Source organism: Rhamphochromis sp. 'chilingali' (assembly GCF_963969265.1).
Source record: "Rhamphochromis sp. 'chilingali' genome assembly, chromosome: 21".
Classification (NCBI taxonomy): Eukaryota; Metazoa; Chordata; class Actinopteri; order Cichliformes; family Cichlidae; genus Rhamphochromis; species Rhamphochromis sp. 'chilingali'.
Genome location: NC_137949.1, coordinates 25214789 through 25444451, shown reverse-complemented (window position 1 = coordinate 25444451; position 229663 = coordinate 25214789). Strand labels below are relative to the sequence as shown.

Genomic DNA, 229663 nt, shown 5'->3' with positions numbered 1-229663 from the left:
AGAGGTAAATAAAACACAGAGAGTGAAAAAGAATCAATCAGTGCTTCATGTGAAGTTCCCAGCAGCCTAGGCCTATTGCAGTGTAACTAAGGGAGGGTTCACCGTCACCTGATCCAGCCTAACTATACGTTTCATCAAAAAGGAACGTTTTAAATTTCTTCGCCTGTTCTGGTGTAACAAAGAGGGAACCTATACAATATTAGGCCGTATGACATCAGGGCTACATCCAAAATGCCTGCTCAAAACCAAAAGAAAAACGCGTGCAACCGGCCGTTCAGCCCTAGATGAGGGCATTTAGGAGAAGAGCATGCCACAGAAGGCTTCCTGTCAAAGCAGGAGGACAGGTATGGTTGCCTTAACAACCGGTGCAACACATTCTTGGATATAGCTACATACATTACTGCTATAATTACTGAGCTTCCGGTCAGACAAACTGAGCTCAGAAGAGACAAAATCCTGCTTCAGATTGTTTTTGAACTACCTATTATACATCAAAAGGACTTTACGATCTAAAACTCTATACTTGAAGTGTCTGGAATTAACTATTTGATCATAATTTCAACCAGTGACCAGGGAAATTCAGATAGTAACGCTTTTGCATAAAGGCTCGTCACTTACACTGCCACCAATTATACAGGATATGTAATAGTAGTCCCATCGTCCAAATGGTCTGCATTATCACAGGGCTATCTTAAACCCCAGATGATAAAACATCCCTTGAAGTCAAACGCTGATAAGTGATTTCAGCGGATAAGACTAAGCAGATAGGCAGAGGAACGAGAAACCCAATTTTCATGTGACTTGGAGATAGCTAAATTGTTCACGGTGTTGACTTTATGTTTCTCTTTTTTCCCCCCTCCTGCCTTATTCTTTGAATATAAGCGATGGAAAAAGTCATAGTCTTCTAGCATCAAAAAGAATCTGGCATTTATTCTGAGCTTTGAAAATGGGCTTAGTTCTTATCACCAACGGTGTGCATGGTAATTTGCACCTTGCCTAGCGCTCATTCTTCTGAGATGGGTCACATACGCCCTGTGTGTGTGCGTGAGTATATACGTGTGTGAAACAGCAACAGAGAGTTAGAAGAACTGAGCGAGACGCAGCAATAGCATACGTAAGTGTGTGTGTGTGTGTGTGTGTGTGTGTGTGCCCATGCATGCTTGTGTCTTCTGACAGCCCGAGAGTAAACAGAAACGATATTAATCCCCCCCCTTTTGCTCCCCCTGCCCTTGTGTTTTCGTCATTTTTAATAACACGGTTTCTATTCAACAATTAATCCAATTAACAAGGATCCAGATAATTAATGAACACGCGTTTAGGCCCTTTTGAAGAGAGGCTGTTAGCTCCCTCACAATGAGCTTTGAGAGCACCTTGGGTTCTCGAATGAAAGTATGCTGCTGGAAACAATCGAGCCCTCGGTAGGGCCCCTGCAGCTTTTCACGGCTTGCCTCGGGGGCCACAGCCACGGGAACGCGAGTCAGAGCTGGTGACTCTGTCGAGGCAAGGCTGTCTGCGATAAAGACTGCAGCTCTGGAGGAGGCGAACAGAGAGAGACCCACGGGCTCTGATAACACGCATACATACAAACAAGTACAACATCTCTCTCTTTTTCTACCGACTTGCTAGTTTGGGGACTGTGGGGAGAAACTGCCGGCAGAATCTGGGTCATTTACATTTTGAGGAAGGTGTGAGCACAACGAGAAAGAAATAAATGTCCTTCTAGCAACCACAGCACATACAGAGAAACGCATAATGCCCCTATTATTCATTTTAACTTGTATCATAGGCGTGACATGACAAATGCACTATTCTTCCTTGTGCATTGTTTCCCTCACACTTGTTTGTGCTTGGTGGTACTAAACAGTGTCCATGCAGTATTTTTTTTTGTCTTCAAATAATCACCTGATGTAAGCATTGGAGATACAATGGACAAAGAGTAAGCGAGTGTAAGTGAAGCAAAGGTGGGGCATGTTCAGATGACAGGCTAATAATGAACTTCCCCTCTAGGTATACTTTAGTGGTCTGTAAAGATCTGCAAAGGTCAATCAATTTACAACCTCTAAACTGCTTTGTAGGCACTTATTTTAAATGTCAATATTGCCACATATGTTGATATTTAACTGTATCTGTGTTTACCTCTCAGTAGCTCCTATCGCCTATTGTTAGGAGAAGCTCCAAACATTTCTGGACAGAGTAATTAAAAACTGCATTTTAGCAGTAAAAGTAGTTCTTAACTTTGAGAAGCTGAGAGGTAATTTGACTTTTTCTGGACAATTCTTCCAAAAATACAGCCATAATTTATTATGAAAAAATATTTCAATGGTGGAGAGTTACATTAATGATTAAATTGGGGCAGCATCACTGAAAATACTGGTTTGAACAGCCATTTTGCTACTAAAATGTGTTTCCAGTGCTGCTAAACATCTCTGCCATCTGTCAGAATTCTTAATGCTCATCAGACTCAATTTTTCCTGACAGTATAATAAGTGAACAGCAGCACCGGTTGCATTAAAACTGTTCTGTTAATTTACATCATCTTTTTAGTTTCGTGTAATATTAAAAATGCATTCACTGAAGCACACAGCATACACTATAGTTAAAAAACAAGAAGCCCTCTTAGCTCTGAAAAAGTGAAGCCATTGTGAAAGTAATGAATAAGCCCGATATCCTTCTAATGACCAACAGGGGGTGACCCTGCATGTTGGAGTCATAGATGGTACAAAATATGGATATGACACGCGGGCTGGAAGCTGCAGTCTATCTAAAGCCCAGCAGATGTGGTTGCAAAAAGACCTCTGTTCCTATGTGACATCATGCGCACATTGCTCAAGGGTTGTCCGCCATATTCGATGTGATGGAGCCAGTGGTTGCTAGGGAAAAATTATATTGGCAGAGGTTTCTACCTCTTGAAATTAATTGCAATTTCCCAGATGGTTGTGGACCAGTGTCTTGGCCTTCGTGACTGGGGGCCTTAGTCACTTGAACCTGTATGATTTTTAGATCCAAAATGGCCGACAAGTCAACGTCACATGGTCACGTGAATGTAAACCCCCAGTAGAAGGCTTTGGAGCACCAGTTTTCTTTCTGTCGTGACTCTGTAAAAGCTTTCCCGCTAGGTTTATGGGCTCAGCCGCTTATTTTGGGTCAAACTGAATAAAATGAAAGTTGCCAATCACAAGTTGTTAGCCAATGAGTTTCACAGACAGACCCACTCTTTCCATTCACATTTCGAAATGTTCAACTTGAGGCTTCAACTTGAGAGACCAGTGGCTGACGACATCATGGTTACATCCATTTTTTATACTGTCTGTGGCTGCAAATAAGAAGACATTAAAAAACGAAGACCCCAACTTTGACTATTGCGAAAGATGCTAATTTTGGGAATTATGTCCCCTTTTGGATTAAAATAAATGACAGACCAGATAAAGAAGGACATTTTAAGGAATCAGCTGCTGTTTTTCTCTGATAAGTACATTTTAAGTGCCTTTCCCTATCCAAAACTATCATGTCATTAATATCACAGGGAATCACTCATAGCCAAGCTAGCTAGCTAGCTAGCATTAGCTTTGGCTCAGTCTTCTTTTCCAAACATGGTCACGTCCCATTTCAACTGAAATGGCGCTGGCCAAATGCCAAATCAATGTGTAATGACATGGTGGCTGCATTCATCTTCTATCTACAGTCGATGACACATAACAGTGGACTGTCAGTCAGTCACTTCGCACATCAGTAGGAAATGAATTCACAAAGTATAATGTCATTCATGCTTGAAGGGCCTTTCCCTTTGCTTGTTTCATTCTTGTTTATTCTTTACTAATAGTTGCTCTCAGCAGCTTTCGGAGTATATCTAAAGAGGAAACTCATATAAACTTTCAGAACAGTTTACAATGATTCCTCTAATCTACAAATATAAACCCTGGTGCTTTGGAGTGGTTTCTATATATATATATATATACACTTAGCTAGACTGGTGTGAGTGCGGTCTCATTTGTGTGAATTTCTAGCTCGAAATACCTCGACTGCATGTCGCCCTGTGATCTATTACAGATGCGAGCGATGGGGTCAGAGACCTCTATACATCACGTTATATTTGACGCCTGCCTACTCAACACGTTATAAGGTTAGTAAAGGGCAAAATGCATGTTTTGAAACTTAGCTGACTTAGATTTGTGCTCTCTAAGTGGTTGCAGAATTCATGGACAGGAAACCAGACCAGGAAAATATCCATGTGCTAAAGAAAGAAAAGCCAGCTGCTGAAGTGCTAAAGCATGGGGCAGCATGAGGAAAAAAAAATCTATCACAATTCAATCTGACACTGCAACATTCAAGCTCTTGTGTGTTTCCACAGCCCCTTCTTACCCCCACCACCCCCCTTCAGCTATACACTATTTTCTATTTTGTTAAAGGTCACCTTGGGTGTTGTAGCGTAGATGGTCCAGTGGTTTGGCAATCTGGTGATGGAAATGCCTGTTGGCTCGCCTGTTGTCACTCAGACAGAGAAAGGGAGGGAGAGAGGTGTAGGACAGCTGGAACTACTCGTGATAGTGGGCTGTGGATGGGAAAGCATCGCCTCCAAACTCCCACCTTGAACCTGCTGATCATCAATCAGACACACAAAAACCACTCTTTACCATTTTGCAGGATGAGGCACTTGTACAGGCCGGAGGATATGTTTCGCAGGCCGCCCGCTCCTCGTTTCATTCCTCGTTGAGATCACACCGGTGTGAGCGCAGCTTAAAGAAGTCCAGCTGATGCTTCATCTGTCCGTACCAATTGTTAACAGTGTGGACTCGTTGCCGCTCCTCCCGAAGATGCCTGTATTTGTTTACTTGCTTTTTTGCCTGTTTGTTTGCACCTGCCAAACCGTAGCAGGGAAAAGAAATGAGTGTTTGTGAGTGATAAGACCTGTAGGAGAGGAAGAGGAGAAAGATGAACAGAGAAAGTGGGAGACGGATAGTAATGGAGGGGAGAGAGGCAGAGAATCCTCATTGATCACATCTGCAAAGAGAAGGATCGATCCCGTGGTGTGGTCTGGGATATAAACACATGCGCAAACACACAGGATCACACTGGCAATCATGAGCACTGGTAAGAGAATCACTATATACATATATATATATGTTCTCCCTCTACACCCCCCCCCCCCCCCCCCCCCCCCAATTTTTTTGCACATGTTGAGGAGCGTGTCAGGCTACATTTCACTGTGTGTTATACTTGTATAACTATGCATGTGACAAATAAAGAACCTTGAACCTTGAACCCTTGAACACTTCAATCAGGATGTGAGTTTTTAGCATATTTTTATTCATATTTAAGGGGAGTTTTGTGGAGGGCTGCGAGAGGGAAACAGAATTTGAGCTTTAAAGTGTTTACATTATTTCTCCACTCTTGAATTAAGCCTGTGAATTAGACACCTGGCACATGGAGAGGCAGATAGATAAACCATTGTGCTGTCCTGTCTCGCACATGCTCAGTAGCTGCCCGGATGAGCAACGGAGTCTGCCAGGCAGACGAGAACAAGACGAATCATTCCCCGGGGGGCATTTATTTCTGTTGCACAGCACAATCCCTTCATTGCCGGTTCTAACAATCTGCCTTTTGAGACTATAACACTGCAGTAAGAGAGACAGGACATCAGAAAAAAAAGGGACCAGATGAAAAGAGGAAGGAAGTGATAAAGAGGAAGACAGATGAAGACTTCCCGAGTGCTTAATCAATCCTTCAGTGTGCACAGGGCTACATTACTGCATGCATCACCACAACACAGCTTTTTATCATATTAAGTGTGACCCACATGGCTGAATTATTTGATTTCCAACACGCGGAGATGTTGCACACAAAGTGGGACATTCGCATTCAGCTTGTTTGTTCAGATAAGGGAGCGTGGTGATGTTGTTAAGTGGCAGTTGTCGCCTCAATTCTCCTCTGTTTTTCACTTGCGAAGGGGGGAAAAAACAGACAAACAAGTGGTTTCTTCTTCGGTCTCTTATTTCTCTTTTCTGCAGCTGACTGCTCCTAAATCTCAGGTCTGGCTGGAGCTAGACAGCTCTCTCTACCAGGTGACACAACATCCCCCTTCCCTCCATTCATCCATCTCGACGTGGCCCACACAGCCTCTCTTTCCCTTCATTTCTCTGCGCGCTGGATTCATCTCAGGCTGCCCGTCTGTCTCCGAGCTCAGGTGCAACCAATCTCCCTGTCCTCCTCTTTATTCAGCGTGCTCTCTCTCTCTCTCAAACAGACAGCACAGGCATTGTCATGGTGCCTTTTCCTCTTCATAATTGTTCCCTTCCTCTTCCTTCCTCAGCCTTTTCTCAATCTCCTTTTTTTCCTCTCCGTCAACAAAACGCTATCAGCGTGTCTGTGTAGCTTTTGTTGCGCAGCTCACTGCAGTATAAAAGCCTTTGTTGGCCTGCCACCACTATGATGTGGTGAGACGGAGATGCACAAGGACAAACTTGAGCTCTGTGGAGCCGGCTCTCACGACGTCACTGTTCATTCTGAGAGAAGCGTCTCATCCTGCTGCTGCTGGGGTGCGAGCTAGACACGCACCTACTCACTTGACTGAGTAGTCAACTGTGTTGATCTGTGTGGCTGGATGACGTCTCTGTATGTATGGTCCCATGTCGGCGTACCGAAGTGTTTCCGACAGTGAAATAGCTCGCGCGTGCTCCTCGGTGGGAGTAGCTGCACGGCGGCGGCAGCTGTTGTGAGTGGCTGAGCTTGCTAAGCTAATAATAAACCTTGGAGCGGAGCGAGTGGCTGTGGGCCCCACACCATCTATGGTTGACCCGTGAAGTTGAGCTGTAACAGAGAGTGGCCATCAGGAGAGATCCTGGATTAGAGAAAGCCATCCCAGTAACATGTGACTTACTGGAGTCAACCTAGAGCCTGCAACGTAACAACGCAGCTGGACGACATTGTTGCTTTGACACTATGTGGTTCTGTCCCAGTGTAGAAAGTCGGGGTAAGTTTGTAAGGGATGTTTGATTGATGCTGGACCTATACAATTAGCTTTCATGAATTAGTTTCTCATGAAAACACGACAACACTTTGGAAGAAGAGACAAGCAGATATATGGACACATTTTGTATTTGATGTCTAGAAAAATAAGACACTTTTTAAAACATGCGAAGCAACTCTCACTGGGAAAAACACAAACTTCACCTACAATAATCTTATGATTTTGTCAACTAAAATTAGACTAAACTAAATGGTGTTTTGTTCAAAAGACTGTGATTAAAGCTAAATCAAAATTTACTGTCAAAATTAACAGTGGTTCAGAGGAATTTGTGGTTTTCATCCCCACTAAGGACAAAGGTAAGTGTGCAGGAATGGTTAATGTTGGGTTTGTGACACCTTAAAACAGCACAAACCTATAAAAAACATGCCAGTGAGCAGTACGATGTTTTTCCAAAATGCAGTCAGAAGGGTGTTAGACTTGTGCAGAAACTGGGATAAACACATCTAACCATGATTCAAACAGAATCAGCAGATTTCCCCCTCTATCTCTGCAGCTATCTCTGTTAACAACAACAGGATGGTTGGTGTGAGGTCGTTAAGTAACACGTTAGATTAATACCACTGACTCCACGAGCTATCAGCAAAATCTTTCAAAATAGACAAGGAATACCAAAGGAGAGCAACAAAACAACTCGGAAATCCGCTCAACTGAAAATAATAATGTGGCTCTATCAGCGGCAGATAGTATCTGCTGTAAGGAAGAGGAGCAGATTGTTGTAACCTGCGCTCTATGACTGGAGGAAATGCACCGAATGGGTGGCAATTTATTTCTTTGTGAATGTTGGTGCACCTGCAGTCATAAGATGATCAATTGCTCATTATGACTGAGGGGAGAAGGGTCAGCATATTATGATCAGGATCATTTCAGCTCCGTGCTAAATTTGTTGCCGCTGTGTTTTGTTTTGTTTTTCCGTGTCTGAGAACAGGACGAGAGATAAGGTGGGGGGGAAAGAATTCGGGTAATGTCATGCATGTCTTTCTGGCCTGTAGGTCTGAACCAGCCATGCGGCGATGCTTTTGATAGAGCAAATAACCTCAATGGCTGCCTTCATTCCTGTTCATTTTGCACTTCACTCTATTACTTGCATGAGCAATTACAGCAGTGTAGCTGCTTGGCGTTGGGTTGCCATTACTGCGTGTGTTCGTTTGGTTGTGTTACTCGGATTGTGGGGGTGTAAATATGTTTACACGTTCACATTGTGGGGAAAAGCAAGGAGATGATTCGATTTTTAAGGTGGAAGTATGATTTAAGGTTAGTTTGGGGTTAGATTTAACCTATGAATATAAATTGAGTGTTTCTGTGCAATTGCAAACTCTGTGTTAACCATCCTGGTATCAAAATAAAGGTAACACTTGTGAGATCTCCTCATAGGTGTAAGGATCACAGCAGATGCTACTGTATCAAATTAACTGAAGGTGGAACATAAAAATATATATAAGATTTTCTTCATATTTCATATCATCTAACACCTTTAAAAATATGTAGCTGTAGACCAAAAGCTCAAGAAATCCATGAATCTGCATACGGACATTATCTGCTGAAATTACTTGCTTTGAAGGTCATTTTTGCAAAAATTAAAATCATACCAGCAGTCACCTCGAGGTGCTTTATATGCAAGGTAAAACTCTTCAAGAATAGACAGAAAATCCCAACAATTAGACGGCCCCCTATGAGCAAGCACTTGGCAAATGTGGGAAGGAAAAACACCCTTTTAAGAGGAAGAAACCTCCTGCAGCTATCGGTTGGGGGTGAAAGGGGTTTAGGAAAGTAGAAGTTATGGTTAGGCTCACTCTGAATTGATCTTCTTTTTGAAACCATATTCTCAAGCGTTCCTTTCCACACTGTCCCCTTTCTTCCCGATGAGTTCGATTAGCGCCTGTGATGTGACCTAATTGGAAAAAAAATCACATTGCCTGGCCCTTTAAGTGTGACAAAGCAAAGTGATCCGTATAATATCGCTTGCATGACACGGTGTTCAAAGATGGGAGGGGGCGGTGGTGAACAAGGGAGAGAAGTCCCATTTCTAAAACCAAGATTTGAAAAAAAGCTTAACAAAATTGTTCGCCCTGTTTCACTTTGTCCTTTTCTTCTAGTTCTCCTCTTTATCTCTAAGCTCTTTGCTGGCCAGCTGCTACCCTGTGGCTCAGTAAAATTGGACAGGTGAAGCGGGACAGCGGGGCGTCACTGATACAGTTCGACAGAACTGCAGGCTATTCAGAGTTCGATATGCTCATTAAGTGAGAACACGGGTGAAATTGTATGCCCCCCACCCCCTCCACAACGCACCCCTTTAAAAAGTAGTCAAGTGGTTATACCGTTGCTATCTTTGTTTTGCTATGCAGCTGCAGTTATTAAGGTGAAATATGTGCTTTGTCTCGAAATGGGACCTCTCCGCACTACCTTACGTCTTTCACTTCACAGATCAAGCACGAGGCAGGAGCAGCTCGACTTGAGTTCAGCAGTGTGGAACACCTATTCAGTAACGTTCCTTTCAGGATGTGCTGAGGTTGAAATATGAGCAATATGAACCTGTCTTCTGCTTGAGAATAGATTCCTCCGCAGGCCTGTAAAGCTGCTTTCGCTGGAGACATGACTTACAATAAGAGATGGCGCAAGTGTCCTTGCGAGTTTCAGAAATCAATTACGCTGTGTTTTCCCCCATGGGTCGCAGTGTTGTATATGTATATGTGTCAGTGAGTGTATGTGCATGTGCGTGCTGAAATATGGCTGCTAAAACTTCTGCTGCGTCTGTGAAGAAGTTTACAGCAGAGGATAGAGAGCGAGAGAGGGGAGCTTCACTCAGTGTGAGAACAGAGAGCTGGTTACTGAGTTACTGGCTGGTCCGGATAAACAACGAGGCAGGCGTGTTGTCATGCACAAACACCAACAAATAAGCCCGCATACACACCAAGTGTTCCCTAAGATCACTGTGGGGTATTTGAGTTCAAATATCCAACATAAATGCACGTTCAGACAGGCTGCGTCTCCAGCTGGGTTAGTGACAGAATGAGTGCAGTAGTACAATACGATACAAAAAAGAAAAAAAAACAACCCCAAACCCCTCCGCAGTTTCTGCGTTACTGAAACCAATCTTTTCTATATCTCAAACAGTATTATCAGCTTTTCAAAGGAAACCTTTGTGGTGAAGCGATAACGGCTTTCAGATCTGGAGATATAAAATACTTTATATTTATATTTCGAAATATCATAAATACACACGTGCTTCGGAGACAGCTGCTGCTGGAGCTGTGGACGCCAGCGTAAGTCTTGTCGCTGTACATTGGCATCTTCTTTAGCCGACATAAATCCAAGATGGCCAACGCTTCAACAGCAACATAAGTGTTTGAAAGGCGAAAAAAATAGATTCTGCGGGATGATTTACTTAGATGCAACAGAATTTTTAATGTTTTCATACATTTTAAAAGAGGCTTTGAAACAAACGTCAGTATGCACCGAGGACTTTCCATCAGCTGTCTAAATAAGTCACTAAAGAAACGGGAACAGAACAACAAACTGATAGCACTTTAAACATGCCGCTGTAAATTAAATCTTAAAGACGTGGACATGGCTGACAGCCCCTTCCTCTCTCCTTAGTTCGTCAGGCAGGACTGATAGGTGGGGATCATGTATTTGATGTTTATATAGGCGTCCGGTCCTCCGTAGCGCTCAAAGATCTGGAGAGTCTCGTTGATCAGTTTGCCAATGTCCTCTTTCTCCAACTGGTCGTAGTCGATGCCATCTCCGAGATTTTCTAGGGGACGAGCAAAGACATAAACCAGACAGAATGAGGAGAAACAAAACAAAGATGGCGTATATTCTAGGAGCGCCCGGGTCATTTCAGACTGTGAGGCTGATGTCAGGGCTCACAAAGCACCACCTGTGGCCACAGCGCATTGCTTTGAGACTGCAGACCGAGTCGGCAAATGCCATCCTTCCATCTGACTTCAAACCCAGTGGACAGACTGAATTTAATTTACTCCTCTTATGCCGAGGGACCGAACGGCAAAAAGAGTTTTCAGCTGAAAGTTTAATGAGGCGGCCTGCAGAGGGGAGAGCGGCGGAGAGGACGCACGAGGTAGTGTGTGCTCTGCTGCTGCACAGAGCATGCGCCGGTGCACATGAGGCATGAGCAGTGAGCTGGAGTCATGCTCCAAAGGTAGGAATGTGCTCAGTGTGTGTGTGTTTGTGCTGTTATCTTCTTTCACTGATGTGATTGTGTGATTTTGATTTGGAGTAAAATCTGAGACAGTAAAAATCCTCAAAAACACACAAAGGAGCTGATCCTCTGGATTTCAGTTAGGACCCCTGCAGTTTATAGTTGTGGATCACGGCTTTATTCTGGGATGTCGGACACAGTGGGTTGCAAAGAGGCTTGCAGGTAATGCTCAAAATGACATTAGCTGAACTGGGATTGTAACTGACCTGGAGTCTTTGGTTTACTGAATTTAAATAAATTCCACAGCTGTGGACGTACATCTGTATGTAATTAAAACTCGTTCACTGCACGATGAAAAAATCTACATCTCTTTGACCCAACTGGACTCCTTTAATGCTACGCTTTGGCTGCATGTTTGCATACTCCACTGTGATTAAAAATAAACTTGTGGCTAACTGAAAAGCAGTGAAACCTGCCCTCCACTATCACACACACACACACACACACACACACACACACACACACACACACACACACACACACACACACACACACACACACACTCACAGTGCAGTAAAACACATAAAATTACAACAGCCGAGCACACAGCGCAGGAAGAACTTGTTATCAGGAAAACATTCCTGAGGTGTCCAGGCTGCACTCCTCCTTCCTCCTTCCTCCTTCCTTTTCACCAGCAGGCACACTTAAATGCGCGCACACACACACACACACACACACACACACACACACACACACACACACACACACACACACACACACACACACACACACACACACGTTGACTTTATCAGCACACAGCAAACTGCCAATCTCATGCCAGTGCACCGGAGGCTCAAAACACTTTTCAGAGGAATGACACACACACACACACACACACACACACACACACACACACACACACACACACACACACACACACACACACACACACACACGCACACACACACACACGTCCAAGTTTGTTGCCAATTTAAGGCCCTGCTCAACTAACATATCCTGAAGAAAGAGTGTAGATTTTATTTCTGGAGGCTATAAAATAAAACAAAGAAAAACAAACCGGTCATTTGACTTTAGAGAGATTTGAGAAGAGAAGAGAAGAGAATCATCAGGATGTGATGTGAAAAATTAAAAGCAGCACTTAAAGGAGGACCCGGCAACCCCTTCTTTCACTCCTAATTAGACGTGGAGAGAGAAAGGGGACACTAAACCTCACGATAACCTCTTCCAAACACTCCATCCTTTATTCTTTCTCAGTCTTTTCTAATCACTCATCTTCCCTTACAACCCCACCAACCCTCACCACCCCTCCATCTTTCTCCTCTCCTTTCCACTCGTCCATGGCCTCCTCATTAAAACACAAAGACAGCCAGTCCCATAAAGTGGACTGTTAAGCAGTAACATGTCTATGATCTCAGTCTGCAGCTCTCGCTTTTTGATATGTGGGGGGTTGGTTTCCAGCTGTGCTTTGACCAACAGTTAGCCCAGATACACTTAAGATTTTTACAGCTTTGGCTTTATTTAGCAGCTATTTACTGTTTTCCTTTTAGAGATACAACAACTACAATAGTCGCATACGCTGAGGAATGCATCATTCGAGAAAAGCTCTTATTCACATCAAAACTCAGGCAGTGGTTCATTTTGGAGCGGCCCACAACACAGGCGTCCGCACCCTACTAGTTAGCAAAGTTTTAAATAGCATCTATAATGCAGCCAGTGAAAGAAAATCAGAGATGTGTGTAAGCTGGGCAGTGAGAGGTAATGAGTACAGTGACTCTTACAAACTTGCAGTCTGCTTCAGCTGCGTGTGTGTGTGTGTTTGCACAAAAGCATGTTGGTGTAGGTTACAAAGCCAAGTCTGTGGAGAGTTGCCCCCTGTTACTGTGGAAATGAGCAGCCAAAGCCAGCCCAGAGGGGGAGCTTGGCCTTCAGACAGAGAACACAGGGAGTCGGGGAAGAGGTGCAGCTTGGGAACCAGCGGAGCTCCGACCAGTTTCCTGGGGCCTGGAGTTGGGGCAGAGAGGTTGTGCAATCTGGGGCCTTTCAGCCCATCCAAACACATCTCGCCTGGTGAGCTGTTGGGAGGCCAGTAGCATCTAAAGGCAGAGAGCAGAAGAATTTTCAGCGATTCTCAATATTTAAAGAGCAGAAAGGGGAGAAGTGTGTTTAAGCAGGGATGGAGGAAAAGGAGTGAGGAAGGAGAGGAGGGGTGAGGGTGTTAAAAGCAGCCTCTGCAAATGTCCTTCAGCAAAATAACTTCTCTTTCTACTCTTGCTTTTTTTCCCCTTCTCTCCCCTCCCTGCTTTTTTTTCTTCTTCTTTCCTCTCTCCTTTTGGCAATATCCGCAACCCTGGGCAAAGAGCGAGACAGAGGGAGAGCGAGGGGAAAAAAATCTTTAAAAACAATCATAATAAAAAAAAAAACTCCCACCCCATGAACAGAAGGAAAAGGGCCCTAGCAGGAGCCGGCTCTATGTTCCTCTGAGGAAGACGAAAGGTCGATACAGAGGCAGACAGCGGAGGATTCTCGGTGCAGCGACATTTGCTACACAGAAGGTGGAGGAGGAGGAAACGCAAGGTGGCTTGGAGACGCCGCTTTGTTTCTGCCTTTTATGCTAAATCCCCGGGTTTAAAGGGGGCCTTTAGCACATAAAGCGAGGTGAGGAAGCTGGAAGGAAGAGGTGAAATTATCTATCTATCTATCTATCTATATATCTGTCGATGCCTCTCTGGCTCTGCTGTGATTTCTGCCAACCCACAGCAGACCAAATCTAAACTACACACAACAACAGCTGCAGCCTTCCTCCTCCTCCTCCACCTCCTCCTCCTCTCACACCCTGGTCTTTCTTCATCCCTCAATCCCCACGGTCCTAAACAACCTGTCTTCCCACATCAAGCTGAAGACGAGCTGTCACAGATGGAGGCAGCGCTCGCTGTTTCTCCGAATTACCTCCAAATGTACAGACAGCGGCCTTTCGAGGCATATTTACTGCTGGCAAACTGGGTCTAATGGGTTATAAGCAGACCTCCTTATTGCTTCATTTTTCCCTCTGAAGCTGTAACAGAACTGCGCTCTTACCCAGCCCAAAGATTTCTGACTGAGGTTAGTGTGCATTATGTGTATGCTGTGAGGTTATAATCCCCTTCTCCCCTCTGCTGCCAGGGACTGAGTGACACACACAATGCAAAGGCTTTGGGAAGTTTAGCTCGAAATTCCAGTGCTGGCTCAACGTAGCATCATCCCACCTGCTTTGTTTCTAATCAACTTACGCCTGGTTATGGAGGTTCCTAATGAAAGCAGCTTAGAGAACAGACCCCCCAACACAATAGCCCTTTGATCATAGCAGCCAGATGCTGAAGAGACTCAATAAATGTGAGAGACTTGTTTTTCTTTCCTTCTTCTTCTTTTTTTTTTTTTAAATTTCCTCTGAAGGGCTTTGGCCTTGCTGAAAAAGGGAAATGGAAGAATGCAGGTTATGAGTGTGATGGAGCAGCTTGAGTTCCAGGAATATTTTGAGCATTGCTGCACAGCTGACTGTGTTACAAGAGTGCATGTGTTGCATATCTTTCCTGCTCACAAACCCGATAGCACTCGAAGTCCATTTTTTCAGGCAGACTAAAGAGCGTTTTCATTCAGAAACAAAACCAAACACAACAGAGTAAATTCCATGAAATTCAATTTTTTTAAAAACCATCAATGTTTGTAATTGTTCTTTCATAGTTATATAGTCGCAGTTTAATGTGACTGTTTACAGAATTTGATCTTAAAAAGGGCTAGAGAAAGGGGTCGTGCATTTTCTTCGCCTTCTGGGTACAGTGTTTAACGCCTTCAGGTCTCAAAGGACAAGGAGTGAAGAGAGCACAGCGGCGGTCTGTGTGCAATGGAGGGTGTGTGGGTTGGAGGAAGGAGGTGATGGGAAGTGGATGGGACCATTGGAGGAGGTCTGTGCTTAACAGCAGGGCTCTAATTAAAAGTGCCTCACAGTTGGGTGCCAGGCAGGCCTCGCATAAAGGGACTGTGGTGGAGAGTGTGAGACTTGATGTGTGTGTGTGTGTGAGAGAGAGTGAACGTATGCTAGTGTGTGTGTAACCACAGGTGTCTGTGAAGGAAAGGCAGAAAGACAGAGTGAAAAGGGGCTTGTATATGCTCTTATATGTGTAATTCTAAGTACTGTATGTAGTTTTATGAGTTTACTGCATGTGCGTGTAGATGACATAAGCATTTTTAAGTGATTACATGTGACAAGGACAGAAAGAGCTAGAGAGCAAGTAGGAAAAGGGTCCTTTCTTAAAAATATATACTTGCAAAATCTAAGAAAGGCTCACAGGATGTTCAAAAATACAACAAACACCACCTCACCCTCAAATACTGTTCTTCCCCTCTCACTGTGCCATTGTCCCCCCCCCACCACCACCACAATGGATTAGGCTAGGCTGATGGACAGCATAGCTGTGGCTCACATATACATCCACCTACACACACACACGCACGCACGCATACATATACATAAACATGCACGCACCTGGAGCTGGGCTCATTCCCTGGCTGTTGCTTTTCCATCACAACCTCTGTGTGTAATCAATAATAACATTTCAGCTTAACACAGCTAGCCCCAATGAGGGCTGCAGCTCCAGTGGCATTACATTAAACACATACACACACGCAAACACACACATGCACAGATATCCAGAGGAGAGACGTAAAACAATAGGCTTATGGTCAGCAGTAGTTTATTAAAGCCCCGGCTCCTGCACCGGCCCTCATCTGAGTGCTCGTGCTTACTGAAGTCTAACCTTTGCTGTAGGTCAGCGATCTCATTTTCCATGTGTTCACCCAGCCCAGCAGTGCTCAATCTATAGGCTAGGTGAAGCAGAGTACCACTTCAACCCTGTGAAAGTTGGACACAGCAAAGCAGCAAAGCAGGCAGATGAGAAAACGTGTCAAGGTCAGGTTGCAGCCCGGAAAGTAACGCCGGAGGAGTGTGTAGACAAGGCCGAGACTAAGACGTAACCAGCCGAGGATGCTCCTGAGCTGCTCAGGTGCTAAAACTGTTAGATTCCTATTGATCTGGGTCCCACTGGCTTAGTAGACTACATCTGTGCGTGGATATACAGAAACTGAATTCCAATTCCACGCTTCCGCCAAAATCATGCCGTGTCTTCGGCTAATCCCAGGTTGTGCGAGGGATTGAAAGCCCGAGCGAGGCAAGGTGAGAGGCTCATCGCACTTCCACACATCACAAAACCCTCATTTTACTCATTTCTTTTTCAATTAGCCCACACGACCTAGCCATGACCGAGAGCAATATCAGTTTGCACCATTTAGTCATGCTTTTAATGCACAAAGAGGGCTCATCTTAGATGATGGATCAATGCTATTTGCCAATCTGTTATCATGTCCATTATTGTTTCAATTACCACCACTCAGATAATGGTTATCCCAGGCTCATCGTATCCAATTTTAGCTTGATACATGCATCTCGAAATCAGCCCCAGCATGCTTATCACAGGTTTAAAGGAAAGAGCCATCCCATAATATGTGTGCAGGTACATTACACTGATGGGCAGTATATGTTTTAATTCTTTTTAGATCAAATTTCACATTGTTTTAGGCGCATAAGTGATCCCTGTTGGCTTGCTGAGGTTTTAATCTGGGCCAGAAAATATGCTTTTTACCACGAGTCTGGTTAGACAGTGGGTCATACATAACCCAGCACCGCCTACAGACAAATCCCACAGAGCAGCAGCAAAGCTACACTCTGAATTCAACTGTACTGAACTCTAAGAGGCTGCGGCGGCTCAGGCTTCAATAATACAGAGGTCGATCCTGAAAATTTGGCTTTCTCGTGGAAGAAGAATGCCAAATGTACCTGCCGTTCTTTTCAACATCTTCCACAGAGATTTTATAGTAAATGATTGTGGACCACGGACATGTTCACCCAGCTTCCGTCTCCAGTGAAAGGTTTCATAAACTGCAATAGGTTTTATAGAACAAAACAAAGCTTTTAACAGTATAGCCGACCACAAAGGACCTACCCTTTCCCACTCTGCCCGTCTGTGTCGCTCCCTGGCTGGGAGCTGAGTGTCAGTGCTGTCAGGTGTGAGTCAATGCCGTCAGATGTGATCTCATTACGCCAACTTACCTCAAGGTTAGCAGCGGGCTGCTGGCTAGGCACAAAATCGATCTGCACCAGGGACAGGCGTTAAAGGCCACCGCAGTGTGCAGTGCGAACACCCGGACACAAGCCAAACACGCACTGCGCTTTGAAATGCAAAGGCCACTTAAACAGGAGTAAGCACATAACATACGTACACAGAGAAACTGAATGTGTACTATAGAGTCTGAGCCCACAGGAATTTGGCGTAGCTTATATATAGATAAAAGAAAGACTTTATAATGGCTACTGTTAATAAATAATCAATTATTCATATCTAAAGTTTAGTTAATAATGATTTTATTATGAAAATAAAATAATAACAATGTTGCTAATTTTTATTAATGTTACATTTTATGATGCTTTTGCCATTAGATTAGTGCAACAATGGTTGCAATGTCAAATTATTTTTTTTTAATTTGTGTGATACATATTAGCAGAATTAAAAAACAAATCTAAATCTCTGCAGCATCTTTACAATAGGTATATAAACAGTGTTTAAAAATGACGTACTAAATAAATAAAATAAAAAAGTATTTATTTGATTTAAAATTTTAATTTTAATGCAAAGAATATATATAGTTTATGGCTATTTTACATGGTTATCAGCCACCCCATAATGACTTTAAATATAGATGAATAATACTAACAATCTCTTTAAAAATAATTTCATTCTCAAATACTAAAATAATAGAAGCAATAATAAACTGGTAAGAAATCATTTTCAGAATAAAGAATAAATATTTTCAGAATAAAATAGCTGTTTCTAATCAGCTATGATACATTTATAAATATTTAATATTACACAAACTACTGAAAAACTGACATTAAAGAAATCATTAATAATTAGCAAAGATAAATAATATCAGTTTAATTGCCTGATAACAATTAAAAACAGACTACAATTGAATAAATTAAATAAAAAAATACAGAAGAATATGGATGGATTCACCCTTTTTAAGGAGTGGAGTGTTTGCCCACAATTTAAAAACATGTCCCCGCGCATTTACACATCTGTGGAGGTCACAACACCACGCATTCCTTACATCTCAGCATGCAGAGAAGTTAAATTAATCATGGTGCAAAAAATATACAAACAAAAGGGAATAGTTTAATTCCTATTCAGGGTGGCTGATGACTTTCAGAATACTGGAGGAATTAATATTAATAGCAAACAGCTTGGCTCGTGCACTTTTGCTCTGGTAGCAGGTGTCTATATGTGGGGGATACAAGCGCCTTGCTAGGGCTACCTGCCTTCCCTTCCTCTCATTTACACATCTTAATGGGTGCAGAGAGCATATGCTTTAGCCGATCATTTTTTTAAAGATTTACTTTCTTTGAGAACTACTAAGCTATTGAATAAAACATACTGCACAGCTCGGGAACAGTGTGGCTACTCCTTTCCGTTAACACCTCCATGGTGAAAATCTGGATGCACAAGTATTACATTTAACCTCATATTATAGTCTATAAACACTGTGAATAAACAGATTAATACAATCCTATGTTTATGTCTCGTGGTTTATGTCTAAGGATAAGAGCCACACACACACACACACAGACACAAAAGGGAAGGGAAGCTGAAAGAGTTTTCTAAGGTGCTGCTGCTTTTGATCAATTTAAACTGAATTTGTTCTGTAACAAACTGAATTCATCTCAACTTTAAAGGCATGAAAAGAACAGACTCGCCAGACCCACATCAAGGCCAACCATTAAACATCTATTTAACTATTTAACAGAAAAAAGAAGATGAGAGATATTTCAGTGGGAAAGGACAGTTCAGATGATGGAGCAAGCCCCTGGTTGTTACAAAACAATTCAAAGACGGGTCCCGGCACTCACTCACTTGGACACTAGAAGGGGGAATTATGTTAAAATGCTCTTCATAGACTACAGCTCTGCATTTAACACCATAATTCCCTCCACACTCACCACCAAGCTGGAGCATCTGGGACTCAGCTCATCTATGTGTCAGTGGATCTCCAACTTCCTAACTGGCAGACCACAGGCAGTAAGGATGGGCGGACATGTCTCAGCCTCCACCACTCTCAGCACTGGAGCCCCCCAGGGGTGTGTTCTGAGCCCCCTGCTGTACTCTTTGTACACATATGACTGTGTGGCCACTACCAGCTCCACCACCATCATCAAGTTTGCTGACGACACCGTCGTGGTGGGCCTGATCTCTGATAACAACGAGACGGCCTACCTGAAGGAGATTGGGAATCTGGAGAACTGGTGCCAGAGGAACAACCTCCTTCTAAACGTCAGTAAGACAAAGGAGCTGATAGTGGACTTCAGCACTAAGCAGGAGAGGAACTACCAGACCCCCGTCATCAACGAGTGCCCAGTGGAGAGAGTGGACAGCTTCAAATACCTCGGAGTTCACATCACGCAGGACCTGTCATGGTCCTGTCACATGAACACCGTGGTGAAAAAGGCCCGACAGCGTCTCTACCACCTCAGACGCTTGAGAGACTTCCAACTGCCCTCCAAGGTGCTCAGGAACTTTTACTCGTGCACCATAGAGAGCATCCTGGCGGGAAACATCTTAACCTGGTTCGGGAACAGCACCATGCAGGACAGACGAGCTCTACAGAGGGTTGTGCGGTCAGCTGAGCGCACCATCCGCTCCGAGCTCCCTGACCTGCACTCAATCTACAGCAGGCGGTGCCGGACCAAGGCCAGGAAGATCGTGAAGGACCTCAGCCATCCCAACAACAGACTGTTCTCTCTGCTGAGGTCAGGAAAGCGATTCCGCTCCCTGAAGACCAACACAGAGAGACTGAGGAGGAGCTTCTTCCCGCAGGCGATACGGTCTCTCAATCACACCACCACACAGTACTGACCCACACATATGGTTCTTACACACACACTGGACTTTCTGGACATTGTTTTTGCACACATTGTTTTTTTGCACAACACTGGTCACTATATTCTTCATTTCCGGTTAATACTTGTACAGCTGCTGTTATTGTGTATATATTTATTTATATTTAGATTTCTTCATACATTCTTATATAGTTCTATATTGTGTATTTTGTTGTACAGTTATTTTATTTTCAACTTTAATTTATATATTTTATCTTATTCCTTCCCAGTTAAATTTACCCTTCATTCTAATTTGTGTTGTACAGTTATTTCATTTTTAACCTTAATTTATATTTTATTCCTTCTTAGTTAAATTTACCCTTTTTAATTTTTCATATTTATTTCCTATCTTATTCATAGCCTTTCCTTTTTTGTTTTCTTTAGGTCACGAGCAGTTGTCCAAGCATTTCACTACATATCGTACTGTGTATGACTGTGTACGTGACAAATAAAATTTGAATTTGAATTTGAAAAATCAAAAAAATTGCTAAAACGGACTCGACTCAGAGGAATTGCGTCCTGTAAACGCAGCAGAAGTCCAGACGGCAGCCCGTGTGGGTTTCAGGCGGAAAAACTGACAAACAGAAAGCGATGGAAAGAGAGAGGAGGAGAGGAAGAGCGAGACGCAGAGGGAGGAGGTCGGGCGGTGCAGCAGATTCCAAGAGCATTTCCCTTTGTCCTCTTCGCTCGTCACAAGAGGAACATTTGAAGTGACGTGCAAATTTAAGTCAGTGACAAATCAAAGTCCTTCATTGATGTTACTCTGAAGTTTGCTGAGTATTCTCCCTGCACTTCACGTTTTTTGCAAGTCACTGAAGGAATGTGACTGCAGTCGAAACATTAAAAAAATAAGGTGGGTTTATTTCTGTATTTTCTCCTCACACCTAAAATAGCACCTGTACAGCCTTATGACTGTACAGACACACACATGGACACACACACACATACTTATGCCCATACACAGTGATGGGCTATGTGCCTGGCTAATAAAATCACTTTAGCCTTCATAACCACTTTAGCCTTGGAAGCTGCCATCAGTGGAAGGACAAACACACACACACACACACATTCACGCACAGGAACGAACAGTGAGCGGTCCAGCCCTTCCATTAGCCTAATGAAGTGGCTCCCTGAGATGGATGACATGACATCACCTCCACCACCAATCACAATATCACCCCTAAAAAACCTTCCACTAAAAGCCCCACCCCTCCTCTGATACCGCACCCCCCCACACCGTTGCTTACAGCACCAAATGGACGGCGAGCTTTCCAGGACCCATTCGGCCCGCTCACAACACTTTTATTGGTCTGGTTATTTATCTCTTTAATGCAATTGGCTGGAGCAGAGGCCTCATGGATGGGGAGAGCTAGTAAATCACGGCGGGTTGAGGGCAGCGGTGTGATTAAAAGAACTTTGGCTCAACAATGACAATGGCACCAAGCGGACGGCACTGAGTCCACTTACATTCTAAGCAGAAAGAAGCGCAGGGGAGGGGAAGCTGTTCACTGATGACATTTACAAGAAAGGACAACGCACATAAATACAAAAGTGCATTATTGTTTTTTTCTCCATGCAGACAGAAAATCAAGTTTTTCAGCCAGTGAAAAATGAGGATGCTTTCTCCTAATCAGATAAATGGGAGCTGCATATATATCTGTTGTGTGATATTATAAGCAGTACTTTTGGATGTAGTCCTGTTATGAAGCTTTGAGTTGCCATCTTGGCAAACCGTATGCTGTCCAGTGAGCAGCCAATGAGCATATCCTGAATAAAGGTGTCAGTATACCTGCCGCATTGGTCCAATGGTCTCTATTTATGCTCACCATTAAAGCGCAGTAAGCCACTGCAGCATTCTCCTGGACAACAGGTGTCGCAAGTCACACAATACCGCCACACCTGTTGTCCAGGAAGAGAAGAAGTTAAAACCCAAAACAAAGACATTTCTTAGAGTTTGTTTCAAAGTTTTTTCCACAAAGTCTCGTGTTTCCAAACTGAAATATTAAAATCATGGCAAAAATCTAGTGTACATCTACACTTGTGTCTTCAACTCAGCTGAGACCGGGAGTGAGCGGTAAGCACAAAAGCAATCAAATCCTCCTGACTCAGAATGAATAATTTACAAAATGGACTTCATTATCTATTCGATATGACCCGACACTAGGGAGTGAGTCCATGAAGTCATGAAGAAGGTGCTCGCTGAGGTCTCAGTGTGAGGAAGCTGTTTTCCCATATACGTCTATACAACCGAAAAAGCAAGCCAAAGGCTTTTGGCAAAAACAGGAGTCGCCCCCTTCTGGTTACTGAGATAAATGCGTATTTCTTGCATTTCTATGACTCTCCGCTTCAGACCTGGAGGTTAGCTCCATATTTCAAAATATCGATGTTCAATATCAAGTGTTTCCTTGCCATTTTGGAATGGGATGAAATCTTTAGTAGCTCTTAAGATGCTCTGCGTTAGTTGGTTAGAAAAGAACAAAACAAAAAACAGATGCTATCAGTGTCACGGTTCAAATGTCATTTACTTGCAGAAACTTACATGCCTCTCCACTCATTTAGAGTTTTATTGCAGATGGCAAACTATCTACCAAAACTACAGACAGGGAACACTTCCTGGTTAAAGTCACACAATCTAGTCCCCTTTCGCTCCCTTTCCTCCGTCCACTTCCCAGAAGGACAAAGGAAAGCGTTTATTGGTGGAAAGCTGCAGGTACAGGCATCCATAAACAGTCAGTGTTTTATAGGGAGTGGTAAGGCCTGGGGTTCTGTCACGGTTTATGACTCCCCAAACTCTTTAAAGCAGGAGAGTTTAAGTGTGGTATTTACATAAAACAAGCCAAGGTGTCTGTGTGAAGCAGACCTCACTGCAGCATGGGACATGCTTAGCATTTCTTACAGATCGATAATCTGAGCGTGACAATCACGAGTAAGAATATTACTCTATATTTATATTTTTCCTCTATTTGTGGATCTAAACTAAAAATTGTCTTGTTTAAAGAGTATGTTTTACACCTGAGCAGCTGTGTGTAATAAAGTGTCGCAACATTTTATACCTTTGTAGCACCAGCACATTCAGTACACAGTCAAACTTATTTCCAGCATTAATACGGCCTCATCACCTTTTTTCCAATGGCATCTTTGCCTCCTGTCAGCTTTCCCCTTTTTGCTCCAGCTTTATTTATTTACTTATTTATTATCACACTCCACATGGGAGGGAAAATAGGAGATGACTGATTAAAACACAGTAAACTCTATATAGCTATCCAACGGGCCTGCACAGGTATCTGTGTGTGCGTATGTTTACTTATTATTAGTGGATGTCCCCTACCTAGTGAGGAAGGTGCATCCCAAACCGAAGCAGAAGGGGAGAGTATAGGAGGCATAGGAGGATGCACATAGGGTGGCGGGATGAGGGGGTGTAGAGATGTGCTGGGACAGCAGTACCACCCTGATGTGAGTCATAGGACACACTGTCAGCAACCATCCAGCATCACACACTGAGTCATTACGCTACAGGAGAGAAGGCGACAACAGTAGCCATGATCAAGGAGAATGGAAAAAGGCCCATCAGTGATAGATGGAAAGAGAGGAAATAGTCAGCATCAGCAGTAATGGTGGCGGCCTGTCTGTCATCGTCAGTGATTATGATGACGATGATGGTGCGAACACTTTCAAATGTTTACAAGTGCAACGACAACATGGTAAATTATTGATGCTCTGAACTCCATTTCTTCTCCATTTTAGGTGATCAGATTAGGCTTTATCTCATTTAGACATATTTAATTTTTTTATTTGGCGACTGCCTTTCCAAGAAGCAAATGTTTTTGGTTTTTTTAAAAAACACCTTCAGGGTAAAGGAGGTGGATATGGGCTTTCACAGAGCACACTCTCACTTTTGATTTCTTACTGCCACTCAACTTTTTTTCTTTTAATCCAAGCCAGATTTTTTCCGTGACCCTAAAGAAATCATAATCAAGCCTTAATCACAGCAAGATGAGAAACCGGCAATGATTGCATTTTCCCCATCTGTGATTTGCAATGTCCTTTTTAGTCCTTCCAATAAGGTCATAAAAAACTTTCTTAAGGACTTAAAAAAGTGATGAGGACAATAAACAATTAACTGGGATATTCAATTAAAGGGAAAAAAAAGTCAAGCAATCTGCCTTTTGCTTTTTTTAAACAACAGTGGAAAAAATGAATCTTTGCTACATGTATTACGTACTATATTTATAGTTGGAGGGACTATAAATGCAAGTTCAGAAGAGCCAGATGTAGGATATTCTTACTAGCATGCAAGCAAAACTTGGATACATTACAACCAAATTTGGGTTAAAATGAAGCTAAGCTGATACACTTGTGTGAAAAAGAAGTCTTATGAAATACTAAGTATGCCGCATGATTCAATAGCATGTAGCATGTTATGTAATTGTTATCACTGGTTTCTGAATATCACCATTTTGGAAGGGTTTCCCTCTCGTCTTTGCAACGTTGTTTCAGTTCATTGAGGTCTACAGATATTTGCAGAGCGCTCTTAAGGTCCTGCCACAACATATCAATCAGGTTGAAGTCTGGACTTTGACTGGGCCATTGCAACACCTTAATTCTTTTCTTTTTCAGCCATTCTGTTGTAGATTTGCTTTCGTGCTTGGGATCATCGTCCTGTTGTGTGACCCAGTTTAGGCCAAGTTTTAGCTGTTGGACAGATGCTGTTTGACTCTAGAATACTTTGATATACAGAGAAGTTAATGTTCAACACAATGACTACACGGTGTCAAGGTCCTGTACCTGCAAAACAACCTGTAGTCTACTGCGATTCATAGTTGGTTTGAGGTGTTTGTGCTCATAAACATATCCATTTTGGTCTTGTATGTCCAAAGGCGATTGTCCCAGAAGTCTTGTGGTTTGTTCAGTTATAATTTTTCAAACAGTCTGAGATGAAGCTCTAACATTTTTTGCAGTTTCTCTGAACATTGCACAGTCTGACCTTGAGGCAATAGGACATGAACTCCTGGGAGGATTGTTCTTTTGAATGCTCCAGAACTGAACAAACTTCCAAAACGTTGCCTTTTATAGAGGTGCTCACACTCCCTGATCATCCTTTAACCAAACACATTTAATTAGCATGATCTCACTGCTACACACCCTCATAATTCTTATGAAAACAGCAATGGTGTACTTAGCTTTTCTGTAGAAAGCTTTTGCTTTTCCATGACGATGCCTAAAATTACAATATTCTACATTTTTCTCCATAAACGCAGACTTGCAAAATGACAAAAGAAAGAAGGAAAAACTCGTTTTATGTTTTTGATAGATAAACAGTATAGCAGTAATAATATATTGATGTCATGTTGTGATACACCCTGATAGCTCAATAATTATAACTGCTTAATAATCCCACCACCTGGTGCGTTGACAGAGGAGACAAATTCATAACATATGGCATAACTATCTCCAGTGAGAACCACAAATGAAATGTCACAATGCAACGGATTTTCCGGACTTGTTTAATTATGCAGTCTCCTTACACCTCGTTCTCGTTGACAATATTTAACACGCAGCTGCGCTAAACTGTACAACGTAAAATGCATTTTCTTTTGACATCTTGTTGGGTTTTTTCCCCCCTGAACTTCAGAATAAGACGCACTATTTGAAATATGTTGGCATCTATCGCCGATCTGCAAAGGTTATAGAGTGCTGCATGCGTATGAATATTAGCGTATATGTGATAGCGCTTTAGATGTGATTAGGGCTTTGAGATTTGAATTATCTCCCCGTTATGTACTCCTGCAACAGACACCTTCATGTCACATTCATACATCACCATGCAAATAGCACAATAAACATCCCCCCGATAAGCACTGTATTTGTCTAGGGATATGTTGACAGCTGACAGGCTTTATTCATAAGGTGCCTGTGAGGCTTGTGAGTTTTTCTCTTTCCAAGCGGACGTTTGTATCCATGTAGTACCCAGGCTAAGCACTGTCCTCTGGCCAAGTGGAAAGCAGGACCATTAGGTCGGCATAGAAGGGACCATTTATTTGGCTCTTTTTCTGGCTGTGGCAGTATTATCTGCCATGATGCTATTTGTCTGAGACCAGCCAAGCCGCCAATGCGTCAGGAGTTGGGGGGGGGGGGGGGGGTGTAGATGAATGATGGCTCCAAGACTCAGCCAGTTTTGCTTCGCTGACAAACTGGGGCAAGAGCTGGAGGGCTGAGGCGATGAGAACGATGACAAAGAGCAAGGATGGAGGCAGGCGCAAGGGACACTCTGGGGTGGCCGGTTCACCAGAGGACACAGTTTAACAGCACCTGTATGCAATGATTGATCAAAAGAGGAGGAGAGAGGGCAATGGTGTTTGAGATACTGCATGATATAGGATGAAATTATGTGACAGACATACAGAAGAATACAGAGTTTGAGAGGTGTAGGTGTGGAGGAGGAACGTAAAGACGGAGAGGGAATAAAACAAACAAAAGAAAAACTACAAAAAAACCCCCCCACACACAAAGAGCAAGGGCCCCAGATGAAGTCATAGCAAGAGAGTGGGAGACAAATAAAGAGAAAAGGTCGCTGGTGCAGGAATGTGTGAGCAAAAGAGACAGAGAGAATATATATTTGTCCCCTGATGGGAGTGTGTTAGGAGTCCATCTGGGGAGAAATGAGATCAGTAGCTGACTTAGTGGTAGAGGAAGACTTTGCTGCCCTGGAGCTTACACACAGACTCAACACCTTCTCCCATTCTCTCTGCTTGGCTCTCTGGTCTCACACAACCTGCAGCGCATTTAATCTGCTGGACCATTTTGTGCATGTGCTCAGGCTTCTGTGTGTGTGTGTGTGCCCACGGACACCTGTGCAGTCTTATTACCCAGTCCTACTCCACCTCTCCATCAAATGACTAGGGCAGTCTGGCCCCCGCCCCACTCTCTCCTCGCTATCTTTTTCACTCCATCCCAGCTGAGACCACAGAGGAATCTCCTCATAGAATCACCCACTAAATCATCTATCCACCAAAGAGACACCTTGGCAAACACTCTTACTGCCAGCTTTCATTTTCAATCCAAACACACACAGGATAGACAGTGGGTGGGTTTGAATTTGGGGGGAAGATACGTGGAAGAGCTACTTTCATGTTTCACTTTATATATGGACCCCAAATGTATCAATTACAGGAAGTTATCAGTAACTGCTGTTAGCAATCAGGCTCTTTGGTGGCTCAGAATGAGCCTTTGGGGGTTTACTACATGTGCATCATGTGAGTAAATCTCAGGGTAATTTGGGGTTTTATTGATTTTTTTTGCAACTGTTCTATACACAGGCTCAAATATAAACTCACACTCCTACTATGTACCTTAGCAAGTTGCCCCTTCAAATTAATGTCAGGCTTGAGCTTTGGTAGTTCCTTGATTTCTCCTGAACATCCTAACCAAAATTTCCTCTCCTTGTGTACAATTATTTGAACTCATGATCTTGGAATGTATAGTTCTCCTCCTTAGATTTTCACTGAGTTCCTTGAACTTTCCCTTTGTTCCAAGTATTGGTCAATCCAATGAGTGCTGTCAAAAAATATATTTTATGTTGCAAAGTGAAACTAACACTTGTAGTCAAGCATAACCACTAGGATAAGTTAATAGGCCATGGCTAAGATTTAGGTGAGTGTATATATATTTTTGAACCTGTGTGGATTAGTGGTTTGTCATCAAAGATGAATGTTGTACAATTATTCCAGCCTGGAAAAAGCCCCAAATTACCATGACATTCACTCCCATGATGAGTGTATTTATGTACTTCTGACCACAAATGTATCATAGTGATGAATGTGTGTGGTTCAGGTTTGGGGAAGACTGTTTTCGTATTTCTCTGTGTTTGGTTGCAGGTGGTTTGATCCCGCCTGGTTTCCGCCCTCGGGTAGAGCAGGTTTGCTGTCACACACCTGCAAGCAATCTGCTCAGTGAAGGCTGTTTGTTTAAAGCTGCCTGTGACGGGCTCTGCACCAGACTGTCCTCATCACTGTGGTAGTAAATTAGATTTCTGAGTTGGTTCCTGTGCTTATTCATCAATGTTTAGTAACTCCTGTCTCCTGTGTTTCCTCCAGTGCCCAGTCACCTGATCAACCCTCTTAAGAAACTTGCCCTCTGGATCACAAATAAAATTTCTACAATCCCCCCCCCCTTTTTTTTTTTAACCATACAGCTCCTGTATGCTGACCCACTCTGAACTTTGCCTCTCCTTTTTCACAGGCCCTCCCTGTGTGCCAGTGTTGTGTTTAGGGACAACTCGGGTTTTCTCTACATATGTTTCACAGTTGTTTTAGCTTCATCAGCAGCCTCTGTTAGCTATGAAAATGAATGTGTTTGTGTATGTGGAACCTGTTTTAACCAAGTGACAGTCTTTAGGGCTGCATATTGAAGCGCCTAAGACATTTGCTCTCTTGGCCACTTGAGGCTGACTCCACAGGCAAGTCGATCCCCACAAACCCCCCAGCTTCAACCATGAAACAAACTTCTTGGTACAAGAAAGGGTTTGATCTACAGGCAATTTCACCTGCTAGGTCCCGTTATGCTAGTCACATAACTGGACCTCTGGACTGTGTTTGTGGTGGTAATGCCTTCTGGAACACATTCAATGGAGTTACCTGAATCATAGTACGACTTTCTCTGTTGATGGTTATGAATGGGATTTGCTAAAGCTTCTCTCTCTCGTTCAAACTTAATCTTGCTTGCTGAAAAAAACAAAAAACAAAAACAAAAAATAAAAAACAGGCAGCATGGGATTAGCAAAAATGCTTATGCTGAGTCACAGTAGCAATGTAGTCTACACTATATTAACTTGATGTGGTCTGGTGCAAACAGGTGACACATGTACTGTGTGAGTCCACTGTGCAAAGGATCCTTTTTATACAGCATAATCACAGGGTGCACTCAAATCCACTGACGAATATCAACATCCCAGATGACACAGCACGGATCTTTTTCTACCCAGGAAGCCAAAGGAAGACAGAAGAAGGCTTATGTATAGTTCTGGTGACGCTGAGATGAAGTGTGCCAGAGGGGAACCAGATGAGGTAGGAGAGGAAGGGAAGCCATCGGGGAGGCAGATTAGAGAGCCTGGAGGCTGCTGAAGAGGGGAAAAAAGGAAAGAAAAGCTAGAAAAGGGATGAAACACAGAAGGAGCTCTGTGGAGGAGTTAGCTAGTGGTTAACAGTACCTGACAGAGATAACACTGCCGGTAGGCTTACCTGATTACAGCAGTGTGCTGGAGGACAATAAAAAGACGTATGCACATGGCGCGTCATGCACATACACAAACACTGCAAACACACACACAGACACACACACACACAGAGCCAAAGGGCTCAACAGGAAGCAGTAGCTGCAAAATTCTGGATAGATTCGTACATCAGAGTGGACTGTTTATATCTTCAAGTACTTCTGTATTGCATAAGGTGTGCGAGTGCATTACATTCAAGAGGAAGAAATACATCAGATGTATTAGCGAGTTCGCCAAAGCTATTCCTCCCCCTCACTCTTCTCTGGTTGCAGAGCAATCAAGCAGAGGCTCATATAATACAGTCTCTCCGCGCTCAAACTTTCCTCTTGATCTATGTTTCATGGTGTACGAGACCGAGCCGGAGCGCACAGCACTGCGGCAGTCGTATAAAGTCACAAAATTATCCTGGCCTTACAGGACGAGGAAGCGAGAGGAGTTAATTAATCACTAGTGCCTCATTTTCTCTTTATAACGCTCTCATTTACTCTGTGGCTCATTTCTGTGTGTCACTCTTCGCTCACTGTCTTCTCCCACTGCTGATCTGTGTAAGGTGTTTGATGAGGGTAGCAGTGGCTAAAGAAATAACTGATAGTTTTATTTTATTTTTTTGGTTAGCTCTAATGCCAGCTTTACTCTTTATTAATGGATGGACCCAACTTTATGCAAGCAGCATAAAGCTGAACGATTAGCTAATTAGCTGCGTGTGATATTTCGTGTCAAAGAAGTCGGTTTTCTCTCTACGCAGGCGGTTCTTTTAAGTAGAGATGAAATTAGTTTATCAACAGGAAATTAATCAGCAACTATTTTGATAACTGATTAGCCTTTTTTTTCTGTTTCCAAAAAAAAGACACATTTTCTGATCCCGGCTTTTTTAAAAAAAATTAATTATCTAGAGGTCTTAGAGGCTGTTTGGCAGACAAAAACAACAATTTCAGGACACTGCCTTTTTACACTGAACTGAAAAGTTGATTGCTTAATTAAGAAAATGATCAATTATGGAAGTAATTACTAAATTCCTGGTCTACTTACAGCTGTTGCAGCTTTTTAAAAGCTTCGCCTAGAACTGAAGACGACGGGAAAATAATCCCTTGTAAATTTGATCATAATTGGGATTTTCTTTCTTTTTTTTTTTTAAATTATGCTACGTGTTCAGAGAAACTCATTTGACTTCCTGGCTCAAGAGAGAGGGACAGAGTTGAGTCGATTAGTCATTTTTGGTGATCATTTATATTAATAACAAGCAGGAGTGTGTCTGCAGCTCTGCCTCAGCTCATGTTCCTGTGATGAATGGTTTATTAGTTGGTGTCCGATCTTTCTTGAATATTCATTATTAGTGTACACATATAGATTTTTATGCAGCCGCGGGTACATTGATTCCTTTTAATCACCAGGAGTGTTATAAAATAATTAAACACTGAGAAAAGTTAACACATTCATGTGCAGTTGCACAAATCAAGGTGATATGTTGTTAACAAACTGCGACCAAAGTGAACAAAGACAAAACCTCCCTGTATGAACTTCCTTCAAACTGCAATCTGAAGTTACTACATGACCCACGGGCCTCCTTCTGCGGTATCCTGCAGAGCCGCAGCTGGACATGGGCGTGAGATAGAAAGAGCCAGATGCACGGCGAGAAAAACACAGGAGTGGGAGGTGGAGAAAAGCCAGTCAAAAGTTATGAAACGTGCCCCTTGAATAATCAACGCCCAAATCAATTTGTTCAACGTCCAAGGGAAGCGGATGGACTACAGAGGAATGCGTGGAGTGGGCGGTCGCTCGGTGCATCCAAGTCCATATCTCAGACAAACACACAACAGCCAGAGAGACTGCCTGAGTGGAGAGAGAGATGGCCAGGGGGGATGGGACCGAGCTGACACACACACACACACACACACACACACACACACACACACACACACACACACACACACACACACACACACACACACACACTCTCTCTCCCTCTCTCTCTCTTCTTCTTCCTCTCATTCTTTCTCCAGTTTTTGATAGATACTGCAATGCACATAAATTTCCATATTTCTTGGATTAGCGAGCACTTCTATGTTCATACATTTTTAACAATACTTGCTATTTGGCCAAAAGTATGTGGACACTGACGCTGGAACATTTCACTCATTAAGTTTAAGACCGATACAACTTGGATATCTCTATCCATTCATTTTCTTCTCCTTATTCAAGTAGAGAGGAGAACAGCCGAAGTAAGGGCGTCCAGACCTCGGTCTCTCCAGCCACCTCTTCCAGCTAATCCTGAAGTGTTCCCGGGCCAGCTGAGAGATGTAATCTCTCCAACATGTCCTGGGTCTCAGTTAAATATAATACCATGTTCCCCGTGCCTTCACTGCTGGTCGGCAGTTTTGTTTCCCTCACCTCTGTCTGTGTGTCTGCCTGGGCGCGGCAAGTTGCAGTGCACATATATCCCTGGTCCTTCCATTCACTCTTGCCAGACTATTCTGCTGCTAGGGTGTAACGCTTAGGCTAATTCCTAGAGTTTTACTTGTTTGTTAAGTTTGAATTATCCTTGGCTCTTTCTCCTTGTACTCTAGATCCTTCTTTTGTGCCAGCCGTCACATCACAGGCCCAGTTTGCCAGACTAACGCCAAAGAACGTCACCTGCCAGTCCACCCCACCCTGCCTCTGCTTTGGCGGCTAAAGACCTAAACATCATTTTCACAAATAGAAATCAAAAATTCCTGCAACAACAGCACAAAAATATATGCATTTCTTTAATTTATCGCCTTACCCTCCCACTGTTACATTTTTACTCAAAATGTCCTAACAGGGAAGCTTCATTGGACCGAACTGAAGTATGAGTACGACTTGTGGAGTTGCAGTGCAGTACAAGAGTAGAAAAGGCCCGCAGGCAGCAACTGGCCCACTGTGCCCCGCTCAATAAAGGCAGTCGTTTTATGACCCCGCCTCTTGGCATTTTGATTTTAATACTCTTCCTCTTTTCCTTGTGTCTTTCTCACTTCCCCTTTCACTGTTTCTTTTGTCGCCAAAAGATCTGTATTTTCCTTCACTTCTATTTGAATTCCTGCCTCGTCTCCAAGAACGGCGTGTCTGTCTACTGTCTCTGCCTCCTCGCTCCTGAACACTGGCAGAGAGGCGGCCTAAAGTGGCGGTGGGAGGGGGTGGGACAAATGCTGGCCTAACCAGATTAGCAAGTATCCTATTTCTTACACTGACAAATTAATTTCCGTACAAATTAAATGAAGGGACTCTCCCTTGATAATTCCCTTGGAAATTGAAGATGGTTTGGAAGAATGTAATAAAACAGCATCTTCTACAAGACACACACACAAAAAAATCTAATTACTAGCAGAGAAAAATAAAGGTAGGCTAATAAATTAGGGGAAATATAAAGGCAAGAAGCCAGAATACAATATGGTCTCTGAAACCAAGTAATGTGAAACAGAGCGGTTACTAGTCAGGTGGAGTTAGGCTGAGCAGAAATCCAGAAAAGGGTGAGAAAAGAGAAAAACAAAGAAACAAAAACCAGCCATGTCTATTACAGGATCTGCTATATTCCTGCAGGCAATGGCAAGGCAAAGGTAAAAGACAATAATGAAAGTGAGAGGGAGAGGGTGGGTGGGATAACAGAGGATGGGGAAGGAGAGGAGAAAATAAACAGCTCCCAGACAGAGACAAAAAAGAGAAGGATGGATAAAGAAGAGTGTGAGTGGCAGGCGACGGCACAAGGCTGTCTGGGCTCCGGCTGTTCAGATCCACTGACATTTACAGGGTGGCCAATCGCTCCTTGCCATCCTACCCTTGAAAAGTTCAAACGCACACTGATCCACAGAGGAAATGCTACGCCATGTGGATTAACACACTCTCTCACATCTCTCTGTAGGCCTCCCCTCCGTCTTTGTGTGCTGCTGCTGTCAGTCTGTCTGTTTGCGCATCTGTCTGGTTTCACGTCTGTCTCTTACCCGTTTCTGCATTTTCGACAGCACAGGACCAATTCCCCCTCTGATTCAAAAACGTAGCAAAACTTTCCGTATGTGTGACGATGTGCTGCAAGCTTGTATGTGTGTCTATATTCTCTCTAATGCAACCTTTAACCAGCTTTTAGCACATTTCTTCGAAATAATCTCTGTCAGTAAGTGCATCACGCTGAATGAACACGGGGGCATGTGTGTGCTGGTGTAAACAGGTAGCTATGGGTTGGATGTCTGCAGAAAACACTACAGAAGCAAAACAGCAATGGTATTTTTTTTTTTTGCTTGGACTGACAATGGAACTGTCACTGAAAGTAACACACAAGTGACATGGTGGAGAAAATAGATTAGGAGTCTTTGCAAAACAAATTTGGTGACATACCAAAGCTGTACCGGGAGTATTATCCATTTCCAGGACAATGGGAAAGGAGCTCCCACATAAGAAGGATTAATTTACAAAGGGTTTCTGAGCCTAGCTTTAATGTTTTGGCTCAGTTTCAATGTCAGGAATTTGGGAAGAGATAACAAAAGTCCCTTTTTTCCATAGTGTACATAAAAGATGGACTGGAGATGAGAAATATGTAGGGTGCAAGATAAAGTTTTATCAATTTCCAGGTGAGCAACAGAAGTGACTACCAATGACACTGAAGAATACATTGATTGACATATGACCTAGCAGTAATTGCATAATAAGGTTCCTTAAGCAACCGGAGCCTGGAAAGTCCATAAGCAATCAGCTGTCAGCTGCAAAGCAATGTGGGACGAGTGGGCCGCTTCCAGTGTGGATGCAGCTTAAGATAGCAACAGCCAAAATCCTCAGATCGACGCTTCACAGGACCCGGCTAACAGATGGTTGACCTTGTGGTCGCTATGTCCTTCTTTTATAAACAGTCTATTGTTTCTGACAGTCCACACTAAAACAACTAATTCAACATCAAATAAAATTATAAGAAAAGAAAGTTAAACTAACAGAGAGACTATTACTTTGTCTTTGACACATTTCACTGTGTGAGATAAATGGGCCTTATGTATGGGCATTGCTGCTCTGCTGCTCATTGGGCCTGTAAGCAGGGGAGCAAGTCCCTAAAGTCCTCAGAAAAGTCATTGCATTACAAGTGTTGCATTGCAACACAGGCACTAAGCTGGCAACAATAACGCGTACTGAAGCGTGAGGTCAGTGAGAAGGATGCTAAGGGAATCCCCTAAATTTAAAATCCTACCCCCCAAAAAACATAAATACAAAGGTATAAACATAATAAAATGTAAAATATTAAAGATGAAAACATTAGTTCAGAAGTACAGTGTGCATGAGGACCTGCCTCAGCTCTGATTGGCTGACAGACAGACAGAGGGTGATGAATGGGAACCCCCGGCTGCGGAAAGGTTACTAAGATAGGTCCAATTAGAGATGAGCAGTCGCTCAGGTTTTTACCCAGCAGAGGAACTCCCCAGCACCATATCACTGACATTTAACCCTCACACCCTAATCACCAACACACACACATACATACACACATGCACACAGACATATGTTTATTGATACTCTGATGGGTGGGCCATTCTCCCACGACAATGACAAGAGAAAATAGTTTTCCTATCACATGACGTGCACCTTAAACAGAAGGCCAAGCCTGTAATAGTTCATGTGAGATGAACATTTATAAAGATTAACATTAAATGGTGCAAACCTGTCTAAACACTGTACTTCTTAAACCTGCGCAACACGTTCTCACGTAGCGTAACATTTTACGCTAGGTGACAAATCGTCGACATATTACGCTTTCGGCTACCCACCACGTTCCTAAATGACGACCTCGGAAAAATGAGGAAATATGAGAACCGTCTGGACTGAATCTACACATGTTCGCTCTTTTTCTTCAAATCGCTTACAAACACGCTATTTAACGTCATTAAAGTCCTGGTTAAGGTCAGGATTAAGGTTATCGTTAGAGCTAAGGATAAGGTTAGGTTTAGGGCTGGAATACAGGGCTGGAACGTCTATTACCGCGGGAGCGTCATTGCACTGGATTTCAGCCGCGTACCATAAGAACGCCGAAGGTCTCCTTTCGCGTTCCTGAGGAACGGGACGTGACAAAACGTCGGTATATTACGCCTCGGGAGTGAGAACGAGCTGACCTGCAACCATGAAAAAAGGCCACGTTCCTTGTGGTGTTAATATTTACCAGCTAACTTAAGCTCCTGACCACAGCAAATCAAACAATGCTTAAGCTTGGGAGCGATACAAGTGGAGCAGACGTGCGCCTTTGTTATCTGGCAATATTTGGATAAGGCAAATACAGACAACAGCTCAAAAGTAATTTTAGCGCCTTTGCTGATTATCCCTCTGGCTACAGTGCTTGAACTTTCAGTGCCGCCCCCTCCCAGGCCCACATGCATCCCAAAGTGAATCCACCTGTGGAGATGATGGTCGGCCTGCCCTCTTCATCACCTCTTAATCAGAGTGTTGGCACTGGCTGCCCAGAATTGGATCAACCTCTGTGACCCCTGCTGCTGCTTTCCTTCCAGAGGTCAGCCTCACATCGCTGCGCTCTGCGTCTGCGAGGCAGCGGCGCGTTCTCTTAAATAAAATCTTATTTCTCTCTCTTTCCGCCTCTTTGTCTTTATCTCCCTCTGGCTTGGTGTATTAACCCAGGCCTGATCTTTTGCAGCTCAGATTTGAGTTTTTTTCTTTTTTCTTTCCCTCTTTATTCGGAGTTTTGCATAATAGCTCGTGTTAGTCTGGATAGAATGTTTGTTTATTTATTTATTTTTGGTTTTGAGTGCGTCAGTCGATATTACCACGACCAATATTTATGACAAATGATTAACAAGACAAGCTGTTCTTTTAACCACAGGTAGAGCAGGCATGCAGAGGCATAGCTTTCTTGATTGGATTCGATTGCAGGACAGCTGTAGTGTAAACAACACTGATTGCACATTGTCTGCAGAAACTCTTACTTAGTGTCCAAGATTAGGGTTTGTTCACCCTCCAAGGACTGGTAAACAATGACAGAAAATAAGATAAATAAACCCACCAGCTGCCAAGAAAAGTTTCACTGGCTACTTTTAATGTAAATTTGTTACCCAGACGATTTGCAGCCAGAAAGTTAAGGACACCAAAACAACTACTTGTAACTGGAATAAATCTCTCCCGGTTACACCCTGCATTTAGCTTTAATAACTCTGACTTTCATTGGTCAGAGTAATTTTCCAGACACAGGATGAGAAGATGTTACGTCATGTGTGCTCAAAGTGTCAGTATCAGCGTTGTGTGAATATACAGCAAGGCTGCTTTTAGACATTAATCTGATGTCTTAATGGGGCATCTGCATGTGACATCTGCATGTCTAAATGAGGACCATAGTAAAAGCGGTCCCACCAACAAGCTCACTCAGCCAGACCTAGTCATCCCTATCATAATGGCACAGGTCTAAAATGCTGTCAGGGGTTGTGGTGCTAGAGAGAGGACACAAATGCACGGCTTGGAGGCAGACTGTATGAAAAATGAGCCTTTACTGGCCAATTAAAAGAAGCAAGAAACACAAAGCCCCAAAATGAAACAAAACATGAATCTAAAAAGAGGAGAATGACGAGGATAAACAGACCGAAATGACAAAGACAAAGGGAAAGACGGGATAGCGGGCTTTTCAATTTCACTAATTTGACCCTCTTTGTCTCCTCTGTCCTCAGGCCTCCTGCCTGCGACCAGGAAATCAATCTTAGTTTGCCATGCTGAAGGAGATCTCTTTCTGAAATGCATGTGAAGGACAGAGGAGGCTTGCTGGCAGAGCTATAATTGAGGACGCACAGGTGCATCCTTTGCAGAAGTGTGTGTGTGAATGGGTTTGCCTTTTTTTTTTTTTTTACCTCAGACAGACAAATGAAGTGTAGCAAGAGGGGAACTCTAAACAGCTCCTTTTTATTCATACGCTGTTTCACTTAGGTAATCAAACTTGGCTTCATTTGAGGAATTCACGGTGTGCAATTTGGGAAATGAGAACAGATACAGAGGGGTGATTGGTGATTAGGCACATGTGGGAATGAAACACAGGTGAAACAAATGGAGAGAAAAGAGCAAAAGGTCAAGAAAAAAAGAAAAAAAAACCCATAAAGACGCACAAGCGACCCCCCGAAAGTGAAACTCTTACAAATACAAAAATGCTCCTCTCCATACCTTTCAGTTACAGAACTGACACTGTGCCTCTTTAGTAAATTCAGCAGATTTTGTATGTCAAAATAAGTTTTGTGCTTCTGCAGACGTTAGCAAATCTGTCCCAAAATGTTCCTGTTTCTTTAAAATTCCAACCTTTATAATAACGGGATATTTGTCATAGCATGTTCTTGTTTACATGACCCGCATTAAACAGCAAGGTAAGAGGACGCTGGTGAAGTAAGATGCACATTTTGTTTGCTATCTTCTGCTCGCTGTAGTTTCGACACTGGATGGATGTCCAGGGTCACACGTCAGATAAGGTCGTTCAAATTCTCAGTGCACCGCTCTTCTCTTTTCCTAACTCCTAATCGAGTCTCCTAACTACCTTTCCTTGATCTCGATGACGTATCCATCTAGATCAAAGAAAGGTGGCTAGGAAAAGGATCTAGGACGCACCCTTACTCTTGTTTGAATGCATCCTTCACATTGTCAGAGAAGTGTTTCTGTTCTCACCTTCCTGTGTTCACTGACCTGCTTACATATTCAGTATAAACACTACATTTACGTTTCTTTTGCTTCTTAAAACTAACTCAACCTAAACTAAGAAGGCATCAACAACACATACACGCACATGCGCACACACACAAATAATGTAAAACTGTGCTTTTCTTGACTTCCATTTTAGAGCCACATCCAATAAGTTGCCTGATGCTTTGCTCCTGAATCATTCCCCTCAGGTATGTAAGCTCTTCATTAAAGCTGTGGCAATCAGAGGGGGGGGGGAGTACTGCTCCTCGTAAAGAGAATAGATTACTTCCCCATCTTTCACAGAAAGCTGTTTGCAAGAGTAGACACTCTCCTCTATTTTCATTAGCGACCTGACTACTATATATTCTCCATATAATTGAGGTTGAAACCTTCTGCACTGTAATGGGTCTTTCCATAACAGTCTTTTAAAAGTGAAAGTCTGCCATCCTTGGGCACTGTGTGATACGGGCTTGTGTCGTGCAGAGTGCATGTGGAAGTGCGTTGCAAGGTGTGTGTGTGTGCTGTTATCAGACTCATCAGTCCTTCTTATGCCACTTTTCAAAGGCAGCTTTGAAAAAACAAAGGCACATCCTCACGGTCTGAGAACTAATATCGGAAAAAACTAGATGGACAGAGATATTTTACACACACATATGTGTATATCTGTCTTTGTCATGTGCAACCAAGCGTTTCAGCTGGTGCAATTTGGCAAAAATAAGCGTAATCTTCGAAAATCCAATTTTTTATGCATGAGTTTATGCATGAGTTTAAAATTCTCCTAATCATTATTTTATTGGACTCCTTTTATATTGCTTTTATGTTCTGTCCTTTAATGAAGTTTTATGCCCGCTGTTGTTTTATGATAAGATGTTTGTGCAAGAATGAGATTATAATGTTTATGATTATTTTATACACTACAAACCACTTTATAGGCCTAACAGTAAGCAATAACTGCAGGGCTTTCTGAAAAACACAGGCTTTGATACATTCACCCACTGTAGCTACTAATCCTGCCTCTCTGCTCTGCATGCAGCGCGCTGGGCTAGTTGAACTCACGTGGCCAGGGTTTTATTCAAACTAGTTTCCTTAAATTATCAGGCAGGGGAGATATTACCGCACGGTGAGCTCAAACACAATGCAGGTGACACTTTCCCCTGTAATCTCAATTTTCTCTCTGTTTCTCAATCAGACTGAACATCTGAGAAGATGACATCTAAGGGAGACTTAAGCTGATGAAAGGCAGCTATCGGGAGTCGTATTTAAAGCGAAGTCAAGATGGTCAGCGGTAAATGCAAGGTAAATTACTCAGCTAGAGCAATTTAAACGGCTAATGAAATGAAACATGTCGAGTATGCCATAAAGCAGCAATTTTAGATCAGATCTCATTCAGGGCCTTGGATGATTTGAGCTTTGCTTTCCACTATAGATGGATAAAAGTATAGAGCAGACACTGTGCCATAATATGAAAAAAAGAATGATCTGCTTTCGCCTTCAAGTAGATGAAAGTCATATAACCCCCTCCTACTACCCATCTGGCTTTAGCTTGTGGTATCATCATCCAAACCTTTGAAAACAAGTTCCTCATTATCTGAAAAACCCACCTGCACTCTCCCTGCATCTCTTACTTCCAGCCTATTAGCCTAGCTTACACCATCAAACCTTCTTTGAACGTGGACAAGTCAGCATCCCGAAGTTAGTGTGGGTGATTTGTAGCTCTGTGGAAATTGGAAGTTGCAGCCTGAGTCAAAGATGAGTCGTAAACGGGCGGGAGAAGAGGACGACAGCACTCAGATTCAGAGAGGGAACTGATGAAGGCCATCAGCCTCCCGTAGATCAGAAGCGCATTCTTAATAACCATCTCGTCAAAACACAACCCTCTGCTCACACCCCGGGTCAAAGTGTACAAAATAACAAATCAGAGCGTCTACGGGGAGGACTGACTTACAAACTGCATTTCTGTCCCTCTGCTGAGAGTAAACCCCACGATTCAAATTCTGCTCAAATTCTCTCAAAATCTTTTACACTTACAGAGTTTGTTTTACTCAAGTTCACCTGTGTGGCGATGTGGGGAATTCATAAAAAAGGAGGGTAAAACTATTGTTCTTCAATTATTTTTGAAGCCCAGCTTTTAGCTTATTCATCCAGGTTGATGTGGTGTGCAGTGAAGTGACGAGTTTGAAAGGTCACTGCTTCAGAGGTTGTGAAGTGTATTCAGACTGAGTGCAGAGTTAATTAATTTTTCTTCACTTTTGTTATTTTCTCTTATTGGGGTTTTTTTGTTATTTTTTTAGGGCTGAAGGATTTCAAACGTCTGCGTTTAAATGGAAAACACTGCAAGCTAGCAATAAACACACGGATTTAAACCAATCTACATTTTTATATAAACTGTGTATGGCTAATGCTCTAGACCCGGGAAGGGCAATTAATTTTCCCAATGGACCACCAATAAGCTGGTAAGAGCACACGCCACAATTAGGCACTGGAAATGTGAAATGAACCTAGTAAAAACACCAGCATTTATTATCACTGTTTAATCAATGTTCCTAAAATCAATTATGAACAAAATGTGCCTGTTTTTACAAAATCTGTGCTAATTCTATGTGCTAAGTGAGAGAAATCTGGTCTGTTTTGAGCTTAAACAAACGCATTAGAGTCAGGTTTAATGTCTGAGGTTAAAATATGAAGGACAGCAGACACATGATCTCCACTGAGAGAGGATCTGAATCTGGATTTGTTAAACTTTGTCTTGAAAGAAACTGCAACCTTCTTGTGAAAGCTTCCACCTTGCTTTGCAGTTTGGTATTTAGCTCATTCATTAGTGCAGTCACATCAACAGCAAATGCAAGATGTGGTGAGAGCTGTTCCAACACATTTTCACATTGCTTTCAAAATGAAAGCAACAAAGTTGTATGATGAGTTGGCAATTCCGTTTTCTCATTGACCTCATGAAGTCCAGTCAGGGACAACCCAAGAGCCTCAACACACACAGATATCATCAATATCATCTCTGCTCCTTTTGGGCTGAATTCATGTCCAGTGAAAGAGACTATTAGTGTCTAACACCCTGCCTGAAAAGTGATAAACTTCACATAACACCTGCTCTTTATTAAGTTAATTAGCATATTGATAATCAGGTCATAATTGGGTGAAAGTGGGTTATGTTTATGTATCAGCATACGTGGTGTCAGGACTGTAAACCTATGCAGGTTAGAGAGACTTTAGAGAGGACATCTAACTGAAAGTACATTAGTGAAGAAGTCCTGCTCTCTTGTTTCACAGTGGAAATGACCCCAGTGGTTAAGAATGTTGCGTCGCTGTTCAAAAACTCTCCTGCACACATGCTTTTCTTTCTGCCTTTCAGACACTGAAGAGCCACAGATTAGAACAAACTGAAGATTTTACTCAATTTCATCACACACGTATCTTTACAATATTTGGTACTATGGCCATCACCCACATCTTTTAGCTTGTCTGTGTGTAAGAACGCCACCTTTGAAAATTCTTTATTGCTATAACCAACATGTCCTGAAGGACCGCCTTTTCTATCGAAATACAATATTTTCACTTAAGATTAGGGTTACATCTCTCATCATGGTCATTATATAACCTCCTACATCTCCACAAGGCTGACAAAACTATGCCATCACTGATCCGCATAAAGCTACACTGTTACCAGCAGACGTGAAATGCTGACTCAGACCAGGATCCCCCAGCTTATTCTGGTTTCTGTGTCAGAGGGTGTCTGTGTTTGCTTAAATTAATGCGCATGTGTGAGTACATCTTGCTTTTAGTCTCTGCATCTATAATGTATGAGGCAACACTGTGCATGTTATCGTGAGCATGTATGCCATTGTTTGTGTGTGTTTCTCTACAGTGATGTGATAATGCATCAGCATCTAAAATTGGTTGCGTATGTGTGTGTGTGTGTGTGCACGCGTGTGTGTGTTGGTAGCTGTACAACCTGGCCCTCCAGGGGACCATCAGTGTGTGAGTCTTTCAGAGAATAATAAATTTGTGCAGGGCGAGGAAAAGAGAGGCTGGGACCGCCAATCGATCCCACCACTGTTTCTCAAATTAGGAAGGAGGGATGAGCGCGAGAGACAGGAGGAAGAGGAAGACAGGAAGAAGAAAAAGTCAGACAGTAACAGAAAGACTAGGGGAAGGGGAACTGAAGTAGACAGTGGCAGAAAGCATTTTAATTTGAAAACGTACGAGCAGAAGGGAAGCACGTGTGCAAAAAAAGCATAAAGAAAGGAAGAGCAGCAGATGCAGGTACTGTTGCAGTGATTGAAGGAAGTGAATAAAGAGAAAGAGCCAAACAATGAGTCCAATTAAGTATCATCCCAGTGGGGAAGAGTGTCACCATCCTCCTCCATCCGGGCTACACGGCAGCAGCTTCCAGGGACACACTGCTGGTCACGTGGCTCAACACACAAACCTCATGACACATCCACTACAACTATTAACACGTACACGGCTGCACAATTTTCTCACAGCTGGAAAACACATATCTTAACGGATTGTTCACACAGAAAAGACATTTACACACACGCACGCACACCAATGTGCAATCGTGCACATCTCCTGAGGGACACAGCCTTTGGAAGACCTGGGGAAGAAGAGGAGCCAAAGATGGCTGGCGCCAGCAGCTACTGCTCCCAGGATGCAGATGTGTGCCAGGGGCTAACCCACTCATCTCTGCTCTGCCCACCCACCAGCTGCTGCTGAGGGGTAGCAAACATGCTGCCCCAGAGTAAGCCAAATCGATTACAAACACACAAGTTAAGAATACACAAATACAATACAAAAAAAAAAAAAAATGACAAAGGATGAACTGAAGCTCTGCCATCACGTAATGTCGCATACTGCTGTTTCTGATGTCATTTAGAAAAAAAAAAAAAAAAAAGAAAGAAAAAAAAAAAAAAGAATACACTCGCATACACACAAGGGAACGTGAGCACACACACAGACGCACACACACAGATTCATACAAATAATCTAACTCATGTCTCACACATAAACAGGCGATGGCCTCGGGGATGGCTTCCTGTCTCTTAGAAAGGCCAAGTTAATGAGTGAGGCCTCCGGCTCTACAGGCTTTGGACTATAGCAGACAGAGTGTCTGAATGACTGACTATGGCACTACAGTGGGATTAGAGGGATGCTTCATATTGACACAGAGAACAAATCGACATACTCTAATAATTCCCTTTCACATTCTGCGGCGGTGTGAGAGGAAACAGCAAATGGATAGGAATAATAGAGGTCGAGGCTGACGGTCCCCTGTGAGTGCTTTCACCCCGCTCCCCCTCCTCAGCACATCCCACGCTCAAACAGACAGATACGTTAATGCACACATCTGAACACATGCAAGTGCGCACACAGACACAAGAGACACACACTGAATAGAGACAAGTGATCCTTTTGACTGCAGGCACTGAGTCCTGAGTTACAAGAGAAAGACAGCGCGAGAAATACGATTTTTTGGTGGTGATGGTGGTGGTGGGGGGGGGGGGGGGGGGGGGGGGGGGGCGTATGAAAGGCTGAGCAAGGCAGACTGAATGGCAGGAGGGAGGTGACGAAGGAGGAATAGAAAGTGTAAAAGTGTGAAAAGAAAGCCATGTCTGCATTTCAGCATGTGTAAAAGGCAGCAAGAGAAGAAACCCTGCTTCAGATTTAATCTGGGCCTGGATGCAAACAACACCCAAAGCCCAGCCTCTACAGGGTGCTGCGTGCACAGAGAGTGTGTGTGTGTGTTTGTGTTTGTGCATGCAGGGGTGGGGGCGGCTGAAGGATTGGTTGCCAGGGAGATTCTGACATATCGGGCCCCACTCCCTGCTGCCCTCAGTTTAGCCTCGACAAGTCGGAGAAAACGCTCTGCGGCGGCCCGGCTAATTTACAATCTTTCTCTCTTGTTCTTTCCCACCTGTCTCTCCCTCTTCCTCCTGCCGCTGTCTTCCTTTGTTTGCATCAAGGTTATATGATTCTCTGCTAAGAATGCTTACTGGTCTTTGTACTAGTCTTGACAAATTTTCTTAATCGGTTTTACCTGGACCACTGAACGATTAATTTCCCTTTCTCTTAGTCTTTCTAGCACCTCTTCTCATTTCTTCCTCTTCCTCTTCACAAGCCTCTGTACTCACTTTCCTCTATTCCCCTACTTTATTCTCACTCTAAGGTAGGCTGATATGGTCGGGACCTGTTGTTCTCATCTGGTGACAGCCAAACAGGGCCTGTTGTAATTAGTGTGGAATTCTAATGAGCTTATCAGGTCAAAAGCAGCTTAGTCCTCCAGGACCCTAGCAGGGTGGAAATTAGCCCTGCTCCCCTCCCAGACAAAACGCACACACCCGCCTGCACATTACACAAAAACACATTGTGCATACCGATGATACAAGCTCGATTCATTAACAGACACTCGCTGACAAATTCAGCCTCATTCTCTCCCCTCATAAAGGGATTAGCCCACTTTACATCAGCCGGTTAACAAAAAAGCGAATTATTAATGCGAGTGGCAACAACAATAAAGAAGGCAACAGCACTGATGTGTAAGGCTGTCACTGTGCAGTAGCTGGAGGGGTGAATAAGTTATCTGAAGACAGGATTGTAGGCACAGATAAATAAACAAGCTCAAACAGGCGCATGCACGCAGTAATTGCCAGCATGTACACAAAAGCAGTGCAACCTTTTCTTTACTTCTCTGTGATGGTGTGGAAAGGAGCAGCAGCTTTTAACATAAAAGCTCACGCTCTTATGGTCAGCAGTCTGCTGCTGCAGCCAGACATCTCCATTAAGTATCTCCACAATTAGTTCTGTGGAAGTTGCGCTGATATGCAGAAAGCAGAGGGGAAAAGGCGAGGTACATTGATTAAGCACTGCAACAGCTGCACCAACTGAATTACACTCAAGAATTTCAGTTGCACATTTCAGCCATCCTCAGATTTGATATTTCCATTAAAAGGAAGCCTATTTCAACTTGGAGGGCCTTAATAAGCCTAAAATGTGCTCTCTTGCTAAATTACTCTGTAAAACAGATGAATTGTTTTATAAATCCTAAATGTTTGACCCACAGAGTCAGCCATAACTATGCCAAATGCATTTTGGGTTAAGGATATAGGTGTTATTTCTGGTGGACTGAGGTAAGAAGTATTAACATTTTTTTCTTTTTGTTTTTAGTGAGCAAAGTGGGCTTCACAGCCAGAAAGAAAAAGAAACATGGCTGTGTTTTTGGTGCTTCTCTCTCGCATTTTATTGAACTAAAAGAACTCATAAATGCTGCTGTCTATAAGCAACGACTAAGATGTATTCTTCTTTTCACAGCAGCTCATTTTCCTCCATGTCCTCCTTCACTACATCCATGAACTTTCTCTGAGGTTTTCCTCTTTTCCTCCTGCCTGGCAGCTCTTCAACATCCATTGTACAAAATATCCACTATTCCTGCTCCGCACATCTCCAAACCAACCATCTCAGGCCTGCCTCTCTAACTTTGTCTCCAAACCACTCAGCTCGTCTTTTCTAATCCTGTCCATTCTGCTCACTCCCGAATAAAACGTTAACAACTTTAGCTCTGTCTTCTATCTCTTGGTCAGTTCCACTGCATCCAAACCATACATCATAGCAGGTCTGACTACCCTCTTGAAAGCCTTCCGTTTCACTCTTGCTGCTGTCCTTCAGTCACAAATCACCCCTGACGCTCATCTCCACCCACTCCACCTTGCTTGCACTCTCTTCTTCACCTCTCTTGTGCACTTTCCATCGCTTTGGATGGTTGACCCCAGGTACTTAAACTCATCTACCTTCTTCTTCTTGCATGTTTTCCTTTCCACTTGTCTCCCTCTGATTTGCCCACATACATACTGACTGACATGCTGACTTTCAGCCCTCTACTCTCCAGAGCATACCTGCACCTCTCCAGGCTCTCTTCAACCTGCTACGTAGTCTCACTACAGATCATAATGTCCTCTGCAAACATCAACATCCTGCCTGACCTCTGACCTCATCTGTCAGACTATCCATCACTACGGCAAACAAGAAGGGGGTCAGGGCAGATCCCCCACCTTGAGACCAGGGACCTACCACACACCTACCACTGTCTTACTTTTCTCATACATGTCCTTAACCATCCTCATATACTCCTCATGCAGTACCACAGCTCTTGGCGCTTTATTATTTGCTTTCTTTAGAGCTACAAAGACACAGTGCAACTCGTTCTGACCTCCTCTATACTTCTCCATCAACACTCTCAAAGCAAACATCACATCTGCAGTGCTCTTTTTGGGCATGAAGTCATACTGCTGCTCACTGATCATCGCCTGGCTTCCTGTGATGTAGAGTCTGAGTAATTTCTTGTAATGTATTTTTCCTAATTTACATTACACCCAGTTTCAAATTGAAAAGGCGGGACAGAAAACATCGTTATGGCGCTAATTAAACATTATTCTTACATAAACAGCGATGTTGGCCCATGAATTAAAGGATTATTTCAAATCCCTTTCAAATCTCTTTCAGTAACAATGTCTTCATAGTGGGGAAATCTGTAAAAAAAAGTATAATGAATGTACATTTGATACAGTGGTGAAATGGTTAAATGCACAAAGATCAGCTACACTACTAAAACGTTTGCTTGATATTGTGTAGATCCAGCTCATGTCGCCAAAACAGCTCCGACCCAGCAGGGCACAGACACGGGACCTCTGCTGGTGTCAGCAAAAATATTTACGTGGGTGGTGTGTGTCACCTTAATGACGGGACTAAAGGTTTCACAGCAAATGTTGCATTGTAATGAGATGATTAATGTTATCCCCTTTACCTGTCAGCGCTTTTAATGTTGTGGATGATCAGTGTATCATTGTATGTCAGTGTGTAATGGTGGGAGGCCAGAAGACAGTAAAGGATTATGGGAAAAAGGAGGAGGGGGGGCTGAATAAATCCATTTCCTGTGTTTGGTGCTGTAGCGCAGCCCTTCCATCTGTTTTATTCCAGACTGGTTAACATCCAATCACTTACTGTGATAGTCCTGGGTGTGTGTGTCTGTCTGCATTTCCGTACCAGGAGAAAAATGGGATGCAAAAACTCCTACACTCAAAATGCTTAGATCTTGGAAGCAGATCGGTGAAGCAATGCGTTTGAGGCAGAAACGAACGCTGCATTTCACCCTTTGCTCTCTCTGAAATACAGCACGACCCGCTGAAACAAGCAAAGCGTATCGCCAGGCACACGACACAGGAGATCATCAAAATGCAATCACGCAGCCACGGGAAAATATTAAAGTCTGCAAGGTGAAAACATTAACCTACCTCTGTTAAAACAATAAAAACACTGAGACATTGTTATTTTTGTAAGATACAAATAGCTTTCTTTTCATGCTTTAGTCTTGGGTGCTACAGTCTGGATTTAAAGCGCATTAGAGGAGTCTAAATGGACCGTCTCACTTGCCTTTACTCTGTAATACACACATCCAAACGTCATCGTGTTATTTAAAACCACAATGTCATGTGGAAAGTTGCCCGAGTTATTACTTATAAATGTCTTCCTGTTGGTAGATTAAGCCATCCATCTTTATGTAAGTGAAATTTACACATCTATCCAATACATCTCGCCTAGCGCCCCCTGTTATTAATGCAAATCCTGGCCTTAAAGGGGGACCAGAAAGGGCCAGACACAACTGAGAGCAAGAGGGAAAAAAAGAGCAAGAGTAGCAGTCTTCCAAGGTGAGCAACACAGTTAGCCACAGCGAGACCACATGGCTGTGGTCTCTGAGAGTTAATGAAGCAGTCCTTCCCTAATATCTCAGCCTGCATCCACTACAGCACAAGGTAAGAGACTGGCAGATAACCCTCTCCTCTGGCCTGAAAACTAATCCTGCACACAACTCATCCCTCACCACTCACCCTGTAAACCATACCTACCTCTGTCCCAGACAAAGGCATAAATCTGCTCTTGTTTCCAGGTAATAAAGAACTTCTGATATAGCAAGAGAGCAAGAGTGAGAAAGAGGGAACTGCAGTGGCAAAGAAACAGATTTATTATAGGAGTGAAAACACATCCTGACTAATGACGTGAGTAAAAGATTCATGGTGTTGTTGTCAAATGATCTAATGAGCATGATGAGAGAGAATTACAATTAGGGAGTCTAATGCAATCGCATAGTCGGACAAAATACCGAATACCAAAAATCGAATGTTTTTCTAGGGGAATGTTGTTCAGAAAATAAGCAGAAAGTTATTTTGCCATTAAGTTGAAGCGAACTGAAATAGTTTTTATTGCACAATATTAAGTGCATAAACACAACAACAGTAACAAATGAAACAATCAAAGCTTTATATGTTTGAAATACTATGTTCCCATATGGAAAAGATATATATAAATCTTATAAGGTTTGTGTATCTGTCTTGTGTGAAACTTGTATGAAAAGCATACAAGAGTAAAAACAGATATAAGATCCCTTGAAAAATTATATAATGAAACTTGTATGTTTTGGATACTTACTAAAACAATATATGAAAGTAATGTGAAAGTGGCCACTTTCATGAGTAAATCATGTAAGCCTTATATGATTTAGTCATATAAGTTTATATGACATATAAGTCATATAAGTTTTTACTATTTCTTTTCCATATGGGTTCCTTCATGGGCAGTTGTATCCATGAAACACAGCAATGGATACGTTACGTTACTCCACTGATTAGCTTTTGACTGTTAAAACAAAGCTAAAAGAACCGTCTTTGATCAGGAACCAGTTAAAACAGCTCTCTGTGCTCTGTTTGTTCTGTCGGGTAAACTGACACCACAAATCTAATCACACATTTATTTTAAGATAGCATCACTGCATCAGTCTGGATTTATATAGTAGGAGTGGAAACTCTCTTTTTCTTTTACCTGAGTACCAAAAGTAACCTCTAACTCTATCATACCAACCTGTGATAATACCAATAGTAATAACAATGTCGTATCGTGATATATAAATGATTGTGTCTTAGGAAGTAGAGCAAATCATCTAATGATCAGCAGGTTGGTGGTTCAAAGCATCCTTGGGCAAGATACTAAACCCTGAGTTGCTCGTGATGCATTCATCAGAAGCGCTTTGAGTGCTCAATTAGTGCACTCAAAGCACAATAAGGAAATGGAAAGACCTAGTGGTTAAGCAGGGCTTGAAGGAGATGGTTAAAAAGCTTGACCCAAGATAAAGTATCCCAGGTAGAAAATATCCTTATTATGTGGCAAATACTGTTCAGCTTCTGAAGAGTTTCAAGGTTAAATTACTTTAGTTATCATTAAACTCAAGTGTTAGGCAGTTATTTTATACTTGTACTTTAAATTTCCATGGAAAACACTATCTAGGCCTAACATGTCATGTGCTGTGTCACTGTCACTGTATATAATAGTGAGTCACTGCTATTGTCTTATAAAGCTGCTGCTGGCACCTTGTTTCAATTGATTCACATTTTGAATTAGACATTCTGCCATCAGCGACAATCGCTGCTGCCTGCAAGTTACAATCACTGTGTGTCTCTCTGTATTTTACTTTCTATATTGTCACAAATATCATAATCGTAAATAAATATCGTTATATAACTTTGAGGCTATGTCGCCCACCCTTTACCAGCATCTTACCTTACCTAAGATGCTCTTAAGTGCTACAGAGTAACTCAATCAACCTACCGTGGTGTTATTTTCAGTTAAAACATTACCTGCTCTAACCAAGGCAACCCAGAGGAAGCACCACAAGCAGTAACCGGGCCACTGGCTAACATCATTATTCTGACTGCCCGTCACCGGCAGCAGTCGACACTGTCGCTATGACTTGCCACCTCAGTAATGCCGGCGCGCCAGATGGAGGAACGCACAAATTAGTCACCGGACTTGTCTATTCCTGCCAGACTAACACATCTCTTGAACCAAGAGGGATAACGTTTCTGTATTTGCATTTCCAGACCCAATGTGCATTTTGTCAAACTAACAAATGTGTTTTTAATCGGAATATTTTTCTCTGTGTGCAGAGCAGAGGCAGCCTTAAGACTGTCAAACTGCTGAATGTGCTCAGGTTTTTTTTCATGGTGGGGATGGGAGCTGTGCAACCTTACTTAACTCTGAATAAAAAAACACTACTTAAGAAAATGATTACATTTTACACGTTTTTTTAATAGGAAAACCCTGATGCTTTGTTGCCAAATGCTTTGTTGATTTGCTTGGGGTTCTGCTTTGGTTATAGTTGTGTTGGCTACCAAAAAGGTTAAATAACACTTACTCTTTGAGGTCTGCTTAAATGACTTGCTGGGATCTTTTCCTTTTTTTTCCTTTTTTTTTTTGAAAACTGCCTACAGCTATACAGAAGCCTTTCAAGCTGTGTGAGTGTCTGAGGATATTGCCTTACTACTGCTCGTCCCCTGGGAAGCCTGGGTTTCTGCACTGCCTCACACATTGTATCTGATAACATTTCCACTAATATCAATATTGTATAACTCAAATGCTTGTCACATCTCATTTTTCTCCGTTTCATCAGCAAAACAGACCTGACGAATTGTATTTCTTGTAATACGACAGCGCTCTTCACTTAATATATATTTGATCTGGATATTTGTCTTTCACACCAATGCACCAGACAGAGAGGGTGACTTTGTTATTGTTGTGTTTGATTCATGCCTATGTTGTGTTCAATTCAGGTGCACTTATACATCCATCTGTTTCCAAGAGAGTTTGTTAATTAATATCTTTGGTTCCCTCCCTGGTAGCTGCACCTGTATTCTCACCCATTCGTAGCACCTAGGATTTTACAAATCTGTCTTCAGCACAGTCAAGTATAAAGCAGAAATCAATGCCATCCATCCTGTTTCTTGTGGAGACAAAGTAAAGTAAAGCCATAAAGGTTAAGTCTGCCCGTCTGTCTGTCTTAATGGCAGAGTCGGTCCTCTTTAAGTAATGCCAGCTACTCAATTACACAAGAAAACTCACACAGGCAACAAAACAGGAGCAAACTTGTTAATGTGCACGTTTAGTTTAGTACATTTCAGGTTTTCCGTTGTTTCCTCCTCGCAATCTATTTGACTGTCAGTTGGCCCGCGACACATTTAAGGATTAAATGTGCTCCATTTCCATTCCACCACGGCAAAAATCACATCTCATGTCTTGACGCCTGGCTGTCATTTCACAGCCATGCGTGGAGTATACCAGAGATCTCAATCTTTAATGCGGCTAATGTCAAACAGGGAGAAACGGAGAGGGAAGGGAAGAGAGGGAAGGAGGAAAAGACACAGAGACCAAGAAAGAGATGACAGCGGAAGAGAGACAAAGGCGAGAAAAATCAACAGTGATATTCTTGGACTGGATGTGAGGCGGTAAGTATGAGAGGATGGGGGGGGAGGGAGGGAGGGAGGAGGAGGAGGAAAATGTCACGGCCAACCTCTAATGAAGGGCCTTGCGGGAACTATAGTTAGATAAATTATTTAAAGGCTTTCATTTAAAAATGTCCAAAAAACTGTGCTGCGATGATTTGCGCAGGGGCTGGGGAAAGGTCAGCTGTGTGTTGGGAGTGCTTCATTAACCTCCCACCACCTCCCCACCTCAATTATTTCTGTCAAAGAGCACCTGGAGGGGAGGGGGGGGGGGGGGATAGGGAAGACTGGAGACAGGGAGGGAGCGTGACTGCTGCGGTCGAGCTGATACCACTCTGCTGCTGGTGTGGCTGCCGCTCAGGAGATGAGAGCTGAGGGGCTTCGACTATGTTCAGCTTATCTCAGAACCTGGTGGCGGTCGTTTCCAGGTGGAATGTTTGGGTGACTTCAGTGTTATAAAATCCCCCGAGACGTGCAGGGGTAAAGGCTGGATGAACTAGTACATGTCCTAGTATGTCTGTGTGTGTGTTTGTGTATGTAAGTGTGTGTGTGTGTGAAGAAATGGGTTGGGAGGAAGCTGGCCTAGGGCTCGGGAGTGTTAAATGCTTTGATCTTGTAAAATGTTTTCTACAACCGTGGAGCTGACGGAGCTGCAAGGAAGTTTGATCGCTTAAACACATGCACACACACACACACACACACACACACACACACACACACACACACACACACACACACACACACACACACACACATTCATATAAAGTAACTTTTTTCACATGTGTAGCAGGAGGTCGAAACTTTCTGCCATTTTTCACTCCATCACTTATCTCATCTCTCACGTTGCTCTTTTAACAGTCCATATGTTGAAAAACGTTACTTTCAGAGTAAAGTGTATGCGTTTATGAAGAAGAAGAAAGCATTTAATGGTTTAGCTGAATTATACTATTGGAACTGCACACAGTTTCAACAAACGTAGATACATTTGTGGTCCGAGGTTTACACACACCATACCCATCATCAAGGGTAGGACTGTCATGGTAATTTTGAGCTTTTAATGAATTCTTTGAACCGCTCTTTCTCCAGGGTGAAGGATTGTACAGCATACATATTTAATGTTTTTTTAAAGAAATGGACAGTTAAGTTTGTATTTATTTTGTATTTTCTAAAAAATACCTTGTGTTTTTATTCATAACCGCTTAGCAAGTGTTTGCAAACCACTTGCCATCTTCAGTATAAACACCATGGGACTGTGGCAATCTGCTCACGAACAAATCAGTCGCAAGGATGTTTTTGGTGTAGCACTGTATACGTCTCTTAGATAGCTTGCGTTAGATAACCGCTTTCAGCAATGACTCACAATTGGTCAGGAAATACGCCTTTTCTGTAGTGACTGGTGGTTGCTAGGTGGTCCTCAACAGATCTCTAGGCTTTACCTCATGATGTAAAATGGAAAGCCGTTCAATTTATATTTCCAGTTATCTACATGCCAGCATTATTGCTAACTACTACATAGTTTTATGTGGATTTGTTTGTGACTGATGACGTAATTTGGAAATGGTAAGCTAGATTATTAGCCACATCAGCACTGGATCTTTTACAGAGTGTTTTGCTACAAGACAAGTCTTGAAACTGGGTACTGTTAGCAGAAAAGCTAGCAATAATTAGCTAACATTAGCCAAAAAGAAAACCAATTTGATGCCAGCTTGAAGAAGAAGCTGTCACTAGCTGTCTCCCATCAACTTATTTTATCTTACCCTGCTTTTCTGGAATATATATGGCTCCATAAACAACTGAAATAATTGCATTAGCTTGCTGTAGGGTCAGTATAGCATTGCATATTTTGCCAGAGGGTTAAGATGAAGCATGTGAAATAAAATGTCACATACTGCTAAGGTCATGATAATGCTCCACTTTGGGAAAAAAGGAAAACCCTTAATAGGTGTCTTCAAATGTTCCCAAGGCAGGAATTTATCTTAAACCTGTCTATCTTCCTCTCTTTTGCTCTTTGTCTTGTTATTCTGATCCCATCCCAGTGAGGCAATAGCAGACTAATTGTCAGGCTGTTCCTCTAATGCCTGATTTCAGGGTTAGAGGGCAGCTGTCGGCTCCCCTGAGCTTGTAAAGATGATAGTACCAGGGGGAGAGACAGTGAGAGAGAGAGAGAGAGGGAAACATGAAAAAAGTAGATGGACAGAGAATCATTTTGCTTTGATTCCCTGAAATTTTACAGATTTTCTAAGAATCCACATGCAGGACTGACAACAGTCCAACAAGCTGCAATACATTCCAAAAGTGGCAATACGGAAGTAAAAAAAGTGTTGAAGCTTGGCATATGATGGAAGATGGTGTTTCAGCATTATGTATTATGAGCCCTATTCAGCTAGCAAGTGTCGGGCTGTCTTCTACTTAAGAGCCTTAACCCTCCTGCCATCCTTTAAAAAACTCACACCCATCACCCTAGGGACCATTCTCAGCCACGCCATAAAAAGACCATATATCCATATTTTATTCCACTTTAAATTAGCCAACCTTGTAAAACTACTTCTCCCTGAAATATTCATGTAAAGTTTTAATTATATTTTCGTTGTTTTAACCCTTCAAATCCCAGTGTTATTACATGAGCGCCCTGTGTTATAAGCCCCAAAAACCAAAAAACGAAACTAAATATTTCCACAAAAAACCAGTTGAAGTAATATGTGATTGTCATTATAAGTAGGCCTTTAGATGGACCAAAGATTGGCACCAACATACATTTTGACCTGCCATTATTTTTTTTGCATTTTTTTTGCAATTTAAAAATTAAAACTTCAAGGCCCTGAGTCTTCATTGACATCCAAGAAAAGAAGAAAAAATAAAATCATATGATGATAATTTGGGGTTGAAAAATAGCGTTTATAATGGAAGTCAATGGGCAGAAAATGGTCCCCAGGGTGATGGGTGTGGGGATTTCTGCTGCTCAGCCATTTTAGGCTGATTTAAGGAATTCACACTGGAATATTAACATTGACAGGTAAAAACTATCCTGTGGCAAGTTTGGTTATATTCCACTGAACACAGTGGAAATGGCAGCCATTTAACACATAGCAGTGGCACAAAAAGGTCCCAAGAAGGCAGGAAGGTTAATATAGGCTGCTACATCAAAGAGGTGACTAATCAGGCAGACGGAGAGAGGTGTCACAGAGTGTCAATCCTTCAGGGCCGCTGCACGTCTCTCAGGAAGCCCAGTCCATCAGCTTTGACCTCAAATACCCAACACGCAGCACATGCACGTGCTGTGTATGCAAAAAGCACACAAGCACACATAGTAGCGTGCAAACACAAATGCACATATATGCCCAAACACATGCATACGTCCATGTTCGTTTGCTAACATAAGCGCATACATGTACTGTAGGCATGCTAACCCAGCAAAACTCATTTAACTGCAAATCAATGTGAAAGATGACTTGGTTCAATGATAGGTCTCTGTTGATGAGAGCTGATTAAAGAGGTAAAAAATGGAAACTCATCTTGATGTATTTGGGTCAATTTCATGTCCACAGCCGTTGCTTGGTCAGGCCTATTTCTAGCAGAAGTGGTGGCGGTAATTAATGGGTGATAACGGACACATTTAATTGGCTGTAATCTATCCGATGAAGCGAGGAGCTTCCATTCTTTTGAGGACAAAGGCCCGTTGGGAGGGCGGAAGAATGTAGCTTCATCTTTAATGCTGCAGGCATACAGTGCAGAGTGGACCATACATCAGCATAACAATACAGCAACTCTGCGATGCCAAACAATTAAAAGCTACACTGCGCATTTAAGACATTGTAAATACACATCCTTCGCTGCGTGAGCATGGCTGCATCTTTCTCCATGAACAAAGTGCAGGATAAAAAAGTCCTTTCTACTTAACATAAAACTCAGCAAATCAGTTCAAGCAGGCGATGCACTATATGTACTCATAGCTGTTTGGTTCTGCCCGAGAGCTCACTATACAATCTAGATCTTCCATATGATAGAGAAGAGAAAATGCAGTCTGCCAAGAACTCCTCCCAGAAGAGGGGTGAACACTTATTTGCATTGAAATGAACTGTCTGAGGCATGTGTGTGTATGTCTCTGCGTGTGGCAACAATACTTGCTCTGTGTGTTTTGTCAAGAGGGTGCTGGCTTGTGTGCATGGATCACTAGTGATGGGGGTGACTCTGCAATCTCACCACCCAGCCTCCAGCCCCAGGGAGACATGTGCATGTAGCTGTACTTACAAATAGTCTGTGTTTTCTGTCCATTCCAGCTCCACTGCCATGCCTTCTCTCCCCATTAACCCCCTATAGTACTGGCAAACATAGCAGTGTCAATGCCATTGAAATGACGGTATCATAGCTAATTCTTCACTCATCTGTAATTGTTCTAAATCAGATCCTAACCTTAATTACCATGGTTTGGACGATTTATTTTTTTGATTGGGGATCTATTTTATGTGAGAGGTCATGGGGATGTAGAGCACATATTTCACCTCCGGCTCTCTTATAGCTAAGAGACAAAACAGTGGATGCTGCAGCATAAGCCTTCTGTACCTTACATGTAGTTTTGCACAAGCCAGCCTAAATCTTTTAAGCCCCAGGTTTGCCACAACATTAGTTTGGAGAACATCAAACAATAGTTGATTAAGTCTGGCAGCAAATCTGCTACGGGGCATGGTTTTACTTAATACTCACAACAAGAGAGATTGTGTTATGATTTCAACTGACAGTGCTGTTATTCTAAGAAAATTTCTATTGAATCTTGCCAGTTTACACTTGGTCTCAATACAACATCGCTCTCCTCTTCCCCCCCCCTCCCCCATACAAAATGAATACTCCATATTTTTCTCCACTGAGAGCAATCAGCTCAGATTAGGGATGGGTACCGAAACCCAGCATTAAACAAGCACTGGGGCTAAAACACTAAGGCTCATATTGATAAGCTCTGACATTATCAGCTCCGCTGTCATTACTGAGAAATTATGATGCATTTTTACTGTTCCCTCTCCAGCAGAGAGAACCCTTTCTTGGAGTCTGTGTACAAGGAACGGACGCAGCTGTCTTTCTTACAGGCTTCAGCATCATGCAGCAATCACACACACAAACCCACAGAGACCCTGCTCTTAGTTAGCGGGCTATATGTTTAAGAGGGTGGTTAAGATATTATAGCGATGGTTATAATTCTCATAACTGGGCATTATGCAGTATACTTATATGCTTCACAATCTGCCACACAGTTATATTGTAAATGAGGCCCAAAAACTAAATTGTTTGGGGAAAGCCACACCCCTTCACCTTAGGTCTGACACGTTTGGAAAAAGGATTTAATCAGCATATAGCCACTTAAAATATTATCAATTGATTAAACTGCCACTTATTTCTCACTCCACTGATTGTTCTGTAAAAATGGTTCATTAACCTTGTGAAACAGATAAACAATGAGAAATTTCTCAGTGACACAGCGGTCTGACCCATACTGTTGTTAGCCAAGCAAGAAAAGAAAAGAGTAAACTAGCAAAAACATTAAAAAAAGTTAGTTTAGCTATGATCTTTAGCACTGTATTTTTATTAGTCATTGTGTGATAGCAAAAATATGTAAAGCAATTAAGATCTACAGCAGTAAAAACAATATATTCCAACATTTGCCTCAAAATTCTGGTGGACTACAATTATAAAAAATACTCAAAAGCATCTTTTGGTAGTAATTGCTAGTAATACATTAATTAAACCCTTTAACAGAACTAATATTTATCAAATGCGATAAACAAACACAAAAAAGAAAATAAAAAAGGGGGGAAATAATGTGGAAATCACAGACAGTCAAATCAATTATAGACAGTTCCAATAACAGAGGAGCATTTTTACCATTAGGCCTATGCAAACATTTTCTAGGGTAATAGAAAAAGTCATTAATGAAATTGCCTCTCTGCTCAACATTATATGGAAGACATTATGTGCGTTGTCTAAGATGAATTAAATTTAGGCTCTAATAGAAATTCAAGAAGGAAACTTTGTTTAGATTCATTCCCAGACTGATGTCGTCCTTTGCTCGGTTCTATTTTGTCACAAAGGCAAAGCTTGCAGTGGTCTTACAAACAGACAAGCACAATGTCACAGACTCACCAATCAATCATCTGTTTGTTAGCAGTAGGCCTCAGAATACATTAGCATAGCAACATTCACATGTAATATTGCTTTTATTTTTTTATTGACACAAGAATAAATGTATTTATTCTGTGTGTTGTTCCTGGCTCTGTGTGTATGTGGATGCCCACGAGTCTCTGTGTGTCTTATTGTCGTGACTTCAAAGCTCAGGCCTTATTGGTACGGTAGCTGAGCCCGCACTGATGTTCAAATTGAAAGCCCATTTTGTTACCACTCCATTATTCTGCCTGATTGCCTTCTTGTTAGCTGCTTTCTGTGGGAGGTTTTGATTTTGCCCTGAAAAACATGTCTGGCTGCTTTGACGTCATTCTTTTTCCAGCACTGAGGCAGCATTAGCAGGGATACTGCTGTTTGTAGCAAGTCCATATCCGGTCTATGACTATGTGGCTGTTAAATGAGCTACAAACTACCAAATAAATAGCAATTGTGTTTTAAAAATATTTAACAGCTGATTGTAAGTACGTTTAATCTCTTAAACTGACTCACTACCACTCTGCTGTGTACTCCTGCCTGCAAAGGCTCATTCTCCAACCTGTTTGCCAGATCCATTTGAATTGCTCAACAAAATTTGAGATGTGGCTGGCGATGCAGAGGTTTGGAACCAGAGTAAGTTGAGCCTCCCTGTGCAAAGCATTATCTATGGATCACAGCACGTCTCCACTGAGTGCTCTTTATAGGTAATCAATAGGCAACTGGCTTATGATGGCTCTCACTCATTACAACTCTTTAATAAAAGCCCACCCTGCGGTGACTGCGGCATTGAGCAGTATGAATACTGCCACATGGGAACCCAAGTCTCTGTTTACGCACAGGGAAGACTAAAACTCACAAACAAATATTGAGCACATCATACTTGCTAGCAGGCAGTTTAATCTAAATCATCTATAGCTGTTCCGACAGCATTAAGAAATCTAGCCCTTTCTTACGTATCCTGTTGGTGAGGACTTCTAAAGTATCTCTGACTTAATCAATATGCACATCACCCAATTGATAGGGCGCTGTGTCATGAGAGTTTCCAGGAGACTCTCGAGAAAAAGGTGGCGCACCCGCTTTAATGCTCCAATCAATGCACTGCTGCCTGCATTTATCAGCGACTAAACTGCCAGACTACAATTCTCAAGCTGAAAGCATCATTCTTGTGACCAAGAGAGCTGAGCTTCAATTTGCATGGTCTCACATAACCTTCAGCAACATATGGCTTCCTCTCTTATTCGCCCCTAAAGCTGGAGGTGTGTATCGTAGTAGCTATTTTCCAATGGCTGAAAAGCAGCTGTCCCATCTCTCCGCACATATGGAGCCAGGTGATGAAATTCATACTACACCAAAGTTGTTGTTTTTTTTAAAATCTCTGTACTTTCTAATGAGGGGAGGCCTCATGTTAATCTATAGGTGGGTCACTTTGTTATATATAGAGGGTCAGGGGAAGAGGTCCCGCATGGATCAGTTTCCCATTACTTTGCCTTCATATGTCCAGGAAACACAGGGAGACAAAACTAGAGAAGGAAGTAAGTGACCCTGCTTCTACTACTGCATACGTCAGTACTCAATAAGCACAGATGTTCTCAGTCTACCTTAAATTACCCTACAGCATCTGTTTCAGCTTGCCATCGGCCACCCACACACACATATGTATGGATGCAAATACACAGCATCCTAAATGAAAACACAACAATATATAATTAGGGAACCCTACTGTAATAAGAAGTTTGCCTCCACTACTCTCTACTCTAAATACAAATATAAAACAATACAAAGCAAAGAGGCTAAAAATCATCAGCAGAGAACCTGCTGACTTCTTCTGTAGACAGTGTGCAGTTATGAGCATCCTTAAGGTGCCAGTATCCGAGGGGAAGATGACCTTTCTCTTCCCAGAATAGCAGGCCTGTGGGAAACAAAGACTATGGTGACAAACACAAGAGAGTGACTGTGACCCCTCAGGGGCCAACACACATGCTCTGAACACAAGCTCAACTCCAGAGCTTGCTCACCTGCGTGCAACACACACACACACACACACACACACACACACACGCACACACACACACGCACGCACGCACGCACGCACGCACACACACACACACACACAATATATATATATATGCATGCTATAGCCTTAAAACTTTTGTTTCAAATCAGTGATTTCTTCAAAATTGGATTTCAATGATAAAATGAACAACAATCAGAGCTGAAATAGTTGAAGTAATAGTTTTGGCATTAGATGAGAAGAGTTAGATGAGTCACATAAGAAGTAAAACACCACACACATACGTTGGCAAATAAGCCACAACCGTCTCACGGGTAGCAAAACTTAACAGAAAGACTAAAAATCAAAGAGTGAATGATAACAGTAGCAGCATTTTTCTGTATTTCATTGCTTTTGAAGTTCACGTGGCTGTCTACTTCTTGACCGCCTATAGTGACGTCCGGGATTCTCGTTGTCATGGTGCGGTTGCCAGGCAACTCCAAGATGAGTGAGCTCACAAATGACCATGAGCCCTACCCAGTTCAGACTACAGAAAACAACGAAAGAAAAGAAAAAGTGTTCAAAACTTTAAGAGAGAATTGTGTTATTTTAGAGTCACCTCTCAAATAAAAGCCCCCTTCTGCCCCCAGGCCAGCAGATATCATATTACATACATATTTTAGCCTAGCTTAAAAAATAAAAACAATTCAAATTTAACTCCATATGATTCATAAGATTATGGGTAGATTTATGTATTTAACCCTGTGTCTGCACCTCCTTACTGCTGCCTCTTTCCAGTGAGTTGTGTGTGTAGAAGCATCAGCTCCACCACATATTACACTTGCATCAGAGTCACTGTTGTTTTGTGAACTTTTTTTGTTGAGAAAAACCGATTCTCCTTGGGATGAATTGTACTACTACTTAAAAGATGCTGTATTTTTAGTAGCCTTGTACACCTCTGTTGAAGTGAAACCTTTAGAGTACTAGCTAAAATGGAAACTTATTAACTTGTCATTGGTCATTGAGTTACCTTGAATAAGGAAATAGTAAGTTTCCCTGGACCTTTAAGATAAAATGTCCCTGGTGTAGCAGCATATTTCCATATATTCGTTTTTGTTTTTTTGTTTTTTTTAAAAACAACCATGAAAGAAAAAATAATTTTTTGAAGAAAAATGTGAGAGGAAGATACTGAAACAGTTTGCTATCAAAGCACCGTGAGACCACATCTGTGTAGTATAGATGTGGTTCACAGTAAAGGAGAACATCGAGGCTTGTAGAGAAATGAGGCGAGAGAGGCTGGGGATTTGCTTCTCCATCCACGCAGACTAAATATTTGATGGGAGGAGGTGGTGGAGAAGACAGAAGCTGAGGGGAGAGGAGGAGAACCATGGATGCATCTCCTTTGGGAGTAATGTAAAGTGTCCCAGGCATGCAGAGGGGTTGGCGGGTCAGCACGTTACAAGAGCTGCCACAAACCTCAAGGTGAATAATTCATCTATCTTGGGTCAACAGTAGAGCAGAACAAAGAAGCTAAGGCTTTTAGCACTTGGGCTACACTGAAGGAAAAAGCGAAAACTATGCATCAGCTCGGTTATGAAAAGGAGGACTGGGAGCAAACACGGAGCATAAAAGATAATGTTAAAGCCTTGGCTGGTACTGAAAGTCAGATAAAGTTAATTATGTGGCCACTGTTGCAAGGCGTTAGATGAAGGGTCCACCTTGCATTGTTATCACCAACACATACATAGAAAAGAAAACTAGGAATACTGGATTTGTATAAATCACCACAGCAGTGTTTTGTTTATGCTCCTAACATCTTTTGATCCTGTGTTTCCAAAGCGAAGATGTTAGAAAGTGCACGGCATGTGCAAAGCTTTCACTGCAGAGGTCAAGAATCTGCCTATAAAATATGATCCCAAGCAGACTGCATACTCTACATTCCACGTGACAGTGTGACGTAGACGTTGATGTTTATATCCCCTCTATTGACTTTGAAGGGCACAGAAAGTGTGTGTGTGTGTGTATCCTGCACTCACGCTTGTGTGACAGAACAGATCCTGAAAGTAAATAAGGCACTAAAGTGGGAATTTTCTCAGTGTTTGCGCAGCAGTGACAGTGTGCCCTATTGCACTCGCACGCAAGCACACACACATATCCTGATAATGGTCTTCTGTGTCTGTGCAACTGGTGTGGTAACAATATTATTTACAGATGAAGCTGCACTGAATTAATTATGCAAACAATGTGCAATGTGCATTCTAAATGATAATACTGTACATCGCCAGCAGCCTATTTAAATATTAATATTTCCTTTATTAAATGAAATTTAACCATTAGCAATGTTGCAGCACTGAAAAGGCAACGCGCTTGAAGCGTATTCCATGGAGAAAAACATTTCAAGTGACGCTACTGATTTCTGAGCACACCGTTAGCTCGTAGCTGAATACTGAAGTCATGTGCTACATTTGAGAGATTTGTTTCATGTACGTCTTTAACACCGTGCAGCTTACAGATGACAGTTTATGTCAGGGAACTTATTTTACATGACAGGCCACACATAGCCCACTTTAATCCTAAGTGGGCAGAACCAGTGAAACTCTCCTTTCTGTAGACAAAACGAAGTTTAACTGCTAATTTGATCCCTGCAATATATGATTGCAAGAAAAAGCAGCATTTCTTTATCAGGTTTTTCTAGCAGATAAAGAAATGTTCCTGTATTTAAAAAAAGCATCTGTCAGAATGACTCTTTGAGTTTAAATTGTGAGAAATTATTGTGTAAAACAACATAAAAGGTTTTGATAGCACATTGCTCGGACTGTTCTGTAATTATAAATCAAAAGGTTTCTGTTAATTCACAGAAAACAGCCTTTTAAAAGAAATAGTGGAACATACAGGACTTTTTCTGTCATTTAATTGTTAAATTGTATTATTTTATTACTTTGGTGCAGTATGAATGGCCATGTAGGGATGCTTTTATCAGGATGAAAAGCTGTAAAACTTGAAAATATATGAAAATTAAACAGTTAAAAGTCAATAACATGTGCTGTCGTTCACATTTTCCAAAGCCATCTATTGGAGTCTGTATAAGGCTGATTATTATGGCATTATTGGAATATGAATTCTGGAGTCATGATAAAACAAAAAAAAAAAATTGTGAGTGAACCATGATCTTGACTGAACATCAGTTGATGAAGAAAATAATGGAAAAAAGTTCCCTCAAGCTGTAAATGAGGATAAGATGGACAGACAGATCAGACAGACTGACAACAGGAAAAAACAAAATAAAAAACAACAGAATAAAATAGAACCTACATGGTATAAGTAAATAAAATTCCAGTGTTCATACCACTCTTGTATGATAGAAACATGACAAAAAAAAGCTGTGTTATTGACTGTATGAGCAAAATACATCAGTTAGAGACAGTGCAGAGACTGGCTGGCATATGATGAGATAATGGGGTATATCTGTCAGTGAAATATGCCCAGAAGGGGCAGTAATGGGGTGTGGGTCTCTAAAGGGGTAGGGTTGGGGGGGCACACTGTGGCAGCATTACGCTGGCTTTGTTTGGTTCAGTGAGAATGACTATGGGTGACCGAGTGGTTTTCCTGGCCGCATTAAAGTGGAACTTCTGTGTGAAAGAAGACAGAGGTGACAAAAAATGACAGTCGCAGATGTAATATGACTGCCACAGCAGGGACGCCTGAAAATCTCAAGTGCTTTGCAAACAGTGACCTGTTTGAAATGCGGGTGTATCACACGAATCCAGACAGAGGTGATAAAATCTATTTTATTCATTGTTTATTATGAGTGTCCTTGCCGGAGACAACAAAATCAGAAGCCTGTAGAAATGCCATTTGTTATTTATTTTGCAAAACTGTGCTTTTTTCTCTCTCTCCGTGTTCAAGCGGCGGACCCATTCGTGGAGGTGCACTTATGAAAGCCGACAGCCAACCTGACGCAGGGTGCGAACGCTGATCCAAAGCGGGCCGGACAAATGTCTGCACACACACCAGCACTCTGTCGCTGCCTGCCCGCGGAGATGTCAAACACGATGATGTGGGAAGAAGCTGGAGGAGAGCGCTCTGCTTGCCACTACCAAGTCAGGAAGCCCAAAAAATTCTCATGCGAGGACGCGGATTCATACGTATGAATACACGGGAGCCATCGTCACACATGCACTCTAATCTGAATGACAACAAAGTGGCCCACGAATCTAATCCAGGCTGTGACTGGAACGATCACCTGTTTTTAGCAAACACAGCTAATGCTGGCCTATTCATCTCACTCTTTTGTCTGGTTTCGACAACTCGATAATTGTGTTACACATGTCAGGCCCCCGGAGCCAGGACAATCCTGCAAATCGTTTCAAAGTGCCCCAAATTCATTAATTACAGAGTGTGTTAATCTCATTGAGATGGGAGGGAATCGGGTGAGGAAAGGACCCTCATAACTCATCCAATTAAGTAATTGGGTGCTTCTTGGATTTAGAGGGAATGAAAGGAGCAGCTCCACTGAAAGTGAAGACTTATGTTTCATCACTAAGGATACGGTACCTACACATTCATCTACAAAGCAGAAGTTACTGTGTTCAGTAACCCGATCTTAGCTGTCTAAAAGCTAAACATTCAGCTTTTAGAAGACTGATCTGGAGCCTAAATTCTTGTCCAATAAATATCCAAGATTTAAATTTTAGTGAAGATTGCTGAACTAGCTACTCCAAGGAACCACAGGGAAGGGAATTACTGTGGATGTATTTCTATAATGAAAAACACCCATTCTACTTCATCCATCAGCTTAAAAACATTTTCTGCATCTTCTGTTGCAGTGATTCCCAGGGTGTAGGCCAGGTTCCCCTGGTGGTAGTTTGTAATATTATTCATTACTCATTGCTCTGACTAAATTTGACATTTGTGTCCTACTGGCAGGTGGGTCACACATTAGTCTTAACCTCCTAAGACGCGAACTCTTCCACAGCATGCATTTTTAATTTCTCTTTGATATTTGGGCATATTGGGGCCCAATGAATGTAAAAACAAAGAATTACCAGATTTTTTTTTTTTTTTACCTTTTTTTTTTTTTTTTTAAGAAAAATAAGAGTCACATATGAGAATATTCATTTAAAATTTTGATAGAACAGTAGCAGTATAATGTCCTCGTAAGTGGATATCAGGCCCGTGTAGAGCAAAATTGAGTATTTTGGTCTAAATAACCAAATTCTATTTCATTTTAAGCGCACTGCCAGGTTTTGTGCTTTGTTAAAGATCCCGTAATTCCCCTAAGTGCTTCACATCGCAAGAAAGGCACTATGTACCAAATGATGAACAAATCAACAAACATAAAGCCGGGCTCTTTCTGAGATGCTCCTCTCAAACAATTAGTAAAAGTACATTATGTGGCTTGATGGAACAATAGAGGCAGGCATTTATTCCGGCGAGAAAAGGGCACGTGAAATACGTCTTCTTCTTCGTTTTCTGAGGGTCGATCAGACCAAGAGAATGAGTTGTGTATGCTGGGTGTGGATATGTGTGTGTGTGCATGCTCATTGAGCAGTCTGCCTGTCTGACTGCGGAGCAGCCCAGATTATGCATGAATCTGGCTGCTTATCAGCTGACCTTTAAATTGGAGCCGCGGAGTGACTGCAGGCCCAAGGGCTGACGCTCGCAACTGATTGGCTGCTCCGCCTCAGACCTGCTGACAATAGAAATTAACAGAGACAGGTGGGCATATCGGCAGGCGCAAGGAGTATTGGAGTGGAGGGAGATAGAAAGAGGTAGGCGGGAGGGGAATGGGGGGAGTGGGCGGCATTAATATAAAACTATATTTCTACTATTTTCCTCAACTTTGTGTCTTTTCTTAAGCTTTAGGAAAGAAAGAAAAAAAAGTCATTATGTGCTGTGAAGCATGCTAACAATGCAGCAGGTAAGGACAGGCAACTCGGTATACCTGGATTTCATCTCTTGCTCACTCATGCTATATCTTCTTCCATTTCTCTTTTGGCTCTCTGTTTCTCCCATTCATCTCGTATTGTAATGGCGGAGGGGTTTCGGCAGGATGTGATGGTTTGATAGATATCTCCAGTTGGAGGGGGGCTATGTGGAAAGAGGAGCTGAAGATGAGGTGTGTGTTCTGATGTCCACTGGGGGAAAAGGAGCTCTCCGTGCCTGTGGAAGATGATGGATTATAGTGGGGGCATAGGCTTATGTGCGTGTTTTTGTGTGTTTGTGTGAGCGCGGCTCCTCCATAGCGTTGCTATGTACACAACGAAAGCGTGGCAGTGAATTAATTTTTCACAACAGCAGCTGGAAAAGGTCATTAAATAAAGCAAATGTTTGTGACTGGGAATCCCCAGGAATTAGCTTCAACATCATACACGCCACAGTGCAGTGGTGTGGCAGTAAATGGGAGTATTATGTTGTATTGTGGACAGGAGCACAGGTGGTTGAGTACACAGGCATACGCTTGGCCTTCTGTCTTATTAAAATGAGCTGAGGAAAAAAAAAAGGATTTAATTTCCTTGTGTTTCTGCTCAAGATGGCCTTTTCTCTTAGTATCATAGTTGAACACAGTGGAATAGGTCTCCTTCCTCATGACTCTCCATGTCCTTGTATCAGGGTGTGATGGAGGGGGTGGGGGTGGCGGTTGTCTGGTGAACCACCTACCCGTGTTTATTTCCATTCAATTCCAAACATCGGCTGTAACTGAGCCGCCGTATAAATAAAAAAGGCCCAACGTGACCTGTGAGTGTGCCTGTGACCACGTCATGTGATACTCAGATAGAGCGCGGTCATGAGATAAGATACAGCCACAGTGCTGCATCTGTCACCAACACAAAAACCTCACCAGTTGTCCAGACACAGAAGACAGAGAGCCACTATCACAACTTGTAGAGTGTGTGTGTGTGTCTGTGTGTGTGTCTGTGTGTGTAGGCTCAGCAATGCATGTGGGCGAGACCCTATCATAGCTGGCCACATTCCTAGCAGAAAGATAAAAGAGGCTAAATGAACCAGATCACTGGTGTGTGAGCAATAAGTGTGAATAACTGTGTTTCTGTGGGTGTGTGTGTGTAAGAGAGAGAGAGAGAGAGACAGCGAGAGTGCGCTTGTCAGTGATGAATAGGTGTTTAAGGACCTACACCTTACAGATAAGCGAAGAAAATTATCAGGGCAACAACAACAATGCTACCCTGGGAACCAGACAAATCTGCGAGCTCATGTTTCATTCACTGTGGCAGAGCACGCCAGGCCCTCCTCCTGGTCGTACAGATTTCTAAATGCTTAGTCTCCGCTACACCAAACACAACAGCTTTAATACGACAGCTGCATATAAAAGCTATATGATTGAGCAATTTCGATAAACACACAACCAAGATGCTTGCCACTGATGTGGAGCACCCTGTTAAATCCACTTTTGTCTCTATTAAAGGAGTTGGATGGATAGAGAAGAACAAAAAACTGAACTTGAAGACTTCATCTGAAGCCAAGCACCAACATCTGGGGCTGAAAAATGAAGCAAATATGAAAGTCCAAAAAATGCAACTTAAATAGCCACTTGAGGCTGGCTGTGAAAATAAGCCATCCCCAATAAACTCACAGTTTGAAATCCTTCGCTCTCGCCAGTCCTTCTTAGTTTGTCCTTATTTTAAGTTGTATCTTTTCCCTTAATAACCAACCGGTTATAACAGAGGGCTGCCCCTCCCTGCACCTGGCTTTGTCTTCCTGCCAAAACAGAGTTCTTCCTTCCCACTGCTCCCCAGTGCTCGCTCATAGGGGATCATCAGAAGTGCTTTGAGATGGCTGCTACTGTAAACTGAAAACCGATGTTAATTTTAATTGAATTATAAATGCACAACTTAACAGCAGAAATGTTTAGGGAGTATACTGTGGGGTGATTATTTAAATAACCAGTCTGTTGAATTGTTTTAACGTCCCAGCTATGCTTCGAGCACTGAAGTGACCATTTTTGGGTCCCACTAGAAGTGATTTGTGTCGAAAAGACACCATGTATGCAGGACTTTTTAAAAATTTAAACTCGAGTTAGTGTTCATAGTTTTCTTTACATCTGCTCAGCTCACCAGGTCCTATTTATCATAAGGTAACATAACCGACTGTGAAAAAGTGGAATTTAGTAATAAAGAATCTGTATTCACTGATCTAGCCAACATCTAATCTACTAAATAAAATCAGTACTGGCATACATTTCATCTTCATTCACAACCCCGCAATATATTTTCGATGTTGTTTACTCCGCTGCAGAGTCCCTTCCTGATATGATGTACAGTACGGCAGATGAGTTCCCATCCTTTGAGCTCAGAAGAGGAATTTGCTGGATGACGGAGCACATCTCTCCTTCTTAAGGAACATTGTTGCATTTCATTAGGGATAAGATTCATCACATCAAGAAAACAAGAGAGCCATGCAAATCGTATTGGAGAAATTCCTACACTGTCCTCAACATTGTCTCTAAAACACACACATGCACACGTAGACAAATACACAAAGAACAGTTGATAAACAAAAGACACAAAGCAAACAAAAGCTGAGAGCGTTGATTCAGGAGACAAAAGGGTACATCAAGGATGGTGATACTATGTGATTGCTCATTATTGTGCACTTCAAAATGACGCATTACTGTGACAGTGGGAAGAATGGCAGCCAGCAGCCCGGAGTTAAACAGGCATATTTTTCTCTCTTTGAACAATGACAGAGGCCTGGACCCCAAAAAGACTGAACATGTGGGTTGGTGGGTTGTAACGCTGTTCTTCTGGTCAGAGGGCCAGCGCTCTGTCTGAGTGAAAGGACACCCGAGGGTCCATTCTGGAGATGGCTGTTAAGTTCCGTCTCTGACCTTGGAAAAATGGCTCAGATAAGGGCTGTATACAGACCAATTTAACAGGTCACAACCCTGTCTCAGAGTGGGAGCGACACAGCGGAAGCGTGGGAACACAGCCTAAGGGATCTGTCCCGCGATGAGATGTCGGTGATATCTAACTGTGGCCCTGACCCTGCAGCAGTGGCTGTCAGCCTATTGATTCGGAGCTCGAACAACTGGGCAGACAGAAACAGAGTCAGGTTGTGTAGCCTCATCTGGACCGGCGTGCAATGGTATATGTGCAAGTATATGTGGGGCATGTCATAGATGTGTAGTAAAGCATTGTGTGCCCAAGGCTGGCAAACAGACAACAGTGAGCAGGGAGAGACAGAAAGCACTGAAGGCAACAGCTGCATATGGGATACAACAGATCTATTCATGACAGACGTACACAAATGTGGACACAGACACACACATTTGGCATGAAATGGACAGTGGTCCCGTTGTGGCGCAGGAGATAAGAGGGATGCCATGCAAGCTCTGTGAGTTACAGTGTGGGAGTTACCACACACAACTAGCCGGCCTTCTGTGCCTTCTACTGTATTAACACAATGATCGTGCCTGTCTGCTAGAGGCTCGGTCTGAGGCACTGAGACAGCCGACTGAGTGTGGGATGGACCTGGAGGTGTATATAAGTAATATTAGATAATAGATGGACTTCAATGAAAGCTTTGATATTGATATAAACAAGCCATAAAACAGAAGAGAGAAACAAAGACAAAGGCACACAGAGAAAGACTGTGAGAGAACAACAACCCTGAAATATTTGTGGATTAGGCAGAAAGAACTCTAGTTCTAGTTCACACCGTGTTTGTTCCCCCCTCCCAAAAGGGAAGCATCTATTCTCTGTATTTGAAGTTATATCTTTCTCTGTTAGAGGGGAGTGGGTAGAACAGAACATGAATTGTGACAGCTCATCTAAGGCTTCAGACGGTGATCGGGGGGGAAACACAAGGAAATTATCCAGCTATCTATGAACTTACAGTATATAGACGCTCGCTTGCACCGACATACTTTACTTTGGTAACATTTTCAGCCTCAACTCTCGTCAAACTTTACAGGAGAGAAACTCTGCCGGATGCCTATAAACTACTGAAGAGGAAGCTCTGTCCTTGTTTAGCAGATTGGGCCCTGTGCTTTGGCAGCTGTATGGACCTCTCTCTGGCAGAGGCTGGTCTCAAGAGGTGGATAGCAGAGACGCCTGCCAGGTGAGAGGTTGGCTCGGATTTAATCGATGCCTGCCAGAGGAGGACAGAGGAGCAGTTGAGGCAGGTGGACAGAGCGCCACGGTAACTACCAGGCAGATATATTCATGGTGAGGTTCACCGGCTGACTCCGGAGCTTTTGGTGTGGCGGAGAAACTCGCGCTTCAAAACAGTTTAGGGGATTGATTTGACAGCTAATTTACGGAGGAGATTTGCATAAGGCCGTGCGCTAATAAGGCGGGCTTTCCTGTTCCCTCCTTTGTCTTTTCTCACTATCTCAACAAACAGATAAATGTAAGCGAATTAAAGAGACAACAGATTCAAATTGGATATTGATTAAGAGACTAAAGCCTTGTGTTTTCTCCCGTTAAAGCTTGTGTTTAGATGATTGATTCACAATGTCAGTCTCCACACCCTGCTGTGGTGTTTGGGGCTGGTTGTGCCTTTAAGCCTTCAATGGGTCCACATCATGTCACACCATCCTAAGTGCTTTGACACAGCCACACAAAGAGCCCTGCCTATCTGATGCCAATCTCCCCAGGTCCTGGTGTCACCCAGGTGCAGCCTTTCAGTGAGAGCAAGGACAAAGTCTCCTCCTCAACAGCACTGCACAATGCCGCCTGACTGACAGCAGAAAAGACAAAATTGAGCTTCTCTGTCAAGTGGATGCTTAAGTGGAAGGAGGAAAAGTAAAAAGGACTCGAGGGCAGAAGCTTTGAGTCTACAGCAAAGAAAATGCAGAAAACAGAATCCCTTTTTAGTTGGACTCAAATAAAAAGAGACACTTAACCTCTACGTGGCATTTCTCAGGGCTGTCAAATCACCTGGTTCATGCCCCTCCCCCCGTGACTGCTGCTCTGCAGTCATGCCAATATTAGAACAAGCTTACACAAGATCTGCTCCAAAAGACAAACACCTCCCACATCATCTGTCCTTGAAACACTCCAGAGCTTGGTGCCTGAGACTCACTTCTCTTGTTCTTGAAGAGGTTAAAAACGGTGAGGATCTGCCTGAAGTAGGGCACCAGAGCTTCTCCCACCTTGTCTGCAGACATCACCAGGTGCTGCAGGACTTTCACGGTGGTGCACATCACCTGATGGTTCCTTGTGTTCAGGGCATCTGAAGGGCAGCAACATAATTTGATATCAGTTAGCAATATCAGTTAAATACAGTCAATTTACACATTGTTTCTTCATGTAAGTGAAGGCGATGATCTGCGTTGGGAATGGGTTTAGCAGACTCCCTTTTCCTTGAAAGAATTTTCCTTAAAGCAGAGCTTTGATTTAGACTAGCTTGTCTGCAATCAGTGATTTCAAATGCACTGGGGAGGCAGGAGTAAGTGAGAGCCAATCACTGGGCTATTTGGCCTACAGCTGCACTTAACTCCATCTCCCACCGATAGAGAGAACAAAAGAGAATGATGGTGGGAGAAATGGAGAGCTCGTGATCCAGAGAGACAAATATGGAGAGGAAAAAAAGGGGGAGAAAACAACATAAGACAAATGTCAAATCAGAGATTAAGATAGATGAAAGACAGAAAGGAAAGGGCTAGAAAATAACTTGTTATTAGCCTCTAAGACTGGCATATTCATACTTGTTGTTTTATTTCGGCTGCTTTGGATTTTATGTGGCCCTTTGATTGAGCACTGGTAATTCCTTTTGTGCAGTCTAAAACAGTATATCCCCACCAAAAAAAGTTAGGTCTCTTCATGAAACCTTTAACTGTCATTTGACGCCTACTTTCACAAAAAGGGGTTTGCAATACCATCACACTGACTATTCTGCCTGTAAGCACTTAGAAAAACAAATATGAAAGGCATGAAAAAAAGAAAAACCTTTTAAAAGAAATAGTCAAAAACAAAGAAATCAGCTACGGAGTGCAAAAACACTGAGAGCCTGTGGTTGATGGTGAGGAAAATAGGAATAGCAGAGAAATGCCGCTATTATACAGTTTCAATCTGGTAAAAGATACTAGGACACGGCAGAAGTATTAAAGCCAGCCATTTGACTTTAAAGATGCAATGAATGAGGATATCAACTGCTCCACGCTAATTTAGAGAAACCGTAGCCACAGGTTTTGCTTCGTGGTTATGCTACTGACTTTGGTTAGTAAAGCTGTCGTAATATTAAATGCCACAGAACAAATGTCAGTCGACAGGCAAGTCACTCAAGATAGGAATCAAACAGGTTTGCCTTTCAGTCATGTTGATGATGACAACATTCAAACACAATAAATTGTTTGTTTAACGTGAGGTGACACAAATTCACAGGAAAGCTCTTTCGTCATCTTGGCCAACTGGAGGTATCTGGTTCCTCCTCTTCATAAACTGTTGATGTTGCAACTAAAGAGATCTTTGTTTCTGTTACAGGGAACAAAGGCCACAACTTAATGACTGACTCTGAATCGACTTTGCTTTGGAGATCTTTTTAGAATTTCAGCTTGATTATCTGTTCAGTGTGGACTGGTTGTAGCAGTTTTCTTTAACAGCAGGTCTCTACCATTCCCTGTCGCGGGTGGTAGAGGCTAAAAACAGAACTAAAAGGCAGGAAATACTTGACATTCACCAGAAGCCAGAAAGCCGTTCTGGGAGTCCATCAACTGCTTATTTTTAGTGAAAAAATGCTATTTAAAAAAAACATTTAAAAACTAGGTAATAGACAATCCTTACAAAACTACTGCAATAAATGGCATCCCTCTCTTCCTGTCAACATGGACCGCTTACCTGCAAACCCACATGTGAATGTTCCTTAGCACTTAGACAACATGAAAGCTGGGGGTTCCAAAAATTCTATTGAAATATTGAACCTGTTTATAAAGATCATCAGAAACATGGCTAAATGACAAAATGAGTGGCACAGTGCTTCACACCAAAAGAAAAAGTTTGCTAAAAATACGTTTTAAATAAAAAATAAAGGTGAAATTTCTTTTCACTGCCCTCGAGTCACAAAACCTAACGAAATAAAAAAGGTTTCTGGATTATTACCCCCATATCAGTGGTTTGCACACACACACACACACACACACACACACACACACACACACACACACACACACACACACACACACACACACACATATATATATATATGTACACACACACTGATTGGACAGTGTTGAAACAGCACTGCATATTTGTGGAGGAGTTATTTAGGCTGTCCTTCGTGATAAAGTCTACAGATTATCATAAACATAAGCAGCTCTGAGTTTTGTATTTTTAGCACAAACTCATGAACACAATTTCTACCGGCAGCACGTGTGTATATACTGTACACTGTAAAAAAAAAATCCTAAAAACACAGTAATGTTCCGGCAGCTGGGGCGCCAAAATAATACTATAAAATAACAGAAAATAACTAAATAACTAACTAAATAAAATACGGTTATTTTCAGTAATGACAATACAGTTTGTAGCCCAAATTTTACATAGGATTTTGCCTTTTTCAAGTGCTTTTAAACATTAAATTAGGAACATTTGAATGTGATTAAAATGTTAAATAAATGGTAAATGGCCTGTATTTGTATAGCGCTTTACTAGTCCCTAAGGACCCCAAAGCTTTACACATCCAGTCATCCACCCATTCACACACACACTCACACACTGGTGATGGCAAGCTACATTGTAGCCACAGCCACCCTGGGGCGCACTGACAGAGGTTTATAGGTAATTTCATTAAACAATGAAATTACCTATAAACAAGGTCAATGAATGCGGCAATATGAATAATAATACTTAAATGTACAGAAATATACAGTTAACAGTTGGTTTAAATAATAATAATGGATTGCATTTATATAGCGCTTTTCGAGACCCTCAAAGTGCTTTACAATTCCACTATTCATTCACTCTCACATTCACACACTGGTGGAGGCAAGCTACAGTTGTAGCCACAGCTGCCCTGGGGCAGACTGACAGAAGCAAGGCTGCCATATCGCGCCATCGGCCCCTCTGGCCTCACCAGTAGGTGGTAGGTGAAATGTCTTGCCCAAGGACACAACGACCGAGACTGTCCGAGCTGGGGCTCGAACCGGCAACCTTCTGATTACGAGACGAAATGCCAACTCTTGAGCCACGATCGCCCTAAATAACATTATTTGATGTAAAAAAAGTTTATAAGAATCATTTTATATATTTTTCCATAGCATTACATTTGAATTTAACAGTTCAATCTTTCAAATAATGGACAGATATTTGTGAAATTATGATACATTTGTGAATGTATTTTAACAATCTAAATATGCATATGTACAGACAAATATATTTAAAAAACAAGAAAATTATGTTTTATTACATTTACAGTGATTTTATGTTATTTTACATTTGAAATGTAAAATCACAGTCTATTTATGTAAATTTAATGATATTCTAGAAAAACAGTACAAAACTGTAAAATACACAGTAAAATACTTTTATATTACAACATTTTTTTTACAGTGTATGCTTCAAGATGAGTACAAAATTGATTGTAACAAAATTGATAGCAACACTATATGAATAGCCCTGCATGTAGCTCAAAGGCTTCCAGAAGTGAGAATAATGACTAATTAACTTCCAGAAACTGCTACTGTGAGTCCCTGTCTAAATGAATGGAGCCTGAAAGTGGTTCTACCTGCCTCGAACTAACCTGTAACAGTAACTAACCCAACCAGTGGGATTACATGTTTGTGTGCAGCCAAGTTAAACCCTTTGTCTTTCAGAGGAATTGGAGGGACATTTGCGATCTCTGCCATGACAGAATTCTTCCATGAATCTCTATTCATTCATTCATGGATCTCTGTTTTTCTGACTGCTATTTAAGTCTTTTGTACATTAGAATCAATATATATTTCAAGTCATTAGTAGAAATAGTAATTTACCCATACCTAGCTGCAGCACCTTATTCGAACTCACATAAGACTAATCGAGAAAGAGGAAAAGGGCACCAGCCCTAAAATATTGTGTGTGAGCAGCAAAGAGAACAGCGTACTGCATCACTCAGTGCAAGTGTTAAAACAGCTAATATGCAAACATGGAGCAGTCCCGAGCACACGGAGCCACACTCTCATACACCACTCACACATCACACACACAAGCGTACCCGTACGTGTGCGCGTACATGAGTGCACATTCCAGTGCAAGCATTTTACAAGCAATGGGACAAAAATGTCAGCCTCATTCACGAGCACAGGCAGTGCTGAATGTGGCAGTAACAAAACACGAACCAAGTTACGCAATGTTAGAAGAGTCACATAAACAACATGAGGCTCAAAGGTTCAAGGAATATTGCATACGGCATTCATAAAAGACTATGTGAACCAGGGCCACTGCTTTGTGTCCATCTGAGAGCAGGAGAATGAGAAGGAGCGTGACTTTATCTGTGTCGGCGACAATGTGCGAGTGTGTGAGTGAGCGAGTGAGTGAATGAGTGTGTGCTGAATGAGCAAATGTATTGTGCTTCACGCCATCTCTCCATCGTTGCCTTAGTGTCTCCCCCGGATAGACAAGCGCAGTGATATCTGCCATCACCGAGATAAGGTGGAATGTGGAATGACAGGAATTTCAAACCTACATAACAAACAATGAAATTCTAATTACCAGCCAGCGCAAACAATTTTCCCTGCTGTGACATTTGGACCGCGGGACTGTTCAATTATTCATCAGCACTCTTGCCTCACTGCAAAAAAGAAAAAAAAAGAAAAAGAGAAAGGAAAAAAAAATTAAAAGAGCCAGAGTGGAAGGCAGCCGAGGGCCTGATATATTAATGCTGGTTTAAAACCTGTGTTGGGACAAATCTGAATAATCATCTATTCATGCTAAGGCCTGCTTCGTATTCAGCGTGGAAATAAAACAACGCTGACCCCGTATTCCGCTTCCTGTGAAATGTCAGAGGCAGGGGCGACACCTCGGAGAGTTTAGCAGTGAATTGTTCTCGCTCGGGGTATAAATACACTTCTGAGATCAGATGAAGATGTTCTCGTGCCGAGGCGTAACTGAGGATCTCCTTGTAATGAAAGTCTCATTTTAGTTCAAAGCCGAACAAATGCTCTGCCAATCAACTGCACGCAGGCATGGCTCAGAATCTTCCTCCTTGTTTAAGGACGCCAGAGAAAGCCCAAAACAACGGCGTTTCAAAAACATTCTGCCTTGTCTCCTGAGTCACCTTGGATCTGTTTGGCTGAACAAAACCATTTTTTACGACTTTACTTACACAAATTGATGTTTCATAGCAAACCATTTGTCATTTCAAACACACACCGGGAAAAAAAAAGCCTTCTGAAATGCGTCAACGCCACAAAAATATATTAAATGCTCTCGCCTCTTTTCCCACAGTAAGGTTTTCTTTCTAAAGCAAGCAAAAGGGAGCATGGTGTACAGTAGGAAAGAGTTCAGTCTTTAAGTCACTGAGGACCGGGGCCTCAGAGTATAATGTCAGCCAGAGCCTTCCTCATTGTGTATTCTCATTGGGTAACCTGCAGTCATCATCAAAATTCACCAGGGCCTGATGTGGCTCAGTCGCTCTGCAGATAAGAGTCTGCCAGCCACATTGAAGATGTATTAACGTCAGAGGAGAAAAAATATATATCTTGCCATTTTAAACTGTGGATGGCTTTTTACTTTCTTCCTCTTTCTGCCATCCCTCCTTCTTTCCAACGCCATAGAAAAGTAATTAATCTGCAACAGAGACACGGACTGGCGGTTTTGCCTTGTGGATGGCAAAACGGGACTGATTTTTAATAAACGAAAAAGTTAATAAGGAGCAAGCCATTTAGAATTCCATTATCAGGGCGAAGTGTGTGTTTTCATTAGGGGCATAACCATCACCTTTGGTCTGGCCTCCAGAAGGCAAATGGCCAAAACTGCTGAGCGGTTTGAACTTATAAAATGCTGTCTGGGTTACTGAGTAGCCAAGTACCACTGTGTATAATGATTAGTTGTGTGTAAAGTGAGTGCTTCATTACAGAGGGCCAAATAGACATTTTGCTTTCACGTGCCTGTATAGAGACTTACAATCTATCTGTGGTGGTAGAGGAGGTTGCAAACACACTTGTGCAAGCAAAAGAAGGCAAACCAGTGCTTAAATTAATTATTAATATAAATACTTATTGACAAAAAACTTTGAAGCACTGACTGGTTATCTCATTTATCAACAAACTCCAGCTGAGCGGGGTTGAATTGCAGCTGGTAGTCCTTGCTCTGCTTAGTGTAGTGGCATCTCATGAACCAATTCTCCACCAGCTGCAGGTTTTGGTTGGAGTAACCCTCAATCTCACAGCATAGGAAAGGAAGGGCCATCTTCACCAGCTTCAACACGAGAAGGTGGATTTGAACAAGAGAAAAAAAAATCAATCAAAAGATTCAGAGAATCTGGAGAAAACTCTGTGCACAAAGGGCGAGCTTCACATTCAACACCAGATGCCTGTGATCTTTAGGCCCTTAGGTGGCACTGCATTAGAAACATGGAAATCACTGCCTGAAATCACAGTTTTCTGTGCCACCCAAAAATGTAAGTTGAAGTTCTATCATGCAAAGAAGAAGCCACAAAAGCTGCATCTCAGATGGAAAAACAAGCCTGTACATCTGAAAGCCACCGTCAATCCTGAGCTGTAAATACAGATTTTAAAGCAGTAACATGCTCACACCCAGGTGGCTTTTTCAGGAATGAGCTAGCATATTTCAGCAAGACAATGCTAAACCACATTAATCATAACAGCATGGCTTTGTAGTAGAAGAGTACAAGTTGCTGAACTGGCCAGCCTATAGTCCAGACCTTCCCACAAGTGAAATGTTTGTCACATTATAAAAAGAAAACTATGACAACAGAGATCAAGGTCAGCGGACCAGCTAGAATCTTACATCAGACCAAATTTGGGACAACACTGCTCTCCTAAAAGTCCACCAACTGGTCTCCTGAGTTCATTTATTGTTGTTAAATGAGAAGGCGATGCTACACATCGAAAAACATATGCCTGTCTCTTTTTCTTAAAATGGTAGATTTTCACATAATCATTTGATAAAATATTGTTTTATGAAATTTGCAAATCACTTCATTCTGCTTTTATTTACATTCCACAGAGCATCCCAACTTTTGGGAATCTGGGTTGTTATAAAGCAGTAAAGCGTACGCACACACGACACTTCGGAGTTGTTACACTGTATGATGTGAAACAGTTAAGACCGAGCAGCTTGTGCTCAGTGCGACTTTCTGCCAGGGTCAGTCTGTCACCGTGTCTCTGTGTCTCCAACAGCCCTGCCTGGTGTTGGCCGTCATGCCCCTCTGCCTCCACAGACATCCAACACCCACACATAAACAAGAAGCACACACACGTACACACCCCCAGCCAACTGCCCATGACATGAACACTACCGCAGGCTCACTGGGCGCCACTTAAAGGCTCCGACTTTGAAACTGACACTCCACTTGGCAGTGGCGCCAAACAAAAGAGTTTCTGTGTGTGTGTGTGTGTGTGTGTGTGTGTGTGTGTGTGTGTGTGTGTGTGTGTGTGTGTGTGTGTGTTTGAGACTTTGTGCCTGTGCATGTGCTGAAATTCTTTCAACAAAGCCACACTTTGCATTCCTCCAACTTCTTCTTTCCTTGTTCTTCCTTGTTCTTGCTGCACATGAAACCTTTCCTGTTCGCATCCCTATGAATTCCGAAGTCTATTTTTGAAGTCGTACACCACTTCGCCCTCAGGCACAACCTTTCGGCCCTCCTTAAAAATGTGTGTGTATGTGTGTGTGTGTGTGTGTGTGTGTGAGAGACTGTGCGCACGCGTGTAAACGTGTCAGCCTGGAAAGGTAAGGAGGCACAGCATGATGACAGAGTTAAATGTAGCATGTCATCACATTCATTGCAGATTATCAGGCATACTTTTAGAGCCAGCGTCTTCCGGCAAATGAAAAATAGAAAAACAGAAAAAAAAACAAGGACGCTTCACCCTGAGGGTTAATGCAATAATAGGAACTGTATGACAGCGAAACCAAATTAGGACGCCACATCAGGACTGGTTGTATAATATTAGAAGCGGCTGTAGCAGCAGACTGCAAGACAGGTGATTCTTTTCCTGGTAAAGCATGTTGTTCTATTTTTGTTGCATCGAATCTCCAAAGCAAAGTCTGAGAAAAGTCTAAAAAAGATATGTATGTAAATATAATAAATATATATTATCTATAAAACCAAAGTGAGAAATCCATTTTCATTAAGGTCAGATTCCTTAACCCTCTAACTCTTGCCCCTTACTCCTAACTATAACGTTACCAGGCCCTTTATTTGAGTGATTTTCAAATGTGAAAGTTAGATATTCACGGTTGGAAATTCATTTTCATGGTCCCAGTCTATGACCCAGCTTTTGTGTTTTGACTTTTGATTCAGGTTTATTTAATATTCTGTTCCTAGTATTTCATTATTATAGTTGTGATCTCCGTTTGTAGCCTTAGTTTGTTATCTAGGCTTTAGGTTTTCTGTTATCATTCCTCTCTGTGTTCCCCGTCCTCTTGTGTCTAGTTTCCTGTGTTGTTGTAGCGCACCTGTGATGTCTGTCTCTCTCTCTTTCTTGTCCCTTGCTCTCTCACTCTCTGTCTTTAGGTCATGTCTGTCATGTGATTCTTATGTTCTAGTTTGGCTATTGCTTGCTTCCATGTCTTTTTATCCCCTGTAGTGTAAAGCTCAAATGTCCTTGTCCAAGTCTCAGTGCTCTTGTCACTTCCTGTTTTATTCTGATAGTCACTTGTCTTGTGTGCAAAATGTTCAGTTTCTCATCAGCAGTGTTGGTCAAGTTACTTGAAAAAAGTAATCAGTAACTGATTACTGATTACTTCCTGAAAAAAAAGTAATCCTGTTACTTTACTGATTACTTATTTTCAAAACTAATTAGTGACTTAGTTACTTTTTAAAACAGGATTTACACCCTAAATAGGTAATAAAGCAAGAGATCTTTCAGCCCAATTCTACTTTTTCTGCATAATCCATCATATAAAATGCAACCAAATGAAAAAGTCTCTTTTTAAAACTTGTTTCATTAGTTTTAATCTTTTAACTTTATGCATCAAGCATACATTAAATTATATGCAACATTCTCTGACTGGAAGAAATTTGTTTAATATTTAAACCTATTTTCTGCACATTCCAGCACATAAAATAAAATAGTTTTTTGTGTTTACACTCACTCTTTCAAATAGATGAGAGTAAAACACAGCAGAAAATAAATAAAATCAATGACCCAGCGGTCCTGTTGCTCTATTTTCACCTGTATAGCAGGAGTGGGGCAGGCGGAGGTTTGCCCTGGTGCAGGTGTGTCGCAGAGATCAGTGGAAGGATACGGCAGTTTCTCTGTGAATTTCACATTCCAGTGGCAGTGCACTCGGTGCTTGCTTGGAAGTTTAGGGTTTTTTTTCGCTGTAAAAGGTTTTCTTCCCACGCAGTGAACAGCGGACGGTAATGTTTTTGTCACTTTTTACAGAATTAAACTCTCCCGCACTCATTATATTATCCATTTTTGATCTGCACACAGCTGTTGCCACAAACGTCGCAGTCGCTTACGTCATTGTCATGAGACACTCTTGCAAAAAGATCAGTTTTAGTAACGCAGTGTGCTAAAGGGAAAGTAACAGTAATCGAATTACCTTTTTTGCAATAGTAATTCCTTACTTTACTTGTTACTTGTTACAGTTTTAGTTTTGTAATCTGTAATTCCAGCAATAAAGCTGTGTTTTGAGTTCAGTTCCGTCTCCGAGAGTCCTGCATTTTGGGTCCTTTCCTGCCTGCTTCCCACAGCGTAACGGCAGATATAGCCTCCATGCCCGTATAGTGAAGCCAACATTGGCTGTGATTGCAAAAAGACCTCTGCTTACGTAGAAGCAGAGGCCTTGCAGTACAATGACTCTCTCCTCCTGAAACCTCAGTGAACAATTTCCTAGCCAGTTCATGGGTTCAGTAAAAGGAATGCCTTTTAGTGTCAGAGATCATAAGCTAATGAGGCTGCCACCAAATAGTGAATAATGAAATAATGACATGCAAAAATATTTATTAAGGCTGCAGTTCAAGTCTGAGATGATTACTCTGCTGTCTATCAGTGTTAAAATAATAATAATATTTACATATACAAAGGTTTGGAAAAGTAATGTAAATGATGATGAAGATGATGAGGACATTTTGCTGCCAAAGCTAATTGAAAGGCTGCTATATTTTAACATCACAGAAAATTGCCATGATAATAACTCTGTGTGATTGCAAAGCAGACTTTAGCCCTGAAAAGTAATCATTAAAACCGTCAAGTTACACATATTTAAAACTTCATCTGTGGTTTCTCTCTCCTTCTAATTAGCTTTAAAGATGTGATTTTCACGTTAAATCCGGCTCCTCGCTTCTACTAACACTGTAACTGACTTGGATTTGTCTCCAGGTGACTATACATTTCCCTGAGAAAACGAGAGAGTGAAGCGAAGGTAAAATGACATGACACACTGGGTCACGTGAGAGAGGAGCTCTGTTTTGTGTGGTTGGTAAACCGTGAGTGCGGGCACCCTCCCAGACTTACTCCTGATGGGCATGATGAGCTGGGGGATGACAGGCAGGATCTTGGGGCCTCCGCGGTCCAGCATGTCATGGATTCCCTGGCGGGCGAAGAGCTCATACGGAAAAGCAGTCTCAGTTAAACCATCAAAGAACAGTGGCAGGTAGTGGTGGTAGTCCAGTGTCTCCACGTCCACCTGAGGACAGAAACACACATTTATATCACAGGTAACATTAGCTCCCTATTAATCTTACTATTAAACTTAATAAAAGTACTTAATCTTAAGCTTGTCTCATTAAAGCTTTGGGTGTGTAACAGAAGGTTATAATTGTAAAAGCTCAGATTTTGAAATTTAAGTCAAATTTAAGTCAAAACTTTAAATAAGCCACTCCAAAACCTTCATTTTGTTTTGTTTTTTAGCCATTCAGAGATGGACTTGCTAATGTGTTTTTAATCATTGTGCTGCTGCATAAGTGTGCCTGAACTTCAGGGCACAAACTGATGGATGGACATTGTCCTTCAGGATTTTCTGGTACAGAGCAGAATTCAGGGATCCATCAGTTATAGCAGGTTGTCGTGGACCCACACTATCACACCAATGTTCTTTGGACTGATGAGACAAGTGTTGAATTTTATTTGTAAACACTGCATCCTGCTTGCGACGGAACTACCTCAACGATGCCATTTATTCCTAGTGTCTTTCTTATTGCTGAATTGTGAACTCTGACCTAATTGAGGCGAGTGAGCCTTGCGTGTCTTTAGATGTTGTTCTGGGTTCTTTTGTCACCTCCTGGATGTGTTGCTGATACACTCTTGGAATAATTTTGGTAGGCTGGCCACTCCTGGGAAGGTTCACCACTGTCCAAGTTTTCTCTATTTGGGGACAATGGCTGTCACCATAATTCACTGGAATCCCAAAGCCTTAGAAATGGCTTTGAAACCCTTTCCAGACTGATCATGCCAATGATTTTGTTTCTCAGCTCTTTCATTAGATGGTGGTTAGATGCTTCTCCTTGAGATCTTTTAGTCTTCTTCACTTTGTCAGGTTATATTTAAGCAGTTCAACAGGTCTCACAGTAGTCAGGCCTGCTTGTGGCTAGTGAAATTGTTTTCACATAAGATCAGGAAGATTTACATTTTTTTCACTTGATAAACGAATCATAATTTAACACATATTTTTATTTATTTGTCTTATCTTCGTCTAATCTTTGAAATTGTTTGATGATCTGAAACATGCAAGTGTGACCAAAACCGCTTATCCTTGTCAGGGCTAAATGTGATCAATATGGGGAAAAAAAGCAATCGGGAAGGGGCCAAATACTTTCTCACAGCATTGTTATATTCTGGATTACTCCCTTAAACGTAAAAAAAGAGTAGTGTGTGTTAAATGTGAAAGAGGTCCTGATTAAGTTTCAGGATTCGGTGAGCTGGTGAATGTGTTGCTTACAGCCGTGAGGCCCCCTCTCATTCTTTGCCCTTTCTCTTTGTTTGTCCTTGGCTCTGCACAAAACTAGGGCTAAATCTCCTCTTGCCCTCATTTATAACCCTCACAGTGAACACATACACTCACTTACACACTCTCACACACACACGCACACACTGCTAGGGGACAGCTGTTCAGAAGATCATGACACCACAGCATGTGGCGTCCTGTGGGGGCTGACATGTTAACACCTGTTTACACCATTTACAGGACAGACAGAGAGACGTGCAGAAACAATCAGGTGGTAGATGAAGACATTTGTCCGGCTACAGGCTGCTGGCAGACTTTGATGTTGTTCAGCTGTGTTTGTGTCTATTGCGTGACACGTGAAAGTGAAGTCTTTCATGTGTAAGAAGCTATTGGGCTAGAGCCACTCAGGCACAATGAACTCGAATGCACAGGTGATCCAAAGGAAGCTGTCCTTGAGTTACGAAATGCACGCAAATCTTACATCTAGCCGTGGCTCATACAGCATGTGCACCGAGGTACCAAGTGTGTATCAATATATGCTTTAGTGCACAGGCAAAAAAGGCTATAAGAATTACAATAAAGTCACCTTCCTAAAACTCCAAAGTACTGAAATAATTTTTAAGTGACCACGTGCATGTTCACATGAATTCTTGTGACAATGTGCTCTGTGTTATTCACTTTATCTGTCAGTGGCTTTAATGTTGTTGATGATTGGTGTGTACAGGCGCACCCTACTGGGCCACGCTGCTCTGTGCTGAAATGTCACCCAGGCAGTGACACTGTGTGCTTTTAAGTCCCTCGCCCCACTGCCGGTCAGAGCCGAGACTTCAAAGCAGGGCTGACCGCCTTTACCTCGCTCAAGCTGCCAAACCTCCCTGTCGCACAGCTAACTGCCCCCCCCACCCCGGGTAAACACAGAGATGGAGGAGGACAGACTAAAGATGGAGACAGGGCAAAGATGGCGACAGAGATGGAGAGTTTGCGCTGTTAGCGCAGAGAGAGACAAGGCTGATTGCTTTGAGGCAATTTGCAACCTTGACCTTTCCCCGCGTTTGGTCAAGATGATCACCGTGAGTCAGGCTGACTGGAGACAAGAACAAAAGCAAACACGAGCCCAGAGAGCAGGGGTGGACAGGGGATGAGAGGGTGAGGAGAGGCGAGATGACACTACATCACCGTGCTGCTCACTAGCCAGTGGCAGTCAGTGGTACACAGGGACACGTCATGCCATAAGCAGCTTTTCTGGATGAGGCTACAGAAATAACACAAACAGCAGACACAATAAAACACTATCACAAAACCCCTTTTTAACCAGTACACTTGGCCTTGTAGAAGCAACTTTAAAATCCTTAACTATTAACACTGGACATAGCAGGCAGTGAATTTCCCAATGTATTATTTAAATACTGCTACATTAGAAACAATGCTAGACATAAAGTAGGATATTTCATTCAGCTGTAAATGAGATAAATTGAATTATTATTATGGAATTAAATAACATAAAAAGGGAGGAAAAACACCCTAATTTGAGTAAATGGAAAAGAATAATACAAAACTACAGCCTATAGAAAAAAATACCCACAAAATGCAATTAGTTTAAATGTAAAAAGATGTGAACTCTACACCAAAATGTGAAAACCTATGTGATATCTTTCCCCCCTAGCTTTAAATTATGCTTTAACGTAATATGCGACTTTTTAAAATGAATTCTTACTTGCAGAAACAAAAAAATGACACACAGGAGAGGAAAAAGTCAAAGTAATACCTGGGGCTAACAGAAAGTGGCACACGCAGTTTTACTTTTCACTGTTAGCACATGATCTGCTCTCACACGACTACGTTGTGAACCTGCGATGTTGCGTGAATAATTACCTGAAGCATTAATTTGCTGCTGTTGTGAACTCTGATGCTCATAATCAAAAGCACATAAACAAGCACTTAGGGACTGACTGAAGATTCCAGTTAGCACCGGCAGAGTGAGGACAATCAGCAAACACTCCTGCAAGCTCGCACTGTTTCACATAAACACATACATTCCTGGGGAATCTTAATCAGACACTGTGCTGAGCGCTAACTCTTCCATCCGCTATTGATTGTCCGCCCAGGTTTGTTTGTCTTTGGGTGCCTGAGGGAATCCCTCCGGAGTCTGGGGAGTCAATGAGAGTGGAGCACAGAAAGACTATCAGCCCAGCAGCAGCAATTAGCCCTGGGACTCAGACCTGCGTGTCTCCTCTGGTCAGCGCTGCAACGGCAGACAGACAACAACAGAAGCAGGCCAGCCTCTGCTCATTAAACAGCGGTATCAGAGGCCCCTGACAGCCACAGGAGACCAGGAGGAACAGAAAACAGCAGGTTGCCACTTTAAATACATAATACCTGGACGCCATTTGGTGTGAGGTGTGTGAATACATGTACATGCGACTCCATATGAAGCCCGGGAGTGTGCACAGACATGATAAGCTGCCGTTTTTCAGTGGCAGTATTATTTCTGATACACACTCTGGGGACATAGAGGCTATAGAGGGAGTGTGAAAGTGACACGGAAAATGGCGGGGGGTTGTTTTGGGGGGTTTGAACCTGAGGTAAGTGCCGTGGACTATGTCACATGTGATCTGATGTAACAAACAACACGCTGACACTTCCCATTACATCGACTGTTAGGTTGTGGGTCCAAGGTTTTGGAGGGGGCAGGAGTTGCTGTGTGTAAACTTACATTTCCAAAAGAGCAGCAGCAGACATCTAATCAAACTAAAGTAGCTGATCAAATCCTGGCCTGGTGACGCACTGGTGTTGTACCTGCAACTGAACTTTTGCGCGGAAACAAAAAAACACTGTCATCTTATCTTGCTGTCTTAGTGAAGCCTGCCTCATAGAACAGGCATGAAACAGCCTGCACTGCAGCTGTTTGACAGTGATGCTATTTTAATTGATGATGCCATAATGACTTGACCTGGATTCTGCCTCCTGTTAACACAAGTACAGGTTGCTGTATTTAGATGAGCTGGCAGATGAGGTGCTGTCAATTATTTCAGCTTTAAGAGGAGAACAGGTTTCCTATTGGAGCTGCTAACACTGTGAGTCATTCACCGCACAGTCAGAGTAGCCAAACAAGCATCCATTAGTTCTGCCGTAAATGTATTACACAAGACCAAAAAAGAATACAGAGCTCACACATGACAGAAAAAAAAACAGTGTGCGTGCATCTAAAAGATAGGCCCAGGAGAGAAATACACCCTAGAAGAGCTATCATTTATGAGGGATGCAGGAGGCAGGTGTGAACCAACCGGCACTAAAAATAACCACACACAGCACAACAGTGTAGTCTGGGCTCCACCATGTAATTAACTAACCAAACACTGACTGTACATTGTGTGTTGGTCAGGGTTTTTTTTCTATAACCTGTGTTGTTCGGCAGCTTCAGCAAGCAGGATCATGATCTGTTGAGCCAAACACTCTTGCCTTGCTCTATGAACTCTCTATAGATGCCTCTTCTTAGTCAATTTCTTTTTTTATTCATTTTAATAAACAGATAGTGTATCGATGCCAAAGTTGACAGATGGGGAGGGTCAGATTAGCAAGAGAAAAGAAAAAGATGATGATGATGAAAGAGATGACAAACTGGGGAAAAGATAGAAAAGATTAAAAAAAAATAAGAGAAAAAGCACAAATAAAGTCAGATTCTGTTTCATTTTTATATGCATGCATTCTTCTTTGGTAGATCTCAGATTACAGCACAGTCAGTCTGCAGCCACATCATCATGACTGAGCAAATTTTCTGAAATTTTCTTACATGAGATTTAAAAAAGGAAATTAAATTAGTTGCAGAGTTCAGTGTATCTGAGTGTGTGCAGAAACATTTATCTCCTGATTGGTATTTTGTTAAGAAGTCTTGTTGCTATGATCATAGTAAGCTGTGAATAAATTTGATATCCTCCGTGTCTTTTTGCAGCAATATAACACATATCACATATTTACAAACCTTGCTAAGCATACTGAGGACGGCTCAGGATACCGTGTTTGTCAGATTTTGTCCGTTTTTGTGGTGAACAATCCCAAATGCAAACTCTTGGGCAGATGAAACCACCTTTTATTGAAAGCAAAACAAAATACATGCACATGTCATGCAGTGCAGGAGTGCCAGGAAAACACAGGAAGTTCAGAAACAGAACTCGGTACACAACATGAAATTAAGGCAAGCTGAGGAAATAAATGCACAAGAGGTAATTAGGGCAAAGGGGACACAGCTGGGAACTACATACAGCTGAACTAAATCTGAATAATGAGACACGGGAAGCAAAAGCACAGACACATGTCTATCAAAATAACACAGGACGTAACTAATGGCCAGTGACATCCTCCAGCATGCAACGGCATAGAGCAGGGGTGTCCAACTCCAGGCCTCAAGGTTTTAGATATCGCCTGGGTCAACACACCTGAATCAAATGATTCGTTTATTACCAGGCCTCTGGAGAACTTCAAGACATGTTGAGGAGGTAATTTAGCTATTTAAATCAGCTATGTTGGATCAAGGACACATCTAAAACCTGCAGGACACTGGCCCTTGAGGCCTGGAGTTGGACACCCCTGCTCTATGCCGTTGCATGCTGGAGCAGCAGGTTGTGGGTCGCAGATGACAACAGACTCAGTAAACTGATCCACAAGACCAGCAATGTTGTGGAGATGGAGCTGGACTGTCATGGTTTGCCGGGGCAAGCTGTGTGGAGTGAAGAATAACGGACCCAAAGCCTGGCACAGGCTGAGATGCAATGAGGGAGCTTTATTGACATGTGGTGGAAGTACAGACAGCAACGGTGGTGACGAGGACAAAAACTAAGACAAACCTAGACTGGGAAAAAACTAGCAAACGAAAATGAACCCTAAGCTCACGGGACGAAACACAGGATGACGCCAGGATGAGACACAGAGTGACACAGGGAGGTGACACAGACGGACCGACAATGAGCATAGGTAACACACACTATATATACATACGGAGGGGAACGAGGAATGCAAAAGAGGAGGGAGGCACAGCTGTCAATTAGAATCAGCTGTGCCTCCCAGTCACAGCAGCAGTGACAGAGAGTGTCTGTCAAGGCTCTGTCCGGCTCCTAATGGGATGTTCTTGTTGTTGCCAGCGGATAACTCTCATCCTGTGTTCTGGACTAGAGTTCAAAGAGAGCCTGGACTCTGCAGAGCTCTTGGGGCTGCAAGGACGGAGAAGACAGGAACAGACGACAGAGTAAAAAGTAAAACAGGAAACACAGAACACAGGGGAACACATAACAAAACCTAGAACTAGAACTCAAGAAATACTAAAAGACTAAGGAGCTAGACAGCGTGAGAACGAAACCAAAAACAAAAAGTCCAAAACATTAAAATACACTGGTCACCGACCCAGAACCATGACATGGTCCCTTAAAGTGGTGTCGGAGAGGTGGGCCTTATCTAAGATAAGGACACCTCCCACCCACTCTATGACGTGCTGGCCAAACACAGGAGCAGGTTCAGTGAGAGACTGAGGCTACCCATAATGCACCACTGAATGGCACAGGAAATCATTCCTGAGAACACAATAGGCAAACTAAGAATCAAACTGCAGACGATTAATAATCACTAGAACTCAGGATAATGACAATGTTACACTAACTCCGGGCATTAATGCGATGTGATTGTAGTAATACATCAGTGCTCCCTGTCATTGATATTTCTTTAACCAGAAGCCCTGGAAATTCTCCACCACTTACTTTTTCCTTTTAAAACATGATTTAACACTAATAACATAACAATAAAAAAAATCACCTTTTTTACCCAACAAAATAATAGTAATTATTATACATAAAATAGAGTACGTATATTCAGAGTTTTCTCTAGTAAGCTAGCAGATGCCGTGCTGAGCGGAAGCACTGAGAACATTTTATTAGACCAAAATTTCAGCCACTGCTTTAACACATCAAACCAGCTCATAAAAATATAAAGAAGTTTAGAAAAGGAATAAAGAACCAGACAAATCTTGTGACTTAGAACTGTTTTACCGATTCATTCAACATGTCCATCCACTAAATATCTATTAATTACAGAATATGATCTTTGTATGATTTTGTTTATTTTATCAATGGAAATCAACTCAAAGCGTCTTGCTCTACCTAAGAAGGTCTGCTGCTCTCCAACAATTAGGATTATCACTAAGGCTAATCTCTCTGTAACTCCAGAGTGGTACAGAGCTGGTATTCCTTGACCTTTATCGCATCATAGGGGTTTGGCTTCCTAGATTATCAAATAATAGGTACATAAAGCATTGGATTAAATTGTTATTCAGGGGGAGCATTTCCCAGTCATTGTTTAAATCCCCCCCGAGTGTGGAGGCCGAGGTTTTTTTATGAAGATCAGATGAATCCGCCATGACACAAGTCAATAAGTAGGAAAGGTCAGTTCACCATCAACATGACACATACTGTGTGGATAGCAAAATCACTCTTACTGCTATAAATGCATAAACTGTAAAGTCGATACTAACGTCAATAGTTGGCCAGAGATGCTCAGCATGTTTAGTTCGAGATTCATCTTATATATAAAAAAAACATGAATTCAGCTTTCAATTTTTTTCCACACACAGAACAAAGATAACAATACACATAGGAAAATCGTGCCTGAACAGATGTGTGCAAACGTTTCTTTTTCTGTAGAGGTTGCTGAGTTAGACAAATCCTGAGAAATAACAGCTGGTGCCCACCTGACTGTAGGTTGCTGCTAACTTAAAATACCACTGAAGCACTTTTGTACATCCAGCTTCCTGTTCTCTGTGAAACTGTTAACACATGTTGACGTCTCCTCATTAACTAAATTAACACAGTGGCAGCAACATAAGTTCTGGCTTTGACATAAATATTGTCTTTTATTTTGAACAAAACTGTGTTTGGGTGGATGCTGCACCTCTTACACACAGCTTTTTTTTCTTTCTTTTTTAAAAATAAGCTGTTATAGCAGCACCTCTCCAACATTTCAGAAACATTTCGTGAGCGCACAGCACAGACAAGTAATAATTTATTCATACTAATCCAAGCTTGTTTCCAACTGTGCCACAGGTGCACAGCACACCTGTGGCCACAATGTTTCCAAAAATCAGTCGGCATGCTGCGTGAGCTCACTGCGAATACGAGACAGGGGGGGAAAAAAATTAAAGGGAAAAGGATGAGAATATTTTGACTTCCTTGGAGGTCATAATAAGAGGAGCAAGACTGGAATAGGCAAACGATAAGCGAGGGAAAGAGGAGTGAGTCACTCTCGCTATCTCCCCTGATAGCTGTTTCCATCTAACAAGCATGCAAGTATGCTCAATTCAAAGCACTAGTAGCCGAGTGCATGGTGTCAATTGAAATGATACCTAACACAGGCTGGATGAGACAATTTCGTGGCTTCAAAGATAGTTCAAAACTGGGACATAGTGAGTTATGAATTTTATGTGAACCAACCGCTCTCTCTCGCTCTCTCTCTCTCTCTCACACACACACACACACACACACACACACACACACACACACACACACACACACACACACACACACACACACACACACACACACACACACACACTTTATTTAGGTACGCAGTCGTCTTAAATGGGGTGTTGAGGATTAAAAGCAGGAGGTTGTTATTAGTGTAACAAACATTAGCCAGGCGAGCCGAAGGAGCGACCCTGTAAGACAGTGTTTCCATTGAGAATCTGTTTCTATTAACACTGTTGTTAAAGGTGACGAATATTCACGGTAGATGTTACAAGCTGCAAACTGTTGGAGCGTTTCCATTTTTCCCGATAAAGTCTTCATCGCACGGTGAGAGAAAACTCAAATGAGTGTTTTAGCTCTCATTTCACTAGCAGGGACCACATCCTTGGTAACGATGGGCGATGAGGGATGAGGAGTGTGAATAGTGCTGCGGTTTGGGGAAGGCCTTGAAGGGGACTGGCGACGGCTCTCGGGCCAGGCAGAACCCCATGTACTAACGAGAAATAGAGGGAGGAAAGGAAGAGAGGAGATTACAGGAGAAGAGAGGAAAGAAAAAGGGGGGGGCAGGGTGGGGCATGAAAATGAGAACAGCAGGTATTGAAGAAGGGGGGTTTTTATAGCCTGAGCCCGGAGGGGGCATGAAGGAGGAGTGGTCCCGCTCCTGAAATTCAGATAATATCTCCACAATGTGTCATTTGAATATGTAGCAAAAAAAGGGAGGAAAGAAATGCTGCAGGCTTTTCTAAAACAGGCATATTTGCACAAACTGTCATCGTGAAAATCATTACAAAGTTTGTGCTTCAACAGTTTTTTTGTGTGTTTACATAAGAAACAAAGAATAAATTTGGCTTGTTCTCGCAGTCCCACTGAGAGCCCATCACAATTATTCCTCTCCAAACGAGAAAGGAAGTAAACCAATTAATTTGCCACATACATTTCAAACTTGCCAGCAGAAAGCTGGTAATATCCTCCGGTGGATGTGTTTACCAATTTCAATCAGCTCATGCCGTTTGTGTTGAACAAAACATACACTGCTGCCTCTGCAAGCTGCACTCGAGCTGCCAAAACATATCAGGCACTATACGACTGCAGCGGATGACAAAATGTAAACAGAGTGACGCTGATGGAGGAGTGGAGGGGATTGAGAGCAGTAATGTTAGAAGAAGCTGAGAAAACGGTGTGGAAGCTGCTCCAGTTTTAAAGGTGAGGCAGCTAAATAAAGCTCGGATTAGGACTCCGCTCGGTGTGTGGGACCCTCTGCCACTGCGATGGAAGTAGGCCAGAAAAGTGGAGAAAAGCTGGAGGGATTCAGGAGGCCGTGACAGGAGTCGTGGAACAAAATAAATGTGATCAAAGGTTTCGTTAGAGTTATAAAAGTCCAGACCTACACGTACGCTTGCATGTGAGGTACAGATATTTAAAACAATCTAGCGGTGTGACCGTTCCTGCATCTTGTCTACCAGAGCCACAGCGTCTGCTTTTAGCTTCCAGTGATTACAGCTCAGCAGCCGAGCTTGACAACACACGGGCAGAGTGTAATCAAGTCGGAGAGAGCGAGGTGCAATCAGCATTTCGCCTCCAATCAGCCCCAAAATCACTGTTTCTAATCTGCAGCCAGCCATTGATGGGTTTGATTGATAGGATGGATTTGTTATCTGGCTGTGGGGGTCTGCAGGGAGCAGAACAACAAGCAAGAGACACAGTCAGCTTATCAGCTATCGCTACATTTGTTACCGCTCCCCTTGTTGAGCAAGCAGAGCTTTTCCTCACAGGCTACAACTGCAGTTCTCCTCTCATTTATCATACAGAAGAATTAAATGTGGACACTTCAAAGTACTTCCACACACAAGGGTCCCCGGGGGCATGTGTTTTCTCCCTGTTTAAAATGGAAAAGGCCTATCCATCACCGGCTGTTTGTGACGGAAACAGAAACCACAGCGAGTATTTCTCCTTGTGTGTGCGTCTGCGCGTATGACTTTGCAAGTGCATGTGGGGTATGCATGCATTAATTGCTCACGCATAAGTGTATGTGTCTGTGATTTGTACGTGTCAGACGCCTTGGAAAGATATGAGGACAGAACCATACTTTTTCTGCAAGCAAATACCGTGACTGCAGCATCTACTGTCTGCACTTTTGATAAATCTTGCTCCTCTGCCTCAAACTACACAGACGAATCCTCACAAATGTTCAAACAAATATGCTCATTTTCAATGAGCATGTGATGAATGAGCTCCATTGATTTTGTGCACAAAGCCAAAACAATAGAGACCAAGACGAATGCTTGGCCTGTTTAAGATAACAAGGGAGCTTTACCAGGTTGAGCGACAATCTTTCAGTGCGTTTCAAGAAAAACAGTCAACAAAGACTGGATAAAAACAACTAAACGGGTAGTTTACATATGTGAATGTGACCTTGACTCTCTGTTGCCAAGATGGTCAGTTGTCTCATACAGTGAAGTAGGAAAAATTAATCAAAAAAATAATCATTTGTATGTTTATACTGGTTTATAATGGATTTGGCTTTCATTTTATTAAACTTCAAGTGAGCAAGAGGGGTCATTTGTGACCTCAGCCGTATATTTAAATGTCCCGTTGTGATATTTTTAACTGTTGCAATAGTGCCAGATGGAAAAACAGAAAAATGGGGGAGGTTTGCATCAGGATGGGCACAAAGATAATTTGTGGATGTAGTGAAGGAGGGTAGGTAGAGAGTTAGTGTGACAGAGGAGGATGCTAGGCTCAGGGACAGGGTGAGATGGAGGCAGGTGAGCCACTGTGGCGACCCCTAATGGGAAACACTGAAAGAAAAAGGTTTTGCCTGTTGCATTTTTCTGTTGTTTTTTTTAGTGATTCTGTAAAAAGTATTTAAATTATTACACATCTACAAGATGTTTGTTTAGATTTAGTTTTAAATAGAATTAGAGAAGTAACAAAGGAGGAAAAAAAACACTGTGATGCATTCAGTGTAATTTGTTGTTGATCAAAATATTACTGATCACCAGTTGGTGTTAAAATGGTGCTTGCATAATGTAATACATAATTTACTCAAGAATACCTCATTCTTAGCAAGAAGAAACATACAACTTTTGTTCATGTTTAAGTTTCAAGCTTATTTGTATAGCATCAAGTCACAACAACAGCTACGTCAAGGTCCTTTTTGCTTCAAGATAAAGACAGAACTACTAGACAGTAAAGACAGTCGTGGGTCATTCCATCTCAAATCATCGTGGGAAATCACCACATGCGATTTTATGGTTCCTTTTATGGTTGTATATGTTACATTTCTTGGAGCTTTCATTTTGCCGGCTATCATCCCAGTCGCCTGGCCCCTGCTTGCCTGTGGCAGGTGTGGCTTTAGCGTTTGGTTAGGTTGGGGTTAGGACTAATGGATGGTTTTAAAAGTGTGATGATTTGAAATGGAATAAATCTATTACAGTCTCAAAGCGAAAACACCAACAATGAGATGATCTGCTACGAGCACTACTAGGTGACAGTGGGAGGAAAAACTCCCTTTTAACAGGAAGAAACCTCCATTAGGACGAGGCTCAGAGAGACACAGCTATCTGCACTAACCTTTTGGGAGGTTGGTGCTAGGAAAAAAGAAAAGGGAGAGCATAAGGAGAAAAAAAAACAATTTAATGACATGCAGCAGTGGTATACCGTATGAACAGCTGGGGAGTAAAAAGAGGTGCTGTCACAGCTGGGGCGGCAGTCGTGTGGAGGGTGAGAAAGGAAGATCCAATAGCAGACAATGGCGGAGGTGCAAGTGGGTTTATTTACAGTGCACAAAACCAAGGTGTGAGCAGAACCGAACATAAACCTAAACTGGGAAAACTAATGCAAAAGGGAGGACATGAAACGAGGAGCAGAGAGACACTAAGAAACATGGAATAATGCAGACTACATGGAATTAAACAGACGACGCGACAGAGAGCACAGGAAAACACAAGGCTTAAATACACGGGGAGTAATCAGGGAATGGGCCACAGGAGGGAGACACAGCTGGGAGCAATTAGGCTAACGAGACAGGGGAGAGGTAAAACTGAACACACTGACATGAGACAAGAACTTTCAGAATAAAACAGGAAACTAACAGACACAGAGAACCAGACAGGACACTGAACTTGACAGGCAGACTCATGAGCAGACACAATAACACCATGGACAGACAGAGGGAACACAGAGAAGTGGGAGCAGGCAGGCAAAGAACAGAAACCTAACAAATGGCAAAATCACAACAGAATACACACTCGAAATGAACAAAAGCATAAGGAAACAAAACACTGAGTCCTCAGACTCAGGACCATGACAGGTGCATGCTCAGTGCCCATAGCAGCCACAGTCCTAGCATTTTAAGTCTAATCTTAAGAGTAGAGTGTCTGTACTCTGAATCCAAACTGGAAATTGGGTCCACAAGAGAGGTGGCAGATAGGAAACTCAAAATTTGGAAACTGTATGAACCACAATTAAGCCTGCAGTCTGAAAGCAAAGTGCACTACAGAATAATATGTTACGATGGGACCCATCATAATAAAATATAATGGGACCTGATTATTCAAGGCTTGTATGGGAAGAGAAGAATTTTAAATCCAGTTATAGACTTAACAGAGAGTTAATATATACACCGTTTCAGTATACCAATATAATACCAACACCTTTATCTGAATAGATTATTTTGTGTATTTTGTCTCTTTTTGCATAAAACTAATTTGAAATAATAATTAGCCGCATTAGAACATTTTAAAATATATTTCATAGATAAAGGAAGCAGTACAGTTACAACAGACACAAAGTAAACTTGAAAAAAGGATTTCTGCACAAAATATCATGAAGTTATAAAGGACCCAAATAGCTTGGTCAATTGAGGGCTAACTAGGCCCACCAATTCCTTTTAAAACCCAGCTTTTACTTCCACCACATTTACATTTTGGTGTTGAATAAATGTCTTTCTACAGAGAGAATAGATTCGTGTTCAGTATTGGCCTGAGCTGTTCATTAGACTGCACTACATGGAGTAAAGTCTGTGAGCTAGTTTCAGCTGGCAGCTTCAGCTGCACGGCATGATACACATCTAACATGCCTCACTATCCTTATGACCTGTGCCAAACACATCTTCCCAATTATGCATCATATTTAAGCTGCAAAACATCTCACATCCAATCAGAAGGAAGCTGCCCTCTACCAATACAACATCCATTACTTATCACTCTTCATTTTTAGATTTATCATATCAGTGGAAGGAGATGGCCTTGGGGTGTAGACATATATAGATTTTAAATCATTTCAAACTTGACTTGTCTGACTGATCTGCACATTATGACATGTAATGCCTTAAATCAGGCAAAAGAGAGATCGGCACAGAGGTCGATTTCTGTCTGTGTCACGTGTAAAATGGAACTGTTGGCTGAAAGATGTTAAATAATATCTTTGAAACAGTCACCAAAGTGCAAAATAGGTCATCTAAATGGACCTTGGGGAGAAATTGCGTGATCAAGAGAATATCCTGGGGAGTACTTGCCTAATTTAAAGTTCCAAATTCTGCTAAGACACCTTGAACCAGGGACCCAGTCAAAGTTTCAAAGCCACAAACACCAATGGCTGTCACATCCATGACTAACCCAAAAAATAATTAAAAGACTGCATTTTAAAATTTTCGATTCAACAAGTGAACCTCACTTTGAGCTTGTGCGTCAAGTGTACTGAGCCAGTAATGCCCACCCTGAGCTACTAAGGAGCATCGGTAGCAGCAGGCAGTGTGCTTTTCGAGCCGAGCCGCTGCAGCAGCAGCAGCAGTAGTCACAGCAGCAGTGACAGAGAGTGTCTGTCAAGGCTCTGTCCGGCTCCTAATGGGATGTTCTTGTTGTTGCCAGCGGATAACTCTCATCCTGTGTTCTGGACTAGAGATCAAAGAGAGCCTGGACTCTGCAGAGCTCTTGAGGCTGCAAGGACGGAGAAGACAGGAACAGACGACAGAGTAAAAAGGGTAAGTAAAGGGTAAAAAACAAGAAACAATGAAAGGAACGAAGCACAAAAACAGGTAAGGACCAAAGCAAGGAAGAAAGAATTGATGAATAAAAAGAGAGAGAAAAAAAGAAAATAAAAATTGTGTCCCTTTGTTCACCCTCACAGGCAGATTATAGCCCATTCTTTTATATATATATTTTTTTGCTTCTATCAAGGTGAGGGGAAAGAGACGAGGAAGAAAAAAAGATGAAAGGCAGCTATAAAAGTCAAGTGGGACTGTGGTGTTTTATTTAAACCTAATCCAGGAAAGCTGGGAGATTGATAAGGCTGTGGGCAGTAGCCCAATGTTGGGACTGCACAAGACAGCATCACTCAGAGCAGAGGTTCCCAAAGTGTGGGGCCCGCCCCCCATTGCAGGGGGGGGTGCAGTATGAAAAGAAAAAAAAGGAAGACACTGCTAGCATAATGGACAGGTTTTTGACGGGGCTTCCACACAAACGCAAAGCAGGAGATGAAGCATCGCCAAATATGTTTCCAAACCAACTTCCTTCCAAGCCAAAGACTAGAAAATATGGTGAAGCATATCTACCCTTTGGCTTCACCTGCACAAGTGCCAAGGTAGGTCTCCCCTGCAGAATTGGTTTTCCCTGCGTCCGGAGCACGCGCTGGGCTCTCCAAATCACGGACAAACAGTATCCCACATTCCTGATTTTTAGTTCACAAACACTTCTTGTAATGACTAACTACTCCTGACATTTTGGAGATGTTAGCTCTTTATACAGTAAAGTTACAGTGGGATACAAATAACATCAGGCTGATCCTGCCACGATTTGTTCCCCCGGTTCAAATCACAGACAAACAGTATCCCACAGTTGTTTATGTTTTTGCACAGAGAGGCATTTTTTGAAAAATGCATTGATAGCAATGTTGAATATTATTACACAGGAAAAAAACAACTACACGTAAAATAATGACACTGGGATGCCTCTGCCTTTCTAAACAGAGGGACAGTAACTGCGTGTGTGTATAAAACCTGAAGATAGAGACAAAATACTGTTACTGTTAATCTGACTATCTGCCATTCTGCAATTCATCTCAAGTAAACAATAACGTGCCGCACAGCGTGACGTGAAAAAAGGCACATACCTTTGACGTTGCGTGACGAACTCTGTATTCCTCGTCCACACGTAAACGCAAAAAAGGAGTTTTTAAAAATCTCTGTTTCCAGTGATTCGAAACACTGTTTACGTGAGGACGAAAGGCCCAAACTCATAGAAACAGCTGCGTTTTCAAAAATACCTGCGTAGGTGCGGACGTAGTGTAAAAGAATTAGCAGTATATTTTATTACTACCTGTAATTTATTGCAGTTTACTTGTATTTGCTTAATTGTTTACTAAATGTTTGAGGTGTGAAATAAACCGCAATGGAGTTTGAAAACAAAATATGGGTGTGTGTGGTTGGAGGTTCTTACCTTTCGAGAGTCAGCCCTGCAAAACAGAGTCATGACTCCACAAATGTGGCATACTTGCTGGGTCAGTAAACGCTAACATGGAGAAGTGAGGCGTTGTCACATTCAAAGCTGACCAGGGTTTTACCATGTGAGCACATGACTGCCCTTTTTGTCAAGGGTCAGTGGTGATGTCAGCGCAAAGCTCTTTGTCAGATGACATAGAATCAGCCTTTTGAGTTATGAGTGGCAGCCAGCTGCAGAGGTGATGGTCCAGAAATCAGAACATGGTCGCGTGCGGTGACAATCAAGAGCGGGGAAAAAAGGCACTGTGATGGTCGGCCAGCAAAAGAGAAAAAAGCCCTACTTACAGCGTTACACACAGAAAGAAACACACACAGACACAAACACACAGTTCGTCATCCACCTGCGGGGAGAAAGATGTCTTTCCCCAGTGCTGATGATAGCATCTTCCGCCCTGCAGTTCAACACAGTCACTCAAGACCTTTGACAGAAGGACTGAATTCAAAGAAAAGGATTGTTTCAGAGAGATTAATGCTCTCTACATGCAGGGCTTTACGAGTGGGATGAAAGGAAGCTTTTGAAATAGAGCAATGCACCAGTACACATGGAATTGCTGCTGCTGCTACTACTGCAAGATTCATATTTTGGGACAGCCGGACCATTATCTTTTGATAATCATATCAATAACTAAATGGAAAGCAATTCCCAGCACTACTGAAAGGACAGAATTTTCTTCCACTCTTGCAAGCTTTCATACAAAAAGAAAATATCAAAGACAAAGAAGTTGGAAGCTAAAGACATTTAAAAAAGAACTATATTGCCCACCCAGTTTAAGCGAGAGATTATAGCCGATGAGTAGCCATTGCTGTTATAATATTTAAAGTATAGATGGAATTATTTCAATCAGACTTATGCCTAAAGTCTGCTTGTAGGGTTCACATGCAAAATGAACTTTCCCTCCAAAAATGTCACAGAGGTCACAAAAAAGCCTCAGACACCCAGGTACAATCTGATGATGAAATTCAGGCCACTCAGACCTAAGCAAACCCTTTCATAACAAAGGACAAAGAAACTATAACACCTGCAAAAGATACTCTGATCAAGAACAGCAACCCAAATCTCCACACAGAGACACAACTACAAGAATGCATAAAAGAGCATTAACCTGTTACATTTTAGTTAAGATCTATTTATTGCTCATTTCAGGAAGGCCAGGCAAAAATACTCTGCACACTGAGTATTTCAAAGATGATACTGATACCAAGGAAACAATTTATACTCAGCACCATTTATGATACCACAGGGTGGAAAAAAGAACAACAACAACAACAAAAACCCGTATAAAATAATATAAAGACTAAAACGATATAAACAAAAACATTAATTAATAACATTTTTCAAGTTGTCTGATGTAATGCAATGAATACATATTTTTAGGATGTCTGAGGTAGTGCTGTGCTTCTGCTTACATTTATCTATATTTCTGTTGCTAATCAAATCAAGTTGCTAAGAGAGGCTGCTACTTTTTCCATCCAGTTAATGTAACACTTTTTAAACACAAATAACTTTGCCATCCTGTGACGTTAACACCATCTATTAATATTACAGATGGGCAGAACTGATATTATTTGCTTCCTTGGTTCCCACATTAACATTATTGTTTTATTATTAACTACAGCTGCTAGCTGCTACCTTGATGATAACAGACGACTGCTGTGGCTAATTGCTAATAGTTGAACATATCATGTTCAAGAGTGTGCTGGCTAGGGTAACGTCTAAGATAACTGTATAATACATCACTGTTGCTCAAACAGGAGTTTTAGTTTCACTGATCTCTCAAAATTTCTGTTAATTTAAAGCAAAGGATTACTATAGCATTATGGGTACTGAAAATTTAGCAATTCCAATTCCTTATCATTATTACTTATCGATTCGATTCCTTATCTCAGTGGGTTCTCGTTGGCTCTGCTTTGAGAGTCACCACCATCACTAAGCAGCATATCAGAGACATTACATTTGTGCAAATTAATTGCATGCTGTGTGGTAAATGGTTGTGCATGTTGGAGGTATTTCCCCTCTTTGTTGTGATCAACATTAGAGTCATTACTATAAAAAGTAATGTATTACACATATTACATAGAACATTCTAAACTTATAGGCTACAGTCCCACAGACCAACACAAATCCCTAACCTAACAAGAACAGAAAGATCCTTCTCTTATTGTTTAGGTATAAACACAAAGCACCACACAACACAAAGGAACGATGAAAGCACAAACAGGCACAGTGATTCTACTTTAGAAACACAAATAGGTAGAAACAGAAGCTGCACCACCCATCCAGACTACTCATCCATTTGCTACCAGTTGAAGTTCAGGGTCTGGCTAATGGGCCGGGGGTCAGCATTCACTCGTTCTTAGCTACCTTACAAAGAGTTGAAGCTGTGTTAGCAGCAAAATACGGTTGTTTCTGTCCTGGCTGTGTTTTGGTCTTAACCAACGCACTCTCGTCCTTTGGTGCAATAAAAATAAAAGTAATGAAGTGATGTTCACATCCACACTGCAGACCGGCACTCTAACTGAAATTAGCTGAATATAGCACAAGTGCAAGTCGAACCGATATGCGGAATCAATAAGCAACCAGGAACTGAACTAATGGGAAACTGTTCTCCACAAGTACTGGTTCTCATTTCACACTCCAACTCCTGGCCTGGGAGACAAAACTAAGTAGACTGACATAACATGTGGATCTTCTTCATGCTGTTTCGTAAAACACTCACTTGTCCAAAAAATAAAATACAAATAAACTACTTGCAATGTCATAAAATCTCTTTTCATCACTGCAAGCTCAAAAATACAGGCATGCACACACACAGCTGGAGAATGCGAAGATTGTCTGTTTCTGGGAAGAAAACAGTGGACAAATATATTCTACAGTTCGTAGAAGACAGTGAAGAGTCACAGTAGGGGAACCATTATAGCCAGTGGAGGGTGGCACTACAACGGATGGATAGAATAAAGATATATGTACTTGAAAAGCCAAAAGCCTTTTTTCAATTTAATGTTTGCTTGGATGTAAGAAAAATAGCTGTTGCCCGGAGATGGTGTACAGGGAATATGCTTGTTCAAACATCCCCAGCACACACACGCACACACCCATCTCACTCCTACATGCATGCATGCACATACAACCACAAATGTATTTGTTATTTGGAAGAAGAACAGAGTGTGGGGAGCAGAAACAGTGCAGTGAAGCTGATGTAATTACAAAAGGCAATACAAGCGGTGCGTCCCCAAGTCTCTCTGACCCACATGGAGGAAGTAAGTCAGAGCTTATCATTTTGCCACAGAATGAGGAAATCTTCTAGCAGGGGTGGGTGAGTGCTCCCTGCTCTTTTCAGAAGTGACACATTGGGAAGATGATGGTAGTGGTGGTGGTGGAGAGGATAGCAAATAAGGAAATGGTCCCTCCTTTCATTTCTGATAGGAGACAATCTCTATTTTTTGCCAATTTCGCTCCGAGAAAAGTGATATGAAGCTGATAAACAACAGCAGTCAAACTATCACATCAGGCACAGACAGGTTTAGACAGGTTTTGAGTTTTAATAGTACTGCAAAAAAAAAATTAGTGCTTCTTTTGCTTGTGTTCTGCTGTTTGTGGTGTGAGGTACATCTGTGTGTGTGTGTGTTGGAGAGCATCATTTCTGCAGGAGTTGTCAGATGACAAAACAAACAGGTAGGAGATGAAGATTGGTATGCTTCTGACAGGTTTATTGTTAAAAAAAAACAATAACAAAAAAAACCAAAACACGTAGGTGCAACCTGCTAGGTCTGGATGGTGCCCTGCAGCTACAACCACATGCTCCCAATTGTATGCAAAAAGCAGATGCCATCCATACACTTGGTCTCCCACAGCTACTTTCTACCTTTATCCTAATCTTCGGTATGCAGCAGAGGGGAAGATAATGAGAACAATTTTGCAGAGATTCAATCAATTTTGGTTTAAATTCTGCTCATCAATCCTTGTTCTTACTGCGATTTGGTTGTCACTCTTGGCACATTATTTTCTTGCTAGAAATTAAACTCAAATAACCTGCATATGCTGCCCTAAACTTTAATACAGCACAAATAGCAAGGATGTTTTTTTCATGTTTGGTTAAGATATTCAAAAATAGTCTTTTGGAGAATATATATGCTACGCACTGTGCACTACTAGAGATACATCCATAGACACATTTACAACAGGCGATGTCACAGAAGTATTAACAGGTCCAAAATTGACTTTCAGCATGTCCCGGACCCCTGGAATAAATAGCACGGAGCATTGAGAAAATTGAAGAACAACCTCCTCACAGTGCATTTTGCCTCCAGAATACAGTCCCCATTACCTCTGCTGATTCACCGGAGGTAATCACCAATATAGCACTGGAGAAATCGGAAGGATAAGGAAAAGGGGAGTGGGGGGGGGGGGGGGTCTGTTAAACAGAAAGAATGAGAATACATGGTAGGGCCTTTGAATGAAATATGGCTTATATTATTTTTTTCTGCTCTCCAGACAGGACCGTCTGTCATGGCCGGGAAGGGGCCAGAGAAAGTGGGCTAAGTGGCCGGGCCATTTCTTCATGCCTTTCCAAGTGGCTGAATAGATATTAGGATTTTACAGGCTATTACACATGATAATTGCACAGCATATTGAATTTTAGGCAATTTTCTCACACCACCTCTCCCTTTCTTGCCCCTTCTTTTCTATAAATAAACATTTTACAGTATGCAGAGTATCCATCATATGCATTATGATTTAAACATTGTTTATGACACACAAACAGCATCTGTGGCATTCATGCAAATTCAATAACAGCGGTCTGCTAATTGCATGGCTTAAACCCAGCTTTAGCTCTTTAGATATTCATCTAAGCCAATTAAGTGAGAGGCAGGTTGGGGATGGGGCATAATCCTTGTTCGAATGTTAAGAGTGCACATTTAAGAGCAATGTCAGAGGAAGACCCAGCCAACTCTAAAATAACTGCATGATTGCCGGAAAAAATTTCACTCCACAGAAAAACACGCACAGAAAAAAAAAAAAACACTTTCTGCAAGAGACTTTTTAACAAACCACAGAAAGAGAAATGGATTATTAAGAATTGATAGTTAAAGTTATATGCTATTCTGTTTATCTACATTCACAAAGGACTGTCAATCTCAGTTTACAGCATGTATGTGTACTTTGTGCCATTATATAATTGTTCCAGATCTCAATAAATAAAGGAATCTCAATTTGTGTTTCTATCTATGTATTTATCACAGAGGTTTTGTGAACATTTAACCTGTCTGCACTTTTCAACCCTAGTGGTAGCCCTATGAAATTGTGCTACTATGCAATCTCTTTATGTGTGTCTGTTTTCTCAGTAACCAATTTTCTTACCTAAATCACAGTTTGTAGGTTTATTATTGAGGATCTGTGGAAGTGCAGTGTGACTCTGAAGATCTTTGGATGGATCCTCATGTAGTTAATGTGAGAATAGCTCTTTTCTCTTAGTTTTTTCATAACCACCAAGTGCCTGCATATGATCCATTTAGGAAACCTCAGTAAATTGCACCCCCCCCCCCCCCCCCCCCCCCCCCCCCCACACACACACACACACACACACACACACAATATGCACCACTACAAGCAGAGTTTCATTCTGTGGTAAACACTGCTTTGGCACAGTGATCCAAGAACAGATCTCACCACATACAGTCCACAGTAGCTATTTACCAATGTCTGCCTCAGTTAGCTTATTCTGTTCCTCAGGATTTCTTCAGGCTTTTTATCTTCATTAGCAGCAGTGTTAATTAGCATTAGCACACACTGCGTGTGCGTGTGTCTTCCTCAGAATAGTAACATTACGTGTGTCCTTTCATAACAGCTCAATGTCAGGCATTCAGGGAACATCTATAAATTGTATAGTTCAGCGGTCCCAAACCCCCAGGCCTCGGACCGGTACCGGTCCGTGAGTCGTTTGGTACCGGGCCGTGAGAGTTGAGGCTCGGGTGTGAAATGTATGGTTTTCAGGTTTTTTATCGGTTTTCAGCGTTATTTTGTTATCGTTTTTATCGTTAACTCGGTTTTCCTGGGTCTTTTCACGTGTGTTATGAATAAATCTTTTTTTCAGTACTGGTACTAGTTTTATTTTGTTGTATTTATCCGCGACACCTTAAAGGCCGGTCCGTGAAAATATTGTCGGGCATAAACCGTGGTGCAAAAAAGGTTGGGGACCGCTGGTATGGTCTACTAATAGCCTACATTTAAGGTACTGCAGAATGATCAGTGAAGTGTAGTTCCTACAGATTGCAGGAGCTGCTGCATTCTGTTTTATTTCTGTAAATTCTGTTAAAACAATTACTTGAGTAACGCTCTCGCCTTTGCAGCTAGTAGTTACATAGTAGTACAACCAGTACGACTTGAATCGAAGCAAAGTGTCTGTTTAACTTTAATTCTTAGGGGAAAAAAATGAATTTATAGGAAATGTCAGCAATCTTAGAAAAAGTCAGAATTCCAGAAAATGTTTGAATTCTCAACAGAAAAAAAAATCTCGGAAAAGTAAGAACAAAATCTGAAATCTGATAAACAAACTGAGAATTTTGAGATTAAATTCAGTTTGATTGATTGATTGATTGATTGATTGATTGATTGATTGATTCTGTTTGATGAAAAAACAAAACCTGTTGTTGGGCACTGACATTTTTATATGCAGGAAAAACATTTCTTACATTCAGAAAATATGCAGCAGTCCTACAATCTATTTTACCACTACAGCAGTCGTGTAAAGACAATGTATAATTACATGTACTCATTCCAAACAGGCTTGTTTTGAACCAGCACTTCACTACTCTTTACAAAAGGAGACTTTTTGCTACAAAAAGCAGAATTATGACGAAGGCAAATTTTTTGCCATGACTAAAATTAGCCCCCGTTCCTGCTGCTTTAGGCAAATAAAGGAGGACACATTGACACTGGTCAAACAGCCTTCTCACTAAAAAGTATTTTTTGCATAACTGTGGCTAAAAACATGTTGAGTTGCACAACCTTTTTTTTTTTTACATTTTAATTTAACTGCCCACATCATTTAACGTAGGCAAAGACTCCTCTTATTCTTATAGTGGCCTGTGGAGAGACTTGAGTTCTAAGAGCCTATACAAGTCAGAGTTCAAGCATGATGTGTATGAGTATTTAAGCACCATTACCATTTGCATCAACCTGCACACTGGCACAGCTTAGCCATGATAAAAGAAGAGAGTGAAGACAGATTATGAAATGCTGATGGAGTACCCTCAGCACTACCATTTATCAACATAATTAACCATAATCAGCGCCATCCTCAGAGAGGGAGAGAGAGAGACAGAGAGAGGTGGATGATGGAGGGGGGGGGAGAAGGCTGTTAGTAAAAATGTATTTAACATGGCAGAGCAGCAAGACAAAAATACTTTCACATAAAAAAAGTACATGGAATGATTATGGTTGATTGTGTCTCTTTTTTCTGCTGAATATCAGTGTACTGCGGCTCGTGTGGCGTGGCTGTAGCTCAGGTAGAGCAGGTCATCTACTAATCGGGAGATTGGTTGTTCAACCACTTGCTGCTCCAGTCTGCATGCCAAATATCCTTGGGCAAGATACTAACACCAAGTTTCTCTCTGACGCATTGACGATTGGAGCGTGATTGTCTGTGAACGTTAGAAGCACTTAAACATAGAAAAAAAAGGGCTTGTATGAATGGGTGTGAATGTATGAATGAGGTATATTGTACAAAGTGCTTTGACTGCTCAGGTAGAGTAGAAAAGCACTACGTAAGAACCAGTTGTCCAAGAAAGGAACAGAAGGACCAGGAATAGGATTTTGGGAGGCCAAGGCTCACTGATGCATGTGGGGAGCAAAGGCTGGACCGTGTAGTCCAATCCAACAGACAGACTACTGTAGCTCAAATTGCTGAAAAAGTTAACGCAGGTTCAAATAGAAAAGTGTCAGAATACACATAGCATTGCAGCTTGTTGTATATGCGGCTGCATATCCGTAAGCCAGTCAGTCGGCAACAATGGGTGCAACAACGGGCACGTGAGCATCAGAACTGGACCACGGAGCAATAAAAGAAGGTGGGCTGGTCTGATGACTCATGTTTCCTTTTACATCATGTGGATGGTGTGTGTGTGTGCCACTAAAATGGGGAACACCAGGCGCCAGAACTATTGAAGGAAAGAAGGGATCTCGCAACTTACAGGACTTGCTAACTTGCAAGTTAGCAGCTTGCTAACTGTTGCTAAAAATCTTATTTCCTAATACCACAGCATACTTTCAGGGGGCTATTGGAGTCCATGTCTTGATAGTTCAGGGGTATTTTGTCAGCAAAAGGGGGACCAACACAATATAAGACAGTTGGTCATAACGTTGTGCCTGATCAGTGTGTTGCATTCAGGCTGCTGAACGGCTTTTTGAGAGGGCTGGGGCGGGACAATCACGGTCTTGCTATTACAGAATCTCCTCTTCACAAAACAATTTATATGTTATGATCTTTTTCTAACTGAAAAATAAAATGTCTAATCCATCCTCAGAGTCAACCACTTATAATGATATAATCTACTATGTGTTTATAATGCATTTAAAAGCTGAACAACCCCCCCCCCCCGACACACACATACACACACTGCAGGTTGTCAGGTTTTGTTCCCATCAAATGTCTGAAGCTCATCTTGCATAATTGTAATAACTGGTCGCCTGGGTCAGCCGACATTCTGACGAATCATCTGAAATGCCCCGTCAGCTCGCGCCACGTCTTCAGCCAAGTTCCCATTACACATGCTGATCTGTTCGTCTTCATTCAATATTAACAGCCAAATGCAGCCGGGGCCATGTAGGCCACTTTATGGGAGTTTAAAATTTAAATACTTCAAAATTTCTGGGTAATTTGGATGATGACCTGACAGCAGAAATGTGCCTTACTGCGTACAATCTCAGAGGGACTTGCAGCTAATATTGAAGTGACAGCATTAAGGCTTTTATCGGTGACTCACACTCTGCATGCATTCAGCAGTTATTACCATTGAAGAATTACATGTAGTGTTATTTGAGCATAATACTGTTACCAAAAAATGAAAGGGAGGGAAGTGTAACCATAAATAGGGCTGGTAGGTGTTCATAGAGAAAAACAAAACACTTGGAAAGAACCCAAGCACTCTCTCATATAATAATGTTTAATAATCTTTAATTCAAGTATAGAATAGTCATGAATAAAAAATTACCTCAGATCAGTAGGAACTAATATTTATATTCAAACTACACTTTACAGATTTGATAACAATCCAGAGCTCATTTTTAATACTGCATGAGGATTTGAAGTTACTTCGAGCGTAGCCACCTTTTTAAAAAATTATCTCTGTGTATGTACGCAGCATTCTCAGTATTAGGTATTTCACGAGCAAGCCTGCCAGAAGCCACTCTCGTATGACCCTGACCTTTTCAGGAACTAATAGAATTACAGCACACTGAATGCCAATTAAATAAGCACATAAATGGAAAACAAAACAGGCAAAGAGAGCACAGGAGTGTAATTGGTATAAAACCCCTTAAGGTAAACACATGTTCCCGCAGTCGGCAGCCTCAATGAGATAGCGGGACGAGGAAAGGCGAGGGGGAGTGTGTTTGTGCGTGTGCAGTAGGCAGAGGGGGGAAAAGAAAAGAAAGCAGGGGAGGAGGGTTTCAAATAAGTGAGGCAGGCCAGCCAGTGAATGTGTTGTTAATTTAGCCATGTTTTAATTAGCCCTTGTGCCAGAGAGAAGCAAAGCAGAGGGGGCCCTGAAGATCTGGGCGGACTGGCAGGACCGAAAGAGGCCACCAGATTGGCATACCGACTCCTGCTCGCCTTCAACCTGCCGCAGGGAACACACATAACCCCACAGCTGTTCTACCTACCCAAAGGTAAAAATACAGAATCCACAAAAGAGCCTGACAATAACTGCACCCACACCCACTCACTCGCACTACTTTATTAACTTAGATGCCCCCCCTCCCCATCATATTTTCATTCCTCCTGTGCCCTCTGTCTAGCTTTAATTAAATCATGGTCTGCAATTTTTTTTCTCTCTACTTAACAATGCAAAGACAAAATCTGACAGTTGCTTATGATAATGTTCCTTCTTCTCGCTCTCTAAGGGACAATCTCTGTTTACAGAGTTCACACTTCAGCTACGTTGAAAACTGGGTGGGTGTCTGCTCTGCGTATATGAGGCCAGCTGATATTTAGAGAGTCTGACTATTTCATGAGTTTTCAGTCTTAGAACAAAAAAAAAAGGAAAAAAGAAAAGGATGGCAGATGGAGACAATCCCCTCTGAGCAGCAAACAGTGCGTGCCCTGACGGAATGAGCAAATATGAGCCTAACTTCCTTAGTTTTCTAAGGGGATTTATGACATGCCGTCTTATTATCTGTAGGTCGGATTACTGCCATACGCTCCACTCCAAAATAAAGAGGTTCCATGCCACATAAAGCCCAAAGTGTTACACAGTCCTTTGCACTTTCAGCACAGATTTAAGGGATGACTACACTGTTGCACTTTTTCGGCTGACGATGAGTTAGTCAGCACTCGCCGCTTCTCATGTTTGCCTTGGCACTTGATGCATCACGACAATCAGAAGGTCAAGAGAACGTCCATTTTTTTCCTTAGTGAGATCACCCTGATGAGACCTACACTTGAAATGGATAGTAATTGGTTGGTGAGTACCCAAGTAAAGCAGCAAAGCTCTCAAGTTAAGACAGATTAAGCTACCTGCAGATGGAGATTGAGCAGGGCCAGGGGACAGGAGGGAACAGGGTCTCCTCTTGACTTTGAAGACACACAGAGAAGATGGAGAGCTTGAGATGAAGGAGGCTGATTAACATATTGTGAAGGAGAAAGTGCCTCTATCTACCAGTCAGACGGCGTCTGGGGAAATATGCAGCAATCGCCGCAGCTAACAGGAACGAGTCTGTTTGTGGTCCCGTTAATTAACAAGGATGCAGTTAGGGCTGTAAAGATACATAGTATATGAAGTCAGGGAGGATGCAGGAACAAATCAACAGTGAGCAATGACAGCATATAAACACAAGCTTCTCTTCTCAAATAATAAAGACAAATATTGTTGGTCAGCCCCTTTAACAACCTTCCAGTGAATGGCTGGAAATTTTCCCTGCATCACACCTGAGTAATTGCTGGGTGTGAGCAATATTTCCTGAAGCCTTGGGATAGGTAACTGAGTTGTCTGCCAGTTGGGTTGTTTGATCTGCTAACTTTGATCATACAGAATGTAGAGTTGGGCAGTCTGATTTGACTCCATACCAGAGTGTGGAAAAAACGCTCACAGTATGATTTTTTAATAGTTTTCTTCTCTCCTTCCATCTCCTTCTCCTCTGAATTTTTACATTTATTTCTTTTAAATCCATTCCATGGATCCATACTGCTTTCATACTACTCCCGGTGCATTTGTGCTCTAACTACATAGCTGGTCTAAGCAGACAATATCCACCCAGCTCCCACGGCACTGGACTCATTTTATGCTACTTTGTTTGGCACGGCAGCATGGAGACAAATACTCAGTGAAATATAGTAAAAATAATACCAAAAACCTGGCAACCACTGTTTGGTATCATATCTGATCCCCAGAGAAAACAAGGGATTTTTTTTTTTTTTTACACAAAGCTTCTGGGCTCAAAGCCCCCAACAGTCATTTCCATAAATCATATGTCAGCCAGAATGTAGTAATGTTGAACACCAAAATAGAAATAATGGATTTCCTGGTCTTTCTTTTGTTTTGTTTTTTCAGTTATCCCTTCTCATACAGTACCTGCAAACAATCCACCTACACAAAGAGAAACAAACAGACACACACACACACACACATAGAGGTCTGGCCTAGACCAGTAGTATCAGAAGACTGCTAGCTGCAGGCTTCTAATTGGCCCCATTTCTCCTCCTCTTTTCTCTCCCTTTGTGCTCGCGAATGCACCAGCTACTCTGTCTGATGCATGTTTCTGAAAGGACGGACACAGTGTACCCTGCTCTTATCCAAATACAATAAAACTGTGCGAATTAAAGTAAAGAGAAAAGACAAGGCCAGTGTCCTGAAATGTATCTGTGAGAGAGAGTCTGACAGAATGGGGATGAGACGGTGGACAGACACAGGGAGAATGTGCGCTGGCTACAAACTGTGAGCCATGAAGGACGGCCATTGAGGGATCTGATGCGAGCATCTCACAGAGAGGACCGTGAGCGTGACAGGGTCCAAGACAAAACAGAGGACTCTTCAGAGCTGACTGTGGCATGCATCACTTAGAGCTTGTGCATCCCACCCACTGTCCAGGCTAGCCAATCAATGAGCCTATTGTTGTGATGTATGCGGCCATAGGTTTATGGGTGTCCATGTGCTGCAGTGTCTGTCTAGCTCTAAAACTGTTACAGCTGATTATAAAAGACCGCTGCCGCACACTCTCACTCTGACTCCCTCTCCCTTTATTCTTCCGTCTACCGCAGAGCCAATTTGCTAATGGATGCAGCAACCTTGTGATTTATTGTTGTCAAAGATATGCTTCAAGTAAAATGCACTAAGTGATTTAAGTTTGCAGGCAAAATTTACATTTGAAAGCCTGCCCACTTTGGAGAGTGCCTCACATCAAATATGCAAAGTTGATTATGTGGAGCATCTATTTAGTTGCTCTAAATCATTGTTCTAGACCTCTCAGTGATATTACAGTTTTTACCGAATGCCTAAACACTAACTGTGAATCCTGTAGCACAATTTCTAAAACTAGTCAGACTTATAGCAAAACCACTCACTGAGTGTGCAAAACTAAAAGCACAAAAACTGCTTTGCACTCAGTTTGCAATTTTGTAACACACACTTTGCAAGACTGTAGGCACAATTCACTGCACAACACTCAATTTCCAAATTTCCAACACACTCCTAGCAAAAGTATACACATGTATGGCTATCATTAACACTAATTTGCCAACTGTCTGGCACACTTTCACATGTGAAAACTTTCTTAGATAATTCGTTCACTTTGCAATCAGCCTAAGCACTATAATACAGGTAAGCTGTGTGTGCGGAGTACAATGGTGGGAGCAGAAAGAGTGAGAAGTAGAGGAGGCCGAGGAAGAGGACGTGGAGGTGAAGAAGTAGGATGAAGAGGACGACAAGGACAAGGAGGAGCAAGAGGAAGACGAGGAGGGGGCAGAGGAAGCATGTTCACTGCAGACCAAGTAACCCATATAGTCATTATGGCGATTGCAAATAATCCTATACTTGGAAATAAACACTTGTGTTTGTTTTGATGTGTTTGACTAAACACCAGTACTTGAAGTTTGGATCCCTCCATGCTTATGGATCTATGACAGAAGTATGAGCTCAAACTGACATAGCCTACCTTGTGCACAGGGAAGGCAAACGCCAGATGTGTTTTGTATTCATACCATCGGTGTGCAGTTGGCGCATTGTGTGCTTAGTAGATGATGGCTTGTGTGTACTGTTTGATACGGAAACACCATTTTTACGAAGGTGTGAAGAGTTAATCTAGCTGTGTTTGCTTTTGCAAGAGAACTACAATGTTTTGATGATTGGGTGACAGGTTTTCTTATTTGTGTGAAGAGTTTTGCAAAATTAGCCAATGGTTACAAAAAATGTGCTTAAGCAATCAGAAAAAACTGTAAACTCTGTATAGATAGTCTGTGGTTTGTGTCTATTCTTGGATTCAGAGGATGGGTTGGAAATTAAAATACCAGTACTGCAGCACTGTCCATATACTTTACTGTCTGGCAACTTCAGTATTAAAGCTGCAGAAAGGTCAAAGTAGTTTTACTGAATGTTACTGGAAATTTCTACTTTGGTTAAAACACTGTGGGCCGTATGCTAACAAAAGAACAGGCTGTGTTGAATATAACAGCCTGTGCCCAATTTTACTTTTGATCTTTTGGTGTCTTTTTTCAGTATTCAGTGAAGACCGTAGGCAGACGGCGAGTTCTTTGTCCTCTCGCTTGTTTAGGCAAGCCGGATCTATATTGCTCTATCTGACACTTTTTAACCCCTGTCAGCACAAAATTATTGCAAAAACAGACCTGTAGGAATGTCTGCGAGTTCCCTGGGGTGTCGAGCCGCAGCTGAAACCAGCTGCTGCTCTGAGAGCAAAAATGCCCTCTACAAAAACCCCCAAAACAAAACAGACACTTCATAGCTGTAATTTAAAAACTTCGTTTAGATCCACTGCAAACTTTATTGAATATGATATTGTTCATTAAGAGTAAAGCATGCCAATAGCAATCCCGATCTGGCTTAAAATGTTAAATTGTAAAATAAATAAATATTAAACTGGCACATAGCACTAGAAACTGTGAGTTTTGGAAGATCAATGCACCAACACCTCCACAGAGACTTTCTCTGGCCAGACTGTGTCCAGACTTTCTCTGGCAAACGCAAAGTGTCACGACATTAAAGCTAACAATGGACTCAATTATACTTAAATTAAACTTTAATTGTAGTTGTTTAACTTCAGACACAAGTAGAACTAGTTGCTTACAAAGGCTGGACAGTCCCCATTAGCCATTCCTTGATATATGAACTACACATTAGTATCAGCATTGCTAATTTCAGCTTATCTGCAAAGAAAAAATAATGAAAAAAGACAGACATCTCACAATTGATTTGTCTCTTTGTCTTGAGTAGGAAATATATAGAGAGAAAAAATAAGCAAACTGAAGAAAAAAGGAGAAGCCTTGTAGAGATCATGCAGGGATCATTAAGCCACACACTGGACTGGTCTGCCTGTGTGCTTGGACACATGCATGTATGCATTATGCTGTGAGCTTAACCTGTGGGCTTACCTGTGGCTTTAAGGCCAGTACTGAGACAGATTTGGAGGCTGTCAAGGACATGTTAGAACCCATTGAGCAGCCCTCGGGCAGTGCCTTGGGGTCTCCCAGCAGCTCAGTGACACAAATGGACATACATACACTCAGCATGAATCCACTCTGACTTAGAAGTGCTGCTTTCACCACAGGGAGAACAATGCTCTGTGCTGTAAAAAGGTAATTTGCCCTCTATGCCTCAGCACAGACCCAAGCACTTTTCAAATGTCATTAGTCATTAAAAACGATCTATTAGTGATCATATCAGCACTTGCAGATAAATCACAGCACATTTGACACTCAGGGCCCATTTCCATTCTGCACCGATGGAAGTCAAGGATGGTACGCAGGCAACCTGAGGTGCTGTTTCCACGCTTGGTTGAACTTGCTCATCTGCTAAAATGTATTTCACTCCCGCGTAAAATCCAAACACTGACTGATAGAAATGAAAACATCATGCAGATGAAAAATAATAAAGAAAGCATGAGAAAGACCTGAACCCAAGATTGTTTCCAGGCCTAAAGCCTGGTACGGTTATGAAATATTTGTTAAAGGGTTTAATTGGAATAAAGGCAAAGCACAAAGTAGTCATTTCAGAGTTGAATTATCAGATTGTTCAAATTGCTAAGGCAGAAGGGGCAGAGACTCATGCTAACCTTTTAGTTGGTGACGCACCAAGGCTGTGTGGTTCATTCACCCTTTACAATCATTGCAAAGGCTTTGAGCATCAATTGAGTCATCAATATAGAAAACTTACTTTAACCCACTTTTAAAATGCTGTGGATCTGTGCAGCACACAGCAGAAAAAAACAAAGGGGGGAAAAACACTCGAGCACAAGCGGCACATGACATATCTGATTCGTATCTGGCATTTAAAATCCTTCCCTGCTTTGCTCTGCTGTGCTTTACTGGGACTAGGCCTGCATGTATGATCAAAAAGAAAGATTTGGACAACTGACTCTCTTCCTTCTCCTTCACACTGTGCCATGCTGAAAGGCTTCATTAAAGCACAGGGCTGAAGATACAGTATCAGAGGCAATTTTCCATGCCTTTTCCTTGAGAAAAAAAGAGGATCACATTGTTAGAAACAGAGGGAGAAAAGTCTGTCAGGGCCTTTAGATGAGATATAATACAGAGCACCACCGCCTCTGTGTTATAATCTACAGTGATGTGCTTGGGCTAATGGGAGTCTGACCTGCAATGGAGCTCATTGGGAGCCATGCAAAGAGGCAGAGGAGAGGAAGAAGAGAAAAAAGAGGGGGTGGCAGGAGGGCAAAAGAAGAAAGAAAGACAGCGAGAAAGCAAAGGAGGAGTAAGATAAAGAGAGAGGGATGGGGAAGAATGGTTTGAAATTTTCTGACAATGAAATGTCTCCAGTAATTGTTCCTGCAGTGATAAATGGTGTCCCATTGTACGGCAGGTCTCCTTGTCCTTGGGAGTCAGAAAGATGAGGAGTGGGGAGGGGATGAGGGCAGGGGAGGGAGCAGAAGCAAAGATGGACTGGCAAAGCAGCATTTAACTTGGCTTCAGCTGCGTGCAATCAACTTTCGGTGTGTGGGACGTGTACAGTGCTTGTGTGTACCGTCTGTCTGTGGCTGTGCTTGTTTGTGTCTGCATGTCTGTGTGCTGCATATGTCGAAGCATTTCTGTCTAAGTGAACCAGCAGGCAGCACAGTTGTGAGTGGGGTTCCTGCCCTTGGGGATGAGACTGACAGAATAAAAACACATCATAACACTGCAGTAATATTCCCTTGACAACATGCTCAGAGCACTTTGTGCCCCGGAGACATTTTTTCCGTCATCCATAGGGAAGAACGTCTACCATGCTGTGATTTCTTTAGCAGACAGTCTTTTAGAGCTCTAATCTTTTAAATGACAACGCCACCATGATTTCTGATTTTACCTTCTTTTTTTTTTTTAATTTCTTGCATTATTTGATAGTTCTGTTTAATAGGTTTAATTCATATGTAGAGTCCAAGATTAAAGTCGTTAAATCTTGTCGGGCTTATGCACACCATTAGACTGGAAGAAAAAGTCAATGGCCCACTGCAATAAGCTTTGAAAACACAGGAAATGATGTACAGTGACTAGTTTAAATCTCAGCGCACTAACAGACAGCTACTCTACAATCTCAGTATAGAAGAGTCATCATCTTTTTCAGCGATGCCAGATTTGACTTGACTTGTATAAGTATAGCAAACAAAGCAAAACACCGAAATTAAAAGTTGTGTGTAAAATATCGAAGTGCTCAATTTTGTATTTTTGCTGTGTTTTTTTTAGTTATTTGACATTTACAGTCTGACTGCTGCAGATGTTTGACGTGGTTTCCACTGTCTGTGTAGCTGAAAAGCATTAAGGTTTAACTAGCACTGTACAGCCTGGAATTCATATAGCGATTAACCATCTGCATCAAGTTGGTTTTTAAAAATGTTCAGTATAAGCTACAACTTCAGCTGTGCACACAATGGAAGTGAGTCACTTGTTGCACATCGCTTTACAGCTTGCAGACTCCCCAGGCTCCAGTTGCTTAGGTAACTATAAGTCATTTAACAGTATTTTTCACTCTCACTGTAAGTTCAGGAAACTTTATTTCAGGTCCAGCCCACTTCCTGTTGTCGATGGTAATTTCACCCAAAGCGGCATTAAGTCGCGTTCACTTTCACTGTCTTTCATGTTTCAGATTTGGTCGCCACCTTGCTTCTTAGTTAAATCTGTAACTAAGATTACAGTACGAATACAAAAATTACAACACAGTGGTGAACAACCACCTTTTGTTTTTTTACAGCACAGAGTAATAAACTTTTAAAATAAAGATGTTTCACTGAAAAGACACCTAAAAAAGGTTACAAGAACGGTTTGGTTAATGCTTTTGAAACCCGATCATTTCTCTGTGGTTTGCTCGTTGTGGAATTTTTTTGCAAAGACAGCTGTTTTAGATGGTTTAACGTCTATGCAGTCCATACGCGAACAAGTCATTTCCAAAACCAAAAAAACCCCAAAAACACCAACATATACTGTGGTTAAATAAAGAAGGAATTGACAGAGTATTTTAGTTACTTTATAAGAAGAAGAGACAGGTCCCGTACAAATTTGTTAACATTGGTAACATCTATCATTGTGGGTCTAAGAAACAAAAGTAGACCAGCAGATGTTATCTACTGCGTCGAGACACAAGGAAAGAGCAAAAGAAGCTGTTCAGGCTTGTGAAGGCAAGAGGAGGAGAGAGCCTCACACTGTAAATGCTAGAGAGACTGCAGAGCCTGGAGTTACCCATGGCACACATTAATCACTGGTGGCCTCTACGCTGCATACGAATGGGTGGTGATGATGATCCTCCCCTCTGCACCACAATCTTACCTACAGCTGTGACACAATCACAGACCCAGGAGTCACATGAACGTCTTTCTTTTCCTCTCTCCCTTTCCTGTTTTTTCCTATATTTGTTTCTTGCATTATCTCATGTTATCTCCCTCTTCTCACCCTTACTCCTGTCCCCCACACAGCACGCCTGCACAGAGGCATTCATCTTATCTTGCTCTCACCCCATCTTTGGTCCCTGCTGGCCTTGGACAGGTCCGTGCCAGGCAGAAAGCAGGTGGCTGAAAGAAAAAGGTTACGCTCATTATACAGATTAAACCTGTAAATGCCCTGTCATTGGTGTAATCAATGTGCCACTTCATTGCAGTGACTTATTGATCAATCTCTTCTGGGGGTCGCACACAGTGCATCCTTATTGCATTGGTAGTAGCACAGACTGCCTTTCTTGAACAGGCGCTCACTCTTAATGGCGGTCTACTTCAGGACTCCAGGATCCTTGGCCTTGTAGCAACATCACTATTCATACTATATATTCATTCACTCCATTTAATACTATTCAACAGCAGCATGAAACTACAGTGCCACGAAAAAGTATTTGCCCCCTTCTTGATTTCTTATTGGTTTGAGTATTTTTTATATATCCTACCCCACCAAAAAAATAAAACCCATGAGCAAGTCCACCTTTGAATGGCTCAAAGAACAAAATGAACATTTTGGAGTGAAAGTAATGCTTAAATCAGACTGAGATTCTTTGGCATGACCTTAAGCATACTATTTATACTTGAAAACCCTCCAGCATGGCTAAATTAAAACAATTCTGCAAACAAGACTGGGCCAAAAGTCCTCCAGAAACAATTCATTGCAAGTTACTGCCATCGCTTGATTGCAGCTCTTGCTGCCAAGAATATAGCTAGCTGGTAGCACAACCAGTTATTAGGTTTAGTGGGTAATTACTTTTTCACAAAGGGGCTTGGAAGGTTTGGATAGCATTCACCTAACAAATGAAATCTTCATTTAAAGATTGCATCTTGTATTTATTTGGATTGTGTTTGTCCAGCTAGCTCCTGTGTTCACTGAGATATTCAACATCTCTTTATCTCAGTCGGTGATCCCCACATGCTTCAAAGAGTCCATCATTGTTCCTGTCCCGAAGAAACCCCACCCTGCTTCTCTCAATGACTATCGCCCTGTAGCCCTCACCTCAGTAGTGATGAAGTGCTTTGAACGCCTGGTCAGAGACTTCATCATTTCTTCACTACCAGACACACTGGACCCACTACAGTTCGCTTACCGTCCAAATCGTTCCACAGACGATGCCATCTCTCATCTCCTCCACACATCACTCACTCACTTGGACACTAGAAGGGGGAATTATGTTAAAATGCTCTTCATAGACTATAGCTCTGCATTTAACACCATAATTCCCTCCACACTCACCACCAAGCTGGAGCATCTGGGACTCAGCTCATCTATGTGTCAGTGGATCTCCAACTTCCTAACTGGCAGACCACAGGCAGTAAGGATGGGCGGACATGTCTCAGCCTCCACCACTCTCAGCACTGGAGCCCCCCAGGGGTGTGTTCTGAGCCCCCTGCTGTACTCTTTGTACACATATGACTGTGTGGCCACTACCAGCTCCACCACCATCATCAAGTTTGCTGACGACACCGTCGTGGTGGGCCTGATCTCTGATAACAACGAGACGGCCTACCTGAAGGAGATTAGGAATCTGGAGAACTGGTGCCAGAGGAACAACCTCCTTCTAAACGTCAGTAAGACAAAGGAGCTGATAGTGGACTTCAGCACTAAGCAGGAGAGGAACTACCAGACCCCCGTCATCAACGAGTGCCCAGTGGAGAGAGTGGACAGCTTCAAATACCTCGGAGTTCACGCATGTCATGTCATGGTCCTGTCACATCAACACCGTGGTGAAAAAGGCCCGACAGCGTCTCTACCACCTCAGACGCTTGAGAGACTTCCAACTGCCCTCCAAGGTGCTCAGGAACTTTTACTCGTGCACCATAGAGAGCATCCTGGCGGGAAACATCTTAACCTGGTTCGGGAACAGCACCATGCAGGACAGACGAGCTCTACAGAGGGTTGTGCGGTCAGCTGAGCGCACCATCCGCTCCGAGCTCCCTGACCTGCACTCAATCTACAGCAGGCGGTGCCGGACCAAGGCCAGGAAGATCGTGAAGGACCTCAGCCATCCCAACAACAGACTGTTCTCTCTGCTGAGGTCAGGAAAGCGATTCCGCTCCCTGAAGACCAACACAGAGAGACTGAGGAGGAGCTTCTTCCCGCAGGCGATACGGTCTCTCAATCACACCACCACACAGTACTGACCCACACATATGGTTCTTACACACACACTGGACTTTCTGGACTTTGGTTTTGCACAACACTGGTCACTATATTCTTCATTTCCGGTTAATACTTGTACAGCTGCTGTTATTGTGTATATATTTATTTATATTTAAATTTCTTCATACATTCTTATATAGTTCTATATTGTGTATTGTGTATTTTGTTGTACAGTTATTTTATTTTCAACTTTAATTTATATATTTTATCTTATTCCTTCCCAGTTAAATTTACCCTTCATTCTAATTTGTGTTGTACAGTTATTTCATTTTTAACCTTAATTTATATTTTATTCCTTCCTAGTTAAATTTACCCTTTTTAATTTTTCATATTTATTTCCTATCTTATTCATAGCCTTTCCTTTTTTGTTTTCTTTAGGTCACGAGCAGTTGTCCAAGCATTTCACTACATATCGTACTGTGTATGACTGTGTACGTGACAAATAAAATTTGAATTTGATTTGATTTGTCTTATAAGAAATATGCAAAAAAAAAAAAAAAAACCCTAAGAAATCCAGAAGAGGGCAAATACTTTTTCACAGCACTGTGTATAAACAAGGCAGCAGCTCTCTTTGTGGACTGACAGTTTAATTCTATTTGCATTGCATGTTTTATGTCTATAAGCTTTCCAATAAAAACAAGTTCACCTGCTGGAAGCGCTTTTAATGGGTACATTTATTTGTCTATGTTTCAGATGAAGCATTACAAAAGAGTAATAAGCACTTCTTGCTGTTATTGGTCATTCAATAAACAGAGTAAAAACCACTGCAACTCTTCATGTTCTGTGCAAATCCACTTCCTATTTTTTAAGATGTCATGGTAACAAGAAAACACCGAAACTCAAAGTAAAAACTCAAAGTAAATCTAATTCTGTTGATGACGGCAGTTAAAAGTGATAAACATCTAAAGTACTGTTTCCTTTACCGGTAATTGTGTTTTTCAGCTATACTCATGTCTCCAGATCTGCCGGTTTAAGAGAAAATAAAAATGGTTTCAGGAAAATTCACCGGGATACACGTATTTCTACTCAGAGCCATATTTTCCTAGTAAAATAAAGATAAAAATAACTGCATAAAAAGCAACAAACAGCAAAATCCTGGATTCAGCTGAGACACATAAATGAATCACAAAACGGCACAGAAAACACACAAAAACATATTCATGCAGCTCCAAATTCCCGAGAAAAGGAGAAGAAAAGATATTTGTGGGAAAGTCATCCTAACACCTGTTCAATCTTATCTGAAGGCTCAAATGAACTACAGTGACTCCATTTTGCCTAGCTGAAAGGGGATACATTTGGCTCCTTTGAAAGAAAACCCTTTACTGCAGGGAGGGAAGAAAGGAAGAGCAGCTGCCTTGCCTCACGAGATGCCTGCCTCCCCCAACACACAGATCACACCAACCCATAGCTACAAAGGACATCAATTTGTAATTACAAACAGCAGAGCTTGTCCCCGGAATCAGAAGGGCACTGCCCCATACCACCCGTTGGTCGTCTTTAGATGTCTTCTCCCCCTGCTGCATCAGTCAGATGAGGAGAGGTATCATGGGCACCTTTGGATTGAAAAAATAATTGGCTTTGGTAAATGGATAGATAGAAGTGTGTGTCAGCTCAGTTTTGGAAGCAGAGTTTACACGCTTATCGTGCTGCACAGCTGCACACTGCATGCTTTCTTTGTTTTACGGCACTTTGCAAAGAAGAGCCTTGATTGCTAGTGAGACAGATTATTTTGTGTTAAACCGGCGGCGGCAGCGGAAAACAGCTCCAAATACATAGACTAAATCCAATATTGTGAATTACTGACACCAAAGAAGGTCTGTTTCAAAAGTTAATACTGTTATCTAACCTTTGGACCGAATCATTCTGTGCCTTTCTTTCAGGGAATCAACGCAATTGTCTACAGGGAGGTATAACAAGAGGTTAATGCATAGGACAAAAATGACTGAACTCTCTCCTAAGAGGCAAAGTCTTTATGTTAGGCAGCTTTCCTTTAAAAAAAATATGACACACCCTCCCTCCAGCTGGTAGAATACCACAGTTCTGCAAACAAAAATAATCAGCTGAGCACCACATCACTGACAAATGCGTCATTTTTAAATGGTGAGTATTTGAGAACTGAGCACTGTGCTGAGGAATTTGCCACAAAGTTGAGAGTGCATGAGTCTTGCTTGCCACCGCTTACTAGGAGTAAGCTCCTACAGCATCAGGATCCATATTAAAGTCGCCATCATTCACCATTTTTTTGCCCTCACCTTCAGTTATGGATGGAAACAGATTACCGGGAAATTGCACCCTGTCTGACAAATGACAGGATGGCATCGCTCCACGGGCTGCCCACTGGCAAACTGCTGCTACTGAAGGAGAGGACGTGAACAAATCGACTCCCGCTGCTCCAATTACCGAGCGTGCTCATCTCACAGAGGGACTGCAGTCAACTCCATAGGAGGAGGATGGAAAAACACTGGCTTGTGTGAGGGCACACAGTGATGGGGGTCAAGGGTAAGATGACATATAATTCCAATCAGCCATCAGCATTAATGTGTTATTTCACTAAAGTGGGACTCCATCAGACAGGTGAGGTATGCAGTTAGGACACTGCTGCATAATTCAAATCGTTAACTGGTATTATAGTGCTGTCTGCTTAACATAAAAGAAGAAGCATGTCATAGCAGTGCTTAATATCTTATTCTAGGCTTTTAAAAAGAGGAGACTCAAGGATTTTCTGTCAGGTTAGGATGTGATATACTTGAGCTCTGCAGTGGGTTTGGCTATTCTCTATTAGCTTGAAGTGCTCCTTAAGGGAATGAGTTCCTAAGTTTTAAAAATAAAATCGGGGCAAAGCAGAGATGGAGGGTGGGTGCTCTTTGTTAGATTTAAATGCTGCACTATGTTCTCTGTGACAGGCTGTTGGTAATTTACTGCCACAGCCATTACGGTTATTAGAAAACTCACTCAGGAAGACAAATGGCAGGCTGGCCGGTTGTTGGTCTTCCGTCAGGGCTGACAAGGGAGACGTGGCACTCTTTGCTATTGACATTTTCACACCTAAAGCCAAGCCCTGCGAGCTCTGCTGCAATTCAAACCCCAACTTAATGAGCTAAATCATCCCTGGCCTTGGCATACAACTTTTCCTTACTTCTTTTATTAGAGGAGGAGTGTTCCAGTCAGCAACAGGGTGCAGCCTGTAGGGACAAACATTTCACGGGCAGATTTTTTACTCCCCAGACTGACAGATTAAAATGAATCTTCCCATAAATAACTTCTATTACAAGGAGCCATTAAGAGAGACCGTTAGGAGTGTCTAAATTGAAGCCATTTCTTCTGTATGACTGAGAGTGCGGAGGAAAGAAAGGAAAGAAGGAGGAGATTTGAGACCAAGGCAATGTGCTTGTTCAAATTCAACATTTCTGAGAGCTATGAGTCATATTTCACTCAGTGGCCCAGAAAGAATGACAAATGATTCCAGTTGTTTTGCAGCAATTGAATGTGAAAGGTGACAGGGCTATCAGTGAGGGCTCCAGCCTCACAATAACACCATGTTCGGTAAAGGAAAAGAAGTGCTTTAAAACAAAAGGGGAAAAAACCCCTAAAAGTATTCCTCAGTACTGTTTATCCTCAAAGACTTTGGGGCCTTTACATTATATTAACTTTACAAATATTTATTGCATGCATTAGCTGAAAGTTTTTCATGGAGATTTTAAAATTAACTGCTGACCAGAGCATGCATCCTTAAATACAATGTGCAAGGTTCTCTTTTACAGTAACAATCATATATAACCACTTATATATATAAAAAAAAGTTCATAATCCAAAATATAATTCGAAATTCTTGACTTGTTAATAATGCTAGATCGACGTTCCTTAGGGCCCACAAAAGCAAATTGCAAAACAAAAAACTAAATACACCTTAGACTACTGCTTCCATTCAGAGGGTAAGTAGCAGCCAGGTGCTGATAATTAAATGCACTTAATTAACTGATCAGCAAGTGTGAGTGCTCCTGTAAAAGCAGAAATTCTGGCAGCTTGCTCGTCTGAAGCATTCATGTGTGTCTTGACACAATTGCACAATCTTCCCAGGAGTGGACACCCCATCCCATCCTTTCCCATGTTTGAAACTAAACATAGTATTTCCGTACAAACACCTCACACCAGCTGTCAAAAAGGTGGGTGGAGGGGCGATTGTCCAGAGCTCTTTTGTAGCCAAAGAACTTGGGCACGTTGCAGTCATGGAGTTGACCATGAACTCCTCTGTATACAGGTCAAAGATCTCGAGCAGCAAATCTACCACAGAATGGCTGAAAAAAAAGAACCAAGTTGTTGCAATGGCCCCTTTTTCAAAGCCTAGACCTCAACCTGATTGAAATCCTGTGGTGGGACCCTAAGAGACCTGTGCATAAATGAATGTCTGCAAACTTCAATGAAGCGAAACGAAGCTCTAAAGAAGATTGGGTAACAATTCTTCCGCAATGTGAAATCACGATAACGTCATAAAGAAAACAATTACTTTATGTTATTTCTGGTAAAAGCAATTCTCTAGACTACTGATTCATGGGGAGTATTCAGTTTTTCACCAGACTGCAGAGGGTCCTATCAAAACTTTCATATGACTGTAAATGGCCAGTGGTTGCCAAGATATCTTACTCTGCAATAAAAATGCAATACAAACAAACTGACAGAAGGACAGAGAGCCAGGCTGAAAAACAAATAGGCCAACACTGAGAAAAGGGCATAATAACTAATAACAGTGTTTAGTTGTCTTTAGAATATCAAATAAAATATCATCACAGACTGCATTTAACAGATAAAAGTTGCCCACAGGTTTTTACAAAAGTGTTTTAAGAATTTAATTTTCAGCATTTTGGCTTTAACAATCTTAGTTTTTCAAATTCAGACTAAATTCAGACAAAAGGCTAATATTACTGAGAAATCAGCTGAGGCTGGCTAAATGACAAATTATAACAAATTATATATATTTTTTAAATGGCTCAAATAATCCTGAGTAGAAATCTGAAGAAGAATTCTGAAACACTAAAGATGGTGGCTGTCCTGCCCCTTTTTCCACAAAGCTAATCAACAACCAAAATGGCAAACATAAAATGCATCAATCATACTGTTGCACTGACATGCACGCAGAGGAAGTTTAAAATCATTTCAGAAACCAGAATAGTAGGAGCATAACTTGAGGGGGAAAGAATATAATAAGAATTCTATAAATGCAGACCACTGAAATTACACCCAAGCCTGGTTCTGCCAGACTTTCCTTCTGTTAAAAAGGACTTTTTCATTCCCACTTTTGCCAAAGCTTTTGCTCATAGGCAGCCATCTGATTATTGGGGCTTTCTCTGTTCTCTTTTTGTAGGGTCTTTACATTACAATACAAAGTGCCTTGAGGCAACTGTTGTTGTGATTTGATGTGATAAATAAAACTGAATTAACAACATACTACTTATAGATATCTATGGGTTAATGCCTTGCAAGCCTCATTTCGAGGAATGGCAGCTTTTGGCACTTTTCAGCCCTGGACTTGACCCTTGAATTTCACTCATGAAAGAAGCAATCTCCAAATGTCTGTGTTTACTTTACACTTGGTGGTTTTATTATCTTCTTCAAGGATGTGCAGATTATTTGAACTTAGTTAGAAGTTACCAACTGTCTGCATATGGCTCGGGTTATGCTGTTCTCATCTTCAAAAAAAAAAAAAAAAACCCCGAAAAACTGTCTCTTAGGTCATTTTACAAACATGATATCGCTGCACTGATTAAGATTGCCATTCCATTTCAAAAGCTAACCTGTGCTCTGTGCTGGTGAAATGCTGGATACATGAGGTTAATACGGAGACTGTAATACATAACACATAGCCAGGTTCCATTACCTTATGTCAGTAAACAGGGAAACATTTATTACATTTCAAACAGTTGCCAGTTTTACCTGTAGCTCATAGCAACAGCGAGGCTTTCCTGGTCATAAAGGCAAATTATTTCATTCTTACTTCACGAGGCAGGGTAGAAACAGATGTAGGCTTACTCATTGGGATGTCTGCATTCTTAGTGCTTGGCCTTTATTGAAAATATGTATTGGTTTAGTGAAGGCTAAAGTTCAGGGCAGACTGGGGTTAACTACCCTTCCCCGACAGCACAGATGAAAAAGTGATGCGCACAGTGGGAGGTTACTGTGTGTCAGTCTGCCAGCTAACACTGGCTCATTGGGAACCCGGCACGCTCCATTTAACTTCACAGGGCATCCATATAGTGCGTGCTCCCCCTCACACAAACACACACACGTCGAGACTCTTGCTCCCCCTGCCTCTCCTGCATGGCTTTGCTGGGTTCCCTGCCTCCCATACCCTTCCAGGAAAGCCAGAGTCACTCTGCCTCATTAGGGTAATTGAGACAGGTCCTCCCGGGACTAAAGAGCTGCTGAATTGCTACCCACTCGCGCATTTAAAAGACCACTTAATCAAGACCTTCTGTGTATGGTTTTATTCTCTTTCTTTCCCAGCACTCCCCTTCTTTTTCTCGTCATACTTTTCTTTCATTCCCTTTTTTCTTTCCTCGTTTCTGTCAGGTCTCTCAAACAGTGAGACGTCTGTGTGCTGCTAATTGCCAGCAAGGAAATGATCTAGGGAGTTTCCTTCCCTACTACTATGCAGTCCCTTGATACTGAGAAAGCATCTGGTCCGTGGAAGTGTGAATGGGTGACAGCAAAGAAAAAAAAATTGCTGACCTGTGGATGCTGTGAAGGAATAAAGGAGGGAGCGGGGGGGGTTGACAATGAGTGAGGAAGGAGAGGAAAATCCACCACCTCAGCAATTCTGGAGGCCGAGCTGCTACGAGCTGACAAAGACACCCAGATTGTGGCCAGAGGTTGTCTCAGCGAGGCGAGGTGTGCCAGAGCACTCGCCATGTAACAAGTCAGATTTAGCAATACTGCTGGGTCAGGTCAGACTCAGACTGAAGTAAGAGTCACGGCTGCCACCGCGCTGCTGTCCTCTTCCATTGCTCATCCATCTGAACACAAATTACCGAACCTTCCCACTTTCGCTAAGAAATATAGACTGGAGTGTGTTTTGTGAGGGTGTGTGGTTGCACTTTAGTTACACACACACACATAATCAGAATAAAATTGACAACCCGAAAGACGCCCGAGGATGGCTGAATGCTCAGTGTGTATTTTCTCTCAAGATTTGCTTACAATATTGTAGCCCAGGTAGATGAGGACAAAACAGATATGGTGTTTATCTGCTCCCAGGAAAAAAATGACAATGACAACAACTTATATAGCACAAAACAGAGGAGGGGGTGGGGAGGGTGTCACCACAGAGACCCTTCTCCTTAATCATGCCCTATTTCTTCCTCTATTTCTGCCTTTCTCGGTTACCTTTTTTACTACACCTCTCTTTTTCTTCTCATTTTTCTTCTTTACCCAGCTTCTGCTCCCTCCATTCCCTCTTATCAGTGACAGGCTGGAAACAGAAGCGAGATAAGGAGACGCCAAAGCCAATACAAGGTGCGGTGGTCGAACACCCGGGGAGATTAGTCATTGACATGTTTGTCAGTTAACAATGGCATACGTGCAGCTCAAACTGGTAAACGGGCACAGAAACAATGAGATGAATTTCTCCTCATAATGCATTATATGCCTCGCAACTTTAACAGCCAGATCCTGGCGCATAGGTATGGTGGGACAGATTACTAAAACGGAGCTGCCACTGCATACCTTAATCAGTTCCTGTCACTCACTCACTCAGACAGACACACAAGTTACATTTACACGCATACATGAATTCAGCTGCATCTGCTTCTGATCTAAATAACAGAGCCCTTAACAGTCGAGTGAACCAACAGTTCTTTGTGCACTTATTTCCTTTGAGTATGTCAGTATTACTGATTGTCTGCTGTGGTGCTCGACGCTGTACGGATATAGCATAAGTTAAACATCATGCCCAAAATATTTTCGGAGAAAAAAGGTAAGCGGTATTTTCAAGGAATGATGATTTCATGCAGACTGCCTCTTTGAAAGTTAATGCACATGCAGCTGGAAATATCGCCAATTTGAGGCAATAGTTCAAATAGCGTGGAGAAGACATTAAGTTTTAACCCCCCACTCCCATCTCATCCTCCTGTTGAAAGAAGTCTTCTTCTATTTGTATTACTGTATGATTAAGGTACAGAGTTTTTTTCATGAATAAAATGTGAAATTTCTCTGTGGTCATTTAAAAAAAAAATCAAGATTTTAAAAGAAACTATTTTTGCTTTTGTGTCTTAATACACTATAAATGTTTTCTCCTACTAGGGAACATTGTAAAAAAAAAATTGTAGCATTAAAAATTCTCAAGACTGAATAAATATTTTGACCCTTGAATTTTGCCATGACTTTGCATGCACCGTACACTCCAGGTCAATGATGTGAATTGGTTGCACCCCAGAGCTATTATTTCTAACAGTCCACAGTCAAAGAACGCCACACTATGCTGCCTTTGATTGCAATTTTCAGTCCACAGGAATCAAGAGAAGCGATATTAGGCTTCAGAGCTTTCCTGTCAACAAAGAAAAGGAGAAAAGAGTGCGAACAATGTTTGTGGACAATAACAACTTCCGAAAGACCTAAGGCATTTCTCCCCTTATGCATTTCAAAAATGAAAAACATGTCCTATATTATTATAGGGCATTAAGTTTTTCAGATTAGCAAATATAAAAATAAATCTGCTAATTAGAAAATATAAAAATACATTTACTAATTAGACTTTCTTTTATTTTTTTGCGTAAACCATGTGAGATACCCATTAGAGAATTTCTGAATTTTTGAACGTGTGTGGAGCACAACTTTAATGACTCTGCAAACAATATTTAAAAATTGTTATGATTTGGCACCACAGTTTCATGACGGATGGATAATGTTGGATAAGCTGTGTGCTAAATTCCTAAATTAAGTCTCCTCTGAGACTGACAGAGATGTATTCTCGCGTGTTTTAAATACAAATAACTGCTGCTACTTTGTCTTCTACAATTAAAGCCAGAATGTTCTGCACCACTTCTGCAGTAATGCGTGCAACGGTTTGTTGAACCCCATTTAGCTTACATTCACTGCCTTTCCCCACTTTTCTACAGTAATCCTACATTTTGGCTGCTAAGCGGTATCTTCATAGATAAAATTACTTCCCAAAGCTCACAGGAAAATTGCTCCTGTTTGACATAAAAAGCCCAACATTTGTTGAAGTTCACCATGACTAAATATATAATGCTGTTTTCAAATGTATGTCTTTTACCATGTCAGAGCTCAAGATGCTCTAATTTCCATTTTGTGATCCCCACAATATTGGTTGAACTTGAGTATGAATATGAATCTCCAAATCATGATCTACAAATTGCAAGAACATGAATTTTGTTTAATGAGCATTCTGACTAGAGTTTAAATTGATCAAACTCTGAAATATCTAAGGAATTAAAAGCTCTGGTCTCTGATTAACAGTTGATGAACATGTTATTGACTTTACCGCTGTTGAAGTCAACAAATAATATTTTTTTCATATAAAAGCGCAAAATGTGTTCCAAATGCAGGGTGCTATGCAACCTGCTTTCAGTCCCACTGGCACAGTGGGTATAAAATTAAGCCTATGTCTCCACACGTGTGACAGAATGGGTCATTCTAAAGAGCTCAATTAATTCAAGCTCGGTATTGTAATAGGAGGCCACCATTTGAATAAATCCATTTGTGAAATCTTTGCCCTCCTATATATTCCACAATCAACTGTAACTGGCATTAATGCAAAGTGGAAGGAGGCTTGGAACCACAGCAACTCAGCCATGAAGACTGCATAAAGTAACAGAGCAGGGTCGCTGAGTCCTGAGGCGCATGGTGCATAAAGTTTCATGGGGAGCAGCTTCTGTAGGTGTCATGTGCAGGTGGCCCAGTGCTTTTTTCCCCCCATATATTGTATTTGCAAAGAAGCTTTTTAAGGTATGAAGACTTGTAGGATATACTATGTTTTATGCACACTTTACTAAAGTGTGCTTGTGGGTTTCAGGTGTCACTTCCAGAAAAAAGTCCACAAAAGACAAAGGGTAAAGCCATCTTCTTGCACTTGCCAATTTAAATGGCAGTTAAATCAAGAGAATGGCCACGAGTCCTCTACTCCCTTAAAACGCTGCCATTTAGAATTATTTCTGCTTTAAGGCAGTGAAGGCTAGATCAGAGCATATAGAAGCATATAGTAAATCCAAATCTTGTGTAATACTGTCCTTAAAACTATGAGGGAAAACAAAGGGCCTTTACATTACAGCACTGGCGATTGTGTCCCTCGGTTCCGCAAAGTTTCTGTTTTTCTCCCAGACAACTCCCGCTGGCTCAATTAACTATTGATCAGATTTGTGGAACCGAATGTAAATAATTAACAGAAGTGGAGATAGCATCTGCAGCCCTGTAAACAACTTCAATACACAGGCCTCTGTTTCTCTGATCAATAGGGCGTGGACAGCATGCACAGCAGCCACTGTGAAGACCTCTGCAAGGTGGCCATGGAAACAGAGAAAATCACATTTTTATCAGACATCGCAGCTGCGTCAGCAAAAAAAAAATGAAGAAAAAACCCATCAACACCAAAGCAGTAATCAGGCCCTGGCTGTTTTATTGTAAATACAAGTGTAGGAAAAACATTATCTTCTTGACATTTAGATGTCTAATTAATTTTCTGATAGGTAATAGTTAAATGAATTTTGAAATCACTGCTGTTGAGGCCCCAAAGTGACTTTCGTATACAGGGACTACACTGAGAATGAGGTGGCCCCAGTAAAAATCTGTCATCCTTATAAGCAGCTCTGAGGGAAGAGATCCTGGTTATGCCCAACAAAGCCCATGTAAGAAAAGCTCCAACACTACAGAGAGAAAAGCAGGACGCTCTTTGGGGGAGCAAGTACTATATGGCACTGTTCAGGGGAACTGAGAGAAGGCCTCTAGGTAACCCTATTTGAATATCAATGCCTCCTGTGATCCACATCAAGGGCACTGACAGGGGCACCTCTATCTACAACTACCTCCAGCAGATGTAGGCGTGTGTGTATACGGATCACTCTGCGCAGTCATCAGCCACCGCATTATTCCAAGGTACTTTGTACAGTGCATTAATCACAGAGACCCTTGAGCGCTTCCATGGATCCAAATATTCCGACCTTGAGGTTACAAGAAAGACATTAGTCCTGATCCATTCAAAGTATTGGAGACAGGGAGGGGAGGAGAGGGAGGAGGCAGAAAAGCTTTCAAGGTAATGAAATTCTGCCATAATTTAAAGGAAAAGACTTGTGGGGACAAGCCAGAGCTAGAGTAAGAAAAAAAATTAAATTGGATTTTTTTTTTCCTTTCCCCCCTTTATTTTAAATTAGGCTTAAGTGCATGTGGGGGGTAGTTTTTCTTTCTCTTTTCTTTTCTTTTTTTTTCAAACAAAAGCATGATAACAGCATTAACGTTGAGAATGAATCGAATCATTTCCAAACCAATTAACCTTTGACAGAATGGATGAGTGGACAGGAATAAGAATGGTGCAGGGGAGAGCGGGAGGAAGAGAGGGGTGGGTTGAACAGAGTGGGCAGCGTGTGTGCAGAAATATGGGCTTGGCAGGAATGGGGCTAACATTTCGAGGTCACTCCTGACTTCAAGCAGGCAGCGAAGGGTCTGAGTGTAAAGGCTATATCTGACTAACACAGACATGCCAGTACTGTTGGCGGTCAGTCTGAATGGGGAAATGTCATATTGTCGTAGACATCGCTACTGGAAGAATGGCGAAGAAAATCAGCACCAAAAAGGAAAGGTGGACACTGAGGAACGGGGAGGACATTGGTCCCTTCAGTCTTACCTTCTTCTCTGTCCTGGCCCGCCTGACTGATTATAGAAGGGGTCTGCAGTTAACCCCACTTATTCTTTATGCTGGCTCACACTCCCTCTCTACCCCAATCTATCTATTTCTATTCCTCCCTTACTGGCTCGCACACAGCTGCAGCCGGTCCATTAAGTTAATTAAAGGCTCCATTTTGAGCTGGAGCCCGCTAGCAAATACGAGTGCCAATCAATAGATCTCTGGCTTATTTTGTGGGAGGGAGGGGTAACGGTGCCGGTGCTGCATTCGGGGACATGATTTGTAGCCTTGGCAGACACACCATGTCCCTCTCTGTCTTGTCCTCTGTCTCTGTCTAATTTGGTAGCCACCCTGCCCGTACCACAATCTCCTTCCCTCACTTCACTGTGATGTCATCTATCACCTCCCTCTCCCGTCTTTACCCCAAGCTATCCATGGCTCTTCCCATCTGTCTAGAAGGAATCACAATCCTATGTTTCCCTAAGAGAGTGCGTGGGCATTTGTTTTAGTCACCATCTGCACAGGGAAGCCAGCTGTGTGGGGTTGCATCTGGTGCTGGAGGCATGGGAGGCTAGGGGGGAAGACAGTAGCAGGGCCGGGATCAATAGGGTGTCCACAGGGATGATGTTAGCTTGGAGACGAGGAAACGAGCAGTGGGCCAAAGGGGAAGAGATTCTCAGTGACTCCAAAGATCACAAAAATGAATTAGAAGTTGATCGAGCCACTCTAAGACATAATCAGAAAGGATTTTTGAAAGTATTTGTAAAAATATTTGCAAAGTGTTTGCAGTATTTGCAATTGTGACATTGTCCACATAAATTTGTCCAAAAGTGCATACATTTCAGGAATAGAAACCAGAAAATTACATAAAACCAGGTTAAAAAACACTGTTCAGTTTTGTTGACACATTAAGCTGAATGCTTTTACAGAGGAAATTTTGGAAATAGCGTTTATCACTTAGAAATCAAACGTGTTATAAATAAGGTGGTGAACAGTATGCAACAAGCCTCTCTGTAAAAACTGTGGGAATATAAATGGGTATAAAACTGGAGAGTTTAGAGTAAGTGGTGCTGAAGTGGACATTTGTGGCTCAGAGTCTGAGAAAAAATACATTTTGAGATGACATCCTTTAGAGATATGTATTGTTAAAATGTATAATTTCACTGGAAACTAAAAAAAATGAATAACAAACATCACTATGAAACATCTCCAGATAATTTCTTGCATTGCATGATTTCTAAATATTTATGTCTAACCATGCAAATAGTAACTTATTAAATATGTACAATCCAGCAATTTTCTTAACTACTTAATTTAGGGTCTCAGGAGAGCTGGAGCCCTTCCCAGCTGACAGGTCACCAGTCAACTGTAGGCAAATTATGCACTGACATTTGTGAACTGAAAAAGCTCAACAGACAAAGCCCAGTAAAATATAATACACATGTGAATTTTGGATTTCTTTAATTTTATAGCCCAAAATTAAACAGTGCATCTAAAAACAATGTTTTTCTCCTTAATATTTTGGCTTACATTTGCATGGCCATACCTCTGAGTCCTGTATAGGACCCAGAGGAAGGACCAAAGAGCTAAACAGCTTTATACTGAGTCATATTGTAAGTCATCTTCTGAAATAAAAGTATCTCCAATGATCCACCATTTTCTCCCAAAATTCATTTTTCCTATTGTCTCGTATCACAGCAAGAGTGGAAGGCCCACAGGCTAAACAACCATCATCAGCTTCACGCGGCGTTCGTCTGCTATGAGTAATGGCTCAGGGCGGCAGGCGGTGTAGCAGTTCAAGATCCACAGACAAGCTCTCTCTCTACTGGATGCCTCCATTCCAACAGTTCCCCTCATTCCTGCAGTCACACCAGCAGCATGGAAGTGGTGCAGCTCATCGGGCTTCTTCCCAGCAGTCATTCGGCAATTCTTTCCCTCCAGGGAGGCAGCCCATGCACATCTTGATGGTTAGCCAGCGTTGTTGGTTGGAGGCCTTTTCCTTCCACCTCCTTCATCTACTCCTCCTTTCTCTTCTCGTCTCTCATTTTTCAGCGAGGATGCATGCTGCTTTTTCCACTTCTCTAATCTAAACTCCCTCTTTCTCTCTTCTCTCTTCTCTCAGTGAAAGCCCAGGGGGGCTTGTTCATATTCTCTCCTCTTATTGTGTTTCATCTCTTTCCTTATGACACAGAACTATCCCCCCAGAGTATCCAGCTTTCAGCCAGGGAGCTGTAGAAAACGCATGGTTAACCCCATTTTATTCTGTCTATTCAAAGGTTCCCTGACAAAGCTCTAGTGCCCACAGCAGATAAGACATCATTGCCAAGGAGCAGAAAGGGAGGTATGGTATGTATTCACCAAAATTAAAGAGAAGGTCATTTTCTGCAAAAGGAGCAGTATTTCCAAGCAAGATGTTGCACCATAATGTGCATCTTAAAAAACAATGGAAAAGCCCACTTGCTGAAGCTTATTTATGAAACAGCTGTTGGGGAAGTGCTTTGCTGCCGTACTTCTGGCTGGGAAAAGTATTTGCTCTTAGATGGGTTACTTTAAGGTTTCTAATGTCTGAATAAAACTTCAGTGGATAATTTTAGCATCATGCTACAGTAACCTTCTGTCAATGATAATCTGAGACATGAAAACTATGAATCATGTAATAGCTAATTTAGGTGCGAGACAGTGGAACAAATGCCATAACCTTACTGCTGGTGCACACGCAGACTGTGTTTCACTTTGCTATTAAATAAGTGAAAAATCACTCGAAAGCAGTAGTTTACTAAATTGACTCCCAAGAACAAGAATACACCGATAATATGTAATACAGCTGTCAAAAAGAGGGGGTCATCAACTATAAGGTATGACACATAAAAATGCAAATAGTTAGATGGTATAAAAAGAGGATGTGCAGGGAGGAAGGCTCCTTTCCACTGCTGTATCTGCAATGACCTCATCTCTCGTGCACCCCACTCTTTTTCCCGTGCTCTTTTTTCATTCTCTGTCTATCTTTCATTTGTATCAAGCGCGCACTCCCACTGCATCTCTCAAGCACATGCACCCTCATCCTCGGTCACCCTAACCACCTCATTTCTCCAGCCCTCCCTCTTCTCCAACTCTCACTCTGTGCGTAATTCAATCATCCCAAGGAGATGGATATCCGTCCCCTAGGAGCGCTTACGCTCTCCATTTCCTAAAGCGCTTGATCAGATTAATTGATTGTCCCCTCCCCATACCCACCACCAGCATCTCTGCGCCCCCTTATACTGGCCAAACTCAGTGTGGTGGCGGAGGACGAGCAGAAATCCGGTTTGCATTGATATTTTTATAAAATGGCTTTTTCCTGCTGCCCCTAAACAGGCCTTGGACAAAAGGGAATAGATAAAGTAGATGGGCTGGGAGAGGGGAGGGGGCTGACAAGCATGATTTAAAAAAAAAAAAAAAGGAAAATAAAACAACAACCTAGAAGCATACAAGAGAAACACAGAGCTGAACATAAGATCAAGGGACAAGATAAAACAGATAAGCAATCAATGAAATGAAATATACAAGTCTGTTTAGGGGGTTTATAGTACATGTGAGGTGAACGCGTGTGCATGTATCTGAGTGCCACGATGTCTGCCTGTAAGCCTGCAGAGCACAGCGGAGGGTAGAGATGGGGAGTCAAACCAAGCCCCGCAGGGAACGCGGGAAGACCTCAACTCATCCATTATAACTGAGAGCCAAACGGCTGCCATGTCTCCTGATTGCTGAGTCCCTGTGGAGCTCTCTCTCTCTCTCTCTTTGTCTCCCTCTCTCTGTTCCCTCTCTTTCTCTGTCGCTCTCTTTTTGGCACCAGGGATCGCTGTAGATTACACTGCTGTTCCAGGCCTTTGGCTGCTACGTTATGGCAGTGGCCAAATACAAGCACAAACCATACAAGCACTCATGCACACACACACACACACACACACACACACACACACACACACACACACACACACAACACGGCACAGAAACACAGGGATAGGAACTCGCTCGACACTCTCTTATCTACCTGCCGCACATGTTCCCCATACGTGTAAAGCTTTTACCTGAGCGCCCCATTACAGCTGAGGCTTTTACCTCTGGAGAGCCAAATTACCTTTCAGATACAACCTTCCCTTTTTCAACTTGCCCTTGACATTTGGTTCACTTGCTTTCCCCCTGAACATATAGACTCAACCACACATTATAAAGCCATACATACACCGGCAAGCTACACATACAGTCACAAAGCCACACGTCTCTGTGATCATAATGGATCACCCGTGCCTAATAATTTCCACGCATTTATAAGAAGTTTTGTTCTTCAGTTACCAACCAACTACTCCTTAAAAACCCAATTACACACTTTTTAAAATATGAACATTAATTTATATGAAGACCTGTTAAATTATTTGGTTGGTTTGGAGCCCATTCCCCTGTGAGTGAACGCTATAATCTGCAGTTATGCACAGCAGTGCTCACAATTCCACACTGCCCGCCCAGCGAGATGTGGAGGAGAGTTTTATCTATTGAGTCACTCTTGAAGAAAGCATTTAGTGAGTGAAAGAGACATTCTTTTAGCGGTACTTGAACCGACTAAAAGGAAAGCATGAGTGAATTCTGGTCTGACATTTCACAGTTAACAGTAAAGAAGTTTCCAAAAGTCAAAAACACCAACCTGCTTTATTTCACAACCATGTGTAAAAAGTAAGTTAGAGTCTCCTCTCTGATTTCTAACTGTCAAAGGAGTCACATGCATTGTTGTAGCATAAAAGTACTCTAATTAGCTGGCTAAATAGGGAAAATCCAAGTTCTAATAAAAATGTAAAAACAACAACAACAAACAAACAAACTAAAACAACAAAGAAGAAGAGGTTAAAGGCAAAATCTGAAATATTTTTTTCAAATAAGCTTCATGTTCATGATGAACAATCGCACAAAAATGTCTGATCACAGGAGCAAAACTGGGAGTAGTTATTGTTTTATTCTGGATTTATACACGTAGGAAAACCAGTAGTGGGAATAGCCCCCTCTTCGCTGCCACGTAGCAATGTTTCAGAAACAAAATGTGTTGCCAGTAAGTTATGACATATCTGATTTTCCACCAGAATATTAACTCGTGCAACTGCCTACAGCCCCAGCACCGGGCTACTACACTGTAAGAGGAGAAATGTTAATAACGCGTAGCTGGTGATTCATTGAGAGGCCAGTAACACATGCTGCTCACCCTGCTGCTCAGAAAGACTATGACTATGTACTGTAAGTGGAAATAGGGAAAAAAGGAACTACCTGTCTGCACCTTTACAAGCGAAATGCTGATATTGATGGCAAAGATTTGTTTGGCTGTGCATGAAGCCTGTTTGTCTATTTTGTGGTCAATTTGAGAAGTGAGTGGCGTTGATGTTTGCTGCTTTGCAGAGGTAAATAAGCATAAAAAAATCTTTGTAGGGGGCTTGAACTGCTGACCTGAATGCACACACTAATCAGGTGACAGTAAAAGCAGATATGTACAGCATACACATATATGCTCACAGTCTGTATACATGGGCACACAAGCTAAATAAACATACCAGTCATTTTTCTTTGCGAAAGGCTCTCTCTGTTACTTACCTTCCCCAGACTTTTTATTTGCTAGGGGGCTGTGTTTTCAGACCGGGATTGATCCTGAGCTGTCGTCTTGAACCCCTGCCCCGAGGGCAGCTCAGTGCAAACACGCAGCAACCCCTCTCCACTTACTCCGATCATAGCTGCACTTTTTGTTACAGTATACCCACACATACAGTGCAACATGGGCTGCCTCCAGTAAACAAGAGGCTGGCTAAAATGAGTCATATTCAGCAGGTTTCCCAGACATGGATTAAAGCTAGTCCTGGACTAAAAGATCACTTCAGGAAAGCCAAAACGAACATAACCGCCAAAGATGCTTCAAAGTGCAAGCCCTAAGTGTGAACGAGCACCCAGGAAAACCCTTCTCTTACCGAGGATTTAAAAAATGATGAGGCTGTGTGTAAGTGCTGGGAGGGAGGATCAATAAGCATAACAGCAGCACTGAGTATGACAGCAACAATTACATACACCACATCCCATTTACTGAGTGTTTTTTTCATCGGCAAAACACAAAAGAAATCCATTACTTTTTTTCCAAACACATAGATTCATTTGAACGCTTTACATAAATAATTCATTCAAAGGGAGATGCTTTTACAGTGTTTTCACCTGAAGACAGACAGCTAACTAGCAAGAAAGCTCACTCACTCACCCACCCACCTCTCCTTCTCCCTTTGAAGTAGGAAAAAAAGAAAGAGGAAGGGGGCATAATTTTCTTGATTCATTTATCATTGCTTACTATGAATAAATGCCATTAAGCATAGCGGCTGCATGCAGTTGTGAAGTTATGGAATAGCTGGCAGCATAGTGGGAGCTGAAATAAAGCAACATGGTGATTAGAAAAAAACCCCCAAAATGCATCAATTCTACCCACGCTGCAACGGTTCAGAGCGGAGTGTTGAAACACACATATACAATAAACTTGCAAATGCATACACAGTCACTCCCTGAGTTTTTGCTGCGACTGCCCTGAGTTCCTATGGAGTTTGTGATTGATGGATTCTCTGACTGGTGCTGTGGGACAGGTGAAGCCTTTCGAGTGAGCTAATCTACACTGCCTCCTACAGGATAACAGCCCACACTGGGCCCGTGAATATGTGAGAAACTGTCATCTTCACCTCAGCCGAGTCGATAATGATGACGATAAACGGTGTTTGCACAGCACTTATCAAGTCTTCAGATTCAACCGTCACATGTATTTGACAGCAAGGATGGTTTGAAACGTTAGACAGTGCAAAAAAAAAAAAAAAGACTTTAGTTGTATTTCATTCCAGAATTGAGATTGTTGGGGTTATTATCAAAGGATGGCCTTGCTGAGGTTGTCAATACTTTAATTTGCTGCTATTAGCTTTGTATTGCTCCCAAAGGTTATTTAAAGTATCTTTTTTTTCTGACATACAGCGTTACAGCCTTTGCTTCAATACATTAGATTGTGAAAACCACAAGGATAAGTCATCTCTTATCAGAGTGTAGCGTCCCTACCTTCCATGCAATACTGTTCCCTCGGTTTTCATGTTTCACTGCAATCGGAAGCTCCCCACGCTCGTAGTATTTGCGGAATGTGCTTGGTTTGGCAGGGCACTCATGAAAAACCCTGGAAGCTCTGGGACCCACCACCTGGTCAGGCAGAAAAGAGAAAATGGTAATTAAGAGAAAGGAGCAAAATAAAGATTTAAACAGAAGGAGACATGCACAGTGAGTGAGAGTGTTGTTTTATGAAATCAGAATTGACTGTGTTTTCTCCTACAAGAATAGAATCACTCCCACTGCCTTTTCTTTAAAGTAATTCGGGGAGACACATGTGCCTGCTTTTCTGCTCCTCCAAGGAAGGCAAAACACAGAGCGAGTGTGTGCGTTTGTGTGTGTCTGCATTGGCCATGTAGCCAGAGGCACTGCCAGAGGCATTGTTAGGATCATCTTTTCTCTGCCTCCATATTGGATATGTGCTATTACTGTGCCACTGAAAGCCAATGGGACTCCTAACACATCAGCCAGAGTGTCTGCCACTATTGCTGTGGGATCCATTGATGGTGGCGCCACATAAGATATGTAAGTAAATGCAACACCCCTACAAAATAGAGCAAGTAGAGAAAATTATTTTTTAACAATTTCCATGTAGACCTGTGCCGGTGGATGATGATCTCTGGGGACTGACCATGCTTGGTGTGATTGCAGATAGCTGGCCAATCACAGCAACTTTCCCATTAATCCATTCAGTTAAGATTATCATTATTATTATCAGATTAAAATGAAATTTAATATGCCTGACTGTAGTCATTTGTGACAACGGCGTGGACACGCACGGTAACACGCTCACACCTCTGCGATCTTTGATGTGTTCCCCTCATCTCAAAATGAGAGACAACAGCCTTTCTGTCCTGTGTCTTTACAGAGATGCTAGTTTAGCCCAACTACTAAAGTTTGTTCCACCGAATGTGTGTGTTTGAAAGAATAGTAAAGAGTTTTATCACACCAATATAAAAACAGGCTGAATGACTTAGCGGTACTATAGACCTAAAGACAAATAAGCATAAAAAAGCCATGTTTAATATTATGACTTTACATGGTCTTTCGATATTCATCTGTTTATGGTCACTAATTACAATAGACTGAATTGCTGAATAATTCATCTCTGTATGTGAATGGGGCTCTCCTGCTGGTATATCCTCACGTGTTTCTCATCACGCTGAAAGTGGCAAATAATCTCCCCATGGTCTCTCTCTTTCTTTCTCTATTTCTCTCTCTGTCTCTCTCTCTCTCTCTTTCTCTCTCTCTCACACACACACACAGGCTGTGTGTGGGTTTTCTTGTGTTTGGGCTACACACTGTGTATTATAGAGGGTGGGTAGTGCTACCATAATGGGTAGAGATTAAAAACATCCCCCTCCCTGGCAACACTAGCACTGGGTACTGGTGATCACACAGGGGGGCGATAAGGCTATGAAGGAAATCGCCCCAGCCCTAGTCCCATGTTACAGTACAACTGGGAAACAAGAAATTGAACTTTTTCATAGCCTATTATTGTTTTCATAGGTGACACATATTTTGGGGACTTCCAAACATCATCTCAGTGATATGAGTGAAGAGACTATTTCAGCTGAAGCAGCTAGATTTGTTAAATCTTACAATAATGATCGCCGTATATGTATGTGTTTGTATGTATCCTGTCTTTCTTTTATTGGATGGGCAAATCTGAACAAAACTAACAAACACTGTTAAACAACATCTGTAGGGTTTAAAAAAAATGTGTTATGATTCCAGATTTTTTGATTTTCATATATATTATGTTCATCTCATTACCTCCCCTGTGAATGGTTCATTTTTTGATTGCATTTGTTTGTTTATAGTTAAGACTAAAATATTACACCTTTGCAACAACACAGTGTAGTGGATGAATGGCAGAAAGCCAGAGTCACTATTTTCCCCATCTGTGTCCCTTGTGTGCATTCCTTGCCATCTGTGTCACACTGCCACATGACTGTCAGATGTGTGGATGTCATTAATCCTCAGATTACCACTCTTGGAGGAGCTGAAATATGCCACAGAGACCCACACAAAAAAAAGTGGGTCTGGGATGCGTTATCTTTGGCAGGACATCCTCAGATGGCTGTCCAACTTGACAGATTTTAAAGAGGATCCGAGCTATTACATGCTACTCAAAGTTTTCATGTTACATCACTCGCTAGTGTTGCCTGTTGGTGACTTGAGTTCAATTTAAATACTAGAAGGGCACTAGGAGAGCGTATCCTTTACCAAGGCCAATGAGTTCACCAAGCTTCACGAATTTCAGCCTGGTAGGTTTTGCATAATCTTGCTGACAGACAATCATCGCGATCGTGGCTCAAGAGTTGGGAGTTTGCCTTGTAATCGGAAGGTTCCCGGTTCGAGCTCCTCCTCAAGTTGTGTCCTTGGGCAAGACACTTCACCCGTTGCCTACTGGTGGTGGTCAGAGGGCCCGATGGCACCAGTGTCCGGCAGCCTCGCCTCTGTCAGTGCGCCCCAGGGCAGCTGTGGCTACAATGTAGCTTGCCATCACCAGTGTGTGAATGTGTGTGTGAATGGGTGGATGACAGGTTGTGTAAAGCGCTTTGGAGTCCTTAGGGACTAGAAAAGTGCTATACAAATACAGGCCATTTACCAAACTGCACCGAAAACATACCTCTGCCTGGCTCTCGCTTCGGAGCAGGACTATAAAAAAATTACAACTCCAAATGTATCTCAGTAAAACTGCCACCAAGGAATGATGCAACGTGGATCAAACTTTAAGCTGCGCGTGCAATACGATGTAGTGGGTGCCAGGATCAATAGACTCTGGAGAAACAAAAAAGAGAAACTACCGTGAGGGACCCCAGGTGAGTGTCGTCGAGCGCTCAGTGCATTTAAACAGCCCTAATGCACCGTGGGATTGCAGCACAGTCATTTCAAATGAATCCGTTTGGAGCATTTGTTTACCATGCCAGGGAATACTGAATAATATTATGCTGATTAATAGGCACAGGTTTGTATACCTGCAGGAAAAAGACAACCCAAACAAAATGTCTGTGACTAACAATGCATGTAAAACACAAGAAAAGGCACTCTGCAGTACCGTTGCTCTACTAGTCTTAAGGAATCCCAGCAAACATGTATACCTATTATCAGGCTGTTATTTTGAGTTTAAACTCAGTTACATTACCATAAATGTTACCTATCGTTTCGAATAATCCCATCAACAGTGCCCTTATAAAGAGACTTTTCCTTTTTATTAGATTCAAAACCAATTAGTCTATAATTGCTTGGATTGCTTTAACTTAGCATTTTCATGAATAGAAAGTGTCAGCTTGCCTCATTAGAATTTTATTTCTGCCTTGTCACATCACATAAGTTAATACAACACTGGGATTGTTGTTTCATTTAGACTCTGAAGCACACACCACTATTATCTGTTTGCCTTCTCTCTCTCTTTTTTGTGTGTTTTCTCATTCTCTTCATTGTTGGAGTTTGTTTTTTTTTCCTTTTTTCCAGCTGAGGAAATAGCTGAGGAAATAGGAAGCTGTAAGGCTTGCAAGATCACTGCTGCTCCAGCCTGCAGGAGTGACAAAGCCCTCATATCCAGGTAGCTACGGCGGTGGTTGAGCCACGCTGCACGGGGAGGCTAAAAATAGCTCAGACTGTCCAGCGAGGAGAGAATGAAGCCAGACTGCATTGACTGGCTGAGCAGCTTTTATGGTCAGGAATGATGACGCTGCAGTCAATTCAGTGGCCTGTGTTCATAGCAGAGGTGTTGCAAGCTTCAAAGTCACCTCCCTGTTTTCTCTTCAATTATCATCACCGGCAGACAGTTCACGTCAACATTCATATGCATGTGTGCATATGAATGTTGCCAAACACAGAAGCCCCTTCCCCTTTGTTGCTGATGTAGGCCACCATTCCCAGCAGCTTACAGAGAACTATAAGAGGAATAGCGTTGTGGGGAGATTACCACCTGCTGTCTTCCAGATGTCATTCCTGTTATTTGCCTGCTGCTTTTCTGCCATTTTTCAGAAGTGTTTCTAAAGCTTTTGCATGCTGTGAGGAAACCCACAAAAAATAACTAGCCACTAACTTTGTTTATCTCAATTTGACTCCTAACATATACTCTATGAGGAAAGCTATACAATCCTCACTTAAGCAACTTAAGCAACGTCTATGTGTGAGAAACTCTGTATATCTGCGAAAATGTGTTGATAAATTGTAAATATTAGCCTGGTCTTTTCTTCATTCTGTGATTTAGGTTTATCTTGCAATCAAAGTAAAAATAGTCATATAAGAACAGGATTTGATGTTATAGAAAATGTGAGAAACCTTCTTTGCAAACCTAAAATCATCCCTGTTCTAAAACACTGGCATAAACAGAGAAAAAAAAAAGAAAAGGCAGACAACTGCACAAGAAGATAACCTCCCGCCCTTCTGTAGAGGCCATAAAGAGAGTCTGCAAGACAACAGACTACAGAACAGAGAGAGGTGGTGTAAGGCAATAAGTGTCTGTTTTGTGTGCCCCTGGAGCACATATCAGAGAGTCATAACAAGGCAGTGCTGGTCAGATGAGCTCCAGGCTGTCATTTCTCTCCTTCGTCTTCACTCTGCCTCCAGATCTGTTTCCTCCCTAATGCTGTTGTCCGCTCCAACTACATTCACCGTAAACCTGGCTGCTGTTAGAACCACCGAGGCAGTAAAGCACAAACACGCGCTCGCACACCACACATGCTGAGTTCCCCACGGGCAAGCCGAGCAGAGGTGTGATTGAACAGCAGCAGGGCCTTGTGCTCCTGTCATTTATAAAGGTGTCATCATGAGAAACAGAGATGCTCCCTCTAACCTTATTAGTATGGTTCTCATAATGTTGACATACAGAGTGAAGTCGAGCACCCAAAAACAGGCAATATAGCAATATATGCGATATTGTATATTGTATAAAAATTATTTCCCAAGACATTTCTCAAATGGAGGTTATTTTGGTTCAGGAGTATTATCATTTTTCCTTATCAAATAATCAGAAAAAACAGGAAAATGCATGGATGCCTGTCAAATAAGCTGACGCACTCATGGGCTTTATTGTACACAAAGCAATCGTGCTTACTGTTGCATCGCCTCTCAAAGGGCCGTTCTGAGCCGAGAAAAATCCCAAAAATGAGAGATAAAGGTGACGCATGAGACAGCTACTGAAAATGCTGGAAAGAACTGGAATAAGAAAAACCAGAAAGACAGAGAAGAATATACGGGATAGAAGCAGGAAGCAGGGGAAGGAGATGGAAGACTTGTGGATATGATAGGAAGAGGGAGACAGGGAGACAATAGGTGTGGCTCATCAATTCTGAGGGTGAGTTCAGCATGGCGGGGCTGCCGCAGCGTGTAGGTGATCCATCATTTTGCCTGGGCCTTCAGCTCCACCGCTCTCTCACATCTCTCCATCTCCAACACCACCTTAAAACTCCCTTGAATTCTTCTGATAGATGTCTGGTGAAGGCTTGTCAATTATTGACAGCTCAGGATTGCCTTTGCTATTGCACTTCTTGGAATTCCTGAAATGTGGCTCATCTCCCATCACCTTTCTGCAATTTGCTGGGGGGAGAAAGGTATTTTGCTGCCTTGCATTTGTATGGGGAAAAAGGTGCCACTGCAACTTGCATCACCTGTTCACTGAAGGGAGTTAGGTAGTTGCTAGCTTTCTCACTTGCTCTTTCTCTCTCTCTGAATTTCCTGAGTGAGAAGTTATTGAAACCTACTTCCATGCACAAGGCCGCTATTCCCGATGGAGGGTGCGGGGTAAGTGAGTCACAGAGGATGGAACAGAAAGGCAGAGGCTCTCCTGATAAGGTCAGCTTGCACATCGCTGCCACTGGCAACAAAATTAGCTTGGTTTTTTTACAGAGCATTTTTCGCCGCCATATAGCCCAGCCGACTGCCTGCCCGCTGGTCACAAGGGATGCGACGCTGGGTTACACATGCATACTTTAGTCTGAAAATTTAAATGAGCAAGAAGACAAAATAATGGAGGTATTTAGGCTGTTAGGGAGCCAGTGTTACACAGCCATGTCCAAGCAATCATTCAACACAATATTTCTGCTAACTCATTCCCTCTGCAGGGCAAAGCACAGACTGGTGGGAGGCAGATTCCTTTCAGAAGAATAAATGCACAATATTTGTGCAACACTTCATTAATTTCTCATGACCAAACAGCAAGTGCAGTGAGTTTCATTATGTGCAGAAATTAGCCGTGTTGCGAGAGACAAGGTCGGATGAGAACAAATGGGTAAAGCGGCCTCACTGGACGGGAAAACCACAGACTGATGAAAGGTAACAGACTCTTTTGTTCTGAGTCACAGGTACATAGAGGTGCTGCTTTATTGTCATTGTGTCACAGGCGTTTGCGTCAACGATATTGTGCACACAGGCACAAGGGCAGGGATGTTAGTGATGAAAAATGACAACACTGCAAGGTAAAGACGGCACTACACGCCTCATGTCACTACAAAGACACGAGGATGAAACAGGTGACAGCCACCTACTATTGAACTGTGCTCGAGAGGGACAACTTTAAAGAAGAACTTCAAAAAGCATCGTCAAGCATTGAAGAGCGCCCCACTGTTTTCTGTCTCCTCTAGTTTAACCCCATCACTTAAAAGAACAGCACAGACACGGGGAGATGTTAAGGGGATGTGAAAGAAAGAGTTTGAGGTAGGAGTGCGAGAGGACGAGTGTAAATGAAAGAGGAGCTGTGCGAGGGAGAGAAAAGAGAGCGAGCGAGACAGAGCAAGGGAGAGAGAGAGAGGGAGGGAGAATGCCCTGAGTATTTTCCATCTTCTCTGTGTGGCCCACTTATCAGCCAGGCAGCAGGGCAGCCTTGTGCTTACGGAGCCCTATTGGATGATTCATATCACCAAACCACAGTTGAGATGATGGCACACAGTGAATAAGCCTGCATGGAAAAGGCAGAAAATGTTAGCTCCTGCTCCTTGTTAAGTGAATGGAAAACCAAATGCACTGAGCCTGGGAGGTTAAACTTTAGAAAGGAAAGACCACATGAATACTTATGGTGCAACACATATGCACAAGAGGTGTTGAACCCACATAAACCGTCATGCAGATGGACTCAAACAACTTTTATTTAAATAGATCTTTTAGTGCTACTTCTCATTTTTGCACTTTAGTGTTTGTTTCATTTGTTTAGCAAAATACAGAATGATAAAGATCAAGGGTGCAATGCTGATCAGACTGATGCAGATGATTTTCTGAACATTTAATAATACAAGTGTTTTAAAATGGAAGGCAAACAAACAAAATTGGCCAATATCTGTATCATCCTTTCATCTGTTTTCCTATTCACTTATCCAATTCAGGGTCTTAATGTTTAGTATTCCTTTTCATGTTTCATGTGTTCATGTTTCAGTATTAATGCCCTTTTGACTACTTCCCATTTCCCACCTATGTCTAATGATCAGTCACTCCTGTTTGTGTATATATAGAAATGTCTTCCCGTTTGTTCTCTGTTTGCAGTCTGCTGAGCTACTTTGTTTCTGCTCCTTTGTTTGTGCATCCCCTTGGTGAATCTTAAGCTCCTTTTGTATGTTTTGAACTCCTGTTTCATGTTCAGTTGTGGACTTTGTTAAAGTTTTGATTGTTGCAACATCAAAATGAAGGGCTTACGTTTTGTTCACTTTGTTTGCATCCGTCTCGTGCATGTAGGGCCACTCCAGCTTAATGCTGACATTTTCTAGCTATTTATTTCCACCTGTGTGCCACTTTATAAATGTTTGGATCCTTTGCTCATACCAAGGCTGCTGGCTTGTGGCTGGCTCTGAGTTGTGTATGTGTCCCAGCCGGTCATCCGGCTGGATCAAGCAGCTGGAAATCAGCCATTCCCTCACAAACAGTTTACCGTAAGTCACATGACTGCATCGACTTTTACGTAACTGAGTCACTGTGACCACATCATTACACACACATACATGGAAACAAGCATATAAACATCTCTGTAAGACAAGCTGACTTTTTTTTTTATTTCTGACTGTTAAAAGAGCAGGACATGCGCTGATCCAATGCTGTGAGTTTACAGCTCCAATCAGTAACAACACCTGAAGGTATTAAAACACAGCTCAAGGCCGTGAAATTAATGACACACACAAGAGGACCTATAGATCCCTTCCATTGCCACTTCTGCTGCCGAGAATCAGGAATTTGACTCTCCTTCCAGTTTTACTCACTGAATAACTAGCTTCTTGTCAATAACCATCCTCATAACTGCATTTAAAAGAGGACTAACTGAAAACCACCTCACAGAAACTTAATGTTCATGAACTCAGTATAACAACACGCTTGTTAGTTGTGGCCAAAGCTCAGAAACATCTGCATGACTCATCCAGAAGTTTAAACCTAACCGCGTGTCTTATTTGCAGGCAGTGAGAAGACAGCCACTTCAGCAGATAAGGACGCATTAGTGGAAATTAAATAGCCAACCAGGGAAATGCTGAGATGTGCAAGAAGGCTAGAAGAAGCCTAAGCTAGGAGATGAGGCGATTAATGGTGAGACCAGCCAACAGGTAAACACAGGTATGACCACATACTTTAGAAAGGGAGCGGCATGTTAGCGGTGGAAGGGTTATCAACAAGCCTCCGGGGGCAGGGACAGGAAAAGAACAGACCCAGAGCAGCAGGAGACCATCGATTTCACCACAGAGATGCAGACAGACAGCCATAAAGATGAGACAGGAGAGCGCAGGTCAGTCTGCAGCTTCATCCACAACACACCACAGCCACATACACACACATTCCCAGGTGTCACAGGTAGCCCAGCACTGACAGATCCCTGAGGAGCATTGGGAGGCGTGAGGAGATAAGCAGGCTGCACATGGTAAGCGATACAGGTTCTACCTCTGATATGGGAATATTGTTTAACACTGAAGAACATTATCTAGGTGATTAGTATGTATTGCAAAACGAACCCCAGGCCCTTGGTCTTATCGCAAGCCCAGTGTGACTTTCTATTCCTGGAAATCAGTCTTGCTGCCTGTAAGGCCGTCTGTTAGAAACGAAGCTGGAAGTTTGCTTACAGAGACCAGAGGTCTGAAATTTGACCTTTATACAAATTAAAGGGAAGAAAGCACACTGAAGGCTACATCACTGCGACCAAACACCCTACACGGTCAGCTTGCCAAAATCAGCTGAACTCATCAAGTCACACAAATGCATCTTAGGCAAAAAGTTTTGTTTGGGTTATAGACAGTGAAAAATAAAAGACCAGAGGGCTACTATTGTGACCTCCTGCAAAGATACTTCTTTGAATGGCAGTCCCTCCAATACAAAAGAAAAAAAAAACATTTTGCTGCCCAAGTGCCTTAAAAACAGGCACTTCTCCATCTTCTCAAATCACACACTGAGCTTGTTGCTTCAGCAGCTCTCTCAGAGAGAGAGGCGGCACTTTTAGTTGAGCTACAGGGAGGCAATAACACATGCAGACAGTCAAACAAACAAACAAATAAAAAGAAACTAAAGCAAAGCCATACCTCAAAGCCTGCTGTGCCAGCAACACCTGGCTTTTGAGCTGATTTATTCAAAAAACACGATTTCTACTAAAGTCATAGAGATTTACTTCAGTATCATTCTCTTACAGTGCGATCCATTCATCTAGCTACCCACCTTCTATTCAATCACTCCTCCTACTTCTCCACCTCTTGCTCTGCATTGCAGGTTGCTGATGCTCTGACAGTGAAACAGGTGTCTAGGCTATTAGTATGAGTCTTGCTGCGCCACCTCCTCTATCTCACACCTTTGATGACAGGCATAAATCAAGGCTGTGTGAATGAGGAATAGTAAATAACGGGTTTGCTACAATAGCAAACTGTGTGCCTCCAGTCTTGTTCTCAAACACCAGTGATTTAGCTTACAGTCAGCATAAAAGATGTCAGAAACAAACCACACCAGCGCAATCATTGAAGAGATTATTTTCCTGTTCATTTAGCAACAGCAGAAGTTCAATCTGAGCAGCACATTCTCCTTCACTCATAAAACACTTACCCATTACGGGATGTGCTACGTCATCCTCTCCCTCTTGAATTTTATCACTCTTCTATATCTTTCCCCTCAACTGCCTTGAGTTTCCTCTCATAAAAAGGCTGCCTGACTCTCCTTGGCTTGAATTTTTATGTCTTTCTCTGGCCCATCTCAGAGGAATATTGTCAAGGTAATATGATGATGACCCTTAAGACTCCTCATTAAATCACTTAGTATCAGAGCATCAACTAAAAGTCTAAAGTGTTATCATAAAAGTACAACCAAGACAGTCCAGACGACCTCAAAAAGAAAAAAGGCGGCAGGGAATTTCTTTTATCTTTTATAACTGAAGGTCTTAGCCACAATATCTTACATTAACACTCACATCAGCATCCATGTCACAACCTTATTCAGACAGCCAGACAGACAGTCCAAACAAAGTCAGTTAGATTCAACAACACTAAAGAGATGGGTGTCAGAGTGGCAGATGGAAAGTTGAGCATCTGTCACTGTGCTGAACCATTTGGCTGAAATCAAAGGGAGATGAGCTCCTTCAAAGGACAGGCAAAGCCTTGTCTGAGGCCAGACATGCTCTGGTGTGCTCCGAAGATAAGGGCCAAGAGGTTATATTGCTTTTCTTCTGTCTCTCCCTTTGTTCTCCTCTGTCTTAAGGGCGTGGGAGGGATAGAGGGAAAAATACAGACAGAAGTAGAAGAGAGAGAAAGGTAGAGAAAGGCAGAGAAGGAGAGAGAGAGAGAGAGAGAGAGGGGGAATGAGTCATGAACAGGTTGCCTGTCTTCTTCTGCTACAGCTTGGCGTGTTGATCAAACACTCGTTAGTGGAATTTGCTTGGTGTTTCCGGACGACGATCGTAATGAGCAGAAGTGGCTGGAGCAGAGGGGGGTTGCTGGGCCGTGATGTGGATCACTTCTGACAGTATCAGAGTACTTTTCCCTTCCAGCTCTTCCCTTTCCCTGCCTTCTCCAGCTTGCTGCAGCAGAGCTGTTGCCTCCAGCACACCTTCAACTGGGAGCACTTCAGCTCAGCTGGATGTAAGGCATGAGCTAAATAGCAGAGTAATCCTCAGTGGAATTTCGAAGGGAACATACACACTGCTTCTAATCTCAAAGGGTTTGCAGGTTTACTTTCTTGGCACCGGGTGAAGAACACCACAGCCCTGGAGCACCATCTATGATGTTGGCTGCTGTGCTTTTTAAACTGCATCCATTGCGCTGCTGGTGCTGCTTTGCTCTGCCCTACCATCCCTTTTCTCTTTACAGAAAGCATCTAGTTAATAAGCATTGTGACAGACACATTCTTTTACATTTAAACACATTTGTTTTCTAAAAATCATAACATGGTTTCAATTGCTGTGTTCCACTAATGGATAGCAGATTTTGTTATTGTCCTTGAGGGGTTACAGATAAAAAGGCATTTTTGGTCTCTGTGCTGGTCAGCAAAATTCAAAAGGTCAGGCCAATGTTTTAGCGAGATGGAGATTTTCAAAGTAGGGGGTGGCGAAACAAAGGCCACCACTTGGTATTATTGGATTGGAACAACTGCGTTTGTCAGATACATTGATTTTTTTTGCCACTGGTCCCCATTATGTTGATGTAGGCAGTATGCGAGCTGTCACATCTGACCCTGTAGTCAAGTTCATAACGCACACTTAACATCGGACAATTAGAAGACTCAGAAGAGGCCATTCTCCTCTGGCAAGGACAAGTCAGTGCGACGGGTGATAATGATGGAGGATGTGTGTATGTCATCTAATATCTCATCAGTGTACCACACTTGATCGCATCCTCATTTATATTAAAGTTTGTCCCTGTCACAAGCAGGTATATTCTAAATGCACACACACATAACAGTATGACTTAATGTTGAGGTAAAATTATGAATACTGTTTTCAGCTATGAAAGAGTTCTTAACTGATAATGAGCCAAAGCACACGCTTAAAAAAGATGGCAAAATGCAGACAAACTGGATTAAAAAAAAATGTGGTCACAGACTGAAACTAATAGTAGTTTAATGGGCACACAATGTACACCACTCAAATCCTGCTGAATGGAAATTAACTATTTGGAGCATTTCTAATTATGATTTTAAGGACTGGTATTTAGGTCATATAAGTCACATAAAATAGATTATTATGGTTTATGAGTAGCACCGGTATATGCCTGGAAATGCTCTGACCATGCCATTCCTCATGACACCAAAGATGAAGGACTTAAAGGAGTGAGCAGGGACTGCGGTGCGACAATACAACCTTGTCCAAAAGAGGACACCGGAGAGAGGGTGCAGCTTCTGAAATACTGTCAGTATAACATTTTGGATGGCTTTGTGCAAAGGAATGTAGCAAAAAAAAGAAAGTGAAAAGAGCACTGCGATTTAAAAGGTTTATTTAAAAGGATTTATTTCTTGCTTCCTTACTGTCAGTCATTTTCAGATGTCTATCATGAAGTAAATATTTTGAAAGCTGCTCAAAGCACAGTATAAGCCCAATCAAGAAGGTTTATTGCATAAACCAAACAGCAACTCAAACAGAAAAACACATTACGTGAGCAAAAGCTAGCATTACGCGACATGTTAAAGTTTCACAGTCAGCCACCTTCACTCTGAACCACCACACACAAGCCTACTCATTGCAAAATAGAATTCAAATCACTGATTTTTTTTCCCCCTCAGACAAACCTGTAAATCTGACTTGCTTATGTAATCAAGCAACCTTGCAACTCTAGGCAGTAGCATGAAAGGTTCTGGAAGTGGCTACTTAGTGTGGTTTATCCATTTGCTTCACATGTGAAAGATCCTTGGTTTGATACTTGGAAAAAAAAACCTAGTGCTGGTCCCAGGCCTTGATAAATGGGAAGGCTGGCTCAGGAAGGATATCTGGAGTGAAAACTGTTATTGTTTATTGTTCCTGAAGCACAACAAACATGTGGTAGACTCAGCAAAAACCTGCCAAAATGGGCCAGGGACATGGTACTATGCAAACAACAAAGACTGAGTTATAACTATAAGGAAAAGGGATTTTATTTTATGGCAAAGTCTGCAAAATTGTTTTTATCAGATTTTATATATACGGTTTTGGGGATGGCTAAAACAGTTATTAAATAATGTTTTAAATGAATTTTCCACAATTAAGTGTGATCAAGGTCTTAAAGATGACTGTTAAGTGACAAGGACTTCTAAAAATACTTTAGTTTATCCTAGGAACCACAAGTAAGCAGTTTGTGTCTAAAAAAATAACTCCAATATTCCTCACAATGTGACTGGAGGCCAAGGTAATGCCTTCCAAAGTAAGCATCTGGTTAGAGGTCCTGCAGGCCTTTATGTCTTTAAGATATTCTTGTAACCTAACTAAATAGAAAGACAAAGCTGGGTATAATTTGGATATCAATGAAAATATATGTGTGAAATGATCAGGACCCACACAGTGTTCAAGTGTCACTTCTAAGCACCTTTATTTTTAAATACTGCGTTCCCACTGCTTCTGCACTGTATATATTCCACCGCAAGGCCAGCTTCCCAGCTCCTTTAAACACCACACACTAAAAAGGGGCAGAGTTCATTAGTTGTAATCCCTCTCACCTGTCCCCACCGTCTTCCCGGCACAGCCTCATGAGCCTACTGTACCACCCCTCCACTGCCGCAGAGCCAGAGACCACACCCGTGCCATGCCTATGTCTTCTAATAATGCTACCTAAGCTGAGCATGTACCATGTAAACAGAACTGGTTCTTCTGGTGACCCAGTGGTTATCACTGACTGATTTCTAGGCCTGCTTGATTGGGGTTTTATTAATCAATTTTACAGTGACTTCCAGCAACTTCCACTCACAACCATTTGGGAGAAAATCAATGTGAAAGCTGTAAAATACCCTGTCTTACAGCTTAGAACAGACTTCACTGGCAACATATTAAGCAAAATATGTTAAGAAAACACATTTTATGGTGATTCCTGATCATTTCTAGCAATTTTGTACCTAACGAACAAAAAGAAAAAAAACTGGCTGTTTTTATACAAGGACACTGCTCATAGAAATGGCGTAGGTCTAAATGCCCTCAGTGATGGTTATCACATGACATAGGGCTAATTAACTCTTGAGCCGAAAATAGGGGCCCTGCAAGGAGCAATAAACATTCGCTATTAAACGCTATCTAATTAGAATTCAAGCTACAAGGGCATGAAGGAGAACATAACAAACACAGAGGCCAGTATAATTGTCAACCAAGCTCAGAGGAAGGCAAACATAATAGATATAATCAGCTGAGCACTTCCTGTAAGGTCATGATAGAATGTTGTGGAAATACTTCCACATATCTGACTGAAGTTTACTGACGGTGTTTTTCCTCAATCGCGGAAAAGGTCACAGACATTTCAGCAGACGTGCAGTTCAGACGCCATGCTATCAATTATAACCTAATCTATTTGTTGATACCTGGCGAGAGAACATGAATCAGAGAAACTGCTTTTTGTAAGTTCTGCCAAATTTACCCTGAGCAGGAATGTAGATCTTCAATGTGATCTAAAATCCAGGATCAAAGCAAAGTTTCAAATGGGCATTGCAGAAGTAAACTTTTTTTCTCTTTTAAGGTGACTTTAAATTAGCGGCATTTCATGGATTTCATCTTTATATAATGCTTAAAATGTATTGTCATTTCTATGCAGTATTTCATGCAAAGAACAACATACTAAGTTATGAGGAAAACTGTAAGATGTCCAAGTCAGCCAATGTTTTGTGCGCTTAAGACCTTTAGGCTCCGTGGTTGATCGATAGTAATGGAAATGCCAGCAGGCCTCCAGAGTCTGTTGCCAATTTAACCTTTTTTGTACCATGACTCAATTCTTCCTCAAATAACCCAGCTGTTTGCTGGGATGGACTGCAGGCTTGTGGTGCTGATAAGATGAACACACGGGAGCGAGGGAAGGGAAAGACGGATACGGAAAAATAGTGCATGTGTCCCTACAAGTACTGCTGGTTTAGAAAACATTTCCGGGAGGCAGTTCAAGTGTGGCGGCCAAGCAGATGGGTGAGGACATCCAACTTTGCTCAGTATGCCTTGCCTTGCATAGGCAAGACACAACACAGACACAAAATACCTGATTGTGCTGCATGGGCAATTTATGGCTCATGCTGGGCACATTATGAGTCTCTGTGTCAGTAAACGTGTTCAGAGTGATGGGGAAGAATGATTTTGATGGCAAGTGAGAGTAGTAAATAGGCAGATTCATCTTCATAAAAAATTTCAAGGATTCAATCTTGGTCAAAAAGGAAAAAAACTGCTGCTATCGTTTATCTGAAATAGCCTCATTTTTATTTCAGACTCTTATTGTTGTCTTATTGTGTTTGCTATGATTATTCCACCCTATGGTGTTTTTCAGTGATTCGGGTTTAATCATTTTAAATCAAGCTTTAACTAATGCACATAAAGCTATTAGAAAAACTTTGAAATCTTCTAAACAAATCAAATTTGAGACAGCATTTTAACCAAGTTTACATCACATTTTTAAAGTGAGATTACATTTAATCGAGTTGTACTGAAATTCTACATTCATTTAAAGCCCTAATCAAGGATCAATTCGAAGCTGTCACTTGTTTAATTTGTTCAGATGGATTCATTTATTACGATGACACTCTGGGGCTAGAGCATCGAAAACAAATAGCTAAGATGTGCATATACACATCTCTGACACACTCTCTACAAAGCATCCTTCCAAACTATCCACTAAAGCAAATTACTATGATACAATACAATTAAATCAAAATGCATCTATGCTCTGTTGCTTTTTAATTTACTGTCATTATTATTTAATTGATTTAGTTTACGATTTAGAGTGCATATGAAGTAATAGTCTGATAGCCCATTGTTTCTCTACATAAATGTTTTCATCTCCAGAGTGCTGGCTGGTTGAATAAAGGTTCTGAAATGAAAGAAAGAGAGAACAAGGGAGAGCAAGAGAATAGCAGGGGAGACTGTATAAGGGGCTGAGACATCTGCTCAGGTATATAATGATTATGCTGCGGGGGAAGGATAAGATATGGAGGTCACGTTTGCTGGCATGGAGTATCCTATCTGTCCCCTGAGGTTAGTGGGGTGAAAAGGCAGGATGACGGCAGGACTGGGGGATTGGAGTTAGCGGATAGTGGGGAGCCTTGTATGAGTCTTGGGGACACTGTTTGCTGGCCTTGGTTTTACCACAGAGACCAAGTAAGCAGTAAATGAGTTGTGATTTTTCAAAATCTATCATCTCAGCAATCTGCAGAGCCTTGTTACACAAAAGTTGAGGTTGGGCTCTAGTGTAGATTGTATCAATTTGCCCTCTAAGGTGAACTGTGCAGCAGAGCATGAGAGGGTTGTGTTCATGTACTTGAGCATGTATTACGTTGCAGAGATTCAGACAGGTGACATATTACAGGAAAAACCAACATTAACTGTCGCTGTAAGGTGTTGGATGACCACATGGATTTGAGCCCCTTGATTCTTCTTCTACTTGCAAGGATGCAACACATTGTTTCCAAAAGACATGCCATCATTTTGTGTTTCATATGTTAGCCAAAAATTAAAACTTTTTAAAACTAGGTGGAACTGTAGGGACACACTGAAGATGCAGCTGGTTATTGTGCTGTTATTTCTTTAAGTTTATGAAGTATTAAGTATTAGTTAATCTGAGAAAGAGTGGTTGCACCTAGGGCTGGGCCATATCATACCGTTCATGGTATGATATGGCCCGGGGGGGTTGCACTAATAAAGTTGTGGAGTAGGGTATTTTGTCTTGCGTCAATTATATCGTCAGTTATATCGTTATCGCAAATTTTCAAATATATATCGTGATAAATATTTTTGGCCATATTGTCCTGCCCTAGTTGCACATCCTTTGGCACGTCCCTTGGCACACGAATCTCCAGATTTAGATCTTGATTTTGTGCAAATGTAAAAAAAAAAAAAAAAAAAAAAAAAAAAAGGTACCTCCAAAAATTGCCTGGTGCTTTTTAAAAAACTTTATTGCTCATAAAAGAATCATTACTTTAAAGCAGGGGTGTCAAACTCAAATACACAGTGGGCCAAAATTCAAAACTGGAACAAAGTCGCGGGCTAACGTTAATATTTATTGAATTATATTTATTCCTCCAGATATAAGAATGAATCTTTTCTTATGGACTCAAACACGTTTTGCTAAAAAATTGAATATGGAACAAGCAAAGCTTAATACTAAACAATATATATATTAGCTGTATAATACCAGTAGGCCAGCTCTGATAGTAATTTGGTATGGCTTCGCGGGCCAAATTTAATTAGGCTGTGGGCCAAATTTGGCCCGCGGGCCAGAGTTTGACACCTATGCTTTAAAGGTATAGCATATTATTTACTAAGACTATTGCAGACTATTATATGTAGAGTGTATGAAATATGAGTGCAGAAATGTTTGAAACTTTCTTTTATCACCTCAGAAAGGAGGATTTCTCTAGATAAAGGACTTTGTGACATCTAAGACCTTGAAAGACCTCAGAGCTGAGGTTGGTTAAGCATAAAAGCAAGACTTTTAACTGGTACAAACAAGAGGTCACACATTACTCCAGTTTTGGCTTCTCTTCATTGGTTGCCTGTAAATTTTAGGGTTCATTTTAAAATTTTAGTTGTAACTTTTAGAGCTCTGCATGGTGAAGCTCCCCAGTATATCTCTGACCTGTTGAAACCTCATGCTTCATCCCGAGCACTTAGGTCTTCAGGTCAGAGGCTACTGGTGGTCCCACGTACTAGATTTAAAACACATGGGGATCGGGCTTTTCAGGCACTGGCACCTAGGCTGTGGAACTCTCTGCCGTTGTCTTTACGCTGTCTAGACTCTACTGACTCCTTTAAAAAGCAGCTGAAGACATTTTTATACAAACGGGCTTTTAACTAATTTAATTAATTTTAACTTGTATGTCTGATCTTACTGTAAAGCACTTTGTGATTTTTATCTGTGAAATGTGCTATATAAATAAATTTTACTTACTTACTAGTACACACAGAGAGGAAACATTGCAGGATGTGTGATGGCAAAAATCCAACAAATTACAGACTACATATATCAATCTCAGGGCATGACAATCATCAGAGGTCATATATTCTACTCTAATTTAATCTTCAGTATTCGATAAATCAATACCCAACCCAGAAGACAGATCTGTGAGCTCAATAGTTATTGACCAATGTTTTTATTTTCAGAATGGTATTCATGCAGCGAGATGTAATAACATGCCCTGATTAAACACCTTTGACTGGTTGCCCACATCTCTGACTCTGACAACTCAAACAAGGTTGACTACAGAAATCTGCTTCTACCAAGTATATACATAGTTACTTAGTTTTGTGAATCTCCAGAATTTCACTGCAATACTTGCTCTGTCATTCCATTCAGCCACAGCATAGGTGATGAACAGGAGCTCAAAGTTGAACCAAAAACACCTGAGAGGAGGAATTGACTGTCCTCCGGGCTCAAGCAGCTTCTCCTTATGACAGGGAAGAAGGTGAGGCAAAGGTAACGGGACACTCTGCCACTCAGAACAACATGTGCCACAAAGTTTGGAATCATAATCCCAAATACAGTTCATAGCTCCACTGTGCGAAGCATTAGCGCTAACGAGCCAGATGCTAACTGTGTTTTAAAACGGTTGAACGAAAAACTAAGCTCTAACTGTTAAGGACTGATTACACCTGTGCCAGATATATATAAAGATATATGTAAAGAATGTGGTGGAAGAGTATATTAATTATTGTTTTCATGCTTTATTTCTCTTTTATGACAATATTTTATGACAAAATATTTCCATACGATGCTGAAAATAATTTGTGATGTGTATCATTCACTCACACCATTTTTGGGGGCATTACTTTCCATGTAAAGTGTGTGTAGTCATATCCATTCATTTTTCTGCACTGCGCAGCTGTTTGCAGTCGCTCTCCAACCTGTTATTTTTTTCTTGGTTTTTTTTTTTTGTTTGTTTTGGGTATTTCTTTTTGTCATCAAGCCAGAATAAGCCTCTGACACAGAAAATAACAGCTTTGTTGCCCTCTCTGTATGAAGCATACAGTGACGACCTCCCACCAGAATGTAAAGTGCATCTTGTTTCTCTTTAAATGCTTGAGGATGAATCACTGGAAAAAAGAAAAAAAACGGTGGAAGGGTTTCAGGGGCCTGTGCTATTGATTCAATTTCTATAACCACAAATACTTTAAAGCATAATAAGCCTATGCTTCAAGTCCCCATACCCTTTCAAGGCTTGAAATGGCCTTGTCGTTACCTACAAATCACAGCTCTCCGCAAAGCTGCCCTCTCTGGAGTGAAATGTCCGTGACCACGGGGGACAAAAAAAAAAAAAAAAAACAGGGAGCAAGAGACACAAGCAAGCCCCTGAAAAATGTAATGGTTTTTGTTGAAGATTTAGCCAGTGGTATGCCGGTGTGCGCGCATCATTCATGTTCCAGACACAGCAGATCCTCTGGGGAGATGGTGAATATTAAAGGGCTTTGCAGGAGCCTTCCTCATGAAAGCTCTTGACAACAGATTTGTTTATGACCTTCAAGAAAGGAAGAGCGAGTCAATGATAGCTCTACACAGCCTCTTTTGCATCTCAAGGTGGACGCGGCTACAAAAAAATAAAAGGCAGCTGTGGCTTCAGGTTCAAGTATTTGTCGTTGTCATCAGAAATGTGCAGCCCTTCTGCAAATATTCATCACATATAGGCAAGATGTCTCAGACCTGAGAACCAAAAACCTTCTGACAAAATGTTTTAAAATGATGCTCATATTCATTCAAGAATGCCACACTTTCCAATACAGTACCATAAATGGCCATGAACCAACTCAAAGCTGTCAACATAACAGCTTTACAACAATAAATCTAAATGTAAGGAATTCTTTGAACTTACAGATGAAAGAAAAGTTTTCATTTTTTTACTAATTCAGCATGTCATTCAGCATATTGTCATGTTTTTTAGTATGCACCCTTTAAGAAATAAGCTCTAATGAAGAGCTTTGTGTTCTCTAGGAAATAGGGCTAATTGTCAGAGCGTTTGGGGGGAAAACAGTCAGATTTAAGCAAAATATAAACATTGTGGTTGCCTCTGACATGCTTTGCCTTTAACCAGCTGCCACTGCCTTTGTGCCAACCGAGAACGACTGTAAAGGCAACAATAGCCCTTTGAAAAGGGACAGGTTTTGTTTTTTGTTTTTGATACACCCTGTATTTACAATGACAGAGCAGAAGCTCCTGAAGTCAGGAGGGAGGGGAAGGTTGTGGGATCATTTGGCTGTTTGCTTTCAAAAAATATAGTTTACTCTTGTTGGCTTCTACAAACGTACACCCTACCTTTAATGATCCTTTTTGTCTGGCAGGTAGGCCAAGACCCTGACTTTTAACAAGCTGGTTAAAGTGCAGCCTGAGCACTGAATCATTCCAGTTAATCTTCCAGCCTTGCTTGACTCTGGAGACTTCGTGGGTGAACTGGAGCAACTTTTATTAAAGCTACATTTAAGTAATCTGACAATGTGTGACTATGACACCACTGCTTGTGTTTAAAGAAGACCTATTATGCTCATTTTAGCTCTGAATTTTTATTGTTGGACTAGAGTAGCTTTGCACTCAGCATTCAAAATGAATCATTACTTATGTTGTGCTGGTCATTGGTGCAGTTTATCCTTTGTGTGAAACACACATTCAGCCTTTTACCAACTTCCTTTACATTTGCTTCCATTTGTAAACAGAAGGCTTGACCAATAAGATCACCCTTTTTGGGATTTCTACCTTTTTTGACATAATATGGACCCAAGAGTAAAAAAAAAAACTGTAAAGTGTTAATTCTGGCCTCATTCTTTGAAAGTTTGACAATGTTTTAATTAAACAAGCATAAATGCATATGCATGGCTATATGTATACCACATACGTTTGGGTCATTATTATGCATCTGATTAGGCACACTGTTCTGCATATAGTTAAAGCAATGAGTCTATCTGCTTTATCTGCTTAACAGAAGTCTATGCATTTCACTGTTATTTCAGGGAACTGATAAAGAAAAGTAATTTAAAAATGTTTAAAAATATTTTAATACACTGTTTTTTTCCTTTGCCGGGCACTGAAATTGTTTGTGATGCAGTAAAACCCCTGTATATGTCACTGAAATAAAAGGAAAGACATTTAAATGTTCAATGTGAGACATCCCAGAATAGCAAAGCACAGCATAACTTTACTCCTCAGACACAGTAGTTTTTGGAAAACTCATTAAAAAGACTCCAGTAAACTATAAGTTATTTAAGTAAAATGATATGGAGTTCTGCACAAGACAGCAGTCAAGCCCAAATAAAATTAGATTTGGATTTAAAATAATAATCTATTTCTGGCCAGACAAAAACTAGTTTTACTGACCAATCAATAAAGTCCATGAAGTCAATAGAGACTAATGTCTACTGCCATACAACCTATTACACGTTCCTGATCCATCTTCATTTGCAGTAAATGAGAAGAAGAAAGTCTTTCTTTGGAAATTAGTCAAGCCCTTCAACAGTTTAACTACACTTGAGGTCCCAAATAGGGACTTCTCGACAAGGAAATCAAGATTCAGGAGGTTTCTTGTTTTTCTCAGTGTAAGACAAGAGGATGTACAAAAATAAATGCAGTTCCTTTTCTATTTGTAGCAAGGCAATCAAAAACAAAACTATAAGCTTTTAAGCTCAAACCACGTGCTACACACAACTCCACCACCCCACAAGCCCGTTAGTCTATAAAAGGAAAATGCTGTTATAAAAAAACAGCATTTGCATTTTTCTTAGCACACAGTTTCTGCATTTCATAGCATCTAATCATTGCCATATAGCTTCTGAATGGGCTTTATACGTGTCATTTTAGTCCATAAATGTTATTGGATAATTTTAGAGTTCCCAAATGTCCATGTTTGTGTGAAACCCACTCAGGCTTGTCTGACCAAAAGGGTTAGGCACACACACACATACATAGAAGACAGATACAGTAGAATAATGGTTGAAGAGTTTGTTCAGGCATTCTGATTTTTCCTATTGCTACCTCAACTCTCTGGGTTGATTTGTGCACAGAGATTTTGACGCAGAGCAAAAAATAACAGACCATGCAATTTCTGGAAAAATGGCAGTAGGATTGTTGCTACCGCCAGTCTTGACTCTGTGGCTTGCTGCAAAAAAGTTGGAGATAAATAGGTAGACTGAAAAGCTGAAGAGAGATAGCACTTGATATTAAAAACATAAATCAATAGGGGGTATTTATTTTGCAAATCTGTACCCCCTAAAGTGGATAAATGTGTATAACTGAGGTCTGCTGTTTTCAAAATTATCTGAGTATTGTCTGAAGTTAACTGTGGCTGCTTTATTTTTCTTTTAAATTTCACAGCATGAACGCATCATGATGACATCCACTAAATAACTGAAGACATTTATTTAGAAAAGGTGAGACTCCTGTTCAACTCTTATACTTATCCGGGCTGTAATCAACAGCAACGCTTCCTGTGTGAAACTGTGGTTTTTTTAGTAGATTACAAAATTTTAAAGCATATTGGCTATTCATTAAGGGCTGCAATAGGTTGGCGACCTGTTTAGAGGGTACCCCTACCTCACACCCCTATGACAGCTGAGATAGGCTGCAGTCCCTCCGCAACCCTTAAATGGCTAAGTGGAAGAACATGGATGGATAAAATGGTCTTCTTTTGATCAACTGTGTTCTTTTATTCTGAAAATTTGACAGTCACCTGTTCCCTGCTGTTAGTCACTGCCAGGTTCCTTACTGCTAGTTGTCCATCAGTATGTGTGTGAGAAAGAAGCAGACAGGAGGCTCTTTGAATTGTGAATGACAGCTTAAATAGTCTAAAACTGCAGTATGATCTCAGCTGGAATTAGATCAATATCTTGAAAACATTTGTTTTCTTTTCCCATAGCGTTTATAAATAACTTTAAATTGGTTAAAATGTGTCTAACACCATTTCTAGCAGATCCCTATAGTCATATTTAAGCATTTGTCAGACAGAGACAAACATTTGTCAGGAGGTAGTGCAGATTGTCCACTAATCAGAAAGTTGTGTTATGTTTAATGCTAGACATAGCATTTAAAAGGATAGAATAAAAGCAGTGTGTCAAAGAAGTGCTCTGGGTGCTCAGTTATAGCAGAAAAGCGTTATATAAGTACAAGTCCATTTACTATTTAATGTAAAGAAACATGACAAGTACAAGCCAATCGCGAAGAGAGGAGATTCAACTAGCCAATGAGGTGAATTAGATTCAGTTACTTCCTGAATATAAGACTATATGCCAGTTCTCTCCAGCTGTAGCAGGTAAAGTTACAATGATAATGACATTCAATGTGACTAACTGTAACCAGCTCTATACATTCTTCCGTAATGGGCTTGGCACTTCTCTCACAAAATTGCTTATAAAATGCAAACCGTAAATTCTCCATCCCTGGGCTTCCAGGATGAACGCTCCCCACTGCTATTATAGCTAGTGCTAACTGAAACAACTACACTCACCACTGCGTTCTTCAAAGTGGCCTTTACGGTGAAGCCCTCTGCGTTTAGCTCCGTCTTCCTCCTCATCGACATTGCCACAGCTTTTATTGGTGGAAGTCCAAATTAACGAAGGGCAATGTTGCTGCAATTACTAATTATTCTACGCGGCTCTAAAAACTTGACGCCTGTTGCGTTCTGTAGTGGTTGCTATCAACTTCTGAGACGCTTAGACCCGGTTGCCCCGGAGACGTGTGCGCCTCCTTGTTACCATAGAAACTATGGGGCGCCGCTGAAAATATGCAGATCAAAGTGTCGTGGTTAACCAGGGGCTGAATATTCACAATAATAGATTTAGGGTTTTTTTTTCCCTTAGTAATATATAATGTTATTACGATAATACTGTTACAGCGACGAAGGAAACGAGGCTACTTGACCTTACTGGAAACTCAAAAATAAAATAAAAATGAGCTATTCTTAAATAACTTATTTTTAGTGTGTTTTTTTTTCATGATGGACATTAGATGGTTCATTTCAAGAGCATGCAGATATAGTTTTTCCATGATTAGAAAACATGTTTTGTTTTTTTTTAATAAAACAGAGTTTTTCATGGTGAAGTGTTGAGGATGAATTCAGTCGTTGTGAAAAATTCTTATAAAAGATACTGCTCGATAATTTTAAAGTCCTTCAGGCTCAGACATCTCTCATCCTCATTAATGCTTTTATCTGTGATGTTCTGGACCTGTTGCAGAGCCTTGGGTTGTATGGGCTTGTGATGTCTACAATTGCCATGACTTTTATTCCTCATCTATGTTAAAAACAACTAAAATGATCAGCCTTGGTTTCCTTAAGAGGTGGGGTCATGTCTGAGCTTTCTTACACCAGTGTGTAGATGGGATGGCAGCATGACTGGTTCTTTACTATTCTGAGCCTCACCTGTTCCATCTCAGCCATACTGATGCAAACAGGGGTGTGTATCTTGTCCTCCTTTCTTCTTAGTTCATCAACCAGCCTCTCAGTTTTGCTGATGACAAGCAGTAAGTTCATCAAAAGTTACTGATTTGACAAACTCTTACCACTCTTTCTGGTTGATAGGTTAATCCACAGTCTTCAATATAAAGGGATAATGCATAGTAAATGTGCATTGAATGGGTCAAACAACCCGTCAAAAGATCTACAATGTTGTTGATGTCAGTAAGTCAAATTGGTGTTCTCATCGCTTCTTTTTAATCTACTCTGCTACAAATGTCAAAAAGCTGACCTGCACTCAAACAGGATGACCTGTCTTTTCTGTGCTCCTGCCACAACTCCCAGGCCACTTCAATCTCAGACACACGGGATCGATAACACCCTCAGCTCATCATGCAGTAGACGGTCATCCAGAAGTAAATACTTAATGATGCTCTTTGTCTGGCAGGTAGACCAAAGCCCTGACTCCCAATAAGCTGGTTAGAGAGCGGCCCGAGCACTGAATCATTCCAATTTAGGGATGTGGCACTTTTAATCTTCCAATATCGTTTTTGCTTCTGGAGACTTTCTTGGGTGAACTTGTGCAACTGTTATTAATCTTCAGTGCACAGGCAATTTCTCTAAAAGCCCCTATTTGTTTTTTATGGCTCCATTGAGAGAGGAGGGTATAGCAGCAGGGAGGGAGACTGTAAACAAGGTATGCAGGGTAGGCAAGTTATGTCCCTGTCAGCATTCAATGCTGGTCTCTCCTTCTTTCTCCACTCCCCCCTCACCATCTCACTACCTCACCACCCAGAGGATTAAAAAGAGGAAGAGGGGAGTTTTCAGAAAGCAAACTGAGCAAACTGGAGCGTCAGCATGAATTCAGCTGGACTGAGAAATGATTGTTCAAACAGCGCTGGCTGCGCTATCTCACTTTTCTGAGTGTGCTGAGAGGACTGGAGCTGGTCTTTTTTTTAATTGTAGAAACAGACCTTTCAAGAAAGGAGCGTAAAAAAGAAAAATATTGCTAGTTCATCTTGGTACATGTATGTAAATGTGCATCTGGATGTCAGGCTAACAGTGTGGATCAATACACGGGTCAAGGTAATATCTCAGCTTCTTACACCCTGTTCAAGGACACACACACTGACTGCAGTGACATTGACTGACACAGAGAAAGCACATTTGCATTTCTTTTTTACACTAATGATGCATTGTGGATAACCATATGGTTTGGCTGGTAGGGAAAGAATGAGGGAGACACATCAGCATTAAAAAGGGACCGCAATACATTCTCCTTTGATGAGTATGTCTTTATTTTTTATGCATCTGCACTATCTTCATTGTCGTGGTGTCCCCGGTTTGATCTCCAGCTCATTTTCTAGGCCACCTTCAGGCTTGGCAACCATTGTCCACTGTGTGAGAAAACAGCAATTATGATATCATTAGAGAAGAAACTGGTACCTACAAAGCACAGGACCCAGAGGGGGCCAGCAGACGAATCTCAGTAGTAAAAAGCGACAGCAGAGACTTTGCTGCATTGTCAGTTGCCCCCCAATTACAATGAAACAAGACAAACAGCCATTAGAGTAGGCCATTAGGCAGTAGGGGAGAGCGCCCAGGGCCTTGTTGGGTATAACACTTCATCAGGTTGTGAAAGTCACACAAAGCATACAAGGTATGTGGCTGAGATAAATGCCTTCCACTGTAGGAGTGAATCTGGATAGTTGCATGTTCTATTTCCCACCGTTACATTTTTATGACTATTAACTAGACATGAAAAATACAACCCAAGCTATATTTATGTCCTATAGAAATACTATAGAAGAGATATATTAGATATTAAGACCTAAAAAAAAAGCGAAGTTCAATAGAACTGCACTATTTTAATAACTTGGTTAAGTTCAATAGATAATTTAGTCCTCCCAGTAGGAATATCATTAAAATATTGCAGTGATTTGTGTCCTGATCTCTGCCACATCCTTACTTCTTTCCCCTCATGTTCCTGGTGTTTCTACCTTTGTTTCCAGCATGGCCATGTGTGTGTATCTCTCCCACAAACTGTGTGTGTCTGTGTGAGTCTGTGTAGTAAGGACATGGCAGAGAGCAGGACACAAATCACTGCAATATTTTAATAACATTCCTGCTGGGAGGACTAAATTATCTATTGGACTTAAGAGTGCTATTAAAATAGTGCAGTCCTATTGAAATTGATCACAAGTAGAGATTTTCAGCTTTTAATAAGTCTAAGAATCACAAGCCCAGAAGGTTCAGAACAAGTGCACTGAAAAGTAAACATCAGTAGATATAGCTTAGGTGGACTGGGGTACAGTTTTAAGCACCAGAAGTCCTGCTTTTATATTCCTCTGCTTTAATAGTGTTATGAGCTGTATGTGAAAACAAACACTGATAACTTCTTTGGCAGAACAGTGTCCTAATGGCCACTGAAACCCCAGTCTGAAGCCAGGTGGTTCTGTTTGGAGTTTGCATGATGCCAAATGGGCAAGTCTATTACCTGGTTTCTCTCAATATGGAGGGCCACTGTGTTTACTCGCCAGGTGCCCAGTGTATCCTGGAATAGGCTCCAGCCCATGACCCTGACCTTGAAAAGTTTAGATATGAAATGAAATAGTACGACTGACTGACTCGATAAACATCCATTCTCTCACTCCAGAGGAGTTTTTAACGACATGTAGATGTGTTAGAAAAATCACTTGCATAATGTAATGTGTTCTTCTGGACATAAGGCTTCACAATAAATGTACTTATGCATTACACCAATTTTGAGAGGTAGGAGATGAACAAAATGTATTCCACTGAAAATAGCTGAACATAAATGGGTTTCATTTCTTGAAGATAAAAAATAAAAATCTTCAGGGAATCTTTAACTAATCTATGCTGAGCGTGGAGTGTCTTCAGTGTAATACAAAACTGTCACCACACCAGGGGAAGGGGGGTGAACTGCTTTTGGAGAATGTGAGAGAAGCAGATTTGACCAGCTTTGACTGTTCCCAGTACTTTTTTCAGCCGGCACCGGGGCTGTTTGATCACTTTATTCAGTAAAGACATTAAAAGCACACAAGTGAGTTTGTGTATCATCATTGTAGTCAGGTTGTGTTTGACTATTACTGTGAACTATGAAGATCAGACCACACATTTTTACTAGTCTTTTTCTTGAAACTGTAGCTTCAGATGTCTGATGTGCTGATACTGCCCAAGCTTCCATTATGACCATGACGTAAAAACAATTTATAAAAAAATAGATAAATAATCCAATAAAAACACCAACCATATTCTTTAATGGGGAAGCTTTAGAGCACAAAGTTTGGAGAAGCGATGGATTACTGGTGTAATGCCCCTTTTGTTCTGATCTCTTGAAAATGCCTCTCTGAAAGCCATCATCAAATACTGTCGTAAAACTGCAAATGTCAGAAATACCCTAAACACAGCACTGCGAGCTTTGTTTTTGTACCAAACAATAGCAGTTTGGGTATCCAGCCTGTAGTCTGTTATCCCCAGAGCCCTGATAAATCCAAAGGCATAGATCTCTTCAAACGGCGGGGCAGTTGCCGAGAATACTTGATATGGGCACAGAGTTGCAAGGCCTCAGTCACAAAGCCACAGTGTATTGATCTTCATGCATTATAGAAGCAGCTTTGAGGCCAGCTGATATTGGAAGTCATGGCTTGCATCCCCGAAGAGCATACAATCTAACATGCCCACTGGACCATCCCAGCAATAATCGGACACATGCCCAGATTATAAACATATGGGTAATAAATTCTTTATAGTATCAAAGCACTCTGGTTGATAAGTGTTCTCCTGATTATTTTTCTCGTTGGTAATACAGATTTTTGATTCACATGTGGCATGTTTCTCTTTGATACTGTCAAACATCGACAGACTTTAATCTAAACAGATTCCGGGTCACTGGGTCACAGCGGGACTGCTAGACTTTTTCTGCCTGAATCATTAAAGTAAATGCATCAAATGCCACATGCCTCACAGTGTGACCTCGCTGGTGGTGCTTTCAGCAGCCTTGGCAACACCTAAGTCTCCAGAGAAAGCAGCTTCACTGTCGCCCACAGGTCAATGTCACACGAACCTGAATGTGTGAACAGTGACACCAATGATCCCACCGGGACAGCCAGCTTCTTCTCCCCACCACTCCACTGTGGACTCAGTGAAGTGCGGGGAGTGAAAGACAGCGAGGAAAAGGGATAAAGGAAGTTTGATATTGACAGAATCTGCTTTTGAGAGCTCATCTTTAAGGGTCAAAACCACCAGCTTAATGTGAATAGAAGGCCAGGGTGAGTGATTTCAAATGTATTTTCACTTTTTAAATTCTTGCTTTATGCTGGCGTGTGAATGTGTGGGTGAGGAAAGGTGAGCTTTTTTTTTTGTCAATACTAAAAGCCTTGCCACTAACTGTCAGATGATGAAATTTCAAGGATCATGCCTGACATGCATTGCAGTTTTCTATTTTTCTTCCGCTTTGTTTTGGTTAACTAGTGGATGTTGAATGTAATCAGATGTAATTGAATGTAGTCGAATGCAGGCAGGCGTTGTGTTTTTAGAAAATATGTTGAGTTTAAGTCTAATTTGTAGCATAAAAACATGTTTAGGAAGCGGAAATTGTGTCGTCTTGTTACTGAAAGATTTTCTTTTATCTCTTTCAGAAGTCTATGAAAGCTTGTTTCTGTCACTGATTGTTATTATTTATTTCATTGCATTTATTTTTTGTTTTCTACCATTTATACATACGAATTTTGGGTTATTTCACATTAGACCACCACCAAATAATATAAAAATTATTTCTAGTGTTTTTGTAACGAGTATGTGCAAGCTATTTAACTAAAAAGATATTTTAAATGGTAAAATTTCTAGAATTTCTAAAATATTTGTGTTTTATTTTTATTTTTTTATGTTAGATGGTCTAATAAGTGTGTTAAGCTCTAGATTAAGTTAAAAATGTAAAGATGTTAAACCCAAATTTGGGTAAAAAGGAAAAATCAGTGGTCAAAGCTTACTTAGAAGACGGCTGTTTCTGTAGATCATAATGTAAGTCAACTAAATGTTCAATCACCTGCTCTTCCTGTGGGTCTGAGGCTCTCGCAGTCTCAGCCTGCATGTGTGTGCAAGTGCTGGTAGCAAACAGAACGATATGTCACTCGTTATGCAGTCTGCCAACTGAAAAACAACATAATCACAGTGAAAGCGCGATGTGACATGGCCAAATCAGCTTTAGCAGATCCTGACTTTAATGCACCATTTTGTTTGTGAAAGAAGAAGAGGAAATGTAAATATTGACAGCAAACAGTTCGATAATGATCTAAAAACAGGATTGTGGATGATAAAACTTTTCCGCCCATAAATTACATTTTCAGATTTATCCGCGTTTGCGTAAGTCTAACACATTGTACACAGTTTGATAGTCTACATTTTGTTTTAATCAAACTATTCATATGGATCCTGCTCTTCGTCATTCACAACAGCACATGTGCATACAGAACATCCCCGTGGCGACAAACTGCGTACGGCGGAGCAAATGCAATTTGGTTTAATTTCGGAAAAAAATAACAGCAGCCTTCTCATTCACCTGACTGATCTGCCTGTGCTCGCTGTTTAAAACATTCAAATGGAGAGAGACAAGCATTTTATAAGGCCTGTATTTTTAAAAAGCAGATTCCCCTAAGTAAAGATGATACTGAGAATCTCATCAAATAAGGGCAGATGGAGGTAGTGAAAAGGGGACAAGAGGAGTGTGTGTCCCCCCCGAGAGAACTGGAAAAGTCATCTCTGCTCACATCACATCTGCCTCTCTTTTCCTGGAGCAGGAGGCTTAAAGCCTTCCTCTCTGGTGTTTCTGACATCTTGGCTCTGTTAATTGCAACATTTGCAGCCGTATTGGTATTCAGGTTAGACCCTGGGAACAGATGGCGTTTAACTTTAAATATTATTAACACTTCCCAGAATTCACGGCACTGGGTGTGGGGGTTATGAGGACAAGCAAACATGCAGGTGAAATGAGCACAATTAATCTACCAGCATCAAAGGAGAAAATACAAATTGGGGTTATTTTCCAAGTGTCACCACTTGCTTTGATGCTTTTTCTTTCACAACCACCAGCGTTTCTATTTTCACATGTTTAATCTGTGCATCATTATTTATGTTAAGAGTAATTTGTTATCTAGAGAAGGCAGCAAATATTGCTGATGACACTGAAGAGATCCCTTTAATTAAAGGAATAAAAAAGTTACCTTTTGGATAAGTGAATATGTCTTCTTAGAGCTAATGGGGAAAAAAAGTGAAATATTTTATTTGCCCACTTTGAAAGTCACAAAATCACGAGTACACTTACACGCTACGCTGACAATGAGAGCATGACATTCAAAAATGTCTTATTGAAGGAGGGAAAAACGACTCCGAAAAGCCACTGTGCGAATATAAGCCCCGCACAGCCTCTTGGTGAATGTGCATTCTGTCCATCTAAATCGGTTTTTGAAATGGTTTTGAAATATATATGACAGCCTATCTGAGAGGGTCTGCAAATGCACTTAACTTTCGGCTGGTAGGAGAGGTGTCGGAGAGGTGGGATGACATGGAATGACTGGAAGGCACCGCAGTGGAGAGGAGGAGTGAACATCAGGAAAAGAGAAGACAGTGGAAAGGGAAACATAAAAGCACGCTGTTACTTTTACACAGTGTAGGGCAGAGTGGCTGCTTTTGATGACAGCCACAGGGGGAGTAGAGTGTGTGTACCTCCGTGTGTGTGTATTCATGCAAGAGTGAGTAACTATATTTCCCTGTTTGAGTGTATTTGTGTTTCTGTGTCTGCTTTTGTGAGGAAGACAGAGTGAACTCCTTTTTTTTTGGATGTATGTGTCTGTTTCAGTGTGTGGGAGTGTTTGTGTACCAAGGAAAGGAACAGAAGCAAAAATAATAATACACCAATATGAGTGAAAGAGGGCGATGTTCTTGAGCACGCACTGACATGTCACATCGTATTTGTCACATTTGAAGGGAGAGCACCCCGTAGTCCCTTGTGCCTTGACCCTGCAGAGTTGGGTAGTGTTGTCTTGCTCCAGTCACACAACAGCCACCATCTCTGGGACTGCGGGGCTGCAGATCAGTGACCCTCAGCAACCCCACTGGCATTACTGTAACACCCAACAACTGTCTTCTTCTCATGACAAATTCACTGAATATTGAACTGCGTGACCTGATATCACCCTGTTGGTGTTTCTGCAACATCATAGTTAATTCAGATCCATTAGTACAATCAATTGATCAGCTGACTGATATTGGGACTTGAGGGAAAAACAACAAACATGGGAAAAGTGTGTTTTTTAGGGCTTTCTGGATAAATGGTTTTCCAACATATAGTTGTGAAACATTGTAACAGGGTCTAAAATTACTCCTGAAATCTGAAAATCAGTGAAAACAGTCAACAACATCCAAAAATAGTAAATCAACTTTTCTATTACTTTTGACCCCAATTTCCTGGGTAAAAGTTTTTCCACCCGGTCTCCAATTTTGTTCGTACTTTTACTACTACCATATTGTATTTTTATGCTCTTTTTCTCTGAATCACAGAGCTGTGAAATCAAAGGTTATTGGTCAGTTGCAATTACAGTATTGTGCAACATTAATATAAAGTTGCAGGAACAACCTCAAAAAAGTCAGAAAAAATCAATAAATACAATATACGATTTTTGTTCGTCCTTGTCTGTTTTGTTTTCTTGTGTTTCAGTGACGTAAGTTTTGCTCTCTCAGACAGAAAAAAATATTACTAGCTAACTAAAATCTTCAAAGAGGGCTGGTGGTCACACCCCTAAAAAAAAAAGAAAAAAAAAAGATGTTTCAGAGGACTACAAGGAGACAGATAACTAAACATGTAGCTGATGTTTTATATAATGAGATGTCAGTACGCTTTCTGTTTCAACTACAGAAGCAGGACACCTGTCAATACATTCCTGAAAAGTCATATCAAAAACATACTAATTAGGCAAAACTCAAATTCTATGGACTTGCTATTTAATAGTTTAAACTTGGGAGACAGTCCAAAATAAATGGGGCCCTATGCAGCTGCAGACCGGAAACAGTCATCAACAATCAAACAGCATTGCACACCCTCTACATGCTGGTCATCAGCTTGTTCGCACACTGCTGTGGGATTGCATCCCATTTGTTGTAAGTCAGCCAATGTGGTTGTGTTGGTTACTTTGGCATGAAGAACATACTCAAGTTGATCCCCACTCCCAAATTCTGGAAGAACTCCCTGCTCTATCGGGGCGAGTTCAGTCCCAGACTCATATGGGATTGTCACTGGTTGCAGAATCTCATCTTGATATCTCTCTATACGTAGATTGACCCCAGTGATGACAAGCCTTGTTTTTGCAGTCAGGGAGATTCTGCAGATCTGTAGAGGACTGCCTACAGTTCCTGAAAACTCACAGGGTGGAGAAATTGTCTTCTTGTTGTGTCGTCTTCTTGGGACTTTGCAGCCTGTCTCTGACATCCCCTGCTAGAAGGAACGTGACCTTTGAGTTGGTGATGGTACAAGGGCTCACTTCAAATAATTCTGCAACGTGGTTTTGCAGGACACCAGTTTGAAGTACCTCTATGGCATGGGCCTCATCCAGATCAGTCAAACATGGCAGCAGATTTCAACTGACCACTGTAGTGGGGTCCATTTCCCACTGGTGTTGATAATCAGGTGCCAGTCAGGCACCTAGTTGTCAGCACCTGGGGTACCAGAACCTAAAAACAAGAGTCAATAGCGTAATAAGCTGTTTGGCATTGGCAGAGAAGATTTGGCATGTTTTTTATGCTTGTTACCCACATGCTCAATTCTGCTGATCAACCCAGAGATCTTATAAATGTGGCATCATTTAATGGGAAATAAACAGGTTTTCCAATGGTATAAAATTTTTTGCATTGTTACAACAAAGATATAACCAAACACAAATTTGAAAACAGCAAAACATCAAATTCCCCATCAAAATTAGCAATCATTTTCAGCTAATTGCTGAGCAAGTACAATGCTGTTTGAGCATTCCCCGTCAACAATGCAGAACACCCACTGAAATGCTGCCGGTCTAGAACCATAGGAGGTTATTAATCTATGAATAGAGGTGATTGCAGTCTGGCTTCAGGTGAATCATCTGCTCTTCCTTTTCAGTTCTTAACAGGTGCAAGAGTAACTGCTTTAGTTACCCTGGAGACAGCGATTTTAAAGGGCAGACGAATCCGCTCCCAGATCAGTCGGGTTAATGGGAAAAGGCTAAGCTTTGCTGTAAAGTGCATGCTGCCACAGCAGAAAATGACATTTTGTGACAGCCTTGAGCTTCACATGAGACAAGCAAATACTGCTTTATGTTTATTTCACCTTGTTGGACATTTATGTGCAATCTTTGTTTAAATTTCCACAATAGCTGTATATTAAAGCTTAGAAACCTTGTGCATTAAATGGACTCTAAACAATACAAACAGACGGTAGCTCTGTGCCTCACCTGAATTCTCTTATGCTTAGCTCCTTCCCCAGACTCATGTGTTATTTACTGTTCAGACTTTATATAGGCAAAAAGCATCTATTGTTCTACTTATAGCTTCATACTGTAGGCATCTTTGATATGTCAATTTACAGCAATCACTGTGTTTAAGCTGCAAAGTGGTGCTTAGACAGTATGCCTCAGTAGCAAGGCTATTACTGAGCTACTGGAAAACAATGAAAGGCTGAAAGTTTCCTTCATAACTTGAATCCTTGGATCCAGAATCCTGATCCAGATCTTGGATCATGATTACTTTGTGATTTTGTGTGTGTGTATGTGCAAAATTCCTGAATCCTAATCCAAATCAGCTCCAAAGTTTTAACAAACAAACACCTTCTTCTTAGAGGTGATATTGTTTTACTGTAATCAGATTAGAGTTCAGATTTTGCCCATGGTGCAACTTAAAACAACTCACTACATTATCATATCAGTCAGTGCAGTTGGATAAACAGACTGGACAATGTGATGTTTTCTCTGGGCCAACCTCTGGGCTCCTTGTCAAAGTAATTACGCAAATCAGCCTCTGCAGTTTATCCTTGTGTGCAATGACCAGACATGCCAGATACCTTCACAGTTCTAATTGATAGAAACATATTGCAAGCTCTCGCCTATTATCACCACTGCCTCCTACTCGAGGCCCCCCTCGTAAAAAGTGGCTGATGTTTGTTTTCAGTGCTTTTTTATCCTTTATTTCATATGTGTACATCAGTTCTTCATTAACTGCCTTTTTATAGACAGGGGGTTAAAAGCTGTTTTCTGGTGCGAATCAATAGTCCGACATGTGCTGTTACCATACGTGGCTTTAATTTAATTAGCAATAATCTGTAATCTGCGCAGCACAGTAACCAACCATGCATGCAACATAATATACCAACACTAGTCAGATGCTACATGTGATCAGAATGTTAAGTTGCACTATCCATGAAGTTACACAGACCTAGAGACCTGCTGGCAACCATCTGGCAATCACCAGGTGCTAGGGAAAAGTATGTTCCAAGACCAATTGGCAAGTGATCGCACCAGTGTGAAACTGGTCAAAAAGGGGTGTACAGTGCAGCTCCTTGCGAGTACTTTGGTCACTTGTCAAAGTAATTACACAAATCAGCCAGCAAACCTCCAGCTAGACATTGCTGTGGTTGCCTGTAATTTGCATGGAAGATTTTGTCTGCAAAAATTCCAAGCTGCTTACCAAGCAGCACTGAAATTGTGAAAAGTGCACTGCAAACCAGAAAAAGAGATATCAAAGTGAAAGTTGCACCTCTTGAAATTTGTTGGCTGTAATTTTTAATCTGAAAGTGAAAGTGATTGAGTCACACTTTTTCAAATTCCACTGCAGCCTGGAGATTAGAATGGAAAGTGTTTGTAGACAATTTGGCATCTTCTATAAAAACTATGGGCTGTGACAATCTACTGGAGTCCAATGCAATTACAAGAAGGTTTTGGGTGCATTGTGTTCTCTATGGCCAATTTTACCTGGAAACAACCAGCAACCTCCAATACTGGCGGTTAGGGAATAAACATTTTCTGATATAATAGTAACAGTCCTCCCACTGTTTTTCAATACAAAGTCCTTTTTTGATTATATGCTTGAGGTTCTCCTTCACTCTAAGAAACCACTGATCCTTTAACTTTAATTTAGAGGAAGAGGAAAAAGTTGCAGAACTCCAAATAGAGGGAATGTAGAGGGGATGGTGAATTTGTTGGTGTGCAGAAAACTTTCAGTGCATGCTTCTGTTCACTCTTGTGACCTGATGTGTGGCCTCTTAGCTAAAGGTGGTGCAAAGACCCACTTCTCATCAACTGTCGTGATCTTGTACAAGAATTGTGTCAGTTTGATACGAGATTTCATGTTTTGTCCTTGGTAAATGAAAAATATATGAACATATGAGCTTAATGAAGTTGCAAAATGTTTTCAGGTTTGTATATAGGAGAGTTACAGAATTAAGACAATAAATTTAAGATATAGTACGCAAAGTATAGCATTTAAATAAGAAATTGCTTTACCTATTAACTTTGAAAAGCGATTATATTCCCACATTGCATTTGCAGCTTGTCATCACTTTTCAGTTTATGGGAATTTCAAGCATTTATAAAGGAAATAACCCAATAAAGATACAATGACTATGACTTTGATTTTGAGCTTTAAAAGAACAGCGTTTCACTGTCGAATGAAATTATATACACTGGCAGGTCGATACTTAAACATCCTGCATTGTTGTGTAAAGCTGCTTCTTAAGAAATGTATACAGAGAGAAGAAATACTATATTTCCTTTTTGATTTGTGGTAGGATTTAAGGGCATGCATATTGGTCATATATCTGCCATTTATCCTGCCAATAATTCCATCACAGCAAAAAAATAATTCCCTGTAGGATGATTGACTTGTAATTGTAGCCATGACTCTTAGTGTGTCCCTCTTTTCAGGACTTGACTGAATAATTTATGCATGAGTAAAACGATCAGTTGTAAAGCTTTTAGATCCAAGTGCAGTTTCCATTTTTGCAATAGCATCCTTCAAGGGTCATGGCCTATGTCTTGTTGTACGATACCAACTTGAAAGACTGAACGGTGGATGAAAACAGAATAGTAAGGAGGCTTGGAGAGACAGTCAAGGGGGAAGACAGATTCAGTGTGAACAAAGGGAGTAAAAAAACAAAAGACAGAGTGACAGAACGGTGGGAAGTATATGCTGTTTGTCAGCGTAAGGAGAGCAAATTGTCAGTTTTTGTGCTGCATCAGTGAGTGATGGCTGCCATTATCCCACCCAATGGGCATTAGCAGGCAATATTAGCATACTCTTTCCACACCCAAATGAAACAGACAGATTTCTCCACAGTGAGAATACCTAGAGCCAGCATTGGAAAATGGGGTGTGAAAGCACACGAGGCATACAGATTGGCTGGGGTATAAAAAGAGAAGCTTAAAGAGACTAGGTTAGGAAAAAGAAAATAAAGAGAGGAGGAAAGGAGCAGGTGTCACTGCACAAAAAAGACAGTGCCTTCTTGGCACTGTCTTTTCCCTCTCAGAGAAAGAGAGGAAATTAGAACAAAGGAACCGAGTGGCCCTGCTGTTTCAGAACTTCCTACAGTGCTTTAAATACAGTGGTCTCTCAACATAGACCACACAGTGAGATCTGACATCCATTGAACAAAGTGGCTGAGGCAGATATGGTGGTGTGGGGCATTGCGGTGGGATGTGCATGATGAGAGTCGTAATTATAGAACAAGAACACCTCAGTCGCTCTCTTAACACAGAGGGAAACTACCTGTAATTGTTTTAGCAGTGAGAATAAGTGTGTATACGTGTGTGTGTCACAGTCTGGCGAGAGCAGACTGTATGTATTGTGAAGAGTGGACCCAAAATGCAGACACCAAGGAACTTGGATCAAAACTTGAGTAACAAAAAGCGAGCCGTTTAATGAGGCTGGCAGAAAAGGTACAAATAACGGGCAAGGCAAACAGAAATAAAACTAACATTAACCTAAACTGGGAGAACTAAACAAACAACATGAAAAAACCTGGACATGAAACCTAGAAACATGGCATGGAGAACATGGCGTGAACAACAGACGACCTGACAATCACACACTGAAAACAGAGGACTTAAATACACAGGAGGTGATTAGGGGAAGTGGAGACACATGAGGAAACAGCTGGCACACATGAACATAATGACGTCACAGTGGGAGAGTAAAACTGAACATGATGAACACAGAACACCAGACCTCTTCACAATAAAACAGGAAACATAATGAGACATAGACATGACAACCCGAACTTTACAACGTAAGACACAGACATGAAACGCATGAAGAGCAGGGGGGATTTAACATGGTTGGAAACACGAGGGGAAAATAATAACTAGAAACACTTAGGCATAATAATACAAACTTGATAACAAATGACACGCAGCATGAAACACGAAGGTTGAGGGGAAACTTAAATACAGGGGAAGAAAACACAAGGAGTCTAATAACCAAATGAACTTAGATAACCTAATGAACAAAATAAACTCAAACTTAAAACGCTGGGTCAAAAGACCCAGGATCATGACAGAGCCCCCCCTTCAAGGGCGGATTCCAGACGCCCAAAACCATGAACAAAGAAAAGAAGCAGCAAGAAAACAAACACGAAACAAAAACAACACAACCCACCCAGGGCGGGCGGTGGGGGCCCAGGATGGAGGGCCAGAAACAAAACAAAGAAACCGAAGCACTCAGTCCAAACACAAGGGCTTAAGAGTCCGAGACCCCGTTTCAGGAGGGCGACCATGATCTTGGCAGAAAAGGAGTTCATGGCACAGTAGTTCAGGTGGCCGACCTGGAGGCCGATGGCACAGTAGTCCATAGTTCAAGGGTTCAGGGGGCCGGCCATGTGGAAGGCGGCAGTGGAGAAGCAAGCATGGCTGGCCACACTCGGGAGGCTTGGCTGGCGGCCGGCGGCAGTGTGGACGAGACCTGTCGGGTGGCTTGGCTGGCGGCAGTGTGGATGTGGACGTGACCTGTCGGGTGGCTTGGCTGGCGGGACGAGCAGAGGCGTGGCGTCGACCACTGGCTGGGTCGTGGCAGGACCAGGCGAGGCAGGACCAGATAATGGCGCTGCAGGCGATGGCGTGGAGGGATGCTGGACTGGCTTGGCTGAACCTCCAGCTGGCGCAACAGGACCAGGCGAGGCTGAAGGCCCTGAGGCCGGACCAGGCGAGGCTGAAGGCCCTGAGGCCGGACCAGGCGAGGCTGAAGGCCCTGAGGCCGGACCAGGCGAGGCTGAAGGCCCTGAGGCCGGACCAGGCGAGGCTGAAGGCCCTGAGGCCGGACCAGGCGAGGCTGAAGGCCCTGAGGCCGGACCAGGCGAGGGCGAAGACTCTGAGGCTGAAGCCGGAGCCGGACCAGGTGGAGCAGGAGCAGCTGATGCAGAGGCCGGACCGGGCGAGGATGAAGGCTCTGAGGCTGCGGCTGACGAAGCACAGGCTGGAGCTGCGGCTGACGAAGCACAGGCTGGAGCTGCGGCTGACGAAGCACAGGCTGGAGCTGCGGCTGACGAAGCACAGGCTGGAGCTGCGGCTGACGAAGCACAGGCTGGAGCTGGTCCTGGCGTAGCAGAGGCAGAACCAGGTGACAGTGAGGCAGCCACAGGTGGTGAAGCAGACGCGGCGTGAGGCTGGACGGGCTCCTCGGGCCCGCCAGCAGACGCGGCGTGAGGCTGGACGGGCTCCTCGGGCCCGCCAGCAGACGCGGCGTGAGGCTGGACGGGCTCCTCGGGCCCGCCAGCAGACGCGGCGTGAGGCTGGACGGGCTCCTCGGGCCCGCCAGCAGACGCGGCGTGAGGCTGGACGGGCTCCTCGGGCCCGCCAGCAGACGCGGCGTGAGGCTGGACGGGCTCCTCGGGCCCGCCAGCAGACGCGGCGTGAGGCTGGACGGGCTCCTCGGGCCCGCCAGCTGACGCTGAAATAGGCTGCACAAACTCCAACTCAGCCCCTGGCTCCAACCTGGCCTGGATCTCGGTCCCACAGTGGCTTAGCTGAGCCTCATGGCTAGCACTTCCAGTGCAAAATGTCCTATAATTTGGCTTCTTGGAAGCAAAGTTCATAGCATGATCAATACACTGGGATGCTAGGTAGTTGTGCAGAGGGATAAGATATTCCGTGGAAGACTTGGCTGGTGATTTTTCAGTCTTAGTCATTTCATAAACATGCCCATGAACCTTTAAGGCAGTGTTTGTTCCAATATTGTCCTTAGAAAAAACGCGTGGATTCAGGATACAATCACCCACCTCATGTTGCTGTGAGCCGTGGTGACGACCTGGACGCCGCCTCCTCCTGGAAGCGGTGGTTGTGGAGGCCGGCGCCGCTACAGCTGAGGTGAATGTAGCACTGGAAGCAGCCACCGGTTGAGGTGAGGGAAACGCAGCACTTCTCTGCTGCAGTGGTGACATGGACATGGAGACAGGTGAGAGACTGAATAAGCCGACTCTTACTCCTGTAGCCGGTGAAGGAAGAGCTGCATCACCGCAGGGCTGGTGTGATTCAGCCTGCACACTGGGCACCTGCTCAGACGATGATGGTGAGGCAGAGGAGATCGTGGCTGTAGCAAACTTCTTTAAATCTGCAGGCAGGCAGTCCATAAAACCTGGGTTAGCCGTGGCTATCTGGGTCAACTGAGCCCGAATAGCCTCCTTCTCCTCCCCCTGCTTCCCTGCACAGGAGATAATCCAAAGTCCACGAAGCTGTGTAACACGAATCTTGAATTCAAAAAAGTCACTGAAATAAATGTCCGCTGGGTCCAGCATGGTCAGGTCGTTCTGTCACAGTCTGGCGAGAGCAGACTGTATGTATTGTGAAGAGTGGACCCAAAATGCAGACACCAAGGAACTTGGATCAAAACTTGAGTAACAAAAAGCGAGCCGTTTAATGAGGCTGGCAGAAAAGGTACAAATAACGGGCAAGGCAAACAGAAATAAAACTAACATTAACCTAAACTGGGAGAACTAAACAAACAACATGAAAAAACCTGGACATGAAACCTAGAAACATGGCATGGAGAACATGGCGTGAACAACAGACGACCTGACAATCACACACTGAAAACAGAGGACTTAAATACACAGGAGGTGATTAGGGGAAGTGGAGACACATGAGGAAACAGCTGGCACACATGAACATAATGACGTCACAGTGGGAGAGTAAAACTGAACATGATGAACACAGAACACCAGACCTCTTCACAATAAAACAGGAAACATAATGAGACATAGACATGACAACCCGAACTTTACAACGTAAGACACAGACATGAAACGCATGAAGAGCAGGGGGGATTTAACATGGTTGGAAACACGAGGGGAAAATAATAACTAGAAACACTTAGGCATAATAATACAAACTTGATAACAAATGACACGCAGCATGAAACACGAAGGTTGAGGGGAAACTTAAATACAGGGGAAGAAAACACAAGGAGTCTAATAACCAAATGAACTTAGATAACCTAATGAACAAAATAAACTCAAACTTAAAACGCTGGGTCAAAAGACCCAGGATCATGACAGTGTGTGTGTGTGTGCGTGCGTGCGTGCGTGCGTGTGTGTGTGTGTGTGTGTAGAAGAAAGATGGTAATGTACTAAAAATCCACTTTGCTGAAGATCAATTTAATTCTGGAGACTATAGCAACCCCGACTTTTGGAAACTTTTTTGCCTTTTACTTTAAAATATTGTCAGATAGAAAAATATAAAAGTAGATTATAAGACAACCTGGGAGATCACAAATTAATGGCTTTGTTTGAAAAGGTTCATCATTTGAAATTATTACAAACTGCTGCACTGCCTAATTAATAATCTCCTCCCACCTGTAATATCTACAATATGTACAGTCCAAAACAAATTGTTTATCCCATTTCTGTCTCTGTAGGGACCATAACAGATGTTCATTAATGATGCATATTTACAGTCCCATTTGCAGTATAGCAAACACCACAGAGACTTTTACTCCCAGTTGTCACTTTTGTTTTTCCAAGCGATGCTATCATGTACAAAGAGTTTTCCCCCCAACTAAGCAATTGGTACCGTTCATGTGCTCAAGAACATTATTACTGTGACTCAAATCATGCATATCTACCTGCTATTTTAAGTGCACAAGTGTGTGTATTTACAAGTGTTACACTACTAGCTACCTGGATGGTGTTTTTATAATAGTCTAAAGGTTGAGGGTGGAAGGCTGATCTCCATCCAGGCAGTGATGCAGACGGGGAATGATCACCAATCCCTTTTCTGCTAGTAGGAGGAGGTTACACTGTCATCTGCAATGATGATTCCAGTGCTAGCAGGATTATTAGCTAGCTAGCTAGTTTAACACACTGTGTTTATGTATATTAATTATTGTCTTCAATATAGACAAATTACAGAAACAAACCAAATTCAGAAAACAATCTGGGACACTGTAAAATCAAAATATAAAAATGTTTAAAAAGTAAGAGGTACAAAAAAGAAATTACTTTAGGAAAATTGCACGTAATCAGGTTGATTAGCAACAGGCCAGCAACATGACTGGGTATAAAGAGCATCTCACGTAGGCCGAGTTTCTCAGAAGTAAAGACGGGCAAATTTCATCATTCTGCAAAGATGGCATCTACAAATTGTGGAACACTTCCAGAAATTGCAAATGCAGGTTAAAGCTCTATTATCCAAAGAAGAAGCCCTATGTGAACATGATCCATAACTTCATCTGTGTGAATGGAATTGGCTGCTTGGGTATCTGAAAGAGCACTATCAGTGCTCAAAGCAACAAATGCATTTTCTTATTTTTAAACATCTGATGTTTTCTACCTTCTATTGTGAGTAAAATATGGGTTTTAAGAGATTGTTAAATGCTTGACAAGTTGTAAATGTTTGCTGCAGCAAGTGTGTGAGTCAAGGTCAAATGTTGGATATGTCATCTTAGACAACTTCACAACTTAGACATCACACATGTGAAATACACCCACTGTGCTATTAAGTGTATAGTGTCCAAAATGAGACACAGTGAATCAATATGTCTGTATCCAGCAGCCCATACTAACTGGGCAAGATGTTGGCCTTTCATTGTTTTTATCATCTGTCTGTGGAAGCAATCATCTTCTCAATGGGGCCCCCTCTTCACATTTACATCCGTCCACTGGTGTTTTTCTAAGAAGAATAATTTGTGTCATCCATCGCTGGAGAAAGTTGCAGTTTGTCTGACACAGTGTATGACAAAGCTAGCAAATTAAAGAGCCATTATTACTGAGTAAATGCCCTGTATAGGTTATATCCTCCATATTGATCAGTTTCCCCAACTGGTACAATCCAAGCAAGCAGTCATAAGGGCCCAGGAAATTATAGTGATTAAAGCTTCCTGAGAAGAGTTGCTATAAAAGCATTTTATTTTGCCATAGCGGTTTACTGGTCAAGGCTGCATATTTTGGCAGATAAATACATGAGTAGGCATGAAATATAATGGTTGTGGTTTTATGAGAAACTAAAGTGCAATCTAGAAAGCATGACAAATTAATGGCAGAGCTGTTATTGATCAATAACACTGTCAAATAGTCTATCCTATGATTATTGTGTGATTGGACGGTAAAGAATATATTAAAATCTTATTGTCTGGTCAGTAAACTTTATGGCTAAAAAATAATGTCTGGTGCAGAAATACTAAAGCTTTTTACTCAGAGGACTTTACTTCAATTTGCAGTGTAGAATAATTTAACGTTCAAGTGAAACAAAATATGTTTTCCAGACACTCAGAAATGCCATTATTTTTGTGGCACAAACAGGACAACATGCTGGCACCTGCATGTGACAAGATGAAGCCGCTGAGATGGATTTTGTTCAGTAAGTGATTCACAGTCCCCTGGGCCTTCAATCAATGTTATTTTTCCTCTGAGATTTGTAATGGCATGCATAATGACACTTTTTACTCACTTTTTTTTAATGTCAGAGAAGCTAAGAGAATGACGCAGGAAAGCAAACCATTATCAAAAAATGGCATGCTGAGTCAGATGTAGAGAGGGCGTTTGTGCACTCTCAAACAGTAGGCCAGGTACGAAAATCTCTTCAAATGCTGCACTTTCTTTGTCAGTCATGTCCACACTGGAGTGCACAGACTATGGCTGAAATAGCAGAGAAATTCAGACAGTCTTAGCCGTTTCAAACAGAACCGAGACATAATACAGCCGACAACTACCCAGACGTCACCGGCTGTGGCTCACCTACTCTGTCATTCTCTCTTAAGTGTCCTTATCTGTATAAAGCAAGTCGACAATATGAAGGCTGCAAAGTAATCAAAACAAAGCCCTAGCTGTGTACATTTGATCAAGGAGAGAGGCGAGGTGACGAGAGGTGAAGCTGAGAAAACTGTAATTCTGGGCTTTTTTTTCTCACAGGAAAAGTAGAAATGAACTGAAGATGCCAAGGTGTCAGCACCGAAAGGAGATTATTTGTTTTCAGAGCCGGATGAGGGCAGAAGCACAAGGCCCGCGTTAAGAGGCAGAGAGCTGATGCGGAGATGCCAGGAAAAATCATTTTCTTTTCAGCCTGTTTGTCTTCACTACAAGCACAGGCACAGCTACAGATAGATTACTGGAGGAGCCTATGGAAACCAAGGGGTAAGGGAGCGTGTGGGCCGCAGCCTCCGTTTGAGACGAGAGGTCAGTGTAACAATCGCAGTGTAACAGCCCAACATGAACTACAAAGAGATACAAAACAGCAACAATTCAAAGACACGAAAAATGACTATACAAAGGCAAAAATACAGTTTGAAAGAGACGCAAAATGTCATTGTCACACCTAGTGTCTTGCTCTTGTGCGTCTGGGTCTGTGCACAAGGGTTTGTTCTTTCATAATCTGTCTAGTGCACAGCACATGCAAACACACTCTTTGGTTTTTCCAATAGCAACAATTCAGCAACAATACTGGTGAATATAACGTGTCAGAGGGAACAGGTAAGATTCCACCTCAAGTTAGCTCTAAACCCCTATACTTTTGTGTGTTTGCCTCCTCTCCCGCTTTGTTTTTTATTGGAGCGGTGACAGCTTGGCAAGGCAGTGTGAATCAGATTGCAGGAAATGATTGTGCTTTTCCATCAACACAACTGGTGAATGCGCTCATTGTGCCCGTGATTGTAAGAGCGCTGACAATTGATTAAAAAAGATCTTTTCCCTATTTTGTCTGCAAAGCCTGGAGTATGATGCTATCTCCCACCTATTCTCAACCATCTTTTAAACACCTCCTACAGACATTTCTGTCATTTTTTTTGTCCAGATTGAACTAAATGAGAATAGATGTCACGGAGTTACATTTTTGGGAAATGGGGACAGCTTATGACTCTTATTCTAAATCAGCTCCATCAGTTCAGTGAACTCCGCTTCTCGCCGTGACAGCAGAATATGTGTGGGTGACAGTACAAACAAAGGTGAATCGATGCATTTCCCCAAGGAAGGGGGGAAAAAAGACAGGTTGAGAGGAAGACAGAGTGAGAGCAAGTGAGGGAGAGAAAAGACTGAGAGATGAAGGTGGCAGCGTGACATAGGGAGTGTGACAGTGTCATGGAGACTGGTTTCATCGTTTCTCCCCAGCGCCCTAGGGAGATCATTAGCTCACAATATGGAGTCTATCAATCCTCACAGAATACCACTCTCCCCTCCAGATACATGTCCCGTCTGTCTACTGCTCTCTCTGTCTATCTGTCTGTTTGTCTGCATGGCGTTCATAGATGTACGTTCGGCGTCATGAAAATCGGGTTAGTGGGAAACGCGTGGTATTTTATCTAGCCTTTGGCGCTATGTCACAGAAAACGGAGTAGCTAAAAGAGTAGTTATTATCCTTTATGAAAGCTGGACTCCCACTCTGTGTGTGTGCCTGTCAGAGTCCTGCCTTTTTTCCTCTGACTTGGGTGAATTTAAAGAGTTTATCAACCATATGTTGAAGAAAAAAAAAGAGATTTCAAATGCCAGAGCATCATGGACAGTTACAGTATAGCACACAGTTATTATTACGACCGTCTGTCGCCGTTCAAGCACCAGATTTGTTTTGGGAGCGCTTGCGAAGAAAATTAAAAATAAGAACTAATACACATGTACGGTTTCTTTCAGCCTTTGCAATTAGGAGGACAAAGTCATTTGCAATTTGGGAAAGGTCATAAGATAAGATGAAAAAGAGCCATCACGTCCTACACTGCTTACATTTTCTTGATATATCCTTGTTGGGTAAGCATCGGGCCATTTTAGTGTTTACATTCGACTGCACATCTAGGCAAATACTTGAGTGATTGTTATCTGATTGCCTAAGATGCCAAGAAAAAAGTATAAAGTGGGACAGAGAGGCACAGCAGCTGAGGTGAAAGTGTCTTTTACCTATTTTCAGATGTTCAGCTATGTATTCTTTGGAGTATCAGCTGTGTAATCCACTTCTTACTAGAGGTGAAATACCCCACGATGCAATATTATCACAATACTTTACTTGCAACTATTCCCAACTATGGGAATATAACCATGCAACCAGAAGGCAGCCAGTTAAGTTGAGTTCCCTAAAGTTGTGCTCATTGACAAAGACATTTATAAATTAGACAGCAGTTATTTGCAAATCTCTCTGAGATTCCTTGCAGTTGGTCCAAGTGAGAATGGGACTGTTCGCAGAAAGTTCGCCTCCTATCAGGTGACCTGTGCACCTATCTTGCAGTGCTGCATGAGTGCGCAATACCCCAAACCATTTAGTCACCACACATTGCGGTTGATAGCAGAATGTGAAAAAGTTAAATATAATCACCAGCCAGCTACTGAGGAAGTCGCTGTCCTGTTTTTACTCCTGTAAAACCAAGATAGCCATTAGCTTGCATAAGCTTGAATAAGGAGGTAGCGTTGCTGCTAATTATTTAACTGTTTCAGGATGGCTTATGAGATGAGCCCTCCTGTTTGTAGTATTCCTAGAGTATTTTAATTTATTTAACATAAATATCAATATTTGTTGCGTCATTGATTCCCCCCACCTCCCCACCGCTACCTTCTGCTCATGCAGTGACAGGCTTCAGCCACAACATACATGAAATTCACTGAAAAATACAATCCCAGTCCTGCTACTATGCATGCAATAGTATCGTGTGTTTTTTTGTTTTTGTTTTTAAAGAAATAGTAGAGCTGTTAAATCACAGCTTTACTATTTTTACTAACCTTAAATGTAAGGCTTGTTCAACCCAGACTCTGTATAGCCTTGTACCATCTTATCTCAAAGTGCACACACTATGTATTAAAAATACCTGAACTGACCCTGTCACATTGTTTGCTCCAACATTTAGAAAGTATGCAGCGATAGGGCTGTGGAAGATAATGCTCTAATGACCCTGGTGGCAAAGAGAGGAATGTGTCCCTAATTGGAAGGCGATGTCATAGACACACACATGCACACACACATGCATGCATTCACACACTCATGTGAGCACACACATGCACACGCACCCAAAGAGACCCTCTGGGAGGTAATCTCTCTTCCTGTTCCGGCTATGCCTGGTCAGCCAAGCGGAGCTGCCACCTCATTGTGTCCTTCTGTACCAAGGCTCTGTATGGTCTTTCTGCAAGCAGAGAGAGAGGGAGAGAGAGGGAGAGTCTGTCCATCTCCTCCAAGGCACACACAACACACACAGACGCACAAAGGGCCGCATGGAGCCCGATGCCCTCCAGTACAAACAAAAAGATTTTACAACAGCTGCAGCAGCTGATTCATAGTCTGCCATTTTCTATGTATGTGTCTGTGTGGTGTATCTGCGGTGGTTGCTTGCATGTTTCAAAGTTAATAATAAAATAAACAACAGAGTCTGGTGTGCAGCATGTAACGTATTTGGTCAATTTGGTTGTAATTTTCAGTCCATAAAAATACCCCATGTGTTCCTTGTAATACTTTAGCTGCTATAGCTTTTTTTGTAAATTATATTTTAGAAGAAATTAGTATTTTATGTAAAACATAAAACCTGATTTTATTTTAGAGAAAAATTATTTCCTCTTCATATGTTGTAGTGTTATTAAGGATGTGGGCTGTATCAGAGAGTATCCTAACATCCCCTTTATATATCTTCATTTTACATTATTTTGGTTTTGTTTGGTCAGTAATGTAAAATTGAATAGATCTTTTTTTTCTAATGCTAGACCGTGTAGACTATGTAAAAGATGCTACTGTGCTGTAAATTGATATATAATGCAAGAAGTGGAAGCTAGGACAGTCTATTAAACAGCTGTTATTACAAATTATAAATAATAGGATGAAACATTACTTTTTCTTTCATCTAAAATATGCAGAACTAATTAACTTAAAAGCATTAACAGTATAGTGTACATCACAGCATAATCTTTGTTTTGTAAAACCATTGAAGCACTCATTTAAAAACAATATATAATTTCTATGTCCTTTAAAAAAAACAACAACGAAAACAAAACAAAAAACTTGGGTAATTATTCATATATACTGAAAATTACACCATACAGGGAGTGCAGAATTATTAGGCAAGTTGTATTTTTGAGGAATAATTTTATTATTGAACAACAACCATGTTCTCAATGAACCCAAAAAACTCATTAATATCAAAGCTGAATGTTTTTGGAAGTAGTTTTTAGTTTGTTTTTATTTTTAGCTATTTTAGGGGGATATCTGTGTGTGCAGGTGACTATTACTGTGCATAATTATTAGGCAACTTAACAAAAAACAAATATATACCCATTTCAATTATTTATTTTTACCAGTGAAACCAATATAACATCTCCACATTCACAAATATACATTTCTGACATTCAAAAACAAAACAAAAACAAATCAGCGACCAATATAGCCACCTTTCTTTGCAAGGACACTCAAAAGCCTGCCATCCATGGATTCTGTCAGTGTTTTGATCTGTTCACCATCAACATTGCGTGCAGCAGCAACCACAGCCTCCCAGACACTGTTCAGAGAGGTGTACTGTTTTCCCTCCTTGTAAATCTCACATTTGATGATGGACCACAGGTTCTCAATGGGGTTCAGATCAGGTGAACAAGGTGGCCATGTCATTAGTTTTTCTTCTTTTATACCCTTTCTTGCCAGCCACGCTGTGGAGTACTTGGACGCGTGTGATGGAGCATTGTCCTGCATGAAAATCATGTTTTTCTTGAAGGATGCAGACTTCTTCCTGTATCACTGCTTGAAGAAGGTGTCGTCCAGAAACTGGCAGTAGGACTGGGAGTTGAGCTTGACTCCATCCTCAACCTGAAGAGGCCCCACGAGCTCATCTTTGATGATACCAGCCCAAACCAGTACTCCACCTCCACCTTGCTGGCGTCTGAGTCGGACTGGAGCTCTCTGCCCTTTACCAATCCAGCCACGGGCCCATCCATCTGGCCCATCAAGACTCACTCTCATTTCATCAGTCCATAAAACCTTAGAAAAACCAGTCTTGAGATATTTCTTGGCCCAGTCTTGACGTTTCAGCTTGTGTGTCTTGTTCAGTGGTGGTCGTCTTTCAGCCTTTCTTACCTTGGCCATGTCTCTGAGTATTGCACACCTTGTGCTTTTGGGCACTCCAGTGATGTTGCAGCTCTGAAATATGGCCAAACTGGTGGCAAGTGGCATCTTGGCAGCTGCACGCTTGACTTTTCTCAGTTCATGGGCAGTTATTTTGCGCCTTGGTTTTTCCACACGCTTCTTGCGACCCTGTTGACTATTTTGAATGAAACGCTTGATTGTTCGATGATCACGCTTCAGAAGCTTTGCAATTTTGAGACTGCTGCATCCCTCTGCAAGATATCTCACTATTTTTGACTTTTCTGAGCTTGTCAAGTCCTTCTTTTGACCCATTTTGCCAAAGGAAAGGACGTTGCCTAATAATTATGCACACCTGATATAGGGTGTTGATGTCATTAGACCACACCCCTTCTCATTACAGAGATGCACATCACCTAATATGCTTAATTGGTAGTAGGCTTTCGAGCCTATACAGCTTGGAGTAAGACAACATGCACGAAGAGGATGATGTGGACAAAATACTCATTTGCCTAATAATTCTGCACTCCCTGTAGATTCAGCAAAATTACACGTCAAATGGGCGACTGTTAAGTGAATGCCAGCAGCACTGTATCTGATCATCACTGTCTTCTACACCAAAAAAATTAAACAGAGATGGACACATTATTCCAGAACAAAATTAAATCAGTTGCTGAAGAGGGATTGTGAAATTGTGGTGGTGGCTTGTTGAGCTGAAGCCTAAACTTTTACACGTGCAGTGCTGTGAAAAGAGATTTTTTTTTGCATATTTGTCACACTTAAATGTTTCAGATGATCAATCAGATTTTAATATTAGAAAAAGACAACCTGAGATGCAAAATGCTTCTTCATTTTTTAACGATGACTTCATTTATTGGAGGAAAAAAAGCCGTTTAAACCTTCCTTTCTCTGTGTGAAAAGTAATTGCCCCCTAAACCTAATAAATGGTTGTGCCATTCTTGGCAGAAAGAACTGCAGTCAAGCATTTGTGATAACTGGCAGTCAGTCTTTCAGTTCACTGCGGAGGAATTTTGGCTCACTCTTATTTGCAGAATGGTTTTAATTTGGTCATATTGGAGGGTTTATATGCTTGCATGGCCTGTTTAAGGTCATGCCAGAGTATCTCAATCTGATTTAAATCCAGACTTAACTAAGTCACTCAATTTAGATATTGTAGGCATTCAGAGGTGGACTTGGTGGTGAGTTTGGATTATTGTTCTGCTGCATATGCTGGACATTCTCCTGCAGGATTTTGTAGTAGAGGTTCCATCAATTAGAGCAAGTTGTCCAGGTCCTGAACAGTGTTGGTCAAGTTACTTGAAAAAGGTAATCAATAACTAATTACTGATTACTTCCCCCCAAAAGTAATCCTTTTACTTTACTGATTACTTATTTTCAAAAGTAATTAATTACTTAGTTACTTAGTTACTTTTTAAAAACACGATTTACAACCTGAATAGGTGATAAAGCAAGAGATCTTTTAGCCCAATTCTACTTTTTCTGCATAATCCATCATACAAAATGTAATCAAATGGAAAAGTCTCTTTTTAAAACTTGTTTTATCAGTTTTAATCTTTTAACTTTATGCATCAATCAAAAAATAAATTATATGCAACATTCTCTGACTGGAAGAAATTTGTTTAATATTTAAACCTATTTTCTGCACATTCCAGCACATAAAATAAAATTTTTTGTGTGTTTACACTCAGTCTTTCAAATAAATGCAAGTGAAACACAGCAGAAAATAAATAAAATCAAACACTCAGCGGTTCTGTTGCTCTATTTTCACCTGTTTAGAAGGCGGATGTTTGCCCTGGTGCAGGTGTGCCGCAGCAGTCAGTTGAAGAATCCACAAGTTTGTCTGTGAATTTCCCATTACGTGGCAGCGCACTCAGTGCTTGCTTGGAAGTTAAGGAATTTTTTCACTGTAAAAAGAGGTTTTCTTCCCACGCAGTGAACAGCGGACGCTAATGTTTTTGTTACTTTTTACGGAATCAAACTCAAAGTAAGGTCAGTACTTCCACGCTTTAAACGCTGCACACTCATACTCTCTCCCGCACTCGATGTATTATCCATTGTTGATCTGCACACAGCTGTTGCCACGAATGTCGCACTCGCTTACGTCACAATCATGAGACATTCTCACAGAAAAAATCAAGGTTTTAGTAACACAATAACGCAGCATGCTTACAGGAAAGTAACAGTAATCTAATTACCTTTTTTTGCAATAGTAATCCCTTACTTCACTCGTTACTTGAAAAAAGTAATCGGCCATCGCACCACCTCCACCATGTTTGACTGTTGGTAAAGTGATCTTTTTATGAAACGCTGTCTTTGTCATTGAATCATACGCTCTGACATGAATTGACTCAAATGAGGCGTGCAGTCCTTCAGATGTTTTTCTGAGTTCATTTGGGTTAGTTTGTCAGACAGTTTGTATCGAAGCCATTTCTTGATTCAACATGTCTGGTAGTAATGGGGCCTTGGTGTGGATAGTGAGATTGAACTCCTTTTCAAAACGTAGAGAATTAAATTCATGATCCCTTTATGAAGGAAATCATCATTTAAAAACTGCATTTTGTATTTACTCAGGTTATATTTGTCTAATTTAATAAAATGTGTTTGATGATTTGAAACATGTAGGTGTGACAGAAAGAAAGAATTTGGGAAGGGGTGAATATCTTTTTCATAGCACTGTATAAAAAAAAAATCCTTACAATTTTTATGCAAACATTCATCCTCTTTTTATTGTATGACTACATAATATGTTAAAAAAAACATGGGAAAGTGGAGATGCCACTAATGTGACTTATGTATTCATTTTCATTCCAGACATGCAGCAGTCAAAAGGCACTTGGAGGTCAAATAAAGGGAAATGAGGCCGGCAATATGAAACACAAACTCACAACACATCAATACATGTTTAACAGATATCAACAACGCCATAAATGTAAATTAAAATGATATGTGGGGAGCAATAAATATGATGTATAATGGCTTCGCTTCTCCAGAAGGACCAATATTTTTTTTAACTTCCACCCTCCCTCTCTGCTCACCCACACATTTACACATTTACATACAAAACAATTTCATCACCAAGACTGGATGCAGACAAAATATAAATAAATTTTGCATTTTTTCCATATCATTTACTTCATAATCTGTATGTGGCATTCAGCACTCTTTTAGTTTACTTTCTTCAGTTTTTCAATCTGTTTCACCTACCAGGTTTTTAAAAATTCATTAACGTTTTGTGCAAAACACTCCTGGGAGTCTCTTATTGATTTCTTATTAATAAGTTGTTTGTCGTAATAAATTATTTCACTCTTAAGGCAAGAAATATGTAAAGTTGGAATGCACTTGGCGAAAAGAAATGCCCTGAGGTGCCACAACCAGCAGAGAGGAAAAATATGTCTTTATTCACTTGCTGAAAAAACAATGTTGAAGCAATCGTTAACTGTCATTTGCTACAACTCATAAATTTATATTGTCGTGCTCAATCAGGTTTCTCCCTGAGTGGTTCACTTGTGATCGATAACTGTGTATGTATGAATGTGTATGTGTAATAAAAAAAATGGGTTGCAACTGACAAAATACATTTTTCGAAGATTAAATCAGTGTAAAGTAAATACAGATAACAAAGGTGCTCCGGAAATATGTTACATCCATGAGTATATCAGCATACCTGGTTAGCTGTTTCAGATAGGCTAAACTGTTACTGACTAATAAGGGCACTTCATGGAAATTTGATCTGATATTCATCTATTTTCTTAGCTGGAACTGCAGGGGCTGGGTACCAGTCCATCACAGGGCAAGATGTAGAATTACCAGTCCATTAGAGGGCTAATGCAATGCCACAGATGATTCCACACTCTCACATCCACATCTACAGCCAACTTTGAATCATCAGTTAATCTGACATGCACATTTTTGGCTTGTGGGAGGAAACAGAGTGCTCATACTAAACATGGCTATAGTCAACACAAGCACAGACCTCTGGTCGTTAGGCTTTACCCAGCTGGTATTCAAACCTTTTGTTTGAAAGGGGCAGCCAGTGAGAAGAAAGCTAGCTTAAAAGTAGCATAGTCTTAAAAGAAGAGGAGCTTTAATGGTTTGTTTAAAACATAGATGAACTGAGAGGCTGTGCCAAGGCCCAGTGTGAGATAACATACAATTCTACTCTAACAGAATATAAAATGCTTGAATAAAAATACAATATGGATTTGATATATAGTTCCCCCTTTAAAATTCACATATTTCTCCTCTTCACAGTCAGCAGGCTCTGCAGGACCACATTTTCCTCGCGCCACATTATTTGATCATTCTCTTAATAAATACAAAACTTAGTTTCTTTCCTTCTCTGTGTTGCTAACCCATGAGCCAGAGCTGCAACATATGGGGTCTCATCCGGGATCAATCAGTCAATGTGCCATGTGACTTTGTAGCATCTGCAAAATTAAATGAATGCCAGTTTGAGTGAAAACAAATATAAAGGATGAGAAGAATAAGTGCTTTCATAACTGCATGGTAAACTGTAGCTTTTACCTTGATTTCTTTATTTGAACAGTTTAGCATTACACTGCCAGACCCCAAATTTATCAAAGAGACACAGCAGAGCCAAAGACAGGTTTGTTTATTCTGTACATTTTTCTTCTTTCGTTTTTTTTTTTTTTTTTGGGGGGGGGGATTCAGAATGTTTTTATGCTGGAGCCTCAAGCCTTAAACAGAAATGTGTACGCTCACATGAAATACTCTTACATTAAACATACAGTAGCATGTCTTGTGGCAGCAACTCTTGTTAATGTGTTATTAAAGCTGCCATTCGGATTCACTCTATTTATTGCCTTTTTTTTTTTTAAGTTTGTTTACTGCAGCTCATAAGTCATGTCATCAGCAGACAGATCATTTCTATCTTCTGCACGTATAAAACTTTTACTGGGCTAGCAAACTGCAGCCGTCGACAGGTACCCTGGTGGGCCAAGGATGGGAGGGAGAGAAGAAAAAGGAAGGATTTATAGCAGCTTGTAAATGTGTCCATCAAAGCTTCCGTTCTTATCGGCTACATTTGCGCCCTTTGGCTTCACAGCTGTTTAACTTCCACTGTAACCCTTTAAACAAGGAATATTTAACTTTAAATGAAAGGATGTTTTATTTTTGGATGCGGGAGGAGGAAAAAAATAGTTTCCAAGCTTCTATAGCTGCTATTTCATTGTTTGATGGATCCTGTTTCACACATAAGTTGGAATAAGTGGGGTAAATGAAAGGTAACAGAAAAGGGGGCTTAAATGTGGTGACGAAAATGTATGCAAAGCCACAAAAAAACCCAACAACACACCTTTCTGCTGGATGAGAATCCCTCTCATTAGCTTTATGAATTTAACACCATGGCAGAGAAAGCCACAGCATTCAGCTGGCCTGCTCTGTTTGTTGGCAAAGCTAGTGATTATTGTTTATTACCTCAATAAAAACCATACAATCCTCAGCCTTCCTGTGCCCATCTGGTATAATGACAGCTTAAATATTCAGAGCTGCGCAGCCATAAAATAAAAACAGAATGTGTAAAAGATAAAGTGTGTGTAGTTGCTGGCTAGCTTTCCCTTTGGGTTTCTTTTTTTTGCCCTCATTCACCTCAAGTTTGAGGTTGAGAAAGGGACTGGCATTTAGAATCAGCTGCTTTCCTCCTTTTCAGCGGTAACGCACGAGGGATAATCTTTTATTTACCTCTATGCATGGGCATATGCAAGTGCACGCACACCAGCAAAGATATATTCACGCGCTGGCGTGCACACGCCAGCTCAGCAAGTATACACACTAATCACATGCCCAGAGGACATGATATAACGAGATAAACCACAATAATTTTCCATGCACAATAATTACAACGAAGTATCATACATACACTGTACCAATTAAGCTAACACAATTAACTCCAGGGCCATGGAGGATCTAAGAGGCTTGGTGAACCTTATGAGGATTTGTAGCAGGTCCCAGTAATTTCATATTATTTTTCCATGTATCAGGTAACCGTCTGCGCTGAGCACCTGTGGAGTATTAGGAGGGCCATTTGGCTCTGATTACATCCTCTGTCTCTGGTGAGCACTGTGTTTTGTTGTCACATTTTCTCTGCCAAACTGTTTTGCTTTTGTAGGAACACTTAGCTCACCGTAGAAGTCTCCCTAGCTCTCGCTGTACAAACCTCCTCATCAGCACCCTCCTCTCTGCATCACCTCCCTCCTCTCTCTTTGCTTCCCGTTCACATCCACACCTCACTCTCCGTGTCTTTCTGTCTCTCTCTCACTCGCTCCCTTTCTGCTGTGAGGGAGACCACTGTAGGCGATCAATACCTGACAATATGGCAAAATCATATATTTTTCCTCTTCTTTAGCAAATTCAATTTGGTCCTTAACATTCCAGTGGCTTTAATTAGATGCCCACGGAAGCAAATTGCAATTTACATTTTTATAGTTTTTCGAGTTAATTAGCTTGCTCACTCAGCCAGACCTGACTTGTTTATGCTTTCTCCACTTCCTTTTCTCATTCTGCCCCCTCGCCTAATGTTTGAGGCCTCTGCATATGTTGCATTTACAGGGAGAGGGGGAGGTGGAGCGCTCATAATGTCACACAATTCTTTCTCAATGAATTAAATAAAACGTTAAGTCCACAACCACTTCTTTTATTTGCCATTAGGCTGCCACTTATTGTGTGTTGTTTTGGTTATATCAAAAAGTTGCGGCCCATTGCGCAAAAAACATTTTAATTGTTGTTTTTATAAGGACATGTAGGTTAAAAAAAACAAGTAACTTGTCCTGTGTGTTTCCTGTTTAACTCCCTGTGTGATATTGAGTTTGACTTCTTTTCTGTGGCAGCGACCTCTTTGTCCAAAAGTGCCTTTACAAATACATACAGTGCAACCTTATTTCACTTCAGTTTCTGGGTCTAAGCTTCTCTTTAGACTTAGCTTTAATTTTTTCGAGTATTGTAAAGAAAAGGACAAGACTGACAAAGTCAGTCAGCAAGACAATCAGCTGAGCAGACAGGCGAGTCACCTCTACTGTCAGTCACCACCCCCCCCATGTGACCAGAGGACTAAATGAAACAAGGACTTAGATGTCCTCCATGTTGTGTTCTGTTTCACCCTCTTCCGTGATCGCTCTTCATCTTTTCAACAGACGTCCGACATTTCAGTCATGCAGCCTTGGAGAATATGGGACTGGCTGGGGGGACCGAGGGGTTGGTGGCTGCCAAGAGACCATGTAAGCAATGACCTCCATTACAACACAATTAAATGACTCGTGTCCTCCTTCAAGGTAAGAAAGCACTTCCTCCTGTTCCTTACATGTTTTCCTGCTTCCCACCCTCCTCCATCTCGCCTGTCTCGTCCCTTTGCTCCTCATTAAAACATCACATCTATTTAGTGGGGTCTAAACTGACATATTGAACAGAATTGTCATTGTTTGACCAAGGCTATTTCTTTCAGGGCTTCGGGAAGGCAGAGGGGTTAGACAGGGGGCTAATGTTCATGTTAACCACTAATTGGTGATTTTATGCTGATAAAAAAGGTCAAATAACAGCCCAAAGATCCCCAGATGCTCTAGCTGGTAGCAAAACATCAATAGACAATGAGCTATAACCTGCTGCTAAAGGACGCAATGATTGCTGAAATGGGGCAAGTCGAAGCTTTCCATCACATGACAAAGAGACAGTAAGAGAATCAGTATTTGAACATCAGCTGTCAGATCATTTCATGGTACAGAAACTGGGGGCGCATTTATTCTTCCTGCGAGCCTTTAAATACCACCGAACAAATGAATGAATCAATCTTTCAAGAAGTCTTTGTCAATTTAGAAAAGACAAATAGCCCTGACTTTTTAGAAAAAGGAAAAAAATATAACAGGACCATCTATCCACAAGCTAAACTAAAAGAAAATATCTCGCTGAGTGGGTGGGCTTCTTTTAAGTTTTGAAGTACTAAGAGTGCAGAAAAAAGAGCTTAAGTCTGTGGGGATACCTCTAGGCCCTGCAGGCTGCATCATTATAGGCAATATTTTGGTGGAAAACATGCCCAAGGAGAAGCTCCTGGCTCTGAGCGAACACTGTTTGAAATCACACAGAATCTTTGAAAGCAAACTTTTGTGTTTCTTTGGACTTTCTGGAATCACTGTCTTTTTCCTTTTTTTTTACTTAACCCTTTTAATGGACTATGCGCTCACCTCAATCAGAATTCACCAATATCCTCTAATTATACACTTCTTGTTTTCCTATAAGTCCACAGTGCCTTTGAATTCTGAATGTTATTCATCTCATTTTCCTGACAGCTCGGTCCTAGTTATGTTTTGAAGTGCTTTTCAGCTATCCTAACCTTATTTTTCTCCACGCAAATTGCTATTGCTGCATCTATTCTGTCCTAAAAACTGATAACTAGAAACATAAACACAGCCAAGACATCGGTCCAAAAAAGCGGCATAATCTCTGCCTGAGGGAAAGAGGGTGAGTGGATGAGTGGTAGGGAGAGGAGGGCCTCTGACCTGATGTTCTAGCCCCTATCTGCTAATTAGCTCTATTCGCTAACCAGATGCTTATAATTAAATTTACATGCAGTGGTGAATAGCGGGATAAAAAAGAACAGATCCATCAGATGGCCGTGAAGGAGGCGTTGAGCGACCATCGCATGGTGTGTAAAATACACAAGAACATAAAAGGCTCATTAAAAGAGACAATAAAGGGAAGAGAACCCCGGAGCACTTCAAACACCATCTTGCGCCGTGCCCTGGAAGCATCCACCCACCTTCACCTCTTTTCTCCTCCTCTTTTCTTCCTGCCTTTCCCCTCCTTCCCTGTGTCATGCTTTCCCTCCCATTTTCCTTCAGTTGTTCATCTGTCGTTTCAATCATATTTGTGTTAGCCTGTCCCATCCGTTCACTCTGCACCTGCTCCGCAGCAGGGTTGTTTGTTGTCACACAGGTGATGGGAGGCTACCAGAGGCGGCCCCTTTCTCCTCTGGAGATGTTCAGAGGAGACGAAGAGGGGGAGAAAGAACAAGCTCCTCTTTAATGCAGTGTTGGCACCATGCCCTGGCGGATGGAACGAGCTGCAGAAGCAAAACAACAACAACACACCACAACAGAAAAAAGCCTTACTCAATCACTTACTCCCACTTTGATGCTCTGGCTAGTTAATTATTGCTCGGAGCTATTTAAATACACCTAATTAAAACAAATGTAAAGTAGATCATTAGTTGAAAGATGTTTGCTCCCCACTGAAAGGGAACTGGTGTTGTGGGCAAGCAATCAACAGGGCACCCTGGATTGCTCTGTGGTCAGTAACAACTGAGATATTCAGGGCCGATGGAGGATAAACTGGCACCAAAATGCCTGTCGATCTTAAAAAGCTGAACAATGGTTTACGTTCCATCAAACCGCAGCGGCCAGCAGGCTGCGAGCCAATCAAACCAAGTACATATAGAGGGCAGCCCATCAAAAGTAAATATCAAAGGATCTGACAGCCAGAGGTCTAATTGCTGTTATTTCCCATGAGGAGCTCTTGTGTTCTGTAGATAAATAAACCAGAGCACGGTGAAGAGAAAGTGGAGGTATGGAGAACTCACAAAGAGCACTTAAGGGATGCGAAGGAACATACATTTGAGAGGGTATTGTTCAGGCAAACATTTTGATGTGTCTTAGCAGGGAAAACACAGGGGTAATTAATATTGGCTGAATTTAATGTGGATGTTTATGCTGCTTTATTGATATGGTTTAGAGAGACATGAAACGGAGCCATCTTTAGTGTTATTATGCTGTTCATGCTCCGACAAGTCAAAATATCTACTGTGAAAACACCCCGTTGCTGTGAAGGTTTACTGCTTATGTATTTACAAATTCTAACACCTTCAGAATTCTAACTTATTTCATTGTTATTCTCATGTCTGCTCGATATAGTGGCTGCTTAAGGTAACCCAGTAAACTGCTTGTGACGTCAATACAGGGAGTGCAGAATTATTAGGCAAATGAGTATTTTGTCCACATCATCCTCTTCGTGCATGTTGTCTTACTCCAAGCTGTATAGGCTCGAAAGCCTACTACCAGTTAAGCATATTAGGTGATGTGCATCTCTGTAATGAGAAGGGGTGTGGTCTAATGACATCAACACCCTATATCAGGTGTGCATAATTATTAGGCAACGTCCTTTCCTTTGGCAAAATGGGTCAAAAGAAGGACTTGACAGGCTCAGAAAAGTCAAAAATAGTGAGATATCTTGCAGAGGGATGCAGCAGTCTCAAAATTGCAAAGCTTCTGAAGCGTGATCATCAAACAATCAAGCGTTTCATTCAAAATAGTCAACGGGGTCGCAAGAAGCATGTGGAAAAACCAAGGTGCAAAATAACTGCCCATGAACTGAGAAAAGTCAAGCGTGCAGCTGCCAAGATGCCACTTGCCACCAGTTTGGCCATATTTCAGCAACATCACTGGAGTGCCCAAAAGCACAAGGTGTGCAATACTCAGAGACATGGCCAAGGTAAGAAAGGCTGAAAGACGACCACCACTGAACAAGACACACAAGCTGAAACGTCAAGACTGGGCCAAGAAATATCTCAAGACTGGTTTTTCTAAGGTTTTATGGACTGATGAAATGAGAGTGAGTCTTGATGGGCCAGATGGATGGGCCCGTGGCTGGATTGGTAAAGGGCAGAGAGCTCCAGTCCGACTCAGACGCCAGCAAGGTGGAGGTGGAGTACTGGTTTGGGCTGGTATCATCAAAGATGAGCTCGTGGGGCCTCTTCAGGTTGAGGATGGAGTCAAGCTCAACTCCCAGTCCTACTGCCAGTTTCTGGAAGACACCTTCTTCAAGCAGTGGTACAGGAAGAAGTCTGCATCCTTCAAGAAAAACATGATTTTCATGCAGGACAATGCTCCATCACACGCGTCCAAGTACTCCACAGCGTGGCTGGCAAGAAAGGGTATAAAAGAAGAAAAACTAATGACATGGCCTCCTTGTTCACCTGAGCTCAACCCCATTGAGAACCTGTGGTCCATCATCAAATGTGAGATTTACAAGGAGGGAAAACAGTACACCTCTCTGAACAGTGTCTGGGAGGCTGTGGTTGCTGCTGCACGCAATGTTGATGGTGAACAGATCAAAACACTGACAGAATCCATGGATGGCAGGCTTTTGAGTGTCCTTGCAAAGAAAGGTGGCTATATTGGTCGCTGATTTGTTTTTGTTTTGTTTTTGAATGTCAGAAATGTATATTTGTGAATGTGGAGATGTTATATTGGTTTCACTGGTAAAAATAAATAATTGAAATGGGTATATATTTGTTTTTTGTTAAGTTGCCTAATAATTATGCACAGTAATAGTCACCTGCACACACAGATATCCCCCTAAAATAGCTAAAAATAAAAACAAACTAAAAACTACTTCCAAAAACATTCAGCTTTGATATTAATGAGTTTTTTGGGTTCATTGAGAACATGGTTGTTGTTCAATAATAAAATTATTCCTCAAAAATACAACTTGCCTAATAATTCTGCACTCCCTGTAAACTCAAGATTGTCTGTTTCTGGATAATTATGTTGGTGATGAATAGTAAGAACAGACAAAAATATCTGTCAAATTAAAAAAACTGATGTAAAATATTTAAAATCACTGCAAACAGAAGATTCGTGCTACATGAAGAAGACAATCAGAGTGAATAAGCCAGTTTAAAGAAGTGCATTGTGAGACAGGATTTTAAAATTGAGCGAGTTAATGCTGGAAATATCTGGTGGGAGGGAATTCCAGGGGGGAGAAGCAGAACAACTGAAGGCTAGACCACATAGTAGATGTAGGTAGGTGAAATGAAGAGAAGAAGGAGAAAAAAAACTGTGAGTATTAATGGCATTTTGGAGAGGTGCTGCAGAATGAGGTTATGGGTTCCCATAAAGGTGAGGAGCAGAAGTTTGAAATCATCACAATAGTTAACTGGAAGCCAATGGAGCTGCTGAAGGACAGGCGTAATGTGAATAATGGAAAGAGATCTCGTGATGCAAGCACCAAAGTTCTGGACCTGTTGAAGTTTATGTATGGACTTGAGAGCAAGACCAAAAAGAAGAGAGTTAAAGTAATCAATCAATGTGTAATCAACGTAAGATGGACAGAGGTGATTAATGTTATGAAGATGGAAGTATGAGGACCCAGTGATGTTACTGATATGCTCTTGAAAAGAGTGCACGCTGTCAAAGATGACACCTAGACTCTTGACCTGAGGGGAAGGAGAAATTGAACAGTTGTCAACTGTTACATTAATACAAGGTGCCAATGAGGACGACCTTGGTTTGATCACTGTTTAATTTGAGAAGGTTACATGAGAACCACAATTTGATTTCTTGGAGGCAAACAAAGAGGGCAGTGGGTGGTAGAGCACAGGTAGGCTTGATACACAGGTAGAGATGGGTGCCATCAGCATAATAATGAAAACTGATATTGCATTTATGGAAGATATGACCAAGAGGAAGTACATAGATGAGAAATAAAAGAGGGCTCAGTACAGATCCCTGGGGGACTCCAGTAGTAACAGGAAAAGGATGTGGATTTTACTTTTCTTTAGTTAAATTAACTCTAAAGTCTAAATTTATGTAGAAGAGTGTGCTTCTTGATCGGTAAATGTGTGCAAAACATGAGAAAGTAACTCTCAGAAATACATAAGCTACAAGGTAAGGTGGTTACAAAGAGTCAGCTCTCGTACTGACAGTACGATGTTTTTTCCTGGTAATTTTAATCAGTTTTTTTTTTCTTTAATTATAAGTTTGTGGCATTAATTCCAGTCTCCCGAATAACAGTCAAACATGCAGAATGCACACCCATCCTCCATCATGACTTACCATTTGCCTTCAGACATGAAGGCTAAACTATTAGGGCAAAGTCAATGAAATTTTACAAATGATGTAAAACATGAATCATCAGCTTTGGATGTAAACTGAGTAGCTAAGTCCCTGCAGTGTTATTATTATTATTATTATCGGTGAGCAGAAACTAGTTTTAATAAGTTGTATGAAACCAGAAATTACCATAAAATTAAAAGTAAAAAAAGAGAAAGTGAAGTAAATCAGAACCGTTCCACACTCCAGGAGTATGAAGGCTCCTCTCTTGTGTCAGCCTTTAATTAACTATTGACCGTGCCACCAACAGAAACCAAGAAGCAGCAGACAAAAACCCCAGAAGGCTAATGGCCTGAGAACGTGATACATCCCTTAAAGGCCTTCTCTGTGCCCTGCCCATCCTCTCTCCCAGATTTAAGCAGCGTTTCAAATCCTTGCTGAGATGAGCCTGCTGCAGGCAGCACACACCATCAACAAGTTCAGTCTTCCCAAAATCTATGAATTTGTTTGATCCAAGTCTGATGGCAATTACACACCCACACAGATACTGCCAACACACTCATAAAAGCATCTGCCGACGCTGCGTGCACAGAGACATTTTCTGTTTTTGTTCGCTTGTTTTTGTGTCAGCGGATACGCTGCTCGTGTATACCTGTTTGACTGAACTGGCAGCCAAGACAAAGAAAGTCAAACAGAAGAGAGCTGCAAATGTCTGCGAATATGGGGGGATTTGCAAAGACATAACTGCAGGCAGAATTAGCAGTCGCGGCATAAGGACACAAACATACACTCACGCAAACACAGTACATACAGCGAGCCACAGGGACCCTGTTTCTGCTGCCCACAGTATGACAGGGGGCCATATGCAAAACACATACACCCACACGCAAATTATATATGCACACAGGGAAAGAAATAAAACATCCCTCCAGTTATGTGCTGCAGCACGCCAGGGTCCAGCCCCTATGGACTGAGAGCCTGAACCACCAATCTTAATCTGGTAAATCAGGTTAATCTGAAAACCAAAATCTGATGTACTGATGTATTTTGTTATTGTAAAATGCATATATTATTTATAGTACACTGAAAATAGGAGGTAATTAACAAACACAAGCAGTCAATCATTATGCTCACTCATTAGACGTAGCCACCTGATAGAAAGTAAGAGTAATTGAGGTAGAGCTACTATATTTATCTCACATGTCCATTGTTGTCTGTCAATCACTTCCATTTATGTATGAGATTAATTACCACCTGCAGCACCGATAGTGTACAGATCTCCTCCATACCTATAATTACAGAGAGATAATGCCAAGCTGAATGTATTTCCACATATTTGACAGAAGTGCCTGTTGGTGTGAGCCATCCTCCCACTGCAGCGGTACAGTATGAGCAAGCACACAAATAGTGCACCGTATGTGCAGGCGAGGCTGGAGGATGAGGCAAGATAGATAATTCAAAGGTGCTCGGAGACGACATATACTTGGTCCGCTGTTTCTCCTTGATATTGTAATGAGTCTCCACGGTCTCCAAACATGCCCATAAATTTTCATAACTGGTGGGTGGACCGTAGTTGGCACAGAAAGTGAACAAATGGCTCAGTCTCAGGCATCATGAATATCAATGAACGATGGGAAATATGACTGTCCTGACAAAGCAGGCGCTGGGCAAGCAAATCTCGGGCACTTCCAAACCATAAACTGGATCACAAAATTTCCCAAGGCTCATGATGACTTTTCCCGTTTCATTCTGCAGTGTCTTAATTATATTTTTCACAGTCTTTACGACAGAGCCCTAATCAAATGTGAGTTTATGGTAAGCCTAGATATAGAGAAGTAATCAGCATCCTGCTGAGATTCAGTCAAATTGAATTGTGTTATATTATATTGATTTAAATGTTCAAATGTTAAATCACTTGACTGCAGCCTGATTGTAGTATATCCTCCTTCAGAAGACAAAACAAATAATTTAGCTTTAGTAGTCTCAGTCATTGCTTAGAAGTTTGACAATGTGATCGGGAACTTTTGTTAAGGTTTTTGCTGAAAATCTGCAAATTTATTTTAAAGCAATGTGGAAAAGTGGTTGCTGTTCTTTCTTCAAGGCGAGAGCAAACTCTCTGAGAGGTTATCCCACCGGCAAATGTAGGTTAAAGTTAAAGGCTGATATGGAAAAAGAAAAGAAAAAACATCTGCTTTCTTTCATTGTTTATCCTCTATGCACAATGGAAAACCTGTCACTTAAACCTACTGTTGAATTATAAAGTTAAGCAATGTCAAATGTGAGAATATTTCAATATTTAATGTGCAGTGATCTTAACACAGGATGAAACTTACCAGTCTAGCAGACTAGGAGTAAGGAGGTACAACCAAAACTGGCTTTACCTGTGTAAAATCAGATTATTTTCCAGTATATAATATAAATTTATATGAGTTAATGTTGATGATGAACAGCACAAAGCACAAGTTATGTACTAGTTTAGACAAATATCAAATATTACCTTATCATACTTCACTATTTAAAACTTCTATCTATCTATCTATCTATCTATCTATAGGTGATGGCAAGCTACATTGTAGCCACAGCTGCCCTGGGGCGCACTGACAAAGGCGAGGCTGCCGGACACTGGCGCCACCGGGCCTTCTGACCACCACCAGTAGGCAATGGGTGAAGTGTCTTGCCCAACCGCGACTGTCGGAACCAGGGCTCGAATCGGCAACCTTCCGATTACAAGCCGAACTGCCAATTCTTGAGCCACGATCGCCCTGCGATCAAACTTACCTTAAATGCAAGGCTGTAAAAAACAGACTCAAAGACAAGCAAATAGTGAGCAAAACTTCCTCCCATACATGTTTTTACATCTGGCTGAAAATCTGTCCTTCTTTAGGGCAGCTGGACATTGTTGCACTATATTACACTTCGTTTCAGTTATACTTAAAGGGTTAATATCATAAAGTAGAAACAAAACAACCAATATATTTTCGCTGAAGGACTTGCTGGGACCTGATAATGTGTGTTGTGAGTTTTTTCCAATTTACCTCAAGGTGACTACACAATTTAACTATTGATTATCATAAGCTTAATTTTGCCTTGAAGATACCCTGAGGATACCTGAGTGGTTGGTTCATTCCAGCTTGAACCAACCGCTACAAGGTGTGCCAAACACAAGCTAATGACCCACAATGCACCCGTACAAGCTCAACTGTCCCTGAATCCTGCTGTAACTCAGGACAAAAGCTTCTTGTTAAGGCTGTGGATGGATTTAGAGTAGGGCTGCCACAAACGATTATTTTGATAGTCGACTAGTCACCGATTATTTTTGCGATTAGTCGACTAATCAGATCATCATCCATTGGACGTAAAACTACAGCTTATTGCACCAGCAGCATCTGCTCTTATATAACTATCATTAGCTTACAGCTTTAAGTGTTTAAGGTCTGTGCTAACTAAAAATAAAGACAAGATAGTTTATTAAATTTTAATGAAATTTGCAGATTGTTTCGGTGAAGTTTAATAAACTCCTTGCTATCTAAAATATAACAGGACACTGGAGTATATTCTGGAGCATCTCACACTTCTGATAATCAGTTGTCTGCTTGACGTTTATTCAGCTGTGTAAAAACTATAACTTTAATCTCAGACAAACTGATTTACTCAGGAACAAATAAAATACAAAAAAAAAAGCCAAACAATAACATTTTAAGTTATCTAAGTGACTCATATATATTTAACCTGAGTAGCGAAAGACGGCGGTGGGTTTGAAAACGATTTGCGGGGAGTCCGGTGTTCTCACGGCGCTAGTGAGCCTAGCCCCCGGCTCGCTAACGAGCTAGTGGGTAACAGATGTCTCCGAAAACGTCGGAGCGCTTTTGAAAATATGTGGTGTCCTGATAAACTGAGCAGATATTTGAGGTTTACACAGCTACATTCTCGCCTGAAAATATGTTAAACGTTTATTTTGTGACCCAGAAAGAATAATAAGAGTAACATTAAAACTAACTAGCTGCCGCCATTGTTGGAAACTGCGCTGGGCCGCGCTATGAATTCTGGGACACAGCTGCTTCTTCTTCTTCTTCTTCGGGGTTTAACGGTAGCTGACATCCTTGTACATGCAATGCTGCCATCTTCTGTTTCAGTCCGTTATTACACTCTTAAATCCTGCCACTTATTCCTGCGTCTTTTGTGATCTTACAAAGCTTCAAACGACGCGTCGACTATTAAATCAGTCGTCGACGATTTTGATAGTCGACGTAATCGTGACTAGTCGACAAATCGTGGCAGCCCTAATTTAGAGGCAAGAAAACATCTCTGCATGGCTGCTGTGCTGCTAGGAAAACCCAGTGAGAAAAGGAAAGACATCTGCTATTAAAAAAGAAGCTGTAACCACAGAGCACTGTTGTAAAAGAGCTCTGTAAACTCTCACCAATATTCTAAGTAATACTTGTTAAATTATTAACACATCAAAAAGGTTCCAAAAGAGCTGTTGATGTATGCTCGATGTCGTCTCACAGTAGAAGTCAATGAGTTTGGTGGGTGAAAGTGAACCGAGCCAGGAAGAGGGATTATAATGAGCATGTGCAGAGGACCAAACAGACAGAAGGAAGCGAGACATGAGCGAGACACAGTCAGTCCTCAAAAGATGCAAGTGTGCTTCTGTTGTTTGTCCAGGAGGTCAAACAACACATTTTCCAGCTTTCAGTGAATTAAAGTTAAACTTAGATAGTAAAAACTTTGCAGTCTCACATATCATATTTTGAGTCTGTTTACCTTGCAAATCTTCTCTTCAGCCATCTAACTCTCTGGTTGGAATAAGTGAGAAACAGGAAAGCGCTTGTTACCCATTTTGCTCTAAAAAGCAGGCGAGACGACAGTTAGAGACATCAATAGGCAGTTGGCTTTTCCACTAAAATAGAATAATGAGCAGGAGGGACAGTTGAGTCATGACATCGATACTTACTTATTCATGCATCCGTTCAGAAATCAGCCAAGAAAAGTGTGATTAAGCTTGTGTGCTTCATGGGTTCACTTTTATTGACGCTCCTGCATAAAAATTATTGGAATTTGCATGTTCATGACAGACACACAATGACGCTCGTAAAGCGTAACAAAATTGTTGCAATATAACAGCTTTTGCAGTTACTATGTGTTAGCATTACCTTTGGTTATTGTTTAGCATCATCCTTTGATATTTTCTAATTTACCCTTTTATATAGATGTCTATAAATATCAGAACAGAGGTGGTCAGACTGATATCATTTCGTCTTCCTCACAGTAACACACACTCACACACACAAACTAGCATGATGCAGACTTTCATAGTTTGCCAGGCCAAACTAGACAGCTAGTTTGCTGTGAATTTAAAGCGATAAGCTAAGGAATGGCGAGCAGAAGCTATTCCTGGACATTAGGTGCACAAAAAGCGGGCACTGCCGGAAGATTTATCTCCTCCTCTGAAATTTCATTTGGGCAAGGAATAATAAGGCATAGGAAATGAAAGTTAATCATGAATTTTCTCTCAGTCCCTCACCTCTCCTTTCTCTCTCTGACATTGGCTGTGAGAGCTTGGCTCAGGCCTGCTTTATTTAGTTGGGAACCTTTTGTCTTTTTTCCCCCCTGCAACCTTTTAAATGCTTCATAAATCAGAGACAAGGCACGCACTCGTGACGGTTTGTTGTTCCACAGATATTAATTACAATGAGAGAGCCCTTATACCAGTGAAACAAACTGGAATGAAATAGCTTGCTATCCATTAGAAAGGTGGGCCAGTAAAACAAAGGCATGACTCAAGATGTAATATGATTTTTTTCTTATACAGATACATTTTTCTCTTATTTTCACTTAAATTTTATGTTTTTCTTCAAGTTAGTGTACAAGCATATCTGTTAACATTTCACACTAAGAAAAATATTAACTAAAGTAGATACATGGAACATGGAGCTCAATTATTACTAAACACCTTATTCACATTTGAAAAAGAGTGGTGCCTTTGTCTGCTCTGTCCAACATCCTTCCACCTGTTCTTTGAAAGTGTTGTGTTTCTTCCTCCGTCCTTTATCAAACTTGCTGTTTACCTTTCTTGTGTGTCCACGTGTTTTTCATCCTTCCCCTTTTTCTTTTTGGATGGTTCTTTGTCGGGAACAAAGAAAACTCCCAGACACCTTTTGTTTGCCAGCTTTTATTCACAGAAAATTTTATTAAAGTTACTTTTGTTTGCTTGAACTGAATGTCTCTTTGTCTGCATTTGTACTTCAATACAGATACAGATTCTCTCTCTCACTTCATTGTGGAAGAATTTTGGCCTTTTTCTCTTTACAGCATTGCTTCAGTTTGTTGAGGTTTCCGGGCCTTCGTTCGTGCGCAGCTCTCTGAAGGTCCTGCCACAACATTTCAATCAGGTTGAGGTCTGGACTTTGACTAGGTCACTGCAACACCTTCATTCTTTTCTTTTTCAGCGAATCTGTTGTAGAGATGCTGCTGTGTTTGTGATCATTGTCCTGTTGTATGGGTCAACATATGCTCTCACATTTTACTCTATAATACTTTGGTATACAGAGGAGTTGATGGTTGACTCAGTGACTGCCCAAGTCCTGTAGCTGCAAAACAAGCCCTAATCATCACCCCTTCACCAGTGTACTTCGACGTTAGTATAGGTGTTTACTAGAGGCTTTTATGCTGATAGGTTGTGTCTGGTGCCACTTTGCATTATGGTCAGAGACGCCCACTTTGGTCTCATCTGTCCAAAACACATTGTTTCAGAAGTCGTGTGGTTTGTTCAGATGCAACTTTGCAAACCTGAGCCATGCTAGTAATCCTTCCAAAAGACCCCTGCAGTGGTTTATCTAATTATACTGTGATGACCTTTAACATTTGGCAACCTTCTGAGATCAGAGATGTGGCTCTTGGGTTTTCTGCAGTTTCTCAGAGCATTGCACAGTCTGACTTTGGGGTGAATTCACTGGGACATAAACTATCTTGGCTATTTTCCACTTGTGAATAATGTTTCTCATTTTAGAATGATGGAGTTCAAATTGCTTAGAAATGGCTGTATATCCGTTGATGGACAACAACAGTTGCTTCTTTAAAATCATTGCAGATATCTTTGCTCTTGTTGCATTTCGTTAACACATAGCTGAATACTCCAGACCAGCAAACAGACAAAACTTCTGCTTTTACAGAGACACTCACGATTGCTGATGATTAATTAATCAAGGACAATCAAGAGCAGCACCCAGCTGCTACTTACACTCCTAATTCCCGTGGAAGCAATAAAGGTGTACTCAGTTTTTCCCTACGGTGCTTCTGAAATTTGAATGAGTTTTTGTTGAATAAATAATGACACAGTGTAATATGTCACGTGTTGTTCATCTAAAGTTGTATTTATCTCATTTTAAAATGATCTTATTTTGTCACGTACTTTAAAGTGATGAATTTAGCATTTAAATCTTATAAATTATTATCCATTCATCCATCTTCTTCTTCTACAATCAGTTAAAGGGCCCAGTTTCTGCTTTCTAGGCCTAAATGATCTACATTTGCTGATTTTAAAAAATATATTTTTTCGTGTTTTTATCCATTATAAGAACATGTTCCTCAGAGTGTGGCAGTCCTTGTTGGTACAAGTAAATCCTTTCAGCACAAAGTGTAAACATGTGCATCCTGCTTGTTTGAATAGGGAGTAGATCATTGTTGTACAAGTGGAAAACATCCTCCATGATAAACAGTCATTTTGTGCTAGAATAAGTAGCTGAAATGGGTGTAATAAACTAAAACAAAGGGTTCAAATGGCACAAAAAGGAATTCGGAATTGCTTTTAACCTTCTCTTATTCTGTTCTATTATAGCCTTTTGTGCAACAGACAAATGTTGGTCTGTGTTAAAAGTGCACTTAACCTGCTCTTCTGTGGTGACCACAGGTCATTCTAAAGAAGTAATGGGGCATTTCACATGTAATTGAACAAGTGCCAAGGCAGATATAGTAGATTTGTCCTGAACGCAAACAAAACAGGGAGAGAGAGAGAAAGGAAGATATAAAACAAAGGGAATAAAAAAACAATGAATCAAGGAGAAAATCAGTGAAAGGTTTTTTTTTGTTGTTTTGTTTTTTGTGTGTGTGTGCTCATGCTACTGTAGAGCTGCTGAATCGAAATAACATTTCGAAATGACCTTGGGATCAGCTACTGTTCCCCGTGTTTCCCGGTAAAACACATTAGAAACACACTTCATGCAAATAGGCAGAAAGATGCAAAAAGCCTGCAAATTAGCATAGTGAATGTGAGGCTGTTTATTGCTGTAGTTTATGGCGGGGAAGCTGGAGAGTGATTTTTATAAGGCTCAGGGATGGAAAAGCTTTGGGCTTTATGGTTGTTGAACCGCTGATAGCAAAAACCAACAGCATATTTTTCTATCCCTTATTGAGATCATGAGGCTTGGACATTTATACAGGCATACATGTGAGCAAAAACACGGATAAATACGCCACAGACACCTACTAATGTGTCAGATGGAGTGTAGTCAAAAGCTTGAATGCAACCATTAAGCAGTGGCTGATGAATCCAATTTTCCTTGAATAAAGGAAAGCTGCTGTCTGTCATTGCTCTCAGAAAGTCACTTAACCTGAATCGCTTGCGTAAACACCCTGTGGGATAAATGGGTATTATCTTAGGGGAGGCTAAGAGCTGGCAAAGCCGAGGGGTGATGGAAATAACTAGGAAAAAGCTATCGCTTCCACTTCCTGGACAATGAGAATGACTGTAATGAGTATGGGTGTTGTGTGTGTGTGCTCAAGGGAGACCAGGGGAAAGACGGAGAGAGATGGCGACTGGCAGAGTGAGGTAGAGAAGAAGGGAAAAAAAGAGAGGGGGCAGAGGGAGATCGCTGAAATTAGGTGTCTGGGATGCTGATGTGTTTTCAGAGATCCACAACGCGTACAGCTAAACAGTTCCCTGAGCAGGGTGCTTTAACACACACGCACCCTGACTGAGTGGAGATGATCCAGATTGCTTCTCAGTGATGTGACTACAGCGAGCAGGAGTGTGATTGGCTCCTGTGTTTACTTGCCAGTTAGGGCTTGAAAACAGAAAGGCTCTTTGTTTCTCTCCATCCTTCTTTCTTTTTACACACGAAGAGCAGTTTTCTTAGAAATTGCTGAGGCTTCTGATGTAGATGGTAAAAATGGATCGCAGATGATTTGTACAAATTACAAAATTACTGCAGAAACTGCTCGGTAACATTCAACAAAAATCCCATAGGATGATATTTTATACATACATATGACTACTTTCTCTTGGTTTTCTCTTACTGCTAATTGTCCCTTGCACTTTAATTGGATACTGTTCATTTCCCATTTGAGTAAGAGGAGCTTGACTCTGGCTATAAAAATTACACAAACAATGCATCTCAAAGAACATTAAGCTGCCAACTATAAGACCCTAAAGTCATTTGCAATGATTTAAGAGCCTGACATCCTTAAAAATGTCAAGTTAATTCCATCTCCCAAATTTCAAAATGGGTTGAAAATGCAAATAAAAAGAGAATGCAATGACAGCAGTGTTTTCAGGATCACGTTCACATATGTCTTCCTGAGCCCCTGCAGGGATTTCCATGACAGAATCAAGCCTGTTTTTAATGCAGTGCTGCCTGAGGAATTAAAGTTCACAGGGGTCAAATACTGATTTTCAGCCTTGTCCCATATTGTGTCCTGTAGATGAACTATTCAAGTCTTCATAATTTTATGTTAATGACCATTATTCTGAAATTGTGCAACAAATTGTAGATGGAGTTTGTTGCAGACTGGTGAACCTCTGTCCTTATTTATTCCTGAGAAATTCTGCCCCTCTAAGATGTCAACCTGTTGCCATTTAATCTAATTAGTTGCACAATATTCTTCCAGCTGTTTCTTTTTTATTACCGCATACTTTTTAATCTGTTTGTTGCCAATGTCCCAACATTTTTGAGTTGCCACATAAAATTTTAAAATGTCTCAGTTTGAACATTTTCTCTGTCTTCCGTGTTCTACTATATATAAAATATGGTTTTATGAGATTTGCAAATCATTAAAAAGAAGCTGCTTTCGGCTGCTTCCTTACTCACAAGGTGTTGCCGCAACGGGTAGCTCTGCATGTTAGATTTGGCAGTTTGTACGCTGGATATCCTTTTCTGATGCAACCCCAAAGGGATGTGAGGTATTTCCCGGGATCAAACCAGCAATTTTTCACTTGTTAGGCAAATGTGGAAACACTGCGGAGCTACTAAATCGTTGCATTCTGTTTATATTTACATTTTACACAGCGTTCCAACTTTGGAATGGGTGTTTTATTTGTAGTATCTATTAGGTATGTTTCAGTGACATTGCCTGTTGCTCGGTGATCGATACATCTCCCTCATCATGGGCCTATCCTGTCTGCTACTGGGCAAAAACACACAATATGCACGATGCGACTGCGCTAAAACAGTGTTCGTGTTCCTTAGTGGGTATACACATCATGTGCAAGTATAGATCTGTGTGTGGGTTAAGTAGGGACGAATCTGAGGCATGCATCATTTTCCAGGCAGACAAATAAAAAAAATGCACAGCAGTCCTTGCGTGACACCTCCGTCATCATCCATCCATCAATCAAGTTTACAATATACTGTATGCACACAGAGAGCGCGCACACACACACACACACACACACACACACACACACACACACACACACACACGCACACACACACACACACAAAAGCACATACCGCGGGGATGCAGAAATATGCTGATTGAATGTCATGCCATTTATTATCCAATATACTGCTGAGAGATAAATTGAGAGAAACAGGTTGAGCACTGAAGAAGTGAACATGACACCTCACCAACCCTGTCTTAAAATCAGGTGGTGCCGAATCTCGCCACGGAGTACAAAACCCATTTTGTCCCTCATTTGGTCGTCACTGCATGTTTGTAGGATGTCAGATCAAATATTTGTGGATTCTGGGGGACAGGATGGCTGAAGTGAGATGCGCAGGAGGATGTAAGTGTTGGAGGAACAGTAAAAGCTGGCAGATGAAGAAATTATACCTCTAAGGTGTGTCTGGTTGGTGGCAATCTCGCGCTTGAATGAGCTGTCATTTCATTTTTCAGTAATATTTCTAACACAATCTGCCAGCCAGCTAAATTAAATTTTACCAATACATCATTACAGTGTGGGAAATTTAAGATAAGATAAGATAAGATAAGATAACCTTTATTAGTCCCACACGTGGGAAATTTGTTTTAATTACTAACCATATATACTAATGTCTGTAGCCAACAGTTGGCTCAGGGCTTCCCTTTCCTCTCTGGTCCCCGTATCCAGAGTGTAAATCAGAGCCTTAAGCAGGCAATATCCTCAGCTAGTTCCCTCGGCTCTCTCTTATCTCTAATTCCATATATTGCCTTTTCCATGCAGCAATTTCCCCAAACTTAGCCCACCTCTCCCCTCAAGACTTATGAAGATCACGTTTTATTGGTTGGGGGTCTACTACAAGTGGATTCAGAAAGGTACGGTTGGGGGGGGGGAGGCAGGACGGAGGACGTACAGATTTATTTGCAGGAGAAACAGAGGAGTCGGCTGTCAGTTCAACCAGTATCTTTTTCAGTTGTACACAGTAGATATCAAACTCTAGGCGGGCTGTACTGTAGAACTGTTTGGGGAAAAGGTCACGGCGCTGCCTCGCTCACTGCATACAGTCAATTTGTTCAACTGAAGCTAAACCAGAGCAAGAGGACAAGTGTAGCATTTGAGATGTGTCATCATGCTTCACTTACCACTTTAAAGAACAGCCATTAGTATGATTAAATGCCATATGAGAAACACAGAACATGATGCATATTGATTACATCATTACACCACATCCAATTGATTCTACTCCCTGTTTGATATTTTTCGTAATAGTGCTGCAGCTGAGTGAAATCTGGACTCTGCAGGGCTGAGATTGGAAAGGTTGTTATAAGCCAAAGGCGTGGTCATACAGATAAAATATGGTGCCGGTCGTTTTTAATATTAAATGTATTACGCGTGAATGGATCTCATTCATTTTGTGCATGTTTGAGTTTGATAACTAAATGTAAATGAACTGTATTTTCAGCCACAGTAGGAGCCCGTTGTAAATGGAACGTCAAACGAACACTGTCATCTTTCTGGGAATAATGACAAAAGCAGTGGGAGAAATTATTCAGAGACTCGTCTTTATAGCTGTTTTTCATCCTAAATTGCATTGCTTGAATTGCATCTTATTATGATTGCTATTTGTAAAATATGAAGCTTTACTTTCTCAAAGTTAGAGTGGCACAATTTGCATTTCCTTAACTTGGAGGGAAGAGGAATTGTCAGAGAAACTAACCAGATTAGTAATACCTGAGAATATTCTATTAAATTCCGACTCCTTTCCTCCCCCAAGTGCGGCGGAACAGCTCGGCAAAGCCCTGCGAGAGCAGAGCAGATTCACCGTAATCTGCTGTATGATGTCGGCGTGTTATTGTTCCCCTGGTTTGAGCCATGATTAGACAACAGATTGAAGACATTTGTTATGTGCAGTCCCGCAGATTACTGAGAGAAGCGATGACAAAAAAAACACAACCAGCACAGTCAGCCATACATTCAGGACTGAGTGGGAGGCGTTGCTGCTGTCATGACAAAGAAAAACGAAATGCCCGTGTGTCACGTCATATTACACAGTCAATAGAAAGTACACAATCAGCTGCACAGTAATGTATGCTATTACACTCACTAACATGAGTGTGAACATTAAACCGTGCATACAAAAAGCAATGAAAAGACAAACGTTGACACAAGAAAGACTAAGATTAATGGATTCTGACAACTGCATCGTGAATTTGGACACAGTTAATGTGTCAATACAATTCCAAAATAAAAAATCGGTGTGATTGATATTCAAATCTATGACTTCACTAATAACACAACAATGCATATTTAGAAGGCATTAATGCACATACACGTGAAACAGTACACTTAAGCACAGTGTGGGTGTGTGTGGTAGGCAACGACGTGTGAGTTTTCCTCCTGTCTAGCACTCTAATAGTGTGTCCCGTGGATTAAGTGATATAAATGGATAGCTCTTCCCCTTCATTCACCACCTGCAGGAAAATAGAGGCCCCCAAGGGAGACGTTTTTGCACACAGCCAAGTCTCTCTTGTAACCCCTAACCAGCCTCTCGGGGGGAACGTTATTTCGGTGGCCAGTGTTACAGTAACTGAGGATCAGCAACAAGAGGGAAGAGACAAATGGAGGAGAAGAGGCAATCAGCAATTAAGATGAGTCACCCTGGCATAAGACGTGGGTCACAATATACATCTGAGTGATGGGAAAAAGCAGGGAGGGAATACAGAATCGTCATAAAACTAAATCAGCCTTTTTTCGGGTTTCATTTCAAGTGGAGAAACAATGCATCCTGTATTTATTTATGCATGCAAGAGGTATCTGTGCAGTCACAGACATACAGTGACTGACTGCAGCGCTACAACAGGAGAAACACAGTCTACTAGAGCTCACTTTCCCTTTAAAGTGCTTAAAAAATGTCGTTTATGTGTAAAATGGTTTTAAAAAATGTTTTCAAAGACTTCTTTCAGAGATCCAGGCGCACTAGTGATGATAATCTATGCATTTTCCAGCTTGATGGAGCAGCATGTCACAGGGCAAAAGTGATAACTAACTGACTGAGAGACCATCACATTAACATTTTAGATCCATTGCCAGCAAACTCCCCAGATCTTTATCCAATCAAGAATTTATGATCAACTGAGCGAGTGGACGAGCAAAACTCCAAGCTGAAGCTGAGCTCAGTGATCAGCTTTGAGCACCAATAAGACAGAAATGGATTGCAATCAATCAGGATTTGGCTGCAGAAGTTATGAATAATAATAATAATAATAATGATAATAATGGATTGGAATTATATAGCGCTTTTTTTTTTTTTTTTTTTTTTTTTTTTTTTTAAATGACATCAGAAACAGCAGTATGCGACATTACGTGATGGCAGAGCTTCAGTTCATCCTTTGTCATTTTTTTTTTTTTTTTTTTTTTTTTTTTAATAAATAGGACAGGGGGAATGAATGAGAGAAAGAGGGGGAGAGAAAGAAAGAAAACCAAAGGGGAGAAGAGACGGTGAGAAGGGGGGGGGAAGAGAGAGAGAAAAAAAAAAAGAACTCCTGGGTCACCTGTATGGAGAAAAAAAAAACAAACAGAGGAGACAGCAAACAACAAAGAGTAACATAATAATAGAGAAAACAAAGCACCATCACAATAAACTAGCTAGTCATAGATATCAATATTTACTAAATAATAAACGATATTGTGCAGCACGCAAGATAGACAGCGCACAGTGTGCTTTGAGGCAGCAGCCAAGAAAGCTTTAGTCCGCGTCTGTGAATACCCATGTGTGCATACCTGTGTGGATCAGCATGCTTGCATTCCAAAGGTTTCTCCATGTAATGATCTGCTAGGGAGTGTGGGGGGGCCACAGCCCCGTCCTCCAGGGTGTGAAGCGGGTATGGAGGAGATCAAAACTCCAGACATCCAGAGGCCCCCAGAACACAAGAGACCATGGAAGACCAACAGAGGGGCAGCCGCGCCACTGTTCCAGTAAGAGCTGAGGAGAGTCCCAGATGAGGGCTCACCCAGCAGCCGCGGAGCAGAAGTCAGGGGGAGTTGCAGTGACGCGCCCGTGAGCTCCGCCGGCCCCCAGCTGTGCCTGAGTGACCGAGCCCCAGGCCGAGAGGCCGGGGGCACCCCACCTCCAAAGGGGCCCGAGCGAGCCCCAGGCCCCGACAAGCGGCCGCCAAGGAGTGAGCCGGTGTGTACCCGGACGCCCACCCCCAGACACAAAGAACCACCAACACACCCCAGACACAATATATATATAGCGCTTTTCAAGGCACCCAAAGCGCTTTACAATGCCACTATTCATTCACTCTCACATTCATACACTGGTGGAAGCAAGCTACAGTTGTAGCCACAGCTGCCCTGGGGCAGACTGACAGAAGCGAGGCTGCCATATCGCGCCATCGGCCCCTCTGGCCAACACCAGTAGGCAAGTAGGGTAAAGTGTCTTGCCCAGGGACACAACGACCAGGACAGAGAGCCCAGGGATCGAACCGGCGACCTTCCGGTTACAGATGCGATTCCCAACCCCCTGAGCCACGGTCGCCCGTGAAGGGTCAACACTGTAAATACTGCCTCTCTGCATGCATTTATTTTCCAACAAAAGCCTTTGAAACTTTAAAATGCTTACAACTGTTTATCATTATATCACAGAATCATTAAAAAATATAATCCTGCAAACTTGAGTCTCTAAGTTAAAGTCGCTGCTCTCTGTGTTATTTTAGCTTCACACCTGTTTTACAGGAATATGAAAGTTACCCAGAAGTCTATTTTCAGGACCCCAACCTACATTTGAAACATGCAAAAGTTTCTAATTTGCATCACAACATCTTCACGCCATTTGCCTCCCCTCGGCTCTTCTTTGTCTTCCTCCTGTCTCCCTCCATCACCTCCACACCTTCGCTCAACTCGCTACCACACATCAGTAACAATCTCATTTGCCGCCCCATTAACTGCCAGAATCCCAGACACTGGTGAGAGAGGTATGTGTGCATGTGTTTCTGAGTGTGTGCCTGAGAGTGTGAGCTCGTATTAGTCATGTTGTGGGGACATAAATCTCTTTAAATAGTCAAAATGTGGGAACCTAGCTATCCTTTGGAGACTAAAAGAACTAAATTCTCACATTTAGCACTAAAGTTTGGTTTGATGCTTAGTCTGCATTAACCTAAATCAATGTGTAGGTCAGTGGAATGCAGGCAAAGTAAGGGAAACAAAAATGAATGCACTCATGTGGCCAAAAGTGACGAGCATCACAAGAATCCTCTGTTGTGCCAACAGCAAAGCATTCTGAAACTATTCGTATGTAGGGCTGCTACACACCCATGCCTTACTCTTACTTATCTCTAAGGCTAGGCGCTATATCCCGCATAAAGATCTCGAAAAGCTCATCCACGCCTTTGTAACGTCGAGGCTAGACTATTGTAATTCACTTTATTGTGGTCTCCACTCTTCCCTTTTACAGAGATTACAGACAGTTCAGAATGCTGCAGCTCGCATTCTAACTAAAACCAGCAAGTTTGCCCACATTACTCCTGTCCTTGCCGATCTGCACTGGTTGCCTGTCAAATATCGTATTCAATTTAAAATTTTGTTGTTTACTTTTAAAATTACTAACAACACTGCACCCAGCTACCTTAAGGACCTTTTAAACCCTTATGCTCCTGCCAGGGCTTTAAGGTCATCGTCACAGTTACTGCTGGCTCAGCCCAGATCTCGACTTAAGACTAGAGGTGATCGATCGTTTGCTCTTGTTGCACCTGTGCTTTGGAACAATCTCCCGATTGGCATCCGGGCATCTGATTCTATTCATTCTTTTAAATCACAGCTTAAAACATATCTTTTTAAACTTGCCTTCTCCACCTTTTAATTGCTGGTTTGTTTGTTTGTTTGTTTGTTTGGTTGCTGTGACCTATTGACCTCTTGTATTAATTCCCTCCTATCTTTCTATTGGTGTTTTTTATTATGGTGGTACAGCTTTTATCTTGCTATTACCCATGTGCTGTAGTCATTCTTATTGGTAGCTTTTATCTATGAACATAACTCCTTATTTTTATTTATCCGTTATCAATGTTTGAACCTTTTATTGTTTCATGTAAAGCACTTTGGTATGCCCAAGGCTTTTAAATGTGCTCTATAAATAAAGATTGTTGTTGTTGTTGTTACTCACAGTTCTGCCCCAGAACCCTGCCGTGTACAAAGACTGGTATAAAAAACAACCATTCAGGGCCAATAGCGGTGACAATCCGTGCATTTTCCAGGGTGAGCACCGTGTCATAAGGCAAAACTGATAACTAACTTTCTTGGAGATCGTCAAACTCCCCGGATCTTAATCCAATCAAGAATCAGAGGTCAATCTTTAAAAAGAGGGGCGCCCACAAACTATGATCAGCTTTGAGTACTGATAAGGCAGAAATGGATCACCATCAATCAGAATTTGGCCCAGAAACCGATATCCAGCATGTCACAGAGAACTGCCGGAGTTATAAAGAAGAAGGGTCAACACTGTAAAGGCTGACTCTTTGAGTAAATTTGATTTATTTGCCAATAAAAGTTTTTGAAACTAATGAAACACTTACAATTTCTTTTCATTGTATCATAGAGGCAGAAAAAAACATCAAAAAAAGCAATCTGAATAAAAATTGAAGCAGCAAAGTGTATAAAATCCTTTGGCCATGACTGTTCTGTAAAATCAAACCTAGTCTCATTTCATCATGGTCATACAGTATAAAAGCCCTTTATTCACAACAGAAAGCTTTTTACACCTGATCCCCCCCAAGACCTCGTGTCTCCTCACAGGACTGAACCAAGGATCTCCTGCTTGTTAGGTAAACTTAGCAGTCACACAAAAACTCTAAATCAGCAGTTGTGAGATGTTTTCATTATGACATGTAATTGTGGTAACCATGGATGCCCAAGCATGGCAACAAAGGAAATGCAAGATAACCTTGATAACATACCGTTAACTTTGCAAACAAATCTATTTTAACCCGTTATCTTTCCTCTAACCATAGCTACATCATTAACTCTCAAATTTAAAGTCAAAAACTAAAGGAAAATAAGGGCAGAAAACATGGCCTTGTACAGGACTTGAGCTCCTTTGTTCTTGGTTGTTTATCGAGAAGTAAAACAACCCTAAAGGGGTATCACTGTGTCTCTGAAAATGACCCAAAGATGATACACACCGTGTGTTAAAATATGACAAGAAGAGGGTTTTATGTGTTTCAGGATCTCATTGCTTCCTTGGAAGGTTTGGCGGTTTATTCCAGTCTTAACCCGGAGATGCTCTGGGATGCATGAATGTTAGATAGAAAGCACTTTGACAATAAATGTGCTTGGGTGAATTGTAATGCTTTTGGTGCTAAAGTGCTATAAGAATATACTAAATATCAGTACTCCTGATTCTGTTGAGGTGAATCTACATGGAAGCCATTATTTTTTTTCATTGATTTCCCTTATTACATCCCAATGACTCACAAAGGAGGATATGTGGATGAGGACTACTTAAGACAGAACAAATTGCGGACTGATCAATATCTGACAGCTTTGGAGTTTGCTTATTTAGTTAATACTGCAGAACCGCAGGCACACAGATGTCTGTTTCATCCTCCGTCATGCCTGCATTCAAACACCTGTACAGTGTGTTTGGAGCGCAGACGTGCACTTTTCCATCACACAACTTTTCTATCTCTCTCTTCACGTATCACAAGCCAGTGACACACACAGACTGGCGAACGCACACAAAAAGTACAAAAAAAGTAAAGTGGCACATTAGCAGGGGGCTGTTAATGAAGTGAGTCCCTGCCAGCAGTAATGAGAGCGCATATTTAACCACATTAACATCCCATTCTTCTTCAGCGGTGCATAAGGTAGGGCATGACAGCGCTCACAGTCAGACATATTAGAGTTATTTGTTGCAACATTGATCCAAGCATCAGGAACCGACTGCTTTACTAGCAGAGGGGACGCAGGGGGAATTCTACTCTGATGCAGGGTAAGTTCTGTGGATTCGCTCTGAGCTTTGTTTGTATTTGTAGTAATGCTTTGAGAGGGTTTGTTGTTTGCTCTGGTGTTTTCCTTTCATGAGCATCACAGGAGAGACTGTGCTCATCCAAAAATTTGATATTTACTCCCCAAAATAAAAAACGAGGGGAAAAAACTTGCCCTAAAAGTCATCAAAACAACCACTAGAACCGTCATTATTAGCAGAATAATACCAGCTATGTTTGCTCAAAAAAAAAAAAGAAAAAACTTGTTTGTATGCATGCAAATGTGAGAGCGTGCTCTTTATGTGCTCGCCGTTGTGCCGCACTGCACAGTTGTAACCCCTGCATCTTTTACTGGCGCTGCTTTCAAAGTCGCACCCTGACAGTGCATCTACTTTTTCTTGCTCTCAACAGGCAGATGCCAGTTATATTCCTGATGTGCCATAACCCTAATGAGTGTCTCTGCATGCAGGGCACATCATGCGGATACTTGGCCATGAAATGAAAGCATAATTACACCAGGGAAGTGCTTTTGTCTCTTCATTTTCTCTCATCTTCGCTATTCTGTGCTCGGTTGCTCTCAGGTGGCCCCCAGTTCTTACGCGAATGCACTCAGGGGCAGCCTCTCTCTGTCTCTCCATCTTCCTCGATCTTTCTCGCCCTCGCTCGCACGGGCACACATGTAGACTCCCAGCACTCTTTGTAACAATCATTGTCAGGGCAGGCCAGGAGAGAGTGAAAGAAATAGAGAGGAAAAATTTGAGTGTAGACAGGCTTGAGTCCCGGATAAAGGTCAAACAGATTGATGCTTCTGAAACACTCGGCGCAAGGACACAGGGTTATGACATCTTATATCACCACTGTCTCCGCCGCCAATGCCATCAGCGTTGTCTCCATCAGCGTGAGTTTTATATTACCAGTAAGTGGCGAGAGGTATCTGACATTCCAAGGCTTTCGCAAATTGTTCTCTCGACAGTTTGAGTTGGTATTTCTCTCCCGCGCAGGTTTTACTTGGAGATGAATAGGGATGTTTAAGTGGTGGCTGGGGATGCCGTCAAATCGTCCTTGAGTGTCATACAATAGACACAAAGCGGAGCAGAGAGGGGCGAGAATAGGAGGCGGAAAGAGATAAGAGGGAGAGGGTTAACAAAGAGGCTGTCAGAGACTGAGGCGCTTTGTCATTGTCTGGAGCATTTAATGAGCAAGAATTAAATAATGACACCCTGTAATAACCTGAGAGCAGTTTGTGTGTGTGTGTGTGTGTGTGTGTGTGGGTGGGTGTGGGTCGAGGTTTGTGTGTTTGTTTGAGCAACACTTCACCTTGTCTTTTAAGTGTTTAACTGCTATTAACAACTAAAGCCAAAGTTATGATCTGTAATGAAAGCATACTATCAGTACGTAAGCATAGAAAACAGCTGCACCAACGTGATATTTTTGTGGTTGCCTGTCAGTCTCTGCTGTCATCTGTCCAATCCAGGGGTGTCAAACATGAGGCTCGGGGGCCAGAATTGGCCCTAGAAAGACTCCAAATGAAATTAAATGGAAAATAAAATGTGAAAAAGATTAGAAATCTAAGACTTTTTATTGTGTTTTAATAAATGTTATAGCCTCGGGGATTAAATATGTATTTAATTTCTCTACACTGGCAGAAAGAGCAGTTTCACTGGTCTGGCCCACATGAGCTCAAAGTGGGCCCAACGTGGACCACAAACTAAAATGAGTTTGACATGCCTAGTACATTGAATTAATTAACTTTATTCTATAGAAACCCACAATGGGCCGCTGAAACTCATTCACGCTAGCATTGGGCTAGAGGCAGGGTTCACCATAAACAAGTATGTCACAGGACCTGGTCTCTAATGATAAGCAGTGAAATAATCTGAACAGGATAAACATCGCTGCTGTTTCGCTGAAGATCTGTGAGGTTTCACTTATGCACAGCAGTGCTTTAGGCTCCCTAACACAACTCATAATGACAATTTACTGGTTAAGTCTAAGCTAATTGCTGTTTCTGGGTTCTAACACTCAGATCCCAAAAGCAGGCAGATACCAAGAGTAAAAATTGGTGCACGTGATTTCAACTCCAACAGAGTGATCAGTGTAGCTGTTTTGCCAGGTGTTGCACTCAAGCGCAGCATCAAGGCATCTGTGACCAAGAGGATTACAAGGTTCAACAGAGTTAGATGTTAGCAGTAAAGCTATATAGAGGAAGATGAAAATGCTATAATTTAAATGATGCAGCAAATATTTGGGGGGGTTTGGAGAGTTAGTAAACACACAGATCTGGCAATGGTTCCTAGAAGCTTTAGCGTGGAGGTGAAATTAATTTCAATAAAGGTCCCAGTTGGCATATGGCCAATTAAAAAATCAACAACTGTTTATGCCTTGCATTTAAGCAACGATTTTCAACTGTACAGAGGACTGTAGATTTCTGCAGAAATTCAGGTTAAGTAATATTCATAGAAAACTTCCAGGAAATGATGGGTAGTGAAGTAGAATTTGAATTTCTGGCAGTTTTACAAGCCTGGCAGAAACTACAATACCTTTGTGAAACATTTGCAGTTTGATTTTATGTTTTCTTTTTTAAAAAAAAGAGAGAAGCAACAAATACAAGCGCAACCAAACGAGTGTTTGAGATAATACCATCCACAACAGGGACAAGGCACTGCAGCGTGTTCAAAAACCTCAGCCAAGGCTTGGATCCAGAAGCTATTCTTGTAGGGTCAATATGTTTGTTACGTCTGCAGGTTGGTGTAGGGGTAAAGAGAATAACACAGTACTAGATGGGGAAAACCAGGAGACTGTTTGGGTCAGTTTGAAATAGTTTATTGCCAGGATATTGAAAAAGGAAGAATAAATTAGCTTCAGGGAGAGCTAAGGCCAACATTACAAAAAAAAACCCAGCTGCGACTTAAAACAAAAACCCTTCAGCTGACTAACTTACTCAAAAGAAAAGTTATAATTTTACACATCAACTCACAAACCACGGAAAACAAGGGGAGGAAAAAAATGGCAGCTCATCTACAAGCTTCCTCTCGAAATGTAATAGGTGATTAAAACTATGGTGTAGGCACGCAAACACCTACATCATAACCTGATACGCGCGTCCCTGCAGCTGTAACTGCACATAGCATCGACTGTTGTGATCGACCTGTTCAGTGCGGTCGATTTCTCCGGCGTATTTTAAGCTTCTTTTTCGCTGTAGTTTTTTCATTTATCGGTAAGAGAATAGTAACTATAGTAACCATTACAACAAAGTTAGGAATAATAATCTTAGTCTCAGTATAAAGACTCACAAATGTCAGGGAATTCTTGGAATTCTTGTGAGATTGCCGAAGCTACCGAGTGTTATTTTAATTATTCTAGTCATACCTGAGAAGATAATTTATTAAATAAATGTATTTTTGTGCCTCTTAGTTTATTTTTACATAAATTATCAGACTCTTCCTGGCTTCAAATGGTAGGTAGGTAGGGTAGGCCTTGAAAATGAAATTTTTTTTAACAAGATGACTGCTTCATTTCCATCTGAAAAATCCAGATTTTTTTCCAGAAATCTCCTGTTATTTATGTTTTTGTAGTGTTGTCAAATTAGCTCTATTCAGCATGAAAGCTAAACTTTTGCAACTAAGAGTTTTAGGTTAAAAGGATTCTACATGCTTTATTTTACAGTTTTACAGCAGTTCACCTACATGCTATCCAAAAATCATCACTAGTTGTCTTTGGCAGTTTGCCGTTTTGGTTAATATGCGCTCAAAATTTTCAGGAGCATTGGACTATTATTTATATTTTTTAACCAGCCAATACTTAATGAATGCGTCCCAAATTACAGACACTGAATCATTTTGATGGTAAAAAAGATCAGTTTAACTTTCAAACTTTTATCTTTGATAGTTTCTGAGATACAGTATTGAAATATTGCCAGATTTAAAAAAAAGAAAAAAGAAAAAGACCTGAAAGTGGGTCACTGGTCCATTTTTCAAAAACATATCTTGAAAAGTATTTGATATGTGAAGTAGGGCTGCCACAAACGATTATTTTGATAGTCGACTAGTCACCAATTATTTTTGCGATTAGTCGACTAATCAGATCATCATCCATTGGAGGTACAGCGTACAGCTTATTGCACCAGCAGCATCTGGTCTTATATAACTATCATTAGCTTACAGCTTGAAGTGTTTGTGCTAACTAAAAATAAAGACAAGATGGTAGTTTATTAATTTTTAATGAAATTTGCAGATTGTTTCGGTGAAGTTTAATAAACTCCTTGCTATCTAAAATATAACAGGACACCGGAGTATAATCTCCAGCGTCTCACACTTCTGATAATCAGCTGTCTGCTTGACAGTTTTAGCTGTGCAAAAACTATAACTTTAATCTCAGCCAAACCGATTTACTCAGGAACAAATAAAATACTAAAGAAAGCCAAACAATAACATTTTTAAGTTATCTAAGTGACTTATATATATGTTTAACCTGACTAGCGAAAGACGGCGGTGGGTTTGAAAACGATTTGCCGGGAGTCCGGTGTTCTCACGGCTCTAGTTAGCCTTGCCCCCGGCTCGCTAACGAGCTAGTGGGTAACAGACGTCTCCGAAAACGTCGGAGCGCTTTTGAAAATACGTGGTGTCTTGATAAACTGAGCAGATATTTGAGGTTTACACAGCTACATTCTCGCCTGAAAATATGTTAAATGTTTATTTTGTGACCCAGAAAGAATAATAAGAGTAAAGTTAAAACTAACTAGCTGCCGCCATTGTTGACAACTGCGCTGGGCTGCGCTATGAATTCTGGGACACAGCTTCTTCTTCTTCGGGGTTTAACGGCAGCTGGCATCCTTGTACATGCAGTGCTGCCATCTTCTGTTTCAGTCCGTTATTACACTCTTAAATCCTACTACTCATTCCTGCGTCCTTTGTGATCTTACAAAGCTTCAAACGATGCGTCGACTATTAAATTAGTCGTCGACGATTTTAATAGTCGACATAATCGTGACTAGTCGACTAATCGTGGCAGCCCTAATGTGAAGCAAAAGTAATCATTTTGGATGTTCACATTTTTTGCGGTCGAGGAGAACGCTTGGTTGATTTGAGACTGCAAGGTGAATATTAACTCTTTATATACAGTTTACAGTCTTTTACAGGATTGTAAGTCTTATATTTTGACAAGCACATGATAACATAATCTTAGTTTTAGCATATTTGCATGTTGATTAGCACTACAAAGATGATTGGACAAGATGATTGGTCATAAGTCCGCTGAGCAAATTAAAAGTAGGCTTCTTGTAGAGAGTTAATAAACCACCAAAGACATTAGAATTCATCCTGCAAGGAAGAACAACAGTAAATGTTATGCCTATATGTCCAAAATTTGTGGAGACATTTCCCAGATAGCAAGGAGACATTGAACAGATGTTGATTTTCCATCTGAACCATCAGAATCGTCAGGATTGAAATGTCAACACAAAACCAATGTTGAAACAACATTGAAATACTGATGAAACCTGACACTGACATTGAAATAACATTGATTCACTGTTGTTCTGTCATCGTTGATTGTTGATCTATGTATAGTTGACAAGGTGACAACAATCACGTTGAAAAACCATCGATTTATGGTTGAGCGGGAAATTAAAGCTGCTACCACTTGGACTATTCCGCAGCACCCCTATCACATTGGTACATCCCTCCAGGTAACCATTGTCTTGTACAGTAGAGCGGGACATTAGATTTACTCTCAGCGGAATTGACCGGAGAAGGTATAAGTTCATGCACTGCACTGGCCTGCACCACGATTAGTATAAGGTAAGAATGAATGACTTTTGTTCTATTCGTTATTTCCACGGTTGCATTTGAATAACAGTAAAAAAAAACAAAACAAACTTGTTAATGTAAAGTTTCGGATAAAATGTGGGAGCCCGAAATTGTGTCTACTTTCTTCTTACAATCCGGCAACAAATAAATTGCACTGCAAACAAAGTCTATCAACAAAGAAAACATTTTCGTTTCATACTTTTCCGTTATATTTCCTTACAAAGCTAGCTTTAACGCTTCGAGGGTTCCTTTGTTCTTGCCGTCGCCTCGGCGCTTGACCCAGACTTTCGCTCTGTAGTTGCTTTTTAGCATAGTACTACAAAAAATTTTAAATCTGTGATATATGATTGATAAACGTAAAGGTAACTGTATAAATGTGTTCAATGACTTTGTTACTTTTAATGATTGGAGAGCACCCGCTTCGATTCGCACTCAATTCAAACTTTACGCTGCACGCTCACCTAACTTGCGTTTGCACCTTTTGTCCACACGTAAACTGCGTTTAGCATTTACGTGTGGACGAGGAAGACGGAGAAAACGCAGCGTCAAAGGTGTGCGCCTATTTTGACGCCACACTGTGCGCCAAGTTTTTGTCTCGGTGCCATGAATTCCTACAATGGCAGACTTAGACAAAATACTGTTAATGTTATTATCTTCAGTGTTTAAATGCTTACATATACGGGTTTGCTTGTAATTGTTGCCTATATACATTTTAAGCTATTATTTATTATTTAGTTTAATCAATAGATCAAGTTTTGTAGTGACTATGAAATATATTGTAATTATCTGTTTCCTGTTTATCCTAGACAGGGCAAAAAAGGACTCCAAATTAAAAAAAAGATAAAAATGAAAGACTGGTGCATTGTTCAGCACTGGTGGTACAGAAATAGTCCCTAGTTCATGGATAAATGGGGAGAAATTGTCATGGCCTCCATATCCTCTGTGAGACACATTCAGGATCCACGATGCAGTAAAGAGGAGAGTTCATCCTGGTTCAACATGGCTCACCTATGCACCAGTCCGACTTCTAATAAGCCATGGTGGGTATCATCTGGATTGGTGTTGTATAAATGTAACAATAACAAGTTTTTCATGTCCTAATTTATGTCTGGCCATACATTGTGTTTGTACTTCCAGACACATTTCACAAAGCAGAACGCAGTCTTCAGAAATATCTAAGTGAACACTGTGATACGTCTGACCTTCAGTCCGAAGCTGAAACTCAGACCAGTCATAAAAGAAAGCACAAGTAAAACTTTTTTTATTTCACAAACATATCTTTGATTGCTAAGAATTTATGATCTTGTCTTTTGTACATATCTGTGGTGCTTGCATACCTGCAATATCACCACATAATATAGTCCAAAAAGTGGAAGCTTGTAAACTTTTTATAAATGCAAAGCCGTGTACACTTGTGCACTTCAAAAATTCCTTGTATACTGTACCTTCTTGCACATCTCCGTTTCCTGTGTGTGTTGTTATAAATTAAACTGTAACTTTAGGAAAAAATATTCCAAAAGCACATTTGTAATTACTTATGACCGTTTTCAACTTTTTTTCTTTAGACCAAATCCCCTGTACACATATAGTGACTCAGAGGATGAGCAGCCCACAAAGAAATGGTTTCCCCAGGCCCCTCGAGTGAAAATACCAGGTAATAAAATACTGTCTAGTGTCTTTGTACATATCTGTGTGTGACACAAGGAAACTTTTGACAAGTTGTCTGTATTCTTAAATACTTAAAAAAAATTATCTTTTTCTGTCAGACCTGACGAGAGCTGTTAACGAACTCCGTGAGGAGGTCAGAGCCATCCGCAATACCGGCTGCAATGAATCGGTAGATGCTGGGGTACTGCCTCTGGATTTGCCCTTGCACAACATTGAGGAGCTAAACAATGCAGAGCCAGCTCTTCAATCACAAGAGGCAAATAAGGCAATGGTAAGTATATAAAGGTTATATACACTTTGTAACTATAAAGTGTAATAGCTGTCAGATGTGATTTAAATACATAACAACGGCTTGTTGATTAAACACACAAGCACTTGCATACACATTTAAGACATGAGACACGCTAATTCCATCTCTTAAAATGTCTCTATAGGTGAGACGCTTTGCCTTGATTGGAAGGACCACACTGGTGGTGCGAGTCCGCCGTGTAATGGCTTATGCCATTACAAACGAGCTGGCCTCGGTACTAAACTGGGCAGGGAAAAAAACCAAGGACCAGACAAAGCAAAAAATGGCATTTAAAGATACAGCGCTCTGCAAATGCATATTTGGTAAGTTTTACTGTTTTTTTGCTATATTACTTTGTCTTTCTTAATAACAAGACTTTCATGTCCGGTTAATCTGGAGATGGAGTCTTTGGTCTTTGGCTTGTTTAGTCCTCGGGTTGTAGTTTGTACAGCCCGAGGACCCCATGTTTGTTTTGTTTTAAAGGATACACGGCACACCATGCTAAGACTTATCACTTTTTCCGCTCATAGCTCTTTGGGAATCAAATGCGGCAGTTTGCAGATTTACGCCTGGTGACTTTCATGTTTATCAGCCTAGGAGTTTACATACTTTCTCCCCGCTGAAGACAGTTAACAAGAGCTTATTCACGTGCTCTAATTCACTTTTTTTGTTTGTGTGTGTGTGTGTGTGTGTGTGTGTGTGTGTGTGTGTGTGTATTTTTGTCCTAGATGGCCTGACGCAGCAGTTAGGGGCAAACTCTATGTCCGAGTTTGTCTTTGCGCAAGCAGTGCAGAAATGGCTCCGATACGCCCCAGATCGTTTAGGTGGTGCAGGACGCACATCATGCATCCCCATCCCAGAGTAAAAAATTACAAACTTCTGTGAAACATATAAATGTAAATAGGAAACTGTCTTTTAATAAAGTATTTAGCAAACGAAACATGACTATTGACCTTTTTTTTTTTTTCTCTGTTACATCACATGCAATGCTTTCTTATTTTAGGATATTAATATTGACATGATACATTGTGAGACATTTGGGGTTTTTTTTATAAAGGGTGTCCAATTTAAGGAATAAGTACAATTATGTGTTTAGGTGGTTTAAGTATTGATGGAAACATGCAGTAGTTTAGTATTGGTTAAAATACCTATAAAGAAAGGTAGATTTCCAGTCATGATTTAACTGCTGTTTTAATAAAAAGCAACTGTGCGAAAGAGGTGGAAAATCAACACCATAGCTCAACAGTGTTTCAATATCAGAATCTGACATTGTTTCAATGTCAACAGTATTAGAAAATACAACGTTGAATCAATGTCAGGTTTCAACATTGATTCAACATCAAAACCTGACGTTGTTTCAACGTTAAAAAAGGGTGCAAGAGTGACGTTAGGTCAACGTCACACTTCAACGTTGATTCAATGACACAGCCTGATATTGACTCAACAGTGTTTCAATGTTTCCTTGCTATCTGGGTTCTCTATAAACCAAAAAAATGTCAGTGAAGGAAAATCCTGTGATAGCACAAATCAAATTTATTGTCCAGGGACAATGAATGTGTACAAAATGTCATGGCAATTCACCCAATAGTTGTATTCAGATTTTTTTGACCTGGACCAAAATAATGGACCAACCAGCCAATATTGCCTCTCAGTGGAGCCACTCTGCTAAACACAACATTAAATTGAAGAGATAAGATGTTCCAAAGCAGCTCATCTACTGGCACTGGTACGTGGAGTAGTTTAAGGCAAGCAAGGCAAGTTTATTTATATAGCACAATTCAACAACAAGGTGATTCAAAGTGCTTTACAGAGACATTAAAAAACAAAAAACAAATAAAAAGCATGATTTAAAATTGATAAAAAACAGTAGATAAAATCAGTAGTTAAAATATAAGTTTGGAAATTTAAGCTTAAAAGTGTGGATTTGGTGTTTTATTCAAATGCAGCTGAAAACAGGTGAGTCTTCAACCTGGATTTTAAATAAACTGAGTGTTTCAGCTGATCTGAGGCTTTCTGGGAGTTTGTTCCAGATATAAGGAGCATAAAAGCTGAATGCAGCTTCTCCGTGTCTGGTTCTGACTCTGGGAACTGATAAAAGACCAGATCCAGATGACCTGAGGGATCTGGAAGGTTCATACTGGGTCAGGAGGTCACTGATGTATTTTGGTCCTAAACCATTCAGAGCTTTATAGATCAGCATCAGAACTTTAAAGTCTATCCTCTGACGGACAGGCAGCCAGTGTAAAGACCTCAGAGCTGGACTGATGTGGTCCACTTTTTTGGTCTTAGTGAGGACTCGAGCAGCAGAGTTCTGAATGAGCTGTAGTTGTCTGACTTAACCAAAAGAGTTCATGCTGGGGAGGAGACACACACACACAGTATAAACAGTTGTTTGATTTATTGTTCTATTATATTGACATTAAAATCGAAGCTAATAGCATTTTGCACAAAGCAATGGTGAAAAGACTGCACGACCCTGTAAAAACAAAACCAGCTGACAATCATCTGTGACTTGGCCCATTTTTATTCGTTATTTTATTTATATTTAGTCGTTGCTGCTGTGTGTAGTAACGAAACAACTTACATGCTTTCTCTACATGTTTTATGAATCAGTGCTCTTTTTTAACACAAATACAATAGAAGGGGAAAAAAGAGGGTTTACGCTGTGATTTAGGCATTGCAACACCTACTGTAGGATTGCAATGCAACGTTCACACTGAACAGAACCAGAAAAGGCCGCCCACATCTGCTAAAAAAGCTTCCTTTGTAATTGTTTAAAGGAGCAGCAAACAAGGACTCGTGTATTTACTCATTTTGATTGCAGAGGGACCCACGCTGAAGCCAGTAAACTATACAGGAAGTTAGCTGGAACATTTTTAGAGGTACAAAATGCAACAAAGGCCCATAGAATGACAATCCACTGATAATTCAAATGTTTAATGCTGGAAAAATGTAGTTTTGGGAACAATTTTCAATTATTAGGTGAAATAATGAGTTCAAGTAACTTGTGCAACCATGAATGATGCACATGCAAATTCCCAGAAAACTCCCCACTTGCCTCATCTGTCTTGACAAACACACACACACTTTCACACAAAATAAATTGAGCACTAGAGTGTTTTAATGAGCATAATCCTCCATGTTTGAATCTAACAGCCTAGTAAAAGGTTTGGCCACCCAGTTTCTCTGCTTTCCAGCTGATTCCAATTAGATGCTCCCATTAAATAATATTGTAATGCAGTGGTTTACTGAAAAGAGACCAGGAGCGAGAGGAACAGAGCGCATTAAGAAAGCTTCTCATCTCCAGAGGTTAATCTTCCATTTTCAGCCTAATTTACAGAGCACCGGGAAACATGCATGCAGCGAGAATGCGAAAGAGGGGGAGAAAAACCTAGAGGTAGTGCGATCTCAGAGGGGAAAGCAACAATACAGCAAAAGAGAAGACGAAGAGCAAGAAACTATACAGATATTCGCTGTATTTACAGAGGAAAATAAGGGAAGGGCCTCTGTGCCTACTGGATCCTAACCATGCACAGCACTGCATGTAGCAGAGACATTTCATTTGCTCTCTATTTGAGTGGAAAATGATTGGTTGTGATCCAATCAGACTGCCTGTCACTGCAACGTCTGAGTGAGCGAGGGAATATGAGGAAACATACACGGACCAGCCTACCCTGCTGCAAGCATCAATCTCCACTCTCAGATTAAACACACTGAAATGAATCCAGACCAACTGGTCGATATGCAGATCACACTGCTGTATGTAAATGATGGAGCGGCTGCCTCAAAGGTGGATGGGAAATCTGGCATTTGCTTATGACCTAAACGGCTATCGATAACTGGTACCGTTTGGATATATATGCCTCGGTTGTTATGTCACGGGATCAGATGTTTATTTCTTGTAAGACAAAGAGGATTTGCAGGGTGAAGGCATCATAGAAATGTAAAACGAGTCAACAGTAACATTGTGAATATGCTGAAATGGGTCAAGCTGAATGCGGCTGATCTGAGGTCTTCACGCAGCGTGTTGAATCGCAGCCATGAGGAGACATCGTCTGCTTCAGACACACCAACCAGGATGAGGCTTTGTTTCTGGATACACAGCACCCCCTAGAGGATAATCCAACCAAGGCCCACCCCTTCCCAATCCTCCAACCCCCCTTTTGTGTATGCAAGCGTGTGTGAGACAGATTGAAAAAGGGAAAGCAAGAGTGAGGAGATTTGTGTGTCTGTGTGTGGACACTAAGCGTTAGACTAGGCTGAGCTGAGAGGGAGACTCGGTGACTTTATACTCCTGATAATCTGGATTAAAACCCT

The 229663-nt window shown here is 41.6% G+C and overlaps 2 protein-coding genes across 3 annotated transcripts; one reads left to right on the top strand and one right to left on the bottom strand.

The window, feature by feature from the left end:
• Positions 1-10388: 10388 nt before the first annotated feature.
• Positions 10389-160845, bottom strand: pacrg (PARK2 co-regulated). 2 transcript variants are annotated; one of them, XM_080870750.1, is made up of 5 exons: positions 160627-160842; positions 137068-137202; positions 81183-81354; positions 70640-70789; positions 10389-10775 (listed from the first exon to the last, which is right to left on the bottom strand). In XM_080870750.1, exons 1-5 carry the CDS (start codon positions 160696-160698, stop codon positions 10615-10617), a joined length of 690 nt encoding a protein of 229 aa, XP_080726876.1. In that variant the 5' UTR covers positions 160699-160842; the 3' UTR covers positions 10389-10614. The 2 variants fall into 2 exon arrangements, with proteins under 2 accessions (XP_080726876.1, XP_080726877.1); XM_080870751.1 differs by lacking the exon at positions 10389-10775 and adding an exon at positions 10782-13294 and having other exon boundaries at positions 160627-160845.
• A 63390-nt stretch (positions 160846-224235) lies between these two features.
• LOC308390107 (uncharacterized protein) lies at positions 224236-226257 on the top strand (the record flags this gene model as incomplete). Its single annotated transcript, XM_080871799.1, has 7 exons — positions 224236-224246; positions 224347-224429; positions 224527-224638; positions 224955-225043; positions 225156-225328; positions 225492-225669; positions 226075-226257. The coding sequence occupies 7 exons, from the start codon at positions 224236-224238 to the stop codon at positions 226209-226211; spliced, it is 783 nt and encodes a 260-aa protein (XP_080727925.1). The 3' UTR covers positions 226212-226257.
• Positions 226258-229663: the final 3406 nt, after the last annotated feature.

Coding starts and splice junctions, on each gene's coding strand:
- pacrg (XM_080870750.1), bottom strand. CDS start 160,698: ATGTCGATGAGGAGGAAGACGGAGCTAAACGCAGAGGGCTTCACCGTA. Junction 137,203..160,626: donor CCACTTTGAAGAACGCAGTG/GTGAGTGTAGTT, acceptor CTGCCTGACCAG/GTGGTGGGTCCCAGAGCTTC. Junction 81,355..137,067: donor GGAACAGTATTGCATGGAAG/GTAGGGACGCTA, acceptor TTCTGTCCTCAG/GTGGACGTGGAGACACTGGA.